At 42.0% G+C, this 255742-nt stretch overlaps 1 protein-coding gene and 1 non-coding gene across 2 annotated transcripts; both read right to left on the bottom strand.

The window, feature by feature from the left end:
- Nucleotides 1-8151: 8151 nt before the first annotated feature.
- On the bottom strand, nt 8152-8233 carry trnas-gcu (transfer RNA serine (anticodon GCU)). The gene has a single exon. It is a non-coding gene; the product is annotated as a tRNA-Ser (tRNA).
- Nucleotides 8234-17477: 9244 nt separating this feature from the next.
- On the bottom strand, nt 17478-164816 carry sptlc2a (serine palmitoyltransferase, long chain base subunit 2a). The gene is made up of 12 exons (XM_059961682.1): nt 164557-164816; nt 134468-134662; nt 120266-120420; nt 116287-116435; nt 114218-114342; nt 111507-111600; nt 105177-105282; nt 94849-95068; nt 85868-85994; nt 36375-36510; nt 32715-32844; nt 17478-22737 (listed from the first exon to the last, which is right to left on the bottom strand). Exons 1-12 carry the CDS (start codon nt 164689-164691, stop codon nt 22618-22620), a joined length of 1692 nt encoding a protein of 563 aa, XP_059817665.1. The 5' UTR covers nt 164692-164816; the 3' UTR covers nt 17478-22617.
- Nucleotides 164817-255742: the final 90926 nt, after the last annotated feature.

Here is a 255742-nt window from a genome sequence, read left to right as displayed (position 1 = left end):
ATGGAGTTGAACTGGACGCTTTCCATCCAGTCAATAGAAAGCACCATGCGGGGCCACTACAAGGACAATGTGTAAGGAACTCCTGGGTGCCGTCTGGAGTTTAGTCATCGAGCGTTTAGTTCCTGATAGGGTCACCCACGGCGGTAAGGTCAAGGGGGAGGCAGCCGGCAAAGAGCGATCCTACCAATACCTCAACGGCGGAGTCGGAGAAAGGCCCCCAAATTATTTTGCACTCCATTGGACCCTGACCCCTGTAAAGGAGCGTGTGGTGACTGCCGGTGAAGCAACCTTCCCATTTCAAACAGCCATGTACCGGCGTTAGAGGGATCCACCCTAACATCCTATGCGGATCCTGAACAGCCACCTCAGGACAGGCGATAATCTTTCTCAACTCGAGTGATCACGCCGTTACACCGTGAAAGACGCCGTGGCGCTCATTGTTAGGGGACTTCTTGTGGTCCCAGCCAACATCCACTCCTCCCCTGGGTTGGTCGAGGCTTCCTGTACGCAAAATGTCTGCCGCAGTGCCTACGTTTTAAGGCTTCAAAAGTACTTAATTGAGTCAAGTGTCCTGGTGACGGTAACAATGGAAAATGTTCTTCAAGACTGGAGGCCGAAGGACGGCATTGGAAGGTTTTGAGGGAAACAATTCCTAAGCAGGCGGTGCCGAAAACTTCAGAGATACACACACTCAAAATGCTGGAAGAACCCAGCATCAGCGGAAATGAAAATGCAATCAACAGCTCGGCCAAGAACCTTCATCAGGACTGGAAAGGAAGCCGGCAGAAGCCAAGAAAAGAAGGTGGGGAGGGGGAGGAGGACCAGCTAGAAGGTGGTGGATAGAAAAAGGCCACTTACGTGGGGTGGGGGGGGGCGGTGTAGGTGGGAAAGGCTGGAGAAGGCGGCATGGGAGAGGAGAGTGCACCGTGGACCCTGCACAGATTGCAGAGGAGGTGGTGTTTGCTGTTTTGATGCAGCCTGGGTCTGACACGCTGTTCCCTCGTGGGAGACAAGAGCAGAAATTGCAGGGGCTCTAGCAGAAATATTCAAATCATCCTTAGCGACAAGTGAGGCACCGGGGATTGGGAGAAAACTAATGTTGTTCCGCTGTTTAAGAAAGCTCTGAAATAAAACAGGAAATTATAGGCTGGTGAGCCTGCAATCAGTTGTAGGAAAGTTATTAGAGGGCATTCTAAGGGACTAGTATATGAGTGGACTGATCTGAGATAGTCAGCGTGGCTTCGTGCGTGGTAGGTCATCCCTAACCTATCTTATATAGATCTTAGAGGAAGTTACCAGGAAAGTCGATGAAGGCAAAGCAGTGGATGTTGTCTACATGGACTTCAGCAAGGCTTTTGACAAGGTCCCGCGTGGGAGGTTGGTCAAAGATTCAGTTGTTCTGCATTCGAGCTGAGGTAGTAAACTGGATTAACCTTTGTGGAAGAAAACAGAGAGTGGCAATATGACTGGAGGAGTGCTGCAGGTTTTGATGCTGGGTCCGTTGTTGTTTGTTATCGATATCGAAGTTGGATGGTAATGTGGTAAACCGGACCAGCACAGCAACCTGTGGATGACATCAAGATTGGGGGTGTAGTGGACAGTGAGGAAGACTATCAGAGCTTTCAGTGGGATCTGGACCAATGGGCTGAAAAATGGCAGATGGAATTTAATGCAGACAAATGCGAGGTGTTACACTTTGGTAGGACCAGCCAACGTAGGATGTTGCCAGGACTGGAGGACCTGATTTATAAGGAGAGATTGAATAGGTTAGGATTTTATTCCTTGGAATGTAGAAGACTGAGTGGAGATTTGATAGAAGTACACAAATTTATGAGGAGTATAGACAGGGTAAATGCAAGCAGGCTTTTCTCTCTCCACTGAAGTTGAGTGGGACTACAACTAGAGTTCATCGGTTAAGGGTGAAAGGTGAAAAGTTTAAGGGGAACATGAAGGGAAACGTCTTCACTCAGAGGGTCCTGAGAGTGTAGAATGAGTTGTCAGTGCAAGTGGTGCATGCAAACTTGATTTCAATGTTTATGAGAAGTTTGGATAGGTTCATGGATGGTAGGGCTATGGAGGCTATGGTCCCGGTGCAGGTTGATGGGAATCGACAGTTTAAATGGTTTGGCATGGACCAGATGGACCGAAGGGCCTATTTCTGCACTGTACTTCTCTATGATAAGGGAGAAAGTGAGGGAGGAGGGGTGCTAGTGTGAGGAGACAGGCAGGTGAGGAGAAGAGACTAGGTAAGAGGAGGGCCAGAGTGGTGAATTGAAGACAGGAGGGGGGGGCGGAATACCGGAAGTTGGAGAAATTAATCTTCGTGCCATGAGGTTGGAAGCGATTCATCTATGTGGAAGACAGTGCAGGATATGAGATGGCAGGGGTATGAGAAACGGAAAGAGCAAAGGGGATGTAACAGGGACAACCAGCAGGGAACAAGAGGTGAAAAGTAGACAGGGCATTGGCAAAGGTTGTGTTTCACAACGGGGAAAATTTCAAATTAAATGTATAATCAAAGTATGTATATGTCACCACATACTACTCTGAGATTCATTTTCTTGCAGACATTCATAGTAGAAATGAGAAATACAATAGAATTAATAAAAAAATACAAAGACTGACATCCAATGTGCAAGCGAAGCCAAACTATAAATACGAATAATGAGTTATAGCGTCCTTGAAAGCGAGTCTACGGGATTTGGATCCAGTTCATTTGAGATTACTCATGTTCAAGAGTCTGATGGTTTATACGGCGAAGAACGGGTGGGGCCACAGAGGAGTTGGACATCAAGTGGTGAACTCTACAAGGACGCTGCCTGTAAGGAGTTTGTACGATCTCCCCATAACCGCGTGGGTTTCCTCCGGGTGCTCCGGTTTCCTCCCACAGCCCAGAGGGTACCGGTTGGTAGGTTAATTGGTCATTGTAAATTGTCCCGTGATGAAGCCGGAGTAAATCGGGAGTTGTTGTGCGGCGCGGCTCCCTGCTGTATCTTAGTAGAAAAGAATAGAATCGGGTTTGCGGCAACCGGGGCAAGTAACAGTTGAGGGCCTGAAAATTGATCCCTAGGGATGGCGGTGAGGTAGGATATGAAAATGTCTGGGAATAGGAAATGTTGTTTGTGAAAGAAACGCTTTTTTTGCGTCGAAGTCAAACAAAGATAAAAGAGGGACGGTTCTATCGGGGATTTCCTAAGGGTCAGCGAGAGTGCTGATAGGCATCCGGATTGAATAAACGTGTGGGCCAGCGTGCGTGAGAGTGTGGCGGATCCTTCCGTTCACCAGGAGCGCGAAGTTAACCACAAACGCCAGGTTAAATCTCTTAGCTTAATCCGCTCGATTCTTCCTAATGTACAACTTCACTTCAGAGGGGACGAGTGAGTGAGTGAGACACAGAGTGAGATGGCGTCATCCACTGGAACAATGAGATCAATTGGGCGCCACCTCTTTTCCAGTGAAACAAATATGTTTCAAACTACAAGGCGCGTTTAATAGCGCTATTACAACGTCCCCACACACCTTTTCAATTCGCACAAAGTAGGAAACGAGACACCGATTGGCTCTCACAAACTCTCACACAGCCCCGGACAGGAACGGGCAGCTGCTTCTAGTGTTGGGTTAGGTTAGGAGCTGAAAATACCTTTTTTTAATTTGAGCAGTTCAATTTTCTTTCAGGCGCAACAGATTCTGCGGGCGCTGGGAATCTTCCGCAACAGGCACAACAAGTCAGGCAGCGTCTATGGAGGGGAATGTTTCGGGCCGAGACGCTTCATTAGGAATGTCCTGAAAACGTTCTGATGAAAGGTTTTCGATCTGAAACCTCAGCTGCTTTCTGTCGCCCCTCGCAGGTGCAAAACATCCAAATTTATAATTTTTATTTAAGTCGTTCTTGTGAATGCTGCTTATATGATGCTCTGTGCCGGTGATGCTGTCGCGGGTAGGCCTATCGCTGCACCTGGGCAAAGGACAATGAGCTTGACTTTGTCCAGCCGGTCCTGCCGCTAGCATTTCAAGTTCAAGTTTATCGCCATTCAACAGTACAGACAGCTGCACGAAACGGCGTTCCTCCGGGGCCAAGGTGCGAAACACAGCACACATAGTTACAATCAGATAGGTACAGTCTCTGAATAATATTAGCCCAGGTCCCCGCTGACATGATCTGAAGAAAGACGGGCTGACGTGACGAGCGAAGAGGGTGTTTATTGTGCGGCAGTATAATGTTCCTGGCGCAATACAACTAGCCTTTCCTTCTGCAGGACCTTCCCCCAGGGTGGAACCGTCAAACAGAGGACGGGGTATTAAGGTTGGAGAGGGGACCCGGGGGACATTTTGTTTCACACGGATGAGTGGGAGGTGCTGGGAGGGGGTGTGTGTTACCAGGGGTAGTAATGGATGCACGCGTGACTATTAAAGGAGTGGGGAGATATGGATTAAACATACACAGAACGCTGGAGAAGCTCAGGAGGCCAGGCAGCGTCCGTGGAAACGAATCAACAGTCGACGACCCTTCAGCAGGACTGGATTAAAAAAAGATGAGGGGTAGATTTAAAAGTTGGGTGGGGGAGGGGGAGGGAAAAACACAAAGTGATAGGTGAAACCGGGAGGGAGAGGGGTGAAGTAGAGAGCTGGGAAGTTGATTGGTGAGAGAGGTACCGGCCTGGAAAAGGGGAATCTAATAAGAGACGACAGAAGGCCATGGAAGAAAGGAAGTTTCGGCGAATTCTGTGCTGGACGCGGAGGCTGGTGGGGTGGTAGGTGAGGACAAGAGGAACCTGATGGGGTGGGGGCAGACGTGCGCGAAATGGAAGAGACGCGGCTGAGGGCAGAGTTGATGGTGCAGGAAGGGAAGCCCCTTTCTTTTATGAAGCACAAGCCTGGAACGGAAAGCCTAAATCCTGAGAGCAGATGCGGCGGAGACGGAGGAACTGAAAGAAGGGGATGGCATTTTTACAAATAACAGGGTGGGAAGTGCATAGTCCGTAACTTCCGCCACCTCCAACGGGAGCCCACCACCATATCTTCCCCAGCCCCAACATTTTCTGCTGGGATCGCTCCCTATGTGACTCCCTTGTCCATTCGTCCCTCCCCACTGATCTCCCTCCTGGCACTTATCCTTGCGAGCGGAACAAGAGCTACACCCGTCCCTACACCTCCTCCCTCACCACCATCCAGGGCCCCAGACAGTCCTTCCAGGTGAGGCGACACTTCACCTGTGAGCCTGTTGGGATTATAACTGTAGCATTGCCGACCGCCAGAAAAAGCCGGATCTCCCAGTGACCACCCTTTTTAATTCAACTTCACATTCCCATTCCGACATGTCTCTCCATGGCCTCCTCTACTGCTGCGATGAGGCCACATTGAGATTGGAGGAGCAACACCTTACATTCAGTCTGGGTAGCCTCCAACCTGATGGCATGAACATCGACTTCTCCAACTTCCGGTAATGGCCCCCGCCCCTTCATCATTCCCCATCCCCTTTTCCCTCTCTCACCTTATCTCCTTGCCTACCCATCACCTCCCTCTGGTGCTCCCTCCCCCTTTTCTTTCTTCCATGGCCTTCTGTCCTCCCCCTTCTCCAGCTCCTGTATCTCTCTCACCAATCAACTTCAACGCCCCTTCCCAGTTTCACCGGTCACCTTGTGTTTCTTCCTCCCCTCGACTCATCTTTTTTTCCCCCTCCAGTCCCGCTGAAAGGTCTCGGTCCGAAATATCGACTGCTTACTCTTTTCCGTAGATGCTGCCTGAGTTCCTCCGGCATTTTGTGTGTGAGCGTGTCGCTTTGATTTCCCTCCTCTGCAGACTTTCTCTTGTCTGTGTGAGGGATATGGATGGAGCACACGAGGAAAACATTTAATATAAATTGACACTAAGATCGGCACATCTACCCTTTTACTCGCACTATTTGTCTTCTTTCGCACGTTGGTGTATAATTTTTCATAAATTCTACTGTATTTCTTTATTTTTCCTGTGCATGCCTGTAAGAAAATGTATCTCATGGTGACATATACGTACTTTGATCATACACTTTACTACGGACATTGTCCAGTGCTGCGCTGTTCTGTGATTTATCTTTCGTTTCTGCTACAGAGTCCAGCGACTGCCGTTCTGTTTCTTTCAGAGAACACGCGATGGTTTAATGTACCGCCGCGTTTTGTTACAGCTAAACCTCGATGTGCTCAAGGAGCGGGAGGGCAACCGAGCTGCAATGGCCACTCTAAAGGGGACCCCGCACTACTCGCTTTACACTTACGACTGCGTGGCTAAGCGCAGCTAAATTTGCTGACGGCAACACCGCCGTGGGCCGAATCAAAGGTGATGATAAATCAGCATGTCGGAGGGAGATCTGTCCGAATGGTGTCATAACAACAAGTTCTCACTCAAGGTCAGCGAGACCAGGAAATTGATGATAGACTTGAGGGGGAAGCTGGAGATCCATGAGCCAGCCCTCATCGGAGGAGCAGAGGTGGGGAGGGTCAACAACTTTAAATTCCTATGTGTTACGATCCTGAGTCCGGCCCGTAATTACGAAGAAAGCACGGCGGCGCCCCTACTTCCTTAAGAGTTTGCGGAGACTCGGCATGACATCTAAAACTTTAACACACGTCTAAAGATGTGCAACGGAGAGTGCACTGACCGGCTGCATCATAGTCTGTCATGGAAAAACCAATGCCCTTGAACGGAAAATCCAACAAAGAAGTAGTGGATATAGCCTGTGCATCACGGGTAAAGCCCTCCGACCCATTGAGAAGATCTACATGGAAAAGCGGCATCCACCCATCCATCATCGGGGATCCCCAGCACATGCTCTCCTCTCGCTCGCTGCTGCCATCAAAAAGAAGGTACAAGAGCCTCAGGACTCACACCACCAGGTTCAGGAACGGTTTCTGTCACTCAACCATCAGGCCCTTGAACAGAAGAGGATAACTTCACTTGCCCATCATTAAAGTGTTCTCACAACCAAAGGGGTATCTTTCAAGGGCTCTTCATCTCACGTTCTCTATATTCACTGCTTATTTATTTATACTATTGTTTCTTATTTTTGCATTCGCACAGTTTGTTGTCTTCTGCACTCTGATTGAACGCCCAGGTTGGGTGTCTGTGGTTTCGCCGGTCCTGTTATCATTTCTAGTCTATAGATTTGTTGAGTATGCCCACAGGAAAATGGATCTCAGGGTTATTTATGGTGACATAAATGTACTTTGATGATAATATTTACTTTTGAACTGTCTCTCGGGCCCATGCACGTAATTCCTGCCGTGTGGATCTCAGCCTTCTGCTCGTGTTAAAACACAAAGGGACGGGCGGGCCATGGTCTGAGCAAATGTTCTCACTGGGCCCAGATAGAGGACGTAGAATGCAGGCTGGGTCAGGAAAACGAGCACGCCTACATTGAGAACGGTTTGATCCCGGGACCAGGTAGGGGATGGGGACAGGAACATTATTCTGGATCTGCTGATGTTCACACGGTGACCAAACTTGGAGTTCACCCGGGAAAACAAACACGGTAACGACGCGCGCTGTCAAAGTAAAACGCACAGAATGCTTAAGAAATTCAGCAGGTCAGGCAGCGTCAATGGAGAGTCGACGTTTTGGACCGAGCCCCTTCATTAGGACTGAAAAGGAAGGGTGAAGAAGCATAGATTCCAACTTTTGCAGAATCTCTTGTGTTTATTGTGATTTGCTGCGCCAACTAGGCCGCTGGCTTGGGGAAGCGATTGTACCTTTCCGTCTTCAAATCAATGGCGTTTCATTAAAGAAAGAAAACTAAATGAAAAAAAAAAGTAATTTGCAGATATTTATCCAAATGAAGAGTCTAGACCTGAAACATAGACTGTCAATCTCCCGGGGATGCCGTCCAGCACTGTAGCATCTACATAACCATTTGGTATTGCCGAGTTCCTCCGGCTATTTTTTTAAAATCCAGATTCCACATCCATAGGTCTACCGTGTCTATACCCACTTGCACCCGGAGCATAGTCCTCCTTCCATTCTTGTACCAATCCAAATCTCTCTTAAATATGTTGAGCCCGTTCTACCTAGTTCCCTTTGAACATTTCACCTTTCACCCACGACCTCTAATCTCACCTCATCTCAGTGGAATGTAAACCTACCTCTCTACCCCTCAGAATTTTGTGCAAGCAATAAAGAGATCGACGAAGGTGGGATTCGAACCCACGCGTGCAGAGCACAATGGATTAGCAGTCCATCGCCTTAACCACTCGGCCACCTCGTCATATGCCTAATAGCTTTGTCTGGACCATTCTAGAGCTAAATCCCATTGAACTGCAGGGTAAGGTAACGTTACCAAAGCAAAAAAGAAAACATCGAAGAGGAAGTGAGTGGATTATAGAACAGGCGAGGTAGTCACTGGCGGACCTTCTCAGATGGAAAGGAGCCGTATTCAGAACCTGAACGAGCTCGCTCCAAGGGTCCTGCTTTTTTATAGTTCGTAGCAGGTATGCGCAGGAAGAAGCAATTGAGGCACTTGAGTGGTACCAGCTGGAAAACTGACAGATGGAATTTAATGCAGACGAATGTGAGGTGTTACATTTTGGTAGGACAAAGTAGGGCACTGAGGGATGTGGTAGAACAGAGGGATTTAAAAATAGAGATCCATAATTCGCTGCAAGTAGCGTCACAGGTAGATGGGGTCCTAAAGAGAGCTTTTCGCACATTGGCCGTCACAAATCAATGAATGTGTGGAGTACAGGAGATGAGATTTATGTCGAAGTTGTATAAGACCCAATTTGAATCATTGTGTGCAGTTTTGATCACCCACCTAGAGGAAAAATGCCAATAAGATTTAAAAAAAGAGCAAAGAGCATTTACAAGAATGGTGCCAGGTTTGAGATAAGAAAGGTTGAATAGGTTGGGACTTTATTCCCTGGAGTGTAGAAGAATGCGGGGAGATTTGATCGATTTCGACATTTAAGAGAAATTTGGAATAGGTACATGGATGGGCGAAGTATGAGGGACTATGGGCTGGGAGCAGGTCGATGGGACTAAACAGATTAATAGCTCGGCATATTTCTGTCTATAAAATGCTCTGTGACTATCGGGAGACTCAAAGGAATTTACCCCTAAACCAAGAGAAAATCTACAGATGCTGGAAATCCAAGCAACAGACACAAAATGCTGGAGGAACTCAACAGGCCAGGCAGCATCCATGGAAAAGAGGATGGTCGATGTTTCTGGCCGATAATTTTGTGTGTTTTACCCCTAAATCAACCCTCTTCATTATCAAACGATTTAGCACGGACCAGATGGGCTGGCTTCCGTGCAGTGTTATTTTTTTGACTGTCCTGCATTTCACCATCTCGTCTGAGTAAGCATGGTAGTGTAGTGGTTAGTGCAAACGCTTTACAAGCGCCAACGATCGGGAGTTCGATACCCGCCGCTGTCTGCAGCAACAGTTTCGGTTTTCTCCCGCATTTTAAGGACTTGCAAGTTCGGGTATAATACAGCTAATCTTTTAACTTTCATAACGAGGTCAGGGTCACTCATGAATCTGTAACCCACAATGCAAACGACACACACAAGATGCTGGAGGAATTCAAAGCCAGGTAGCATCTATGAAAAAGAGTGAACAGTCGGCGTCTCGGACCGACACTCATCCACAGAAACTGAGTTTCTGAGTTTGCTGAACATCCAAACTCAGTTTGCTGAGTTCCTCCGGCACTTTGTGTGCGTTGCTTGAACTTCCAGCTTCTGCAGATTTTCTCTTGTTTGTGATAGGACCCACAATCTGAACTTCGTGGAACTGGAAGCCTTCACCGCCCCCGAACTATCGCTGTTATCACACAGAGTGCTGGAGGAACTCCGCAGGGCAGGCATGGAGCGGAAGAAATGGCCGGGCGGCGACGCGTGATCGTCAGCTTTGCGCTAACCCGCCGTGTTTCAGAGTCGGACGCCGCCCCCCACCCCCCAATAGTTAATTATCACCACCAGCACCCATATCACGAGCAGTAGTGCATATACATACCAGTCCCAACTCTCCTTTCTTTCCCCATCTCTTCATTCAGCTTTAAGGGAACACCCGCCTCTATCACGGCTCTTGTTAATAAATTCGCTTACTCAAAACGCGAGCAAGCAAGTAAACATTTATTGCAAGATTAGACGACCATGCTCCGACACACCTCACGCAGAGCAGCTCACCAGGGATGGGCAATTAAATTCTGGCCAAGCCTGTGAAAGACATCTCTTTAATGATCATGTAACATTACAGCACAGCACAGGGTCTTCGGTTGTTCCAAACTTAAGACCCATCTAACCCTTCCCTTCTACATAGCCCTCCCATTCTTTGTCATCCATGTGCCTATCTAAGGGTCTACCACTATCCTTGGCAAGGTGTTCCAGGTACTCACCACTCTCCATGTGGGGAAAAAACTACCAATCTCATACACACCACCCTGTACATTCCATCAATCAGCTTAAAATTATGTCCCCTCCTATTAGCTATTTCTGCCCTGGAAAAGGTCTCTGGCTGTCTGCCCCAACTTTGCCTCTTCATACGGTACACCTATTATCCTCCTTTGCTCCATTGACAAAAACTTTCTTCATAAGTCATGCTCTCTCATCCAGGCAGCTTCCTAGTATATCTCTGTACCTCTCTAAAGCTTCCACAGCCTGAAATGAGGCAACCTGAACTGAACATACACAATATTCCAAGCATGGTCTAAACTACAAAGAAAGAAGATCTCACACATCATGGGCTAGAATGGTTACCTGCAGAGAATGGCAGGTTTGACTTTTCTTTTGGATATGTGGAGAATTAGTGGCAGGTTTACCCTAAGGTGTTGTTTTCCTTGTGGATTAAGTTGTGCAATGAGACCATTGTGGGAGTGCAGACGGGCCTGGGCAGTAAGTGAGAAGGTGCAGTCAGAAGACCATAAGACAAAGGAACAGAGAAGTCGGCCATTCGGCCCATTGAGTCTGCTCCGCCATTTCATCATGAGTTGATCCAATCTCCCCTTTAGTTCCATTCCCCAGCCTTCTCACCATAACCTTTGATGCCCTGACTACTCAGATACCTATCAATCTCTGCCTTAAATACACCCAATGACTTACCTTCCACTGCCGCCCTTGGCAACAAATTCCACAGATTCACCACCCTTTGGCTAAAAAGATATTTTCACTTCTCTGTTCTGAATGGGCACCCTGCAATCCTTGAGTCACGTCCTCTCATAATAGACTCTCCCACCGTGGGAAACAACTTTGCCACATCCACTCTGTCCATGTCTTTCAACATTCAAAATGTTTCTATGAGGTCCCCCCTCATTCTTCTAAACTCCAAGGAGTACAGTCCAAGAGTGGTCAAACGTTCCTCATACGTTAACCCTCTCATTCCCAGAATCATTCTAGTGAATCTTCTCTGAACCCTCTCCAATGTCAGCACATCACTTCTTAAATAAGGAGCCCAAAACTGCACACAGTATTCCAAGTGACGTCTTACCAGTGCCTTATAGAGCCTCAACATCACATCCCTACTCCTATACTCTATTCCTCTGGAAATGAATGCCAACTTGCATTTGCCTTCTTCACCACCGACTCAGCCTGGAGGTTAACCTTAAGGGTATTCTGCACGAGGACTCCCAAGTCCTGTTGCATCTCAGAACTTTGAATTCTCTCCATTTAAATAATAGTCTGCCCATTTATTTCTTCTACTAAGGTGCATGACCGTACACTTTCTGACATTGTAGTTCATTTGCCACTTCTTTGCCCATTCTCCCAATCTATCCAAGACTCTCTGTTTCCTCAGCACTACCGGCCCCTCCACCTATCTTTGTGTCATCAGCAAACTTAGCCACAAAGCCATCTATTCCATAATCCAAATCGTTGATATATGATGTAAAAAGAAGCGGTCCCAACATGGACCCCTGTGGAGCACCACTGGTAACCGGCAGCCAACCAGAATGAGATCCCTATATTCCCACTCTGTTTCCTGCCAATCAACCAACGCTGTATCCACGTATGTAATTTTCCCGTAATTCCATGGGCTCTTATCTTGTTTAGCAAGATCACCACTTACACCAAACACCCATGTGTTCCACAGTGCATCCCCAGGCTTCCCAATGCCACATCTCTACTTTATGCGGTCACAGGCTGGAGAGCCCTCGCAGTCAATATGGTTACCCTAAAATGTTCTCAGGTTGGAACTCAATTTTCTGTGGCCCATAGAATAGCACAGTACAGGAGCAGGCCCACAATGTCTCGGTCTTTGCCTTCACATAGTCTATAACCTTCCATTTTCCACACGTTCTTTTCTCTATCTAAAAACCCTTTAAATATCAGCATCATATCTGGTGCCACCACCACCAATCCTGGGCCTGGATTTCATACATCTACCACTATTCTCTGATTCTACCCACCAAGCACCCCAAAACCCTTCTATTTTCGACAAAGCACAACTCATAAATGTGACTAGATACATTAGGGGCCGAAATAAGACCAAAAGACTTAGGGGCAGAATCAGGCCATTCGATCATGGCTGATTTACATTCCCTCTCAACTCTCTGCTGCCTTCTCCCTGTAACATTTGCTGCCTTTACTAATCAGGAACCCAATATATCCGAAGACTCCATAGCCATCTGTGAATTGCAGGCTCTCCACTCTCTTGCTAAAGAAATTCCTCCTCATCTCTATTTGAAAAGGATGTCCTTGTATTCTGAATCTGTGGCCTCTGGTCCTAGACTCTCCCATTACTGGAAGCATCCTCTCCATGTCCACTAACGTGGCCTTTCAATATTCAGTGGGTTTTAATGGGATCTCCCCCTCCTGGGTCCTAACACCCCTCATGCATTAACCCTTTTCTTCCCTGGCAAGTCTTCTGGATTCTCTCTTCAATGCCAGCAATCCTTTCTTAGATATGAGCCCAAAACTGCTCACAGCACCAACAGCATTCAGGAAGGCAGACATCATTTAGAACATTTGTATTGCATCCAAATCTTTAAATGTTCATCTCCCACCATTTTGAGCACTAACAAATCAATGTGTACCATCTACGAAATGCCCACCAGATGGCATCCACAAAGTGACAATATCCAGCGCCAAGGAGGGACAGGAAGGGCAAGGGAAAGCTAACCTCCCTTCGAGTTGCACACTGTCACAAAAGTTCTTTCACCACTACCGTTTCCAAAGCCCAGAACTGCCTACCCAGAGCACTGTGAGAGCACTTTTAGAAGGTCAGGTTAGCGAGTGGTTGGAGGGGAAGTGCCAATGGATCATCAGAACCCTTTCAAAAGGTAACTGGCACAATAAATTAGGCTTTCCTACAATTGACCAGACCCTGAAAATTAGAGGTTTGAGCTCTTAAGTTTAAAAAAATACTCACTCTAGTCACTTGGTATTGCATTGGTTTATTATTGTCTAACGTACCAAGATACAGTGAAAAGCTTGTCCTGCATACAGATCAAATCATTACACATTGTGTTGAGGTAGAATAAACTAAATAAACAGCAATGCAGAATAAAGTGTAAAAGCTACCAAAAATGTGCGGTGCAGGATCACAACAATGAAGTGCAAGATCATAATGAGGTAGATTGTGAGTCCAAGAGTCCATCTTATCGTACAAGTTCCATTCAACAATCTGATGAGTGGCATAGAAGCCATTCTTGAGCCTGGTGGAATGTGCTTTCAGGTCTGATGGGGGGGGGGGGGGAGAAGAGAGAATGCCTCGGGAGGGTGGGGTCTTTGATTATGCTGGCCGCTTTTGTGAGTTAGCGAGAAGTATGGTCCATGGAAAGGAGGGTGGTTCATGTTGGTCCGAGCTTATAGCTTCTTTTATGTTGCGATCTCAGACTCACTAAGAGCTCTATCAAGAACACTTGTAACTGGATGTCACATACTGGTCCAAATGAAAGAGAAAACCCTCCAGCCCTTTGACATTTAATATTTAAATCTGTTCGTGGCAGATGCTTACCTCAACTCTTTGCATCTCCCATTGGTACACTGGAGCACATTAGGCAGGAAGATCAGCCCTCGAAGATCTTCCTGATGATGTTGCCCTCAAAGGCTGCAGATTGAGGCTTCCAGCAATAAGCTCAAAGTTACAGACGGTAGAAATGGACCTGGAAGCAGAGCTGTCAATAACTTGGGTTGGGCGACAACAAATTCATGAACTGTTTTTAATCCCCTTGGGTCGCTACATAAATACTTAGCTACAAAGTTAGCTTCAAGCTTGATTCTAAAGGCATTCAGTTATGAAGATAGAGTAATCATGTGAGTGCCCTGCTTTGGGCAACTGGGATGTGACAGCAACAAATTGTTGTTACTTCCTTGTGTTTGCAGGAGCAGAGGTGGGAGGAAAAAAAATCAGCCCACACACAGTTCTGTGAACTTCAGTGGAATAAATAGAGCCTTCATGAGGTTCGATGGCACTTGACTGCTTCAAAAAATTGTAAACAGAAGACAGAAGTCAACAGCCCGATTAACTATAGTCCAAGGTGGTCACAGAGCAATGTGTGAACTCAGATCTCAACAATGTACAGACTACTTGCCACTTCCAAACAACATAAGTATGCAATCAAAGAAAAAAAACAAATTATTTTCATGATGTGCATGTTGTTGAGAAAGACCAACATTTATTTAGCATTAATTTAAAGAGTACTAGAAAATAAAAGCAAGGATGTAATGCTGAGGCTTTAAGAGGCACTGGTTAGACCACACTCAGAGTAATGAGAGCAATTTTGAGTCCCTTATCTAAGAAACAACATGCTGCTATTGGATGTTGAACTGGGAATGAAAGGGTTAACATACAAAGAGCTTTTGATAGCTCTGGGCTTTATAAAAATGGGGTAGGGGAGCATCTCATTGAAACCTTATCAAATATTGAAGGCCTAGATGGAGTGGACATGAAGAGGACATTTCCATTAGTGAGGGAGTCCAAGACCAGAAGGCTCAGCTTCAGAATACATGGATGGCCCTTCAGAACAGACTGAGGATGATATTAGTCAGAGGGTGGTGAATCTGTGGAATTCATTGCCATAGGCAGCTGTGGAGGCCAAGTCATCGGGTATATTTAAAGCAGAGGATGATAGATTCTTGATTAGTAAGAGTGTTAAAGGTTATGAGGAGAAGGCAGGAGACTGGGGTGGAGAGGGATCAGATCAGCCCAGCCATGATGGAATGGGAGTGCAGACTTGATCTGATGGCCTGATTTCATTCCCATGTCTTATGGTTATTATTATCTTTATTATCTATTGGAGTAAAATGCAATTACACTTTCCTTAGGGATAAAGAAATTCAAGAAAAATCTCCAGTGAACTTGAACCCGGACGTCATCTCACCATAGGAATGTGAAATCAAGGAGCTATTAATGTCTTGTCATGAGGCATTTGAGACCAGTATTCATTGATCTTGCATGTGCACAAGCAAATTTCAAAAATCAACAGGAGGATTTTACACCATCCGGGAATGCAATGAAGCATTCCCATTAACAGGATTATGTACCACAATAACTATTTAATCTACATGCATTTTAATTAATTACTGGCATATTTCATGAGCACTGAAGTTTATATAGTTCTGCAATTGTAATGGATCTGAGCCATAAAGAACTTGCTAGGATCACAGAATCCCTTTGGTGGACTGTTCACATGAAAACCATTTTAATAGCATTCAGAGATAGTTCCACATTTCAATCTCACTATTCCATATATACACACAGAATAAACACTTGCAGTGCAGTAAAACTCAATACCTGCTCTGCTACGGTTTTAAGTGTTTACGGAATTTATAAACACCCCTTTAATATATCTTTCAACCATGCCAATGACAATATAGTCAGATATTTACTTATGAAAGTTTCACTAAGAGTGCTTGTGTAATATTTGATTCACACAGTTCACCCAGGCCTTCGGAGAATCACAGCATGGTTATGGTTATGTTAACACCATGAGAAACTCTGCAGATGCTAGAAATCCTAATCAACTCTCACACACAAAATGCTGGAGGAACTCAGCAGGTCAGGCAGCCTCTATGGAAATGAACAGTGAACGTTTCAGGCTGAGACCCTTCCTCTGTCCAAAACGTAGCCTACTTTTTCATTTTCATGGATGCTACCTGATCCCCAGCACTTTGTGTGTGTGTGCCTGCATGGCTTTGGATTTATTATTACCAGGTCTAATGTTTACTTTTTCAGTGCATGCAAATAAGGAGTTTCGTTGCACCCTAGTGAATATGACGATACATTTTATTTAATTAGGTGGTAGCTATTTGCCCATTGAGTTTCACCTGTTGGCAGAGAAATCCCCTGTAGCTCCACTTGGAACATAGGCCCTTTGGCCCACAACGTTGCACCGACCCTTAAACCCTGCCTCCCGTATATACCCCCACCTTAAATTCCTCCATATACCCGTCTAGTAGTCTCTTAAACTTCACTAGTGTATCTGACTCCACCACAGACTCAGGCAGTGCATTCCATGCACCTATCCCCCTTGAACTTCCCATCCCTTACATTAAAGCCATGTCCTCTTGTATTGAGCAGTGGTGCCCTGGGGAACAGGTGCTGGCTGTCCACTCTATCTATTCCTCTTAATATCTTGTATACCTCTATCATGTCACTTAGCTTGCACAAACCTGTGAAAACAGGAAGATGAACTGGCAAGAGGTGACTTGTTTATATAAGGGCACTTTCAAAAAATTAAAAACACTGAGCTTCACCTTTAAGGGGAATCTATCAGAAAGTGCAGAAATGTGATGTCAGGCTGCAGAGAGGAGAATGAGTGTTTCAAAATGATAATTTAATAACTTAAATCCAGACCCAGGGAAGAAAGGGTGAAGCTGAAGGAAATATTTTGGTTGGATGGGGGTGCACAAAAACAAAATCAGTGATATCTAATGAGTCATATGGATGGTCTAACCAAGTATTAAAATACTCACGACAAAGTAGGGCATCTTAGTATGTTATACAGTGCATGACCCAACTACTTTAACCATACACTACCCCAGAAATTTGATGTAAAAACTGCGCTAAATGGCAGCATATGCCAAGTGTAGAAATTAACCATTTAAAAATGCTATTTATTGATGAAAGATTCCAAGGCAATATCAATATTACAAAGTACCTTGATGAAATAGAACACTGTGATACTGAGGGGCCACGATGGAATTGTGAATCTGTGAAATTCATTGCACAAACTCAGAAGATGGGCATCCTTTTAGAATGGAGATAAGGTGGCATTTTTTTTTAGCTAGAAAATGGTGAATCTGTGGAATTTATTGCCACAGATGCCTGTGAAGGCCAAGTCATTGGGTATATTTGAAGTGGAGGTTGATAGGTTCTTGATTAGTGAGGTCAAAGGTTACAGGGAGAAGGCAGGTGAATGGGATTGAGGGGGATAATACATCAGCCATGATGGAATGTTGGAGCAAACTCACTGGGCCAAGTGGCCTGACTCTGCACCCATGTCCATGGTCTTATGGGAAAGTACTTCAGCAGAGTACAATCTATCATGACTAATGGCACACTGACCCAAAAATATACTAAAAGTTTTTATTCAGAACATATTACAATTCTCAGTTAATTTTAATGCAGTTATTGATTCTCCAGTGTCAATAATATAATGCATGTTAAAACAATGCATGAATAAAGTACACTTTCATAAACCAATGATGTTTGCAAAATCATGTTCAAGGTAAAAGGTGGATTAGATTTCAATACAAACATTACTGTACTTAGAGTCCTGTCAAAAAAGTACACTTATAACATCTTGTACAAAAAGGCAGGTTACAGGAAGCAACAATTAGTGATCAATCCTTGCATTTACAACACTGCAGTTTGATATTTCTGTTAGAACCAAGATTTGAATCAGAAACCAAGAAAATGAACTGTCTGATTGCTGGAATGCACATCTGTCGCAGCTAAAGGAACCTTCACTTCCATCCTCTATTGCTGCTCACAATTAGTGTTTCATACAGCTCCACAAATTGGGATTTCTAGTCCTTTGACATAATTTAGAGACTTCCAAAAATCAACAAGTCGCTCAATTCAAAATGAATTTATTAACTGAGGAAAACAATCCCACTGATTTGTGAACATTTCACAAGAATTGCAAATGTTTATTGCAATTTAAATTATGAGCCCAATTGTCTTTCAAGTTTCAGAAACACACTCCTTATTCAGGGAACTGCACACTGAAAACTGCAAGTTAAAAATTTAGTCTTGATAACAACAATCATACAAAACCAGTTTTTCAGATATAAGGATGCAACACAGCATTCAGTATTAGATTTGGATTACTTTTTAAAAAATGCTTCAATTTTAAAAAGTTCAAGTTTGCATGGTGTCATTTCTTCTGTAGATTGCACGATATGACCCTGTTTCAAGAGGACCCTTACTACATTGCTAAAAGGGAACAAAGATGATCACAAATGCATGGATTAATGAATCAAGGAAAAATTCTGGATATCAAGTCAGTAAATTGGAATTGAAAAGTTACACGAATTAATCCATAAAATTGCCTTGCTGTTTAAATTTCTGTATAATGCATTTCCGGTCCCTTAAGGAATATTCACTTGCCTTACTTTAGCAACATAGGAATGCACTTCAAACTGGCCACTTGTGATGAAACTTGAATAAGTTACAGTACTTAAAGCCGTTCCTTAAAGTCAATGTTAAACTGGGCAACATGTTTTTTAAATGCCAGGGCAGAACACCACATGTTATATGGGACAACAAATCAATCAACACATTCAAGCTTCTCTTTTCCTCCCCCAACAACCCCACAGCTAAATCCTGCAGTTCCCATCCTAAAATCATTTTAACCTCAACATTTTAACAAGAGATGCATTTGTTAACTAGCAGCTCTGCTTTATAACATTATATCACTCTGCAGTACCTGGACTGGCCCTCTTAATAAAAACAAAAGCAGCACTTGGTCTCAGGAGAAGTCCTTCACTGCCCAAAGTGTACAAACTTGATCATGCAAACAGCCCAGGAAGCCTTACAAACTGCTGCCAAAAAGTACAGATACAAAAAGTGCCATAAATGATCTAACTCATTTGTGAAACAACAGCTTGTTACAAGAATAATCTACTTTTGTTGCAAATGTGCAAAGTTACAAATGAATAATATTTATGAAACTGAATTTAAGTGCATTTAGAAGTTTAACTTTCATAGCTTCAGTCATACCCAAAGACCAGTGTACATATATATTTTATATAAATGTCTTAATTATTATGTGCTGCACTCCCATGAACACCTCAGCCATTACCATTCCTAGGTGGAGATGGTGGACGTGCAACTTCTCAGTTACTGGTAGCTTCATGAATTGAACTTGCACCATTTTTCTCCTCCTGTTTCATTACAGCTTGGCTGAGATTGGGAGCACACTCTCTATAAATGCACCTTCAGGAAATAAAAGGCGTCTTTAACAGAAAAGAACCCTTGCACACACAGAAAACGAGAGAACATACAGAAGACCATCATTTATATTACTTAAATTCCAACAGTTTAAACCCCTTGCAAAATAACTGACATTTTCCACTGAGGACAAGTAATTGCATTTTCTTTAAACATAGCAATATTAAAAGATTTATTTACTATATAAAAGGTCTGCATAGCTTTAATTGCCATGTGCTTGTATAAGGGTCTCTGTACGGTCTTTTACAACTGCCTTAACCATCAGTTAGAATCAGTACAACTACTGACTTGTCTCAAATTGGCAGCACCCTGATCATACAGCTAAAAATAACTACACTCGCAAGCTTAACGTTTACATAGAACAAGGATGGGGAAAGATTTACAGGCTTAAAATCAAAGCTAAACCGATGATCGTGATAAATTTTGGATGTACAAGTATAATAAAAGCTTACATTTACGAAACACTTCATGAAATCACAAAGAATAATTTGCATGTTAAGGAATCAAATGGCCTACAGGTTTAATAATATTGAAGGTTTCTTCTATTACATGGGCATATATAATATAGCAATACTGAAACCCTCTTCTCAACCTCCAAGACCACCATCCTTCACATTATTACCGAGGGAGACCAATTCCCAGGATCAGCATACACTGGGGGACAGCGCAACAAATGTAATCACTGAACAAAGCACAAAATGAGTGCTGTCAGAAGATATTCCTTTCAGTTGCTCATGGAACTTATGACACTACCTGAATATGATCCATTTAAATGTGTTCTCCACACTCCTGGACTGGCATATTGGTTGTCTGAATATCTACCTGGAAAGCAATTACTTCCCATTCGATCTAATCAGTATTTTCAAAAGTTATGATATAGATTTGAAGGCAACTCCTCCAATACTGAATGTGTATTCCACATTTAGTGCAAAAGTAGTTACTTTTTGAAGCTACAACATACAGAGTGCTCAGATGTTTACTGATACACTGATATTGACCCGAGCCTTAAAAACCTGAAGGAAATACTGGCAAGCTTACACTACATACTAACAGCCTATTCCGAGGTACACTCTAATATCATTTAACAGATAGCTACAGAATTAATAAACAAATGAACTAAGCAGAAATCTTTATACAAATCAGAACAAATAAGATTTCTGAATCTTTAAGTGGAATTTACATTTTAGTTTGATTTTCCTTCAATAGGTGGTATAGAGCATCCATCTGAGAATCCCATATTCCTCCTCTTAGCTGGTAGGAGGGAAGCAAAATTGAAGTCCACCATGGCCATCCTTCATGGCAATATAAAAGACAGCTCACTAAAAAGGGAGTAGGGAGAACTGACAGAGTCAAGTACACAAATTTAGGACATTTACAGAATAAGTCTCTAGCTTTGAACTGTTCTGGACAGCTTCTTAAGATGGTACTTAGCTTGTAACAGAAGCTAAGTCCTGAAATGGATAAAGTCCACAATTCAAAGGCCCAATATTTAGAACTTCACACTCTTCTAGTAAAGGAGAAAAGGAAATGCATGTGGAACATTAACCTTAAGTTTACAAGAACATAATTATGTAGTTTGTAATGTAAACATTAATCTAGAATCATGTAGAAACAAAAAGGCACATTTAGAATATACATTCACATACAAACTGCCTGAATGGCAATCCATTAAATACAGCTCAAGACAGGAAATGAACTTAAGCAATATGTAACTCTTCCCTTTCTAAATACAAAAAATGTAATAAATCCCACAAGAATTCTTACAATGACATGAACAAAGCAGAACTGAGAATTCCCACCCATGATGGCACATTCACACACCTTCAGCCATGTTACTTGTGAAGAAATGATGCATCCCTCAACTCAGTCAAAATTCTTGAAATTTAAATGTTGTCACCTTAAATTTTGTTCAAGAAATTCAGACAATGGTTAACCTAATGGCAAAGGTATGAGAACTGTAACCCGAAAGTGCCTTTCAGTCAAGTAACTGAGCCTTCACTTGATAGCTTCTTGTATCGGAAATAATTAACAGAAAATAGGTACAAAAATTTCGCGTAGGTCTAGAAGAAAGATTAATTGTGGAGCTCCAATTGTGCTCACTGCTGACACCACAATTTAATAAATAAACCTGATTTCTTCATTTCTGAATATTGTAACTGCAGGAACAAATGTTAGAACCTGATGCATACTACCAGTGTGAGGTTTTAAGAAAGGAAGAAAACTGCATGATTATTTGGCAGCATTACCTAGAGTGAAGATATGTAACAAGAAAAAAAATGATTAAATGCTCTCCGCTTTTGGGTTAACTTGTAGATGTTAGTGGATGGATAAATGAAAACTCTAAAACAAGATACATAATAAACTATTTGTTCACCTAATTTCTAAATATCAAAAGCTGAAAACTTGATAGCAACTTCCCTACACATTTTTCTTCATTATTTCCATTCAAAATTATAATGTTCCTCCAGCATTTCCTTCAACATTGGACCAATTTTAAACTACATTAATGAAAACCACAAGCATGGATTTTGTAAAGAGGATAGTATATCACTGAACATACAGACACTTACAACAAAATAGCTTAACATACACTGAGACTTTCAGAGGAAAGTGAATCATTTGGTAATTCTAGCCAGCACCAGCTTCAGCCTCAGGAGTTATTGATCTTTCTTCTCCAATTGAGCACCAAGAAAAACAATTCACAATGATTTAGATATGGTTTGTTTGAAATAGGTTTAACTTTCCCTGTGCACCCGTCCCTCTCCTGCCAAACAAATTCTTGAAAATTGTAATTATCAAGATGTGCAGGACCACATTTAAAAGGAAAAACAAGACTGGAGTAGTTACAGTACTTGTTGCAGTGATTTTTTTTTGGCAGGGGAGGGAAGGAAGCAAGAATTTAAAATCGGACAATGATAAAAAAGATTCACCAACAAGGTTTGCATGTCTGAGTAAGGTTCTCATTCTTACCATGACACACACTCAAAGTGAACTGCAGTTCACATTAGGAAAGGCAAGTAGACATGCTGATCAGGTGTCCCATTTGTTTCAATTTCTCAAGTGATGCCGAAACCTGTACACATACCTTGTTACTGAAACACAAACAGCTTTAGAGGCATCGGGTGTGCCTGTTCAATTTAGTTTTTTTTTTGTTTACATATAAATAGACATGAAAATTCAAAGCACAAAACAATGGGGTGGTATTGAACTGAAAATTGACGTGGACATGCAGGTGCTTGTCTAGCCAGGGGTATTGCTCAATCTTCAATTTCTTCATAGGTGGTTTCATCAGATGGACAGTCAATTAAAGGCTCTAACTTGTGTCGAGAATATTTCAACTGTAAGAGGTCACCAACCTCTCCTATCACCTTCAAAGCCTAAAACAAAGCAAACACAAAAATATTAATGAGAAACTGTACAACTATAAACTAAAGATACGTTCCCATCCCCACCCTGATAAGCAGCCCTCTTGATAACAGTAATTAAATGGATTTATCCTGTGCTCTCCGCATCTTACAAATATTTGAAGTCACTATAGTGTTGATGAAGCAGCAAAACTTGGATACAGATTCACAAACACAAATTTTTGAAATTTAACTAAAATTGCAAAGTATAAATATTAGTCAGCATATTGGAGATAACAACCCTGGTTATATATCAAAGTAAAATATGTAGATGAATATAAAGGTAAACTTGTATTGGAAATAACTTGGAAAACGTGCATCTCAGGGGGTTGATGGTTGGGTTGAGTTGTTCTCTGATCTTGGCAATCCATTTGCAAGCGTTTCATCACCAGACAAGGAGAGATAATCAGTGCGCTGTTCACTTATGGTGTGTCCTCCAAATGCAGGCTTTTATATACTTATCAATCAGTTGATTGGTTATCATCAATTGACCGGGCATCAGTGAACGTCATGGCACAAGCAAACAAGAGAATACCCAAAAGCATGGTTTGCCATAAACATTTCTATAAACATACAGACCTTGATCCCATTTATAAGCCAATGCGGGCAAATTCCAGACAATGCGTAGAGTTCACCATGCAACCAATCAGCAATGAGACATCCTCCCTATGTCATAAACTGAGTTTCCATAATGATTGATAAGTATATAAAGGCCAAGTATATAATGACCAATAATGATTGATAAGTATATAAAGGCCAAGCATTTGGAGGATGCAGCACAAGTGAACAGTGCACTGATGATATTTCCTCGCAGGTGATGAAATACTTGTAAATGGATTGCCAAGAATGGAGAAGAATGCAACCCAAACTGTATTGTTTAATCTTCTGATATGTCCAGAAGCAACACCAATGCCATGTATCTGGCAAGATAGTACAAAGACTCTAACATGCTGGACAGAATCCTGAAGCTCCCAGATCACAAGGCTGCTGCTGCAAGTAGAGGGATCCAGGGCACACAATGGCCAACAACAATATATGATTTTCTCAAAGCCAGCCAGCCCTTTCAAAGAGCACATGCTGAAAGATGGAATCAAAATAACTCAAAAAGGCATCAATGGAATGCTCATGCAAAGTTTCTTGAATAAAGCTCAGCCAAGTTCCAGGGAGTTGATCCACTAATATTGGCCAAAGTCTCTGTGCAGCAGCAATTTAATTGGTAAATACAATTTTGCTGGAAATTTGGATATTTATGAAACAATCAACTGTCTCTGAAGACACCTGGAAAACTCTTCATCCTTTAGAACTTTATAAAAACCCTCAAGTTTAGCAAAAAGATTCCATTTAAACCCGGTCATTTCTTATTTGCTGAATAATTTTAAAATGAGTGCATTCACTGCAGGCACAGTGGGTGGGATAGACATCCAACTGCACAAGCTAAATTCAAAGTACAAAAATTATGTTCCAATATAAAATAGAAATATTAATTGCGCAGGAATTGCAATGGAAAATTCCAACTGTGGGGCTAGGCAGCTTTAAGCAAATTATTAGCAGGTGAAGATAATATTCAACATTGTTGAGCAAAATGCATTATAAGCAAATTGATTGTGACTCAAAGAGGAATTTAAATTTGTGGGCGGTTGGGAATGTGCACTTTTAACTTAAATGTCTGTGCACGTAACCCAAGATTTTTAAAAAAATTAAGTGAATTGTTTGGAAAGTACAGCTCAAAGTTCTGTTTTTTAAACTGAGAGCAAACAATTAGTAAAATTAATGCAGATATTGGAAGAGAAATTGGTGTGCCAGAACTTGACTTCTTCTTTAATACTGCAGCCAATTTATAATGAGTGTGTCATAGATTCACAGGGAGGTGCAACTAGTTCTGAGATTTGCCAGTGTAACTACTATTGGGCTATAAAATTAGATGCACTTTAATAAGTGCAAACAAAGGAATACACTCAACGACCACTTAATTAGATACAGGAGTGGAACTTGGTGTGGTTTTGTGCTGCTGTAACCCATCCACTTCAAGGTTCAATGTGACACACGTTCAGAGATGCTCTTCTGCATTCCACTGTTGTAATTTGTGGTTATTTGAGTTATTGTCACCTTCCTGTCAGTTTGAAGCTGTCTGGCCATTCTCTGTGCACTCTCATTAACAAGGCGTTTTCGCCCACTTAACTACCACTCACTGGACTTTTTTTTTGTTTTTGTACCATTCTCTGTAAACTCGAGACTGTTGTGCATGAAAATCCCAGGGTATCAGCCGTTTCTGAGATTCTCAAGTCACCTCATCTAGCACTAATTACTCCACATTCAAAGTCATTTAGATCTTATTTCTTCCCCATTATGTTTGGTCTGAGCAACAACATCCTCTTGATCATGTCTGCATACTTTTATGCACAGAATTGCTGCTACAAGATTGGTTGCATTAATGAGGTGTATAGGTGTACCGAACAAAGTGTCCACTGAGTGTAGATAAAGCATATTCAAGACAGTAATGTAAACTGGTTCATGTAGAAGATTTTGGGAATTCGTGTTACAACTTCAGTGATAAGACAAGCTGTCGGTTACAAACAAGCTACAGAGAAACTCAAGCACGACATGGGTTGGGTACAAACTATATATAATTATAAATGCCTCCCATACTAAATGGAGCTCTGCACTAGACCATCACTGAACTGTTTCCACAACCCAAGAACTCAGTATTTATTGCTTCCTTTTTCATTATTTTTCTTTTGTATTTACACAGTTTGTTGAGATCTGAGACGGGGTGGGGGGGGGGGGTGGGGAAGGTTTGAGAACACAAGCTAAATCGTGGAAAAGAGATTCCATCTCAAAGTGGCGAGGAAGATTGAAGCATTGAGGTAAATGTCAAGGGAGTCAGTGAAGGCTCAGTGTGAGATGGTCAGCAGCCAGACTGGCTTGTTCAGCAGTGTTTAGACCCAGGTCAGAGCTCATTCTTTCTGGAAGGACTGAGTTCATGTGGCTGCTCTCCATGGCTGCAGCTAAAAGGCATTTCCTACATTGAGATTTATGTGATTATTGGACTATACTTCAGACTGATGTCCTTTTGAGGGTGGGGGTGTGGGTGTTTTCGGGCATTTGGTGCTTCTGTCTGCAAGTGGAGGGGGGAAAATCGGGGATTGTTATGTGCAGAGGGTTGTTGATTGATATTGTGGCTGATCTTTGCTGCGGGCGAGGGGGTGGACTTTGGGGTCTGAGTTTTGTTTCTTTTCTTTTTCATGCAAGTTGCGGGGGGTGGGGTTGACATTTTCTTTCTTTCATCAACACTCATGGTCTTCTGTATTTAATGGTTATCTGGAGTAGACAAATATCTGAGTGGTATTGTACATACACACTTTGACGATAAAATTAACCTTTTTTGCACACTGGTTGTTTGCCCTTTTGGTGTGGCTTTTCAATGATTCTATTATGATTATTGGATTTATTGAGTAAGCTCGTAAGAAAACAAACAAATTTACTTTGAATTTTTTGAAATGATAAGTAACCCCAAACTAGTGTGAGTGATAGTAGCACAAGTCTGTTAGCTTTTCAAAACTAGGTAATTGAAAGCTGAAAGGTTAATCAGTGCCATCATTGGTACAGTTACAAGAAGCTATGTCTCAAGAAGGTGACATCCAACATCAGGCACCCCCACAACCCCGCATCACCTGGATCATTCCCGCTTCTCAATTCTGCTATCAATATTGTTCAATTCATGGAGAATAACATCCATAGGACCAGGTCACCTTGTGTCACCATAGTCACTCAGATCAGCTACCCTGTCCAGGAACTTCATCTTGCTCACTTAGGTATTTCCTCATTGTGCAACTATTTTTATTTAAATCAGACATCACGTGTTGAGTTTGGTAACAGCCAAATGCCATGACAAAGCCTGGGAACAATCGTACAAGACATTCCCTAATTCCGCTCCTATCTGGCCTATAAACTTTGCTCCACCATTGGATATGGCTGATTTCTCAACTCTCAACCCCAATTTCCTGCCTTTGCCCCACAACTTTTGATGTCCTTACTTATCAGAAACCTATTGACCCCCACTTTAAATATTCTCATTGACCTGGCCTCCACAGCTATCTGTGGCAATGAGTTCCACAGATTCATCACTTTCTGGCTCAAGAAATTCCTCTTCATCTCTGTGCTAGAGAGATGTCCTTCTAACCTGAGGCTGGTCCAAGACTTTCCCACTGTTGGGAACATTATCACAATGTCCACTTTATCGAGGCCTTTCAATATGGGTTCCAACAAAATCCCATCCTCTTCATTCTAAATTCTAGCGACAACAGGCTCTGCAATCAAATGGTCTTCATTTGTTAACCATTTCATTCTTGTAAACCTTCTTTGGATCCCCTCTTAAACAAGGGGCCCAAAGCTCTTCACAATATCCAAATGTGGTCTAACCAAAGACTAACAAAGCTCAGCTATCTCACTGAGAGACACTCCATTTCTGAAAACTTTGATGCCTTAAAAAAAAAGTCATTGTTGAAATTCTAGGAAAATACGAATGTTTAGATTGATCCAACACTGAATATTTTGGCTGTACTTGATGGGATTGTACTTAAAAACAATGCTGAGTACATGACCCTTGAGGAAAATGCATGCCAAAACGTGCATATCACTGTGCCAGAGGCACCAATGTACTCATCTCATTTTTGGCTCTCATTGACTATAAAGTGCCATTGCTCTTGACCACATGTTGTATTACTCATTCAGTGGTCATACCACAGGAACATTTTTGGATCAGAAAAGCAGATCTGCGGCACCAGAATCAAATAGCAACTTGTCCACCTTGCGCTTTTGGGTCAATACACACAGAGACCAGAATTTGAAATTGAAACATTCAACCTTTTGGTTTTCTGCTGATAGGGTTTAGCAAGTTGGTACTTTGCAGAAATGCCAATGGGCTCTCCAGATACCTGTTTCTGTTGTACAGTGCTGCATCAAAGTTAAAAGGTTGAAAAGATACAAATCCAGTAGAGCCTCATGCATTACGAAGAGAAAAGGTAGACCCGGATCTTCACTTGGGTGACAGGTTTTCTCACTGATTAAACTCTTTGACTGCATGATAATATGATATGTCAGCATTTAGTGAAAATACTCCCAGTGATACTTGTTTAATTGAAATATTACACAAAAAACAAAATGAGAAAGTAGTATGTGGAAGAGTCTAACAGCCTTACAAGGCAATTGTAGCAAGTTTCTATTTTTCAAGATTCGGCAGAGAGATTTCAGAAAGGGCCCCATGCACACAACAGGATAACGACCTTAGTGGAACAGTGAAGAACAACAAGAGACAAAAGTAACAGCATGGAGACACTTGCACTTTGCTGAATCAAGTAAGTACAGAAGTAATTAAGGACATTGTTCTTTTTTGGTACCTGCCAAATAAACACCATCATGACATCTTTTGACAATTACTTGGAGTTCATTAGAGGAATCTTAAAAGCTTACCACCAATGCTTAAAACAAAATTTAATCAGTGTAATAGGAGACTCCCTCTTGGATTAAGTTGCCACTGCCATGTGGTACTGATTTGGTACATTGTTTAAATAAAATGGAGTATTTTATGAACCAGGATATAATAGGGATTCTAATTTAAAATAAAGCACCATATGATTGCAAAACTACAAAGAGAACATTATCCAGGCATGCACAATGCTATATGGTGAAGGTACTTTTAGTATTAAGGTACATAATGCTAGGGGATTTATTTAACTTTCATTGTCTAAAAGATCTCAGAAAGCATTGGCTTTGAAAAGTTTTTCTTTCGACAAATATTTCAAAGGCACTATGAACCATATTTTAACCATGCTGTCACACAAACACTCACTGCACATAACATAGCATTTTGTTCCTAAAACGTAGTTCCATTTCTACAAATCCAGAAAGGTACGAAAGCAACATTACAAGTATCAGAACGCAACTCAACTGCTTGCAAGGGGATTTTTTTTTAAAAAAAACATTACTGGGAAAGCAACAGTTCTCTCATCATCATTGATTTCCCTAAAATATTAAAATTTAAATCAGACTGCTTACATCATGGTCTTGCCCATCCCATCTCCAACTTCATAAACCTTTAAAAATTCTATTCCTTCAGATCTGGATTGCCTTTTTCCAGCGGAGGCATTTTAGTTAAATTTAAGTCAGCATCATAGACAACTCACATGGAAACAGGACCTCCAAACCACCTAGTCCATCGGTCTGTCTACCCATTTTACCAATGGCGTTTAGGGAAGCAATGAAGTTCCTCCAACTCTAATGGCTTTCAGGGCTTCCTCCATCATGTCATGGTTTCACTACTGTCAATCATGCAAGCCCCAGCGTATTCAGATGTGGAAGGATTCTTCATTGCTGTTTCCATGACAATTTTGTTTTACAAGTCAGGGTTGTTAGCCCTGAACTGAACCTCAGAACCTGGAGGACCAGTGGTGCATTCTTAGTCAGGCATCTACCCTTTGACCTGTTTGGCATGGGTGACCTTACCAAAAGCCAAAGCATAAATCCCTGACTCCAGCCAACATAGGTCTCCAGGTCAATGAGGCATGCAAGCCTCCAAACCATGACAACATGGTGGCCCTCTTGGAGGCCATCTAGTCCATGCTTAAGTATTATTCTGTCTTGTCCCATCAATCTGCACTTAGACCATAACCCTCCCATCTATGTACTTAACGAAGCTTGTTTGAAATGTTGAAATTGAACCTGCATCCTCCACTTCTGCGGCAGCTTGTTTCACACTCATCACCCTCTGACTGAAGACATTCCCCCTCAAATATTTCATCTTTCACCCTTAACCCATGATCTCAAGTTCTAGTTTCACCCAACCTGAGGGGGTCAGGGGGGAAGGAGGACAGAAAGCTTGATGCACTCACCCTATCTGTACACCTCAATTTTATACATCTCTACAAGAACCTCTCATCCTCCAGCACTTCAGGGAATAAAGTAGTAACTTGTTCAGCCTTTCTCTTCAACTCACGTCCACACATTCTCTGTACTCTTTCAAGCTTATTGACATTTCTCCTGTAGGTAGGTGACCAGAACTGCACAAAATACTCTAAATTCAGCCTCACCAACATCCCACACGGTTTCAACATAACATCCCAATTCCTGTACTCAATATCCTGATCATGAAGGCCACGAGGAACTGAGGTAATGTTGCAGTTTTATAAAACTCTGGTTTGACTACAGAGTATTCTGTTCAGTTTTGGTCACCTCATTGTAGGAAGGAAGAGGAAGCTTTTGAGAGGGTTCAGAAATTTACCAGATCTCTACTAGATTATAGAGCGTGTCTTATAAGGATAGGTTGTTCGAGCTAGGGCTCTTCTCTTTGGAGCAAAACAGGATGACAGGTAACCTGAAAGAGGTGTACAAGATAAGAGGCATAAATCAAGTGGATAGCCAGCACCCGTTTTTCAGAGCAGCAATGAATACAATTTCAAGGTTACTGGAGCAAAGTATAGTGTGGGGGGTGGGAATATATACACACACACACAGCACATTAAGTGTGTAGTACACACTGCTGTGGGTGGTGGTAGAGGCAGATACATTAGGAAGATTTAAGAGATTCTTGCATTGGCACATGGGTGAATAAATGAGGGCTTTGTGAGAGGAGCAAAACATTGATCTTAGAATAGGTAACAGGTCAGCACAACACTGAGGGCTGAAGGGCCTGTACTGTACTATGCACTATGTTCTGAATACAACAAATGACCAAGCCTCTGGAGCCCTTGAGAATATAGAATTCAAAGTTTCAACACGAGTGAAGAACAATCTCCATTTGTGTCCTAAGTGGCTTACCTGAAATTGAGACTGATGCCAATTTCTAGATTCCTGAACCAAGAGAGTCATCCTCCCTGTAGCCTCCTTGTCAAGGCCACCATTGGGTTGAGAGGGAAAATAAATCAGCCTTGATGCAGACTTAAAAGGCTGAATGGCCCAAATCTGTTCTTATGTCTTGAGGTCAAGTCTTCTGCACCTTCAATAAAAGAGGCCCAGCCTGCTCAGCCTCTCTTCCCAAGACAGATTTACCATCCCAGTAACTAACCCTGGGAATTTTGCTGGACTCTATCAATACAAGAGTAGAAATTGGACACAGTATTCCTGTTGTGATTTCATCATGCCCCTACATAACTGTACTAAGACATCTTTACTCCTGCACTAAAAACCTTCAATAAAGGTCAACCTACAATTTGGCTTTCTAATTGTCTGTCACATCTACACATTAGAACACTGAGGATATCTGCTCTTAAATTCCCAAAGTGAAAAAGGAATGCAACAACATTAATAGCTCCAGATGTGACTCAGCTGATAATATTCTCACTAAATTGGAGAAGATTGTGGGCCCACAGACTTGTGTATAAAAATTGTTCATGACACCAATGTTGTACTGAGGAGGTTTAATGTAATTCTTCATTGCTGGTGTTGGCTGATTTTGCATGGGAGATCTTTCAAACAGGGGCAAAAGATCTCCTGGTAACAGTACGAGTAGCAATTTGCTCCAACGCACAGGCCAATTCATGCCCCTCAAATAGCATCACTTAAAATTCTGGTCATCATATTGCTGTGGTATAGGCAGAAAAGCTTTCTATATACACTCAGAAGCCACTTTATTAGATACACCTGCTTGTTAATGCAAATATCTAATCAGGCAGTCAACTCAATGCATAGAAGTGTGCCAACATAGTCAAGAGGTTCAGTTGTTGTTCAGACCAAGTAGCAGAATGGGTGAGAAATGTGATCCAAGTGACTTTGACCGTGGAATGGTTATAGGTGCAAAAAGTGGTTTGAATATCTCAAATTGCTGATCTCCTGGGATGTTCACATACAACAGTCTCTAGAGTTTACAGAGAATGGTGGAAAAACAAAAAACAACCAGTGTTCAGCAATTATGTGGGTGAAAATACCTGGTTATTGACAGATGAGAGAGGCTAGACTGGTTCAAGCTGACAAAGGTGACAGCGACTCAAATAACCACACAATAGTGGTGTGCAGAAGAGCATCTCTGAATAAATATGTTGAACCTGCAAGTAAATGAGCTACAGCAGCAGAAGACCATGAACGTACACACTGATCACTTTATTAGTCACAGGAAATACCTAATAAAGTGGCCACTGAATAAACATGCAAGACTCCTTTTTTGCTTAGAGAAGAGTGGAACGTGACTCACTTTAAGACATAAATCAAAAGTGGTTTTGATTGAATCAGTTTTATTGGAGCCCAAAGGACAAATAAACAAATTACTCAATTTTTAGTTCCAAGATTCAAAATACTCATTTCACAATCATTTATAATATCTAGAAACATTTTTCTACTCCCATGGTTATAAGAGAATGCACTTTACTTCCAGCTGGATGCCTAGAGTACAATTCACGAATAAAGGCAGTCTGCAGTTTTTGTATGTGTAAGATCACATTTTGAATACACAAAAAAACTATATGAAATTCCACTGCTTTAATGCATGAATATCAAAATCAAAATGTTAGTACACTAATACATGCACATCTTCTAACACTTATTAGGTGAGGAAGAATTTCTTTAGCTAGAGGCTGGTGAATTTGTGGAATTCATTGCCATAGACAGTTGTAGAGGCCAAGCCATTGGGCAGATTTAAAGGAGAGCTTGATAGACTCTTGATTAATAAGGGCGCCAAGGGTGTGGGGGGAAAGCAGAAGAAAGGGGTTGAAAGGTTTAATAAAACAGCCATGATGGAATAGTGGAACAGATTCGATAGGCTGAATTGTCTAATTCTGTTCCTAGGTCTTATGGTTTTAGAGAATTCTGGTGCATTATTTTAATAATGTACTTTAATGAGCTGTTGCAATGAAACTAGTCATTTCAGTGAGGAAACTGGTTTACCCACAATACACTGGACTAAATAAATAAAGCTTTAAAAATTCTTGCAAGGACAAAAGAACAGCCATAAAAATTAAACTTACTGTATCCAGCATCTCTCTGGTATGAGCAGCAGATACACAAAACCTGGCCCTCGATTCAATGATGGGTGTGGCAGGAAATCCAACAACCACAACTCCAATGTTTCGCTTCAGCATTTCTCGACCAAAAGCACTGAGGAAATAAAACACTTCAGGTTTAAAAATGTATATATGAAACAAGAAACCAGTGAACAGATAATTAATATACAGAAGGAGGAAAGGCACTAAGGGAGCCATAACTAAAATATTCTGAAGTCCAGTAGACATTTGGAGCAAAAAGTTACCTTGTCAGCAAAGTGTATTTGTGAAGGATACGAGCCAAATTCAGACAAATGAGATTGGCTCAAGTAGGCAATGATTAGAATAGATAAGTTGGTCTAAATTCCAAAGGGCCTGTTTTTATTGACTTTGAAATGAACAGTCAATATTTTAGGAAAAGACTTTCCATAAGGACTTCATGTTATACATTTCCAAGGTATGGTGGGAGAAGCCTGTGTATTTCAGGGTCATTAGTTGCATTGTCATGGCTAAGAGGGTAACCACTATTTCAGAACTTACTGCAGCAATGGATTAACCAACATCTGTGATCTCAGCTGCCCTCCAACTTCCCTTCAACAGAGTTCAGTGAAACCCTCTCTCACTGCTCCCCTCTGACGTTCTCCAGCCCTTTATCTCTTTCACCAATGGACTTCCCAGCTCTTTACTTCACCCTCCCCCTCTCTCGATTTCACCTATCACCTACTACCTTGTACTTCTTCCTCCCCCTCCCCCCACCTTCTCACTCTGACTTCTCATCTTTTTCTTCCAGTCCTGATGAAGGGTCTCGGCCCAAAATGTCAACTGTTTACTCCTTTCCATAGATGCTGCCTGGCCTGCTGAGTTCCTCCAGCATTTTGTGTGTAACCAATATCTGTACTGTTTTCATAATAAACTCTTTCCTTTTATGCCCACTAATTAAAGTCCAAAGAAATGATCCAAGTTTCCAAGATGGAATGAACTACTTTAATTACAGTATACTGCAATTACAATTTGAAAAATAACCAAACAAGACTGATATCTAATACAAAACCTGCTCATTAGCTGACATTTTTGATTAAAAGCATTTCCTCGTTGAAGCTTCAACTTGTTTGCTTTGTTGAATTAGTAAAAAAAATGCTATGCAAAGATTAAGAGAATGTTTATTATCAAAGTATGTATGCAGTATACAACCCGAAGATTTGTCTTCCCACAGACAGCCATGAAAGAAAGAAAACACGGAATCTGTTCAAAGAAAAACATCAAACTCCCAAATGTGCAAAGATTAAATTGCATAAGTGCCACAAAAAAGGCACGAGAAATATAGAATATAAAACATCAAATCTACAAGTCATCAAAAGAGTTCAGGAATACTCATTTCAGCTTAGTTCAGTTCAATCCAGTGCCACATTGTTTGTTGATTTCAGGACGCAGACCCAGTCTGCCCCATAAAAACCACACAAAACAAAAAAAAAGAGCAAAAAGAAGCCCATCACAAGGTGAACTAGAGTGCAAACCACAAACTGCACTGGTTAAACCTCGCCCAAGACCCTTGCACCAAGCTCTGGCAGAATTGCGAGGGCGAACACAGGCTCCTTCCTCTAGGAGCAGCAGGCGAGACAGTGAGAGTCTGGTCACTCAGACAGACAATGCAGAACACCCACTTGTCTTCTGCTCTCGTCCTCTTTGATTTCAATCTTCCTTGACACTTTAATCGGCAAGACATGGAGTTGATCATGGGCTCTTGCCCTGTTTCTGGGCTTCGAGATCGCACACTTCACTCAAAACCTCACTAAACTCCCTCGGAGACAGCAAAGTGCCAGATCACTCCATTGGCCCAAAAACACCATAGAAAGGTAGATCACAGGTTCTAACAGTGGCAGAATCACATATGAAAGAAGCAGCAGCAAAAAGTAGTGAAAGGAGCAGTTTTGTGTATTGTCTGAAGGTTGTCACCCTGGACATGTTTGTTGGTGACATCTTCTTCATGAGTTATATAATCTCACAATTCTCACTTAATACAGTTAATGCAATCCATTCAGCTGCTTGAATTGAATCACATGGTACCTTAAATCTTTGTCAACTGACATGCCTGTGACACGTTGCAAGAATCCATATTTACCACATCCACTTCTTCCTCATCTATCCTACCAGTCAACCTCAAACTCCAGCAAATTAGGAAACACAATTTTCCTCTCATAAATCCATGTTTTAATTGACTCAATCCCTTTGTTCAAGGAGGTCTCCATTATAGATTTCAGCAATTTTCAAAGTTTAAATTTATTAGCCAAGTATAGATGTGTCACAATATACATAAGGAGATTCATTTTCATGAGTTGTAGTGTCTTTGAAAACGAGTCCATTGGTTGTGGCAACACACACAAAATGCTGGTGGAACGCAGCAGGCCAGGCAGCATCTATAGGAAGAAGCACTGTCGACGTTTTGGGCCAAGACCCTTTGTCAGGACCACAGGTTGTGGAATCAGCTCAGAGTTGAGTTGAGTGAAGACGCTAGTTGAGGAGGTTGAAGGTTGCACAGTAATAACTGTTCCTGAACCTGGTGGTGTGGGACTTAAGATTCCTGTACCTCCTTCCCAATGGCAGCACTGAGAAGACAGTATGGCCCAGCTGGTGAAGTTTGGGGGAGGGCGGGGGGGGGGGGGGGGGGGGGTTCTTGATGATGGATACTGTTTTCTTATAACAGGGCTCTTTGTTGACATACTCAATAGTGTCAATGGTGGCACCAACACCAACTGAGTTTAGATTAAATGTTGATGGTTCCCATTTTCTGACTTTTCTTTAACTATAGGACCATATTTACTACCACCACATCCACAAGAACAATTTCAGAAAATATAGTACATTGGATAACATCTACTACCTCAAAAAGCATCTCTTTAAAAACTGATGCAAATCATCTTGGCCCTTGGAATTTATGAGCTTTTAAATTCAGCAACATCATAATTTCTATTTTGGAGTTCTCATTCTTGCTAAATACTCCCATTATATAATTGACTGGCTGATGTAAAGAAAACTTGGCCAATTATTTCCTCTATATTTGCAGATGAGACCTCAACTCTCTCCACTAGGGAGCGGCTAGCTCAGGGCAGAGTTTGGAGTTCAATTCCAGATGAAGGAGTTTGTATGTCCTCCCCGTGGAATGTGTGGGTTCCTTCAGGGTGTTCCAGTTTCCTCTCAACCCAAAAATGTACCGGTTAATAGGTTAACTGATTATTGCAAATTATCTGGTGGTTCTGTTAGTATTAAATAGGTATTCATCAGTGCAGCTGAAAGGACCTGTTCCGCGCTGTATCAATGAATAAATTAATGTGGTTGCTGGTGGTAACCACTTTGGCCCACCTGACAGGACATGAACAAGAAAGGGACAAGGTCCAAAAGAAATGAAAGCTCCTATCCACTTTCAGCCCAGTAAAGAAACTGCAATAACTTGTGTCTGATCAGCATTCAAATAAGGGGAAATAACAGTGCTTATTTTTAATTTGTTTACTTGCATTCTTTGTTATTCAAGTTGCAGCCCAGTGGAGGCATTTTGCGAAACTGCCAGTTAATTTTCTTACTACAGACAGCTGAAGGAAACTAAAAAATCTGAATTTAAACTACAAAGAATGAAGTACGTTTCTCATTTACCCAATTTTGGCTGGCATATAGAGCATCAAAGGCACCACTGGTGAATCATCATTTCCATAGATAATGAATCCCATTTCCCTCAGTCTTCGTCTGAAGTATCGAGTGTTCTCCGCCAGCTGCTGAACCCTGGTTTGACCTAAACGAGATGAACAACAAACACAAGACACTTAAGTGATTTAAAGCTACAGGTGCAATAAAGCCAAGGGTGTAGTAACTGAATTACTGAAAGAGCAAGATCTTGGTTAAAGGCACAGTTTCAGCTGAGAACCTTTAGCTATAAATTAAATGCTACAAGTCTTGTTCTTTTTGCATTAAAGTACATCTGTGTGGTATAGAAACTGCACTGCAGCAGATGGTGGGGGTGTCTACAACGGGGTAGTTAAAACCGTTTGCCATCAAGATATACAGAGTCCTGGAAAAAGGATGAAGGATTCCACAACCCTGCTCATGAACTGTTTATATCACACCCATTAGAGAAAAGACTAAGCAGATTCTATGCCAGAATGACCAGATTCAAACTGTTAGAAAGGGAAACAGTTTCTTCACCTAAGCTCCAAGATGACTGCCCACCCTGCCACCACCCAGGTCTCATCATGCTTGAAGCTCCATTAGCGATACATTGTTTATTTTTTTTAAACTTGTGTTAATATACATTATTTGTTAATTTACTAGTAGCAATATTACTTTGTGTTGTGTGAGAGTTATATGTGATGCATTGTGCACCTTGGTCTGCAGGAGCATCGTTTCTTTTGGTGGTAGATGTGTGTACGCTTGAATGACAATAAACATGAACTTGAAGAACAGTTACTACCCCAAAGTGTCAGGCTGACCAACGCCTCCACATATTTACCCACGCCACGACACACTTCCCCACCACTACTTTATCATTTCTTGTCAGTCACCTTACGTACTGATACTCCTGTACCTAGCATCACATTATGTACATATAATCAGTCTATGGACACAAGCTAATCTTACATATTTTTATTTATTTTTGTATTGCGTTCTTTACACTTATTGTTTCTTTTTATGCAGCATCAGGTCCAGAGTAATAATAATTTTGTTCCACTTTACACTTGTGCACTGAGGAATGTCAAACAACCTTGAATCTTGAATTCAGGCTGAATTAGCACTGTTCCCCCCTCCCCATCCACCCTGTCAAAGGGAGAAACCTATTCACATGAAGAGCTTTGCTTTAACAATCATATTGTCATCAGCTTCAAAACATCCAACCAGAGGAAAATCCACAGATAACTGAGATTCATCCTGATGACCATCCCTGGCTTGCTTTACCTTCAATGCTTGCCAAAAAAAGATTGGCTTCATTGAGAAATAAGGGATTTTTATTTGATATTTTCTGGGCTTAAACTACTTACAATTATTGCTTGCATATATTCATATTGTTTTCATATGCTTGACCTAATTATTTATAAAAATTCACTTGCCCAGTCCTGCGGGTAATCTGTTAACCCTCAGACTGGTAGAGTGCAGAGAACAAAGAGGCTGAGCTGGATTTGAAAAGTAAAGTAAAATATCAGCAATTAATGCAATCAATAAATCAAAGCAGCAAATATAATTTAATCATATATCGGTTGCTAAATAAAGCATATAGAATTAATGCAATGACATGAAAAAATAGATGGACGAACTCTTTGTTACAACCAGCACAATAGCAGAATCTTGTACAGTATAAAGAAAACAGATAATATATTGATACAAGAGATTCTGCAGATGCTGGAAATCCAGAGCAACAGAAAATGCTGGAGGAACTCAGCAGGTCAGGTAGCATCTATGGAGGGGAATAAACAGTTTACTTTTCAGTTCGAGACCTTTCATCAGGACTTGTATCAGCAAATTGGGTAGTATTGATGTTATTTAGGTTCAGATAGGCGTCATGATGTATACTGCAATACATTAGACCATAAGACGCAGGAGCAGATTTAGGCTATTCGGCCCATTGAGTCTGCTCCATCATTCCATCACGGCTGAATTATTACCCCTCTCACCCCCATTATCTTGCCTTCTATCCATAACCTTTGACAAAATGACTACTCAAGAACCTATAAACCCCTGCTTTAAATATACTCAATGACTTGGTTTCCACAGCCATCTGGGGCAATAAACTCCACAGATTCACTTCACTTTGGCTACTCAACCCTTGATGCTGCTCAACCCATAGTTCCTCTGGTGCCGTAAAGTGTTGTGCTAACCACTATGCTACCATGCCATCACAAATTAGCTCCAAGTTCCACCATGGGTGGGACAGGCAATGTACATCAGGATTAGCTGGTGGTCCAGTAGTTAAGTGACAAGTTCCTTCTGCTGTTTACCATTTCTTCACTTGACCCATGTTGTTAATATAGGAGAGTGACAACAATGGGGCATCAAACTGAGGAACTGGTCATTTGAAGCCAAGGTTCAGTGAAAGTTCTTTCCTCAGAGTGGCAAATGTTTGGAATTCTCTTCCCCACCTCCCCACCCATTTCACAGATCCTGGCCTGAAATGTCAACTGTTTAGAAATGAATAATGCTGCCTGAACTGCTGATTTCCTCCAGCATTGTGCATGTGCTGCTCCAAATTATTAGATTATTTAAGATGGAGATCGACAAATATTTGAAAGGTTACAGATTGAGGGCTCTGGGAAATTAGCAGAGGAGTTGAGACTAGCACAGATCAGCTCTGATTGTATTGAATGTGAAGGTGGCTTGAGGGACCTAGAGGCCCAACACCTGCTCCAGTTTTCATGTTTGGTCTCAGATTCAGTGTCATCCAAGATACCACTCCTCTGCAATAGATACAAAATGCTGTAGATATTCATGTTAGGCAGCACCTATAAAAATGAATAAACAGTCGACAGTTTGGGTCGATCAGGACTGCTCCTCCTCCTACTCTACTTAGAACATTCACAGCCTTTGGATTCCCAGTATTTGCTGAGGGAATCAGAGGGTTTAATCGGATAATTTTTGCATAAAAACCTAAAATAGCATTCCTTTCAGTGAAGGGCAGGAACTATACTGCAACCAACTGAGGGCAATCTGGCCTTGATGCTTGGCCTGGGAGGGAATGGCAACCTTACTATCCTTGTCCTTACAGAGGAGTGAAAGGATTTTTCAGCAATAGAAGGATTTTGAGTGTCTCAAAGTGGCTGCTTTATGTAACCCAAATTTCAGAAGCACACAGGACTGGAAACAAATACCTAGTAAAACACAATCCCTGTGCCAGTTTTAAAGTCTACAATTTCAAATGACCTTTTCCTCAGCTGACTAATGGCTTTGCTGACCCACTCGAGGCAATGGTGAATGCTATTGACATCCAAGCCCCCTGAGATCTAGAGAGTACTCCACATTTGAGGAAATTGCCCTCAACTGTTATCAGTGGTGTATAACAGTAGTAGGTTTGTCTTTGATTAGCTGACTCACCCAAGTTGGAGGGCTGAGCTCAGCTCTAAATGGATCTAAATGTAAGCACCATCTCTCTAGCATCTCAACTATTGAGGTTGGTTCTGGAGTGGCAGTGATGTAGATTGAATATTTTCCCATTAACCCTGTAGTAATCTCCACCCCAGCAGAAAGATGCAGCATTATGATAAAAACTGGAAAATGGATCTCATACCAAATAGAGATGAAATTCTAGAATAAATACATCTTGAATCAGAATGATCCACTAGCTCATTCTGCCCGAGGCAGAAAACTAAATCGACTTGCACACCACGACATTCATACTCCCTGACCCGAAAGATCAGTAATCGTTTAGGAGATACAAAAAAACACAGATTTAGGGAACAATGGTACAAACAAAACCTGGAAATTTCCTTTGACCCCTTTGAGTGATCAAAGCTTATCCTGGAGACCAAGTGGAATCCAAGATTATGGGGTACCTACATCTTTTAAAAAAGTGATTTTCATAAAAGCTAGGTGAAGCCATTTGCTTGTCCTGGCCTTTCATAAATGGAGATTGTGAACCCTTGATGCAACCTATTAAGTTGAAACAAACTGTCTAAACAATTTATTTCCTTCATCTTATAAACTTCAATCACACAAGCCTACGCTTTTGAAATGTGGAATCCCAGCTCTGAGCTTATCTTGATGACTAAGATGCTTTAAACTGGGTATTAATCATGCAACTCTCCTCTGCACCCCTGACAAATCCTCAACATATCACCCATGTAATGATGACCGCCTCTGCAGTTGTGATGCTATCAATTTAATTTCAGATTAAGGAACAAAGTGAAGCCAGTACTGTCAGGCAAAATCAGGACTCAAGATTAATGTTTATTTATCACATGTACATCGAAACAAAGTGAAATGTGTCTGTTTGTGTCGACAACCAGACAAGTGGAGAGAGAACACAGCCTGTACAAAGAGTCAAGGGAGAGGAAAGACAGGGACAGGTAAGGATAGGTGGATGAAGGATGATGGGCTGAAGGACCCAGTGGGAGAAAGGTCGTGTTGGGAAAGAGGCAGGAGAGTAACAATTTGAAATAGACAACAGACTAGATAGAACTCGGTCTGGGATGGGTTGTGAGGGGCAAGATGACTGGCAGCTTATGCTTTAGGTAAGGGAACACAAATTCATATGAAACCAGCACCACAGATTCTGCCTAGGCAGTCTACAGCCCATATGGAATGCACATTCAATGTTCCCTTTTTTTTTTTTTAGGGAATACTGTGTTGTCCTCTCCACTTCCACTCCTCCCATTTTTTGCTCCCTTTCCCATACCCATCACCTTCTCCGACCGAATTTATCCACCTATTAACTCACACTTCAACTAGATCTCACTCCCCCACGATTCGAACTTCTGTCATGTTTCTCCCTTATTAGATTCCCGCAACGGGAGCCTTCCTGTCTCAACTTATCATGCTCTAGCCTGAGTCTACTTTCACCTTCTCAGCCAGCTCCATTGGCCTTTTTGTATCCTTGACCGTTTTCACCCATCATCCACCTGCCTATTGCCAAGCTCCCATCTCCTTCCGTTCATGATCCCTCACAAACCTGCACCCCCACCCCTGGTCCACTCATCACCTACAGACTTCCTTCCCCTCTTTATACTGGCCATCTTTCCTCCACTTTCAGTCCTAATACAGATCTCAACTGAAACAATTCTTCCTCATCATCTGCTGAGGGAGCTGCTCGACCTACTGAGATCCTCCAGCAGTTTACTTCTTTTGCTCTAGTTTCCATATCTGCAGTGTTACGCATTTTAAAATAATTTTGTACTTGCATTCTACATTGTGACTGACAAGAGCTGACGACTGATGCTTTCAGCAAGTTGGTGCATTTTATATAACTTTGAATAAATGAAAAAAAATCAAGTTTAAAGCTTTCTTTACCAATAGATTTTCATCTTCCATTTAGTCACTGCATTTTAATCAGTTGATTCTCTATACTCTTTACACTCACTGATGCACTTCTGGAGAGACAGAAGCGATTTTTCCCACACACCATGGAATACAAAATTCTAAACTGAATTCACAGTGCAGCTGGACTCTGGTGGGATTAACATGAGATGTTATACTGCAGTGGAGAGAAAGATCACACAATATTTCAAAGGCCAGTGGAGCGTACCCTTGTGCCCATGTCAGCATTTACAGATTAGCACCAAAAACTGGTCATCACTGTTGCTGTGCAGAAATGAGTGGTTGCATTCCCTGTGTTACACTTCAAAAGCATTTCATTAGCTGTAAAGGATTTCAAAATGTCATAAATGTACACCTTCAGAATCCTCTGAAAAGGGAAAAACCAAAGATCCCACTGAAATTTTAGTTCTTAGAAAAATATGACAGAAATTAAAATTAAAAAAGCTCTGGAATCATGGTTGGCCAGCAAGCATCTGTGGGAAGAGAATCTTAGATGACAAGTCTGATTGAACACCATTTCACAATTCTAGCATCTGCAGGTCCTTAGACTTGCATGTGACATGTGAAATAAGAGCTTCACATCATTGACAAAATTTATTTGAAGGCTACAAGTATGAATTGCAAACAAATCAGCCATTAAATTCAAGAGAAAACCATGAGTCATGAGTAACAGCTACAGATATGAACTGCAGTGGAGTAACTCAAGCTCAAGCCAACCTGTTACAGAATCATAAAATCTGAACATCCATAGCCCAGTAACCACGTCACTGAGGTTTGACATCATCCACACAAAAGCCCCCTGGTGATGAGAAAATATGGCTGTGAATATCATGCTCTACAGAGATTTTTGCAGTTTAACTAGTGTAAAGTAGTTTAATTACAATGCATTGTCAATTGGGGGTCCAGTGGCATCAAAGAAAACTCCTCTGCCCACACACATTTGTACTTTGTGCTAAAGATGAAAAGTTTCAGCCACATTACAGTTATGGCACGAGAAGGGAATTGGGCTCTGAAGTAGAAATATCCCACTTCAGGTTCAAAGGCAAACTCAGACTCCGATTAAAGTACAAACTTCAAAATATTCATAAAAGAGTGATTCAACATCTGTTCCTGGATGGGTGGAAGTACAGGCTGGAACATTTATTTTTAGCCACTTAGTAAAGAGCTTGGGTAGAACTAAATTTGCACGTTTACGGATCTGCTAATGTTGCCTTGAACATTAGGTAAATCTGCTTTGCACCTTATCAGTCCACAAGCACACCCAGAAGATTAATTCTTTCATTACCATGCCATTCTCACTTCTACTCTCAGCTTCCTTCACTATTCCAAATCAATGAACAGGAAGTAACACCACTTTACCGAAACCATTCGCCTTCTTGGCTCAATTATTTTGTTAATAATGGCAGATAATTCCACATTTACATTTCTTCTAGGTTTATTGCTTAGCATCATGAATCCTTATATTACATTTCCTGCCTTTTTGCTATCCCAGACATGCTTGTTCTCTCTTCTACACAAAGCTCTGCATTTTAACTCTGGCCCATCTTGCTAATTGGGCCATTGGTTAATTGAAGTACCCAATCATTGGGGATGACACAAAGAACAAAAATTAATTGAGAAAATAACCAAGATTCCCTTTGCTTATTTGGGACATATGTCACTTAACTGGGGCAGGAGACTGTTGCTGAGCAGTTTCTAACTAATATCAGTTATGTGCACTCGTGTGGCCATTAGACACTACACTGTGCTTCCAGCAAAAAGTTTTCAAATCATGTCAGTTGCGCATGTTTGGGTTCAAAAAGCAGTGATTTTTGTAACTGATAGTTGGTAAGAAATAAGCAGCAAGATCATTCAGAACATTTTTGCTCACTGCAGTATCAAACATTCAGGCTTGGAGATGACAGATATGGTCAGAAGTGGAAGTGAAATGATTTCACTCCTTTAACAAGTTAGGAACCACAAAGAATGTGAAAGTAATGATAATGATCTTGAATGTTACAATAAAAATGAAGATTTGGAGGATGCAATCATTGAAAACATTGTATGAAAGCAGTCTATTATCTGCACTAGGTGTCTTGAGCTGATTGTTAATATATAGTCAACCAAAAGAATGCAGCAGTGTACACTGGATGAATTCCTCTGTTGATGACTTTTAGGAACTAACAGTTTTATAGTACTGGTTCTATATTTCACTTAAATATATAATTTGTTACTCAGTTAAAAGGTAGTTTGTCTTTTTCTTAAACCTTTTTATCTATTTCCATGAAACTCCGCTAATTAGGGTTGCTGCTTTTTTGGGCAGATGTAACCCAATTAATTGGAACCCACTGTATTCCCTGTTAAGTTGAAAGATGTTTAATCCAAATATTTTAAGCTTTTCCTCCACCGATATTGCCCAGCTTACTGGGTATTTGCAGCATACTCTTCTAGATGCATTCTTAGCTTGTAGGTTTGCCGATTTCTGGTTTGAGACTCACTGCTTCACAGGCAGGTAAACCTTAAACCAGATTGCCAAAACATTTGTCTCAACTGCAAATTAACAGTGTGTTGGATTGATGGAAATATCTATACAGAATACTATATGGCACCAAGGATTAAAATGTCACATCTAGCACCTAACAAGCCACACCAAGATTAGCTGATATTGGAGGGAGAGAGAACAGCTGGATTAAGTGATAAGAGTCAGAGTATTACAGTCACAGAAGCAGGCCCTTTGGCAAAACTAGTCCATACCAAACTATTATTCTGCCTTGTCCCATTGACATGCACCTGGACCATAGCCCTCTATCTCCCTCCTATCCAAGTATTTATCCAAACTTCTCTTAAATGTCACAATCAAATGAGCATCTACCACTTCCACACTTGTAGCACCCTATGAAGTGATTTCCCCCAACTTCCTCTTAAATGTTTCACCTTTCACCCCTAATCTATGATCTTTAGTTCTCGTCTCCCCCAACCACAGTGGAAAAAGCTTGCTTACATTTACCCATTTCTTCCTCAATTTTGCATACTTCTATTGAATCTCATTTTCCTTCACTCCAGGGAATAATAAATATGCATAAATCTACATAGCAAATAGCTTAGAATCATAAAATAACAGCAACAAGGACAATTATGGAATGATAAAAAACTTCAGTGCAATCAGCACTAAGCAAATTGAATGAAATCTGAAGATTGAATCAAATCTGCAGATGGCAGAACGTTGAAATAAAAACTAAGTGCTGGAGTATTCAGCAGATGGTATCTGTAGAAAGAAACAATTAACATTGCAGGTTGAAGATCCTTTGAAGTGAATGTAACCTGATCAACCTGACAATAGTTATGCAGACTTCGTAAAACAGTCAATGGCTTTTGCTACATAGCACATAACAGGCTCAATTTAAAACAAAACAAACAGCAATACTAGCCTGCAAACAAAAAACAAGGAAGAATGTGCAAGACTTGGAAAGCTAAAAATCAGTCAGGGCCCTTGCAGGAAAGTGTGCAAGCACACTATTACGAAGGCTGAAAGGGACCACATGTTTTTGGTAAGCAGGATCAAGGACAATCTCAGAAGCACAAAAAATCTAAAGAGAAGGTAGTTAAAAATGAGAGAATTTTGTGTGTTTGTAGTCAAATGGCTGAGGTATTAAAATGAGTATTTTGCATTGGTATTTACCGAGAAGAATTTGGAGGCTTGTGAAGGCAGAGTGAGGCACGTTATTGTGCAGTAGCATTTTGAGATTTAACAAGCAGTGCTTGGTCTTCTAAAAAGCATCAAGTTGGATAAGTTGTCAGAGCCTGATAGCACATATCCCAGAATATTGAAAGTGAAACTTAAAGCTTTAACAAATATCTTTGTATTTTCACTAGCAATATATGAGGTCCCAGAGGACTGAAGGGTAGCAAATGTCATGTCTTTGTTCAAGAAAGGAAAAAGGATTATCCAAGTAATTATTGGCCAGTGAGCCTCATGTCAGTGGAAATGATACCAAAGCGCAATGACAGCAATGAGGAGAGTTTGGAATGTTTAAAACTGATTAAAATATTAAAGGATATTGGAGAAGCTACTGAAGGACATTTGGCAAAGGATGGCTTGCTTAGGACAGTCAGCATGGCTTTGTGGAGGGCAAATCTTGTCTCACAAACCTGACCAAGTTATTTTGAGGAAGTGACGAAAGAGCTTGATGGGGGTAAGGCAGTGTACATTGTCTATAGGGATTTTAATATTTGACAAGGTCTTTCAAGATGGGTTGATTCAGAAGATAAAGATGCTTGGGATCCTGAGCAAATTGCAAGTTTGGATTCACAAGCGGCTTTCTCACAGAGGACAGTCAGGGTGGAAGGCTGTTATTCATGCTGGAGGCCTGACCAACAGTGTTTCACAAAGATTGGTACGGAGACCTCGTGTGACATACAGGTATATCTATTATTTGGATGCAGATGGGTGGATTAACAAGTTTGCAGCATACACTAAGATTGGGAGTTTGTGGACAGTCTAAAGAACAATAAAAGAATATTGCAGCATATAGCACAGCTGCAGACATAAAGGGTGAAATGGCAGTTGGAGTTTAATTCAGGCAAGTGTGAAGTGTTGCACATTGGGAAGTCAAATGAAAGAAGATGAACAGAGGGATTTTGAGATCTGTATCCATAGCTCACTGAAACTGGCTATGCAAGTGGATAGGGTGATAAAGACAATATGTGGAATGTTTGCCTTCATTAGTAGGAATGTTGAGTACAAGAGTAAGGAAATCATACTGCAGGTATATAAAACCTTAGACTTCACTTAGGAGTATTGCGTGCAGCTCTGACCACCACTTCATTAGAGTTTTACCACGACGCTGACTGGATTAGAGGGTATGAGCTACAAGGCTGGGCAAACTGATCTTTCTCCCTAGTTTTGCAGGTGAAGATTAGACCTGATAGAGGTTTTACCCATGTCAAACTCCAGAGTACATGTTTTTTTTTTGGGGGGGAGGTAACACGAGGGGGCCAAGACCATAAGACATTGGAGCAGAATTAGGCCAATTGGCCCACCAAGTCTACTTCACCATTCAATTATGGCTGATCCTTTTTTCCCCTCTTCAACCAAGCCTTTTTTTTAATTAAAAAAAAATGTGGTAGGTGTCTGGAATAGATTAGCACGGGCATTACAGGAGTCAGGCAGTTTGGTGGAGGCTTTTAGACAGAGGAACTTCAAAGAATTGAGGGAGTTTGAATGATACATAAGAGATCATTTAGCATATATTGGCACAACACTGTGGGTGAATGACATGATCAGTGCTGCACTGTTCTAACATCTGTGAATGTCAGAGGGGGACTTGCTAATCGGCTGGTGAGGAGGAATGAATTAATACATTTTCTATTTTTATGAACTAATGCAGTTATACACTTTTTGTCACTTTTCACTGGAAAAGTAAATGAAATACATTGATTTCTGGTTCAGAAGTTGATTGCTGCCATACATGTGATACAATTGCAGCCCAAAAACCTACTCTTGGAATGGCAGGTAAAAGCCTTTAGCTTGCTACTATCTTTTTCCACAATTCTGGAATGAAAGGCTTGTGTTGAAATCAAAGAGCCCAAGAGCAATGCCTCATATCTTAACTGTTTAGTTTCAGAGTCAGTTCACAGACTTCATGTGAAGTTGGACTTAAATTCAACAATACTGGAGAAGCCCTGGATCAAAGCAAAGTATTTTATCTCATGTAAGGTGGGCAGTGCTCAGTATAAAGCATTGGGGGGAATATTTCCTTGCTCTTCGATTGGTTTCTTTGCCTTCACACACAACTCATTAGATATTGTCAACTCTTAGTGAAATATAAAACCTGTTACTTGATTCCACATTCTCAAAACAGTGATGACAAATTGTGTTCTCGTCATTGTGGCAATCCCTCGAGGTCGAGGATGATGGTTACATCATACTGAACAGCATGAACTACATCTCAGGAAACAGCAATTCACTTTTGTATATGTGTATAAAATCGGAATGAAAGCATGATGCTATAAATGATATCCCTCCAGTTAAATAATTCTTTCAACACCGAAGTTGTAGAATAATTAAGCTCTATATTGCAGGGCCACACTTGGTTACTGAGCCAATTTTCTTTGCCTAAAATGTGCAAATGAGTTCAGACTTAGGCTACTCCTTCAGGGAATAGTTTTCTTTTGTGGGTACCAAGCTGTTAACACAACCTTGATGTTATAGGCATTTGGTGGAGGAAGGGAATAGAGGAAGATTGAATCCCAGAATGTTCAGAGGTACACATCAGATAATTTATTGAAAAGTACAAGAGAAAGAAATTTGATTCTAGCTTTATGTGGGGCTTTATTTTATGGAGACTACCTTAGCTTAATTTTCTGGAATCACTCTGCATTTCCCTATCTTGTTATGGAAACCCCTCCCCCACCCTATCATCCAGGCCATGCTCTCTTCTTGCTTCTGCAATTAGGAAGGAGGTACATGAACCTAAGGTCCTGCACTACCAAGTTCAATAACAGTTATTACAATTCAACCAACAGGTTCCTGAACCATTGGGTCTGCAACCTATGGACTCAGTTTCAAGGCCTCTACAATTCATGTTCTCAATATTATTTGCACATTTATTATTAGTCGGCTTTTGTATTTGAACCGTTGTATTTTGCATATTGGTTATTTGTCTTTGTGCACAGTCTCCCATTGACTTTATCGTATTTCTTTGTTCTATGAATGCCCACAAGAAAATTAATCTCAAAGCAGTATATAGTGACGTATACAGTTTGTTAATAAATTTATTTTCAACTTGTGAAAATGTTGGGATTTCCCAACAAAATTCAAATTCCAGTTGACTTTTAAAACATCAATTTTCTTAATTGATCTTTGGGGTGGGGTATGTTGATGGGTAGATGGTGAAAGGAAACAGGAGGGAAAAAAGTACTCAATTCTTTGCCAAAAACTTGTGGTCTATATAAAACTACTGAGAGAACATGAATGCATATACAGTAAAGAAGTCTTTGTTAAACACAAGGGTATACAAGTTGAAGCAATTTAGAGCCTGGGACCATTAATCTTGTTTGTAATTCAGAGTTTCAGCCAAGTGATTTGATATCTTTTATGTTACTATGCAATTGTATTGCCCAAGATCTTACACTCTTATGGTTCTGGCGCCAGAGCTTGTATAGGGTAGTATCATTTTCAACTTCTCACGCACTGTTTGCAGGTAAAGTTACAGCTCCTGAGAACAGTTGACAGGTTTTGAGAGGTCAGTTCTTGTTTACTTTTTCTCCCTAGAAATGAGCACATGCACCCTAACTATAGTGTTCTGCCACATGCTACTCAAAGGCATCTGTAAATAAGGGGGCAATACATAAAAAATCTAGGTTGTGTCATAAGCAGCAATACAGGGGAATGCCACCTGCAAACACAGATCAACATTCATGAAATTAAAGGATGTAATCAATCTTAAAATAATATTACCATTTCCGTTCCAATATGTTGGTCTGTGGCCTCCTCTTGTATCAAGATGGGGCCACCCTTGGAGCAGAGGAGCAACACTTTGACTGGGTAGCCTCCAACCTGATAGCATATCGATTTCTTCTTCTGGTAAAAAGCTATCCCCCACCTCCCCTCTTCCTCCATTCCCCACTCTGGCCTTTTACCTCTTCTCACCTATCACTCCCCCTGGATCCCCTCCTCCTTCTCTTTTGTCCACTCTCCGCTATCTTCTCCAGCCCTTTACTTTTTTCACCCACCTGGCTTCACCCATCACCTTCTAGCTAACTTTTCTTCCTCTCCCAATGTTTTTATTCTAGCAGCTTTCCCCTTCCTTTCCAGTCCTGAAGAAGGGTCACGGTCTGAAATGTTGACTGTTTATTCATTCTGTAGATGCTGCCTGACCTGCTGAGTTCCTCCAGCATTTTGTGTGTTAGTAATATTATGGAGATGTTTTTTTTGTTTTCCTGTTGCACTAACAGTTAAAAGTTAGTATTTTAAATGTAATTTAAACATGGTTAGAATAGCACTATTAAAGGAACAGCGACCTCGGTTCAATTCCTGCTGCTGTCTGTAAAGAGCTTGTACATTCTCTCCGTGACTGCATGGGTTTCCTCCGGGTGCTCTGGTTTTCTCCTACATTCCAAAGATGAACAGGGTTAAGTAGGTTAATTGGACACATGGATGTAATTGAGAAGTGTGGGCTCACTGGGCTGGAAGGTCTTTTTTCTGTGCTGTGTCACTAGAAACGGATGCAAGTCACATTGGGATAGAGTTACAATTCTACCATTTGGAGAAACAAATCAAGAATCAACTTTATGCACTATATACCTTTACATGCATGAGGAATTTGCTGTGGTGTGTTGGTCAGGGTGACTGACTATAAAAAACATACAATTACAAAGAATAAAGAATTATATATAAATAAAATTTGAGGTATAGATATGAAACAACGTGCATAAATACAGAAATACCAGGTTGTATTTACAGTGTTAAAAAAGTGGGTTGAAGTGTTATCAGAGCAGTGATCAGAGTAAAAGTGGGGGGGGGGGGGGGGCTAGCTAGAATAGTTGATCAGACTAGTTGTCTGGGGGAAACATTTAAGATGTGAATTTTTTTGTTTTAATAGCCTGATAGCACTTTCCATAAGGGAGCATTTTACAGGGTGGTAGTGTCCATAATGAATTTTCCTGCCCACTTTGGCCTGGACACATACAAGCCCTGAAATCTTGGTAGACAGCAGCAAATGTTAAAATGGGGAAAACAAGCATTCCCAAATGATCAAACTTCAACCAAGTTAAATAATTGAACAAAATTTATTTTACACACTGCAGAAATATCTGCACTACTTTGCAGTTCAGAATCAGGTTTAATATGACTGGCATATGTTGTGAAATGTTTCTTGGCTCTGTTGAAAACATTCTCACCCAAGTGTTTTGGGATACCCACCTGAGGAAATAATTTTTCTAGGAGGTCAAACTTCTCTGGGATTTTGGGGGCATATATTCAAGGCTCAGATTACAGCACAGCTCTGATAAAATGCCTTATGGTTAAAAGTTCAGTAGGTTGGGACATTATTCAAAACTTTTGCCAAATGAAACAAAAATCCTGTTACATCAAATCACAGGGAACTCCTGTGGCTAATATTCCTCCCTCCACAAATCTCAGAACCATCTATAAATTAATCCATTTGCTTTCTGTGAAACCTTGTTGTGCACTAACTTATTTCTTTAAATCATGCCTATATCTCAAAATGATCAATTGGTTCTGAAAATCTTTGCTATCCCAAGGTTACAAGGTGGCCGTAATTAACTAGAATTATTTTTACCTGTAGAAATTTTTACCCTGATCTTGAGAATCAGATTCTCAAAATAGTAACATTAAGATTAGAAGATTAAACATTTCTGGTCTATGCAGATTAACTTCTAGCACCATCTTTAGGCCCTGACTGCCTGTATAAATTGCTACAGTTTGCTTTGCATTTCAAACTTATTCCAATATTGCTACAGCACTGTAAAATTCCATCCATCCACATTTTACTCCACATTTTCTGAATCCCAAAATCTAGATTCCCAAATCTGAGGGGTTCAGTTGACCTAACATTGACAGATTTTGGGATAAGTATCATATTTTATTATCCTAAGTGAAGGAAGTGCTTCACCTCATGCCTAAGCCTTTAGTTTATTATGGATCCTTGTTTGGAATCACTCAGCAGGTGAAATAATTTCTCCATATACACCCAATTCAACCACCTTGAATTGGACACCCAGAACATTTAAACTCTCAAGGGAAGAAAGTGAATTTGATTGGGTGAAGACTGGCTTCTGCATATTAGAAATTACCTAATTGGTACTTCAAATGAATACATTTATACATCTTCAGCACTCATACACTGGGCTTAGCTGTCAGAATGTCAGGAGGTTGAAGGAGTGATAGATAGGAAATACAGAGGTAGTTACACCCAAGATGCAGGACACAGGAAACTGGGTGACAAGCAGGAAGGGGAAGGGATTAAGGAGCCAGTGCAGAGTATCTGCCTCATCTGCCTCATCAACAGGTATATCACTTGGGATACTGTCTGGGGGTTGGGGGGTGGGGAAGAGGATGACCCAACATAGAAAAGTCACAGCTGTCAGGTCTTTGCACTGAGTCTGCTTCTGTGACTCTGACGGGAAGGGGATAGAAGAGGCACACTGTGGTGACAGGAGATTCGTTAGTTAGGGGAACGAACAGGAAGTTCTGTGGGTAAGAAAGATTACCGAATGGTATGCTGCATCCCAGGTGCCAGGGTCCAGGATATCTCTAATCGATTCCTCAGCATTCTTAAGTGGGAGGGTGAACAGCCAGAAGTTGTGGTCCATGCAGATACCAATGACATGGGTAGGATGAGTGATGAGGTTCTGCAAAGGGAGTTTAATTCAAGGAGTTAGGTGCTAAGTTAAAAGTCAGGGCCTCCAGGATTGTGATCTCAAGATTGCTACCCATGCTACGTGGTAGTGAGGCTAAAACTAGGAAGATTATAAAGTTTAATATGAGGCTAAGGAGTTGGTGTAGGAGGGAGGGCATAAGATTTCTGTATCATTGGTCTCTTCCAGGGTAAGTGGGACCTGTACAGAAAGGATGGGTTGCACCTGAACTGGCGGGTGACTAATATCCTAGTGGGAAGGTTTGTTAATGCTACACGGTGGGGGTTAAACTAGAGCTGCAGGGGGGTGGCAACCAAAGTGCCAGAACAGAGAAAGAGAGGTTGTGGATACAGATGTTGGCAAGATCTCAGACAAAGTTAGGAATCAAAAGGTTGAGCATGGTACATCACAATTGAAATGGGTGAATCCAGGACTGAAGGTATTGTATCTGAATGTGCACAGTATACGGAATAAGGCAGATGAACTTGCAGCACAGTTGCAGATTGGCAGGTATGATGTTGCAGGCATCACTGAACCACAGCTGAAAGATTGTAGCTGTGAGTTTAATGTCCAAGGATATACATTGTATCAAAAAGATAGGCAGGAACGCATAGGGGGTGGCACTGTCCTGTTGGTAAAAAAAATGAAATCAAATCATTAGAAAGAGATGACTTGGGGTCAGAAGATGTTCAATCATTGCAGACAGATCAAAGGAACTGCAAGAGTAAAAAGACTTTGATGTGAGCTGTATATAGATACCCAAACAGCAGTAAGAATGTTGCCTACAAATTACAGAGAGATAGAAAATACAATAGTCATGGGGGACTTCAATATGCAGGTAGATTGGGAAAATCAGGTTGGTGCTGGATTCCAGGAGAGGGAGTTCCTAGAGTGCCCACGAGATGGCTTTTTAGAGAAGCTCACGGTTGAGCCTACTGGAGAATCGGCTATTTTGCAGTGTGTGTTGTGGAATGACCCAGAATTGATTAGAGAGCTTAAGGTAAAAGAGCCCATGGGGGAGTGTGATCATATGATCAAATTCACTCTGAAACTCGAGGAGAAGCTGTATCAGTAATACAGTGGGAAAAAAGGAAGTCAGAAGTATTCAAGGACATTTTCAATCTTTCACTGCTATGGGTGGAAGTTCCCACTTACTTCAAAAAAGCAAAAATTATATCAGAGTCTAAGAAGAATAATGTGGGCTGCCTTAATGACTATCGCCCAGTAGCACTCACATTATCAGTGATGAAATGCTTTGAGATGATGGTCATCAATAGACTGAACTCCCGTCTCACCAAGGACCTGGACCCATTGCAATTTGCCTATCGCCACAATAGGTCAATGAAAGATGCAATCTCAATGGCTCTCCACATGGCTTTAGATCACATGGATAACACAAACACCTATGTCAGGATGCTGTTCATTGACTTTAGCTCAGCATTTAATAACATCATTCCCACAAACCTGATTGAGAAGTTGCAGAACCTGGGCCTCTGTACCTCCCTCTGCAATTGGATCCTCGACTTCCTAACCAGAAGACCACAATCTGTGCGGATTATTGATAATATATCCTCCACGCTGACTATCAACACTGGCATGCCTCAAGGGTGTATGCTTGGCCAACTTCTCTACTCTATATATACATGACTGTGTAGCTGGGCATAGCTGACAATACAACCATTGTTGGTAGAATATCAGGTGGTGATGAGAGGGCATACAGGAGTGAGATATACCAACTAGTGGAGTGATGCTGGCACAACCTGGCACTCAATGTCAGTAAGACGGAAGAGCTGACTGTGGACTTCAGGAAGGGCAAGACGAAGGAACACGTATCAATCCTCAAAAGGTTCAGAAGTGGAGAGAGTGAGCAGCTTCAAGTTCCTGGGTGTCAAGATCTCTGAGGATCTAACCTGGTCCCAACATATTGATGTAGTCATAACAAAGGCAAGACAGCGGCTATACTTTATTAGGAGTTTGAAGCGATTTAGCATGTCAACAAATACACTCAGAACTTCTATAGTTATACCATGGACAGCATTCTGACAGGCTGCATCACTGTCTGGTATGGAGGGGCTACTGCACAGGACTGAAAGAAACTGCAGAAGGTTGTAAATCTAGTCAGCTCCATCTTAGGTACTAGCCTACAAAGTACCCAGGAGATCTTTAGGGAGTGGTGTCTCAGAAAGGTAGCGTCCATTATTAAGGAACTCCAGCACCCAGGGCATGCCCTTTTCTCACTGTTACCATCAGGTAGGAGGTACAGAAGCTCGAAGGCACACACTCAGTAATTCAGGAACAGCTTCTTCCCCTCTGCCATCCGATTCCTAAATGGTCATTGAATCTTTGGACACTACCTCACTTTTTAAAAAAAAATACAGTATTTCTGTTTTTGCATGTTTTCTTTAAAACATCTATTCAATATATGCAATTGATTTACTTGTTTATTTATTACTATTTTAATTTTGTTTATTTTTCTTCTCTGCCAGATTATGTATTGTATTGAACTGCAGTTAAGTGAACAAATTTGTGCATCACACGCCGGTGATAATAAACCTGATTCTGAGAGGGGAGTTGGCCAGACTTGACTGGAAAACACTGGCAGGGATCTTAGCAGAGCAACAAAGGGTGGAATTTCTGAAAGCATTTCAGAAGGCAGAGGATATATACATCCCAAAGAGGAAGTTGTATTCTAAAGGATCGATGACACAACCATGGCTAACAAGAGAAGTCAAAACCAAAATAAAAACAAGAGAGGGCATATAATAGAGCAAAAATTAGTGGGAAGTTGGATGACTTGGAAGCTTTTAAAAACCAGAAGGTAACTAAAAAAGTCATTAAGGAAAAGATGAAATACGAAAATAAGCTAGCCAATAATACTAAAGAGGATACTAAAAGTTTCTTTGGATATACAAAGTGAAAAAGAGAGTGGATATTGGATCACAGAAAAATGATGCTGGAGAGGTAGTAATAGGAAACAAAGTGGTGGATGAACTGAATAAGTATTTTGCATCAGTCTTTGCCTTGGAAGACACTAGCAGTATGGTGGAAGTTCCAGGTGTCAGGGAGCATGAAGAGTATGAAGTTACCATTACTAGATAGAAAGTTCTTGGGAAACAAAGGTCTGAAGGTAGGCAAGTCATCTGGACCAGATGGTGTATACCCCAAAGTTCCGAAAGAGGTGGATGAAAAGGAGGCATTAGTAATGATCTTTCAAGAATCAATAAATTCTGGAATGGTTTTGAACTGGAAAATTACAAATGTCACTCCACTCTTCAAGAAGGGAGGAAGGCAGAAAAAAGGAAACTATAGGCCAGTTAGTCTGACCTCAGTGGTTGGGAAGATATTGGAGTTGATTATAAAGGATGAGGTCTCAGGGTACTTGGAAGCACATGATAAAAATAGGATGTAGTCAGCATGGTTTCCTTAACGGAAAATCTTGCCTGACAAATTTGCTGGAATTCTTTGAAGTAGTAACAAGCAGGATAGACAAAGGAGAAATGTTTAATGTTGCGTACTTGGATTTTCAGAAGGCCTTTGACAAGGTGCCACATGAGGTTGCTTAACAAGCTATGAGCTCATGGTATAACAGGAAAGATTTTAGGATGAATAAAACAGTGGCTGATTGACAGGAGGCAAAGGGTGAGAATAAATGGAGCCTTTTCTAACTGGCTGCCAGTGACCAGCGGTGTTCCACAGGGGTCTGTGTTGCAAAGTTTTCAGACGATATGAAGATAGGTGGAGGGTCAGGTAGTTTTGAAGTAGAGAGGCCACAGAAGGACTTTGACAGATCAGAATGGGCAAAAAAATGGCAGATGGAATAGAGTGTCAGGAAGTATATGGTCATGCACAGTGGCTGAAGAGGTGAAATTTGCATGTTGAGCCTGAGGTGAGGAAGGCAAATGCAATGTTAGCATTCCTTTCAAGAGGATTAGAATATAATAGCAAGGATGTAATGTTGAAACTTTATAAAACACTGGTGAGGCATCACTTTAGCTTCAGTTTTAAATACCCTGGTACAATAATAAAACCCCATACGAGGTAATTAATGTTTGGGCCTTGCCATCCTCAAAATGTCACTGTGGCAGAAACATTCTGAAAATTATTGCTGTAGGCTCTTGTTCAGTCAAATCTACAACTATCTGCTAGTATGATCCAAGGATGACGTTAGGTCCTTTTGACCCAATTCTCAAATAAGGTAGAAAGGAAGACTTCTGTCAGCCACTTATATTACTTTATTTTACTTGGAGGTGGTGGGATGATATATCAATCACCGGTTTATCACATAAAATCTCTGAAATAACTTAAGCTTACTATTAAAATATTGACATACATTGAATACTTATTGTTTCAAAAACATGAGGAAATCTCCAGATGCTGGAAATCCAAAGCAACACCCACAAAATGCTGGAGGAACTCAGGTCAGGCAGCAACGATGGAAAAGAGTAAACAGTCGATGTTTTGGGCTAAGACCCTTAATCAGGATCTCAGTTGTTCCTCACAAGTTAGGAACATAGGAGTAACTTGCCTAACTCCCCAGAGCCAATACCTACAAGTTTTACGTCAGGAGTGTGCTGGAATACTCTCCACCTGTCTGATGAATGTAGCTTCAGCAGTATACAGGACATAGCAGCCCACTTGATGTGCGCCCTTTTCACATTCATTCACTTACTCCATCACCAATAAGGGGCAGCAGTCTGTACTATCTACCCAATGCACTGCCACAACCCAAGACTCCTTAGAAAGCATCTTCTAAAACCATGACCTCTACCAACGAGAAGAACAAGGGCAGCCAAAACATGGAAACCCCATCATCTAGAAGTTGCCCTTCAAGCAACACACCTTTCCAATTTAACTACTGTTCCTTCATCACTGGGTTAAAGTCCTGGTACACTAATATTATTGCAATAACACCAACTGTGCAAGGACTGTAATGGTTAAGTTGGCAGCTCACCACCACCTGTAAGAATAACTAGAGATGGACAATACTAGCTCAGCCAATGAACCCCACATTTACTTGACTGAATAAAAAGTCATTTAGTTTTCTTTTATGTCCCATTAATAATTAAATCTTACCCATAAATTTCAAAGGAAGAAGCTCCAAGCCAGGGGTTCCCATCCTGGGCTCTGCAGGTCCCTTATTTGATGGTATTGGACTATGGCATAAAAGAAGGTTGGGAACTCCTGCTCTAAATGAAGCCCTTGTGCTGGAGAAACAATGCTGGAGAAACTCGGCAGCTCAGGCAACATCTATGGAAATGACATAACAGTCACTGCTTCAGGCCAAGATCCTTCATCAGGAAGTCCTTGGTCATTTTTGGTCCACTGCATCATTTAGCTTCGGTCAAAGTAACTCGAACACGAGTGCTCAGATCTATCTTACGGCCAGATACGTTCAAGTTTTTTTTTAAGTTCAAATATCTAATCAGGCCTTCTACATAGCTCCTTTATCCTTCATCCATGTACCCATCCAAGAGTCTTTTAAATGCCTATAATGTATCTGCTTCTACCACAACACCTGGCAGTGTGTTCCATGCATTCATCAACTAAAATAAACTACTTCTGACATCCCTCAATACTCCCCTCCAATTACCTTTAAATTATGCCCCCTTGTATTAGCCATTTCCCACCCTGGGAAAAAGGCATGGGCTGTCTACATGATCTATGCCTCTTAACATCTTGTACACCTCTATCAAGTCACTTCTCATCCCCCTTCACTCCAAAGAGAGAAGCCCTAACTCAAGGGGTTCAGAGTAAAGTTTATTATGAATACATACAGTACATGTCACCACATCCATCCCTCGATTCTTTTTCCTGTGGCCATACTTAGCAAATCTTTAGTACAGTAACTGTAAACAAGTTCAATGAAAGAGCAAGAATATAGAAGACAACAAACTGTGCAAATGCAAATTAAATAACTAGCAATAAATAACAAGCATGAATTACAAGATAGAGTCCTTAAAGTGAGATAATTGGTTGTGGGAACACCAGAAACAGAATGTGTAATTATCCTCTTTTGTTCAAGAGCCTGATGGTTGAGGGGCAGCAACTGTTCTTGAACCTGGTGGTTGAGTCCTGAGGCACTTGTGCCTTCTATCTGATTGCAGCAGTGAGAAAAGAAAATGGCCTGGGTGGTGAGGATCTTTGATGAACATTTCACGTAGATGTGCTTGATGGTTGGGAGGGCTTTACCCATGACATACTGGGCCGAAATCACTACCTTTTGTAGAATTTTCTGCTCAAAGGCATTAGCGTAGACTGTAATGCAGCCAGTGAATACACTTTCCACTGCACATCTGTAGAATTTTGTCAAGGTTTTTGATGAAATGCTGAATCTCCACGACTCCTGAGCAAGCAGAGGCACTGTCATGCTTTCTTTGCAATCACATTTATATGATGGGTCCAGGGCAGGTCCACTGAGATAGAAACACCCAGGAATTTAAAACTACTGACACTCTCCACCTTTGATCCTCTAAAGAGTTTTGGCTTACGAACCTCTGGTTTCCTCTACTGAAGTGCACAATCAACCTTTCCTCACAAGACATTCTCTCCAATCCAGGCAGTATCCTGATAAATCTGCTCTGCACTCTCACCAAAGCTTCCACATCTTTCTTATAATGAGGTGAGCAGAACTAAGCAAAATATTCCAAGTAAGGTCAAAACATGGTTTTATCAAGCTGCAACATTATATTGTGGCTCTTGAACTCAGTTCCCTGACTAATGAGGACCACCATGCTAAACACCTTCTTAACCACCCTATCAACTTGTGTGGCAACACTGAAGAATCTATGGATGCAGACCCCAAAATCCCTCTGTTCCTCCACAGTTAAGAAACCTACCATTCACCTTGGGAACACCCTTGTGGAAAATTTGAATTCTTCCATCCAAAGGGGCAAACAGATCTACAATAATACCTATTAAACTGGTTACTCTGTGGACATACATTTGTATTCTTTGGACAGAAAAGTACTCACTGGAACTTGTAATACACCATTTTCATCAAGTTACAATATAACATGCTTCTCTAAATGAAATATTGCTATCAAGAATATTTGAGAAAACCTGTCAACTTGGAATAAGAATTGTTGAATTGGTTTGAAAATCTAGACAATACTCCACCTTCACCAACAGCCTCACCCATTAATATGGGTTTCTTTCACTGTGGTTCCTCGACAAGCAGAACAGCAGGCTTTTATCAACACCTGTCAATTCAATTTTGATCCACTTAATACAGTTTGGGAAATGAAGAAATACACTAATGGGGAGGCCAGTTACACAAGGTTTCTGAGCAGAAACATCTCCTGTCATGACAATTAACGCAAAAACTTTTGCAGCACTAGAACAGGGCAACTGAAGGCCAGTTGTGTAATATGGGAATGCAGTAGGTGAATTCCAATGACACTTTCGTCAAATATCAGGAAATCCAGTTCTAAACCAATTGTTGAAAGCAATAGAGAAAAGGTCAATTTCATAAATATAAATGGATAAAATTTGAAGCATTTTCTGAGTGGATAAAGATTGGTGACTCAATAGGATTCTTCAAAAGGAAATTAAGTGGAGAAAAAAATTCCTGTGGGAATGAGAAAAGAGAGCAGTGTTGATTTGAACCATTCTAATATACCATGTACAACGATACAGTTTTATGTAACATTATATAGCTTTATGTTAGAGATTCAGAAGTGGCTGCAAGTGTACAGGCTATTCAACACAGCTCCACCTATTACAAAGCTTTTGAAAAGGCACACTAAAATACACTCAGTACCTAATTAAGTGGCCACTGAGTGTATGTTCATGGTTTTCTGTTGTAGCCTATTCACTTCAAGGTTTAACATGTCGTGCATTCAGAGATGCTCTTCTGCAAACTTCTCTAGATGTGCAGTGGAGAGTATATTAACTGGATGCATCGCAACCAGGTATGGAAACACTGATGCCATTGAACAGAAAATCCTACAAAAGGTACTGGACATGGCCCAGGCCATCACAGGTAAAGCCCTCCCCACCATTGAGCACATCTACGTGGACCGCTGTCGCAGGAAAGCAACATCAATCATCAGGGGCCCCTGCCAACCAGGTTAATGGATCTCAGGAAAATGAATCTCAGGGTTGTATATGGAGATACATGTACTTTGATAATAAATTTACTTTGAACTGTTGTAACATGGTTTTTGAGTTGCAGGTGTCCCCGCTTTACAAATGTTCACTTTAAGGCACTTTGCCTTTACAAAAGACCTACATTAGTAACCTGTTTCTGCATTACAAAGAGGATTTTTGCTTTCACGAAAAATTTTCCCATATAAATTAATGGTTCTTTACGCCATTTTGGCTTGGAAAGGTTTCATAGGAATGCTTTGTAAATGGGGGGGGGGGGAAGAGACACCTGTACTGTCACCTTCCTGTCAGCTTGAACCAGTCTGGGCATTCTCCTCTAACTTCTTTCAAAGGACTTTTGCCCACAACTGCTATGCACTAGACATTTTTTCACACCATTCTTTGTAAACTCTAGAGACTGTTGTATGTGAAAATCCCAGGAGGTCAGCAGATACTCAAAGCACCCCATTTGGCACCAACAATAATTCCATGGTCAAAGTCACTGAGATCACATTTCTTCCCCCTCTCCCATTTCTGAACTGAACCTCTTGACAATGTCAGCATGCTTTGTGTTGCTGCCCCATGATTGGCAGATTAGTTATTTGCATTAGTGAGCAGGTGTACCTAATAAAGTAGCCATTGAGTATACACCTGTATTATATTGCTAGTATATAATTCAAGCTTTTGCAGAATGGTTATGTCACTTGCCCATTTGAGATAAATGTTATGGTTTTACTTTGAAAGATTTAACTGCTAGCACTGCTTCTTTTATTACTTCCCATAATGGTAGTCAGAGTTCGACAGGTCAAATCTTATTACTAATGGTTGTATAACAGAAGACATCAAACCGATTAACTGTCCCACATGTTTTTCGTAAAAGAAAAATGTTGGATGAAAACTAACAGACCAGCTTCTTAATTTCCTGGACAAACTGCAAATTCCTATTTAAAAATGAGTGATCCCTAAACCTGGACAAAAAACCCTCAGTAATTTTAATCAACCAGCTAAGAGTGGTTACCCAATTAATCTCTGCAGTTTGAGTGTGGCTCTATTTCCTGTCGAGACTAAGATCTTTTACAGATTGACTGATACTCTGTGTAGGCGTTCCTGACCCTCAGAAGCTTGAAAATGGAAGGCATCCATTGTAATTATCTGCCAGCAGATGAAAAGGAAGCTGAGAGAACTGTTTCAAAAGGATTCTGCTTCTACATCTGGAAGTGCTTTTTTTTTTAAAAAAGCTCCCCCCCCCCCCCCCCGAATTTCTTGGAACGTATCTGGAGTTGCTTAAGGCAAACATACAAGGGTTCTGGGTGAAAGAATGCATGCCATAAGATCAGCAGTAACACTGAATGTCAGGGTGATTTACTTCAGTTGTACCACACCTCTCTCCAAATGCCCTATCCCACCCAAAGTGCAATGAGAGAATCTTTGAATGCTTCAGTTCGGCTTCTTTTCAAACACGAAACAAATCATCCTTGCTTGGATAAGCAGATACAATATTTGCTTCATTTGACTGCAAATATATTGATAAAAAGATTAGCAAAATATGGATCTTACTTTATGAACTTTCATTATATACTCTTGAACACAAATATTCACAATTCCAAATCCTAACTTCAGCAGACCAAATATCAGCAATTTCTGGAGCCCTCTTTTAACTCAATTCCGAAACAAGTACTGTTGCACATTTAAGCTGAAACACACATTATATACAACATTGCAAAATCCACTAAAACATAACTTGTGTGCAGAAGGCCGCTGTCTGTACAGAACATGGCAATGAATCCCAGTCAAATGGAAATACATCTGCTAAAAAGTTAAAAAAATTCACCTTGAACATAAAACAAGATGGGCCAGTGAATATTTGCTTCCATTCATGCTCAAAGGAATTTAACATTCTTTTGTATAATATTTTGCAATGATTAGAAATGGTCAGTTTCGGTGATTACAGGTTTTTGACTTAAGACCATAAACCATAGATCATAAGGCATTGAAGCAGAATTAGGCCATCCAGCCCATTCAGTCTGCTCTACTATTTCATCATGGCTGATTTATTATCCCTCTCAACACCATTTTTCTGCCTTCTCAATGTAACCTTCGGCATCCTTACTAATCAAGAAGATATGAAACTCCATTTTAAATATAACCAATGATTTGGCATCCACAGCCATCTGTGGCAATGAATTCCACAGGTTCACTACCCTCTAGCTAAAGAAATTCTTCATTTCTATTCTGAGACTGTCCTCTGGTGGTCCTAAATTCTCTCACTAACAGAAGCATTCTCTCCACGTCCACTTTATCTAGGCCTTTCAATATTCAACAAGTTTCAAACAGATCCCCCATCATTCTGCTAAACTCCAGCGAGTACATGGCCCAGAGCCATCAAACACTACTTTACATTAACCCTTTAATTACTGGGATCATTCAGTATTTGGGGACAAGGCAGGGACTGGGTATTGATAATGAATGATCAGCCATGATCTCAGAATGGCGGTGCAGACTCGAGGGGCCGGATGGTCTACTTCTGCACCTATTGTCTATAATAAAGCATAATAACTATGGCTGAAAACAATCAAGTGTGTACAGATAGTTAGCATTCATGCTGATAGTAAAATAAATCTTGTTATAAGTTCTCTGAAGCACCCTCTTAGTTTTCCAGGAAGATTAAAACTTTATCTTGCACTTAAAACTTTTACTCCAAATGGCTCAATTCTTCTTCCATCCCTCATTTCTCTACACAAAAATTCTTCACTCATTACCTTTTAATTCAAAAATTCAACAAGCCTTCTGTCAAGAGTTAATGTGCAACTTCCTTTTGTGGGCTTAAGTGTATTTTGGAAGTCAGATGCAATTTACATGATGGTTATGTGGAAGGAGTGTGCATCTTGTTAGAAAATTCCCCATTGTTTGACAATTGCTGAATGAGTAAAGCCAGTTCTCATAAAATCCAACCATTTCAGTCAAGTGGGAGCTCTTCAATTCTTGCTTTGCCATATTAGAGGCTCTTAAAGCCTCTTTTACTATTGTGTTGGAGATCACTACTACTAGTGCAAATCTTCAATTCTTGCTTTGCCATATTAGAGGCTCTTAAAGCCTCTTTTACTATTGTGTTGGAGATCACTACTACTAGTGCAAATTCCCCTGTGGGCTCTTCAACAAACTGAGTCATTAAATAGTGTGAATTTAACTGTACAGATTCCTCATCACTGGCAATGACAACTTAAGGGCAGATCAGAGGTGTCAGTGTTGCAATTAAATAAAGGAGACTACAGAGCCATGAGGGAAGAGCTGGCCAAAGTTAAATGGGCGGATGCCCTGGCAGGAAAGACAGTGGATCAGCAGTGGCAGATATTCTTGGGCATAATACAAAAGATGCAAATACAGTCCATTCCAATGAGAAGGAAGGATTCAAAGAGGGGGAAGGGGCCACAGTGGTTGACAAAGGAAGTCAGAGATTGTATAGCATTAAAGAAAAAGAAGTATGACAGGGCTAAGATGAGTGGGAATACAGATGATTGGGAAAGTTTTAAGGAACAGCAGATCTTAACTAAAAAAGCAATACGGAGAGAAAAAATCAGGTATGAGCTCAGTCTAGCCAGGAATATAAAAGGGGATAGCAAAAGCTTTTTTAGCTATGTGAAGAGAAAGAAGATAGTTAAGAACAATGTTGGCCCCTTGAAGAATGAATTGGGAGAAATTGTTATGGGAAACAGGGAAATGGCAACAGAATTTAATGAATACTTTAGATCTGTCTTCACCAGGGAGGACACAAGCAATCTCCCAGATGTATGGATGGGCCAGGGTCATAAGATATCAGAGGAATTGAGACAGATTGACATTAGGAAAGAAACTGTGATGAATAGACTGGTAGGACTGAAGGCTAATAAATCCCCGGGTCCAGATGGTCTGCATCCGAGGGTTCTAAAAGAGGTGGCTCAGGAAATTGCAGATGCATTGGTAATCATTTTCCAATGTTCCTTAGATTCAGGATCAGTTCCTGAAGCTTGGAGAGTGGCTAATGTTGTCCCACTTTTCAAGAAGGGAGGGAAGGAGAAAATGGAGAACTATCGCCCTGTTAGCCTAACGTCAGTCGTGGGGAAGATGCTTGAGTCCATTATTAAGGACGAAATAGTGGCACATCTAGATGGCAGAAATAGGATTAGGCCGAGCCAACATGGATTTACCAAGGGCAAATCATGCTTGACTAATCTGTTGGAGTTTTTTGAGGGTGTAACAAGGATGTTAGACGAGGGTAAGCCAGTGGATGTTGTGTACCTAGATTTTCAGAAGGCATTCGATAAGGTGCCACATAGGAGATTGGTGAGTAAAATCAGAGCTCATGGCATTGGGGGCAGGGTTTCAACATGGATAGAAAACTGGTTGGCAGATAGAAAGCAAAGGGTAGCAGTGAATGGGTGTTTCTCAGACTGGCTGGAGGTGACTAGTGGGGTACCACAGGGCTCTGTATTGGGACCACAGCTCTTTACGATTTATGTCAACGATTTAGATGAGGGCATTGAAAACTATATCAGCAAGTTTGCTGACGATACTAAACTGGGTGGCAGTGTGACATGCGAAGAGGACGTTAGGAGAATACAGGGAGACTTGGATAGGCTGAGTGAGTGGGCAGATACTTGGCAGATGTCATTCAATGTGAATAAATGTGAAGTTATCCACTTTGGAAGCTGGAACAAGAGGGCAGAGTATTGTCTGAACGGTGTCGAGTTAGGTAAGGGAGTAATGCAAAGAGACCTAGGAGTCCTAGTTCACCAGTCAATGAAGGTGAATGAGCAAGTGCAACAGGCAGTGAAGAGGGCAAATGGAATGTTGGCCTTTGTTACAAGGGGAATTGAATACAAGAGCAAGGATGTTCTTTTGCATTTGTACAGGGCCCTGGTGAGACCACACCTGGAATATTGTGTACAGTTTTGGTCTCCAGGTTTAAGGAAGGACATTCTGGCAATTGAGGAAGTGCAGCGTAGATTCACTAGGTTGATTCCTGGGATGGCAGGGCTGTCTTACGCAGAGAGATTGGAGAGATTGGGCTTGTACACGCTGGAAATGCGGAGATTGAGAGGGGATCTGATTGAAACGTTTAAGATAATTAAAGGATTTGATAGGATTGAGGCAGGAAATATGTTCCAGATGTTGGGAGAGTCCAGTACCAGAGGGCATGGATTGAGAATAAGAGGTCAGTTATTTAAAACAGAGTTGAGGAAGAGCTTCTTCTCCCAGAGAGTTGTGGAGGTGTGGAATGCACTGCCTCAGAAGACGGTGGAGGCCAATTCTCTGGATGCTTTCAAGAAGGAGCTGGATAGATATCTGATGGATAGAGGAATCAAGGGATATGGAGACAAGGCAGGAACTGGGTATTGATAGTGAATGATCAGCCATGATCTCAGAATGGCAGTGCAGACTCGAGGGGCCGAATGGTCTACTTCTGCACCTATTGTCTATTACCCGTGCTCACCACTCATGCAAAACACAAGTGCAGTTAATAAATTGTTATCTTCCCCATCACCCCTAGATATATTTATTATGCTCTCCTGAAAGTCAATCGCAAAATATTGTGGAAGCAAAGTCCATTTAATGCCAGGGCAACAACTGGTCAATCACAAATACTGCTTCACTAAGTATATAATGTTCCTGCCCATGTCAATATTGTTTTCTAGGACATCTTCAAGGTGCGGCGTCTCAGAAAGGCAGCGTCCATCATTAAGGACCCCCATCACCCAGGACATGTCCTCCTCTTATTGCTACAGTAACCTGAAGGCACACACTCAACAATTCAGGAACAGCTTTTCCCCCCTCTGCAATCTGATTCAGAAATGGATATTGAACCCATGAAAACTACCTCACTGCTTTATCTGCTTTTGCTCTATTTTTAACTTAAATATTTAATATGCATATACTTACTGTCATTGATTTACTTCTTTTCCCCATATTATCATGTATTGCATTGAACTGCTGCTGCTAAGTTAACAAATTTCACAACATATGCTGGTGATACTAAATCTGATTAACATTCATACAGTTGATATTTAAACCATTTTTAGTTCAGGTTGAAATACTGATATTGATTCCACCCCATTATATTCTTAAGTTACCCTGATCCTCAATGACAAATCCTCAATAACGTATACTGCCTGAGTAAATAGTGCCATTAGACATGACTTTAGTTAAAAAATTATTTTTGATATTCATAGTTCAAAAATTACATTTTAAAACCTCCAATTTAGGTTAAAATCCTAATATTTCCCTCCCACCCCCAGCCTTTCAATTCAAATGGATGGAGTTGCTATACTTTTCCAGGTCTACAGTCCCGATACAGGACCTTGACCTAAAATATTGACAATTCCTCTCTCCGTAGATGCTGCTTGACTCAGTTCCTCCAGCAGTTTGTCTTTGCATCATATTCCACAGTCTGAAAACCCATGTCTCTACTTTTCACTACATGAATTCATCAGCTGAAATACCAGACAATAGTAGAAAATGCTGCTCCAGAACTAGACTTAGAGGCAAGACCACAGGAAATTAGGAATTTCCTGATTTGACCAGAATCCTTGGAAAGAGATGAGAAGGATCTATTTCCACCCAGCTTAGCTCCAGATCAAAGATGTAGACCAAGCAAAGTCCACCCAATCATTGTTTATCAGGCACAAGAAATTTCAAAGCAATACTGTACTCAAGGATGAGGCTTGAGGCAGATCAGCTGTTAACAATATCAAAAGGCAGGGCAAGCTTGAGGGGCCAACTTTCAAATTCACTGTTTCTTTTGTTTGATACACTCTTGAAAACATATTAAGACAATGTTAGAAGCGAGAACAACAAAATAGTATGATTAAATGTTTGTACTGAGTTATGTGATTACAATTAACGCTGGGCAGCTTGGTGTGTGAATGATGAACCAGGCCCACTGAGACAAAATACATCCACACTCCAAAGTCCATGCCAAAAGGAGAGCCCTCTGCACGTAGGAGGCCCATCAGTTCACTACACTATCAAACAGCCTGATGTGCATTTGTCACGCTCTTGTAATCAAACTGATACGATACAACAATGAAGGGATTAAACTGAGAGGACAGATTTCAGTTCATGGAGAAAAATGTCAGCAAACCACAAAGCAGCACAACTAGTGAAACCTGGGCAAGATGCCAGAAAGTGCAACTTTTGCATAATCAACTACCTCTTCCTTTCTGTGACTTTTATATTCAATCTGGTGCCCAACAATAGTGTTTATATGGTAGCCTGCAGTATATTTAAGGATCTTTTCCTTCTTGTAAAATGCTGCTAGTATGTTTCTATGTGCCTATGATGCTGCTGCATGATTTTCATTGCATCCCCGCATATGTACATTTGTGCTTATGGCAATAAACTTGATTTTGAACAGAATTTCTAGATTCCCAAAGCTAGTACAAACTTGTATAAAAGCTAGTAAGACTTTTAGAGTCAGAGTCTTAAAGCAGAGAAAGTGGCCCTTGGCCATGTCTGTGACAATCATTTTGCCCATCTACACTTAATCCCATTTCCCCACATTGTGACTTTCTATGCCATGCCTATTAAGTGGCTAACTCAATGTTCTGCTTTTTAAATGCAGTAACTATCTGATTACATCATCTACTCTGGCAACACATTCCAGTTATCAACATTTCCATGTAAACGTTTCCCCCTCAGATCTCATTTACAATTCCTTTCTCTTCTCTTAAACCCAATCCTGCTCATTTTTGATACCAGTCATGGAAAATTGGGGTACAGGTGCAATGGTACTCCGTGACGCTATTACAGTTTGGGATGTTGGGGGCTCTGAATTCAAACCCAGCATGCTCTGTAAGGAGCCTCTGTACATCCTGCCAAGTAAAATGTGTGGGTTTTTTCCTATAGTCCAAAGAAATACTGGGTAGGTTAATTGGTCATTATAAATTGTCCCATAATTAGATTAGGGTTATATTGGGTTTGTCGGGTATTGCTGGGTGGTGTGGCACCCAAGACCGGAAAGGCCTATTGTGCTGTATTTCTACATTAACAAACAATTAACTGTGTACCTTAAGTCTCTCAGTTTTGCACATTACCATCAGCTGCCTCAGTTCAACAGACAAGGCCAGTCTATCCAATTCCAAGTCCACCAATTCAGGCAACATTCTGGCAAATCTTCTCTGCACTCTCTCCAGCACTATCACAGCCTTCCTACATGTAGTGTGGTGAGTCAAAATGAGTACAGCATCCCAAATGTGGCTAAGCAGTTTGCGTACAGTTGAAGTAAGTCTAAATCATTCTATGTCCCAACATATGAAGGCCAGCATGCCTTCTTCATGACCCAATCCATGTGATTTGTCACTTTCAAGAAACTCTGGCCTTGGATGTTGCTTCAACAACTTTGCTTGATTTCCCATTTACTATAATGTTCTCAAAAGACTTAAACTCCACCTGCCAACACTCTGGCCAACTTTCCAACTCTGGCATCAGACAATCTTTCTCACTATCTTACCACTACCTCCCATTACTTTTGTGTGAATCTAAAACGTTTAATTCTTTGAATAATTAACAAGCAGGATAGACAAAGCAATTATCAGTAGATGGTGTGTACTTGGCTTTTCAGAAGGCTGTTGACAACATGTCAAATGAGGCTGCTTAAGTTACAAGCCCATGTTATTACAGGAAAGACTGTAGCATGGATAAAGCGGTGGCTGATCGGCAGGAGACAAAGAGTGGGAATAAAGGGAGCCTTTTTGGCTTGGCTGCTGGTGATAAGTGGTGTTTCACAGGGGACTGCTTCTTTTTACGTTATATGTCAATGACTTGGATGATAGAATTAATGCCTTTGTTGCAAAGTTTGCAGACAATCTAAAGATGGGGGAGGGGCAGGTAATTTTGAGGAAGTAGAGAGGCTACAGAAGGACACAGATTAGGGGAATGGGCAAAGAAGTGGCAGATGAAATAGTGTCAGGAAGTGTATTACCATGTACTTCGGTAGAATAACTGAAAAGGTTGACTATTTTCTAAATGGAAAGAAAATTCAAAAACCTGAGGTGCAAAGAGACTTGTGAATCCTTGTAAAAGATTTCCTGAAGATTAGCTTGCAGGTTAAGTTGACTTTGAGGAAGGCAAATGCAATGTTAACATTCATTTCAAGAGAACTAGAATTTAAAAATAAGGATGTAATGTTGAGGCTTTATAAACCACCGGTGAGGCCTCACTTGGAGTATTGAGAGCAGTATTGTGCCCTTTATCCAAGAAAGGATATGTTGACATTGGAGAGGGTTCACAAAAAATGATTCTAGGATTGAATGGCTTGTCATCTGAGGAGCGTTTAGTGGTTTTGGGCCCATATTAACTGGAATTCAGAAGAATAAGGGGTGACCTCATTGAAACCTATCGAATGCTGAAAGGCCTCGATAAAGTGGATATGGAAAGGATATTTCCTATGGTGGAGGAGTCTAAGATGAGAGGATACAGCCTCAGAATAGAGGGCGGTCCTTTTAGAATGGAGATTGGGAGGAACTTCTTTCGCCAGAGACTGGTGAATCTGTGGAATTCGTTGCCACAGTCAGCTGTGGAAGCCAAATCTTTAGGCATATTTAAAGCAGAGGCTGATAGATTCTTGATTAGTCAGGGCATGAAAGGATATGGGGAGATGGCAGGAGATCGGGGCTGGGAGGGAACAGCACCTCAGCTGTGATGAAATGCAGAGCAGACTCGATGGGCCAAATGTCCTAATTCTGCTCCTCTATTTTATGGTCTTAATTTTCATCTGGTTAAAGCTCCTTATACTAAGGCAATCTCACTGAATTTTGGGCAAGTTAACATTCCCTACTTCTATAATCCTAATGCTTTTACATCTTTATGCAATTTGTTTACATACCTGTTCCTCCAATTGTTATACTGATCTGCCTTATTCTTATATTCTACCCATTGGGCCTCATTGGACAATCTCTACAGGTTATCCTCCCTGAATACTGTTGTGACCCTTTCCCTAATCACTAGTGCATTTTGTTCCTCATTTGCATCCTGCCAGTCAGGCCTAAACCATCTATATCCTGGAACATTAAGCTGACAGTCCTGTCCTTCACTCAGTTATGTTTCCATAGTTGAATAATATCATAACTGCATATGGTGATCCATTTTCTAAGCTCAACAACTTACCGTGAAGCTTCTATTATAAGTGAATACAGTTGAGCTTTCAAATATACCCATGCTTCACAACCTGTGTACTGCACTTGTTCGACTTATCCTCTACAATGTGGGTCTATCACCTTAACTGCCATACTGGTAGTTTGTCACTCCCTACTCCCGACACGCCAAATTAGTTAAAAACCTCCCAAGTAAACCTGCCTGCAAATATACTGGCCCCTTTCAAGTTTGGATGTATCTTGAGCCTGGATGACATCTGACCCCAGCACTGGAATCTTCTGGAGTCTTGTTCTTGGCTGCAGAAAACCTGCCTATTCCTCTCACTAATGAGCCCCTTACCACTTCACTTCACACTTCCATTTAGCATTATGGTATAGAAATAGGCCTTCAGCCCAACTGGTCCATGACAGTCAAGATTCCCATTCAAGCTTGGCCTCTAACCCTCTAAACCATGGAACTCTCAGTTAATGGTAGCAGTTCCACGACAAAAAAAGGTTGGAAACTCTTCCACTAAATCTTCTCTATTTCTAGGTGTTTTAACTCAAGGCCAGCGGATGCAAATTGATGGTTCTCATTTCTCGATGGACTCAATCTTCTATTATTTTTACAGTACTTTTCCATATTCCAGATCTGTGTTCTCAGCAGGCCATTAGGTAATTCAGGCCTAACAACCACTGCTCCAGCAGTATGACTTCCATTCATTTCCTGCCTATGCCATGTCCCTCTAATGCAGCAGCATGCAGGTAATTAAGGAAAACGTGCACAGCGTTGAATGAAGTAACATTTGTCTTCTGCCAGTTAGTAAACAGTAAGTGATCTGGTTTAGATAGGGATGGATTAGTGTTTATCTGACAAGCCAAATGCTCCTTAAAAGAATGCTACAAGACATCTGCGGGAAGCAAAGCTAGTCTGTAAACAGTAAAATAAAGAAAGGGTCCACCTACTCACCTGAATCAATGAAGGCATCTCTTCCACAACTAGATAACTTCAGATCACAATCAGTTATTTTAAAAACATCAGAATAGAATAAAAGTAATGTGAAATTTTGGGACTATTTTTCCCTGACAAGATAACTCAGAAATAAAATTTTCTTAAAAATGTATTGCAGAATAGGGTTTCCTCACACCTTTGAAAACTTCCCAGCAAATTTCTGTTATTTCCTTCGAGATCAATAACAACACTAGTATTCTTCTTCTACTTTAGTCATTGCTTAATTCAATTATAAATAGACCAAAAATAGAAACATACTAAGCACACGTGATTCTGCAGATGCTGGAAATCCAGAGTAACATATACATAATGCTGGAGGGGCTCACTAGGTCAGGCAGCTTCAATGGAAAGGAATGGAATCTACATTTCAGGCCAAGACCTTGAAAATATTGAAAGAACCGGAAGTATTCAGTTCAGGTAGAAACAGTTAAATCAACCTTATCCAAGAAGGAATGTGTTGGCATTGGAGAGGGTCCAGAGGAGGTCCATGAGAATGAATTTGGGAAAGAAATGGTTAAAGAATGAGGAGCATTTGATGGCTCTGGACCTGTACTTGCTGGAGTTCAGAAGAATGAGGGGAGGGAGATCTCACTGATGACCGAGACGGAATGGATGTGGAGAGGATGTTTCCTGTAATAGGGAAGTCTTAGACCAGAGGGACGCTACTTTAGAACAGCTGAGAAAGAACGTCTTTTGCCAGAGGGTGGTGAATGTTGAATCCATTGGCATTGACGGTTGTGGAGGCCAAGTCATTGAGTACATTTAAAGCAGAAGCTGATAGGTTCTTCAGTGTGTCAAAGATTACTGGGAGAAGGCAAGAGAATGGGTTTGAGGGGTATAATAAATCAGCCACAATGCTGGATCAGAATTAATGGGTGAAATGGGCCAATTCTGCTCCTATGTCTTATGATCTTATAATCAATTTCTGATATTTCAGGTCACCAACCAATTAGGCCAATATTTAAGCTGGGATCCTTGAACAGATCAACAAATTATTGGATCCATCTTGTTTGCAATTGCTTCCAGATACTCCCTGGCCTGATTTACTTGCTCATATTTAAAGCTGTGGCTCTTATTACTAATGAACCAGATTGGTTCTTCAACTGGCATTAATCCACTCTGAACAGTGAGCTTTGAGGGACATATACAGGATGAAAGAATGCAGCTCTTCTAGGAAGTGAGTGGGGAAATCAAGAACTGGAGTGCACAGGTTTAAAGTGGAAGTGGAAAGATTTAGAAGGAAGCTAAGGGCAACTTTTTCCTTCCACTGAAGGTGGCGGGTATATAGAATGAACTGCCAAAGTGGCTGAGGTACACAGAAAGGTTTAGAGTATAGGTGAAATGTGGACAAATGGGATTAGTTTAGATAGGTATATTGGTCTGCATGGATGAATTGGGCTGAAGGACCCATTTCCATTGTACATTACTCTGACTATTTGACAACATCTGATTCTTCAACTTCACCATTTATATTGGCTATTTATATTGTTGCTTTGGACAAGCACCCACTCTTCAGAAAATGGTTCTTTACCACTGATTGGGTTCATCAGACTTGCGTTAACCACTTCAATTGTCTCTTCATGATTGAAGGTTTCTTGAAAGAGTATTTTAATTCATTTTTCAGGACCCGAGTGCTGCTGACAAGGCCAGCATTTATTGTCAGTCCTCAAGGTAGTGGAGCCAGTGAGGTACCCTTATAAACAAATGCAATAATTCTGAAGATATTCTGATGGCACATAGCTGCACAAGTCATATGGGAATTTAGAAACAGCAAAGAACTATTGGCATTTACAAATCATAATGGAGTGAGACTGAGAACCTGCAGGTAGTGGTGCACTCATGCCCTTGCCAGTACAACATTGGCAGGAGCTCCAGTAGTCCAAGTGACCAAGTGTAGTGATATACCCAGCTGCCCTCGTGTGCTGTGAAAGGGGTGACTGTTTATAATGGTTTATAGTGTGCCAAACAAGCCACATTTACCTTAATGGTGCCAGGCTTTCAGTGCTCTTAACAGCTGTTGAACAGGGTGATCGGAGGTGGGATGTAGACTACTGTCAAGATAGCTGAAGTTAACGCCCATTGCAGGTAGCATGGGTGACACTTCATTCAATATTCCAAACTGGCTTAGCAGGAGCTCTGCCAGAACTATCGCATCAAGGCAGCATGAGGAGATGATCAAGCTGCAGACCCCTAATGCCTCAGATTTTGCCTGAGGATATCATATGCTCCATCCAGTAAATTGAGAAGCTCTTGGGTTGAGTGACACAATCAGATGAAGTAACTTCAAGTCACGTTTCAGTGCAACATAGCACATGGCAATCCCTCCGTTCTCTTTGGTACGTCAGTCTTGTCCTTAGCCCTGAAGGATCTCGGCCCAAAACCTTGACTGTTTACCCTTTTTCATAGATGCTGCCTGGCCTGCTGAGTTCCTCCATCATTTGGTGTGTGTTGCTTTGGATCTCCAGCATCTGCAGACTTTCTTGTGTTTACCCTTAGTTCAACTTTGTTCTTGGTAGCCTGAAAATTAGCAAATGTTTGAGTAGGGGTGGGTGGGGGGGGGGGAGGGGAGAATTGCACCCTCGTTGTTATAACCTCATCTGCAGCCCAGCCCTCTTACCATGCATCTGAGATAAGTAGCTGCATCTAGTTAGTCTAAATGAAAGTTTTCTGGTCCATCGAAAAAGTTTGAGATGATAACTTCACTACCTCATAAGCCTCAAAGCTTGTGTCTTGTGATTCAAGCTGATAAAAATTATCTGTATTTTTTTAATGGCTCATTAAGAAATTGAGCCACATTCACTTCTATCAAAAGAAACATTCCAAAATATGCATGGGCAGTGGGGAAGAAAAGAAGGGAGGAGGAAATGCCTGATACTGATGCTCAGGTCATCTTGAATGTGGGGCAGGTCTAACCAACTTTGCCTCCAAATTACACATTTGAAAATCTTGTGAATTTTCAGGCAGAAAAAAACCTTTGCAGGAACTTGGCATTGTATTTTGACCATAAGTTTCATGTGTGTAATGTTTATCACAATAAAGAGGACTTGCAGGAACTGGAATGAAGACATCTAACGAGCTCCTCTGTGCAGGAATATTGCGATCATTATCTTTGTTAAGAGAAATACCTGGATTTACAATATAAAATAAACACAATAAGGGCCATGGATTGATCTTTGTTTATCTTAGTTTATCCTCTGACCAAAAGCAGCCCAGGTGCAACTGTTTTCTTTCATTCAAGGCTACGTGCACCAAGTCATTTTCAGAGAATGATAAAAATGTCATAAGTTTAAATTTAGTCCAAATGTATTTATATTTTTTTTAAAAGGAAGCTCCACTATCCAAAAAGCAACTACAATGTACTGGAATAAAAATAGAAAATGCTAGGAAAAATCAGCAGCTATAAAAAGTGAAACAAATAATGTTTCAGGTCAAAAACCTCCACTGTTTCTTTCCACTGATGCTGCCTGACCTACTGATTTTCCTGCATTTTGTTTTATTTCAAATTACCAGCATTTGCACTTTATTTAATTAACAATATACAGGACACAATTTGACTGTTTTATACACTCCCATAACTAGTTTATTATAAGCACTTCTCCATTGTGCCAACTCCATTAAGAAAAAAACAATTAAGTCATCTCATATAGTAAAAAAAACTATTCAAAATACATTGATGCTACCTTTCTTGCTGACGGTGAAGAAAAAGTCAAAATTTTTAATTGATGACTGAAAGATCAACCTGAACTTCTTTCCCCATTCATGCCATCTAACCTGCCAAATATTTCCAGTACCTGCAGTTTTTCCTATCACCATGACGTACAGATATAGCTATTAATGTTGAATATTCAAATTGAGATTTAGCATGCATTCCTTCAGCAATACATTGTTCACTTTCCACAACTTTATTCATAATTCAAACACACCAGTTCTTCACACTGAGGAGATTTCACTCGATAATCTAATGATTTCATCCAAGGCCAAGTATTTTACTGTCAGCTGGGATGCCCAAAAGATAGACAATCACAACAGGAATAAGCATTTACTGTGAGTCTTTCAAATGTTTCAGGAAATGTAAATTGATAGAGCTACAGATGACATTAAGGAATATTCTCAAAAAGTTTGCTTGAAGAAGCTTCCCTAAAGGAGAAAGAATAGATCAGGGGAGCATTCTTAAGCTGAGGACATATTTTTAAATCTAAAAGCACAATCACAAATGGTTTAATCAATAAATTTGGGAATTATTACAAAATTCTACAGCATGGCAAGCAAAAAAATTGAGGGGCACAGATAGTGAGAAAGCTTTCGCTTAGCTGAGATGTTCATGGCCAGAGGTTTAAAGGATGGATGATTTAGAGGAGATTTGACGAAGAATCTCAGCCACTCTGGGTGAAAAAATCTGAACAAATTCCTCAAAGGTAAGATACCCTAACACTGAAGTATTTTGATGAACACTAAGTATCAAGGCCTAGAAAATTACAAGCTGAGAGTGCTAGAAAATGGAATTCCTACAGATCCTTACTTGATGGCTCGCATCAGCACCGTAGGCCAAATAGCTAATTTCGCTGTATAACTGACTCCAGTAGGTCCTATGGCTTGTTTCATCAAAACTACCAGAGAATCCAATTCAGACTCAATCTGGAAACAAATCCTGTTCATGCAAAGCTGAAGTTAGAAATTTGTTATCTTTCCAAACAGTAAATTTTAGATTTCTTTTTCTAGGGGTTCCCTTTGATTAAATATGGTAATCAATTCAATTCATCCAGTTTACTAACCCAATCCAGTCAAATATTACCCTCCTCAGAGTATTGTTACGAGTGTGCCACAACTCCGAGGGGCCGAAGGGTACAAAGTAGCCCCCTCCTTTTTGAGAATCGCAAGATCGCTATTAATTCAGGTCTGGGACCTAGGAAATGAGAGAGAGACACGCAGAATCCAATAGGGTTTGGAATGTGTCCTGGCCCCCAGAAAGGCAGAACCATTGATAACGACTATTGTCTCTTGGAGAGGGAATTGTGTATTGAGTACTGTACTATTCATTGAAGCCCTCAGGGAATGACCAGAGTGGGCTGGTTGAGGGATTGCATCATCTCAACCTGATTGACATCTGAGACCCCGTGAGTAAGAATAAAAGAGGGTCTGGGGAACAGACGCACCAGGAGAAACGCTAGAAATCCCGTGACAGCGTTTAATATTGACAGCCGGTGGGGACTCGTGTGTGTATCCATCCTTGCCTGGATGACGAGGCTTCCATGGAACGGCTTAGCTAAAAGACCGGCTACAAAAATGGAACTCTCGAAGGATCGACATCATAAAAAGGAAAAGCTGGCAAGTTTCAAACATCTGTCTCTCTCCAACCAAAGGCTGCAGCCTGAATGAGCTAGTGACTTTTATATTTCCATCGGACAATACATTATCCCCTAGACAACGATACAGCTTATTTCTTATTGATTATTATTATACCCGCACTTTTAGAGTTCGTATTGACGACATATATTATCTATGTTTGCAATGATATTATTTTTCTGTATTTTTACCAATAAATACTGTTAAAAATAGTACTATCAGACTTCAACGGACCTCTCTATCTTTGCTGGTAAGTGTCCCAGTTACGGGGTTCATAACAGTATGTTCTGGAGCCAATGAGACATTCTCGACACAGCAAGGAAACACAACCCTGACACCACTTTCACTGCTACAGAATCCCATCTATTTGTTGAGACTTCTATCACTATCGCTCTGCCTGACTTTAGAATGTTTCCAAAGGTTAAGTGTCCAGGACCAAATCGCATGGCCTCAAAATACAAAATTATCCCTTTAGAGCAGGTGAGGCAGAATTTATTTAGCTAGAGGGTGGTGAATATGTGGAATTCATTGCCACAGAGAGCTGAGGAGGCCAAGCCATTGGGCAAGTTTAAAGCTGAGGTTGACAGGTTCTTGATTAGTAAAGGTGCCAAAAGGTCATAGGGAGAAGGCAGGAGAATTGTGTTGAGGGGGATAATAAATCAGCCATGATGGAATGGCGAAGCAAATTTGATGGGCCAAATGCCTAATTCTGTTCCTATTTCTATTGGTCTTACGGTCTTTACCCTCCCTGCGGAGTCATATTTACACAAACTTCAAGCTGTTTTTCCAGCCGCAAACAAGAATTCATGGGAACTTGAAAAAGGAAGCCTGCTTCAGGCAAGAATAAACTCAATGACACTGACGAGAGATATACTGCAAACTCGCTTGTAGAAGATTGTTTCAACTGCTCATTTCCATTTATGGTTCAGTTAGCTGTGTAATCAAAATCCCAACTGAAGTATAGTACTTTTTTTTGAAGTCTCAAGTTGCAGCATATTTCAGATCAAAGTAGTTCAAGAGCAAGTCAACCTGTTTATGTTCAAACCTGCAGTTGGAAGCAGTAACTCATTGGAATTCCATGCTTCTTTTGGAGAGCAATTGATCAAAGAGGGAAAGCAAACAGAAGTGATGATGTCCCTCCATCGAACCACCACTGGTTCCTTATGGATCTCTGGTGGTTTTACACACAATGTAGCTAGGAGACTTTTAAACGATGTGTATACATAACTCAAGACTCCTTCCCACAACAGCCCCCCAACCCCAAACTTTCATGCTCACCAGAGAATGCATTTCTCCTCTGGCAGAAGCAGCTTTAGTATACAAAATTTGATAGGTATGCCTCAGGAGATCGTGTACTGAAATAAAGCCTTTCAAACCTTATGCATGATCCTGCTTTCTGGCATGATAATGGTAATTCAGGACTGGATTTCGGCACTGAGAATTCAAATGGAGTTTGAAATGTCCCTGCTACTTAAAATTCAGGACAAGGACTTGTACTTGTTTTAATGTTTATGTTTTTAAACCTGCACTTAAATAGACATTTTTACAGTCTGGGAGAAAACCAGAGCACCTGGAGGAAACCAGAGTAAGTCACGGGGAGAACGTACAAACTCCTTACAGGAAGTAAAGGGAATTGAACCCCGATCAACAAAAGCTTGTGCTGTAAACCACTAAGTTACCAAGCTGTCTTTAATATTTAAAGTATAGATACCAGGATGTTAGTGCTGCAAGTTAACTTAAAACCTTGTTATCCTGCAGATTCATTGGGAAACCACAGAATGACGATATGAACACCGAACCATGCTATGGATTGCAGTGGAGAAGCTGTCCCCATGTGAAACCATTCCTCAGCAGGTTCTGTATCATTTCAATGTGTGGCAGCTTAAGCAGGTATTTAATATTAATGTTAAAGCTCACACATTAACATTTAGTAAGCTCAGCTAAAATTTTGAAGGATATTTGCCAAATTCTACCTTTTCCACTCTATCCCCACTCACAGTACTGGGCTTTTTAAAACAGTGTTCAGGCTTTGAATTTTCAATACCAGCTCATTGGGGGGGGGGCGGGTTCACCTGAGCCGGGGAGAAAAAAAATCACCCATAAATTTCCATATGAAAAGTTTATGTAATTTTCCATTAAAATGTTTGAATTAGTGTGAGAAACACTTTGATGGATAAAGAACCAAAGAATGGAGACTCAGTCTCTTGTTTAAATGGCAAGGTCACAGAATTCTGACTGATGGAAGTTAGAAGCAGTTTTCACAAACACTATCAATCATTACATCTGACTTTCAACTTGGTGCCTTGGGAAAAATTAGCCCTCAAGGGGACTCTCTGATTTCCCTTTTCAAAATTATGTTTTTCTTATATGTATCCTTGCCAAATAGTTTTTGCATAATAAATGTACTTCCAACTCAAACATGAGCAATTGTTAACGCATCAAATTCTGCAAAAAACCTGAAAGAGAATGGACATTGCAGAGGCAATTTTCCAGCAAAATGATGAAGGGGCAAATTTCCTTCCCTTCATGAGCAGGACAGAATTAACATTCCCCTCAAAGTTTTTTGGCCATTTTACAACCCTCTACATTGAATTTAAAGATGTATACTCATGGCTTCTGCTAATTCAAACCAATTCCTTGGAGTCTAAAATGCATCTTTCTCTGATGCCCCAAAATTTGTTTTGGAGGCAGTGATTATGTAGTAGTTATACAACCCTCCCCATCCTGAAGATTAAAAAAAGACAAACGATGTCTGCTACTTTTGCAGCTTGCCACTTGCAAGTAGCTTTGCTGATGTAAGTTCTCTGTATCGATGAGAAAAAATGGTCCAGGAAAAGCAACCGGTAAATTGCCACTAATGACCATGGAAATGCCCAAAGTTCACAAGCAGCCACAATCTTTGAAAAGCTACTTCAGGTAGAGGGGCCCTGTAAATCAGGAGATGGTATTAGAGTATTGTGTTCAGTTCTGGTCACCTCATTATAGGAAGGATGTGGAAGCTATGGAGAGGGTGCAGAGGAGATTTACCAGGATGTTGCCTGGATTGGAGAACAAGTCATATGAAGCAACGTTAGCAGAATTGGGACTTTTCTCTGGAGCGTAGAATGAGAGGGGACTTGATAGAGGTCTACAAGATTATGAGAGGCATAGATAGGGTGGAAAGTCGGTACCTGTTTCCCAGGGCACCAATAGCAAACACCATAGGGCAGATGTACAAAATTAAGGGAGGGAAGTTTAGGGGAGACATCAGGGTTAAGTTTTTTTTAAAACAGAGAGTGTTGTGAATGCCTGGAATGACTTGTCAGGGATGGTGGTGGAGGCTAGAACATTAGGGGTATTTAAGAGCCTCTTGGACAGGCAAATTGATGAAAGGAAAATGGAGGGTTATGGGTAGTGTGGGTTTAGTACTTTGTTTTTTTTAGGGATTATATGGGTCAGCACAACATAGAGGGCTGAAGGGCCTGTACTGTGCTGTAGTGTTCTGTGGTATCCTCCCACAAGAAAAATACCCAACTTCTTTGGCCATCTACTCCCATTCCATTTTACAACCATTTCAAGAACGTGAAATAAACTTGTGCAAAGTTTACCAACACAGTTTTTTTTCCAGAAGCAGACTATATCTTTTAATCTGCTCCAGGCAATTCATTAAGTGAAAATTAGGTAAAAAGACAAAGTACATGCTCATTAACAGATTATCTAAAGCTTATGTGGACTTGGAAAACTAGTCACAGTAACAATCAGAAAAGTGGCTTCTCAAAGTGCAGCAACCAAGTATGACAAATTTGATTTTCCATCACCTTCCATAAGGTTTCACTGGGCATCCATCAAAAATGAATGATCCCTTACCCAGAAGTTACAGACCCTAGGTCTAGTCTCCAGTTTAAGGAACCAGCCACATCAATAATCACCCCATTTCAGAATGTTGTATATTTCAATGACATCAAATCTCATCCAACCTACTACTCAGGTATAGGATGTTCCTAATCCTTTATGGTTCAACATGATTACCCTCAAAAGCCTGTAGGTGAATTCAGTGCAAACCCATCAGTCCATTTTTCTTTGGCAAGACACCACTTTAGGTGCGGCCTTCTTAACAACCTTATTGAAGCAGGGAAATTTCTTAACCTTGTGCTGCAAACCCCCAGTAAAAGAGCAACATTGTTTGCTGCTGCTGTTGCAAGTCCACTATGTATTTTGTGCAATAGCTCTTCCAGACATGTCTGAAAGCCAACATTAGATCCACTATTTAGATATAGTTTTGCTAATTTTCCTACCAAATAATCCAATTTTCTCACATTATGCTCACTGCCACCTGTTCACCCTCACACACTCTGAATGCCAAACCTTTGCCAGCAAATTACATGGAAGGGCTGGGGGCATAGTACTGATCCTCAACGTACTCTGTGATCGTACTCAACGTACTCAACGTGATCTGTCAATTGCTGAGGGCATAGTACTGATCCTCAACGTACTCTGTGGGTAACATCACAACTCCCACTGTGATGTCTAGGTGATCTCAATTTAAGTTAATAAATGTAAAGCCAAGGTCAATACCCAACATCAACACCAAGTGCAAATCTCAGGATTTAATTCAATAACTAGATTCCTAATGTAATAACTCATGAGTTCTGAACTGCCATGCTAAGCATCGACAACTCCAAGTGTTGAACAATAGGCTGACAAAAGTTAAACTTGAATTTACACCACACAAGATGGCTGCCAAACTTCAAAAGTTAGCAGTAAAGTTCCCAAATTCGTGGAGCATAATCATCGTGAGTAAATTAGAGAACTCAAGATTGTAGGTATCCTGCTTCCAGATGAATTTTTTTGGTGGGGGGGGGGGAAGAAGAGACAGAGAACTATAGTTCCATTTTAGCTGTACTGATCACCCAAGTACCTACAAAACACAAATGGATACAAATCATCTTCAACACTGAGATGAAGATGCTACAGATAACCTAGAAGCAGTTAAAACCAGAATTAAATTGTTAAAATACTGATTACAGATTTCAAATGCAAGATTATTCACCCACTATTCCTATTTCCCAGTTTATAAAAATCAGCACAAAGCATGAACTTTGTTGTACTTCTCACCACTTAATCGTAGCCAAGTTACCCAATTACATCATTTAAAAAAAAGACATGCATTACCTTACACCAAGATTAAAATACTCATCTATTCCTTGCATCATTTCTGATTCACAGCTTGCACAAATCATTAAATGATAATGATTTCTTTCCAAATTAAATGTCTATTTGATCTTTTAATCTAAAAAGATGTCGATTCTTTACAGTGCAACATGTAGCCAACCAAGGCAGAGGGTGTGGACATTGGGGAGAAAAAAGTACATCTTTTGATTATCTTTACTTTTTCAGAGTGGGAAATAACCATCTATGAGGCATTTCTTGGTATCAGAGCCACACTTCTGTTGAAAATTCAATGCAGCTGAAGTTACAGAAAGCCATGCTACCTCTAGGATCAGAAGGCCGCATCTAATACAAATAAGAGAACCAACTCCTATTTAGGATGAAAGGCAAGTCCTACAAAAACTTCTGGGAGAATGCAGAAATCATTGCATGAACATCGATTCTATCTGGGCGGCCTTCAAACCGATGGCATGAACAACAACTTCTCTAGCTTTCAGTAACTTCCACCACCCCGCCCCCTTTTCCATTTTCCATTCTGGATACCCTCCAACTCCTTCCCTTCTCACCTGCCCATCACCACGCTACGGTGTCCCGCCTCAGCTTTTCTCCTCATCTATCCCCCATCCCCCTATCACTTCCCAGCTTCTCACTTAATTCCCCATCTCCTCACTCATCTCTCCCCTCACCAGTCACCTCCATCACCTCCCTTACTTCTTATTCTGGCTTCTTTCCCCTTCCTTTTGACGAATGGACAGTAAACTGGACTGGTCAAAGAACATTGAGGCTGTCTACAAGAAGGGTCAGAGCCGTCTCTATTTCCTGAGGAGACTGAGGTCCTTTAACATCTGCCGGATGATGCTGAGGATGTTCTACCAGTCTGTGGTGGCCAGTGCTATCGTGTTTGCTGTTGTGTGCTGGGGCAGCAGACACCAACAGACTCAACAAACTCATTTGTAAGGCCAGTGATGTTGTGGGGGTGGAACTGGACTCTCTGACGGTGGTGTCTGAAAAGAGGATGCTGTCCAAGTTGCATGCCATCTTGGACAATGACTCCCATCCACTCCATAATGTACTGGTTAGGCACAGGAGTACATTCAGCCAGAGACTCATTCCACCGAGATGCAACAGAGTCATAGGAAGTCATTCCTGCCTGAGCCCATCAAACTTTACAACTCCTCCCTTGGAGCGTCAGACACCAATAGGCTGGTCCTGGACTTATTTCCACTTGGCACGATTAACTTATTATTATTTAATTATTTATGGGTTTTATATTGCTATATTTCTTCACTATTCTTGGTTGGTGCGGCTGTAACGAAACTCAATTTCCCTCGGGATCAATAAAGTATGTCTGTCTGTCTTTCCAACCCTGAAGGGCCTCGCCTGAAATGTCAACTGTTTATTCCTCTCCATACTTGTTACTTGAACTGCTGAGTTCCTCCAGCATTTTGTGTTGCTATGGGTGAAAAGCTTGTTATTGTATTGTACTACGCTGCCCTATTATGCAGCCCATAACATCTAATATCTCAAGTCACCTGTTCCGATTAACCAGAAACCCACTCCCTGAACCATCTTCCACAGCCTTTGTGGTGAACATGAATAAGAGTTCACCCATATTCCAAGCTCCACACACAAGTGACCCTTTTGCTCCCCAACGGAACTTACCAGATACTTGCCCTGAAAGACTTACAAAATACTTCATACAAAATCACTCCTCCAAAAGGTATTTCAGCAGGAATCATTGCAACAGACACTCTAAACTACCTTATCCTGCTGACTTAGTTTCAAACATTAGGACCTTAGAATATTGAAACTAATAAATTAGAAACTTAAACTCTGAAGCCAGCAGATTTCAGTTACTAACATAACATTCCCAATGGAACAAAAATGCATGTGGTGCCAAAATTCTGGGTAGTGGCAAACAGTACAAAATATATACACTTTTCATTCACTAATGATTTCAAACGCCGAGTTGTTAAATGTAACACATATAGTGTTCAAGTTTGTTTAATGTTATTTCCATTACACAAGTGTAAAACGCTTGTTACTCCGGATTCATTGCAGCATGAAGAAACACTATAAGAATAACCAAAAAAACCACAATAAATGTGAATACATAAGATAGCTTATATACATAGATTGATTTCATGTCTGTAAAGTGATGCTAGGCACAGGAGTATTTGTACACAAGGTGACTGGAAATGATAAAATAGTGGTGGCTTGGTGTGCAGAGGGGTTAGTTAGTGGGTGGAGGTGCTGCTCAACCTTACTGTTTGGGCTAAGTAACTGTTTTGGAGTTAGGTAGCCCTGGCATTGGTGCTGTGTAGACTCCTTTCTGATGGGAGTGCGACAGTTGATGAGCAGGTAGGGTGAAATCCTTCAAGTTGCTACTGGACCTTTCCTGGCACTTCTCTGTATATACCAAAGACACCGTTCTTTTTAAATGCTTTTTAAAAAAAATAATCACAAGACGCTGCTAAACATTAAAAACTTAGAAGTACTGCAGGTCTACCCCATCAGCCAATTGCTCGTTAGCAGAGAAACTGAAGGAACTGGACTTGCTGTGGATTGTGCTGCTGGCTGCGTCAGAGGAGTCAGTGCACAAAGCCAGTGTGCAGTCTAACAGTGAGTCACTTTTCTTGTGATTGCAAGACCCTGTTGGACATTATTAATGTGAAATGCAGCAAATTCGATTCACTGATTTATTGGTGGATGTCAGGGGAGCCATGCGGCCTCAGTCATTGTAAGGATTATGCTTTAAGCCGTGGCATCACCCACCTAGGAGAGAGGTGGATTCAGAGTGCGCTACCTGAGGTGGTGTGGTATGCTGTCCAAGCTGGAGTCTGTGCTGCCCCGCAGTGTTCGCTCGACAGAATACAGCTGTATTGTTTGACTGCAGATTGCTGCAACATTCATGGACTCAGGGTCTTGGACTATACTTTTCTCGTCAGACTATTTTACTGCTATCTTATTTGTGCTCTACGTGCCTTGTGCTATGAGACTGTTGGTACTGTGTTTTGAACCTTGGCCCCAGTGTAACACTGTTTCGTATGGCTGTATCCATGTATGGTGAATGCCAATTAAACCTGAACTATACGTCCTTGACGGTGGATTGGCTGGTGTCAGCATTCTCAGAAAGTAAACAATACTCCTGCTTGAGGGAGGGAGGGAGCGTGTGCGCACATATACACACACACACACATTAAAGTGGGACATAGATAGGATAATTCATAAGGAACGTTCCTAGTTCAAGACTAGAGGGCATAAGTTTAAGGTAAAACAGCACATTATAGCACAGTATGGTTCCTTCTGTTAAATGATGTTGTGCTGACCTTTTAACTTGTACAAAATCAATCAACCTTTCCCTCTTACACAACCCTTCATTTCTCTAAGAGTTTCTTTAATACCCCTAATGTATCTACCTCTGTCACCACCCATGGCAGAGCATTCCTCACACCCACCACAGCAGAACCATGGAATATCCTCTTAAGCACAAGAGGTGGCAAAGAAAAGGACTGACAGAATTTAAACATCCAGCAAACTCGAGTCACTATTAAGTAGATGACTTTGAACCAAGTACAGTTAGCACTTGGTTAGCTTAGACTTTGTAGACTGAAGATTTGTACTAACGACTACAAAATAAATGCCACTTAAGCAATAGCAATGAATTACTACTGATTGAGATATTGCAGCACAAAGGACTGAATTGGGACAACACTGACACAGACCTAGGCGACCACATCCTTGATGCAGAAAGGACATCAAAACTTGTACCACATTGACGTCATCTGTACAGCTTTGCAAGAACAAGCATGCATTCACCAATAGAAAACAAACTCCACAAATAAAATTTAGGTCTATCATAGTTAAGATTAAGAATATTAACAGTAACACACATAGTATATAGGCATGTCGAACTAACTTTTCATGGTTACTATTTCCGCAGTGTATGTTTTTCTTTTCATTAACTTAGCAGAAATTCATGGTACACTATAGAATCTTTTCCACCAAGGTATGGCCTTCAAGAGTCCAATGTATCCAAAAAGTTTGAAAGTTCCACCTTCCATTATGCCATAGAAACTTACCAAGAGTTGTACCATCTTCTCCCATAATGCACTTCATGGAGGCGATGATCTGTTCTGCAACAGGTGCAGACATTGAAGTAGCGTAAACCGTACTGTGAGAATATGAGCGAAGATAGTCCACAAGTTCCTGAAATGCAGATACATCCCAAATGTTACAAAGGTCATTAAAGAAACAGCCACCAAAATGAACAATGAACTGTTTCTCATTCCAGCGATGCTGAACATTTCCAGCATTTTCGGTTTTTAATTATGGAAACTAGCACTGAATTCCCTGAAATTTATAAAATTAAGTGGTAGTTAGGAGAGTCTAGAATCAGCTGAAAAGAAAATCAAAAGCAGGGCTTTCAGAATTATACTAAGGGAACACTTCAACACAGTATTGCAGCAGCCTGCAACTGTTAGATGTTGATTTTTAAACAATGGATTTTTACATCAATTTATAAGGACTATAGAAACAAAGGAAATATGAAATTGGGTCATAAATTAACTACAGCTTTTCTGAATGGGTGAATAGTTTTGAGGGGTTAAAAAGATTATTCTTATGTGCCCACCTTTCCCAAGGGTAGAATTTAACTCTCAAATTCAAACCCAACCAATAAATCTAAAAAAAATTTAGCTCTAACCTTATTTTGAAACTTGCTTTAATTCTAGTATTCAAAGTGCCCCTTCCCACCTCCACCAACTCTGAGCTATTTAACAATCTTTTTATAACACTTGCAATCATAAAAAGCCAAGGTGTTTCTTACTTTTCCACACCTTTCCATAGCATCCGGAATACCAGCAGCTGCTGGACTTTACAAATCTAATTTCCTTTTCATTCACCCAACACATTTGGAATTGGATAATACAGTAACTTTAATTCTCTGCAGTAAGTTGAATCCAAACTCATAGTAACAAACCATTTTGTGGAATATGTAGATAGATCGATACACACTATCAATGCACCAAATTATTTTTGTAGTATCATTTCAGATCTGCAAGTTAAAGAACATGCAACCCTTTGTTAAAATGAGCTGGTGAGGCAGAGTTTAATTTGCATTCTATGGAATCCTTGAAAATTACTTCCTTATGACAGATGGCCATTCAGCCCAGCAAGTCTATGTTAGCCCTCACAACAATCCCATTAATTCCGCACCTTCATCACTTATTCCTTAGCATTCTGCTCTCACCTTCTGTCAACACCCGCACTGGCGCTACTTTACAATTGACTTCTAGCACATCCTTGCGATACAAAGGGAAACCAAAGGTCGGTCCAATCAAAACCAATGCAAACTCCACAGGGTTAAGATAAGAGGTCAAGATCCAGATAAGAGACCAAGTTGTTAAGACTCATGAAGCAGAAGCTCTGCGCTGATCACTGTGCCCTCAAGACAGGCACACACGAAGTAAACTGAACTGGATTTCAGCTCTGGCTGCTTACAGTCTGTTTTGTGGATCATTGCTCCCACCTAGTGGATTCAGGACATTGCATTTTTTGGCACATTCCAAGTCTCAGTTAAAAAGGTACTTGGCTAGGTGAGAAATGGAACTTTTAAGTGTTGAATTGGGATGAAAATTACAAAGACAATAATTATGCCAATGTCAAATTATACTGCTTGAGAAAAAATTAATTGTAAGCCCTCTACATACCCAGTGTTTTCAAGTATTAATTAAAAATACAACATGATGCAATTTCATCCTTATATTTCAAGTTTTGCACATCAGTATCAACACTCACAGCAGCCTTACCCCAATAACTTTAAAACCCATTTAACTGTGTGGCATAACCTGTGTGATGAAGTAGACAGGATTTCTCAGGTCAGTTTGCATTTACATTAATGCACTCTTATCACTTGTGGTACACATTAGACTGATTTAAATGTCCTCACGAGAAAAAAAAGCAGTAGATTTACTCAGGTTAGTTAATTTTCAATTAAAAATTATAAATTTAAATTAGGTGCTTTGTTTCTGAGTCCATGGTTTATAGCAATTGACTTTTAATAGCATTTTCAGTGATTGCCAGGAGGTGGCGATAGTAAGCAGCTACAATGCCTTCTTACAACTACAGTTCCATTAAACACTTCACCTGTGAGTCGTGTTGGGGTCATCTACTGTATGTAATGCACCTGGTACAGTCTTTTCTACACCAATGAGACAACATAGTTTGCAGGACTACTTTGTTCAGCATCTCTGCTCTGTCCACAACATGCAGGATTTACCAGTGGCCAAATACTTTCATTCCAATCCCCATTCCTACATGTTGGTCCATTGGCCTCCTCCACTGCAAATATGTGAGGGATGGAAGAGCACCACCTCATATTCCATCTGGATAGTTTCCAAACTGATGGCATGAACACTAATTTCTCCAACTTAGAACACAGAAATCTACAGCACATCGCAGGTGCTTCGGCCCACAATGTTGTGCCAACAATTAACCTATTCTAGACACTGCCTAGAAATTTCCTACCGCATTGTCCTCCATTTTTCTAAGCTCCATGTACCTATCAAACAGTCTCTTAATAAACCCTGAAGTATCCGCCTCCACCACTGTTGCATGGAATGCACTGCCAGCACCCGCCATTCTGTGTGGAAAAACCTATTTCCAAGCACCTTAAACTATGCCCCCTCATATTAGCCATTTCAGCCCTGGAAGAAAAGCCTCTGACTATCCACACGATCAATGCCCCTCATCATCTTATACACCTATATCAGGTTACCTCTCATCCTCCATCACTCCAAGGAGAAAAGGCCAAGTTTACTCAACCTATTCTCAGGCACATTTTCCAACCCAGGCAACATCCTTGTAAATCTCCTCTGCACTCTCTCCATAGTATCCACATCCTTCTTGTAGTAAGTTGACCAGAACCGAACACAATACCCCAAGTGGGTTCTGACCAAGATTTTATATAGCTGTAACATGACCTCATGGCTCTGGAACTCAATTCCATAGTTGATGATGGCTACACACCAGACACTTTTTAACAAAACTGTCAACCTGTGCAGCAGCTTTGAGTGTCCTATGGACACAGACTCCAAGATCTCTCTGATCCTCCACACTGCCAAAAGTCTTACCATTAATATTATAGCCTGTCTTCCAATTTGACCTACCAAAATGAACCACCTCACATTTATCTGGATTGAACTCCATCTGTCACTTTTCAGCCCAGTTTTGCATCCTATCGACATCCCATTGTAACCTCCAAATTACCTACAACACCTTCAACCTTTGTCATCAGCAAACTTATTAAACCCCCTACCCCCAACTTCTTCATCCAGGTAGACTATATAAAAAAAAATCACGAACAGCAGAGTACCAGGCCAGATCCTTGGGGAACACCACTGGTCACCGTCCTCCATACAGAATATAAACCATCTAAACCATCCTTTGCCTTTTGTGGAAAATCCATTTCTGGATCCACAAAACAAGGGCTTCTTGGCTCCCATGCTTCCTTAATTCTGAATTTGTATTGCATGGAGTACCTTATCAAGTGCCTTACTGAAATCCATTTACACTACATCCACTGCTCTATCTTCAATGTGTTTTGTTACATCCTCAAAGAATTCAATCAGGCTCATGGGGCATGACCTGCCATTGACAAAGCCATGCTGGCTCCCTAATCAGATTATGTCTCTCCAACTACTCATAAATCCTGCTTCTCAGGATCTTCAACAACTTGCCCACCACTGAAGAAAGACCCACTGGTCTATAATTTCCTGGGTTATTTCTACTCCCTTTCTTGAACATGGGAACAACATTTGCAACCCACCAATACTTCTCATGTCCCTATTGATGATGCAAAGATTATTGCCAGAGCAATCTCCTCCCCTGCTTCCCACAGAAGCCTGGGATACATCCCATCCAGTCCCAGTGACTTATCCAACCTTAATGCTTTTTCAAAGCTCCAGCACATCCTCTTTCTTAATGTCTATATTCTTAAGTGTTTCAATCCACTGCAAGACATCCCCACAATTACCAAGGTCCTTTTGCCTGGTGAATACTGAAGTCAAGTACTCCAGTACCTTCGCTACTTCCTCCGACTCCATGCATGTTTCCACTGTTGCAGCTGTTTGGTCCCATTCTCATGTGCCTCATCCTCTTGCTCTTCATGTACTTGTAAAATGCCTTTTGGGGGGGGGGGGTGAGTGGTTCTTTTATCCTGCTTGTCAAAGCCTTCTCATAGCCCCTTCTAGCTCTCCTAATTTCATTCTTAAGCTCCTTCTGGGCAATTTTCTAGAACTCTTTTAGTACCTAGTTTCTTGAACCTTTCATAGCTTTTCTTAACTAGATTTTCCACATGCCTTGTACACCATGGTTCTTTTACTCTACCACCCTTTCCCTACCTCAATGGAATATACCTACATAGAACACTATGCAAGTGTTCCCTGAACATTTGCCAGATTTCTGCCATGCATTTCTCCGAGAACATCTGCTCCCATTCCAGCCTAATAGCACATTTCCCCCTACCCCAATTAAATGTTTTCCCAAACTGTTTGCTCCTATCCCTCTCAAGCGCTATGGTAAAGGAGATAAGAGTTGTGATCATTACCTTCAAAATGCTCTCCTGAGAGATCCGACACCTAACCAGGTTCTTTTCCCAATACCAGATCAAGTACAGCCTCTCCTCTCGTTGGCTTATCTATATATTGCATCAGGAAACCTTCCTGAACACTAACAAATTCCACCCCATATAAAATCTCCCATCACAGCAACCCTATTATTATTGTGCCATTCCAGAATCTACCTCCCTATTTGGTCCTTGATGTCCCTCTTACTTTTTTGGGGGGGGGGGGAATCTATAAAAAACCCAGTAGAGTTATTACCTCTTTCCTGTTTATGATTTCCACCCCACACTGACTCAGTAGATAATCCCTCCATGACTTTTCTGTAGCCATGACACAATCCCTGATTAGCAATGCCATGCCCCCACCTCTTTTACCTCCCTCCCTGTTCCCAACCCCTGAAGATCTAGTTTAAACCCTTCCCAATAGCATTAGCAAACCTCCCTGCCAGGATATTAGTCCCGCTCAGATTCAAGTGCAACCGTCCTTTTTGTATAGGTCACACCTGCCCCAGAAGAGTTCCCAATGATACATAAATCTGAATCTCTGCCCCCTACTGCAATCCTTCAGCCATACTTTTATCTACCACCTCATTCTATTCATAGACTCATTGTCGTGTGGCATAGGCAGCAATCCCGAGACTACTATCCTTGAGGTCCTGCTTCTCAGCTTCCTTCCTAACTCCCTGTATTCTGTTTTCAGCACCTCCTTCCTTTTTCTACCCATGTCGTTGGTACCAATATGTACCACCACCTCTGGCTGCTCACCCTCTCATTTCAGGATATTGTGCTAATTTTCACTATTTTCAGGAGATGGATACAAGAAAATTTTCAAGTCACTAAACATCCCTTGGAGTACAGTGAATTATCAAGAGAAGGAAAAATACGGCTCAGCTATAAATCTGCCTAGAGCAGACTGTCCTCAAAAACTGAGTGACCATGCAAGAAGGGGACTAGTGAGGGAGGCCACCAAGAGACCCATGACAACTCTGGAGTTAAAAGCTTCAGTGGCTGTGAAGAGAGAATGTGCATTCAACTGTTCACCTGGCGCTTTACCAGTCGCAGCTTTATGGGAGAAAGTTACTGTTGGAAAAAAAAACTCATGAAATCTCAGCTAGAATTTGCCAGAAGGCACGTGGAAGATGGAAATAAGCTGGAAAAGGGTTCTACAGGCTGATGAAACCAAAATTGAGCTCTATGGCCATTGAACTAAACGCCATGCTTGGTGCAAGCCAAACGCCTCACATCAAAAACACACCATCCCTACCATCAAGCACAGTGGCAGCTGCATCATGCGATGGGGATGCTTCACTGTGGCAGGCCCTGGAAGGCTTGTGAAATTAGAGGGTAAGATGAATGCAGCAAAATACAGGGAAATCCTAGAGGAAAACCTGATGCAGTCTGCAAAACAATTGTGACTTGGGAGATGTTTTGTTTTCCAGCAAGATGTTACGTACTCGTGACACATGACAGTGGAGCCTTTGTCATGTGACTGGGGTTGAAGCTGTACTGGTCTTGAGGTGATGGTCTTGTGATGGTGGTGACGTCATTTTCCCGCCAGTAGAGATCATGCGACGGGTTTTCTTTACAGGTTATAAAAGGTAGACCCCACCCTGCGAGGAGGGGCAGTTCGTGGCTGGATTTGCCAGGTTGACTTCATGCCACTGCGTGTTTGAAGTGATGACGCAGTTTAGCTGAAGGATGAAGTTTTTATTTAATGCTAAAGTTTAAAAGGTCATTGCCAGCAGGTTCTTTATGATTCTGTTAGTTCGAAATTAGTGGAGAGTGAAGATTGGAAGTTGGAAGTTAAAGATCGAGGGGAATCGCTTTCTACGGTGAAACGGGGGCGACCTTTGTTTGATCCTTATTCGGAAGGATTTCGTTGACTATCTTCGTGTTAATCCCTAGGTTTAACTAGAAAGGATTGAAGGTAGTGGAGAAGGAAAGGTCAGTGCCTTTAAGCCGTTCTGTTTCATGAATTCTTCGTGGGAAGTTCGACGTTGGGGATCGAAGCAAGCGACGTGAAAGAGAACCTAAATCGTCCTATAAAGTCTCTCCTTTTAAATGGACTGTGAGCATATCGAACTTTTGGCAATACCACTTTTAAGAACTGTTTTTGGAATATCACTTTCAAAGAACTGTTTTTGGAATATCACTTTAAGAACTGTTTGGGCTGCCGCTCAGCAGCTGTTTCCGATTACGGTAGTGTTTGTTTACTTTTGGGGGGTTTGTTTTCTGTGTTTCATAAACGTGTTGTTTGTTATAAGAAACCCTTGCCGAACTCATATATTTATTGTTGCCGGAATACGTAACAAAGACAATGACCCCAAGCAAAAAGCTACAGCTACACAGGAATGGCTCAAAAACAACAAAGTTAATGTTCTGGAGTGGTCAAGTAAAAGTCAAGACCTCAGTCCAATTGACAATTTGTGGCTGAACTTGAAAAGGGCTTTTCACTCACAACCCTCGTGCAATCTGACAGAGCTTGAGCAGTTTTGTAAAGAATGGGGAAAACTTGGTGTCCAGATGTGCAAAGCTGAGAGACCTATCCACACAGACTCAAGGCTGTAATTGCTGTCAAAAGTGCATTTACTAAACACTGACTTGAAGGTGAGTGAGTATGCAATGAATTAGTTTTTGTTTAACAATAGTAATAAATTTAGACCAATTTGTAGTAATTTCTTTTGACACAAAAGAGGCTTTTCTGTTGATCAGAGTCAAAAAAGCCAAATTAAATCCACTGATTCAATATTGTAAAACAATAAAACATGAAAACTTTCAAGGGTGGTGAATACTTTTTATAGGTCCTGTATACTGTTCCAAACTAACCCAATGCAACAAAGAACCCAATATAATATTTAGACTTGTTACATTTGACATTCACTTCAGCAATTATAGATAAGCAGCCTTTCCTGTTCGTATCGGAACTGAGCAGCTCTGATGGGAAATTATTGACCTGTAACATCAATCATTTCTCTCTGCAAAAACCACTTGGCTTAAGTGTTTTCTGCATTACTTTTACTTCAGACCTCCAGCATCTGCAGTTTGCCTTTCATCTGGATTAAGAACAGCAAAATATATTGCTTCTAATGCAATACATACAACTTTACATGAAGTCTTGGAGACAGCCCAGCCCATCACAGGCAAAGCACTTCCCATCTTTGAGCACATTTATAAGCAGCACTGCCACAAGTAAGCAGTATCCATCGGCAAGGACACCCACGGCACAGGCTTTTCTTGCTACAACCACAGGCAGAAGGTACAGGAAGTCACACCACAAGGTTCAGGAACAGTTGTTAGAAACAGAGACACAGAAAACCTACAGCACAATACAGGCCCTTCGGTCTTCAAAGTTGTGCAAAACATGCCCCTACCTGAGAAATTACTAGGCTTACCCATAGCCCTCTATTTTTCTAAGATCCCCGTACCGATCCAAAATTCTCTTAAAAGACCCCATCGCATCTGCCTCCACCACCATTGCCAGCAGCCCCTTCCATGCGCTCACTCAAGAAAAAAAATTACCCCTGACATCTCCTCTGTATCTACTCCCCAGCACTTTAAACCTGTGTTCTCTTGTGGCAACCATTTCAGCCATGGGAACAGCTTCTGACTATCCACACAATCAATACCTCTCATCATCTTATACACCTCTATCAGGTCACCTCTCAGCCTCCGTCGCTCCAACGAGAAAAGGCCACATTCACTCAACCTGTTTTCATAAGGAATGCTCCCCAATCCAGGCAACATCCTTGTAAATCTCCTCTGCACCCTTTCTATGGCTTTCACATCCTTCCTGTAGTGAGGCAACCAGAACTGAGCACAGTACTCCAAATGGGGTCTGACCAGGGTCCTGTATAGCTGCAACATTACCTCTCGGCTCCTAAATTCAATTTCACGATTGGTGAAGGCCAATAAACCGCATGCCTTCTTAACCACAGAGTCAACCTGTGCAGCTGCTTTCAGTGCCCTATGGACTCGGACCCCAGGATCCCTCTGATCCTCCACACTGCCAAGAGCAGAATACTATATTCTGCCATCATATTTGACCTAACTTTACTCACCTCAACTCTAAAATGATTCCAAAACCCAACAGACTTACTTTCAGGGACTCTACAAATTCATGCTCTTTTTAAAAAATTACACAATTAGTCTTTTGCATATTGTCAGCCTTTAGGTACATAGTTTTTCATAAATTATTTTACTTTCTTGTAAATGCCTGCAAGAAAAGGAGTCTCAAAGTAGTATATGGTGACTAAATCCACTGATAATCAATTTAATTTCACTTTGAATAAATTTTATTTTGACTTTAATGCATAGGAGGAAGTTCAGCTCATTATTATAAATAACCAGCCTTTAGGAGGCAAATGAGATGCAAAACACTTGATCTATTATGGCACTTCATAAAAGGATTTGACATGGGAAGGGTGAGAAAAATTATTGTACCTTTTTGCCACCTATGTATCCACCAGCTGCGCCGAAGCTCTTGGTGAAAGTTCCCATCATGACATCCACATCCTTGGGGTTCAGATCAAAATATTCAACCACACCTCGACCTGTGGGTCCCAGAGCCCCGATGCTGTGAGCTTCATCCAGGTAAAGATAGGCTTTGTACTTTTTCTTTAAAGCTACTATCTCAGGCAAGCGGACAATGGAACCTTCCATACTGTGAACAAGGAAGGCAGATTTGCACTTAACATTGTTAAAATGTCCCAGTCATCACTAACCTAACACTTCTCATCTGGCATAGAGTTCTGTTAATTCAAAGACCAAATTTTATCAACTTGAAAAACAAATTGTTTATTCTGTTCTCATTATGGTTTTTGTCAATTATCAACACAATCAGTCACAAACTTTCAAGACAATTTCCAAAGTACAGTACACTAGCCTCTGATATTGTCACTGAAAGTAACACCAATTTCATTTTATTGCAATGTAATGATTCTTTTTTTATACTGTACCATGCCAGACCTGCAGATGCAGCAGTGCTCATTAGGTTCTGTCCATGGCACAGAGTCAAGCTGCCTCAATTTTTGCAATCTTTCCTCACCCTTAAGCTTACACAAAATCAGTCTCTGCACATCACTCAGTTCCCTGCATTTCATGGCGCAAACTTGGGCTATTAGCAACAGTGGGATGGTATCACACTTCTATCCATAAAATCTGTCACCACTAGGTAGGAATTTCAATAAATACAGGGAATTGGTGCTGTTAAACCATATAACAATTACAGCACGGAAACAGGCCATCTCGGCCCTTCTAGTCTGTGCCTAGGCCCACTGACCCGCACTCGGCCCATAACCCTCCATTCCTTTCCTGTTTGGGTCAACTATTTACAGGAAAGATACAAAATTGAAAGTGTAGAGAAAATTTAAATGGATGTTGCTGGGACTTGTGGACCCAAATTACAGGGCAAGGTTGAACAGGGAATGAAAGGGTTACTGTATAGGGAATGATAGGGTTACCATATTGAGGAACATTTGGCAGCTCTTCGGCTGTATTCCCCAGAGTTCAGGAGAATGAGGGCAGATCTCAAAAACATTCTGAATGTAAAAAGGGCTGAACAGATTAGACATGGCAAAGTTATTTTCCATGGTAGGGGAGCCTAGGGCTAGAGGGCACGACTTCAGGATTGAAGGATGTGGCCAGAGGGTGGCAAATCTCATACTGGTCCTGAACTACGAAGGGACCAATATCCTTGCAGAGAGGTTTGTTAGTAATATTGTGGAGGGCTTAAACTAGATTTGCAGGGGGGTGGGAACCAGAGTGCCAGAACAGATAGCGGAGCAGGGGTGAAAATAAATTATGTTAAAAGTTCATGCAAAGTCACAATAGAAGGGTTGTGTGTGGTAGTAATAATCTTCTGAGGTGTGTCTATTTCAATGCTATTTCAATTCTATTGTGTGGAAGGCTGATGAGCTGAGGGTGTGGATTGACACATGGAATTATGATATTAAAGCCATTTGTGAAACTTGGCTACAGGAGGGACAGGACTGGCAGCTTAATGTTCCAGGGTTCTGATGTTTCAGACATGATAGAGGCAGAGGAATGAAGTGGGGAGGGGGGGGGGGGGGTGACATTGCTAGTCAGGGAAAATGTTACAGCAGCGCTCAGACAGGACAGATTAGAGGGCTTGTCTACTGAGGCCATATGGGTGGAGCTGAGAAACAGGAAAGGCATGACCACATTAATGGGATTGTATTATAGACCATCCAATAGTCAGTGAGAATTGGAGGAGCAAGTCTGCAGAGAGATAGCAGACAACTGCTGGAAACAAAGTTGTGATAATAGGGGATTTTTATTTTCCACATATTGATTGGGACTCCCATACTGTTAAAGGTCTAGATGGGTAAGAGTTTGTAAAATGTGTTCAGGAAAGTTTTCTAAATCAATATATAGAGGTACCAACTAGAGAGAATGCAATATTAGATCTCCTATTAGGAAACGAGTTAGGACAGGTGACGGAAGTGTATGCAGGGGAACACCTTGGTTCCAGTGATCATAACACCCTTAGTTTCAACTTGATCATGGATAAAGATAGATCTGGTCCTTGGGTTGAGGTTCTAAACTGGAAGAAGGCCAAATTTGAGGAAATGAGAAAGATCTTAAAAGTGTGGATTGGGGCAAGTTGTTCTCTGGCAAGGATGTGATTGGTAAGTGGGAGGCCTTCAAAGGAGAAATTTTGAGAGCGCAAAGTTTGTATGTTCCTGTCAGGATTAAAGGCAAAGTGAATAAGAACAAGGGACCTTGGTTCTCAAGGGATATTGGAACTCTGATAAAGGAGGAGAGAGATGTATGACATGTAAAGGAAACGGAGCAAATAACATGCGTGATGAGTATAAAAAGTACAAAAAATAAAGAAATCAGGAGGGCCAAAAGACATGAGGTTGCTTTGGCAGACAAGGTGAAGGATAATTCAAACAGCTTCTACAGGTATATTAAGAGCAAAAGGATAGTAAGGGATAAAATTGGTCCTCGAAAATCACAGTGGTCAGCTATGTATGGATCCAAAAGAAATGAGAGAGATCTTAATTGGGTTTTTTGCATCTGTATTTACTAAGGAAACTGGCATGGAGTCAATGTAAATAAGGCAAACAAGCAGTGAGGTCATGGAACCGATGCAGATTGAAGAGAAAGAAGTGCTTGCTATCTTGAGGCAAATCAGAGTAGATAAATCCCCAGGACCTGACAGGGTATTCCCTCGGACCTTGATGGAGACTAGTGTTAAAATTGCAGGGGCCCCGGCAGATATATTTAAAATGTTGGTATCTACGGGTGAGGTGCTGGAGGATTGGAGGATAGCTCATGCTGTTCCGTTGTTTAAAAAAGACTCAAAGTAATCCAGGATAATTTGACATTGGTAGTAAGTAAATTATTGGAAGGAGTACTAAGAGATAGGATCTACAAGTATTTGGGTAGACAGGGACTTATTAGGGAGAGTCAACATGGTAGGTCATGTCTAACAAAAAAAAACTCTAATAGATTTGAAGAGGTTACCAGGAAAGTGGATGAAAGAAAGGCAGTGGATGGACTTCAGTAAGGCCGTTGACAAGGTCCCAGATGGGAGGTTAGTGAGGAAGATTCAGTCGCTAGGTATACATGGTGAGGTCGTAAATTGGATTAGACATTGGCTCAATGGTAGTGGAGGATTGCTTCTCTGAGTGGAGGCCTGTGACTGCTGGTGTAGCACAGAGATCAGTGCTGAGTCCATTGCTTTTGTCATCTATATCAATGATCTGGTTGATAATGTGGTAAATTGGATCAGCAAATTTGCTGACAATACAAAGATTGGAGGTGTAGTGGACAGTGAGGAAGGTTTTCAAAGCTTGCAGAGGGATTTGGACCAGCTGGAAAAAATGGGCTGAAAAATGGCAGATGGAGTTTAATACAGACAAGTGTGAGGTATGGCACTTTGGAAGGCCAAAACAAGGTAGAACATTCAAGGTAAATGGTAGGGCACTGAAGAGTGCAGTAGAACAGAGGGATCTTGGAATACAGATAGCAAATTCCCTAAAAGTGGTGTCACAGGTAGATAGGGTCATAAAGAGAGCTTTTGGTACATTAGCCTTTATAAATCAAAGTATTGAGTATAAGAGTAAGAATATGGTGAGGTTGTATAAGGCATTGGTGAGGCTGAATATGGAGTATTGTGCGCTGTTTTGGTGACCAAATTACAAGAAGGATATTAATAAGGTTGAAAGAGTGCAGAGGTGGTTTACAAAATGTTGCCGGGACTTGAGAAACTGAGTTACAGACAAAGGTTGAGTAGGTTAGGATCTTATTTCCTGGAGCGTAGAAGAATGAGGGGAGATTTGATAGAGGTATATAAAATTATGATGGGTATAGATAGAATGAATGCAAGCAGGCTTTTTCCACTGAGGCTAGGTGAGAAAAAAAACCAGAGGACATGGGTTAAGGTGAAGGGGAGAAAGTTTAAAGGAACATGGGGGAGGACTTCTTCACACAGAGGGTGGTGGGAGTGTGGAATGAGCTGCCAGATGAAGTGGTAAATGCGGGCTCACTTTTAACATTTAAGAAAAACTTGGGACAGGTACATGGATGTGAGGTACATGGTCCAGGTGCAGGTCAGTGGGACTAGGCAAAAAAATGGTCCGGCACAGCCAAGAAGGGTCAAAAGGCCTGTTTCTGTGCTGTAATGTTTTATTCTATGTTATATCTGTGGAATTTGTTGCCACAAGTGGCTGTGGATGCCAAGTCATTGGGTGCATTTAAGGCAAAGATAGATAGGTTCGTGATTTGCCAGGGCATCAAAGGGTATGGGGAGAAGGCAGGGGAGTGGGGATGACTGGAAGAATTTGATCAGCCCATGATATAATGATGGAGCAGACTCAATGGGCTGAATGGCCTACTTCTGCTTCTATATCTTATGGTCTTATGGAATAGGTTAGGGATTTATTCCACACAGCATGAAAGAATGAAGAAAGAACTTTTAAGGGTATACAAATTTATGAGCACTATAGATAGGGTGAATGCAAATATTGAATCAAGCTGCTATAGTGCAAATGGGGAAGAATTTGAATGTGTTTAGGAATGTTTAAGGAATATGTAAATAGTCTTACCAGAGTCAGTAACACCAGTACCTCTGAGAAATGAGCCTGGACAAGTGGCTCAAGTGTCAGTGGGGGAACACTTCAGACCCGTGAATATAGTTTTAAAATAATCATGGAAAAATGTAAGACAAGTCCACCATAATGAAGTCCTCAATTTTGATGGGAAATACCAAACACTGATTGGGAGAGGCAATAGAAAAACAGAGGTCTGGAAACTGGTAGACTGTTAAAGTGAAACAGGGAGAGGCCGAGGTCAGCATGCTCCTGTTAGAGTGAGGGCAAGGTTGGCAGGAACTCTAGTTGACAAACAATTTTAAATGTTATGGTCAGAAAAAGGAGGCAGCATCAATCAGAAATAGACTGCTAAGATCAAGAGTCCTTCAGTAGAAGGGATGTAGGAGTTGGATGGGAGGAGAAGTACTCCATCGGGAATTTTAGCTTATATTATCTAAAATCATGCTGCATATTACAATGAAAGTTCAGATTTGGAAGATGTGATCATTGAAAGCATTGTATGAAATCAGTCCACCATTGGCACTAGGCACCTGCTGATTTTGTTCATTTCAAGTCAATCAAAGGAACACAGCAGCATACACTGGATGTATTAGGAGCTAATAGTTTTACAGTCCTGGCAATGTTTTAAATGAAGTACAGAACAAATTAAATACATAATTTGCTACTCAGTTCAACAGCAGCTTGTCTTTTTTTTAAAAAAAAACCTTTTTGACCATTTTCACAAAACTTTAGCCAATTGAGCTAGCTGCTAATACAGCCAAAATGTCCTGGTTCTGATGAGTCCCAATTAACTGGGACACATCAAATTAACAATTTACTTTGCCTTGAGCATTCAGTCCATTAAGTGAGAGTACTACAGCACAGAAACAGACCCTTTGGCCCATCTAGTCTGTACAACTACTATTTTGCCTAATTTTATCTACCAGCACCTGGACAATGGCTGTCCATACCCCTTCCAACCACGTACTTACCCAAACCTCTCAAATGCTGCAATCAAAGTCAATGCAGACTTTCAAAATAATTGCATTCCTCAACTTACATTCTTTAGCAATCAACTTGCTGGTTGCCATACGACACACCTACACAATGGAGGTAATTTAAAATAGCCAATTAACCTATCAACCAGCATATTTTTGGGGCTATAATAGGAAACTGGAACACACAGGAGAAAACAGATGGTCACAGGGAGAAGGTTCAAACACCACACAGACACTACCAGAGGTCAGCACTGAGCATGAAAGCTGATGCTGTTCTGCCAACTTGTACTGAACCATAAAAGCACTGGTTAAGTAACAGCATTTTATTCAATTTTAGGCTTGGATACAGATAGCCAAGTAAAAATGCAGAAACATTTAAAGTGGTTTCAAGTATCAGTCATTCAAGATACCAGACTAAACTGGAAAAAGCAGGTGATTGCCTTTAGTTCAAAATGTGTTTGAGAGGAGATATAGTGGAAGTATGCATCTAATGCATGGTAGGAGTATATGCACGTCACAAGGACCAAAAGATTCAACAAACGTGAGAGCAGGCAAGATTGAGGAACGCACTAAACGTTGGAGGAACTCACAGCAGACCCTTCATCTTGGCCCAAAGCTTCGACTGTACTTTTTCCAACCCATAGATACTGATTGGCCTACTGAGTTCCTCTAGTATTTTGTGTGTTACTTGGATTTCCAGCATCAGATTTTCTTGTTTGTGAAGACGATTGAGAATTTTTCTGAAACTCAGTATACTATTATGACTAGGATTTTGCTGCCTGAGAAGATAGCAAAAATTATGGTTTTCAGTAGGGAAATGGATCAGCTCTAAGAGGAAAGTAATATTCAAGACAATGGAATAGGAAAAAACAATAGGCCTCAAATTAGCTTGGACTTGATAGGCATTTACTGTGCCATTATGATTTGATAATATTCTTGTGTAAATGATTCACAATTGTAGTTCAACTCTATTTTGTTCCTTGAGCACACAATTTAAAAACCCACAGCTTGAACATTGACAGTGGCATATTCTGATCCTAAATGAAATATGAGAATGAAATATGTTACTTTGATGAGGTAACCTAAATACATTGAATAAAGTGCTGCTCAGAGGTACACAACATATAACTCAACGTGTAACATGCTGACTTGACTCCACAATCCAATTATTAGAAACTCGCCAGTCAGTCCAAAGCACTCATATATAGTACTGTTTCCATAACGTAGACGGGGTGCTTAGTAAGTTTGTAGATGACAAATGGTCAAGTTATGGTAGTAGGGAAGTTTACTGAGGTAAGTCATCAATAATCTACAGTACAGTGCAGAAGTCTTAGATAGTTAGAATATGAATGCATACATATAGTGACTTGACCATATTATATGTATCTATGGTGCCTCAGACATTTGCACAATACCGTATATCAACATGGAGCAGAACAAGTTTGTAAATCTGGCGGAAGCAAAGAATGCTGGGAACTGCAAGGGTGGAGAGCACCGTGGGAGGAGTGTGGGACAGGTGGCAGAGAAGGAATGCCAGGGGTAGGGGTGGCGCAGGTGTAGACACACCCAGCACAGGTCATTTGATTCCAAACAATTGGTTTACTGATCATTACATAATGTCTCTCTGGTGCTTCCTGCTCCCTCCCCTCTCCCTTCTCATTCTCCCGGCCATGATTCCCCTCTCCTTGCCCCTTCCCCACTCAGAACACAATAGAGACCCATATCAGAATCAGGTTTATTACACTTCTTTTGTGGCAGCAGTACAGTGTAATGCATATTACTACATTACTGTGCAAAAGTCTTGGGTACCTTACTTTAGTCAGAGGGTGGTAAATCTGGAATTTGTTGCTATTAGCAGCTGTGGAGGTCAGTCATTGGGTGTATTTAAAGCAGAGATAAATAGGTTTTTGATTAGCCAGGGCATCAAAGGTTATGGGGAGAAGGCAGGGGAGTGGGGATGACAGTAAGAATTGGATCAGCCCATGGTTGAATGGCAGAGCAGACTCGATGGGCTGAATAGCCTACTTCTGCTCCTATATCTTATGGTCTTACAGTATCCTATGACTTTTGCACTGTACTGCAGAACAGTTAGAAATTTGGGCAAAGGGAATGTGAGGTGTTAATAGTTTGGGAGGTCAAAGCAAGAGGAAGAGCAGTAGTAAATGGCAGGACTCTTTGAAGTATTAATGTACAGAGGGATCTCCTCTTTCTTGCCTGAATATTGGAGTGTTTGCTTTAAGCAGAGGTTGGACAAACTTGGATCATTTTCTCTGGAGTCATGGTGACTTGATTAAGTACATTAACTTTTGATACATTTTTAAAGGTACATAGCCGAGTCTTCCCCCCCCCCCTCCCCCCCCCACCCTGGACATGGATATGTGTGAGGAAAAGTTGTGTTTTCTTTTATATGAACAGTGTAGGTGCTTGGAACACATGTTAATGATGGTAGAAGCAGCAATGATTAAGAGTCATCCAAGTTGACACGAGCAGGCAAGGAATAGAGGGATGGCAGATGAAATTGTTAGATTAGCATCAGGTTCAATGCAGACACTGGTGGGTTGAAGGGGCTGAACAGTTCTAGGTTCTGAATGGCTGCAGATAAAATGGCTACACTGCTTGGCTAAACTATTTGCTACAAGTTTCAGTTCAGATTTGGAAATGTGATCCGTTTAGTTTTGTCTTTATGAAATGTGTATGTCAACATGCTGATGAGCTGCTGCGGTATCAGTTGTCTGCCAAATTCCAGCATATGTCAGTTCAACAGCAGCATTACAAATTAACAGCCAGACTGCCAAATGCATTGAATGCACACAGAACATTTCTGCACTGATAAAACTTCAGGTTCATGTTACAAAACAACTTACTTCCCAAATGTCGTTTTAGGAAGGTGTTGAGTTAAGCAAAATACAGCTGAATTGTTTTTTTAATATAAAAACATTTACCAAATTAAATAATTAGCCTTTTGCTGTGTACAACTCTCAGTTGTTTCAGTCACAAGGAAAGAATTGCTTGTTCATATTACCAGAATGAAGCTGGTGAATAGGAAACCACAGAGAACAGATGAAGTTATTTTTAGATAGGAGAGCAATTATTGCTGACAAATTTCAGAGAAGTCCACTTTTAAGACCAAGCAATATAGGGAAACTGGAATGCAGTTTAATAAAGACAGCATTGGTAGTTAATTAGTGTAAATTAAAGAGAAGATTAGTCTGGAATGATGCATAAACACAAGAGATTCTGCAGATGCCGAAAATCCAGAGTAACATACAAAATTCCAGAGGAACTCAGCAGGTCAGAAACGTTAATGGAGTGGAATAAAGAGCCAATGTTTCAGGTTGAGACCCCTTTGTTAGGACATTCACAATATGATGTATGGTGTGGAAGAAATATGTAGCAATTGAAATACAATCCTATAGAGACTGAAAACTATACTCCAAAAATGGAAATTCCACATATTCGACAGATATAAATCAGCAGCAAATACTTGTACAGGAGCCTTTAACTGAAGAACTTAATATAATTCACAGAAATGTGAAAAGGACTGATCAAAACAGCAAATTAACAAAACCTGTCTTAAAGGTCTTGAGGAGTGAACTTAGAGGGGTTTGGTTGACTGATGGCATAACTTACAACGACCAGAGTAAAGGAATAGAAGCTGCTGTAGGTTTGAACTCAACTGAATGGGAAGTCTGCCAGTTGGAAATGGAAGACATTACCCACTTAGACTGAAGAAAATTGCAGAGAAATTTTTGGCAGCAACCTTTCAGCACGTTTGGTAAATGCGAGTCCCAAAATGATTTGTTGAAGAAAACACCACAAAATTTCAATTACACTTGGGCATCTTCAGAAAGATCTATTAGCAAGTTTCAGTTTCATTAAACTCCCAGCTTTCATCCAGATATTTGGCAGAAGGTCACAGCAGGAAGGAGGCTGGTGTGAGAATCTGGGGAGAGAATAGAGGGGTGGGTGCAGAGTGATAAGCACGAGAGTGTAACAAGTGGGGGAAGAGGATTGCTCTGAGGGCTAGAATAAATGCTGTGGGCCGAACTATGATTGAAGGAAATATGAAAAGTATGTTCTGAGATGTACTGATCATGACACTCCAAATTCTAAACCTTGCTATCAAATCTCTTCTTCACTTTGAATTCTTTGTCAGACAACTCCCATTTTATCCAACTATCAACCACACCCCCCTCCCTGAACGACTAGTTCTGGTCTCGTTCACCTTACTGATTTCAAATACTTCATTGTTGGTTCCCTTATCTTAAGTTACCTAGGACCGTCCATAGACAAAATCTTAGTGTGATGACAACAGTATCACAAAATATTAGCAAAAATGGGTGTTCTGAGGTCAGTGCGCTTTTGTGTTGTAATTGATTTAAGCTTGAAGTTTATGTACCTCCTTTCTACAAAAATTGTTCTGTGATTGAGCTTTTAAACATACTGATATTTGGTAACACTTGGAACTACTTGTTTAGAATACTTTATACTGCTAAAAGAACAACATAAATGCATGTTAAACTGCAGATTGGACAAGGCAATCTTAGATCAAGCATTTTGATAGGTTAGTTTTTCAATTTAAAAAGGTCTGATACCATAGAGTGTAACATGAATTGCATACTGCATTGAACTCGAAGTGTCAATACAGCATTCCACAGGACAGCTTGACTAAAAACTTATTCAGACTGGATCCTGCACTTTGTCATTGTACCTGTAAATCCCCTCCACTACAATGAGAATCTTTTTCCACGGTCGGCGTGTTCGAGGCTGCCCATGTACAATTGCGTCTTTAAGCAATTTATCCAAGCTCTGCATATCTGAAAATAATACAAGCATTGTAATGATGACTACCCAGTTGGCAGTAAACAAACATCTATTAAGCAAGTTTGCATTTTCAGTCAATACCAGCTGGTGGATGTCCAAAAGAAAAATGTCGTTGTTACCTCACAATGTTCAGAATAAATTTCATGAGAATTGAATACACATTCAAACTCAGTGGGTAAATCCATTCGGCCCACTCAGAAGGAATCTACATAATTCCTAGTGGCAGCTTTCTTTAATGATGTTTCACACTCACTGTCATATACAGAAGTTGATTAAGAGCAAATCTCTATTTCCCCTTAACTATTGTAGTAGGATCAAATGAACATTTCTAAACTGTGACTTTAAGTTACTAGATAAGGACATCTAGGGTCATGTAACTTAGTGGCATAAGGAACATACACTTAGTGGCCACTTTATTAGGTACACCTGCTCATTAATACAAATATCTAATCAACCAATCATGTGGCAGCAAATCAATGCACGAAAGCATGCAGACATGGTCAAGAAGTTCAGTTGTTGTTCAGACCAAACATTAGAATGAGGAAGAAATGCAATCCAAGTGTCTTTGACCATGGAATGATTGTTGGTGCCAGATAAGGTGGTTTGAGTATGTCAGAAACTGCCGATCTCCTGGAATTTTCTCACAGAACACTCTAGAGTTTAGAGAGTGATGCGATAAAAAAACATCCAGGGAGCAGCAGTTCCGTGAATGAAAGTATTTATTAATGAGAGGGGCCAGACTGGTTCAAGCTGCCAGGAAGGCAAGAGTAACACAAGTAACCATGCTTACAACAATGGCGTGCAGAAGGGCATCCTAAATGCACAACACATCAAATTTTGGGGTGATGGGCTACAGCAGAAGACCACGAACATGCACTCAGCGGCTACTTTGTTAGGTACAGGAAGTACCTAATCAAAATTCAAAGTAAATTTTATCAAAGTACATACATATCACCATATACAACAGAGATTCATTTTCTTGTAGGCATACTTAACAAATCAATGGAATAGTAACTATAACAGAATCAATGAACAACTGCCAAACTAGGGCGATCAAGCAGAGTGCAGAAGACAACAAACTGTGCAAGTACAAAAAACCAACAATGCAAATAATAAATATGAATATGTGATGAAGATATTTATTGCTTAGTGGCTACTAAGTGTATTTCCCATGTATTGAAAGCTTAACACTGAGGAACTGAATGCCCACATTCCAACAATAGACAGTGTTGATTATAATTTTGTTCGTCACCATTTACACTAATCCTACAATAATAACTTTATTATTCTCACCCTTTTTAAGGCAGGGAATTCTAAAATGAAGATCCCAGGCAACCAACATTACTGCATAGTTAAATGTAATACTTACACAACCTTCCGCAAGTTGACATACCATTGCCCAGTATTTGGTAATTAACAATTGCTATACAATTTCTCCATCCAAAATTTATTTATTTGAGATACAGTGCAGAATAGGCCCTTGGAGCCAAGCCACCCAGCATCCCCTGATTTAGCCTTAGCCCAATCATGGGACAATTTACAATGACCAATTAAACAACCAGCTGGGCTTGTTTTTTCGATAGTGGGGGGGGGGGGGGGAACTTAAGCACCTGGAGAAAACCCACATGGTAAAGCGGAAAACATACAAGCTCCTTACAGACAGCAGCAGGAATGTAGTTCATCTGAATACATCAATATCCTCTCCTATATAGCCACAAATATTCATTAAGAACATGAACATTCCTTTATCTCTACACGCTGGATTAATTTTTATCAAGTTTTCACTGTCTTAATGTCACCCTATAATTTCTATATGAAACTTTCTGCAGTATTAAGCTCAAGAGAATTGATGTGTCATGCTAATTAGTCAATAATGCAAAGTCTTCACATCAAACGGATCAGGATAAAACTAAAAGGAAGATGGTTTTTGTTTTACTTCTATAAACTTTGCTGCCTTGTATGCAAATCAATCGGTTCCAAAGTTCAAATTTCCACATTCTCATGAACTCTGATGAATTATTATTGGCTCAAGAAGTTACAGGTTCCGTTCCCATGGGTGCTGTCTACACTGCTTTGCATTTCCACCATTTCAGATTAATTCCATATAGAGTAGGTTGCTTTAACCAGTTGTACATTTGATTGGAACTGGAAGAATGATTTTGGAGGGGACTCTCTCAACCACGAATTGGAAGGGAAGATGAAATCACAAAAAGGGAATAGGGCAAAGATCTAATCATTTTATCACTATGTCCCTGTATTCAATAGTCACCATCTTCTGCACTGAACTCTCCCGATGTTGCATAATAAATTTTCCAATTTGCACTTTTCCATTTGAGGACACGTCACACAGTCTGATGTAAAAACTGATTGATTAGTTCCTAGCTTTCTCAGAGGAAAACAGATGCAGAGCCACACATTCGAGCAAGCCTATGTACACCTTTTGCTTGCTTTAAGAGTAACAGTGGAAGGGGGCTTGATTGTTTCCAGTTGTATTTCTTCACCATTGGAGGGATGCAATGTGGAGACCCAAGCAATAATGGGCATCAATAAAGAGAGAACAGCAATGGGATTATGTGGCCTGCACACAGAATCTGGCTGCACCAAAGCTGTTTACCAAGTTACATGATCAATTAAACCTGCTAAAGAATTCATGCATTGAGGTGTCATGGGAGCAGAGTGGTTAGCACAATGCTTTACAGTACTAGCGGCGCAAGTTCAATTCCCACCACTGCCTACAAGGAGAATGTGCATTCTCCCTGTGACCATGTTGGTTTCATCCAGGTGCTCCAGATTCCTCCTGCAGTCCAAAGACATACCAGTTGGTAGAATGTAAATTGTAAATTTAGTCATTGTAAATTGTCCTGTGATTAGGCTATGGTTAAACCAGGGGATTGCTGGGCAGTATGGCTCAAAGGGCCAGAAGGACCTACTCCACGCTGTATCTCAATCAATAACTCAGTATAAGCCATCATAAACACTTTCACAAACTCAAACTCTATACAACATTTACTTGAAAAATTCCAATTAAAATGTGCATGTAATTAAAAAGGGACTGTAGATATTCAGGCCAATCATTGTTACTTTGGGGATCCATTTTATCTCAACCAATTTGAACTTAGAGCTGCACATCACAATTCAAACAAACACAAGAGGTGCTACAGATACTGGAAATTGAGAGCAACACACAAAAGGCTGGAGGAATTCAGTAGGTCAGGCAGCGTCTATGGAGGGGAATAAACAGATGATATTTCTGGCCAAGACACTTCATCAGGTCATTATTTAGGATTCAAAATTGTTTAATGTAATTTCCACTACACGAGTGTAAAAGGAGAACAACATAATTGAATCAACTTGACTCAGAACTGTTTAAGCCAAAGTGGTAAGTAGAAAAAAATAACTTTTATCTATATTATCTTTCACATCACACCACATCTTCAAAACACGTTGCTGTCAGTGTAGGACCTTTGCAATGTGAAGCGTCCAATTTGCTCAAAGCAAGATCTTGATCTGTGTTATAGATGACAGAGATAATTATCAACCTAAACACCATGAGCTCTTGAAGGAGAGCAAACATACGTAGGTGGTGACAAAAGGGGAACAATTTATTCCAACTTTTACATTCCTTAGCTGGATGAGAGTTCAAGAATAAATTTTGTTTAGAGCACCAGGTGAAGCACTGCAAGGATGAAGGGTTGCTGTTCTAATTCGAATGAAATCAATACCAAATTGGTAACAGTTTTGCTCTGAACTTTCATGCAAGGGAATCAATTTATTTCAAGAACTGCACCTACTGCAAATTAACCACTTTTATCCAAGATCAGTTCTAGAGCTGAAGAGCACTTGTCCTCCTTAACTGATTTTAAATGTTGTAGTTAAACTGTCAAGCAATATTGCAGACTGATGCTATACAGGCTCAATTTAACTCTGGTATCTGTTACACAAGGGCAAATCGACACTTGCTAGCAATTTTAGCAATCGGAGGAAATCAAAGCTGATCAATTCCAGTCAGCACTAACACATTAAAATGTGTAATTGGAGAGGCAATAAGTCTTGGCTCAAAACATTGACCCTCCATAGATGCTGCCTAATGTGCCGAGTCCCTCCAGTATTTTGTTAAACTACAGACTGAGCAGCTTTCCTATATCCATTGAGCATGCCATCAATTTGTGGAGCAGTTATTTCATTTTTCTTTACAATCACCTTTTGCTAGCAAAGGTCAGTGAATAGCTCCGGGACACATCTTCTGGACAAGACAGGATTATGTCCACAGAAGGAATAATATAGATCAACTATTCCAAACAAAGTTGAAATTTGAAAGATGTATCAGTATTACAGTGGAGTAAAGTCAACTGCAGGGGCTTGAGAGAGGAGACAGCCAAAGTTTATTAGAAGGGGATACGAGCAGTGATGACTGCAGAGCAAAAAAATCTGGAGTTTCTGGGAGCAATACAGAAGGCACAGAATGCCAAAGATTAAGTAGCATTCTAAAGGGAGGATGAGGCAACCATGGCAGACAAGGGAAGTCAAAAACAGTATGTGCAAAAAAAAAGCATATAATATAGGAAAAATTAGTGTGAAACAAGATGGGGATGGTTTTAAAAACCAACAGAAGGCAACTAAAGAAAATGTGAGAAAAGATGAAGAATAGAAGCAACTTCATCAGTAATAAAAAACAAAAGAGGATTCTCCATACGATTTCTGCTTTGACTTGACTTAGACCTCTTACACTATTCTAATGAAGCCCATAAAAAGCTCAACGAACACGTCATCAATTTGGCCTATTACAGCTCAGGCCATAACATGGAATTCTGGACAGATGACCTTTCCAATCTGCATCAGAACTGGAAAGTCATCTTGCAGTGTTAACTGTTTCTCTTCCCACAGACAATCAGAATCAGAATCCTTTATTATCACCAAGTATGAGGACACATACAGGGAATTTGATGCCGGTTTCCCTGAGCTCTCTCTGTACAGAATTAAAAGCAAACAAAAACAATAGTGCAAATAATCATCAACTATACACAATGAGGTCCACCTCAATCCAGATGAACATATCCACCATTCCTTTTTGCCATCTCACTTCCAACATTCGCAACTTATATTTTGCAAAAGCTGTCTTGGAACCCATTATTTACCAGAGTAACACACAAAGTGCTATCTGACCTGCTGAATTCCTCCAGTATCTATAGCAAGGAATAAACAGTCGACATTTCAGGCTGAGACCCTTTATCAGAACTGGAAAGGAAGTGGGTAGAAACCAGAAGACCAAGGAATGTGGACTTCAGGAAGGGGAAGTTGAGAGAACATACCAGCCCTCAGAGGAGTCAGCAGTGGAAAGGGTAAGCAAATTCCAGGGCGTCAACATGTGAAGAACTAGCCTGGGTCTGACATTGATACAATTACAAAGAAGGCATGACAGTGGCTATATTTCATTGGTATGTCAACAAAGACTCTTGCAAATTTCTACAGATGTATTGTGCAGAACATTCTAACTGGTAGCATCACCATCTGGTATGGAGGGCCCTAATGCACAGCAGTGGAAAAAAACTGCAGAAAGTTGTAAACTCAGTCAGCTCCATCAAAGACACCTACTTCCCCAGCACAGAGGCCACCTTTGAAAGATAATGCCTCAAAAAGATGGAATCCATCATTAAGGAACCCATCACCCAGGTCATGCCCTCTTCTCATTGCTAATTGAAGTGGTGGTACAGGAGCCTGAAGACACACATTTCAGGAACATCCTTCCCCTCTACCATTAGATTTCTGAATGAACAATGAACTCATGAACATTACTTCACTATCTTTTGCTCTCTTTTCGCACTAATACATATACCTTATTGTATTTTATTATGTATTGCAATGCACCGCTGCCGCAAAACAACAAATTAGTGATAATGAACACGATTCCAATTCTGATTAAGAAACCAAGGGTAGGGGATGTTGTACAAGCTGGTAGGTGATAGAGATGAAGTGAGAAGCTGGGAGGTGATAAGTGAAAAAGATAAAGAGCTGAAGGAGGAATTTGAAGGGGATGAGAGAAGCCCATGGGAGAGTGCTGCTTGACTGGATGAATTCCTCCAGCATTGTGGATTTCCAGCATTTGTAGAATCACTTGTGTTCATTTATTATTTTGCAGCTTTTTCCAAAGTTCTTCCCATCTTTGACAGGAGTTGTAATTTTTTTTGCACAGATCAAGTCTCATTTGTAGTCTACTTACTGTTGTGTTTGAAAACCCTGATGGTGGCACCTGAAAGCCTGGCTCCAAGCACTAACGATGCATGATTTAGTTCATCACTCAAGATCAGACAACCCTGAAGATGGAAAAATAAAGCCATTAAAGTTTAATTAGTTTTAAAAGCTCCAAAGAATAATTGTCTTCAGTTTCAGAAAATTATTTGATCCTTTCTCTCTATAGCATTTGTAACAAAATACAGACCTATGTTTTTTTTAAACTTCTAAGTAAGTACCATATTTGTTCAAACAGAAAGACCATTAAGACTACAAGACAGAGCAATTTAGGCCATTCAGCCTATCAAGTCTGGTTTGCCATTCCATCATGGCTGATATTTTCCATTTAACCCCAATCTCCTGCCTCCTCTCCATAACCTTTGACATAGTGAATTAGACCTGCTCACAGCAGGAATACAGTGAATGAACTGTAATCGAACATGCTGGCAATACGAACACTGCTCCATTTGACCCTCAAAATGGATTCCAATAAACTCTTCCATACATTGTCCTGTCGGAGACACTTAAAGAAATATTTCCATAATGCTCACAAAGATGTATTCTATTGAGAAATAAAGGTGTCAGGAGGATGGGTTCATCTATAGGAATTGTTTGCCCAACTTTGTGTTGTTTGCCTTGAGTGGTTTTTCATTGATTCTATTGTGAGTCTTTGTATTTATTGTGAATGCCTGCAAGAAAGTAATCTCAGTGTATGGTGACATATATACTTCAATAATAAATTTACTTTGAACATTGAAGTTAAGAATGGAAAAGTGAAAGAAAAAGCATAAAAAGTTGTAAAGATTAATGGTAGAGTAACTTTTTACAAGGTAGTAAAAATAAGAGCATCACATACAGCAAGACTGCAAGAGCCTCTACAGGTAGATATAAATGTGTAATTAAATTAAATAGTCGTCCTTTAGCAAATAAACTTGATGAATTTACAGTGGGAAATCAGAAAATGTGAAGACTGAACACATCTCGCATCAGTCATCAGGACAAAGGTTACTAAAAGCATCCCGATATTTTAAAATAACAAGTGAAAATAAAACGAGATACAATTACAGGAGGAAAATGCTAGAAGACCGATGGGACTAAAGGATGACACTGACCTTTTTTCTGTATCCTGCCTCACCTCCTGAACATGATCAGTATTTCCTGTTTCCGTTTGTGCAGGAGAGGGACAAACTAGGAGCCACTAAAGAGAAATGGAAATTTATGGTCGAGGCTGCTATCTTTACACCATGTCTATGGCAACAGAGAGGAACCTCTATCTCAATCTCTCCACACAGTTCTTAGTCTGCAGCCTTTCAATGAAAATCCCAGGCACATTTAAAAAGTGTGGTGAGTTTCTGCTCCACCAACCTTAGTCAATAGTTCTAAACCTTACAGGAATGGTGGAAAAAAAAGTCACTTACAAATATACAAACTCATCTTTCCATTAATTAACTATATGCCCCACTACTGGCCTCCCTGCTAAGCCCTTCCTATTCATCTTATCCAGGCCACCCAATGAATCTCCTACTTTGTTTCAAAGCAAACAATGCTTCCCTGACCATCCTCTCAATAATTCCCCTCCATATCCCTATTAATCTCATCACTCAAACACCAGGTGCATCCTGTTTGATGACCAGAAGTGTATGCAGCTGTGCCATAACTAGCGTTCAGAATCAGGTTTATTATCACCAGCATGTGACGTGAAATCTGTTTTGTTCAGATTTAGCGCAACTTCCTCAAACTATGCCTCAGCCATTTAAACATCCTACAAGCTTAACCATTGTATCCATTGGTCTTGCTCCCTTCAGAGAAGTTAATATGGACTTCCAAGATCTTGTTGTTTGCTTGCAGTTCCTTGAATCTTATTATTTTGTTAATAGCTATACAGAGATCAGTCAAAATTTGTCATATGCACAAGTACGTACACTAAGTGGCTACTTTATTAGGTAGTTTCTGTACACCTGCTTGTTAATGTAAATATCTAATCAACTAACCATGTGGCAGCAACTCGATGTATAAAAGCATGCAGACATGGTCAAGTTGTTCAGAGCAAACAGCAGAATAGGGAAAAAATGTGGTCTAGGTGACTTTGACTGTGGAGTGATTTTAGTGACAAATGGGGTGGTTTAAGCATCTCAGAAACATCTCTCGTGATTTTCATGTGCAACAATCTCTGGACTTTAGAGAATGGTGTGAAAAACAAAAAGCATACAGTGAGTGGCAGCTCTGTGGACAAAAATGCTTTGTTAATGAGAGGTCAGGACTGGTTCAAGTTGGCAAGGTGACAGTAACTCAAATAACCACACATTACAGTGTACATAAGAGCATCAATGAACACAAAGCATGTCAAACCCTGAAGCAGATGGGTGACAGCAGAAGACCACACGGGTTTCCATTTCTTGACTCAAGAGAACACCGAGTGGATATGCACAGGTGTAAGAAAAACCCACTTGTAGCAGCATCACAGCAACATATCATAATCATCAATCCAACGCCAAGGCCTCATCAAATCAAGCCTACACTTTACCTTTACCTCCAAAGGTTACTAAAGTTAGACAGTTTACAGTCTAATTATCTACATTACCTACAATGACATTGGTAGATCTCAGGTCTTCATTTCTTGTGTTATAATACAATACTAACTGCAATCTTCAGAGAAGAAAGTTGGGTGAAGTTTAGAGAGGGATGCTTTAGTTAACAAACCTTGCCGACAAGAGCAGGAATATTCATGGAGTTCGTAGCAAAGCCCATCCCAAATGCCATAGCTGCGTCAACACCCAGGAACCGAGCCACCAATTTTTCCAGTTCTTCATGTTTGTCAAGGTTACCTGTGAACAGATTTGGCCACTTTGAGAATTTTAAATATCCTGGCGCGTATTATCAACAAGGTGTTCTTGGGATAAATTTATAGGTACGATTAGTCTGAACATAGGTAGTACCCTTTTCTCACCACTACCATCAGTCAAGAGGTGCAGAAGCCTTAGGTCCCACATCACTAGGTTCAAGAATAGATAATACCCCTACAATTATCAGTTCCTGAAATGGCATGGATAACTTCATTCACCACGATTCTGAACTGATTCTACAATCTACAGTCTCACTTTCAAGGACTCTTGCAACTCAGGTTCTCAGTATTATCTTTTTCTAATTTGCACAATTTTTGCCTTCTTTTGGACATTGGTTATTTGTCAGTATTTGTGTACAATTTTTCATAATATTCTGTTGCATTTCTTTTTTTCAAGTAAATATCTGCAAGAAAGTGAACCTATGTGGCAACATTTACAGTACATACTTCAAACTTAGCTGGTTTCTTTAAGCCCTGCAGGAGATCGACTTGTTGTCAAACAAAGACTTCAATTTAAACATTACAGATAACAAGGATCAATAGAACACAGTGTATTGGAATATATTATTCACCAAATTCAAAAAAAGTAAAAGCAGGAAGCATTGCTGCTTGGAATGCATTTATCAGACACAAATAGCCCACATGATATACTGTATTTTCAAGCTCCAATTATCAACTATCAACGAGCATGGTACTAAAAGTAATTTAACTGCCCTAAACTGCAAGAAACAAGTTTACACTGGTACTGTGCACACCCTGAGAAATCACCCATATTTTTGTCACTCTGGAATATTCTTGACTAACTGGAAGTTCTACAATTTCACTAAACAGCCACACCCATTTAGGACCATTTAAACCACAAACATTTGCTCAGTAAGGGAAAAACTGTTGGCTAAATCAGTCTGTTTATCTGGCACACAGCATTTCCGATTACTGTGGGCCTGTACCCATATCATTAGCATCCTTAAGGAGATATAATTACTGCTTCCATCATTTAATTCCTGAAGAGGATTCTTTAGGCCATCATTTTCCTATTTATCATCTGGACCTCTTGTACTTAATTTCATCTTGCTGCCCTGAAAAAGAAGCTGCCAGAGATCACTGTTGAAGGTACATTAACAACATTTAAAATATAATTGGTCAGGTACACTGATAGGAAAGGTTAGGAGCACAGTGATCCAAGCATGGAAAAGTGGGACTAAGTTAGATGGGAACCATGCTTAACAAGAACCATTTGGGCCAAATGGCCCGTTTCCATGCTGTATCACTTGATAACAGGGGTTCCCAACCTGGAACGACTGACCACTTGCTTAATGGGATTGGTCCTGGGAACAAAAAGTTGGGAACCCCTGCTCTACAACTATTGGAGTGATCAAACAGAAAGGGGCTTTCTAGTTCAACAAGACAACACTGGCTAAACACTAATTTACAGTAAGCCTACATTCATCTATTATTACATTCTTAGATTGATCTTAGACTAGGTTAGGTCAGCATGCCCACACCTCAAGGTGAAGTGTATTAACTTCCCCTTCCCTTCCACTCCCTGACCACTAATTTGCAAAGTCTAACTTGCAAAGTTTAAAGATCAAGTTGAAATTAAAGTCAGGTTTCACCGTTCCACAGACTGGTCAATAAAAAGTCTAACAATCATTACCATAATACCACAGCTTTTAGCCAAAACTGGACTCTTCCATCACTATCCCAAGGTCAAGTTCTACTTTAACACAATGCTTGACAAAAATCACCAGGTTTCATTAGATGGTGTGAAGAATCTTACTTTTACATACAGCATTTATCAAACTGCATCCAAAATGCCTTTTTAATAAAATTATTGTATAATTAACCTTGCCAATAGATATGCTTAACAAATTTGTTACACATTTTAAAACCAGTTTAAAAGCAGTAGATTTGTGGAATATTAACTCACCAATCTCTTGCCGTGAGCTACAAATACCAACTCCGTACTGGATCGTTGCTTTGGTTGCTGCATCAGCACAGTAGCCGTGGCATTCAGCAAAGCCCAAGTAATTGTATGAGCCCATGTTGAGGACATCTTTGATGATTTTGTTAGTAAACCTATTTAATAAATGTGCATTTGTTACACAAGGGATACGAAGTAAAGCAAATTGGAAAAATTTAGCACACATTTTTAACGTGTCAAACAATTTCAGCAAAAAAAAAATCAAAATTGGCACTTGCTGAGACATTGTACCAGGCAAGGCAAGTAACTTTGCATGTTCTTTTCAATTATTTTTCAGTAATTGAATTAACAGCTTCATACATTAATAACTTCCATAATATTTAGCACTTTTTGTTTCTGGGTCCAAATATACGCAAGTAACATTTATATGATATCTTTAATGCTGGAAAACAATCCAAGTTGCTTTTGCAAGAGAAAAATCACTAGTTTGAAGCAGTAAGAGGAAACAGTCATACATTTTAGAAAAGAAATTACGCAGCTTAGGGCCAAGTCGAATAATAACACAGATCAATAGCAGTGCAATGAAAATTCAGTGTTTGAGTAGAATAGCTTTTAAAGTGCAAACTCTTAACTCAAGAGGTACAAACTTAATTTTCATCACAGCAGATGAAGAATTTAAATTAATGGATTAACTAAGTCAGATAAGAAGCTACTCCTAGTAATAAAGGGCTGAAATGAGATGTCAAATGTTTCCTGATTACTTTATGAGTGATTCCAGAGATATGATAGACTCAATTATGTATGAAATATGATAGAAAGCCAGTTACAACAAAACAATGGAAAATCAAGGAGAGGTAACATAAGAAAGCAGCCTCCATCATCAAGGACCCCCACCATCCAGGCCATGCTCCCTTCTCACTGTTGTCATCGAAAAGGTATAGGTGCCCGAAGTCCCACACCACCAGGTTCAGGAACAGTTAGTACCCTACAGCCTTCAAGCTCCTGAACTAGTGTGGATAACTACTTTCACAACCCTGAACTGATTCCACAACCTATGGATTCACTTTCAAGGACTCTATAACACATCCTCTCAGTGTTACTTATTGTATTTGCACAGTTTGTCTTTTGCATATTGATTGTCAGTCGAAGTGTAGCTTTTCAGTGATTCTATTGTATTTCTATGTTCTATGTATGCTTACAAGAAAATGAATCTCAAGGTAGCATATGGTGATATTTGTGCTTTGATCATACATTTATTTTGAACCTTGAGGTCAAAACAACTTTGGTAACCAATCTGACATCGCCACATCACCAGATTCAGACTGGCAAAAGCACACCCAGCACAGTACAATTGCTCAGTCATATATCTATATAAATGTCTAGCTGAAATTATAATCAGGGATCACTGACACAGACTGGTCAATAAAAAGTAACTAACATTCTTATACCTCAACTTTCAGCCAAAACTGTAGCCTCTTCCATAACTATCCGAAGTTCTCAAGTCCCATTGAACAGAATATGGTGTTATAGTTTCAGAGAAAGTGCAGTTGCCCCATATCTGGACTGTGCCTTGAAAAAGTGGCATTCATCAAGAACCCCCATCACCCTGGACATGCCCTATTCTCATTGCTACCATTTTATGAACAGCTTCTTTCTTTTGCCAGATATCTAAATGGCTCATGAACATACCATTTTTCTCTCTTATACTATTTTAAAATTTCCTATTGCAGTTTAGTATTTTTGTCTTGCTGCTACAAAACAAATTTCATATATAACCATATAACAATTACAGCAATGAAACAACCCATCTCGGCCCTTCTAGTCTGTGCTAAACGCTTACTCTCACATAGTCCCACCTACCTGCAGGTCAGCCCATAATTCTCCATTCCTTTCCTGTCCATATACCTATCCAATTTTACTTTAAATGACAAAAATCAAACCTGCCTCTACCACTTCTACTGGAAGCTCGTTCCACACAGCTACCACTCTGAGTAAAGAAGTTCCCCCTTGTGTTACCCCTAAACTTTTGCCCCTTAACTCTCAACTCATGTCCTCCTGTTTGAATCTCCCCTACTCTCAATGGAAAAAGCCTATCATGACAAATCAGTGATAATAAACTGGTAACTGGCCCTTCCAGCCAAACTACGCCTGTATGACTATGTAACCTACTAACCCACAAGTCTTTAGAATGCAGGAGGAAACTGGAGCACCCAGAGGAAACCCATGGTCATGGAGGGAATGTACAAGCTTAAAGACAGTGGTGGGAATTGAACCTGTGTCACTGGTGCTGTAACTCTAACCACTATGTTACACTTGGGCAAGAGATAAAAGGTGACTGATGGAAAGCTTTCTTACCCAAAGAATTAAGATTTGGATACTCTCCATGGATCGTGGAACCAAATCAGATGTTTCAAAAAAAAAAGAAAAAAAAAACAATTGAGAAATATTTATAGGGTTTATGGGTAGAAAATGAGACTGACGGGATTGTTCCATTATTGCATAACAGATACTCAATAGGGTGAATGACCTTTTGTGCTGTTACAAATCCATTGTGAAATTTATCTTTGTTGTGTGGCTGGGCGGGAAACAGGAAACACTAATAACACTAATTGATTATTTAAAGGAGACATCTACCCAGAGAATTGAAGAATTTTAAAATTGTATACCTTGATAGTAAAATGAATCTTTGAACATCTATAGTAGAATTCTTCACCTACTTTTCCCTCAGCATTTTTATCTTTAGTAGACTGAAGTGTTCTGGGGCTGAGAGAGTAGAACCTTTACACCACTCATGCACGTCATACCATAACGTTTAAACTAATCTGTACTATTAATACCATTCATTTGTCTTGCTTCCAGAAACCTTCCATAAATCAATGTTTTGAACATTTTCATTATCCAAGCACATCAAGGCACCAGTACCAAATTTTCCAATGACTTTTGTGAAGAATGCCTTCTAAGTTATATGGATCAACCTTAATTTCAAGGTCACGTTCCTTTCCTCTGGTCTTCCCATAAAGCGAGGCAGTTTATCTGTATCCACCAGCCTGATTGGATCATCCCAGGATTAACCTTTCATTGTCAATACCTCTGCATATCCAGCTTCAGAAGATGCAATACCTTTCTGTTGCCATTCACATAACAAGATGATTTGTGGGGAAAACTGGCCGAATTGAACAACAAATTGCATACACAAATCCTGCTCAGCAAAGCCCTTCTTTTACTTAATCTTTGAATTGGAAGACTTATACCTGTTTGTGCTTCTAAAGGGCAGATGATACATTTCCACATTAAAGACAAATAGAGATAGTCATTCCTAAGAGAATCTCTATAGCTTTGTTGTATAAATGCAGAATAAATTAAGTGGAATGCATTCCGGTGTTACTGTTAGACCTCAGCAGCATAATGCTGCACTCTCATTTGTCAGTCTGCTTCTCAAAAAATTCTCATTTACAATATAGAGTGAAATGAATTCCCGTCCTCCCTTTACTCACAACTAACCTTTTACTTCTCACCTGCCAATTCCGCCCCTTCCCTGGTCCACCCGCCTTCACTTTCAACAATGCTTCACAATCAGATTTGTTCATCTCATCCCTTGATCTTTCCCATTCAACTGGCTTCCCTTATAACATTTCAGCTAACCTCCTTTCCCTTCCTCCCACTTTTTTCCCCCTCTGGCATATTCCTTCTCAGTCCTGGAGAGTCTCAGCTTGAAACAGCAACTGTTTATTCATTTCCATAGATGCTGGCTGACCTGCTGAGTTCCTCCAGCATTTTGGTGTTACAGTAAAATGAATTGTTTATGTTGTCAAATAACACCCAAGGGTGTGCAGGGGGGCAGCCTGCAAGTGTTGCCATACATGGTGGGCATGCTGATGGCACTGCAATGTTCAGCAAAGCAAACCAGAACACAGAAAACACTAAGCAACAATACAGGAAAACAACCTCTAAAGAAAATTAGTAAAATGTAGGGTGAGTTACTCACTTGAATGTCCAGTTATAGTCATAGGATACTCTCTCCATTATATCAAACTTTGCTCCAGGGACACTGCAGATGGGCCGGTTCCAACTGTCTCGAATTCTCATGTACAGATTTCTGGTGTAGAAATTTTCAAAATCTTGATACAAAGGTACAAAGTCCTATAAAGGATGAATTTCAGATTATTTCAAAGTCAACTCTTTCACCATTTTATACAACAGAAAAAAAAATACTTGCTTACAATTTAAAATATTTAATGTAGTTACAGAAGGCTCTGAAGTCCAAATCATTGGAGGATTAAAGCAGAGGTCAATAGGTTCTTGATTAATAAGGGTATCAGTGGTGGAAGAACTGTGGTAAGAGGGAAATAAGTCAGCCATGATGGAATAGCATAACAGATGATGGGCTGAATGCCCAATGGAACCCATTTTGCTTCTCAATAAAATTTTTCCTGTCTATTACATCAAATGGCATGAAGTTTCAGGTGAATTACATGCCTGACTACTAAGAAATTATGATGCCAGCATCCAACACGTAGATTCTAAAGCATACATTCTATTTTCAATACTGCACTGTTTGTCAAGATAGCTTCAAGTCACTGACAAGAAATGGTGTGAAAAATAGTCTCTCCAATAAAGAAACTCAAGATTGCTCTCTACATTTAGAAAGTTGAATGCAGCAAATGTGAGAAGCAGGCCATTTGACCCCTCGAGTCTGTCAGTTATTCAAAATTCTGGCTGATGTCTAGTCTCAATACCATAGTGCTGCACTCCCACAGATGCCACTGAAGCCACGTGTAATCATTTATCAACCTTAAATATTCCACCAGGCCTTCACTGCCTTTTGTGGTAGAAAACATGACAGGTTCATCACTCTTGAAGTGAAGAAATTCCTCTTCATTTTAGCCATAAACAGTTTATCTTACATCCTGAGGCTGATCTCTCGTTTTAGAACACCTCCACCCCCCCATACAGGGCAAACATCTCCATATCTAGTCTGTTAAACATGAGAATTTTGTACATTTCTAAGATATCCTTTCATTCTTCTGAATTCTGAACATAGTCCAGTTTCTCCTTACCACAGCAGTACAACCCTTGTTGAACCCTTACTGGATTTCTTCTCCAGCAAATATACCCTTTCTTACGTAACTAAACAATACTGCAAGTGTGGTCTTATTAAAGCCCACTATAAACAAACAAGAGAACTTTGTTGCTGTAGTCAAAACCTCTTGCCAAAGCTGAACTACAATTTGTCTTCCTTACTGTTGAAGGTCCAATAAGTAAATATAATTGTTCTTGAACCAAAAGGTAATCAACAATTCATTTTTAGTCCTGCATAACACTGCACTTAGATTTCTTGAGTCAATGATCAGAAACTGAACTGAGTCACTTTAGTTACACAATGCGCATATGAAATAGTAAAAACACTCCTTTATACCCTCCTATATTACCAAACATTTCAATGCTCCTGTAATTATGTTACAACACCACAGCCATTTGGCACAGTAACAGTGAGTTACTGGACTATTTACAACAATATTTACTCTGTCACATTTAAAGCCCTCCCCACCACTGGGCACATCTCCAAGGAGCCCTGATGCTGGAAAGCAGGATCTATCATCAAGGAACACATCAAGGCCATGCTCTATTATTGCCATCAGGGAGGTGGCACAGGAGCCTTAGATCCCACACCCAGAGTCAGAAACAGTTATTACCCTTCATCCCTGACTCCTGAAAGAGTGGATAACTTCATACACCATGACTGAATTGATTCCACAACCTATAGACTCAGTTTCAAAGACCCTACAGCTAATATTCGCTATATTATTACTACTATGGTGTTTATTTTTACATTTGCACAATTTGTCATTTTTTGCACATTGGTCGTTTGTCCATCTTTGTTGTGTGCATTTATCATTGATTCTATTGTGTTTCTTTGTCTTTACTATGAATGCTCACAAGAAAATGAATCTCAGGGTAATATGGTGATGCATGTACTTTCATAATACATTTACTTTGATCAGAAGTAATCCCAGTTGGGGATCTTATATTAAAGTTAAAATAAATCATCTTAAATGATTAAACTGTCATAAAAGTCTTCTCCTTCAAATAAAATTACTTTCCTTTCCATCCCAGTCTAGCAGAATTTGAAATGCCACAAATTAATTTGGCTTCAAACTACTGAAGAAATTAAACTAGATATTAATGATTGGTGTCCAATTGAATTCTCAGACCAAGTTAGTCACCTGATGCTATTACTCTGTGGATGTTCCACAAACAGGAGCCAACTATTCTAAGATTTGATTGTACAGATGACTGGGCACAGGAGTTATCTTTACAGTACAGATCAGTGCAGATTTTATCTTGAGAATGGGTTGTGAAACTCGCAAAATAAGATACCAAATTAATCTAAATGACAGCAAGCTACCTAAAAGTGCAAAAGGTTTGGATCAGGGAGTATTGCTGCCAAATTTGATCAGTCGCTTGCTCTCATTAGACCTGTAATATTTTGTTCTTCACATATCAAGTAGTGGCTCCAATTTTAGGATGGCAATGGGAGGACACATTGAGGGAAAAAGCTACATTTACATCGTAGCTCAACAGAAAATTGGGAACAGTTGGGTGGACAATGTGGTCAGCATAAATGACTTGGGCTGAAGATCCTGTATCGCTACCCTAATAGTACAAGAATTCAAGATCAGTTACCCCACTGTTCTTGCTCAAAATAGCAGCTCCTAATTCCAGAAACAATTGGGAATAATCATGTCTTGAAGGCCAATATGCCTGGAGCATTAGCTCCCATATCCCTGATTTTGTCCAGTACAAGAACAACAAACATAAACCAAAGAAATACTTAAAATTTCAGATCAAAGACCAAGATCATCAGAGATTAAAAATTTGACTCTTCACAAATGCAGCCAGACCTGCCCAAAATATCCAGCATTTTATTTTCTCTTTCAGATTTTCAGCATCTGCAACCGTATTCTTTTGAATTCAGGTAGCTATAAACAGTTACGATATTAAACAGTCTCCAAGACTTACTGAAAGGAATTCTCAAAAGTTGGATGATGACTTTATTATAAAAGATTAATGCTGCTGAATTGAATTGACTTTACTTCTTACATCCTTCACATACTTGCAGAGTAAAAAATTGTAATGTTATGTTACCTTGGAAAAACTGGAAATGTTGAAAGGTAAATTTAGAACTGATGCAATCAAGTCAGAAGGTCAAATCTCCTCTATAACGTTACCCAAATTCCTTAGCAGCCTCTATGTCAAAAGCCTCAGTGGTAGGAGGGAAGACAGTATTTTTTTTAAAGCCTACATTAAGCTCCAGTTGATCAATTTGATTTATTGTTTATTTAACTGTTAAAGTACATGCAAGTCTTAAAGCTTGACAAACAAGGTTTTACTCATGAATTGGAAATTGAACTGGATAAAGTAAATGTTCATATCTATTGTGAACAATTCACAATTCATATCTATTGTGAAGTACAAATCAGAATAAAAGATAAATATAAACTCTTTTCAAGAATGAAGGAAGTAAAGCAAAGTCATTAAAAGTTGTTTGGTTACTTTTTGGAATGAAAAGGCCAGCTGGTTTTGGCCAGGTTTCTGTTTTTACATCAACAGCAATCTAATAAATAGCATGTTCTTCCTGCGGGGAAACTTCAGAACAATGCAGTTTTGGACATTTGATTCTCGGAAAAATTTAAACAAACATGGTAGGTGAGGAAAACTCACTGATAACTGCAAAATACGTTCCTCCACCCAAACACCAATGAATCACAATCTCATGATTTACTGTAAACCTCAACTCATTTAGGAAAGAGAAATCTTTGCCATGTCCTGCAAAACACATTATGCTTCAAATGACGACAGTTCAGTGCCTATAAATGCAATCTAAAAACTACAATTATATTTGTTTTCCTCCTTTATATTCTAACGTTATAATCTTGCAATGAATTCAGCATTTGCTAATAATACTGGATATAAATAGAGAATAGTTTACCCTTTATCCAACTGCACTCCAAAACCACTATCTACATTTTAAGCCCTCAATACTGCAGCCTGAAAGGATAATCACACTCAGCAGAGCCCTAACTACCATCACATCCTTTTAATTATAGCAAGTTCTGATCTGACAAAACTGTGCAATTGGATTAAAGGACATTCTTCACCTAACTGCATCAATAAGTTGTATGGCTGAATCTGAGGGGATGCCACACAGTCCCTTGATGCCAGACAGAATCAAGGTTGAAGGGGGCAAACATATAATGACTGGGGCACTTTGGCCTGTGCACTGTTCACCACTAAGTTTACAGTAAGGCACAGAAAAGTAGAGACTCTTCTCAGGATTTGCCGTATCTTTCCACATCTGAAGAGCTGCCTTTATGAAATCCATCACTGCCTTCAATACGCCTGCACGGCTTTCAGTTGATTGAAGAATATAGTGCTTCAAGATTAAAAACTCAGACCTGGCACAAAACTGGATCGACTACTTTGATGGCAGTAATCTCTGCTCGAGTCCTAGTGGCAACTGGGCCAAGATTTTCCATAAACCAATAGAAAATTGAATAGTAAATAGAACAGGCCCTTTGGCCCACAATTCAGTGCTGACCCTTTAACCTACCCTGATCCATGTAACCTTGCCCTTCCATACAACCCTCTTTCTTTCATCCATGTACCTATCCAAGAGTCTCTTAAACACCTGTAATGTATCTGGCTCTACTGCTGATCCCAGCAATGCATTCAATGCCCCGCCCGTGTAGGAAAAAAACTATTTTTGACATCCTTCAATATTTTCCTCCAATACCTTATACCCCTTCACTTTAGCCATTTTCACCCTGGGAAATAGTTTTTGGCTGTTCACTATGTATGCCTCTTATTGTGTATAACTGTAAATGGTCATGAAGATGTAATTTTCCTCTCATCATCTCTTTCCTTGATACACAAGTAGTGTTGAAGACATCAACCTTCTTTATTTCCCCGTGATACTTGAGAGCACAATTCCAGTTTTGGAAATCCTGTGTACAAATGGCTTTGTCTGCCCACTGGAACATTGAGCCTCAATGCAAGGGATGTTGGTCAGCAAAGAATGCTAACATAGGCTCACTTATCCTTCCAATTCCATCCACCCCCACCCCCGAGGTTGATATAGCAGCAGAATTAGCCATTTGGCTCATTGAGTCTGCTCTGCCATTTCATTACAGTTGATCTATTTTCCCTCAGCCCCAATCTCCTGCCTTCATCCTGTATCTATTAGTCCCCTGACTAATCCAGAATTTATCAACTTCTGCCTTAAATATACTTAGACTCTGCCTCCACAGCTGCCTGTGGCAAAAGAAATTCAACAGATTCACCACTCTCTGACTAAAAATATTCTTCATCCCTGTTCTAAAGGAGACCCCTCTATTCTGAGGTTGTGTCCTCGAGAGACTCCTCCACCATAGGAAGCAAGCTTTGCACACCGATTCTAGTAGAGAACTCATCAGGACTTTGCATGATGGTGCACATCATTGGCTTTACAAGATCAGATACTGGTGAAACACCAGTCATGGAAAAATGAGACTGCCAATATGCCTGGGCCAATTTTCTAGTAGAAATGATCTCACCTGGATTGCTAATAGCTGACAGATCTCAATTTTACAGCACAGAAAACAAACGAATGCAACCCAGATTCTAGGCCATTTTCTGGAAATGAAACTTTGTGGGGTAGCACCACTTTCTTAGGTGATTGGTACCAAAACTCTCCAAGATAAAAAGGAACACAAGGAGTGTAGCTGGCAACTTTGTACCACTAAGGTCACATTTTTATGATACAATTTAGCATTGGCAATACTGATAGACCAGTGCCTCAAGACCTGGACTAGCGATACAGGCTCCTAATAGGGTTCAGTGCAGACATTTTTGGACTTCAGGTGTGGATCTAGCTTTTGTATCGACAGCAATAATTATCGTGCAAATTAAAGTCTCTAATTTGCACAAGATTTTGCAGATCCTTAAAATCTAGAGCAACAAACACAAAATGCTGAGGAATGCAGATCAGACAGCATCTTTGACATGGAATAAACAGTTGACATTTCTGGACAAGATCCTTCATCAGGACTGGAAAGAAACCAGTGCAACAAGGTTGGGAGTGGGGAAAGAGTACATGTCAGCAGGTGATAAGTGAAGCTCAGAAAGATGTGTGAATGGAGGAGGGAGGGTGAAGTGAGAAGCTGGTGGTGGTAGGTAGAAGAGGCAAAGGAGTGAAGAAGCAATCTGATGACAGGAGAATGGACAATGGGAAAAGGGAAGGAGGAGGGGCACACATTGAGGCAATGGGCAGGTGATGAGATGAGAAGGGGGAGGAGGGGAGCCAACTGGGAATGGATAAACAGAGCAGGGGAGGTGGGGGGAGGGGGGAGATGTACAAATTGTTGGAAAATTTTCTCTCTAGTGCAATTGTTTTAAAAACATTGATGCTACAGATTCAGAATTTTGATTGGGGTTTGGCAAGTTAAATGTAAATAAAGAGCAAGAGGGAAAGTGACAAACAAAATGGCAAACAAAGTCAGATAGATTCATTCATTTTCAATTTTTTTTAAAATTGATTTTCCAACAAAGAAAAAAAATACAAATCAGAAGTTCTACATACATATGATACAAAGGGCGTATAAACAGCAAAAAAGTGTATACTGTCCAAGTCCGTTGAATATATTGTTACACTGTTATGTATAATATATAAACAAGAAACCACAACTCCCTTTGACAAATCATAAAAAAAACTGGAAATTTTATTATACAAGAAGGGGAAAAAAAAACCCAGGCTAAACTAACCTAAAACAAAAAAAAAGATGGGGCAGTCCATTTAAGGGTAGAATTAAAAAGAAAAAAACATTCTTCCAGTCACCTCCATACCTTCACGGATAAGGAAAATGAGGGGCAGCAGTTCAATGCAATACGCAAGGAGTTTTCTATAAATGGAACATTAAATTTAATGACAAACTTGAGCTTTGGGTTACTGGCACATTGCAACAGAAGCAAAATTAATTAAACAAGGTTTTAAAAACATCAGAAGTACTGAGATTTCAGGAAATGTTTGTTCAGAGATCTGTAAGAGATTGCTCAGAAACTCACATCCTCTCTTCCTGCAATTTAGCAGGTTGGAGAGGAAATCCTTTCAAATGACCAAGTTTTACAACTTGTAAACATTGTATGGGGTAAATTGAAATGTACAGAATAGATATACATATCAACCACCTAAGGTTTATACAAAATTCCAATAGCTCTTGAACTTTGTTTGCAGCTCATTTGTCTGTGTTGGATCTAACAGATGCCCACAGAAAGAGGATCTTAGCTGTACAATAATGTCCTCTACAGATAACTGAATTTTCAGGCATTTGTTTAGGACACAAAACACCAAAAAATCTGTAATTGTTATGAAGGGAATGCTGAGGTCAGAAGGATGGTATGGGTTGGGATACAAGAGGAGATTGGAAATACTCAGTAGGATAAAAATCAGTAATGAGAAAGATGGGTTACCTACATTAACTCAGAAAATATACCAAAACCTGAACCTAAACTTTCTTAGCAGAACTGACAATTGGCTGACTGTATCTTGGGCCTGATCAGTGAAGCCCTACCCGATGGCAGGTCTTTGTGCTAAGTTACATAAAATGCTGGAGGAATTCAGCAAGTCATGCAGCATCTACAGAGGGGTATAAACAGTTGACATTTCAGGTCAAGACCCATCAGGTCCAGAAAAGAAAGGGACAGAAGACTGAATAAAGTGGGGGGGGGGGGGGAAGAGAGGAGGGTAAGGAGTACATGCTGACAGGTGAGTACAGTATTACTGCAACACCAGTAGTGAGGACCAAGAAGGTACGGACAAGGGAAGCACAGGAGCACCTACAGGACTGCTTTGAATCGGTGGACTGGACTGTATTCAGAGATTCATCTTTGAACCTGGATGAGTACGTTGCCGTTGTTACTGACTTCATTAAAACTGTGTGCATTAACCAGGAGGTATGTCATCTGCTGAAGGCTAGATCTCTGGCATTCAAGTCTGGCAACTCAGGCCTTTACCAAAAAACCAGGTATGATTTGCAGAGGGCTATTTCAAGGGCTAAGAGACAATTTCAAATGAGGTTGATATCAGTTGTATGGCAACTCTGACAGTGTTTACAAGTTACAAGACTTCCTACAAAATGAAACCCTCTACCAGATGAACTCAATGCCTTCTCTGCCCTCTTTGAAAGGAAGAGCACAACTACAGCTGTGAAGATCCCTGCTGCACCTGATGACCCTGTGATCTCTGTCTCAGAGGCCGATGTTAGGCTGTCTTTAAAGAGAGTGAACCTTTGCAAGGCGCAAGGTCCCAACAAGCCTGGTAAGGCTCTGAAAACCTGTGCCAACCAACTGGCGGGAGTATTCAAGGACATGTTCAACCTCTCACTGCTAAGGGTGGAAGTTTCCACTTGCTTCAAAAAGGTAACAATTATACCAGTGCCCAAGAAGAATAATGTGAGCTGCCTTAATGACTATTGCCTGGTAGCACTCTCATCGACAGTAATGAAATGCTTTGAGAGGTTGGTCATGACTAGACTGAACTCCTGCCTCAGCAAGGATCTGGACCCATTGAGATTTGCTTATCACCACAATAGGTCAACAGCAAATGCAATCACAATGACTCTTTACACGGCTTTAGACCACCTGGACAACACAAAACACCTATGTCAGGATGATGTTCATCGACTATAGTAGAGCATTTAATACAATCGTTTCCACAATCCTGATGAAGTTGCAGAACCTGGACCTCTATATTTCCCTCTGCTTCCTAACCAGAAGGCCAATCTGTGCGGATCGGTGACAACACCTCCTCCTAGCTGATGATCAACACTGGCACATCTCAGGAGTGTGTGCTTTGCCCACTGTTCTAGTCTCTATATACACACGACTATGTGGCTAGGCATAGCTCAAATGCCATCTATAAATTTGCTAACGATACAACCATTGTTGGTAGAATATCAGGTGGTGACGAGAGGGTGTACAGCAACTAGTGGAATGGTGCCAAAGCAACAACCCGGCACTCAATGTTAGTAAGATGAAAGAGTGATTTTGGACTTCAGGAAGAGCAAGGTGAAGGAACTCATACCAATCTGCACAGAGGGATCAGAAGAGGACAGAGTGAGCAGTTTAAAGTTCCTGCTTGTCAAGATCTGAGGATCTAACCTGGTCCCAACATATTGATGTAGTTATAAAGAAGGCAAATCAGCGGCTATACTTCATTAGGAGTTTGCAGAGATATGGCACATAAACAAATACACTCAAAAACTTCTATAGTTGTACCGTGGAGAGCATTCTGACAGGCTGCATCACTGTCTGACACTGCACAGGACCGAAAGAAGCTGCAGAGGGTTGTACATCTAGTCAGCTCCATCTGAGGTACTAGCCTACAAAGTACTCATGTCATCTTTAGGGAGTGGTGTCTCAGAAAGGTAGTGTCCATTATTAGGGAACTCCAGCATCCAGGGCATGCCCTTTTCTCACTGTTATCATCAGTAGAAGGCACGGAAGCCTGAAGGCACACACTTAGCGATTCAGGAACAATTTCTTCCCTTCTGCCATCCGATTCCTAAATGGGCATTGAACCCTTGGACACTTCCCTACTTTTTTAATGTACAGTATTTGCTTTTTCGCACATTAAAAAAATCTATTCAATATACATATACTGCGATTGATTTACTTACTTTTTTTCTTCTATATTATGTATTGCATTTAAGTGCTGCTGCCAAGTAAACAAATTTCACATCACATGCAGGTGATAATAAACCTGATTCTGATGAATGAAACCAGGTGAGGTGGTGGACAGGGAAATGCAATAAGCAGCTGGAAGTTTGGATAAAGTAATCCAGTCATGCAGTCTGGTATGAAAAATCATCATGTACAAAATTGCTATGAAAGCCTTTGATAGAGCAAAGCCATATCCTCATCTTTTCAATCTGTCAATGCTTCATGCTTCCAGAAACATTTGAAAACTCAAAGCATTAAAAATCTTAAGTTTCAAAATTCCAACTGCAGTTAAGATGGCACTAAACGGTGACTCCTTTGCTTGCATTTTTGGTAACAGCTCTATTTCCATCTTTAATGTCCCTATTTTTCCCTTTCAGGTTCTTTTGAAGAACCTGACCTGGAGTTACATGCTAACTACGGTTTTTTGCTGCTCTTGGCGTTTCACTACTGGCCACTGCTCGGCTTGCCTTTGGAGGCCTAGGATCTCAGGGCTCTGGAGACAGGCGGATTGAAGGTCCATGTCACGGCAGGAGACCCATGTGTTGTCAGGGGAGTCGCAATATCTACGGTTGTTTGCCCAGAGACTCGAGATCTCTGGGCATAGAGCTTGAAAAAGGCGACAGTACAGACTTTTAACATCGTAAACCATCAAGTTGTTTGCTATGTCTCCCTGCCCGCTATGAAGCGGAGACACCTCTTTCTCCTTTATTAGGGAGAGAGAAAAAACCTGTGGTATGTCGAATGCCGGGTGAACAATGTAGTCTTTGGGGTAAATGATGTCTGTGTCTTTGCTGTTGCTTTGCTCACATGAGTGCTCAGTGGGCGGGTGCAGATGCTTTTTTTTGCCGGTGGGGGGGGGGAGGGTGGTCATTGCTTGCTGCCGCTTATGCTTGGGCGGGGGGGGGGGGAAAGAGAAGAGGAGCTGGGGGACTTTGGAGTTTTAACATTTAACTGTTGTTCATCTTTGGGGCACTCCTCTGTTTTCGTGGATGGTTGTGAATTAAAAGCATATCAGTATGTATATTGTATATATTTCTGACATTAAATGTAACTTCGACCCCTTCGAAAGATGGAAAAATTATGACAATTGAAATGCAACTTTCATTATTTTTCCTACTTTTCCTTCAAGTCATGGAATATCCAAAAAGTTAATGGACTGACCAATACCGCTCTGTAAAATGCTGGGAAACCTCCACTGATTCATACTCCAATCAGAGCCTACTGTTACAGGACTGTCAAGTTTGACATTTCTGCATTTACAGATGTATGCAAACTATCCTATTCACTGTCATAATTTATACAGCTTTTCACATACCTGCTACCATTTCTTAGTAAGATTCAGCATTTCCCCCTTTTCAAAAATGCAGCCTTTTGCATAAATGTTAGTGCACAAAGTAAAACTTTCAGTATTAAACTCCAATAATTGTGTTTTTACAGTTTAAGATCAAAAGATTTGCATTCATATTGTTGTTCAATATGATATGCAGATTTTGCCTGACCTGTTAGTTAAAACCCACATTTTCTATTTCAGAATCCCTATACCCGACCGTGAAGTAATGGATTCCTAGATCTGGCAATAGAAGTGCAAAGGATCCAACAAGGAACATAGCGAAAAAAGGACAAAATGTCTGCTTTATGTTTTGGGTGAGCTTATTTTATTAGATACAAGACCATAAGATAGATAGATAGATATATAAGACCCCATGGTCCATTGGGTCTGCTCTGCTATTCAGTCATGGCTAAACCTTTGTCCCCTCCTCAAACCTATTGCTCAGTCTCCTCTTTGTAACCTTCAATGCCATGTCCAATCAAAAATCTATCAATCTCCGTTTTAAACACACTCAATGACCTGACCTCCATAGTTGCCTGTGCTAACAAATTCTACAAATTCACCACCCTCTGAATAAAGAATTTTTTCCACATCTGTTTTAAATCCCTCTATTCTGAGGCTATGCCCCATTGTCCTAGACCCCTCCACCATGGGACACATCCTTTCCACATCTACTCGGTCTAGGCCTTTCAACATTCAAAAAGTTTCAACGAGATCCCACTTCATCCTTCTAAATTCCAGTGAGTACACACCCAGAGCCATCAAACATATGATAACCTGTTAATTCCCAAAATCATCCTTGTGAACCTCCTCTGGACCTTCTCCAATCCCAGCACATCTTTTCTAAAACGAGCAGCCCAAAACCCTTCACAATACTCAAGGTGAGGCCTCACCAATGCCTATAAAGAAAGCCTCAGCATCACATCCTTGCTCCTGTATTCAAGATCTCTTGAAATGAATGCTAATACTGCATTTGCCTTCTTCACCACTGACTCGAACTTGCAAGTTAACCTTTAGGGTGTTCTGCACAAGGACTCCCATGTCCTTTTGCATCTCAGATTTTTGTATTTTCTCCCCACTTAGAAAACAGGCTGCACATTTATTTCTACTACCAAAGTGCATGACCATGCATTTGCAAACCTTGTATTTCCTTTGCCACTTTCCTGTCCATTCTCCTGATCTGTTGAAGTCCTTCTGCAGACTACCTGTTTCCTTAACACTACCTGCCCCTCCACCAACCGTCGTATCATCTGAAAACTTCCAAGCCATCTATTCACAAGAACAAAGGAACATAATAGAAGCAGGAGTAGGCTATCTGGCCCGTTGAGTTTGCTCCACCATTCAATAAGATTATGGCTGTTCTAGCCATGGGTTCATATCCACCTACCTGCCTTTTCTCTATAACCCTCAATTCCCCTACTATGCAAAAACCTATCCAACCTTGCCTTAAATATATTTGCTGAGGTAGCCTCCACTGCTTCATCAGACAGAGAATTCCAGATTCACCACTCTAGGAAAAGCAGTTCCTCCGTATCTCCATCCTAAATCTACTCCCGAATCTTGAGGCGAGTACAGTCCCAGGTGAGTCAATCTCTCCTCATAGTATAACCTATTCTAACACCTAAATCATTGAAACAGAATTAAAAGGAGTGGTCCCAACAAACCCCTACTGAACACCACTAGTCACTGGCAGCCAACCTGACAAGGATGCTTTTATTCCCAATGCTGCCTCCTACCTATCAGCCAATGCTCCAAGCGTGTTGTAACTGTTCTGTAATACCATGGCCTCTTAACTTGGTAATGTGTATGTTAGAATATCCCATGACTATCATAACATTGCCCTTTTGACATGCCTTTTCTATTTCCCATTGTAATCTGTAGTCCACATCCCAACTACTGCTGGGAGGCCTGTATAACTCCCATCAGGGTCCTTTTACCCTCGCAGTTTCTTAACTCAACTCACAAAGATTCAATATCTTCTGATCCTATGTCACTTTTTAAAAACTGATTTGATGCTTTTTTTTAAACTAGCAGAGCCACGCTACTCCCTCTCCCTACCTTCCTATCACTTCAATATAAAGTGTAACCTTGGATATTCATCTCCCAACTACAACCATCCTTCAGCCACGGCCACATCATACCTGACAATCTGTAACAGTGCAACAAGATCATCCACCTTATTTCTTACACTCTGTGCATTGAGATTATAACAGTGCTGTACTTGCTACCCTCCTTGATTTTACATCTTGAATGCACTGTTAGTCCCAGGCCATATCAATGGATTATAGTGACTGACCCTGCTGGCTGCAATTTTGTCCTATCATCTGACTGCTCTTTCTGACAGTCTGACTGCATGCTATCTTTGCTCTTTTACCATCCATCCTACCCGGAGTCCCTTCATTCCGGTTCCCACTCCCTGGCCAAATATGAATCTTGGAAAGGTCTGTAGATTCAAGACACACTTCAGAGTTAACTCTGTACAGCATTTAATACTGCATTGCCAGAGCTGCCTCCTTGCTAGCCCCTAACTTATGGATATAAAAGTTAGTTGTGATAATTTTTTATATGCTAACTTTCATTTTGGTGCATGACCATTCCTTCATCTCTGAATCACAAGGACATACAGATTAACCACTTTATCAAAAGCGCAGTGACTGTAAACCTTATCATTTCTCAAAGATATAGAGTAACTAGGAACCTTGAGAAACTTTTTTTTTAAAAAAAAACTAATGTTGGTAATCTTTCATGAGCCAGTAGAAATGTTAGCAGTTTATTGATCGTCTAGAAGTGCACAGCCTTACTCCATGAAAAAAGCTGTTTCTTTGCTTCTTTCAAAATGTACAGTTATAAAACTGAAATAAAGCAGGTTATTCCCCATAAACCATTGTCACCAATAAGAAATATGAATCTTAAGTATACAAAGTTACTGATATTTCAGTTTGACAGAAATATGAACAAAATTCTTGAATCACCTGATGAAACTGAACCCCACTTCAGCATTGGTATTGCCTGGGACTAACAGTTCTGCAATACAAAGTTATTTTCTGCATCATTTTAAAAATACAGTGAAACAATGGGAATAATTGAAAATCCTGTACTCACCTTTTGCTCTTCACGTTCAGTTGCATGATGGCATTTCTCAATCTTCCACGCCCGTAGAAAATCCCTGAGGTAGCCAAACAATGTAAGAATTCCATATCCCATGTAGGTCAACACAGCAACAAGCATGGGAGTTTCCTCAAAGGATTGATTAAATGGCTTTTTGTACATTCCACCATTCTGTGCAATATGATGAATCTGGAACAGAAAAGTCATATGTACACCATGAATATATTACTGTTTAGCAGTATTCAATTTTCATTGCAATCAAGGCTCAACCTTGAGAATCATTGGGGATTCCACATGCAGCTGTTAAAACCAGCTGTGATTACTTGAACCTACAGAGGTTACAAGACTCTATAAAACCACTGAGGGGATCAACAGGTCTTCCTCCAATCTATTTGTGACATTTATCGGGAGCGTGGCATATGAAGGGCTCTGAAGCATTGTTGAGGATCCCTACCACCCATCCCACAATCTCCATAACCCACTACCATCAGGGAGGTGGTACAGGAGCATCAGGCCTAGGACTGCCAGACTGGGTAACAGCTTCTCTCAGGTTGAGAGACTAACGAATACCCCGCCACCACTGAGGTCTTGTCACTAGGACAACACGAGACAACACAAGTTGTCCTGACGAAGGGTCTCGGCCCAAAACGTCAACAGCGCTTCTCCCTATAGATGCTGCCCGACCTGTTGCGTTCCACCAGCATTTTGTGTGTGTTGCTTGAATTTCCAGCATCTGAAGATTTCCTCATGTTTACAAGTTGTTTGCTGTACTGTTTACCTGTGCTATGCACTACATACATTTTGAAATACATTTTGATAACTTATTTATGGTAATATTTTGGTTTAGCTGCTGTGTGATATATGCATTGTGGGTGCACCATAGTGCAATGGAAAAGTTAAATTCAACTGCAGTAGTGTTGAAGTTTGTCATTTAACTGTACATGTACAGTTAAATGACAAACTTCAACACTACTGCAGTTGAATTTAACTTTTCCATTATGACGATGAAATAACGAGTATCAATCAGTACAGGCAGTACTACCTGAAATTCATTTGCTAGATGAGCCAGAACATGGACAATATTTCACAGAAAACTTGCTTACATCCATTACTACATTTCAAAAATTAATCTTAGAAAGCAGTGCTTTGATTTATGGTATGAACGCATTAGACTATCTTCAGTATTTGAGCAATGCTGCTCAATTCTGACTGCTACCAAATGATTTTAAAAATTTTAGATCAGTTTTAATAACATCAATAAGGTTCAAGTCTTACTGCATGCAGGTGCTTAGAATTACTCTTGATACGCAAAGGATTTTCTCAAGACATTTGGTTATGGAAAAGTTTTCAATGAAAATATTTAGGCATAAATATAACCCCAGGATCTTCTTAGTAGTGCTCCCGAAATGAAATGCCTTTAGTAAAATATTTCAATGCCACCTTTCAAAAGGATTTTAAAATAGAAAACTTGTTGCATAAAATGGAAATTCACAATTAGAAAGAAATAAGCATTTAAGATTTTCACAGTTTAATCATCTTTTTAAAGGGCTAATTATGATGGCATTAGGCAGGAACTTGGGAGTGTAAATTGGGAAAAGATGTTCACAGGGAAATGTGCAGCAGAAATACAGAGCACTTTTATGGGATTCTGGATAGGTCTGGCACAGTTAAACAGGGAAGGAACCATGAGAAGTCAGGGAGGAGTAAGCAAAGTTAAAGTTCAGGAAGCAACAATCAAACAGGGCTTTTGAGTGTTATAAGCTAGTCAGGAAGTACCTTAGAAGAGACTTGGAGCTAGAAGGGAACACAAGGCAGCTTTGGTGAATAGGAGTAAGGAAAGCCCCAATTCTACACACAGAGTGAAGGTATGTCTGCTCAGAGACAAGAGTGACATATGTGCCTGGAAACTGAGGAAGAAGGGGAATCCTTAATGAATGTTTTTCTTTAGTATTCACCCAGGGCAAATGTGAGGTCAATGTTGAACAGAGTAATGTGCTGGAACGTGCTGAGATTAAGAAAGAAGCAGTATTGGAGATACTGAAAAACATTATCCTGGGAATGGATGAGAAGTGAGTGAAGAGATCGCTGGGGCACTGACAGTGATCTTTGCATCCTTCCTGGCCACAAGAGTCATACCAAAGGATTCGATTTTGACAAATGTTGCTCTGTTCAAAGAAAATAGGGATAGTGCTGAGAATTACAGACCAGGAATTTTATGTTAGAGTTAAGCAAATTAATGGAGAGAATTTACAAATATTTGAAGCATAGTCTTCATAGAAATTCACAGAAGGTTGAATGCTATCTCCTACAAAGCAAAACCAAGCAACACATGTGACAAAGTTTCACTCCCAGATGAGTTCAATGACTTATGCTTGATCAGCCAACAGAACAGAAGCATCTTTATGAACTCCCACAGTCCCCGAGGATCCTGCAATTTCAGTCTCCAAGGCTAACCAAAGACTATTCTTCAGGAAGGTGAACCCACAGAAAGCATCTGGCCCAGATGGAAGGGTAAAGTGCTGACTGAAGCACAACACCAACACACAAAGTGGGCAAATCTGCATCAGAAATCTGAATGCATTTTACACAAGACTTTTAGATGCAGGTTCCACCACCATCCCCAAAGTAGAAAATTGCCCAGTATTTCTACAAAAGTGGAATAAATGTAATTCTGCCAGTTACAACCCAATCTACTCTGATTCAAATCAATGGATCATTTTGCTTAAGTGCCATCAAGCACACATTCACAACTGACTGTGTTCCCTATTAGTCACATTAGAATGCTGTAATGGAAAATACATGTTGCCACCACATCGAGAAAAGGAAGCATTTTGCTCATCTAGTAGAGCTATGGATTTCATTTCCCAATAAGCAACATTTCCTCATGCAGTTATTACAAGTCAAGCAATTACAATTTGAAGACTTTAAACCCTCAATTGTCACAGTTGCCAGCAGACTACAAGGAAAATTTTACTGTTGATCAATTTAAATTAAGTATTCTGCATATCCACTTAAGTGATCAGCTCAAATATCCGCACACTGATTTGTGGGATAAATCATTTTTGCCACGAGAGTGCTGATGTGACTACTGACCATGAGCTGACAGCATATTTTGCTCATGAGAATGCAGAAAAATGTCACTGACCACAGTTATTTTCTCTGCTCGCCGTCTTGGGAGATGACGTGTAGAAAGATTTGGGGCAAAGGAAAGTGGACAGAAGTTAAACCACAGTTCAGCAAGGTGCCAGACTGCACATGCTGCACCTGTCTACACAATATTACATGCTCTAACAGAACTGCAAATCCTTTTCCTATCAGAATATCTGCCTTGAATACAGAGTGGTATTTTATCAGGATACAAGTATTTCTTGCCAGTTATGTTCAACAAAGATGCCATTGATACAAAGCAGTAACAGACTAAGCAAGGTTATCAGTGTAATTAACACTGGAAACCTAGAGCCATGTTGTGGGATGGGCTAAATGGAGAGCAAGTCCTTTCCTTCCAGTCAAATATTTTCACAGATTGATCTTAGCAAAACTAGACCCTCTATGCTAGATCAGGCTCCTGCTCTGGTTCAGTGATATACACTGACCAAATGAACAGATTTATAGCAGGACACAAGTGTTTTGTTTTTCACCTGCAATTAAAATTGCAAATTGCAATCAACATACAAAATGGAGCACACTGACACACCCATCATCCCCACGAAACTAGGAGAGTTACTTTTTAAACAAGCACCATACATACTGAAAGAGGCATGTATTTAGAGATTCTTAATAGCTACCTGGCACATATTCACTGGATTGGATATGCCTGTTTCATGTTAACCCCAAAAAAATGCTCAATGAACCTTGGATATATCTTGTTACTGCTTTGTTTCAATTGCCACCATTAAGTATTGTTGAATGAAACTGGAAAATATACCAATAGCCTGATAAAAACACTTGTTTTCAGGGCAGATGCCTGTTCAGAAAATAAATTTTATTACTGCAAGACCCAACAAATACTGTGCAAGCAGGTGTAGCACGTGTATACTGAAACTTGACAAACTAGTTTGGTTTTTGATCATGTAGAAAAAATATAAACGGTATTTTATTAAAGGAAATTTTTGATAGGTGGGATTTAAAAATATCCAATTATGCACCAATAGCCATACCCTAGTGATACCTAGGCTGTGAATTGATTATTGATAAACCAATGAGTACAAGTCTGAAACAAATCAGGTAGGAACAAAAAGACCATGAGACTGGAGCAGAATCGGGCCATTTGGCCCATCAAGTCTGTTCCACCATACCAGCATCCCTCTCAACCTCATTCTCCTGCCTTCTCCTTGTAACCTTTGGCAGCCTAACTAATTAAGCTATCAACCTCCCACTTTAAACATACTTTAAAATGACTTGGCTATCACAACTGTTTGACAATGAATTCCACAGATTCACCATCCTTTGGCAAAAGAAATTCCACATCTGTTCAAAATGGATTTCTTTCTATTCTGAGGATGTGCTCTCTGGTCCTAGTCTTCGTTAAAAGGAAACATCCTCTCCACATTTACTCTATCCAGGCCTTTCAATATTCGATAAGCTGCAAAGAGAGCCCCCTCATTTTCCTAAACTCCAGGGTTCATTCTCATAAACCTCCTCTGGACCCTAATATTAGCTCATCTTTTCTTAGATAAGGGGCTAAAGCTGTTCATAATACTCCAAATGCTGTGACAGTCCCAGTATTATATCCTTCCACAGATACTGCACTGAGACAATTTCTATTTTTGATAACATTGGAGTAGTATTACTCTGCTTTAAATGAAATGACAAACTTGGAAGGATCCCGATTGCTAATGGATTCAACATTTCCTCTCCCCCATTTGGCAATACAATATCTGGCACTGACGAAGCATCCTGCACTGTGGTAATTACTGAGATTCATAAGTGCAACATTGTAAAAAGGAAGCATTGTACCATTATGTCACAAGATGCAGAAGCTGCATCATCTGATACAGAAGATGGGATAAATATTTTAAATTGTAAAGGGCCCACATATTAATTCTGTAAATTAGTCGGGTATTTTTTATTCAAACTCCAACCCCCAAAACGGTGTTTGGGGTGACCAGGAAGAGGTAGCATCTCTGATGAAGGGACTTATTGTGTCCATTCCAGAGCAGCTCACTCACTTTTGGTCCCCACAGGACACTCAGCTCTCACTTGCGGCTCCAAGTAGCTGTCTTCATGCAACAGCCACCACACCTTGATACACTTTTGACAGGCAGGCTAAACCAGCTGAGGGTAGCTGGCAGCTTCACACCCTGGTGAGGCAGGACATGCAAATTCAGCTCCGGCAGACTGAACGGATGAGATCTGCAGTGAGATCCATCAGCCAGGAAGGTGATACTGTCATGCTCCATGGAGAGCAAAGAGCATGACCTGGCACAGAACTTGTCATTCACTGCAACCAAGATCCCATTTTGTGACACTGGTATGACTGGACCAGGACTTGAGGTCGAGAGTGGAACTGTCCCAGGGCAATTGTTTTTCCACTTTAAAAGCTTTCCCACACAGTTTCCTGTCATCATTGGACAGGATAGACAACTACACACACCCCCAAAATAGATGAGGTTTTGAGCTTTTGTTTTAGGTATTCGTTTTCCTCGTACTAATGATGATTGCAGGTTTAAATGAAATGCATGCTTCAGCACAGGAAAGAATGTAATGGTCAGGTTCAGATTGCAAGCAATTCTTCAGACGTTCCTGCAGCAAGGCAACTATGAATTCATGATATTTAGCCTTTACAACTAGCTTATATATACTGATCAGTATTTGTGCATGATCATAGACAAGTATAACATGAACAACTCCACTCAAGACTATCCTGCAAGTTATATCAAAACCAGCAACATGAACACTAAATATACACACTGAAACAATTCTTTGCCCTGTTTCTGGACCTCAACATGTTAGCTGGCAACACTTCCATCTGATTTACCTGTGTGTTCAAGGTAACTAAGAGATATCGTTGGGAAGTTAAATCTTCCTCCATTGCAATGCTGAGGGCCAATGTCACCCTATAACCTCTTCTTGCTGGGTATTAAAAAGATAGGAATTCAAAGACATTGCTGTTTTTAGAAAGTACACCTTAAAACTACAGAATTACAATGATACAATCATTTTTGGGGACTAAAAATCAATGTCAATCCCAGAAAAGAGGACTTTTTATTAATTCAAACCATGATCTATTTATTCCACATTTTCCCCAAAAACTTTCCAGGAAACAAACTTACTGCCAGAATCACACCAACTTCACTATCGCTGATGATTAAACTTCACCATCTCAGAAATCCACACTGATTTAAATGCACACCAGACAGCGCAAAAGAAAAAAGGGTAAAGACAATGTATTAACAGTGCAGAGAAAGCTGTGTGGATTCCTTGTCCTCCGAGAATACAACAAACTTGTTTATACTTCATGTAAATTCTTACCACCTGTGCTCTCAATGCTATCTGTATTCCTACACCAATTAAGGTACAGGATGCATGTTGATCACATAATTGAAAGCATAAACAGCAACATTTCTGTAGTGCTAAGGGTTCATAAATCTGCAAAATGTTAAGTTTTGCCTACAAATTTGCATATCTAAACTCCCATCGTGTACCAATAATGCTCCCCTGTCACTGTCACCCAAAAATACAAGTTCCTGGCTGTTATTTTCATAGTTGTGATAACATCTTTGTACACAGCCAGTGAATGAAAGGCTTAAGTAAATGATCGAAGTACATACATGTTGCCATATACTACCAAGATCAATTTTCTTGCAGGAATTCACTTCTCTGCCACCTGTCCCACACCCCTCCAACAGTACTCACCCTCACCATACACATTGTTTTCTCCTGACAGATTTACCAATTCGCTCTCCACTTCACATTGACAAATACAGCACTCTAGTCAAAGTCTGAGGCACCCAAGCTTTACATGCCAAGAATTTTGTACAGTACTGTCACCATATACTATTCCAAGATTAATTTCCTTACAGGCATTCTCAGTAGATAGAGAAACAATAGAATTAATGAAATACTACACACACAGCTTGACAATGTGCAAAAAAAAAGACAGAATTTGCAAAGACAAAAAAAAAACAAATACCAAGAACATAAAGCTGCAGAGTCAATGGAAGTGACTCCATATGTTGTGGAATCAGTTCAGTGTTGAGGTGAGTGAAGTTATCCATGCTGGTTCAGTAGGTTGTTGTAGAAGGGCAGTAACTGCTCCTGAATCTAGTGATGTGGTAACTTCATCCTAGTAACAGCAGCGAGAAGAGAGTGTGGTCTTGATGCTGGGGATCCTTAATGATGGATTTTGCTTTCTTCTGACAGCACTCCATGTAGGTGTGTTCAATAGTGGAGAGGGTTTTTCTGTGATCGGCTAGGCTGGTCCACAGGAAAAGCCCTCCCCACAACTGAGCACATCTACATGGACATTAATGTAGTTCTTAATCCTATTCAAAAGATAGTGGAACAATATTGTACTGACAAAACAATCAATTTCATGACAGGTCGGTGATATTACACCTGATTTTGTGAACATGTAGGAACTGCAAGTGACACTCCTTTCTGGAGCAAAAAACACAGACTGCACCAATCATAAACAAGAGAATCGTAACAGCACATTTGGAAAGAGGTGAAATCATCAAAGTCAGCATGGATTTGTGAAAGGAAAATCATGTCTGACGAATATTACAGAATTTTTTGAAGATGTAACTAGTAGAGTGGATGGGGAGAGCCAGTGGATGTGGTATATTTAGATTTTCAGAAGGCTTTTGACAAGGTCCCACATAGGAGATTAGTGTGCAAACTTAAAGTACACGGTATTGGGGGTATGGTATTGATGTGGATAGAGAATTGGTTGGCAGACAGGAAGCAAAGAGTGGGAGTAAACGGGACCTTTTCAGAATGGCAGGCAGTGACTAGTGGAGTACCGCAAGGCTCAGTGCTGGGAGCCCAGTTGTTTACAATATATATTACTGATTTAGACGAGGGAATTAAATGCAGCATCCCCAAGTTTGCAGATGACACGAAGCTGGGTGGCAGTGTTAGCTGTGAGCAGGATGCTAAGAGGATGCAGGGTGACTTGGATAGGTTAGGTAAGTGGGCAAATTCATGGCAGATGCAATTTAATGTGGATAAATGTGAGGTTATCCACATTGGTGGCAAGAACAGGAAAACAGATTATTATCTGAACGGTGGCCGATTAGGAAAAGGGGAGGTGCAACGAGACCTGGGTGTCATTGTACACCAGTCATTGAAGGTGGGCATGCAGGTACAGCAGGCGGTGAAAAAAGCAAATGGTATGTTGGCATTTATAGCAAAAGGATTTGAGTACAGGAGCAGGGAGGTTCTACTGCAGTTGTACAAGGCCTTGGTGAGACTGCACCTAGAGTATTGTATGCAGTTTTGGTCCCCTAATCTGAGGAAAGACATTCTTGCCATAGAGGGAGTACAAAGAAGGTTCACCAGATTGATTCCTGGGATGGCAGGACTTTCATATGAAGAAAGACTGGATCGACTAGGCTTATACTCACTGGAATTTAGAAGATTGAGGGGGATCTTACTGAAACGTATAAAATTCTAAAGGGATTGGACAGGCTAGATGCAGGAAGATTGTTTCCGATGCTGCGGAAGTCCAGAACGAGGGGTCACAGTTTAAGGATAAAGGTCCTTTTAGGACCGAGATGAGGAAAAACTTCTTCACACAGAGTGGTGAATCTGTGGAATTCTCTGCCACAGGAAACAGTTGAGGCCGGTTCGTTGGCTGTATTTAAGAGGAAGTTAGATATGGTCCTTGTGGCTAAAGGGATCAGGGGGTATGGAGAGAAAGCAGGTACAGGGTTCTGAGTTGGATGATCAGCCATGATCCTACTGAATGGCGGTGCAGGCTCGAAGGGCCGAATGGCCTACTCCTGCACCTATTTTCGATGTTTCTAAGAGAAGATCTGCAGATGCTGGAAAGCCAAGCAACAACACAAAATGCTGGAGGAACTCAGCATCTATGGAGAAAAGAGTATAGTTGATGTTTGGGCCAAGACCCTTCATCAGGACTGGAGAAAATAAAGATGGGAATTAGAGTTAGAAGGTGGGGGAGGGGAGGAAGAAACACAAGGTGATAGGTGAAACTGTGAGGGGAGGAGGAAAGGTGAACTAAGAGCTGGGAAGTTGATTGGTGAAAAACATACAAGGCTGGAGAAGAGGGGAATCTAATAGGACACAAGGCCATGGAAGAAAGAGGGGAGGAGCATCAGAGGGAAGTGATAGACAGGTGAAAAGGGAATGGGGAAATGGTGAGGGGGAAGAGAGAAGGCATTACCAGAAGTCTGAGAAATTGATGTTCATGCCATCAGGCTGGAGGTTACCCAGGCAGAATATGAGGTGTTGTTTCTCTAATCTGAGTGTGACCTTATCGTGACAGTAGAGGCGGCCATAGACTGACATGTTGGATTAGGAATGGGAAATGGAATGAAAATGGGTGGCCACTGGGAGATCCCACTTTTTCTGGCGGACAGAGTGTAGGTGCTTGGTGAAGCGATCTCCCAATCTGTGTTGGGTCTCACCAATATATAGGAGGCCACACCAGGTGCACTGGATACAGTAGATGACCACAACAGACTCACAAGTGAAGTGTAGAGGCAGGAGTAACACTTGTTCTGCTTGCAAGGATAAATGCCAGGAGGGATATCACTGGGGAAGGATGAAAGGACAAGGGAGTCACGTAGGGAGCGATCCCTGCAGAAAGTGGGGGTGGGGAGAAGAGAGGAGAAAATGTGGGTGGGGTCCCAATGGAATTGGTGGCAGTTACAGAGAATTATGAGTTGGATGCAGAGGCTGGTAAGGTAGTAGGTGAGGACAAGAGGAACACTATCCCTGTTGGGGAGGTAGGAGGATGGAGTGAGGGCAGAAGTGTGCGAAATGGAAGAGAGGTGGTTGACGGTGTTGATGGCAGAGTAAACAGCGTGTGTTTCATGCAGAGGCCCTTCATCAAGACTGATGAAGGCTCTCCACCCAAAATGTTGACTGTTTACTTTTTTCCAAAGCTGCTGCCTGGTTTACAGAGTTACTCCAGCATTTTGTGTGTTGTTTGGATTTCCAGCATCGGCAGACTTTTTCATGCAAAGTACTATAAAAACTTAATTGTGGCCATCTTTCAATACTTGGAATAGATCATGACTAATTCTTATAAATTGAAGGGCGGCATTTTAATGGAGTGAAGGGAATACAGACTGATTAGCCCAATTTCTAGAGAATAAGCTAATGCCCATTATAAAGGACATAACATAGCACTTAGAAAATGTCATGGGAATTGGACAAAGGTATGAGTTAGGAAGTGGAAATCAAGCAATCAGGACTAAGAAACTTAAAGGTTTTTTTTATTAGTTAAAAAAAATGTACTGAACCAATGAATACGATGTATTCACATTTCAGAAGACCTTTTAAGTTGCACCTGAGGGATTAGGGAGCAAATTAACAGGTTTGGGGTAACGTGTTGGCATAGATTGAAAGTTGGTTGACAGAATTGTGGGAATAATGGATCTTGTTCCAGAGTAGCTGGGTAGCTAAGTGGGAAAGAAGGGTTAGGTTGATCTAACAGGAGCTTAAAAGGTCGGCACAGCATCACAGTCTGGAGGGCCTCTACTGTGCTGTATTACACCACATTTTAAGAAACTTGGCATGTCCTTGTTGATCCCAACTTATTTGTATATGTGCACCATAAAAACATCCTACCCAGATGCATCACAGCTTAGTAAGACAATTACTCTGCTCAAGACCACAACAGAGTTGTGTACACAGCCTAGTGCATAACACATCTGCTTCCACTCTCCTGACACTACATTCTCTCTGGAACTAACACCAGATTCTATATTCTGTTATGATCCCTTTGTACCACCTCAATGCATTAATGTGATCTCTATGTTTGGGGTGCAATAAAGCTTTCTACTATATCTCAGTACATGATAATAAACCAATTACCAAAATGCAGTCTGTTATGAGGATGCCAAGAGGATAAAAGTGAATTTAAATAAATTGAATGGTCAGCAAATACAACATCACATGGACAAATGTGCTATCCACTTTAATAGGAAAAGCCACAGCGGAATATTAAATAATAGATTGGAAAAGTTGAAGGACTGAGGGATCTGAGTATCATTGCTTGCCAATTAATAAAAGCAAATCCTCTAGGTGGCACAGGTAATTAAGACATCAAAGTCATTAGCTTTCATTGCAAAACATTTCAAGTTTGGATACCTTGATACAATTGAGCAAGTGTTAGTGATACCACATTTGGACTATTACAAATCTGTTTTTCATAACTCCATGGACAGTCCCAAACCCAGCTACAAAGGAAGACTGGACATGGGGCTAGTAATGCATTCCCACAAAAACCCAGAACTACAGAAGCTCCAAAAATCTCATCCCTGGGAGAGGAAGAATACATCAAGATTGGCTATACCTGGATACAGCTTATTTATTTATAAAGACAGAAAAGAATATGCCCCTCTCGCCCTTCAAACTGTGCCACCCAGCAATCCCGTAATTTAATTCTAGCATAACCATGGGACAATTTACGATGACCAACCTGTAGGTCTTTGGATTGTGAGGGGAGACTGGAGCACCCAGAGGAAACCCACACAAATCATAGGGAGAACGTGCAAAGCTGCAGCAGGATATGAACTGAGGTCACCTGTACTGTGAAATGTGTGCTAACCACTACACTACCATGCCATACTTCCCATGAATTTCACAAGAGAGAAGGCTGAAATTTGTTTTCCTGGAGGTAATTTGCTTGCAGGATATTCACAATAAGCCAATGTTTAGAGATGGACCAGATTGATCGAAAGGGAGAAAACTTGCACCAATGAAAAACTAAGCTATTCTTGTAAAAGATCAATCACCTCCCACTAGAAAATATATAGTCTTTTAAAAGGAAGCATGCTGTACATTTAGAAAGACCTGCTGGACTAAATAGTCTAATTTCTAATAAAGTAGCAGGACTTTAGCCAAATGAGTTAGACTGGCAAGAAATTATCATTTATTTCAAAACAGTGCAGAGAAGTATAATGTAATGCTACATTTGTCATGTGGCACCTTGTGCCAGGAAAGGCAACATGAAGCTGATTCACTGTGGTTTATGACTTACAAATGCAAATTAGAAACCATAGCGTGATACTGAACGGCTCTCAAGTTGCTCATTTATCTCCCTATGCTGAAGTGCCCATGTGCTGAATACAGAGCAAATGTGGTTTTATTCTGCAACTTAACCAATATTCAATTTGGAGGATAGATCTACAATGACAAATAAATATCTGTGTGGAGCTTTAGCACTGTACTGTTTTTGTCAATGTGGATCAGTGAGAGAGTTTGTAAGTCTCGCAGGAACAAAGGATGCTGGGAATGGCAAGGGCGGAGGTGTCCAGGTGGTGTGTGGGACAGGTGGCAGAGAAGTGCTGAGGTAAGGAGTGACACAGGTACAGACACACCCAGCTGAGACACCAGGTAAGGTAATTTGATTCCAAGCAATTAGTTTATTGATCACTACAGAATAACTCTCTGGTGCTTCCCACTCCCTCCCCCATTTTCCAACCACGATCCCCCTCACCCTGTCCCCTTCCCACTCCCAGATCAGAATCAAATTTATCACTCACATGTAGATGTCACCATGTAAAACCCTGGGATTATTTTTTTTTTAAAACAGGCATTCACAGTAAATACAAAGAAAAAAGAAAACAAGCAATAAGTAGACAACACGAGATGAAGAGTCCTTGAAATTGAGTCCACAGATTGTGGGAAACAGCTCCATGTTGGGATGAGAGAAATATCCCTTCTAGTTCAAGGGCCTGAAGGGTAATAACTGCTCCTGAACCTAGCAGTGTGGGTCCTGACGTCATATGTACATGTCCCTGATTGCTGATAACTGCAGCAAGAAGAGTGTGGCCTGATGGTGGGGCTCTTTAATGGTGGTTTAGTCCTGCATCAGCACACACATATTGTATGTGTTCAACAGTAGAGAAGGCTTTACCCACGGTGGACTGGGATGTATCCACTGCTTTTTGTAGGCTTTTCAGTTCAAGGACATTGATATTTCAATTCCAGACTGGATTGCAACTAGTCAATATAACTCACCACTCTGTACTGGTTTGTCAAACTTCTAGACAACATAATGAATTTTTGCAAACCTCTAAGTAGATAGGCTGCTGTGCTTTATTTGTAATGACACTTACATGCAGGACCCAAAACATATCCTCTGCAATGATACAGGGGAATGTAAATTTGCTGACCCTCTTCACCTCTGATCTATCGATGAAGACTGGCTCATGGACCTCTGGGTTTCTCCTTGTGAAGTCACTGTCAGCTCCTTGGTCTGGCTGACATTGAATGAGGTAGTTGTTGTGGCACCACTCAGCCAGATTTTCAATTCCCCTCCTATATGCTGATTCACCACCACCTTTGATTTGGCTGAGGCAGTGGTATTGTCAACTTAAATATGGCGTTGGAGCTGTACTTAGCCTCAATACAAGTATAAAGCGAGAACAGCAAGGGGCTAAGCACACAGCCTTATGATACAACTCTGCTGATGAAGATTGCGGAAATGTTGTCAATCCAAACTGAATGGGGTCTGCAAGAGTAGTATCAAGTTCCAATTTGATAATACAAGAATATCAAAATGACTAGCGTGACTGAATCATGATAAAATTAAAGCTACAGTAAGATATGGATAAGCTGCAAGCAAACAAATAGATGGCTTATACTGGTGTCTGCATGCCTCAAAAATCTCAGTGCCACTCTGAAGGCCCCTCCTCCATTTTTAAGTAATCATTGGCCAGGGATTCTCAAATCATGAGATGATCATTTGACTTTTTCCTAATAGACTTCTGGGAGTAGTTTTGCAGTCTGTCCACTTAAGAATATCTTGGCACTTGAGGCAATGCATTTAGAGGTCCAACCAAAGCAATGAAATCCACAACAGTATGATGCCAAGAAATCTAGAACATCAGATTCTTTGGAGTGTAGTCCACAAATCTTGGTGGGCAGCAGGAGTAAGATGTTGTACAAAAAGCTTAATTTGTCAAGGCACTGAATACAAGAACAGGGAAGTTGTTGTAGAACTGTATAACAGAGTCCCAGCCAAAGTATTTTGTAAAACGCTGACGAGGCTACAGCAAAGGATAGGTGCAGAAAAGATCTACTAGGACAGAATAAAATTGGCATGCTACATTGAGCCTAAAAGGGTGAACTAGGATGATCCATTTCCCTAGCAGAAATCAATAACCAAGACCTCAGTGTCTAAAAGCACTGCCAAGGGGTGGTCATCATTATAACATAGTAACTAATTTCCAACAGTAGCAGGAGATAACAGGCCAGATAAAAATTTCAAGTGTCATTGATAGAGAAACAAAGGGAGAACTCAACATATGTGAGATCCATTACTAAAAGGGAAACAAGGGTCAAAACTCAACCAAATGATACCCCCCCCCCAACATTATAGAACCTTTTTGTCTTTCATTAAAGAAATGTAGGAGTAACACTAGCCGCTATCTGAAGTCTTTCTTGATCTCAAAGCTTTGACTCCCTTTGGGAAGACCTGGAGATATCCTTCTCAGATTCAGCAATCCATAAAAATTCTGAAATCTTCCATGCCAGTCATATCAATTTAAAAAGAACGTACAACAGAACCACTCTGTAATGACTGCTGTCAAACAAGGCTATGTCATTATTCCACTTTTTTTCTCCCTAATCTTACTCAACATTCTCAACTGCCCATTACCTCCCCCAGTGACCCCTTTCTCCCAACGTCCACTTTGCTATTTGATTTCTTCTGCAGCCTTTATCTTTCCACCCACCTGGTTTCACCTATCACCCTTAGCTATCCTCCTTCCCCTGCCCCCACCTTTCTATTTTGGCGTCTTCCCCCTTTTTGGTCATGAAGGGTCTTGGTCCAAAATGTCAACTGTTGAATCATTTCCATCAATGCTGCCTGACTTGCTGAGCTCCCCAGCATTTTGTGTTGCCCTTTACATCTAACGTCTATCTTCAACAGTCAGGATCCTCTACCAATGAGATCCTACTGCTCCACACTACTGACAATAAAGGGTACAGAGTTACCCAGGGACCAACTCTTTAGGAAAAGGGACATGGATAAGGAAATACACTAGTAAGGACTTGTTAATTAAGGAAAAGGGCATTTGAAAATCAAGACCTCAGAACATATTTGTAGAGTGTAGAAAAGCCAGAAAGGTTGATGTTAAAATTGGCAAAGTTGGGGTAAGGAATGTTGGGATAAGAAACACTGCCAGATCCTTAAATGTGTCATTGCAGGAAAATCTGGAGGAAATGCCCATTCGCCAAAATTTATCCCAAACTGCTGCAAAATGTTTTTAGGGTTGTAAACAATAACGAATGATATACCAAAAAGTGACAGAAAACAGGAGTATGACTCATGAAAGTTTGACTTTAATGTTTTGCATATGTATCCTTGAATTTTTTTTATGAAAAATGTGCACAGTTGACTTTTTTCTTCATTTTACTTATGAATAAAGGAAAGAGGAACTTGGTTAAGACTGCATATCCTTTCGTTATGTGGGCAAAAGTGACACATGGAATTTGAAGACTTGAATAATTTGCTTTTCTTCAGTCATTTAGGAATGAACCTGAAACTTCTGATATGCAAAATATTTAAAGCTTCATATGAAAGCACAAACAGAAATTACCAGGGAGCCAAGTATACTAAACAAAGGCAGTAATCTTGTAGAACACAATCCATACAGCAGTGAAGTTGCAAACCCAGAATCTGTAGACTTTCATAGAGATTCAGTATTTACAGTGACCTCACTTGCATCCCCAGTGAAATCATCCAAACCTCTTAAGTGCACTAACATGGAGTCAACATCTGAGAATGCAAGCTGTCTCAATTTAAATTTCCGTGGAACATGGAAGCTTTGAATACTTAAGTCATTTGTCAGCAGTTCACTTCTGTGCTAGACTTATGCCTGTTACTGTATAGAATATAGCTATATTTAGTTTTAGTTACAGGACTTCAAAAATAAATTAAAAATTGAGCAAATTCATTCAGGTTATGTTTAATCATTTCATTGTGTTATCGGTTAATTATCCCTTTTGTTCAATTTAAACAATTTTGTTCATCGTAAAGCAAGCATCAAGCTTCTCACGATTTAAAATACCTAAAATTTCTATACAATTTACTGGTCTACTTCAATCAGGAGACAATGCTTACATTACGTAAGCAGTGATCACCCCCATAACTTCCTTAATTTCTTGAAACATTTCTCTCCTCTTGTTAGCTTTAAATTCAGATTCAGTTTATTGTCATTTATAAACCAGAAATACAGTGCAGTTTAAAAAATGAGGCATTGCTCTCCGGAACTATATCATGAAAAAGCACAAAACAGACCACACAAGAAAAACCACATATAATTTGGTCCAGAGTCCAGAGAGGCTGCTGCGTATCGATATCGCACTACCGTCTTAGCACATTCCTCGGAAAGGATCTACAAACCATCCACAAACGCCATCTTGATCTGCAAATCGTATCACCATCATGAAATATTCTAACAGCTGCAGTTCCTAACAGATACTATTGATGCATCATACCACTATGAATACAACTACAAGTTACCTTTAGAAATGGCTGAACCATCAAAACCCAGAATCAGGATTTTTTATTTTATTTAATTACATACAATATGGAATAAGCACATCGAACCTCACCACCCTGCAATCCCCCAATTTAATCCCAGCCTAATCATGGGACAATTTACAATGAACAATTAACCGACCAACCAGTATGTCTTTCGACTGTAGGAGGGAACCAGAGCACCCGGAGGACACCCATGCAGTCAAGAGGAGAACACACAAACTCGTTACAGGCAATGGCAGGAATTGAACCCAGATCTCTGGTACTGTAAAACGCTGTGCTAACCACTACACTACCAAGCCACCTCAATATCACTGGCAAATGTTGTGAAATGTGTTGTCTTTGCGGCAGCTGTACAATGTAATACACGATAACCTTCAAACTGGTTAGAAACAGAAAGTTTATTAGCAAGTTTAAAGGACCCATATTCGTGTAGCTCCACAATGTTTCTTAGAAGCATCCCAATTCCCTTTATATACTTAATGCTCTTGCACAGTGAAGCCTTGCTTGCCAATTTGATTGTGGTGTTAGTGGTGAACATGCTTTTGCAATTCATTTATGCTTTGTGGCATTAGCAATGAATTAACTAAGGGAACAGAGAGAAAGACAATTACTACGGGTAGGTGAGATACCACTGATCTCATAACCAACTGTGTACAGCTATAGTGTGCAATATTATGAGCAACTAAGCTACTTGCACAGCCCCCACCAAAATCAGGGCAATAAATGTAGGATAACTGCTCAGTAAGAACAGAGATTCAGCTTCTGACAAATTTATACAACAGTCTACTTATACTATACTTTCATCTAAAAGATATGAGCTTCATTTTAAAATTAGAGTTGAATTCAGTACCACAAACTGCCATATTATCCAAAACATTTTTCAGGTTTACTCTTGGCTTATTACCACTAAATAGTCACTCCTTAATCTTCAAATTCAGGGTTTTATTACATATGAAACTCAGGTCTCAATGAAACAAAATTCTGGGCTACTTGTGTGCTCCATAAATGCCTGTATTAAAAATAGACAGATACAAAAAGAACTTCATTGGGAAAGGTACTTTCACATCATTGTAATATCCTAAACCACACAGTAGTCAAAGAACTTCACATCCTAATTAAACAATTTATGCTTACTTCACGAATCACATTCAGTTCAGTCACAATTTTTGACAGACATACTTTATTGATCCCGAGGGAAATTGAGTTTCGTTACAGCTGCACCAACCAAGAATAGTGAAGAAATATAGCAATATAAAACCATAAATAATTAAATAATAATAAGTTAATCACGCCAAGTGGAAATAAGTCCAGGGCCAGGACCACTCCCAGGGTGTCTGACACTCCGAGGGAGGAGTTGTAAAGTTTGATGGCCACAGGTAGGAATGACTTCCTATGACGCTCAGTTACATCTCGGTGGAACGAGTCTCTGGCTGAATGTACTCCTGTGCCTAACCAGTACATTATGGAGTGGATGGGAGTCATTGTCCAAGATGGCATGCAACTTGGACAGCATCCTCTTTTCAGACAGCACTGTCTACAACATCACTAGCCTTACAAATGAGTTTGTTGATTCTGTTGGTGTCTGCTACCCTATCACACAACAGCAAAGATGATAGCACAGGCTATTAATAATTATTTAATTAATAATAATTAAATTATTCATCTCCAGATACCTCTGACTTAACCTGTTTCTGTTTCTAACACCCATGCCACATGCTCAATTCTGGTTTACTTAAATTATCCCAATGTTGCCAGCAATGGCTTCAACTGCCCAGAGATTCAGCCACAATTCATTTCCTAAAACTCTTGAGGCAGAACCTTTGAAACCTTGATACGAAGTGGGGGAGTCTAGGACCAGAGGGCACAGCCTCAGAATACAAAGACATCCCTTTAAAACAGAGAGGAAGAATTTACTTAGCCAGAGTATGATGAATCTCTGTAATTCACTGCCACAGAAAGCACCGGAGGCCAAGTCATTGGGTATATTCAAAGTGGAGGTTGATAGGTTCTTGATTAGTAAGGGAATCAAAAGTTATGAGGTTGATAGAGAAAAAAAATCAGTGATGGATTGATGGAGTAGACTTGATGTGCCGAATGATCCAATTCTGCTCCTATGTCTTAGGATCTTAAATAGTCTGTTGTAAACTGTTACAGTCACTAGTTTTGAACATGAAAAGTTAAGAAAACACTCTTATTGATCGTATCCTGACTGGTTGCATCATGGGTTGGTATGGCAATTTGTAGACAGGAATGCAAACTCCAGAGAGCAGTGGACACTGCCCAATGCATTACAGGTCCATCCCTCCCACCAATTTAACTATAGGAGGCTCTGGCTCAAGGCAACATACAAATATCCCCATCTGAACCGTGCTATATGGTCTCAGCCACCATTAGGCAGGAAGTGTAGAACCCTATCCATCCCATTTGACCAAGAACATTTACTTCCCTTCAACCACTTGGTTCTTGAACCAACCTGCAAAATCCCAGTCACTAGAGTTTAGCAACAACATGACCCCTTTGCAATAAAATGGCCTTTTGTTCTAATTGTGTTCTTGCGAATATCTTATAGTGAACGCTGCTTATAAAACATTGTGTGCCTGTGATGCTGCTACAGGTTTTTCATTGCACTTATGCATACAACAAGCTCAACTTTGAAATAAGTTTATTAGCTTATAAGTTTAGAAATAAGTTTTGTGAATTGCACTCATCTTTTAGGCACTTGGATTTTTTTTTGAGGGAAAGCACAAACTAAAATTTACAATCAAAGTAACCTTGCCAAACAGGATATCGGTCAATGAGTTTTTGGAGCTTCAGCATTACCATCTATGCCAAATGTGTAGTGCAAGTATTGTTTTTATTTCAAACTTCCAGCACAGGATTTTCCCTTTGAGCTCATTGTCATGCGATCAATAGCACTCAAGATTTTGAAGGTAAATCTTAATTCAGACTTCTATTATCCCATTTATCTAAAAAATGAATGCTTGACAGTATGAAAAAAAAATCACAATTGTAGCAAACGCTTTTCAAAGCAAAATGGCCAATAAAGTTGAAAATCTTTAACAGTAAGATTTGCATATCTAATAACAGTTTTCACTGCTCTGGGCCACTGGGCTGGAAGTGCATTCTTTTTTGGAATGCAGACACTGTTATCTTGTGAACACAGAAACCAATTTCTCTAAACAGCCAACCTAACGTGAGCTTGATCAGACATTTTGGTATCAAGATTTTGATAAGACAAATGCAAAACAAACCTGTCAGGTGGATTGCTGTTTGAGATGGAAGTCTTATTGTGCCAAGTGACTCAGTATTAAAAATAGCTCCTCGTTAATCAAAATAATTACTTTTAATTATCAGCCTTTCCTGACAATTAAAGCATTGGTAATTACAAGAGCATTGCATGATCTTTCAAAGTTACAAATCCACTGACAGTTAGCTTGCCAAAATACCAACAGATTTTCAGTCATTTCACTTTCCTGGACAAATTTTTAACAAAAAGCATTAAAATTTAATGACACATACTATTCAGCATCTCCATCACTCCTGTAACCAAATACACATTTTAAGCAGTGCCACGTTTTCATCAATGCCAACATGTGAGCAAGGCATTATGTGAAAATTGCCTGCTCGTTCAGATAGACAATGTTGCCCAAGGGTAATTTGGCCTCATTTTCCATCATGCTTTGCTGTGGTATGCGGTGACAAAACACACCCCAAAGTTCCTGTACCTAAATGAGTTTCAAGCCTGATAGGATGTTGAGCTGTTTGGCCACATCTGCACCCATTTTCTCAGCAAGGAAGTCTGTCACCCCTGCTCTACTGATGACCCCTTCTCATTTCAAGCAAATCCCTTCCACTTGGATTCTCCTTTCTGGCCTTTTATCCACTTGATCTTTATTTCCAATTGATGTGATACTGACTGTCTTCAGACTTCTCCACTCTCAACCCTCCAAACTTTCAGCACTCGACTCTTGACCTAGTCAGAACAGCTGCTTGTTAAGTCTTGTGCATTAACCTCTACTTTGAAGGCCAGGTGCTAGCTACATGAGATCTTGTACTTCTCAGAACACCAGAGTATCTTCCAGGCCATTACAAATCAGGAGATCTCACCTTGAGTCTCCAACTTCAGTGCCCCAAACCACACTGTCTGCTTTAATTTCTTACCCAACATCCACAGGACTGATGGGCCTCTTTCTGCATCACTGAACTTATTCCTTCATACCAAGACACGTTGCATGCCTTTCACTTTGTTAACTCCAATTCATAATTCCAACCAGCTTATTTTTACCATGGACATCCATTCTCTACGTATACCACTTCCATCAAAAAGGCACTACCTTCTTGAACAAAGTCCACTAACACAACTGCATAACAATCAGAATCAGGTTTATTATCACTGTCGTACATACCATGAGGAATGTACACAAAATGCTGGAGGAACTCAGCAGGGTAAGCAACCTCTAAGGGAAATAGTTAACTTTTTAAGGCAAAATGCTTCATCAGGTTTGGAAAGGACATGGTCCAAAGCCAGAATAAGGTTGGGGGGGGGGGGGGGGGAGAGGAGAAGATGAAATAAGAATCTGGGAGGAGATACGTGGAAGAGGTAAAGGGCTGAAGGAATCTGATAGGAGAGGACAATAGACTGTGGGAGAAAGGAAAGAGGGAGGTTAGGGGCAGGTGGAGAGAATCGAGCTAGAAGGGGGACGAGAAAGATCGAAGGGGAAGGGTGAAAAATTACGGAATGTTAAGGAAAGTAGATGTTAATGCCATCAGGTTTGAGGCTACCCAAACAGAACATGAAATGTTGCTCCTCCAACCCAAGTGCGGCCTCACTGCAGCAGTAGATGATGCCATGAAGGGATCTGTCAGAATGGGAAGATGAATTGAAATGGGTGGTAACCAGGAAATCCCATCTTTTGTGGTAGATGGAGTTAAGTGCTAAATGAAGCAGTCTCCCAAATTAAGTTGGATCTCACCAATATAGAGGCAACATTGAGGACAATGAATAGGATAGATGCTTATATGATGTGAAGTTTGTTTTGCAGCAGCAGTTCAGAGAAAAAACATGACAAAACTAACAGCGCAACAAAAAGGAATAAAGAGGAAAGAGGTACTTGACTCTTCAGAAATCTGATGGGTGGGGAAGTAGCATGCTCTCATTCTCAATTTCACTTTTGGTATCTTCCACCTTCTACAGATGAAAGAGGTAACCACAGGCACTCACTATGCCAATTCTGGTACAGTACCCCAGGAACTTCCCACCAGCTCTTTCTCTACCAAACTGACAATGACATTGACTCTGTAGGACTCAATTTCCTCATCTTCCACCCAGCCCTCAATTTCACTTAGATCAACTCAGACTTTTGTGGGACCTCTGTCACCATTTCAGGAGAAAGACATGCCATGACATCTTGCCTAAACCTCAGGCCCAGATCTACCTCAGCTATATATCCTCCCACCATCATTCTTGCTAACCTCCTCTGGACCTTAAATAAAACTTAGACACTAGTTAAAGGCAGCAGGTTAGGAGATAATTATAAAATCTATCTCAGATTAAAGACATTGGATTAGTTATTTTTAAATGTTTTGATTTTAACCCATTTAAGAGAAAGCTTCGGTTAATATTTTTTGTCAATGAAAATGCATCGACGTGCCTTGAAGTGGAGCTTGAACCTTTGTTAATAAAATATTTACACTTAAATACCACCTCAGCTTTCAGAGAAACAATACTGGAGGAACTCAGCAGGCCAGGCAGCATCTATGAAAAAGTGTACAGTTGATGTCTCGGCCTGAAATATCAACTGTATTCCTTTCCATAGATGCTGCCTGGCCTGCTGAGTTCTTCCAGTATTGTGTGTTACTTGGATTTCCAGCATCTGCAGATTTTCTCTTGTTTCAGCTTTCAGAAATGTGATTTTAAAGTACAGGCTGCCCACAACCATTTCAGGTTTTCCTTAGAGTTAGAGGCAAAAGAAAGTCAAGTAAAAACAAATGAGATAAAGGAAGGAGATGACGTAATATCCAGGAGTGACACTGATTTGAAGCAAACCACAACTTTAAGGGATGTTCCTTTTCCTTCGGTAAAGCAACAGTGATATGTTAATATTGTAAACTATTAAAGCATCCATTATCAGAATCAGGCTTATCATCACTGACATATGCTTACTGTCAGCAGTTCAGTGCAAGACAAAAGTTAAGAGTTTAAAAAGGAATTGCAGGGTAGTATTCGTGGACTGTTCAAAAATCTGATGTCCAAGGAGAATCTGTACCTAAATTGTCGAGGTCAGTCCTGAAGCTCCTGTACCTCATCCACAAAGGTGGTAATGAGAAGAGGCCCCATGTTCTGCACTGTATCCCAATAAATAAATCCCTCACGGACAGTAATTGACAAGGTTGCCATGGCTCTAGCTTTCAAGGGATAAGGTAATTAACAAAATAGCACTTGATCATTAAAAATTCCACAATAATACTCACTTTCAATCACCAACTTATTACAGAATTCTCTTAACACTATTAAAAATTAAAGCATTTGCTTCTGAAGCAGTAATAATAACCACTGCATCATCCGGGACCAACTGAATCCTTTCTCAGACTCTTGAGTCGATAACAGGAAACGTGAATTCACCCCGGAGCCTTGATGGGAAATTGCTTCCTCATTACTTGATTCTTGTAAGATTCAAAAGAAAGCCCATTTTTCATTTATTCATTTCCAAGATAAATATCTTTCTTCTTAAAGCCAGTGTATATAGTTTTTTTTTCACCTTTTACCTACAGTATTTTCAAAAACTTAATTTACTGAGGTACAACATGGCCCTTCTGGACCTTCGAGCTGTGCCTTCCAGCAGCCCCCTAGCTTAAACATGGGGCAATCTACAATGACAATTAACCCAACGACCAGTATGTCTTTGGAGGAAACCCACATTAGAGTAGGGAGAACATACCAACTCCTTACTGAACTTGGGATGCTGGTACTGTAAAGCGTGGTGCTAACCACTATGTGCCACCCATGTCATAAAACTTCTGTATTATGCAAAGAATGTACTAACTAAACTAACATTTGTCACATTGTATACTACATATGCTAAATCTCCTCCATCTTTACCTGACTTGCATTTCCACACTAACATCGAAACACAAGAAAGTTAACTCCACAGTTATTACAGGAGTCAACTTACTTTGAAAACACAAAAATCACCATCCCAGAAATGATTGTACTGAAACACATTTCTATACATTGATTTAAACGAATTAAGGAAATATAGGGTCAGTGCAATAACATGCTGAGGATAAAGATCATCCATAATCTTGGTGAATGGCTTGAGGACAGAGACTTTGGGCATGTTGCCAAAGACTTGCAAGTTTCTATAGATGTGCTGTGGGGAACATTGAGTGGTTGCATCATGGTTTGGTATAGAGGCTCCAGTGCACAGGATTGGACAAAACTACAGAGGGCTGTAAAGTGAGCCAGCTCCATCAGGGACACAAGCCTCCCCACCACAGAGGACATCTTCAAAAGGCAGTGCCTCAAGGCAGTGGCATCCATCATTGGGGACATTCACCATCCACGACATGTCTTTTCTCATTACTTCCATTAGGGAGGAGGTACAAGAGCTTGAAGACCAACACTCAACATTTTAGGAACAGCTTCTTCCCCGCCACTACTAGATTTCTAAATGGCTTGAGGCAATGTTCATATTTTGCTCTTTTTGCCCTGTAGTTTTTATACATTTCTTATTGTAATTTACATACAGTTAGAGGTTCTGTATGGTTTCTTCCTACATTCTCCAAGTGAACTGAATCATTATTAGTCACTTCTGGGTGGAACTTTACAATTACAAGCTCAATGCAAGAGAATTCAGAACAAGTTTAGCAACAGATTGTGCCTGAGTCTGAATAGGAACATGCAGTCAAAAAATAAACCATACTTCACACCTAAAGCAAGATGGTTTGCGTATTGTTGCTCATTCCTCCAATTGTCCACTTTTGTACTCTACACAGCTTTAAAAATGAAAATCTGTGTTAACTACAATGTAGACCAATACAGCACAGGAACAGAGCCTTTAGGCAACATCTGTGCAACCATGAAGCCAATCAAAACTAATCTCATCCACTTGCACGTGGTCTCAGCATGATCCTCCAACCTTCATGTGTTGTCCAAATAGTTGCTATGATATCTGCTTCCCCGTCAATGTGTTCCAGCACCTACCACTCTAGAGGAAAAAAAAACACACAAATCTCCTTTAAACTCCACCCCCCCCCCCACGCACATCAAAGGCATACACTCTAGTACAGGTTAAGCAACCTTTATCAAAAAAGCTAAGGATTGGAACTATTTTGGATTTGGAATACTAGCATAAGGTAGTTTGGGGATGCAAGTCAAGTCTAAACAAGAAATCCATTTACACCTTGGAGGTATTTTATTTAATACAATATTTTAGTTATTGCTTCATGCAGAAATATCAGAAAGGTAAGCTATTACCACCTCAGCCACCCAGGTGGACAGTCAGTGGCTGTTTGGCATTGTTGCCATCATTCCCACGCTGAATTTATGTGCTACTGGTAAGCAGTCTTCGTCTTGCACTTGTTCATCACACATCTATTTAACAGTAAAAAAACTAGTATTTTTCACTGTATTAATGGTGTGCAGGGTATCAAAAACAGCAGAGGGAATACCTGAATCAGCTATTGAACAAAAAACAATGGCAGACTTTCAGTCTTCACCCATGATGCGATGTTTTGATTAAAAGGTTGCAATACACTATATTTGTTTTTTTTTGGTATAAAACAAAAGCTTGAATCTAATTACAGGTAAATGTAATGAAACTGGAAAAGTCAACATTTTATTTTTAAATGCAACAACAACATTGGTCATAGTACACTCAAACATGAGATTTTAGGAGGAGATGAAATTCAGGTTTCATGTAAAAATTGTGTTTGGTAATTACTAAAAAACATGGCCTTCGCATGATAAATGCAGCACCAAGCAACAGGTCTGAGAAACTTCATTGAGAGGACACATCACCGTTGACACCATTGTGAGGAGGAACATCAGATTTTCAACAGTGAGGACCTTGGCAAACTTAGCAGATTTCTCTACTTCATAATCAGCAGACACTATCATCACAAATCTTTAATAGATAGCGCTGTGTGTTTTCTTAAATTTCAGGAATCAGTCTGATAAATATTCACAATTACTTTCAATTTTCAGTTTGTCATGATAGATATTTGCTTGTTTCATGGCCAGCATATGTTCACTCCAAAGCTGACAAATCCACTCTTTCAAAGCACATTTGAGACTTGCATTTTTCACTTTATGCAGTGTTTTGCTATTTTGCATTAACTTCTTCATTACTGTCAGCATAGAACTTTAAAAGTTTGCCCCTCTATTCCTTCAAGTCGTAGATGGTGGTCGCTCCCATACTAAACTCCTATAAATAAGGGAAAATCTGCAGATGCTGGAAATCCAGGCAACACAGTCAAAATGCTAGAGGAACTCAGCAGGCCAGGCAGCATTTATGGAAAAGAATAAAGCGTCAAAGACCTGATGAAGGGTCTCTGAATAGTCGACTGTTTACTGTTTCCATAGATGCTGCCTGGTCTGTGAGCTCCACCAGCATTTAGTGTGTTAGTGTGTGTTGCTCCATACTGCTTTGTGATTGCAGGCCTTTTGGACATTTTCAACAATACCTACACAACACAGAACAGAGTAATGTACAATGACTGCTGAATACAAACTGACATCAGAAGGCCGCACTCAAGTTATGTGAGGTCATTTCTCAGAACTGTCTGGTGTGTAGAAAACTGTGCATCGCCCCGAAACCTTCCCAATGCCTTGTGGAATTTTCCAAACATGTCAACACTCAAAAAAGTTTGGGATTTCAGGTTTTCAGATTAGGGGCACTCAACCTGTACATATTTCTGCCATGGGGGATGGGTGGGCCAAGTTACCTTCCTTATTGCGGCTCCTCATATGGTAATGGTGTCTGATTACTGCAGTGAAGTTACCTGTAAACAGTGCACCTCACCACCCCCACACACTGTTTTCTTTCCCCACTTATTAGTTTCCAAAGAGACTCAAATGGTCCTCTGGTGGAAATTTTGTTATGATCAGTTCAGTTTAAGCAAAGCAAACAATTCAAAAGTTCTCTACTCCAATCTGTGCTCCAGAAGCACGTATTAAATCAGAAATGCCTATTTTTCTATCAAGCCAAGTTCAGTCTTTAACACTCTAGAGAAAACAATTTTTACCAACATTTTATTTCTGATACCCTCAAATCCAGGTAAAATCTTGGTGAACATCTTTTGCACCTTCTCCATAGTCTACACATCCTTCCTATAATGCAGTGACCAGAAATGTACAAAATTCTCAAACTGTGGCTAACTAAAGATTTATACTACTACAACCTGATTTTTCAACAGTGAGGACCCCGGCAAACTTGGTAGATTTCTCTGCTATTTTGTAATCAGCAGACACTATCACCACAAATCTTTAAAAGACAGTGCTGTGTGTTTTCTTAAATTTCAGGAATCAGTCTGATAAATATCCACAATTACTTTCAATTTTCAATTTTGGTCAGTGCCATGACCAATGAAGGGAAGTACTATTAATTTACCGCTGTGTACACTTGCGTTGCCACTTTCAGGGCACTATAGACTTCCAACCCCAGAATACCCTGTACACCAACGATCAAGAAACCTGCAATTTATTGCATATTTTCTACTTGCATTCGACTCTCAAGAGCAACACCTCACTTGTCTGGATTAAATTCCATCTATCATTTCAATGCCAAGCTGGTCCACACCCTTCCACAACTCCAGTGTTTGTGTTGCCTGCAAACTTATTATGCCTAACCTCCAGTATCGTGTGTTGCTCAAGATTTCCAGCACCTGCAGAATCTCACATTTGATTACACTTAATAAGCCCATGTTATTGAGAATCCCGAGTCCACACACCAGGAGCACAGAAGCCCAGGTTAAAAGGCTCAAGATTTGCACCACTTCACAAACCAACCAGGCCCATCTACAGCACTAGTTCAGTTACCTCAGGGCCCAGGAATCAAGAGTGGAAGTAAATAAACCTCTTTTTAGGCAGTCTCTTGGGGTTGATAAGGGGCAAAAAAATTGCAAACTATCAGACTAGTGGCTGGATTAAAAGCAAAACAGGGACAAAACAGAACAAAAGCAGGAACAAGTGGATTAATTAAAAACTGATGGTAAATACAATTGTTTTTTCAACAATAAAGAACATAACATGCCAGACATCAACGGACTGGAGGACTACAAAATTTCTACGGATGTTTTATTGACTTTCAAAGTATTTTCCTCAAGACCAAGTTACAAGAGATAACTGGGAAGGAAATTTAGGAGACAAAGGTCAACTGGGAAGCTTCTCAAACTGGCAGGAATGCAGAACCAGTAATATTCTGCAACATCATACTGAAGCCTTACTAATACCAGGTGTCAAGATAAAAAGCTACATATCTAAGTTTGCTAATGACGCCAAGATGTAAGCAATTGATTTGCCCCTCCCTTTTCTGAAGCAGGCCAACCCTCAACACACGAAATACTGGAGGAACTCAGTAGGCCAGGCGACATTTATACAGAAGAGTAGATTTTTTGAGCCAAGACCCTTATCAGGACTGGGAAAAAAGATATCAGAATAGAAGGTTGGGGGGGGGGGTGGGGAAGGGGTGAAGTAAGGAACTGGGAAGTTGATCAGTGAAAAAGATAATGGCAGGAGGAGGGGGAATCTAATAGGTGAGGGTAGAAGACCATGGAAGAAAGTAAGGAGATAAAGTGAGAGAGAAAAAGGAATGGGGAATAGTGAAGGGGGCAATTACTGGAAGTTTGAGAAATCAATGTTGCTTAGATTTCCAGTACCTGCAGATTTTCCTCGAGTTTTCAGGCCAACCCTCAGTTCAATGCTCAGCTGTTTGCTGAAGAGGCCACTGTTGTGATACTGTGTAGGTAGTTCTCACATTCAGATGTCGACAATAAAATAAGAACATCATCCTTACTTGCACATATAAATTAGGAAGTGATGCCATTCCTACGATTGTTTGCTTTTTTCACTCTGGAGATGCAGTTCAATAAGTGCTAACAAGTTACCACATGCATTTTATCCACAGGCCTGGAGCACCTGTGTTGCAAGGGCTGCCAATCAAACAGCTTGGCTGCTGCAGGGCCGCGAATATTGCTGTCGCTGCACTGATCTAAACGAATGGAGACGACTTGCATTTATTGGAGATCATTCGCCACCTGAACTGCTAGAGATACCTGTGCCTTTTATGGGCATCTAGGGATGGGCAGCAATGCCCACCTATCATTGGGGGATTTAAACCAAGATCGTCCTCTTTAGAACTCTTCAGAAATATTATGAGCTTAAATTAATGGACACGAGATTCTGTAGAAGCTGGAAACCTTGTGCAACACACACACAGTGCAGAAGGAACTGAGGAAGTCAGACAGCATCTATGGAGAGGAATAAACAGTTCATGTATCGAGATCCACAAACTCAGGATCAACATATACAAAATGATTGGTGTTCTCTGTACTCTATGGACTAACAGAAAACAATGGAGTGAAAAACGACACTCCGAATGCTCCCCTGGACAAGCTTTTGCCCCTTATGTACAGAGCTGTGATGTGAAGAACTTGTTGCCAGTCAATACATTCAACATGTCCATGGACTCTGTGGAAGTCTTGCAAAAGATCAGAGTGAAATACCAACCACAACAATGAATTTGACAGATATTTTGGGAAAAACAGCATGTGTAGAGAATTTTATAGAAATGCTTCATTATAGTATAATATTACCAGTTTTTTTTTACAAAAAATCTGAATTAGGTCAAAGTAGCACAAAATGATACTTCACTACTACACCGAATTACAAAGTCAAATGACATTCAAGAATTGCTCACCAGATGTGTATAAGGTTTTTCCAGAAAATATTTCAAAAGATTCCACACCGCAATAAAGGTGTAGGCCAAGTGGGCAGACACAACGAGTTACCATTTCTTTCCAGTGAGTCTTGACAAAACTTTAATTACATAGGCGGCTTATAAAGTTCTAGATTAGTTCAACAGTCAGCTCACGTTTTCGATACAACCCTTAATTTTAGAGAAAGTTAACGCTATCCTTGGTGCAGTTACATTTAAATGGAATAGCTGTCAAAGAACTTCAACATATGGTGATTATAAAGCTAAATATTATCGCAGGAAATGCTCAACGTTCCCAAATGTCTTCATTTTGCTTTTATATGTGAAACTTCCACAAAGTCCAGGGACATATTGGCCGGCAACAAGTTCCACACATCACACCTGACAAGCTTAACCATCCATAGCGTGTCCCTCGACACCTGCGCAGCCAGGCGGGGCAACCAGCGCCCCAGCCTTACCTGCCCGTTCTGAGCAAAGCCCGGCTTCACGAAACCGTTCTTCCAGGCGGTAGTTTTGCCCTCCGAGTGCGCTTTCTCCATGAACCCGTTGACGGTGCTGTAAATGTCCCCGTTGGGCGCCAGCTTGCTCTCCATGCCGCTCAGGTAGCTCTCTCTCCCCCCGCCCTGCTCCAGCACCGCTCGCTGATCAGCCGGAACCCCCTTCACCCGCCGCCTGAAGCCAGTGGGCGAACGAGAGGGGAGGGTAGACAAACACCGGAAGGACGTCATGTCGCACCCCGCCGCCGCGCCCCGCGTGACTCTCCTTGGTGACGTCACGAAGGCGAGGCCCGGCATTCCAACGACTCCGCCCACCCGATGACGTCGTTAGCCGCGACCGCGAGTAACCTCAACTCTAAATCTCTCATTCCGAAAGCTATTCTTTGCTAAGAGATAAAAAATATTAAAGTTTCAGAGTGAACCACGTTGTCTTATTTTAGTTATACTCTCCATTGCATACAGCACATATTATTGTGGGAATTAAAACCTTTCAAATCCTTTACAACTTTTCTCTCTCATTCCTTGCCTGCAGCTTTTGAATGTGACACGGTTTCTATTAACTTGCTCACTGAAGTTATTGTCTGAACCTCTGCCTTTTCTGACAATTCAATATGTCGTAATATTGAATGCCATAGTACCATAGCGGTTATCGCTCAGAGCATCTCAGGTCGGAGTTCAATTCCAACACAATTTGTACGCACTCCCTGTGGACATGAGGGTTTCTCCGGGTGCTCCGGATTTCTCCCACAGTCCAAAGACATACCGGTTAATAGGTTAAGTGATCATTGCAAATTGTCCCGTGATTAGGGTAGGATTAAATTGGGGATTGCTTGGTTTCGTGGGTTGAAGGGCCAGAATGGCCTGATCTGGACCGTTTCTTAATAAATTAATTACCAGGAAACCCAAGTTTTCAAGTGGATCCGCAAAACATTAGAGCTAATGAGAGCATTTTAAATGTTAAAGTGTGATGTTGCTGTAAAGTATCTAAGAAATGGTGTTTAATCTCCTTTACTTAAATATCTCCTGAATTTTGTTGTTCACTGACTCTCATTCTTTGACAAACTTTTCATAAATGGTAGCATATTTTCATGTGCTTAAGGAACAATCTACTGTATTTCTAAATAAATAAATCAAATCAAATAAATAAAATTGGCTGTGTAACAGAAATAAGTGATGCTGCAGATTGTAACATCGAAACAGCAAGCTGTTGTACTCCCTGTCATCTGTTGCAGGAGCAATATCTCTCTCTCTCTCACGTGAGACAGAGAGCCTGTTTGAGATGGACTGTTACTTTTGATGGACTCTACACCATGGTCTCTAGGTGGCTTTGCTATTGCTTGCATGGTGGGTGGTGGGGACTGATGCTTTTGCTGAAGCAAGTGTGGGGGGGAGGTTGATGCTTTTGTTGCGAGTTCTAATGTTTTTTTGAGTTTCATTCTTTGGGGGTTTTCTTCTGTTTTGTGGATGTCTGTGAGGAATATGTATTTCAGGTTGTAAACTATAGATTTTTTTATTGAGATTCAACATGGAGTAGGTCCTTTTGGCCCCTTGAGCCACTCTACCGAGCAAACCCCCAATTTAATCTGAGCCTTATCATGGGACAATTTACAATGACCAACTAACCTGCCAACGGTGTACGCCTTTTGGAATGTGGGAGGAAACAGGAGCACCCGGAGGAATCCCACACAGTCATGATTAGAACGTACAGTCTCCTTACAGGCAGTGTCAGGAATTGAACCCGGGTCGCTGGTACTGTAAAGCGTTGTGTTAACCACCATGCTACCATGCTGCCGTACCTCTAGTATTAAATTGAACCACTGAAATGTAAACAAAACATGCCTGAAAAACTTCACAGCTCAGGTAGATATTCATGGGTTGTCTGTGAGAGGAACAGAATCACAAACACGAGGAAATCTGCAGATGCTGGAAATTCAAGCAACACACACAAAATGCTGGTGGAACACAGCAGGCCAGGCAGCATCTACAGGGAGAAGCACTGTCGACGTTTCGGGCGGAGACCCTTCGTCAGGACTAACTGAAAGAAAAGATAGTAAGAGATTTGAAAGTGGGGGGGGAGGGGGAAATGGAAAATGATAGGGGAAGACAGGAGGGGGTGGGATGAAGCTGAGAGCCAGACAGGTGATTGGCAAAAGTGATACAGAGCTGGAGAAGGGAAAGGATCATGGGACGGGAGGCCTGGAGAGAAAGAAAGGGGGAGGGGAGGAGCACCAGAGGGAGATGGAGAACAGGCAGAGTGATGGGCAGAGAGAGAGCAAAAAAAACAACTAAATATGTCAGGGATGGGGTAAGAAGGGGAGGGGCATTAACGGAAGTTAGAGAAGTCAATGTTCATGCCATCAGGTTGGAGGCTACCCATCCAGTATATAAGGTGTTGTTCCTCCAACCTGAGTGTGGCTTCATCTTGACAGTAGAGGAGGCCATGTATAGACATATCAGAATGGGAGTGGGACGTGGAATTAAAATGTGTGGCCACTGGGAGATCCTGCTTTCTCTGGCAGACCGAGCGTAGGTGTTCCACGAAATGGTCCCCCAGTCTGCATCGGGTCTCGCCAATATATAAAAGGCCACACCGGGAGCACCGGACACAGTATACCACACCAGCAGACTCACAGGTGAAATGTCGCCTCACCTGGAAGGACTGTCTGGGGCCCTGAATGGTGGTGAGGGAGGAAGTGTAAGGGCAGGTGTAGCACTTGTTCCGTTTACAAGGATAAGTGCCAGGAGGGATATTGGTGGGAAGGGATGGGGGGGGGGGGGGAACGAGTGGACAAGGGAGTCGTGTAGGGAGCGATCCCTGCAGAAAGTTGAAAGGGGGGGGGGGGGAAGATGTGCTTGGTAGTGGGATCCCATTGGAGGTGGCGGAAGTTACGGAGATTTACGTTGACTTAATTAACTTTGCCTCCAACTTTCACCCTGCCCTCAAATTTACTTGGTCTATTTCTGACATCTCCCTCCCCTTTCTTGATCTTTCTGTCTCCATCTCTGGAGACGGCCTATCTACTGTTATCTACTATAAGCCTACAGATTCTCACAGCTACCTGGACTCTTCCTCTTCCCACCCTGTCTCTTGCAAAAATGCTGTCTCCTTCTCACAATTCCTCCGTCTCCGTCGCATCTGCTCTCAGGATGAGGCTTTTCATTCCAGGACGAAGGAGATGTCTTCCTCTTTTAAATAAAGGGGCTTCCCTTCGTCCACCATGAACTCTGCTCTCAAACACATCTCTCCCATTTCCCGCACATCTACCCTCACCCCATCCACCCGCCACCCCACTCGGGATAGGGTTCCCCTTGTGCTCACCTACCACCCCACCAGCCTCCAGGTCCAACGTATAATTCTCCGTAACTTCCGCCACCTCCAACGGGATCCCACTACCAAGCACATCTTTCCCTCCCCCCCCTTTCTACTTTCTGCAGGGATCGCTCCCTACGCGACTCCCTTGTCCAGTCATCCCCCCCCATCCCTTTCCACCGATCTCCCTACTGGCTCTTATCCTTGTAAGTGGAACAAGTGCTACATCTGCCCTTACACTTCCTCCCTCACCACCATTCAGGGCCCCAGTCAGTCCTTCCAGGTGAGGCGACACTTCACCTGTGAGTCGGCTGGTGTGGTATACTGCATCTAGTGCTCCCAGTGTGGCCTTTTGTATATTGGTGAGACCCGACGCAGACTGGGAGACCGTTTCGCTGAACACCTACGCTCGGTCCGCCAGAGAAAGCAGGATCTCCCAGTGGCCACACATTTTAATTCCATGTCCCATTCCCATTCTGATATGTCTATCCATGGCCTCCTCTACTGTCAAGATGAAGCCACACTCAGGTTGGAGGAACAACACCTTATATACCAGCTGGGTAGCCTCCAACCTGATGGCATGAACATTGACTTCTCTAACTTCCGTTAATGCCCTTCCCCTTCTTACCCCATCCCTGACATATTTAGTTGTTTGTTTTTTTTTCTTTCTCTCTCTGCCCATCACTCTGCCTGTTCTCCATCTCCCTCTGGTGCTCCCCTCCCCCTTTCTCTCTCCCTAGGCCTCCCATCCCATGATCCTTTCCCTTCTCTAGCTCTGTATCCCTTTTGCCAATCACTTTTCTGGCTCTCAGCTTCACCCCACCCCCTCCGGTCTTCTATCATTTTGCATTTTCCCCTCCCCCTCCTACTTTCAAATCTCTTACTATCTTTCCTTTCAGTTAGTCCTGACGAAGGGTCTCCGCCCGAAATGTCGACAGCGCTTCTCCCTATAGATGCTGCCTGGCCTGCTGTGTTCCACCAGCATTTTGTGAGAATCACAGTCATGTTTATTATCACTGACATGCACTCAGTAGCCACTTTATTAGGACACCAGTAAAACCCAGCATGGTCTTCTGCTTCTGGAGCCCATTCACTTCAAGGTTCAATATGTTGTGCACTCAGAGATGGCCTTCTGCACACCGCTGTCATAACACATGGCTATTTGAGTTACTGTCACTTTCCTGTCAGATTGAACCAGTATGGTCATTCTCCTCTGACCTCTCTCTTTAACAAGCTGTTCACTGGATGCTTTTTTCTGTTTTTGCTGGGTTTTTTTTCTGTTTTTGTTAAACTCTAGAGATGGTTGTGCATGAAAATAACAGGAGATCAGCAGTTTCTGAGATACACAAACAACCCTGACTAGCACCAACAATCATTCTGTGGTCAAAGTCACTTATATCACATTTCTTCCCCATTCTGGTGTTTGATCTGAACAACAACTCAACCTCTTGACTATGTCTGCATGGTTTTATGCATTGAGTTGTTGCTACATGATTGGCTGATTATTTACATTAACGAGCAGGTCTACCTACTAAAGTATTCACTGAAAATATGTCATGAAATGTGTTGCTTTACAGAAGCAGTACGTGCAATAAGTAAAATATATTATCAATTATAATAAGAAGTATATGTGAACAATTAACTTAGTAGTGCAAAAAGCTAGCAAGGTTGAATTCATGGGTTCATTGTCCATACAGAAATGTGATGGTGGAGTTGAAGAGGCTGTTCCTAAAATGTTGAGTGCGTATCTTCAGGCTCCTGTACCTCCTCTCTGATGGCAGCAATGAGAAGAGGGCGTGTCCTGGGTAGTGGCCTTTTGGAGCATTGCCTGTTGAAGATGGACTTGATACACAAACCAAAAGTCATGGATGAACCAGGGGATTCACAGATGGCTGAGGGCTGGATTTGTGGTATTCAAGACCGGTGATCCAGAACTACGCAAGAAGTCCAAGTATGACCTATGGAAGATTATTTTAAGAGTGAAGAAACAATGCCTATTGAGGTTAGAGACAGAACTGGATGCACGTCAGCTCTGGCAGAGTCTTCAGGACATTACTTCTTCTGAGGTGAAATCTATCATCGTGAATGGCTGTGATGCCTCACTCCCAGTTGAGTTCAACATCTGTTATGCATGCTTTGAAAGGGATTAAGTGCTTCCAATGGCATGCACCTGAAATAGCCTCTGATAACCAAGTGCAGCTCCCGGCCTTCACGTGTGGCTTAGCTACAAAGCCCGGCGGAACCATTTCTCCCAACAGGAGAAGGGGCAAAAGCGGGTTAGTGGCATGACAGTGGCTAAGTTTCATTAGGAGTCTGAAAAGTTTGGATATGTTACCAAAGACACTCACAAATTTCTAACTGGTTGCATCGACACCTGGTATGGAGGAGCCACTGCCACAGGACCGGGAAAAGCTGCAGAAACTTGCAGACTCAGCCAGCTCCATCATGGGTACTGGCCTCCGCAGCATCAAGGACATCATCAAGAGGCGATGCCTCAAAAAGGTGGCATTCATCAAGAACCCCCAGCATCCAGGACATCCCCTCTTCTCGTTGCCACCATCAAGAACAAGGTCTGAAGATACACACTCAGCATTCCACAGAAGCTGCCTGGCTTGCTCAGTTCCTCCAGCATTCTGTGTGTGTTGCTTGGATTTCCAGTATCTGTAGATTTCCTCTTGTTTGTGAATGTCATGGCATATGCCAGTTATATTAAACGTGATTCTGATTCTGAGTGAGGAGCTGTTATCAACAAACAACTGCCTGATGTGGTTACTGCTGTTGTTCAGATGAGATTACCTAAGTTTTGGATTTTATTCACTTTTGTTTCTGGTGTGGAACTCCCACAGTTGTATAAGATGCAAAAATTATCTGCTGTGTGACTTTAACCCACCCCCCCCCAAGATGTTTTTCAATTTAATCTTCAATTCTGCAATATCTCTTCAACAACACTCATCACTATTTGTTTAAATGTCAAATGTTGCCATCAGTAACTGTACCTGTCCTGTAGCTGGCTCACAATGAGATCTTATTTCAGAAAGAGGCATTCTAGTACTACCTTCTCATGTGTGATGTCTGCTCTTCCCCCGTAATAGTCTTCATCTCCCCACCACTCTGATTTTTCCTGTTTTCATTCTCCATTCCCTCTTCCACTATGACTCTCTTTTTCTGGTCTTTGACTTCTGCTTTTGTCCTTCTCTGTCTGTCAGTCTCTGCCCCTTCTCTCATTCCATGCTGTTGTTTGTTCTCTCTCTCTGTCTCTTCTCTCATCTCTCTGTGCTTGCAGCCCTTATTTATTGAATGAGATACAGCACAGAATAGACCCTTCTGGCCCTTAGAGCCATGCCCCCTAGCAATCCCCTGATTTAATCTTAGCTACCCATGGGACTGTGGGAGGAAACTGGTGGAATGTACAGTCTCCTTATAGGCAATGGCAGGAATTGAACCTGGCTTGCTCGTACTGTAAATCATTGTGCTAACCATTATGCTACCATTATGCTGTCCCTTGCTCTCCATCTCCCAACCACTTGTCTATTGTCATTTCTTCATTGCCATTTCTATCTCCCCTTCCCTTTAGGTTGATAGATTCTCAATTGGCAAGTGAGTTGTGGGGAGAAGGCAGGAGAATGAGGTCGAGAGAGAAAATAAATCAGCCATGATTGAATGGTGGGGCAGACTAGATAGACCGAATGGCCTAATTCTGCTCCTATGTCTTATGGTTTTATTAACTAGCAATTTTGTTCACAAAGGAGCTGATAACTATCAGTGATTATTTGTTTTGAAAACAGATTCAATCATGACTTTCAGAAAGGTATAAGCAACTAAAGGAGGGCTGAATTCAAGCAGGTTTCTTTGCTCTGTTTAAAACAGGTTAGAAAAACTTGTAATTACAAACTAGAGAGATTTCCTTGTGTAGATGAGTTCCTTCCTGCAGTAACACCAGTTCACAGAGTATTATGTTTTCCATGTTTACTTTTCTGTATTCTGAACAATGGCTGCTAATTCTCTGTGCATTATTTGCATGGATATATGATACCAGTAACCCATCTCCTGCATGTTCCGACGCGGCTGCACTAATTATACAGGAGGGTGAAATGGATACTCCTTAAACTCCGGTTTAATCTGCATGAAAAGTCAATTCAACTTCTCCCCAGGAATTTTAGCAAAACAGCTCTAAAGAATCACCAACACTGGAAATTCAAAATAAAGTTCTGATGAGAGATCCTAGACCTGAAAAATTAACTATTTCTCTTCGCACAGTTTCTGCCTCATCTGCTGAATTGTTGTTCCTTTCTCAATCATGGGGTGGCATTTTTGCCATTTCCAATGCTTGACTGTTTTTTTATGAGGCAGAGTTGCTAGGTCAATGCTCAAGCCAACATGGCTGGAAAGCATGCAAGGAGCTGGCCAGATTTGAACTCAGGACCATCTGCCTCAAAGTCTGATACCGATGCTACTACACCACCAGCCTGGCATATCCACTGAATATTTTTTTCTCTCTCTCGGAAGAATATCATTTGATTTCATCGGAGAGGCAGAAGACTGCAATGCTGGAATCTGGAACAAAACGAAAACGAGCCGCTGGAGGAACACAGTTGTTCAGGCAGCATCGGGTATTAGTATTGGCTTATTATTGTCACATGCACAGTGAAAATTTTGTATTGCAGATCAAAAATCATTGTGTGCTCATGTAGAACTAGGTAGAGCAATAACAGTGCAAAGTAAAGTGTAAAATCTACTTAAAGCGTAGTGCAGGTGTAACAACAGAGTGCAAGATGAGGTAGATGGTGAGGTCAAGAGCCTATCTTGCCATGCAAGAGGTCCAATCAAGCATCCGTTAACAACAGGATAGAAAGAGTATTTCAGCCTGATGGTACGTGCTTTTAGGCTTTTATAATGTCTGCCCGGTGGTAGAGGGAAGAAGAGAGAATGCTTTGGGTGGGTGGGGTCTTTTCTTATGCTGAATGCTTTATTGAGAGTTTCTGTGATGTGCCGAACTGTGTCCATGACTCTCCGTAGTTTCTTGCTGGCACTTGCAGGACAGTTGCCATACCAAGTAACTATGCATCCAGAGAGAGTGCTTTCTGTGCGCATCGATAAAGATTGGTAAAGGTTGACGGAGGCACGCCAGATATCTTTAGCCCCCTGAGGTGTTGGAGTAGCGGAGGTACTGGCAAGCTCTCTGATACTGATGTGGTTGGACCAGGACAGGCTGTTGGTGATGTTCACTTCTGGGAACTTGAAGCTTTCAACCCTGCCAAGCTCAACACCGTTGATGTAGACCGGAGCATGTGCATTGCCCCCCTTCCGATGGGCGTGCTATGTTGGCACTGGAATGTGTAACAACACTTGCGAGCTGTCCCCAGCACATCCCCAGGTGTGTTCCTTGTTAACACAAATGATGCATGTGGGTCTTGATGTCAAAGTGATAAATAAATTTGAATCTTGAAGTGTGGAACACGCATGTTTTGGTTGCTATCTATTCGATGAACTGCAGGCCAGTTCTTGTGCTGTATTTCTCCGTGACTCTATTAGTAAACTCTTCCCAGATTCCACTGCGGTGTTGTAGAGCAATACAACAAGAAAAAATCAGTTTGTCCCATCGAATCCATGCTGGCCATGAAGCACCACTTCACACTAATACTATTTGTAATGCCCTGGTTCAGATTTTTACTGCTATGCTGTAGATATTTCATTTTAGCCGTTCTGTAAAAGCAATGTGTTCTGCTTCCAGGACATTTTGATTTCGGCAAAAAGATAAGGGACTATGATGTTCAACTTAGGAATGTTGTCAGCCAACCAGGATGGCGGAATTGGGAGAAAATTTGATAGAACAGAGCAGAGAAAAATTTGTGACGGACTGTGTGGCTGGCAGGTCTTTTTGGGTGGGAGCTGCGGAGGGGACGGGTGGGAAGATGCCTGAGGATGCCGTGGGGGGGGAACGTCCCTATTGCATGAAGTGCTTCGTGCAGATGAATGGCTCCGAGGAGGAAGGTCCAATACTCCTGAGTGAGAGCCCTTTGGATTGAGATGGACTTTGAGTGAAGTTCAGAATGCAGTATGTGCTTTCACACAGAGTGTGGGACCGGGCACAAGTCAAAAGGACAACTTCAAGATGAGTTCCAACATTTGGACTGGGTTAACTGTGACGGGCTCTTTTATTTTTTTTTCTCTTCTTTTTCCTCCTAACTGTTGAATAAAGCTGAAATCTCTAAATACAGTTCAGTTCAGTTTGTTTATTGTCATTTAGAAACCACAAATGCAATGCAGTTAAAAAATGAGACAATGTTCCACCAGGATGATATCACAAAAGCACATGACAAAACAGACTACACCAGAAAATCCACATAACGTTTGGCAATCCCCAAATCCAGAGTCCGGAGAGGCTGCTGTGTATTAACATCACACCACCATCTTAGCGCGTTCCCCAGAAAGGAGCTCCAAATCCACCAGACAAAACAAGACTACCCAGACACACCAAGTCAGGAGGCCAACTCTAGCACCCAACAAACCAAAAACTAAAGCTACAGGACCTACACAAAACCGCATAGTTACAACAGTGCAAACAATACCATAATTGTTAAAAAAAACAGACCATGGGCACAGTAAAAATAGTCCAAAGATGTTAAAAGACTATAAGTTCAAAATAAACCACCAGTTTCCACAAGCCCTCAGGGTCCCGATAGACTCATCATCCCACACAGGCGGCAGAAGGGAATACCCCCACTGTGGGCTTCTACGGCGCCAGACCCAGCCTCGCAGACGCAGCACACAGTGAAAGCGCACCGACCGCCATGGACTCTGAGTCCGTCGAACCTCCAAGCCTCCGACCATCCCCTCCGGCACAGCTTCTCCGAGTACCATCCTCTGCCGAGTGCATTAAGATGCCCCCATGAACGGCCACTGGCAATGCGACCCCGAGGACTGGGGGCCAGATCTTCCCAACAGAGATCCAGACCTCACAGCAGCAGCATCAACGAAGAAGGCCTTTCTGAAGATTTCCAGATGTTCTTCCATGCTCCCACATCCGTTTTTCATCAGATTAGGATTGCGCACGGCACCCCACTTAACAAATAACAGATATTAGCTCCGGAGTGGCCGCCGCAAACTGTGTCGTGCCACCATCTTGGATCTTGGACACTAACTTTACATTTTATGTGGTGTACAATCTGTTATTTCATGCCAACCAGCAATTGTGTATGGGCAGTATTTACACAGCATTAGCTCAAATCGAGTTTCCTTTAATCGGAACATCATGGCGTTCCTGTTTGGCTGAACCCCAAATCATACGCACCCTAGATGTGTATTGTTTATGAAAAGTGGCCTTCTCACTGCTGAGTCCTGTGGCTGTTAGCAGAGCTAGCTAACGGGCCAAGTTCTCATACAGGCCCACTGAGGAAGTTGCATACTTTATTAAGTATCTTGACCCCAAACGTTGACTGTTTATTCTTTTCCATAGACACTACCTGACCTGCTGAGTTCCTCTAGCATTTTGTGTGTGCTATTCTGGATTCCCAGCATCTGCTAAACCTCTGTGTTCCTATTTAATTATCTTCATGTTCCCATCAACTTCCCCTCAGATTCTAACAATCACCTAAAAATAGGCGCATTTTACAGTGGCAGATTAACCTCCTAACCTGTGTAATTTTGGGAGGAACTCCACGCAGTTTAATAACGCTGACATATGTTGTGAACTTTGATTTTGTTTTGCGGAAGTAGTTCGTTGCAATACACAATAATAAAAAATATGTAAGCTGCAATAAGAAATATATGAAAATAATTACATAGTGGAAAAAAAAGAGCAAAATAGTGAGGCAGTGTTCCTGTCCATGACAATAGCAGAGGCCAGGACTGAACCTGGCTCTCTGGCAACGCGAGGCAGCAGCTCTACTGGCATGGCAAGAGAGTAACAGGTGCACAGAAGAAAAGGTACAAAGGCTTACACAAATCTATCTGGAAGAGCTGCAAGACTAGATCTAATTTTTGGAATGTCTGGCCCATAAAGAAGGTGATTTTGAGGACGGAAGGGACTGTACTGTGCTGTAGTGTCCCATGTTCTGTGTAACATCCAACCCATGTTATGGGAGCACGCAGTAGCCCTGTGTAGATGGTATAATGAATGCACTACCCACCCATCCAGCCTTATTTAGAACATAGAACAGTATGATGCTGCACCAGCCTGAATAATCCTCACCCCTCCCTCCTACATGGCTCATAATCCTCCATTGTACTTGTGCCTAACTAGGAGACTCTGAAATGTCTATTTTGCCTATTTTGTCAGCCTCTGTTACCATCCCGGCAGTGTTCTGGGCACCTACCTCTCTGTGTGTAAAAAACCTACTTCTGACATTTCCCCTAAACTTTCCTCCATAGCTTAAAAGGATGTCCCCTGGTATTGGCCATTGCATCCCGGGAAAAAGGTGCTGGCTGTCCACTCTGTCTTTACCTCTCATAATCTCAAAAGCCTTTATCAAGTTGTCTCTCAACAAGTTGCGCCAAAGAGAAAAACCTTAGTTCACTCAACCTATCCTCATAAGACATGCTCTCTAATCCAGGAAGTATCCTGGTAAATCTCCTCTGCACTCTCTTTAAGGCTTCCATGTCCTTCTTATAATGAGGGACAATACTCCAAACGTAGTTAGAGAGTCAAAGAATAGTATAGTTCAGAAACCAGCCCTTTGGCCCATCCAGACCATGCCTAACTATTTAAACTGGCTACTCCCATTGACCAGCACTAGGACCATATCCCTCCATACCCCCGCCATCCAATAGACCTGTGGTCTATCCAGAAGCTTATAGAGTTGCAACATTATCTCACGGTGCTTGAACTCAATCCCCTGACAAATGAAGGTCAGCACACCGTACGCCTTCTTAAACACTCTGTCAACTTCTGCAACAACTTTGAGGGGGCCATGGACTTGGACTGCAAGATCCCCCTGTTCTTGCACACTGTTAAGAATCCTGTTTATTAACCTTATACTGTGCTGTGAAGTACAACCTTCCAAAGTGAATCACTTCACACTTTTCCAGATTGAACTGCATCTGCCACTTCTCTGCCCAGCTCTGTAACCTATCAACGTCGTGTTGTAACCTATGACAAGCTGCTACACCATCCACAACTCCACTGACCTTCGTGTCATCTGCAAACTTGTGAACTGTGGTTTCCACATTGGGTTCATAATCTGTCTGAGGACCTGTAAAACTGAAGTGGAAAAAAGGCATTTTTGATCTCAAGGGACTGCCTAATAATGTGGAAAAAGTGACATCATCCATATTATTACATAAAAATGGAAAGGCAAAGTAATTTCCAAATGTTGAGGGATTGAAAGATGTTTGTGTTCGGATGGACCCAGGTGTTCTTGTACACATGTTTAATGCAGAAGTTGATGCACAGGTACAGCAAACAATTAAGGAGTAAACAACAATGTAATCAGCAGTTTGAGAACAAAAATAAAGATATAATTATATAGGATTCCAGGGAGACCACATTTAGAATATTGTGTACAGATCTACTTTCCCATCTAATGAAGGATATACTGGCAGCAGAGGCAATAACATGAAAATTCACCAGGTGATTCTCAGTATGAGGGGTTTGTCCTATGGCATACATTAAGCAGCCTTTACATAATAGAGTCCTCCAAGAGGACCACAAATTTGTCATTGGATTTAGAGGCTTACATGCCTCAGTGACCGGAGAGTGATGTTGGCTGGAGTCAGGGCTTTATGCTTTGGCTCTTGGTAGGATCATCTATGCAAAACAGGTCAAAGGGTAGAGGCCAGACTAAGAAAGGGCCACTGGTCCTCCAGATTCTGGGGTTCAGCTCAGGGCTAACAACCTTGACTCATAAAGCAAAATTGTTACAGAAACAGCAATGAAGAACCTTCTATACCTGTGTGCAACAGTATGGACAGACAGAGGTGGAGGACCTTCATTGCTGTCCTAAAAGCCAGTGGTGTAAAGGGCAGTAAGTAAGTACTGTATGTGGTAGGGTCTAGAAGAATGGGAAAGGGCCTTCCTGAAAGGAATAAAATTCATTTTGGTTGTTGGCAACATAGATTGGATGAATTTTCATTTGGATTGGGTGTCAAGAATCAAGGGTTAAGATTCTAAATCAATGACCTGGTTCAGGTTTATTATCACTGACATATGTCATGAAATTTGTTCTTTTGTGGCAGCAGTACAGTGCAAGATATTAAAAATTACTGTAAGTTACAATAAGAAATATTTTAAAAACAAGCAATGCAAAAAGAGCAAAATCGTGAGGTAGTTTTCATGGGTTCATGGACCATTCAGAAATCTGATGTTGGAGGGGAAGAAGCTGTTCCTAAAGTGTATAGTGTGTGTCTCACGCTCCTGTATCTCGTCCCTGATGGTAGTAGTGAGGAGGAGTGATGTCCTGGAAGGTGAGGGCCTTAATGATGAATGCTGCCTTCTTGAGGCATCACCTCTTGAAGATGGACTTAATGGTGGGGAGGGTTGTACCTGTGATTGAGTTGGCTGAGTTTACAGCCCTCCGCAGCTTTTGCAGATTCTGCTCATCGGAGCCTCCGTGCCAATGCTATTCAGGACAGAGGTGAGAAGAACTTTCTTCACCCAATGTATCTACCCTTGCAGGCTTAGGGTAGGATATTGGAACTGAGGTATAAGATCAGCTGTGACCTTACTGATGCAAACGTGAAGAAGGCACACCAGTGGCTATACTTCATTAGGAGTTTGAGGAGATTTGGTAGGTCACCAAAGATTCCAGCAAATTTCTACAGATGTACCAAGGAGAGCATTCTAACGGGTTGTGTCAGCTCCTGCTATGGCGGTTCCAATGCACAGGAACGCATGAAGCTGTAGAGGGTTGTAGACTCAGCCATCTCCATCAAGGGCACAAGCATCCCTCCTTCTGAGGGCATCTTCAACAGGAGGTGTCTCTAGAAGGGAGCATCCATCATCAAGTCCCCTCATCACTCGAGACATGCCCTCTCCTCATTATTACCATCAGGGAGGAGGTACAGGAGCCTGATGACCCACACTCACCGTTTAAGGAAAACTTCTTCCCCTCTGCTATCAGAATTTCAGAGCACTATCTTGATAGTCCTCTTTTGTACTTGTTAATAGTTTTATATGTCTTGCAATGCACTGCTGCCACAAAGGAACAAATTTCATAACATGTGTAAGCCATATCTCTTCAAAATGGATCCTTTACATCCATCTGAAAGAGTAGCAGGGCCATTATCTGCCATCTTCTTTCAAAAGCAGCACCCCTGCTTGAACTTCACTCTCCCCATGAGATTCAGCTGAGCTCACTTTGCAGGCTTGAACCCACATCCTTCCGATTCAGAGCCGGCTAACCACAGTGAGATACACTTAGAGGTGCTAAATAAATATAACAAAAGCTGCCCCCTTAGCCAGGGCTGGGTATATGGACAATAGATATTTATTTTCCCTTCAAGAAGTTTAACAAAACCCTCACCAATTAGGGGTGGCAAGGCAGTGAGGAGGTTACAGTGTCTGAGACTCGGGTTTAATTCTGTCTGCAAGGAGTTTATACATTCTCCCTGTGACCACATGGGCTTTCTCTGAGTGCTCAGGTTTCCTCCTACATTTCAAAGACGTACGGATGAGTAAGTAGGTTAAATGGTTACATGGATGAATTTGGACACATAGGCTTATTGGCTGGAAGGGCCTGTTACTGTGCAGCATCAAAGTTTAAAGTTCAAAATTTACAGTAAATGTATTGTCAAAGTACATATATGTCACCATATACAACCCTGAGATTCATTTTCTTGCATGCGTACTCAATATATCGAACACCATAAGAGAATCAGTGAAGGGCCGCTCCAACAAGGCAGACACCTGTGTGCAAGGGACAACAAACTGAGCAAATACAAAAAGAAATAATAAAAATAATAATTATACTAAATAAGCAATAAATATTGAGTAAATGAGAAGAAGGTGGAAGTGAGTCCATAGGTTGTGGGAACATTTCATGATGGGGCAAGTGAGGTTGAGTGAAGTTATCCCTTTTTGTTTCAAGAGCCTGATGGTTGAAGGGTGATAACTGTTCCTGAACATAATGGTGTGAGTCCTGAGACTCCTGTACCTTCTTCCTGATGAAAGCAGTGAGAAGAGAGCATGACATTGGTGGTAGAGGTCCCTGATAATAGATGCTGCTTTCCTGTGATAATACTCTGTGTAAATGTGGACAATGGCAGGGATGGTTTTACTCATGATGGACTGGGCCGTATCCACTACTTTATGTACGATTTTCTGTTCAAGGGAATTGGTGTTTCCGTACCAGGCTGTGATGCAGACAGTCAATATACTCTCCACCACACATCTGTAGTAGTGTGTCAAAGTTTTAGATGTCAAACCAAATATTTGCAAACTCCTAAGGAAGCAGAGTCTTTGCCATGCTTTCTTTGTAATTGCTCATGTTCGGTTCCAGGACAGGTCTTTGAAATGATACTAAGGGATTTAAAGATGCTGATCCTCTCCACCTCTGATCTCCTGATGAGGACTGGCTCTTGGATCTCCTGTTTCCTCCTCCTGAAGTCAATAATCTTCTCCTAGGTCTTGCTGACATTGAGTGAGAGATTTTTGTTGTAACACCACTCAGCTAGATTTCCAATCTCCCTCCTATATGTTGATCCATCACCACCTTTGATTCGGCTAATGACAGCATTGACATCAGCTAATTTAAATATAGCATTGGAGCTGTGTTTAGCCACACAGTCATAAGTGTAAAGTGAGTAGAGCAGAGAGCTAAGCATGCAGCCTTGTGGTGCACCTGTGCTGATGGAAATCGTGTGAAGATATTGTTGCCAATCCGAATTGATTGGGTCTGCAAGTGAGGAAATTGAGGACCCTTGGCGGTATTGAGGCCAAGGTCTTGCAGCTTATTGATTAGTTTGAGGGGATGACAGTATTGAATGCTAAGCCGATAAATATGCATCTTCAGTATCCAGGTCCTCTGGAGTCTAATAAATTTATCTCTAAGTAAATAAAACTAAAAATTTGTCTGAGTTTTAAATGATCATACAACCTGATGGTCATTTTAACTGGCGATACCTATTCTTTTATAAACACAACAGATTCTGCACATGCTGGAAATCCTGATGAAGGGCCTTGCCCAAAATGTCAACTCTTGTTCCTTTCACAAACAAGAGAAAATCTGCAGATGCTGGAAATCCAAGCAGCACACACAGAGTGCTGGAGGAACTCAGCAGGCTCGACAGCATTGATTGAAAAGTGTAAACAGTCAACATTTCGGGGCAAGTCACTTCATCAGGACTGAAATAAAAATTAGAAGTCAGAATAAGTGAGTGGGGTGGGGGAGAAATTCAAAGTGGTAGGTGATAGGTGAAACTGGGAGGGGGAGGAGTGAAGTAAAGAGCTGGAAGTTGATTGATGAGAGATATAAAGGGCTTGAGAAGGGGAATCTAATAGGAGAGGGCAGAAGATCATGGAAGAAAAGGAAAGAGGAGGAGCACGAGAGGGAGGTGAGAGGTGCTAAAGGAGATAAGGTGAGAGAGGGAAATGGGAATGGGGAATGGTGGGGGGGGGGGACAATATTTGGAAGTTTGAGAAATTGAATTTCATGCCATCAGGTTAGAGGCTACCCAGACGGAATATAAGATGTTGCTCCTCCAACCCGAGCATGGCTTCATTGCAGCAGTAGAGGAGGCCACGGACTGATGTTGAAATGGAAATGGGAAGTAGAATTGAAATAGGTGGCCACCGGGAGATCCCACATCCTTGTTCCTCTCCATGGATGCTGCTCGACCTGCTGAGTTCCACCAGCACTTCTTGTGTGTTACTTGACATCGTTTTCTTTCCCCCACAGTTTTAAAGCTTGGTACAAGCTCTTAATCCATGATGGATAAGAATGGTGCCCTCCAGGGGTAAAACTACTAAGCCAGCCCGGGTTGGCCATGAACCTTTGTGTTTTGAATCCTTTAAACAGAACCCAGAGCTGTTGCCAAGTCAGCTCAGCCTGTGATTAATGGTGACCCATCTCCATCTGCTGGTCACCCGGTGCAGGGACAGTGTTTGTACCCTTCCTTTAGCCCCAAGCTTGTGGTGTCAGCCTTGTAACTTGTCATTTGATCCTTCTCCAATGTTACTATATCCCTTTTATAAAATATAATTTGCATCATTGTGAGTTGTTTGCAGCACTTCTAGTATGGTCAGGTTTAAGATTTCTTTCACTATTTTCAGTTTTATTTTCTCTAGTAATGAACATTATTGCTGATATTTGATATTTTAATGTTTTTTTTTCAATCTACACCATGACTTCGAGTGATTTTGTATTTATACAGTACGCCCGTATCTCTCTTTGCTTCCATCTTATTGAGATCATTATTTGCATGGCAATTCATATTGAATGTAGAACAGTACCACACAGGACAGGCCCTTCAGCCCACAGTGTCTGGACTGGCCATAACTCAAGTGAGTCCCACCTGACTGCACATGATCCCTATCTTCCTCATTCCCTGCATGTTCCTGTGCCTGTCTAAATGCCCTTTGAATATGATTACTGTGTCTGTTTACTTCCTCACCTCCTGGCAGCATATACCAGGCACTTACCATTCTCTGTGCACAGAAGCTGCCTCACATCTCCTTTAAACTCCCCCACCCCTAATTTTCAAATGATTCAAATTAATATCAGAGAGTGTATATAGTGTTATGAGTGTGCCACAACTCTGAGGGGCCGAAGGGTACAAAGTAGCCCCCTCCTTTTTGAGAATCGCAAGATCGCTATTAATTCGGGTCTGGGACCCAGGAAATGAGAGAGAGACATCCAGAATACACAGGGTTTGGAATGTGTCCTGGCCTCAGCGAGACAAAGCCACGGATAACGGCCATTGTCTCTGGGAGACGGAATTGTGTATTGAGTACTGTACTATTCATTGAAGCCCCTCAGCGGATGACCAGAGTGAGCTGGTTGAGGGATTGCATCATCCCAACCTGATTGACATCTGAGACCCCGTGAGGAAGGATAAAAGAGGGTCTGGGGAACAAGCCCTTTAGATGCACCAGGAGAAACGCTAGAAATCCCGTGACAGCGTTTAATCACAACAGCTGGTGGGCAGCGTGCATCCTTTTCCTTTGCCTAGGAATTGGCGGGCTTACCACAGAAGAACGAAGAGGCCACACCAACAAAATTTCGAAGGATCGACATCATAAAAAGGAAAAGCTGGCAAGTTTCTAAAATCTCTCTCTTGACTCCAACCAAAGGCTGCAGCCTAAATGAACTGAGTGACTTTTATATTTCCTTCGGACAATACGTTATCCCCTAGACAATGATAGAGCTTGTTTCTTATTGATTATTATTATACCCGCACTTTTAGATTTATTATTGACGATGTATGTTATCCGTATGTTTGCATTGATATTATTTTTGTGTATTTTTATCAATAAATACTGTTAAAAATAGTACCATCAGACCTCTCTATCTTTGCTGGTAAGTGACCCAGTTATGGGGTTCGTAACAACTTGGGGATCTCGTCTCAGGATTTGATACCAAATTGGAGGGCCAGTGAATCGGGCTTGTAAGTCCAAACTTGGATCTGGTTACGCGGGTAGCCAGATGGGAAACCAGCAAAGATGGACGTGGATGAATTTATAGAAAACCCGACTCTGGAGGCGCCAGAGGTGGCCACAAAGTCAGACTTGATAAATATTGCGAAAGGACTAAACCTTGCAGAGGTGAGGTTGTCGATGAAAAAGTGGGAGGTGCGGAGGGCCATAACTCAGTATTATATTGTGAAGAATGTGTTTTCAGCTGAAGTATTGAAAAATATCCCTGAAAAAGTACTGTAGCGGTGTGCTACACGCAGCGCTAAAATTACGACACGGAGTCGGTAACTGCAGTCGAAGGAAAAAACTTTATTCGAAAACTTCAGCCTCACTTTTAAGCCTCTGTCAACCGGCCCCCTATGGCGCAGAGGCTCCAAAGCTCTGTGCTCGCAAACCCCCGTAGGCTATCTAATTGTGAGTCGGTTCGGATACGCTAGGAAATGGGGCGCCACAGTACCAGCTAGTGGGACGGCTCAGTTAGAGTTGGAGAAATTAAGGTTGGAACATGAAATTAAGTTAAAGCAGCTGGATGCAGCTGAGAAGGAAAAAGAAAGAGCTGAGAAATAAAGGGAGCATGAAATTCAGTTAAAACAGCTGGAAGCAGCTGAAAAAGAGAAACAGAGGCAACATGAGCTGGACCTGGAGAAGTTAAGGCAAGAGCGAAGAGCTCAAGGGTCAGACCGAGAGGAGAGATTTAATGTTAGTCGGGAGTTTAGGTTAGTACCTCCGTTCGAGGAGATGGATGTTGATAGTTACTTCTTGTTTTTTGAAAAGGTGGCAGTGAATCAGAAGTGGCCCAAAGATCAGTGGGTGGCGTTGTTACAAAGTGTGTTAAAAGGGAAGGCACAACGGGCATATGCGGCGTTGTCCATGGAGGAGGAAGAGGCGGCGAATTATGAGAAAGTAAAGGAGGCCATTCTTTGGACCTACGAATTGGTACCTGAGGCCTATAGAAAAAGTTCAGAAATTTAAAGAAAGTGTGGAATCAGACGTATGCAGAGTTTGCCTATGAGAAGGGTGTGCTCTTGGACCGTTGGTGTACAGCAGAAATAGTGGAAGAAGATTTTTGGCTTCTCAGGGAGTTAATTCTGATTGAGGAATTTAAAGGTTGTGTTTCGGATGATATCCGGATGTATTTGAATGAGAAGCCAAATAAGTCCATTTCCGAATTTGCTAGGTTCGCAGATGAGTATGTCCTAACCCACAAGACAAAGTTTTCCTCGAATAAAAGTTACCAGAGAGACCGTGGGAACGATAGAGAAAGCCCACCGGCTGAGGCAGAGGTCCCACCGGGAGCTAGTGGTAAGATTGAGGAAGAGAGGCAAGAAGGCAGGAGAGGTCCTGGCTTGACCTGTTTTAATTGTGGAAAGGGGGGACATATTGCATCTAGGAGACAGGAAAATGGAAAGCAGCAGTCCCTATAGGATGTGTTGTGGTGATCAGTAAATCGACGAGAGAGCCCCAGGTAGACAGAGTATGAGAAGGGTCTGAGAAATGTATTTCAAAAGGAACCGTGTCTGTGAGAGAGGGAGACACACCAGTTCCAGTGCGGATCTGGAGAGACACGGGAGCTGAACTGTCATTGATTAGCAGTAAGGTACTGGATTTTGGTCGCAAGACGGGAATGGTAGCTTTGAGAGGAATAGGAGAAGGGACAGAAGCGGTGCCCTTGCATAGGATCATTCTGAATTGTGATCTGGTATCTGGACCAGCTGAAATAGGGGTGCGATCAGAATTCCCGAGAACTGACATGGACGTCCTTCTTGGTAATGATTTAGCTGGTGGTAAGGTTTGGTCAGCAATGAAGCTGACAAGCCAGCCTGTGAGTGTTGAGGTCCCGCCCCTAGATTCCAAGATCTATCCCCCATGCGCAATCACTCGCAGCATGTCGAGAAAGGCAGCTGAGAACGAGAGCAGTTTAAATCAGGCCAGTATCGATTTGGCCGAGACGCTTTTACCGACCCTGTACCAAGAGGGTGGTAAAACGGAGAATAGGAAAGTGAAAAAGAGTAAGGGAGAGGAGGTAGACCTGCCCTTAGCCAGGAGAAAATTTATAGAGGCATGAAGTAAAGATGAGAAACAGATAAGGCTGTTAAAAGGTCCAGAGATGGACATGGATGATCTGTCTGGTTTGGCAGAACTGTTTGAAGAAGTTCGATGACTGCACCTCCTCCAACCCCTATGTGAAGCTTTTGAAGTTTGCAGACGACACCACCGTCATCGGACTTATCCAGAACAGTGATGAGTCTGCATATCGACAGCAGGTGGACCAACTGGCGCTCTGGTGCAGTCGGAACAATCTGGAGCTGAACACGCTCAAGACAAAGGAGATGATAGTGGATTTCAGGAGACGTCCCCCCGTTATGTCCCCCCTCACAGTCCTCGGCAGCCCTGTGTCCACCGTGGAGAACTTCAGGTTCCTGGGAACCACCATCTCTCAGGATCTGAAGTGGGAGCAGAACATCAGCTCCATCCTGAAGAAGGCCCAGCAGCGGATGTACTTCCTGCGGCTCTTGAGGAAATATGGTCTGCCTCAGGAATTGCTGCTGCAGTTCTACACTGCAGTCATTGAGTCTGTCCTGTTCACCTCCATCACTGTGTGGTTTGGAGCCGCCACCAAGCAGGATAGAACCAGACTACAGCGCACAGTGAGGACTGCCGAGTGCATCATTGGAGCCTCCCTGCCCTCTATTGTGGACCTGTACTCTTCCAGGTTGAAGAAGAGAGCGGGGAACATCATAAAGGACTCCTTCCATCCTGCTCATGGACTGTTTGAACTGCTTCCGTCTGGTAGGCGCTTCAGATCCCTCCAGACTAAGACTAATAGGCACTGGAGAGGTTTTTTCCCTACTGCGGTCACTTTGCTGAACAGTTAACTGCCGGTTAACTCTCGGCTAACTATTACTTGGATTGCACTACTTGTATGTATAATCTATATTTTCATTTATATTTATCATTATTATTGTTATGAGCAGAGAGACAACATCTGCTGGAAGTAAATTCCTTGTATGTGTACAGGTACTTGGTGATTAAAGTCTGATTCTGATTCTGATTTTGATTCTGAAATTCTAAAGGTGTTCCCGATAATGAAATGAGGGCAGTCCTAGATGAAAAGGATGCCATTACCTTGAAGATGAGGTTGTTTCAGCCCGCGGGGTTGAGTTTACTCTGGAAGGGAGTTGCCCAGAAAGTAGCTGGGTGGATCAGGGGAATTTAGAATTTGAAAAGGGTATGGGTATTGAAAGCCTGGAAGAGGCAAATGTCCCTTTTGAGTGTGTTCAAGATGTGGATGCACGTGGTACTGAACCTAGTAATGGAGCTCAGAAAAAGTCTGAAGTATTTGATTCAGTTGAAAAGGAATGCAGTCCTTGTGGGTCAAATGGACTTGGTTCAGTGAAGAAAGGGTTAACCTTGGTAATAGTGGGAAGTGAGAATTCCCAGTTGTTTGTGTTCGAAGGTGTGTTAAAAGTTAGTGAGGAGACAAAAGGTGGTGATGTGAATATTATTATTGAAGGAAAAGGGAAAAGTGTACTTCCTAAATTGAATGAAGAAATTTTAAAGTCTGGATTGATGTCAGAAGCAGCAACCAGGCTACAGAGACAAGGCTTGGTAACACGGTGCCTGCGAATCAATTACAGGTTGAGTTGGAATGTAAAGGTGCCCCACACGCTATTGTTATTCAAGAGTGTGTAGTGAAGAGGCAGAATTTGAAATGCTGTTTGGACAAAGAGGGATCGCTTGCAGATCTTAAATTGAAAACTAATAGCATGAAGGGTCCTGAAGAGAAAACTAGCAACTTGCTTAAAACTAAAGAATTGTGTGGAAATTCAGAAAGTGGTCTAAGTTTAGAACACATTGTTGATAAAATAACTCCTATGAAAGGAGCAGCCGAAAGCCTATTCCCCACTGGTGCACAAGCTCGCCACGTGGGAGTTAACTGGAAAAGGGGTGAAGGTTGACGGGATGCCATTTTAACTAACAGGATCCGGTTTGAAGGGATTTCGACAAAGCATGTGAATAATAAAGACAACCCCCATGAAGTTTGACTGTTCAGTTTGAAAGTAAAATAAAGATTAGTATTTGCATGAACTTTTGCAGTAGACACGTAAGCTAAGATCACAACTGTTTAGATTTTGTTTGCTGAAGAAAAGGAATAAAAATAGGTAGTTATTAAATTGGAGTCTGATGCTACAAGACTTTATTAAGGTACAAGATGTTAAGATATTAAAGGAAGTGACAATGTAATCGTTAACTGTTTAGATGCTGAATTGAATGTATAACTGTATTACTCTGTAGTGAAAAAAAACTTTTGTATTGTGTTAGATTCTAAAATCCTGTAAGATTCTGTATTACTTCGTTTTTACCGATGGTAAAAACGCTTTGAAGGAAGGGGGTGTTACGAATGTGCCACAACTCTGAGGGGCCGAAGGGTACAAAGTAGCCCCCTCCTTTTTGAGAATCGCAAGATCGCTATTAATTCGGGTCTGGGACCCAGGAAATGAGAGAGAGACATCCAGAATAAACAGGGTTTGGAATGTGTCCTGGCCTCAGCGAGACAAAGCCACGGATAACGGCCATTGTCTCTTGGAGACGGAATCATGTATTGAGTAATGTGCTATTCATTGAAGCCCTCAGGAGATGACCAGAGTGGGCGGGTTGAGGGATTGCATCATCCCAACCTGATTGACATCTGAGACCCCGTGAGTAAGGATAAAAGAGGGTCTGGGGAACAAGCCCTTTAGACGCACCAGGAGAAACGCTAGAAATCCCGTGACAGCATTTAATCGCAACAGCTGGTGGGGCCCGCGTGCGTCCTTTTCCTTTGCCTAGGAATTGGCGGGCTTACCACGGAAGAACGGCTTAGCTAACGAAGAGGCCACACCAACGAAATTTCAAAGGATCGACATCACAAAAAGGAAAAGCTGGCAAGTTTCTAAAATCTCTCTCTTGACTCCAACCAAAGGCTGCAGCCTAAATGAACTGAGTGACTTTTATATTTCCATCGGACAATACATTATCCCCTAGATAACGATAGAGCTTGTTTCTTATTGATTATTATTATACCCACACTTTTAGATTTAGTATTAACGATGTATATTATCCGTATGTTTGCATTGATATTATTTTTGTGTATTTTTATCAATAAATACTGTTAAAAATAGTACCATCAGACTTCAACGGATCTCTTTATCTTTGCTGGTAAGTGACCCAGTTACGGGGTTCGTAACAATAGTATACAGCCTGAAACTCATACTCTTCACAGAAACATCCACAAAACAAGAACCCGAAAGAATGAATGACAATAACGTCAGAACCACAAAGCCCCCTTCCCCCACCCACACACAAGCTGCAGCTTCGACACTCCCCACTCCCCTCCTTGCACCAGCATTAGCAATGACACCACCGCCGCCCCCCCCCCCAATTGTCCAAGCAATAGCAAAAGCCCCCGAAGAGACCTGGAAATGCGTAGAGTCCATCAGAAGCTACTGTCCACAACCCACTTTGGTATCCCAGACGGGCTCTCTCTCATGAGGGTGACTTGCTTTCTACTCCGGTCTCTTGGTTTCTCAGGTGACTGAATGCGGGATCCGCAGATCCTCCCGCCGACGGCAGGGGCAGACGATTGGTGGTTTGAGAGGGAGAAAGCTCCTCCTGCACTTCATCTTGGCCTTCCGTGTGTGTCCTGAAACAGGGATTTCAGATTCTCCAGCCCAGCCTGAGAGCTGCTTCTGCACCGAGGGCAGTCATCTGGCCAAGGATTCACAGGGGATGTTGCTTAGGGCAAGAAGGAGTACATGCGGAAATCAAAGTTCAAAGTAAGTTGAAATCTATTATCAAAGTACGCATATGTCACCGCATACTATCCTGAGAGTCATTTTCTTTCCAATATTTTTATTAGTTTCTACATTGAAGAATACAGAGTACAGAGAGTCATTTTCAAGGTAGTATATGGTGACATAGGCAAACTTGGAGAATAAATTTGACAAACATTTCCTTTGTGTTCCTGGCAACCTCTTCCCATAGATTCAAATTCATTTATTTATCACATGTACATTGAAACATTTTTCATTAATAACCCAAGGAAGTTCTGGCGGCAGCCTGGGGGTTGCCACACGTTCCAGTGCTAACATAGCGTGTTCACCATGTTCAGCTGAACAATGCAGCCAACATAACAGCAGCAGTAAAGCAAGCACTCACACACAGACAAATTCAGCTCACTGCATCCAGGCTCCCAACCTCCAGTTCCTGGCCAAGATTCAGATACATCAGGCCTCCGACTTCCAAACTCACTGACTTACATTTTCAACCTTCACATCGACCGCTGGACTCACCGATCCTGGGTCTTTGAACTCCAGGCCTCAAGCACTGGACTAGCATGGGCCTCCGACCCTGTGACTCACCGCCCTAGGCGGGGGTGGGGGTTGGTTCCTGGCCTAAGCTCCGGCCTCTGATTTCTGGACACGTCGACCCAGGACTTCAATTGTCGGGCCTTGGCTTTGGGACTCACCAACCTTGGTCTTTCCCCTTCAGGCTTCAAGCTTTGATATCGAGCCCAGGACTTGCTGATCATGGGGCTTTGAACTCAATGCTCATATTGTGCAGCAAACCCATCATGCCTAGAATCAGTCTAGTGAATTATTGAGCACTTTATCTTCCTTTGCTTGTTAGTTGACTGAAATTCACTTTCACTGTGCAGCATTGATTAATTGGTGCATTAAATGCCAAGACTATTATAGCACTGTCACTTTTGGTTAAGATTATGCTCTTAGTAACTGCTCCCAGAGAACACAATCTTACATCTCCCCTGCACCACTGGGGTGCAGTCTGATACAGGGAGATCACTGAAGTGATGAAGGAGCCGCCACAGGAAACAAACAGCGATGATTTAAGCATAAACACAAGAGAGTCTGCAGACGCTAGAAATCTTGAGCGACTCACACAAAATGCTGGAGGAACTCAGCAGGCCAGGCAACGTCTATAGAGGGTAATAAACAGTCAACGATTCAGGCCGGGACTTTTCATCAGGACCGAAGGGGAAGGGGGCAGCAGCCAGAATAAGAAGGTTGGGGGAAGGGAAGGAGAACAAGCTGGCAGGTGATAGGTGAGACCAGGTGAGGTGGAAAGGGCTGAGTGGGGGGAGGGCGGGATGAAGTGAGAAGCTAGAAGGTGATAGGTGGGAGAGGTGAAGGGCTGAAGAAGGAAGAATCTGATAGGAGAGGAGAGTAGACCCTGGAAGAAAAGGAAGTAGGAGGGGAACCAGAGGGAAGATGAGGAGACGAGAATGGAAAAAAGAGAGAGGAGAGAGGGAAGAAGAAGTTACCAGAAGTTAGAGAAATGGATGCTTATGTCAATAGGCAGGAGGCTACCCAGGTGGAATATGAGGTGTTGCTGCTCCAACCTGAGTGCGGTATCATGGTGGCAGAAAATGAGGCCATGTTCAGACATGTTGGGATGGGAATGGGATACCAGTCTCTAGCAGACCAACATTAGCTGAAGAGCTTAGTTCCGAAAGAGGTACAAGAACAGGGATTTCCAGGAGCAGATGGATGTAAATTGTTGTGGTGGGATAGGTTACAAAAGTTGTTAAAAACACAAATGCTGTGACTTTATGGGATAGACTGCAAAAGCAAGAATGCCAGGATGAACCTTCACAAAGCAGGAATATGGTCACAAAAATTATATTTTCTTTCAGGAAAGAAGATTAGACCTGTTACATCAAGGGGGGGGGGAGCTATTTTTGCCATCAAGTCAATGTTTAGAGAGTCTAACTTCTTCTCCCAGAGAGTTGTGGGGGTGTGGAATGCACTGCCTCGGAAGACGGTGGAGGCCAATTCTCTGGCTGCTTTCAAGAAGGAGCTAGATAGGTATCTTATGGATAGGGGAATCAAGGGATATGGGGACAAGGCAGGAACCGGGTATTGATAGTAGATGATCAGCCATGATCTCAGAATGGCGGTGCAGGCTCAAAGGGCCGAATGGTCTACTTCTGCACTTATTGTCTATTGTCTAACCCCTCTGTCCCCTCTCTGTGGCCATAATTCTTTCTTTCTGGTAGCTATCCAGCTCTTGTTGAACCCTGTGATTGAATTAGGCCCCACTGCTACCCCCAACCACTAAGCCACGCACAGTGTGAACATCTTTTCCTCGTGATCCTTTTGGTTCTTTTGTTAAATGTCTTCAGTCTCTGTCTCCTGCTTCATGGTTGTTTTGCCAATGGGCAGTATTTCTTTTAACCTGCCCTGTTGTGGTTTTCAAAGTCTCTATCAGATGCTCTTTAATCTTCTCTGATCCAAAGAGAAGAACACCAATCTCTGATCTCCCTCAGAACCAAAGGTTAACAGACTAGATATAGGGAAGATGGCTCTCCTGGCTAAAGAGACTAGGACTAGTTTCACAATAAGGGCTGGGATATTTGGCACAGAGAAAGACCTGCATCTTGGAAGTTCTCAACTCTGGAAACTCTGATGAATTTATTCCAAATAGAGAAGCACAGAGGCCAGTCTGACATGTGAAGGGGAGGTAGATGAGTTTTGAAAGTTTGAAAGATCAACTCTTACCAATTTTTAACCATGCACCATAGAAACCATTCCATCTGGGTGCATAACGGCTTGGCTTGGAAACTGCTCTGCATGTGACAGTGATGAGTTGTGAACACAGCTCAGCACAAGCCAGGAATAACCCTCCCCTCTAAGGACTGTCTATACTTCTCACTTCCTCAGTTATGCACCCAGAATAATCAAATATCCCCACCCACTATGAACATATTATTTTCTCCCCTCTCCCATTGGATACAAGATACAGAATTACCTACTACCAAGGTCAAAGACAGCTTGCACCCTACATTTCTAAGACTATTAAACATTCACAATCTATTATGATCTTGCACCTCGTTATTTACCTGCACTGCACTTTCCCTGTAGCTGTTAGACTTCATTCTACATTGTTAGTCTTACTTGCTTTGCCTCAATGCACGGTGTAATGTTTTGATCTTAACAGTCTGCAAGATGAGCTGTAATTTGGTGCATGTGACAACAATAAGCCAATACCAATATCAAAAGCAGCCTGTGGTGAACTGGCGCAGGGGAGGAGGTGAGGCCCGGAGCAGTTCAGCCATGATCTTGTTGTCTTGAGGAGCTGGTGGTCTACTTCCACCCCTACTTTCTTGCGTTCTTCTGTTCTCTAGATTTCTGAAAAAGGAATCAAGGCTTATGGGGATATTGCTAAGATAGGGCACTGAGGTAGAGTATCAGCCACAATAGTAATGAGGGGACTGAGCCGGAAAACCTGATGACCTATTCCTTCTACTCATCCTTATCTTCCAATGTTCCCTCATCCATGGAATCACTTCCACTAGTGTCCTGTGCACTCTCCCAAAGCCTTCATATCTTTCCTAAGTACACTGACCGTGGTGAGACCTGGGTTACATTTCGACTTCCTTCCTTCATGCCCAGGACTCCACATGGTTTTACAACTTGCTGGTCCAGATTCTATGAACTGTGCACATTTATTTCCTGGATCTCTCAGTTCTTTTAGCCCTTTTAGAACTTTTCTCATTGGCTTACATTGGCTTCCTCAGTTTTTCAATCAAGAAGCAATATTTTGCAGTTCACAGCACTGACCTTCACTTGTCACCTATTCCACCCATCCGGCAACCTGTCTGTAAGTCCTTGAAGTCAATTACTATCATTCTCAGAGTTAACTAATTTCCAAGTTACATGTCATCTGAAAATATGGAAAATGTCCAGATTACAAAGAAATGCCAGGATACTTACTTCTGTGATATTTTAAGGCCTGGCCTTTGCACTTATTACCACTTGTGAACATCATGATAAAGAAGCAGGTTAGGGACAGATCTCTACGGCAGATGGAAAACTACAAAACGAATCAATGCCATATGCTCTTGAAAAACCCCAGATAATTAACTGTTAATGTTTTCTTTCAATAGCTCAATTTTAACATTTGCCTTTCCATTTATACAACATTAGATTTATTTTTATGTCAGTTCCCTCTGAGATTCGCACAGCAGGACCACACAGAGAATGACATTCATCTCCTTCCAGGTTCTGAGCTAAAAACTGACACCTTCTTATCACCTAAAGCTATTTTTAACTTCTTTTTCATTCTTTATTCTCCTTTTTCTTCATTCTCCATCCTTTGATTTTGTTTTCTTTGCTGCTTTTATGATCTTCTGGCCTTTGAAGGCAACAGAATCCTGGGACGCGATGCCAATTATGGTTAAATGTCATTACAACTTTTTGATGTGGTTCTGCTGCAATATATCACAGTTTTGTGTTATCCCATTTTCCAGGGAAATCATATCTAGAATATACATGGGAGAAGGGAAACAATGCAGTCGGGAGATACTACTGGGATGAAAGATATTGACAGGGAAATATAAAACAGTAACATTGTGTAATTTCTTTTAACTATTATTTTATCTCGTGCTGACCAAGAATGTGCAACTTAAAGCCACAGACAGCATTTTTCTGAGTCTTTCAAAACTAAGCCCACCCTAAAATATTGACTTTAATCTGCCAGAGTTGTTGTGTTCTGTACAGAACTCAAAACTAAGGTTACATCTGCCTACTTAGCTGAATGTGGAAGATCTTACCACCTCTATTTGTGGTATATTTCAGGTCAATGACTGTTTTGAATTGATAAATTAGTGAAGTGGTTTATTATTGTCACATGTTCTGAGGTACAGTGAAAAACTTGTCTTGCACACTGTCTATGCAGATCATTTTGTGACATCAGCATTGAAGTAGACCAAGGTCAAACAATAACAGCATGCAGAGTAGAGTGTTACAGCAACTGAGACACCCAGAGTGTGTTCTGTTCTCACTGCTGCCATCAGGAAGAAGGTACAAGAGCCTTAAGGCTCAGGCCACCAGTTTCAGGAATAGCTACTACCCTTCACCCATCAGGCACCTGAACCAAAGGGAATAACTTCACTTTACTTCACTTGCTTCACCCCACAACCCATGGACTCATTTTCAAGGACTCTTCATCTCATGTTCTCAATATTATTGCTTAGTTATTTTTAATAATTATTATTTATTCTTTTTGTATTTGCACAGTTTGTTGTCTTCTACACGCTGGTTGAATGCCCCAGTTTGGCACTCTTCCATTGATTCTATAATGGCCATTATTCTAGAGAGTTATTGAGTATGCCCACAAGAAAATGAATCTCAGGGTTGTATATGGTGACATATATGTACTTTGATAGTAACATTTACTTTGAACTTTGAAAGTGCAGTACAGGCAGGCTGTAAGGTACAAGGCCATTCTAGTCCATGCCGAACGCTTACTCTCACCTAGTCACACCGACCTGCACTCAGCCCATAACCCTCCATTCCTTTCCTGTCCATATACCTATCCAATTTTACTTCAAATGACAATATCAAACCTGCCTCTATCACTTCTACTGGAAGCTCATTCCACACAGCTACCACTCTCTGAGTAAAGAAACTCCCCCTTGTGTTACCTCGAAATTTTTGTCACTTAACCCTCAACTCATGTCCTCTTGTTTGAATCTCCCTTACTCTCAATGGAAAAAGCCTATCCACGTCAACTCTATCTATCCCCCTCATAATTTTAAATACCTCTATCAAGTCCCCCTCAACCTTTTGTTCTCCAAAGAATAAAGACCTAACTTGTTCAACCTTTCTCTGTAACTTAGGTGCTGAAACCCAGGTAACATTCTAGTAAATCTTCTAATAACAATAATCATTCTAATAACAAGGTAGACTGTGGGGTCATGATTCCATTTTGTTATGCTAGGGGACTGTTCAATAGTCTTATAAGCACAGGATAGATTGTGAAGTTTTTCATCAGAACTGTGAGAAGTTAGATGTAACACAGTGTCGGGAAAGTGTTGGAAGCAGATATTATAGCAATGCTTAAGAGGCATTTAGACAGGTACATGAAGAAAAGGGAACTCAGGATCTTTGGAGACGAATAGACAGCTGACATTGATTAAGGTCCTGATGAAGGGACTCAGCCCAAACTGTCTACTATTCCTTCCCAAAGATACTGCCTAACCTGTTGAGTTCCTCCATCATTTTGTGTGTGTGTGTTACTCTGGATTTCCAGCATCTGCAGAATCTCTTGTGTTTAAGCAGGCCAATGGGATTAGTTTGGATTGGTATCACGGTCATCTTGGATATTGTGGGCTGAAGGGTCTGTTCCAATACTGTATTGTTCCATGTTCTATACTGATCGTGATCAGATCTCAGTTATTGGAAACTTGCTGTTTTCAGACCGATGGCAATTTTTCTTGTTTTGCCACTGTAGCTACACTTCAGTAGTAATTATATAAAACTAGATGGGATATTAGCCAGAGACGCAACTGGTCCATGCTCCATTTGAACCTTCTCAATGATCTCCATATCTAAGTCCATCACCGTATCCCTAAGGGTTGGAAAACGTTGTAAACTCTGCCAGCCCCAGTATGGGCACTAGCCTCCCCAGCAACCAGGACAGCATCAAAAGGGAATGCCTCACAAAGGCTGCATCCATCATTAAGGACCCTCATCACCCAGGACATGCCCTCTTCTCGTTGCTACCATCAGGGAGTACAGGAACCTGAAGCCAGACACTCAACAGTTCAGTAACAGCCTCTTCTCCTATGCCATCAGATTTCTGCCAGAAAACTAAAATTTTCACAACATAGAGTATGCCAATGATATTAAACCTGACTCTGATTCTAAGGTACGTTTTGCTCTCATAGGCTTGTCCACCCTTCCATGAATTGCTGTTTGCTGCATGCACTCCATAATGGAGGTTACAATAGAACGGCAAGCTTTTTGCCACCCCTCAGGCATCCATTGAATAATTGACGCAGAATCTGTATGCTGGGGAGAACGCTCCCTGTTCGTTGTATCACCACGGAATGTTGGAGGTACATGAATGGCTTGCAGCACATTATCGTTTCAGGCCAAAGCTCCAGTGTGACCAATTAACCGAATGTCCTTGGAATGTGGGAGGAAACCCACGTCGTCATGGGGGAATGTTCAACCGCTTTACAGACAGCGGCGGGGTTTGCTTGCTCTGTAATATCAGTATGTTAACAGCTACGCTACTGCGCCACCCTGAACTGATCTCCTGATGTTAGCAGCATATCCAGCGACAACAATAAACAAACGAGGTTAATGTGTTCCCAGTCTCATGGTGGCTATAGTTTGGAGTGTTGAGTTCCTGTTTATGCCAGTGTGGTTTAGTGTCTGTTTATGCTTACATATAGAACATTGAAAGGCCTAGATAGAGTGGATGTGGAGAGGATGTTTTCTATAGTGGGAAAGTTTAGGGCCAGAGGGCACAGCCTCAGAATAGAGGTTCATCCCTTTAGAATAGAGACGAGGAGGAATTTCTTTAGTGTGGGGGTGGTGAATCTGTGGAATTTATTGCCACAGATCGATCTGGAGGCCAGGGTGTATTTAAAGCCAGCATCTTCTTACAGCCGCCATCCAGGCCAAGGTGTGAACAAAGTCTCCTTGGATTGTGAGAATCCCATAAACCAGTGTGGTCAGCAAGGAAAGGAAAGGGAAAGATGAAGAAGTTTTTAAATTATTAAAAATAAACTTTACCAGTCGGTAAATATTCTGCTCTGCTGGAGTCAGTGGGTGCAATTGGCTTGTTGGGATCCTTCTTGAGCCTTGGAGCGCTGGCATTGATGTGTGGCTCCTTGCAGTGTTTGCTTCTCACATCTACAATTCAATAATGCAGAGTGTCAGCATAATAAACAGTGGTCAAACAAATAAGGTATCTACACTCGCACACACCTGTGCACACAAACACATATAGACGTACAAACCACAGTCACACACACACAAACACATTCACTCTCCCTCTCTCACACACACGTATACAAACAGGGTCTAACATCCACATACACTCACATACATAGACTAATACAGACACACACACACACACACCCACACACACACGTATTCATTCTTACAGACAGAATTTGGAACTGGATGGTCATGTGGGTTGTGAGTGAGGATTTGGGGTGCTGGCAACAGGTTACATGACTAGGCATGGGCACGGCCAATGGAATATAATGTGGAAAATGTGAGGCCATCTTCTTTGGCAGACAAGATGGAAAACCGGAGTAATTTTTCAAGGGTGTGAGACTGAAGGGTGGTGGCGTGTAGAGGAACACGGTTTTCTTACACAGATCAGTGGAACTTAATGAACAGGTACAACACTCCATTAGGAAGATAAGTGGCATGTTGGGTTTTATTGCAAGAGGATTTAATACAAGGGTGAACATAAATTACTGCAGGTATACAGGGGTGCGAGTGACAACATACCTGGAATATTATTTGTAGGTTTGGTCTTATTGAAGGTAAGAATTACTTGTTTCACTAGACTTATTCCTGGAGAGAGATCAAGCAGGCAGGACTGGTATTGTCTTGAATTTAGAAAGAACGTGAAGTAACTGCAGATTATTACGAGATTTGACAGGATGAATCCAAGAATGATCTTCCTCTTGATCCCAGTGTCCAGAATCAAAGGCAAAGAACCTTAAAATATGGGGTCAGCCCTTCAAAACCACGATGAGAAATGTGAGGTATGTTGCTTCTTGAAAGCTATTGGTATCATTAAGTATGCCTGCCACCCTGGCCATTGCCTTTTCTTTCTCTTCTACCTCTGAGGAGAAGATACAGGAATTTGAACACATGGATGAATTTGGGAATTTGGTTGTGTGGGCTTTTAAACTCCTGTATGTTCTCTCAGAAGGTATACAAAATAATGAGGAATCTCGATAGAGTGAATGCATGCAGGCTTTTCCACTGAGGGTTGAACTGAGGTCAGAGGTTTAGAGTGAAAGACAAAATACTTAAGGGGAATATGAGGGGAAACTTCTCCACAGAGGGTGTTGTGAGTGTGGAATGAGCAGCCAGTGGAAGCAGATGATACGGGTTCAAATGTAACACTTAAGAGAGTTTGGATAAGAACATGGATGGGTGGAGTAGGGAGGACTGAGGTCCAGGTGCAGGTCAATGGGACTAGGCAGAAGACCAAGTTGGCATGGACTAGATGGGTCAAAGGGCCTGTTTCATCACTCATTCTTCTTGATGTTCATTCCTCTCTCCAGGGCGTGGAGCCTTTCCCTGTTCCACTGTTGGGTCAATTTACATGCCAGCCCAGACAGACTGAAGAGACTGGGTGTCGGTTGGGGTGAGAGCCGATTTCGCTCAATCTCAGTGATGGTCATCTCCATGGCACTGAGTCTATGAAGACTGCCCCGGCTGCTGTGCTGTGTGCCCACTAATACGATGAACTGATAAGCGAAGGTTTGAGCCTACTCCAGTCTGCTCTAGGGTTGGATCTGAGGGCTCAAATTTAGTTCAGATTGTTGTTGTTCACTTCACTTGCTTCCATGATTTGTATTTTTTTTTCTCTTGCGTGTCGAGAGTTGATCTTCTTTTTGAAATTGGGTTCTTTTCTGGTTTCTTGCTTTGTGGCTACCTGTGAGCAAGCAAATCTCAAGGTTGTTTAATTTACATATTCTTTGATAATAAATGTACCCGATTTGATTTTCCATGCTGTAGTACTCTATGACTCTAAGGTAGAAGAGAGCAGAGGGAATGGCCAGGGTGGTAGTACCCTCGACAATACTTGGTCTTATTTGTTATATTGTAATTCACAAGAACAATTTATGAATACGTTCAAAGTTCAAAAATTTAAAGTAACTTTATTATCAAAGTACATATTTGTCACCATATACAATCCTGATATTCATTTTCTTGAGGGCATTCACAGTAGAACAAAGAAATACAATAGAATCAATGAAAAACTACACTCAAAGACTGACAAACAACCAATGTGCAAAAGAAGACAAACGGTGCAAATGAAAAATAAGTAAATAAATAATACTGAGAATATGAATTGTGGAGTCCTTGAAAGTGAGTCCATGGGTTGTGTTGACGATCAGTTCAGTGAGTGAAGTTATCCACACTGGTTCAGGAGCCCGAGTGCTGAAGGGTAGTAACTGTTCCTGAACCTGTTGGTGTGAGACTGCTGTTCTTTCTTCCAAATGGAAAATGATCATCAGAGCACCCAATATCTTTAAAGCCACCACCTTCAAAACTCTGGGACCTACAGTACTGTGCAAAAGTCTTAGGCAGATCGAAATAGCTAGGATGCCTAAGACTTTTGCCCAGTACTTTAGTAATTTGAAGTATTGCACTGTACTGCTGCCACAAAACAAGCAGTGATAAACCTGATTCTGATATTGGGAAAGGGGCAGGGAAAGGAAGATCATGGTTGGGAAGTGGGAAGGGAGAGGAGAGAGAGTGTGAAGCGCCAGAGAAACAGTCTGTAGTGATCAATAAACCAATTCAACACCCACAACATGCTGCAGGAGCTCAGCTGATCAGGCAGCACCTATGGGAATAAACAGTCGATATTTCGGGCCGAGACCCTTCTTCTCCAATAAACCAATTATTTGGAATCTAACGATGTTGCCTGGTGTCTCGAGGCTGGGTGTGTCTGCACCCTCCCCACCGTCTGCCCCGGCACTCCTTCTCAGTCATCTGTCCCACACCCCTCCTGCAGCACTCCACCATCACCATTCCCAACACCCTTTGCTCTTGTCAGCTTAACAAACTGGTCCTCCACTCTACATCGATAAGTAGAGTACTGTGCAAAAGGTCTTTGGCACCTTAGTTATATATGTGCAGAAGGCGTTTGCACAGTACTGTACGTTATCAGGCTCCTGGGCCTCAGTCTCACCAACTTCTCCACAGTTTGTGTGTGTTTTTTTTAACAAGTGCTTATTTCCCTCAATAGTTCTGATCGAAAATAACATACTGATGCTGACAACTAGGACTACAGGTCTCCTCCCCAGTAGAGCTGGAGCTTTACAACACACAGACAAGTGACACATTGATGCGTAAAAGAACATACTTTTTGTAGTGTTAATAACTATAATCTGTTATATCCAGAGCAAGAAATGAGATCTGAATGTCCTGTCAAATCAGTCTGCCAGTGACACTCTTCCCCTCCTCTTCTGTTGTATACTGTTATTTGCTGCGTCAGCTCCACAGTTAGTTTCTACACGACTCCACTTCAGCCGTGAGAACAGGAATACTTTAACCCTGTACCTGGCCCTGGACTCAGTTTGTGGGAGAGTCCTCTGACATCAGTAACAGAAGTCAACAGAAATGTCAACATCAATAACAGTGAAGGCATTTGTCAAACTGCAGCTGGAGTATCGTGAGCAGTTTTGGGCCCCTTATCTAAGAAACGATGTGCTGTCATTGGCGAGGGTGCAGGGGAAGCTCATGAGGAAGATCCTGGGAATGGAAGGGTTAACATATGAGAAGTGTTTAATGGCCCTGGACTTGTACTCACTGGAGTTTGGAAGAATGAGGAAGGAGGATCTCATTGGAACCTATTGAATGTTGGAAGGCTTAGATAGAGTGAATATGGAGAAGATGTTTCCAAAGTTTGGTGAGTCTTGCACCAGGGTACGTAGCCTCAGAATACAAGGACGTTCCTTTAGAACAGAGATAGAGAAGAAGTTCTTTAGCCTGAGGGTGGTGGATCTGTGGAATTCATTGCCACAGACAGCTCCGGAGGCCTAGTCATTGGGTATATTTAAAGCAAAGGTTGATAGGCTGTTCATAAGTCAGGGTATCAAAGGTTATGGGAAAAAGGCTTTTTAATATAAATCAGCCTTTTTAAACCCATCCTTGAGGAGCCGAATAACCTAATTCTCTGCTCCTTTGACTTACGGTCCATAAAGTTTCCTCAGATATGTATCCGTCTTGTGCTTTACACCCCATCCGTTATTCCCCTCTTTTTCAGTTCAGCAAAGAGTTTTTAAAAACTAGCTTTATTTGTCACATCTAAATTGAAACATTCAGTTGAAATGCGTTGTTTGTGTCAATGACCAACACAGTCCGCAGATGCGCTGGGGGCTGCTCGCAAGTGTTGCCATGATTCCAGTGCCAATGCTGCCTGCCCGCATCTTGCGCCTTTGGAAGGTAGGAGGAAGTCCGAGCAGCTCGAGGAAACCACGTGGTCATGGGGAGACAGAGGCAGGAACTGAACCTGAGTCACTGGTGCACTAAAGCGTTACAGCAAGAGGTATTCCCTCTTGGATGCTACTTGGGGGGAGGGGGTGGGGTGGATGACCTACCAGGGCACAGCAGCAGCAGCCAGCCCAGTGGCACTGAGTCCAGCAGGGAAGGGTAAAGTCAGGCAGAGTGGTAGCGACAGGAGATTTGATAGTTGGGGGTACGGACAGGAGATCATGCAGCTGTGAAAGGAATGAAAGGATGGTATGTTTCGCCTCCCAGGTGGCCAGGGTCCAGGATGTCTCAAGAGGGAAGGTGAGCAGCCAGATTGGCACCAATGAAATAGGTAGAAAGTGGGAAGAGGTCCTGCACAGTGTTAGGGAAGAGGCTGAACAGCAGGATCTCTAAGGTACTAATCTCTGGATTACTGCCAAGGTTCCAAGGTTGTCAAGCCGAGGAGCGGCAGTGGGGACAAGCTCCCACTACCTAAAAGTGCTCCTCACAGCATGCCCCTCAAACAGCCTCTGACAACCAAGTCCGACTCCTGGCCTTCTCGTGTGGCTTAGCCTCTAAGCCCGGTGGAACTGTTTCTACTGACAGTAGAAGGGGCGAAGGTGGGTCCTGGTGCCTTAAAACCAGTGCTTCGGGTAGATGGAGCTCGTCAGCCTGGGAAGGCAGTCCATCTAAGAGAGGGAAAACTCTGATTTCAAACCTCCGCTGCCTTGTGGCCATACCCACTTCAGGAAAGGCTTCGGGAGTAAACCCTGGGGACAAATCCGGAGCTGGAGTCCCTAAGGCAGTCCGACGTTGCCTTCAATCTTGCTCTGGCAACTCCTGCGATGGCACTGGTGCCAAGCTGTATCAGCCCTTGGACAACATCGGTGGGGTAGAGAGGGGAGACTTGCTGCATGGCCAACTGCCGGTCTTCGATACAACCTTGCCCAGGCCTGTGCCCTGGAGAGGCTGAAACAAGACTTTCCAGGCACAGATCCGTGGTCTTGCGAGACTAACGGATACAATCAAATCACTCCCAAGACCATGTGCTACTCAGGAAGGGAATAGGATGATGGAATAGATGAATGAGTGGCTGAGGAATTGGTGCAGGGGACAGGGCTTCAGATTTCTGGATCTTTGGGATCACTTCTGCTGGGGGGGGGGCGGTATGACCTGTACAAAAAGGATGGATTACATTTGAACTTGAGGGGGATTGATACCCCTGTGGGCAGGTTTGCTAGAGCTGTGGGGGAAGGTTTAAACTAATGTGGCAGGGATATGGGAACTGGAGAGATAGGGCTGAAGGTGGGGCAGTTGCTAAGCAAGTACTTGCAGCGTGTAGTGAGACTATGAAGAAGGACAGGCAAATGATGGGGCAAAATTGCAGTAAGTGGGATGAGGCAAAGTGTAACGGGGGCAAAATTGAAAAGGATGTTGAATACAGAATTGGATGTGTTAAATTGGAATGCATGCAGTGAATGGTACAAGGTCGATGATCTTGTAGCGCAGTTAGAGATCGGCAGGTATGATGTTGTGGGCATCGCTGAGACATGGCCAAAGGAAGATTATAGTTGGGAGCTTAACATCCAAGGATACATGTATTGATATGACAGGCAGGTAGGCGGAGGGGTGGGGTAGCTCCGTTGGTAAAAAATGGAATCAAATTCTTAAAAAGAGGTGACATAGGATCAGGAGATGTAGAATCCTTGTGGGAAGAGAAAAGAAACTGCAAGGATAAAAAGAACCCCAATGGGAGTTATACAAAGGACTCTGAACAGTAGCCAGGATGTAGGATATAAATTATGACAAGAATCAGAACAGGCATGTAAAAAAGACAATGTTACAATAGTAATGGGGGGTTTCCATATGCAGGTAGATTGGGAAAATCAGGTTGGTGCTGGATCCTTAGAGAGGGAATTTGTAGAATGCCAATGAGATAACTGTAGAGTGCACTGGTTGAGCCCACTAAGAGAAAGGTAATTCTGAATTGGGTGTTGTGTAACAAACCAGATGTGATTAAGGAGCTTAAGGGAAAGGAATCCTTAAGATGCAATGGTAATAATATGACAGAATTCACCCTGTAGTTTGAGAAGGAGAAGATGTATCAATAATACAGTGAAATGAAGGGAATTATAGGAGGCATGAGAGATTTGCTGGCCAAAGTTGACTGGAAGGGGACATTAGCAGGGATGATGGCAGAACAGCAATGGCTAGAGTTGCTGTAACACTTCAGATGTGCAGGATAGATACATCACAAAGATGAAGAAGTATTCTAAAGGGAGGATGAGGGTAAGTCAAAGTCAGCAGAGCAAACAAGTAAAAGAGAGGGCAAATAACATAGCAAAAATTCATGGGAAGTTAGTGATTGGGAAGCTTTTAAAAACCAACAGAAGACAACTAAAAACTCCATAAAGAGAGAAAGAAGAAACATGACAGTAAGCTAGCTGATTATACCAAAGAAGATAACAATTTTTTTTCAGATATATAATGAGTTAAAGAGAGACGATAGACGATATTGGACCGCTGGAAACTGGCAGTAATAGGGTATAAAGAATGGTGGACAAATTTAATAAGTATTTTGAGTCAGACTTCACTGTGGAAGACACTAGCAGTATGCCAGAAATTCAAGAGCTTCAGGGGGCAGAAGTGAGTGTCATTGCTGTTACTGAGGAGAAGGTGCTTGGGAAGCTGAAAGGTCTGAGGTTGATAAGTCACCTGAACCAGATGGACTAGACCCTAGAGTTCAGAAGGAGGTAGCCGAGGAGATTGTGGAGGCATTAGTAATAATCTTTCAAGAATCACTAGATTCACCAGAGCACCGGAAAATTGCAAATGTCACTTCACTCTTTAAGAAAGGAGGAAGGCAGAAGAAAGGTATTTTTTAGCCTGACCTCAGTGGTTGGGAAGTTTGTTGGAGTCCACTATTAAGGATGAAGTTTCAGGGTACTTAGAGGCACAAGATAAAATAGACCAAAGTCAGCATGGTTTCCTTAAGGGGAAATCTTGCTTAACAAAGCTTTTGGAATTTTTTGAGAAATAACAGGCAGGATGGACAAAGGAGAGTCAGTGGATGTTGTTTACTTGGATTTTCAGAAGGCCTTTGACAAAGTGTTGCACATGAGGCTGCTTAACAAGATAAGAGCCGATGATATTACATAAAAGGATAGCATGAATAGAAGATTGACTGGAAGGAGGCAAAGAGTGGAAATAAAAGGAGCCATTACTGATTGGCTTTCAGTGATTTGTGGTGTTCTTCAAGGGTTGGTGTTGGGACTGCTTCTTTTCACATTATATGTCAATGATTTGGATGATGGAGTTGATGGCTTTGTGGCCAATTTTGTCAACGATATGAAGATAAGTGGAAGGGCAGGTATTGTTGAGGAAGCAGGGAGTTTTCAGAAGGACTTAGACAGATTGGGAGAATGGGCAATGAAGTGGCAGATGGAACATAGTGTCAGGAAATATATGGTCATGCACTTTGGTAGAAGGAATAAAGGCTTAGACTATTTTATAAATGAGCAGGATTTCTGAAAGGCTACATTACAGGTTGAGTCAGTGATAAGGAAGTCAAATGCAATGCTAGCATTCATTACCAGCGATCTAAAATATAAGATGAAGGATGTAATGCTGAGGCTTTTTAAGGCATTGTTCAGAGTGCACTTGGAGTACTGTGGACAGCTTTGGGTCAGTTATCAAAGATGTGCTGGCATTGGAGAGGGTCTAGAGGAGGTTCATGAGAATGAGTCCATAAATGAAAGGGTTAATGTAAGAGGAGCATTTGATGGCACCAGGCCTATATTCTCTGGAGTTTAGAAGAATGAGGGGGCTGTCATTGAAACTATCGAATATTAAAGTGCCTAGATAGAGTGAATGTGAAGGGTCTAAAAAAGTGCTTCCTCATCTCAGTTTTAAAGAGAAAATCAAAATGGTTAAATGAATATGAATAATTTAAAGGATAAAATATTTTAAAAACTAAAATTCCTGAGTTTATTTAAAACCATATTCAAGCATCATTAATTATATATAGTGTGATTTCAAAGTTTAATGTTCAAAGTAATTTATTATCAAAGTACATATACTGTAAGTTACATTATACAAACATGAGATTCATTTTCTTGTGGCCATACACAGTAAATCTACGAAACATTATAGAATCAATGAAAGACTGCACCCAACAGAACAGACAAATAATCAATGTGCACAAGGCAATTCACTCTGCAGACACAAGAGAAAAAGAAAGAAAGAATAATAAAAAAAATTAAACAAAGGAGCAATAAATATCAAGAACATGAAATGAAGAGTCCCTAAAAGTGAGTCCATAGATTATGGGAACAGTCCAATGATGGGGTAAGTGAAGTTGAGGGAATTTATTTGGAGATAAACTTTACTAATTCTGGAATGCTTATTCTTTTACAGATATGACAAAATAGTAGAGTCTAAGAAATCAAAAAAAGTTTTAGGAATAAAAATTGGGATTGATTGAAATAAATATAAAAATTTAGGGAGAACATACATTTTAACAACATTAATACGACCTACCAAAGACATAGATAGAGGTGACCATTGTAACAGACTCTGTTTTATAGTATATGAAAGATTGGCAAAATTTTCACGAAAAAGATCTTTAAACTTCCTCGTAACTGTAATCCCAAGATAAGTAAATTGATTATGAACTACTTTAAAAGGGAGGTCACGAAATGCTAATTCTTGTGCTTCTTTATTAATTGGGAAAAGTTCACTCTTATGTAAATTAAGTTTATAGCCAGAAAACTAGCTAAACTGATCAAGAAGTAAGAACATTGGAGGTAAGGATGTAGACGGATTTGAAAGAAAAAGTAATAAGTTATCAGCATAAAGAGAAACTTTATGCTCAACACCCCCCCCTCCAAATCCCGGTCAGTTCAGGGCAGCTTCGGAATGCTTTCGCCAAAGGTTCTATAGCCAAATCTAAGAGAAAGGGACTTAAAGGGCATCCCTGATGGGTGCCACGTTTGAGGTTAAATAACTGGGATTTCTGACAATTAGAAAACAGAGGCAGTAGGACACAGGTACAGCAATTTGATCCAAGAGATAAAACTTTGACCAAAGTCAAATTTTTCTAAAACTGCAAAAAGGTAGTTCCACTCTATATGATCAAATGCTTTCTCCGCATCAAGGGAAATAACACATCCAGGAATCCCAGTTGAAGGTGAATATAAAATGTTAAATAAACACCGAATAATAAAAAAAGGAAGACATGAAAGCATATTTGAGGGGTCAAATAATCTCCTATACAGCAAATCTTAATAGAAGGTCCTGTACAGATCGATTAGACATTAATCAGATTAAAGAATTAGATCAACTGTCTGCTCAAACTAAGAATCCTGAATTATACAAGAAGCGTGCAGAACTTCAAACTAAATTTAATCTTCTGTCTACTCAACCTGTTGAATGCCAACTTCTTGAAAGTAAGAGTCGCTTTTATATTCATGGTGACAAATCTGGTAAATTTCTAGTTAATCAGCTGAGGCGTTCTAAAACTAAACAAAATATTACAAAGATCCGGAAGGAAAATGGAGATTTTACATCGGATCACTTAGAAATCAATGACGTATTTAAAAATTTTTACTCTCGACTTTATTCCTCTGAATCTCTGAATGAGAATATCTCTGTTGATCTTTTATTAAATAATCTGAATATTCCTTCGTTTCATCTGATTTTAAAGCCAAACTTAATGTGCCTATAGCATCAGAAGAAATATCTTTTGCAATTTCTGCATTGTCTTCAGGGAAATCTTCCGGACCTGATGGGTTCCCCATAGAATTTTATAAATCATTCTCTTCACTTCTTAATCCTTAGTTACTCTCAGTACTATCTGACTCGTTTAATTATGGTAAATTGTCACCCTCTTTTAATGCATCTATTATTCTTTTATTAAAAAAGGGTGAAGACCCAACAGTGTGTTCCTCATACAGGCCGATTTCTTTGCTTAATGTTGATGTTAAAATCTTGGCCAAAGTTTTGGCTTATAGATTAGAAACTGTTATTCCCTCTATTATTTCTGATGATCAAACTGGTTTTATTAAAACCGTCTTCCTTTTTTTAAAAAAATATTCAGGAATTTATCCCCTCAGGTTCAAGAACTGGATGGTTGAGGGGTAATAACTATTCCTGAACTTGGTGCTGTGTAAATACTACCAACCAACCAGCCAAATAAAAAAAATGAATGAAACCAACAGCAGTGTCCGGCTCACTGTTACTTTCTTCACACTGCAAATTGGTGGTGCTAGGCTGTTAAGGATGATTTCAAAATCTTCTACACAAAAGCTGTACTTTATCTTGGTGTCTGGTTTTTCAGTATTTTCTTTCTTGTGGCCAATGGGCGGGTGAATGATCTGTTAATTTTTTGTGTGTAACAGTGGGAGCTGGGGGTTTTGATTCTACAGTTACTGTTCTTTTCTTTTGAGGAGGGGGTCGGGGTTTGCTATTATTTCTGTTTCTTTCTGTGGGGAGGGGGTGGGGACTTTGCAAGTTTTGTTTCTTTTCTTCCTTGTGCTGGTGGGCGGGGTGGGGGGGAGTTGACATCTCTTCGTTCATCAACTCCCATTGTCTTTCTGTATTCCATGGCTATCTGGAGAAGACAAATATCAGAGTTGCATTCTACGTGCATCCTTTAACAATAAAATAAACATTTGAACCTTTGGTTTCCGGTTGTTGGCTTTCACTTTAATCTGAAGGAAAGTAACATCCAATCAGGTGTTACTTGTCTTGTTGACATCTTTCAATATCTTCCAGTCAAAATCAGGTTTATCATTGACATAGGTTGTGAAATTTGCTGTTTGTGGCAGCAATATAGCGCAATACATTAAAAAAAAATGATGTGGCAAAAGGAGTTTGTATGTTCTCCCTGTGACCATGTGGGTTTCCTGCTGAGGCTCTGCTTTCCATCCACGTTCCAAAGAAGGTTGGGTTCGGGTTAGTAAGTTGAGGATGTGGGGACACTTGTGGGTTGCCCCCAGAACATCCTCAGAGAGCCAGTTATTGATGCAAAGAATGTATTTTACTGTTTACTTTGATATTCCAATGTACATTTGACAAATAAAGCTAATCTTTCTATTGTGTATCTGATCTACAGGTGACAACAATGACTCTGAGATGGCTCAGCAAAACAGCCAGGTCAAGGACATGAGAAATCAGGAGCTGGCTTTGACAGTGATAACCACAGTCTTTGAACAGATTAGAAACAGAAACTACACTTGGGGGAGCTAGTTGGCTGTCTGTTTGAGTTGAAACTGCCGAGAGAGTGCAATAACACTTTTGAAGGAAACGCAGCAGGAAAAGACATTATGAGGGTGTGTGCTTTGCCAGGAGTGTCTCCAGTGATTGCCACCCCTAAGTGAACTATGTGAAAGCGGTGATGAGCCACTTCTGATGTCTCTGTTCCTTGTGGTGAACCCCCGCACCACCCCCCAGTCCACCTTACAGTTCTGTCAGGTAGAAGGAACCAGGACCGGGATTCAGACCCTGGCAATGAGAGAATGTCAATCTATAAGATCTTAAGACAAAGGAGCAGAATTAGGCCATTCAGCCCATTGAGTCTGCACAGGCTTTCTGTCATGGCTGATTTATTATCTCCCTCAACCCCGCTCTCCTGTCTTCTCCCTGTAACCTCTGACTCCCTTACTGATCAGGAACCTATCAACCACTGTTTTAAATGACTTGGCCTCCACAACTGTCTGTGGAAATGAACTGCATAGAGTCACCATCCTTTGGTTAAAGAAATTCGTCCTCATCTCTGTTCTAAAGGGACATCCTTCTTTTCTGAGACTGTGCCCTCTAGTCCTGGACTCCCCTGCTATAGGAGACATCCAATGAGATCCCTCTTCATTCTTCAAAACTCCAGTGAGTACAAGCCCAGGGCCGTCAAATGCTCCTCATTAACCCTCTCATTCTTGGGATCGTTCATGTGAACCTTCTTTGGACTCTCTCCGATACCAGCACATCCTTCCACAGATAGGGAGCCCGACACGGTTCACCACATTCCCAATGCAGAGTGAGCAATGCCTTATAAAGCCTCAGCCATACATCCTATTTGAAACTGTGAAGCTGAGTAAGGAAAGGCACTGACAGATAGCCGGTTTCGTACACACCTGCTACTCCGACCGCTCTAGGAGAAGCTCCTGGCATGGACAACCTGTTCAGGACCTGCCAGTAGTTACTGAGGTGTATTTTTAAAATGTCCAAAGCAAACTTTATTTACAACAGGCATATGTACAAGAGAACAAACAGTGGCAAGTTGGGATTGGTTTATTATTGTCACACGAGCCGCCCGCAGAGTGGTGGGTGCAGGTTCAATTGCTTCATTTAAGTACATAGTTGGGAGGGGTATGAAGGGCAGTGGTCCGGGTGCTGGTTAACGGGACCAGGCAAAATTACAGTTCAGCATGAACTGGGTGGGCTGAAGGGCCTGGTTCTGTGCTGTCGTGCTTTATGACTCCATGTATCGAGATACAGTGAAAACTTTGTCTTGCATACTGTTCATTCAGATTAAATCATTCCATGGTGCTTTGAGGCAGAACAAGGGAAAACAATGACAATACAGAATAAAGTGTAAAAGCTGCGGAGAAAGTGTAGTGCAGATAAATGATCATAACAGAGTAGATTGTGAGATCAAGAGTCCATCAGAATCAGAATCAAGTTTAATATCAGGCTCAAAGTACATTAATTATTAAAGAATGCATAAATTATGCAACCTTGAGATTTGTTTGCTGACTGGCAGTCTCAAAGCAAGGAAACTGAAGGTAGGCCCAAAGCCTTGGAATACAGTTCATCACATGCAGTATGTGGGAGGTCAGGGTCAACACAGTTGTCCCTGGTGACCACACCTGCAAGAGGTGCGTCCAGCTGCAGCTCCTATCAGCCCGAGTTAGGGAGTTGGAGCAGGAGCTGGATGAACTACGGATCATTCGGGAGGCAGAGGCAGAGATAGATAGGAGTTATCAGGAGGTAGTCACACCAAAAATCCAAGAAGTAGACAGATGGGTGACGGTCCAGAGAGGCAGGGGGAGCAGGCAGAGAGAGCAGAGCACCCCTGCGGCCATTCCCATTAACAATAAGTATACCGTACTGGATACTGTTGATGGGGATGACCTACCAGGAATGAGTTGTAGTGGTCCTGCCTCTGGCACAGAGGTTGAACCCTCAACTAGAAAGGGGAGGAGGGAAGAGAAGAGAGCGATAGTTTTAGGGGATTCTATAGTCAGGGGAGCAGATAGGAGATTTTGTGGGGCAGATCGGGAGTCTCGGATGGTATGTTGCCTCCCTGGTGCCAGGGTCCGGGACATCTCAGATCGGGTGCAGGCTATTCTTGAGAATGAGGGCATGAACCCAGATGTAGTGGTCCATGTAGGGACCAACGATGTAGGTAAGGTGAGTGAGGGGGTCCTGCTTAGAGAGTTCAGGGAGTTAGGAGTGAAGCTGAAAGGCAGGACCTCCAGGGTGACAATCTCGGGATTGCTACCTGTGCCACGTGCGAGTGAGGCGAAGAATAGAATGATTATGCACATTAATACGAGGCTGAGAGCATGGTGCAGGAAGGAAGGGTTCAGGTTTTTGGATAATTGGTCTTTGTTCCAGGGACATTGGGATCTGTTTCGAAGGGACGGTCTACATCTGAACCGGAGGGGTACTAACATTCTTGCAGGAATGTTTGCCAGTGCTGCTCGGGGGGGGGGGGGGGGGGTTAAGATGTGCAGGGGGCAGGGATCCAGATCCAGAGGGTTGGTCAGAAGGAGCATGTGGTTAAATGTGTAGAAGGTTTGGGTGATCTTGAGAAGGTCATCAAAATTCAAGGTGCAATTAGCCCGATGGAAGTTCAAGGAGCTGGGTTAGGTACAATAGACAGTGTTTTAAGCAAAGAGAGGAGGAATGGGCTAGGAATTCTATACTTGAATGCGCGTAGTGTCAGAAATAAGGCAGATGAGCTTGAAGCTCAGATGAAAATGGTGAACTACGATATTGTTGGGATAACGGAGACATGGCTGCAAGGGGATCAGGCCTGGGAATTGAGTGTACCAGGGTATACGTGCTAACGTAGAGACAGAAATATGGGAAGAGGGGGTGGGGTGGCCCTGTTGGTGAGGAATGAGATTCAGTCCTTAGCAAGAGGTGACCTGGGAACAGGGGAAGTAGAGTCTGTGTGGATTGAGCTGAGGAACAGTAAGGGTAAAAAGACCCTAATGGGTGTTGTGTACAGGCCCCCAAACAGTAGCGTGGATATTGGGTACAAGTTGATTAGAGAGTTAACATTGGCATGTGCTAAAGGTAATGCAGTCGTTATGGGAGATTTCAACATGCAGGTGAACTGGGAGAATCAGGTAGGTGCTGGACCCCAGGATAGGGAGTTTGTGGAGTGTCTAAGGGATGTATTTTTGGAACAGCTTGTGCTTGAGCCAACCAGGAACGAGGCTATTTTGGACTTGGTGATGTGTAATGGACAGGAATTGATGAGTGATTTTGAAGTAAAGGAGCCATTAGGAAGTAGTGATCATAACATGATAAGTTTTTATCTACAATTTGAGAGGGATAAGGGCAGATCAGAGGTGTCAGTGTTACAATTAAATAAAGGAGACTACAGAGCCATGAGGGAAGAGCTGGCCAAAGTTAAATGGGCGGATGCCCTGGCAGGAAAGACAGTGGATCAGCAGTGGCAGATATTCTTGGGCATAATACAAAAGATGCAAAAGCAGTTCATTCCAATGAGAAGGAAGGATTCAAAGAGGGGGAAGGGGCCACAGTGGTTGACAAAGGAAGTCAGAGATTGTATAGCATTAAAGAAAAAGAAGTATGACAGGGCTAAGATGAGTGGGAATACAGATGATTGGGAAAGTTTTAAGGAACAGCAGATCTTAACTAAAAGAGCAATAAGGAGAGAAAAAAATCAGGCATGAGCTCAGTCTAGCCAGGAATATAAAAGGGGATAGCAGAAGCTTTTTTAGCTATGTGAAGAGAAAGAAGATAGTTAAGAACAATGTTGGCCCCTTGAAGAATTAATTGGGAAAAATTGTTATGGGAAACAGGGAAATGGCAACAGAATTTAATGAATACTTTAGATCTGTCTTCACCAGGGAGGACACAAGCAATCTCCCAGATGTATGGTTGGGCCAGGGTCATAAGATATCAGAGGAATTGAAACAGATTGACATTAGGAAAGAAACTGTGATGAGTAGACTGATAGGACTGAAGGCTAATAAATCCCCGGGTCCAGATGGTCTGCATCCGAGGGTTCTAAAAGAGGTGGCTCAGGAAATTGCGGATGCATTGGTAATCATTTTCCAATGTTCCTTAGATTCAGGATCAGTTCCTGAAGATTGGAGAGTAGCTAATGTTATCCCACTTTTCAAGAAGGGAGGGAAGGAGAAAATGGAGAACTATCGCCCTGTTAGCCTAACATCAGTCGTAGGGAAGATGCTTGAGTCCATTATTAAGGACGAAATAGTGGCATATCTTGATGGCAGTAATAGGATTAGGCCAAGCCAGCATGGATTTACCAAGGGCAAATCATGCTTGACTAATCTGTTGGAGTTTTTTGAGGGTGTAACAAGGATGTTAGACGAGGGTAAGCCAGTAGATGTTGTGTACCTAGATTTTCAGAAGGCATTCGATAAGGTGCCACATAGGAGATTGGTGAGTAAAATCAGAGCTCATGGCATTGGGGGCAGGGTTTCAACATGGATAGAAAACTGGTTGGCAGATAGAAAGCAAAGGGTAGCAGTGAATGGGTGTTTCTCGGACTGGTTGGAGGTGACTAGTGGGGTACCACAGGGCTCTGTATTGGGACCACAGCTCTTTACGATTTATGTCAACGATTTAGATGAGGGCATTGAAAACTATATCAGCAAGTTTGCTGACGATACTAAACTGGGTGGCAGTGTGACATGCGAAGAGGACGTTAGGAGAATACAGGGAGACTTGGATAGGCTGGGTGAGTGGGCAGATACTTGGCAGATGTCATTCAATGTGAATAAATGTGAAGTTATCCACTTTGGAAGCAGGAACAAGAGGGCAGAGTATTGTCTGAACGGTGTAGAGTTAGGTAAGGGAGAAATGCAAAGAGACCTGGGCTTCCTAGTTCATCAGTCAATGAAGGTGAATGAGCAAGTGCAACAGGCAGTGAAGAGGGCAAATGGAATGTTGGCTTTTATTACAAGGGGAATTGAGTACAAGAGCAAGGATGTCCTTTTGCATTTGTACAGGGCCCTGGTGAGACCACACCTGGAATATTGTGTACAGTTTTGGTCTCCAGGTTTAAGGAAGGACATTCTGGCAATTGAGTAAGTGCAGCGTAGATTCACTAGGTTGATTCCTGGGATGGCAGGGCTGTCTTACGCAGAGAGATTGGAGAGATTGGGCTTGTACACGCTGGAATTGAGGAGATTGAGAGGGGATCTGATTGAAACGTTTAAGATAATTAAAGGATTTGATAGGATTGAGGCAGGAAATATGTTCCAGATGTTGGGAGAGTCCAGTACCAGGGGGCATGGATTGAGAATAAGAGGTCAGTTATTTAAAACAGAGTTGAGGAAGAGCTTCTTCTCCCAGAGAGTTGTGGAGGTGTGGAATGCACTGCCTCGGAAGACGGTGGAGGCCAATTCTCTGGATGCTTTCAAGAAGGAGCTAGATAGATATCTGATGGATAGGGGAATCAAGGGATATGGGGACAAGGCAGGGACTGGGTATTGATAGTGAATGATCAGCCATGATCTCAGAATGGCAGTGCAGACTTGAGGGGCCGAATGGTCTACTTCTGCATCTATTGTCTATTGTCTATATTAGTTGGGCAAGTCGCCACAAAGTTCTCAGACATGAAGACACAGCAGCTGGGCGGGGCAGTCTCACTGTAACAATGTCGTGGAGAGTGGACCCCCCCCCCGAGACTATTTGGGCTGGCATTTAAATTGTCCAAACCTTGCACTAGGAACTGGGCCACACCATGATGAATCACTCCAGGCCAAGATTTCACTAAGTCATTCTTGAACTCTCCATATTGGTGTGGTGCTTGAACAATCCAACCTTGCTCGACTCTCAACACCTATCCTGTCCAGTCTATCTGAGCCATTGTCTAGATTGTCTAAACAGCATATTGTACTTCACATTATGAGTCGGGCCTCCCTGCAGTGAATTCCTCCCGGCTCAGATTGCGCTGCTCAGCCATTCACTTCAGACCTGGATTTTGCTGCTGAAGAAGCTATTCTCAACCTCTCCAGATTGGCTTCGCACTTGGAGCGATCCACTCTCGCTAGTTAGTTGAATGGGAATTGGAACTCTTTCATCTTGTCTTCTCACCTCCGAATTGTCCTCTCCAACTGCAGCACATGTCATGAAATTTGTTGTCTTTGCAGCACATACATAATAATACAGAATATCGTGAATTACGGTAAGTATATATATCTCTATCTATAGCTATCGATCTATATTTATTTATTTATTCGTTTATTTATTAAATAGTTAAGTAATGCAAAATAAAAAAAAAGTAGTGAGGTAGTGTTCATGTGTTCAATGTCCTTTCAGGAATCGGATGGCAGATGGGAAGAAGCTCTTCCTGAATCATTGAGTGTGTGCCTTCATGCTCCTGTACCTCCTTCCTGACGGTAACAATGAGAACAGGGCATGACCTGGGTGATGGGGGTCCTTAATGATGGATGCTGCCTTTTTAAGACATCGCTCCTTGAAAATGTCTTGGATATGATGGAGGATAGTGCCCATGATGGAGCTGACTAAGTTTACAACTCTCTGCAGTCTATTTCGATCCTGTGCAATAGTCCCACCCTTCCCTATGCCAGATGGTGATACAGCCAGTTAGAATGCTATCCACAATATGTCTGTAGAAATTTGCAAGTGTCTTTGATGACAAACCAAATCTCCTCAAACTCCTAATGAAATATAGCTGCTGTTGTGTCTTCTTTATAGCAGCATTGATATGTTGGGACAGGTTAGATTCTCAGCGATGTTGACATCCAGGAACTTGAAATTGCTCACTCTCTCCACTTCTGATCCCTCTATGAGGATTGGGCTGTGTTCCCTCATTGTACCCTTTCTGAAGTTCATAATTAATTCTTTGGTCCGACTGACATTGAGTGTAAGGTTGTTCTGTGACACCCCTCAACTGGCTGATTTATCTCGCTCCTGTACGTGTTCTCATCACCATCTGAAATTTTACCAACAAATTTGTAGATGGCATTTGAGCTGTGCCTATACACACTGTCATGTGTGTAGAGAGAGTAGAGCAGTGGGCTAAGCACACACTCCTGAGGTGCGCCAGTGTTGATTGTCAGCGAGAAGGAGATATTATTTCCCATCCACACAGATTGTGGACTTCTGGTTAGGTAGTTGAGGATCCAGTTGCAGAGGGAGGTACAGAGACCCAGGTTCAGCATTTTTGATCAGTGCTGTAGGAACGGTGGTGTTAAATGCTGAGCTGGAGTCAATAAAGAGCATCCTGACGTAGGTATTTGTATTATCCAGGTGAAGAGCTACTGAGATTATATCTGCTGCAGACTTATTGTGGCAATAGGCAAATTGCAGTGGGTCCAGGTCCTTGCTGAGACAGGAGTTAATTCTAGCCATGACCAACCTCTCAAAGCACTTCATCGTAGATGTGAGTGCTACTGGATGATAGTCATTAAGGGTGAGGTGCTTTAACGACTATCACCCAGTAGCACTCTTCTTGGGCACTGGTATAATTGTTGCCCTTTTAAAGCAGGTGGGAACTTCTGTCTGTAGCAATGAGAGATTGAAAATGTCTTTGAACACATCTGCTAGCTGGTTGGCACAGGCTTTCAGAGCCTTACCAAGTACTCCATTGGGGCCTGTTGCCTTGTGAGGGTTCACCATCTCAACAAACAGCCTGATGTCGGCCTCTGAGACAGAGATCACAGGGTCTCCAGGTGCTGCAGGGATCCCCATAGCTGTGGTTTTATTCTCCCTTTCAAGGCAGGCATCTCATCCTAGAGTGAAGCATCACAGTCATTCACACTAGGGAAACAGTTAATAGTCTTATTACAGAGAGGCAGAAACTGCCCTTGATCCTGGTGATACTTGCTTTCAGGCTTTTGTATATTCTGCTTGATGGAAGAGGGGAGAAGAGAGAATGTTTGGAGAGGGCAAAGCCTTTGATTGTATTGTCTGATTTACTGAGGCAGTCAGAAGTGTAGACAGAGTCCGTGGAGGGGCTGCGATGTGGTGAGCTGTGTCTACAACTTGTGTCATTTATTCAATCCATTTAGTTAGCACATCTTTCTTTGACAGCACCATTGCCAGTCCCTGAGGTGATACAATCTCCTGTTGCTTAAAGGGTTTCCCCCACCATGCTCAGCACCTCAAAGTCCAGAAGACCGTAGACACAGGAGCAGAATTGGGCCATTTGGCCCATCGAGTCCAATAGCAGAAGGACACCAGCATGTGATCCTCCTCCTGAAAGCCTTTTCATTGGCGGCACTGAGCTTCAGTACATCCCTCAGCACCTCCTCCTGCAGCATGGAATGCAAATGGCACACGCTCCAATGAGCTGGTTGGAGTGAATTTTCAGCAGAACAACCGGAGGGCGTTGGCAGCCCTCCCACTGTTTTGCTGTGGGCCACTCATTGACTGGGTGATTTTTGAATGCTCTGATTGTGTGTAATCCTATTTACTTATTGATATATTCTGAGTCTTGAAATTTAAGTGCCACACTTCCAAAAGAATGCCTGCAACACAAGAGATTCTGCCAGTGCTGGAGCTTGAAAACAACTCATTAAATGCTGGAGGAACTCAGCAGGTCAGGCAGCGTCTATGGAGCAGAATAAACAGTCGATGTTTCAGGCCAGGACTTTGTCTGGGAGAAGGGAACCTCAGCTTCATCAGGCCCAGGCCCTGGCCTTTTAGAAATGGAATCCTATGACTAATCCACCTGGTCCAGGGCCTTTCTCACAGAGAGAGAGGGAATCAAACATTAGAGGGAATGGGCAAGATGAGAGGGAGAAGAATTGGAAGGGATCAGAAGGGGAAAGTTTTCACACAGAGGGTGGTGGGTGTGTGCAATGAGAGGTGGTGGAGACAAGCACAATAACAACATTCATAAGTTACTTGGACAAGTACATGGCTAGGGAAGGAGGGTTTTGAGCCAAACAAAGGCAAATGGGACTAGCTTAAATAGGCATCATTATTATTGAGTTGAACCAAAGGGTTTGTTACTGTGCTGTTTAAATTTATGACCCTGCCAGCTCTCTACGTCAGAAATACTCAAGTGGAATCGGTGATTCTGGTTTAGTCCAAAATTGCCTCTTTGCACTCACAATGGCCTTCTGGAAGTTGCCCCTGGCCTGGTGAGAGGGATAAACCCCCAAAGGGTTATTGCGTTTGTTCCCCTTCCAGCTGCTGAGTCCTCTGAGGGGAGGAATGTGGATGCGAAGAGCAGCAGGAAACAGCTCCTGGCTCCCAGTCCAGCGATTCTGTTACAAAACGTGGGTTAGTTATGACCGAAGATGGCTAAAGTCACTTAGCACTTTCAGGCAAGGGTGTTTATGAAGAGTGTCAAAAATCAAGCGTACAAAAATTTGTGAAAATAGCAAAAAGAAAACAATATTTATAAAAAAGGTATCAGCAAATGCAATAAATAGATCCAAACTATATCCAGAGTGCTCTGTCTCTCTCTCTCTGTCCCTGAGAATGATCCACATACTTTATTTAGGCACCAGAACATTCCGGATTTAATTGCTCACAAAATTAACTTAAGACTATACTCAAATCAGAATATGATGCACCCCACAGTGTGGTCGCATTCATATTGTAAAATAATCAGTAGTATCTGGCTTAAACAACATACAGACACCCCCATTACTAAAGAAATGGAATATTCCGCTGTGTGTGGTGGGAAAGGCGCCATTAAGCCAGCACATTATTGGAATGTACCAGGGGTAAGACACTGACGTGTGCACACTCAACGTAATGACGAGGTAATGTTTGTGTGCGAGTGTAAAAATGTGCTTGAGCACAGAGTGCACAAGATTCCCCTCAAGCAGCCGACGACCCAGCCAGCTTAGTAACACTGCTTGTGGGAGCATGCTGTGCGCAAGTTAGCCGCTACAATTTCTGCAATGGGGACTGCAGTTAATTGGCTGCATTTTATTGGGATATACTGAAAGAGATGTGACAGGTGCCACAGAAATGCAGGTGTGTCTCTTTGTTTCCAGTGTTTTAGGAGCTACAGGAGCCTGAAGACACACATCCACTCAGTGTTTTGGGAACAGCTTCATTCCCTCTGCCATCAGATCTCTGAATGAACAATGAACCAATGCACGAACACTACCTCACTAACTTTGCTCGCTTTTTGTAATACTGATTTAATTTAGTTTTAACATATATTTCTTCTTGTAAGTTCTAGCATTTTAATGTATTGCACTGTACTGTTGCCACAAAAAAACAAATTTCACGCCATATGTCAGTGATATTAAACCTGATTCTGATTTCAGTCTTTAGTTTCCACCATCAGCAGTTTTCTGTACTTTTGTGGTTACTCCACGGAATATAACTGACAGAAGCATCTCATTCCACAAGGAACGAGAGAGGAAGTGTCACTGCCAGACACCCTGCACGTTCCCGGGTGTCGCTGATCTGGGCTAATGGTGTGGGGCAGCTGGTATTGATTCAGACACTTGCGATAACTCTCCCCTGGTTTCCATCCCCACCAACAAATGGTGCAAAACCTGCTGCTAAATCAATATCACCCACTCTCTGCCATCAAATCCAATCAAATGCCTAACCGCTCCCTGCAAGCCTTTTAAATCTACTTCACAACTCACTTGGATAGGTTTTGTCTCTCTTGCGTCCCGTGGAGAATCCCTACATATTACTAATGTCACGGTTCATTACCCTGCAAGGACCATCATGTGGTGGTGGAGAGACTGGCGAGTTCCAGAGATCCCGAGAGAAATGCTGTCTGGAGTTTAGCCATCTGGTACTTAGCTCTTGGTTGGGTCAAGGGGGAGGTTCCAGACAAACAGCGATCCAACAAAGACCTCAGCGGTGGAGCTGGCAGAGGATGATGGCACATCACAATGGCAGTGAGGGTGGAGGAATGAAGAGTCCCCAGTCTATGCCACTGCACCTCAATCTGTCACGGACTGTGTGGCGGCTGTTCGTACATTAGCCTCCCCATGTTAAACAAAGTCCTGCATAGGAACTCTCCATTAACGGAATAAGCCCTTTGGAAAACATCATACTCAACTTGAGTGATTGCTCGTATATAGAATTAGGTATGTTGGAATTATTTTCAGGTAGTGGATGATTTCCTTCCACACCGCTCTGACGTATTGGGTAATCGCGTACTAGGCAAGTTACAGCAGTGGTTTGCCTTCTGCCAGGTGAGTTCATTTTAAAAGAGATCACCAGCTCTTAATGGGAGCCGGCTGGATTGGAACTCCGGACCTCTGGCCCTGAAGTCCAGCTCTGATCCCACTACGCCACCAGCCAGCCCACATAGAGTTATAAAGCATCTAAAGAGGACCAAGATGTCTACCCCAGATAATTCCATCTGCCTGCATTTGGCTGATATCCCTCTAAACCGTTCCTATCCATGCACTCATCTAAATGTCCTTTCATTGTTGTTACTGTACTTGCCTCTACAGCTTTCTCTAGCAGCTCGCTCCATATATCCGCTACCTTCTGCGTGAAAACAATTCTGCTTGATCCATCTAAAATCTCTCCCCCCTCACTTTAAGATGAGAAAATGTTTAAGGTAGTAAGAGGCACAGATCAGGTGGACAGGTAATGACTTCTTCCCTGGGTGGAAGTGCCTCAAACAAGGGGGCATCATTTAAAGGTGATTTGGAAGAAATATGTCAGTTAGGTTTTGATGCAGTGAGTGGTGAGTGTGTGGAACACCCCGCCGGGGGTGGTGGTAGACATTTAAGAAACTCTTAGACAGGCACATGGCTGATAGAAAAATGGAAGGCTAAATGAGAGGGAAGGGTTAGATTACTCTTAAAAGTAGGTTAAAAGATTGGCACAACATTGTGGGCCGCAAGGCCTGTACTGTGTTGTAGTGTTCTATATTCTATATCCCTAACTCCCACATAGTTTAAGCGTCTGCTTGATTTCATGACAGTATATGTAACTATCCTCCCTTCACTGGTATTTTCCTGAGAGATTACCCTGAGTACAGCTCCAACACCACACACAAGTTTGCTGACGACACCACTGTTGTGGGCGGTTTCAAAGGTGGTGATGAGTCGGCAAACAGAAGCGAGATTGAAAATTTGGCAGTGCAGTGCCATAACAACAACCTCTCACTCAATGTCAGTAAGACCAAGGGGCTGATTCTGGTAAGGCATTTCTGGTGAAGCTAGGCCTCAGGGCAGAGATGGTCTTTGCTGAGGAGGTTGACTTCATTGGTATAACCTCCGGCCATTTCGAATGAGCATCCACAGCAATCAGAAGCATGGAGCCCATGAATGGCCCAGCAAAGTCAATCTGTACTCTTTGCCGTGGTATGGTGACCACTCCCATGAGTGTAACAGTGCCTATGTGGGTGTATTTTGAATTTCCAACACCTTTGGACATATTTTCAATCTGTTTATCTGTTACCAGCCGCCACACTTAGCTCCAGATGAGACTCTTTGTCTTGTCTGTACCAGGTGTCCTTGGTGCAGATTGTCTAACATTCTAGTGTGCAGTTTAGAGAGAACCACAACACAAGATCCACACTCTGACACACTGACAGTTGGTCTAGTCTCACTGAGAACTCTAGAAACATTGGTTTACCATGAGCTGGCCATCCTTGCACAGTGATTTCATAAACTTTTGACAGTTTCGGGTCATTCCTTGTTTCCCTTTGCATTTCGGAATTTGTTACCAGCGACTGGTCCACCAACATGGTGTAGAACACTTCTGCTGGGTCACAGTGTGAAGACTTTTCTTCTTCAGTTGCCAATAGTGGAAGCTGTGACAAACCATCAGCTTTGTTGTGTTGTTTGGTACCTTTGAACTCTGTCACAAGAGTGGGCTCTGAGAAACAATGCCCAGTGTTATAACTGGGTAGCAAATATCACTGGAATTTCCTTCCTGAGATTGAAAATAGACACAAGGGGCTGGTGATCTCTTTATTTTGTTATTTCCAACTTGTTATTTATTGCTATTTATTTATATTTGTATTTGCACAGTTTGTTGTTCATTGATCCTGTTAAACAATTACTATTCCATAGATTTACTGAGTATGCCTGCAGGAAAAAGAATCTCAGGGTTGTAAGTGGTGACATGTATGTACTCTGATTATAAATTTTACTATTTTACTTTGTAATTTGAACACTGCTTCTAAAAGGAGAAGTTTCTGTAGCTTCTCTTTCCTCTGCTCTTTGATCACTTTTTTTCTGAATAAGACAATCTTGTTTGAATTATAATGAGTTGGTGGTTTGAGTCACATCACCTGCTCCAACATCTAACTCTTTAACTTACACAGTGTTGTCAAAGGCTAATGAAAATCAAAAAGAACTGCAGATGATGGACATCAGAGATTAAAAAGAAACAGTGAATGTTGGAAACACTCAGCAGGTCAGGCAGTATCTGTGGAGAGAGAAACTGAGAAAGTTTCAGATAAAATAAGCAGCCTTTGATCTGAAAGGTTAACTCTGTTTTTCTTTCCATAGATGCTACTTGACCTCAGAATCAGATTTGATATCACTGGCACATGGGGTGGAATTTGTTATTTTGCGGCAGTAGTACAAATTTTAAAAAACTATAAATTATGATAGGAGCATATATAAATATTTATTTAAATAAACAGTGCAAAAAGAGAGGAAAAAATAGTGAGGTAATGCCCATTCAGAAATCTGAAGGCAGAAAGTAAGGAGTTACTTCTGAAATGATGAGTGGGTGCCTTCAGGCTCCTGTACCTCCTCCTTGATGGTAGCAATGAGAATGTCCTGGGTGATGGGGGTCCGTAATGATGGAAGCCGCCTTTTTGGGGCATTGCCTTTTGAAGGTGTCCTTGATACTGCGGAGGCTGGTGCCCGTGATGGAGCTGGCTGAGCTCACAACTTTCTTCAGCTTTTCCTAACCTGTGCAGTGGTCCCTCCATATCAGGCAGTGATGCAACCAGTTAAAATGTTCTCCACAGTACACCGGTAGAAATTTGTGAGTATCTTTGGTGACATACCAAGCCTCCTGAAACTCCTAATGAAACATAGAAGCTGTTATGCCTTCTTTGTAATTGCAGCAATGTGTGGGGGCTCAGGATAAATCGTCAGATATTTTGACACCCAGGAACTTGAGATTTCCACTTTTGATCCTTTGCTGAGGATTGGTGCGTGTTCTCTCGACATCTGCTTCCTGAAGTCTACAATCAATTCCTTGATCTTACTGACATTAACTGCAAGGTTGTTGCTATGGCACCACTCATTCAGTTGATCTATCTTGCTCCTGTATGCCTCTTCCCTGCCATCTGAAACAATAGTTACGGTGTCAGCAAATTTATCAACAGCATTTGAGCTATGTCTAGCCATAGTCGTTGGTGTAGGGAGAATGGAACAGTGGGCTAAGCATGCATCCTTGAGGTGCGCCAGTGTTTATTGTCAGTGAGGAGGAGATGCTATTTCTGGTCCACACTGCCTGTGGTCTCCAGGTGGGGAAGTCAAGGATCCAGCTGCCTAGGGAGGCCCAGATGCCCAAGATTTAGAGCTTGTTGATTAGAACTGGCGGTATGATTGTGTTGAATGCTGAGCTGTAGTCAATTAAAAAGTAGCCTGATGTAGATACTATTATTGTTCAGGTGGTCCAAGACTGAGTGGAGAGCCAGTGAGATTGTATCTGCTGGAGACCTATTGTGGCGATTGGCAAATTGTGGTGGTCTGGGTCCTTGCTTAGGCAGGACTTAATTCTAGCCATGATAAACATCTCAAAGCACTTTGTCACAATCAGTGTGAGTGCCACTGAATGATAGTTGTTGAGGCAGCTCACCCTGCTCTACTTGGCCACTGGTATGATTGTTACCTTTTTGAAGCAGGTGGGAACCTCTGACTGTAGCAGTGAGAGATTGAAGATGTCCCTGAACACTTCTGCCAGTTGTTTGGCACAGATTTTCAGTGCCTTACTAGGTACACCTGATGCATTATGACGGTTTGCCTTCTTGAAAGATGTTCTGATGCTTTGGCCTTGAGACAGAGATAACAGGGTCACCAGATGCTGCAGGGATTCACACTGGTGTAGTTTTATTGTTCCTTTCAAAATGTCCATAAGATGTGTTGAACTCACCGGGGAGTGAAGCATCACAGCCATCCATGATGTTAAATTTCACCTTGTTGGAAATAATGGCCTGCAACCCCTGCCAGAGCTGGATGCGCATCCAACATTGTCTCTAACTTCAATCAGAATTGTTTTTTCAATCTTATAATAGCCTTCCATAGGTTGTGCCCTGGACTTCTTGTAAAGTTCTTGATCACCAATCTTGAATGTTACAGATCTAGCCCACAGAAGAGTATGAATCTCCTGGATCATCCATGGTTTTTGGTTTGGGTATGCCTGGTATGTTCTTGAAGGCACACACTCATCTACACAGGTCTTGATGAAGTTGGCGACAACTGTGACATTCACAGTTCAGATTCAGATTTGAAGATGAATCACTGAATATTGTCCATTCCACCAACCCAAAGCAGCCCTGTAAATGCTCCTCCAACTCCCTTGACCATGCCTTGTTGGTCCTCATCACTGGTTCTATGGTGTTCAGTCTTTGCCTATATGCTGGGAGTAGAAGTTCAGCCAGGTGATTGGACTTTCCAAAGTGTGGGTGTGGGATGATATAGTAAGCATTCTTGATGGTGGTAGAACAATGGTCAAATCTGTTGGCTCCTGTTTCCACAGGTTGTTGGTAGTTGTTGAGAGACTTCTTCAAGCTGAAATCCCGCAGAATGGTAGGGAAGGCATCAGGGTACATTGTTTTGTGACGGGAATTTTCTTTCTCTGAAAGTAGTATAATCATAGAGTCATACAGCATGGAAATGAGCCTTCTGGACCAACTCATCCGTGCAGTGTTGCCCAAGTGAGCTTGTCCCACCTATCAACATGGAACACTTGGACCCTAGAGTGATATCCTGGGACTGGGATAATTGATGATCCATGACTACATACATCTTTCATTGTATGATTCCAGCCGTTGGAATGTTCTTGATTGGAAGAAAGTGCAGAGATTTCTGGACACAGCTTGACACATCACAGAAGCAAGCCAGCCTTCAATGGACTCTAATTATACTTATTGCTGCCTCAGTAATGCAACCAACATAATCAAAGACCTCGCCCACCCCAGACATTCTTCCTTCTGCTCCGTTCTGTTGGGCAAAAGATACCAAAGCCTGAAAGGACGTACCATTAGGCTCAATAACGGGTTCTGCCCTGCTGTTTAAGACAATTAAATAGATCCCTAGTATGATAAGTTGTACTCTTGACCTCACAATCAACCTCACTATGATCTTGCACCTTATTGTTTACTCGCAATTTCTCTGTAGCTGATACACTTTATTCAGCATTGTTGTTTTATCTTGTTCTACCTCAATGCACTGTGTAATGATTTAATCTGTATGAACTGTAGGCATGACATTTTCTTCACTGTACCTTACTGTGTATGATGATAATAAACCAATTCCAATTCTAGCCTGAGGAACAATTTTCACTCAATGAGAAGAGAGGTTTGGGACTCACTATCTGAAAGGGTGGAGAAGCAGAAGCACTCAGCCTGTTTTAAAAGCACTTGACTGAGCTCCTGATTTGCTGTCACCTCCAGAACTATAGGTCAAGTGAGGGAAAGCAGGCTTTTCCCTAAGCAACACAGACAAAATGCTGGAAGAGCTCAGCAGGTCAGGTGGTATCTATGGAGAGGAATAAACAGTTGATGTTTTGGGCTGAGGCCCTTCATCGCGACTGGAAAGGAAGGGGGAAGAAGCCAGAATAAGAAGGTGTTTTTAAAAAATGACTTGCCGGGTTGTGGAAGGATTATAGAAATCCAAGTCCCTCACTGGTGAGACCATGTAAAACTCCCACTTTATTCATCAGTGCTTTGAAACATGGCCTACTGGAAAATTAAACTAATGAAATATTTGTGTAAATCTATTGTAATCAGGTCCAGAGAATATCCTTCTTTCTCAAAAAGAAGTAATTAATCTGAAGTCAATTCAAGGGCAGGTTTGTACGACAGTCTGGCAAAATCTACCAAATTTCCTCTCACACAGACAGCATATGCTTCAGTGATCTTAATAGCAACTGTGACCTATATTCACTCGGGAGTGAAACACACCGTATCTCTGAATGGCTGATTAGATGGACTGCAGTGAGATTGAATGGCTACAGAGAAGAAGCCAATTTAAAACATACCAGTGTCTTCTGCGAGAAGCATTTGGCAAATCATTTTTCTTTGAGAAGGGAGAAAATATTTTTGTACCGCGGTGACATTCCGTAAAAATGACTCTATTAAGTTGTTAAATGATATGTAATTGGTGAATAGAAGAAATATAGCTTGTGAAATGTATTTGCAACAAGGATGCATTTTCTGTTGAAAAGGATTTTAAAGGAACCCCTCAGTGTCTCAGCTGAACCATATAGATTAAGAGGGCCCTGGTTCAATCCAGTTGTGGGCTTTTACTGCTCTGCTCTGGAGTTCTCGCCAAGCAGGTGAATGTTGGGTATCTTCATCCTGTCCCAAATTAAATGGCAGGCCCTGATCCATTTTAGCCTTCAATTCAGAATCAAAACTGCTTCATGATACTGAGAGTCAACATCTCAGAGGACTAATCATGTGTCCAGATTATAGACACAACCAGAATTCAACGAAGGGTCTCGGCACGAAACGTCGACTCTACTTGTCTTATAGATGCTGCCTGGCCTGCTGCGTTCCACCAGCATTTTGTGTGTGTTGCTTGAATTTCCAGCATCTGCAGATTTCCTCGTGTTTGCACTTGAAACTTTGAAGGCTGTTCGACAGACGTTGAGTGGAAAGGTTTCTGACTGGCTGCACCAATGCACAGGAACGCATGAGGTTATACAGTAAGAAACCTCAGTGCCAATCGGGAGGAAACTTTGGTGCCATTAACAAGCTTCCACAATCAACTTAAGTGATCTTCATTGGTCGAAAGACCTTGAGCACTCTCCTTCTGAGACAGACAGGGGCACAACCATGGACTCTGCTGCAGGGTCTACACGCCCCCACGGGGCTGCGTAACAGAGTTGGCAATTACACTTGTGAGTCTGCACGTTCCAGCTAATTACTGTTTCATTATGGTGGTATAATTTCCTTCTTTTCTTCGTAGTCTTGACCAAAAGCACAGCAATGTTTACGTTCCCTGTGTACCCTAATCCCTGTCCAGGAAAGAGGACTACCATTTCGACTGATGCTGTGAAGGAGCTGTGTTTGTTTAGTATTTAGTTATTGCTTCATGCCCTGGTGTTGGTGTTTAACTTTCAGTTTGAGGGATTTAGTTAATTACACTGTTGGCCTAGTGTTTATTGTTTTTCTTTTCCTTTAAGTTCTGCAGCAGTTCTCATTAAAGTCAGTGAACTGTTGACCTGCTTCAGTGTCTCTCCCTCTCCCCGCACGTGGGCCATATCCAAGTGTCTCATCTGATAAGTGAGGTTCTGCACTGCAGTCTGCAGCACGCTGGGATCTCACAGAATTGTGAAAGCAGGGGGTTGTGGACACAGCTCAGCACATCATGGGTACCAGCCTCCCCTCTATGGACCCTGTCCACACTTCTCAGTGCCCCTAGCAGAATCAAAGATTCTACCCACCCTGGACATTCTGTCCTATCCCCCCTCACATCAGGCAGAAGATACAAAAGTCTGAAAGCATGTACCACCAGGCATAAGGACAGCTTCTATCCACTGTCACTACAATCTCGAGAGACCTCTTGCACTCTTGTGATTGTGGAAGAGGATGTGGTGGCGGGGTGGGGGGGGGGGGAAGTCAAAGACCAGAGGACACAACCTCAGAATAATAGACAATAGACAATAGGTGCAGAAGTAGACCATTCGGCCCTTCGAGCCTGCACCGCCATTCTGAGATCATGGCTGATCATCTACTATCAATACCCGGTTTCTGCCTTGTCCCCATATCCCTTGATTCCCCTATCCATAAGATAACTATCTAGCTCCTTCTTGAAAGCATCCAGAGAATTGGCCTCCATTGCCTTCCGAGGCAGTGCATTCCAGACCCCCACAACTCTCTGGGAGAAGAAGTTTTTCCTTAACTCTGTCATAAATGACCTACCCCTTATTCTCAAACCATGCCCTCTGGTACTGGACTCTCCCAGCATCTGGAACATACTTCCTGCCTCTATCTTGTCCAATCCCTTAATAATCTTATATGTTTCAATCAGATCCCCTCTCAATCTCCTTAATTCCAGCGTGTACAAGCCCAAAATAGAGGGACATCCTTTTAGAATGGAGATGAGGAAGGATTTCTTTAGCAAGAGAGTAGTGAATCTGTGGAATTTGTTGCCACAGGCGGCTGTGGAGGCCAACTCATTGGGTATGTTTAAAGCAGAGGTCGATATGTTCTTGATTGGTCAGGGCATGAAGGGATACAGGGAGAAGGCAGGAGATAGGGGATGAGAAGAAAATGGGGTCAGCTCTGATGTAATGGCAGAACAGACTCAATGGACCAAGTGGCCTAATTCTGATCCTATATCTTATGGTCTTGTAAGATGGACTCTTGACCTTACAATCTACCCTGTTATGATCTTGCACTTTATCACTTACCTTTTCTCTGTAGCTGTTATACTTTATTCTTCATTGATATTGTTTTAGTTTGTTCCACCTTAATGCACTGTGTAATGATTCAGATTTGTTTATCACATGTGCATGAAAACATAGAGTGATTGGGTTACTTGTGTTAACAATTAATACAAGCTAAGCTGTGCTGGAGGGGGACAGCCCACAAGAGTTGCCATACATTTTCCAAATGCCCTAAATGTTCAGCAGAACAGCACAAGCAACAAGAGCAACAACAACAGCTACTACAAAACAGAAACAACAGCAAATCATAAACACTGGAGATTCTGCAGATGCTGGAAATCCAGAGCAACACACACACACACACACACACACACACACACACTCACACACACACACACACACACACTCACACACACACACACACACACACACACACACACTCACACACACACACACACACACACACACACACACACACACACTCACACACACACACACACACACACACACACACACACACACACACACCATGCTGGAGGAACTCAGCAGGACAGGCAACACTTCTGGAGAGGAACGAACAGCCGATGTTTCGGGCTGAGGCACTTCATTAGGACTGGAAAGGAAGGGGGAAGAAGTCAGAATGAGAAGGTGGGGGGGGAGGTGAAGGAGTACAAGGTGATGGGTGAAACCAGGTGGATGGGGGAAGAGGGGATGAAGTGAGAAGTTGGGAAGTGGTAGGTGGAAAAAGAAAAGGGTTGAAGAAGAAGAACTCTGATAATGGAGCTAGGCAGGAAGTGAAGAAGGGGCACTGGGGGGAGGTGATAGGAGATGAGGAGAGGAGGTAAGAGGGAACCAGGGGAATGGAGGAAGAGGAAAGGGGAAGGGGAAAAACTGCTGGTAGTTCTCTTTCAGCTCCTTCCACTTTCCCCAAACCCATGGTGTAGTATAGATACCCACATGGGCTCCAGCTGTGCCTGCCTCTTTGTTGGTCTCATGGACACTGGAAACGCTCCCCAGCTCTTTCTTCACTACATTAATGACTGCAATGGTGCTGCTCATGCACTCCTGCTGAGCCAATCAATTTCATGAACTTAGCCTCCGTTTTCCACCTTGCCCTTAATTTCACTTGGGCATTTTTGACACCTCTCTCCCTTTTCTTGATCTCTGTCTCTATCTCTGGAGACAATCTGTGCACTGATATCTTACTGACTCTCATCGTTATCTTGACTATGCTTCCCACTCTGTCACCTGTAAAAATACCATTCCTTTTCTGAATTTCTTCATCTCCGCCACATCTGTCCCCAGGATGAAGCTTTCTTTTCCAAAACATCCAAGGTGTTCTCCTTCTTCAAAGAACAGGATCTCCCTCCGTCATTGATGTTGCCCTCAGCTATATCTCCTCCATTTCTCAGATGCCTCCTCATGGCAGTAGAGGAGGGCATGGATTTTGACTTCTGACCTCGGCCTCTGAGTATCAACCCCAGAACTTGCCAATAACACACTTTGACCTCCAGGCCATGACCACCAGACTTGCATGGGCCTCAACCATTATTAAGGACTATCACCATCTGGGACATACCCTCTTCTCATTACTACTGTCAGTGAGAAGGTATAGGGCCTTCAGCATTTTAGAAACAGCTTCTTCTGCTCCACCATCAGATTTCTGAATCGTCCATGGGTCCATGGAACACTGCCTCACTATTCCACTCCTCATTTATTTTATTTCTTATTCTAAATTCTAACAAGACTGAGGTCGTGTTCCTGGGTTCAATGTCCATTCAGAAATCGGATGGCAGAGAGGAAGAAGCTGTTCCTGAATCGCTGAGTGTGTGGCTTCCGGCTTCTGTACCTCTTTGCTGGTGGCACCAATGAGAAGAGGGCATGTCCTGGGTGGTGGCGGTCCTTTTTGATGGACCTTGCCTTTCTGAGACATCGCTCCTTGAAGATGTCTTGGATATTACAGAGGCTAGTACCCAAGATGGAGCCGTCTAATTTTACAACTTTTGATCCTGTGCAGTAGAGCTGCCCACCATCTTACCCCCATATCAGGTGGTGATGCAGCCAGTCAGAATGCTGTCTACGGTACAGCTGTAGAAGTTTTTGAGTGTTTTTAGGTGACAAACCAAATCTCCTCAAAATCCTAATTAAAAATAGTCACTGTCTTGTCTTCTTTATAGCTCCATTGATATATTGGGACCAGGTTAGACCCTCAGAGGTCTCGACACCCAGGGACTTGAAATTGCACACTCCCTGCACTTCTGATCCCTCTATGAGGATGGGTGTGTTTTCTCTCATTTTACCCTTCCTGAAGTCCACAATCAGCTCTTTGGTCTGACTGACATTGAGTGTTAGATTGTTGCTGTGACTCCACTCAGCTACCAATCATATCTCACTCCTGTACTCCCACTCGTCTCCATCTGAGACTGCCAACAATGATTATATCATCAGCAAATTTGTAGATGGCGTTTGAACTATGCCTAGCCACACAGTCATGGGTATAGAGAAAACAAAGCAGTAGGCTAAGCAGATATCCCCAAGGTGTGCCAGTGTTGATTGTCAGCCAGGAGGAGATATTATCACCAATCCACACAGATTGTAACAGCAACACATACAAAATGCTGAAGGAATTCAGCAGGCCAGGCAGCATCTATGGAAAAAAGCACAGCCGACATTTCGGACTGAAACCCTTCGGCAGGACTGGAGAAAAAAAGCTGAGGAGTTAAAAGGTGAAGAGAGGAGAGAGAGAAGCACCAGGCAATAGGTGAAATGGAGGGGGAGGGATGAAGCAAAGAACTGGAAAGTTGTTTGGTGAAAGAGACAGAAGGCCATGGAAGAAAGAGAAAGAGGGAGGGGGAGGAGCACCAGAAGGAGGTGATGGGTTGGGGAGAAGGGGAGTGTTGGGGAGAGGGGCAGTGTGAGGGAGAGAGGGGAAAGGGAATGGGAAATGGTGAAGGGGGGTGGTTATTACTGAAAGTCTGAGAAATCGATGTTCAAGCCATCGGGTTGGAGGCTATCAAAATGGAATATAAGGCATTGTGCGGAAGGGTCTCTCCCTGAGATGTCAACTGTGCTTTTATCCATAGATGCTGCCTGGCCTGCTGAGTTCCTCCAGCGTTTTGTGTGTGTTGCTTGGATTTCCAGCATCTGCAGATTTTCTCTTGTCCGCACAGACAGTGATCTTCCTGTTAGGAAGTCAAGAATCCAATTGTAAAGGGAGATACAGCGATCCAGGTTCTGTAGCTTATCGATCAGGACTGTAGGAACGATGGTGCTGAACGCTGAGCTATAGGCAATGAACAGCATCCTGACACAGGTGTTTGTATTGTCTGGGTGATCTAAGGGTGTGTGAAGAGCCATTGAGATTGCATCTGCTGTAGACCTGTTATGGTGATAGGCAAATTGCAGTGGGTCCAGGTCCTTGCTGAGGTAGAAGTTGATTCTGGCCATGACCAACCTCTCAAAGGACTTCATCACAGTAGATGTGAGCGCTACTGGACGATAGTCATTAAGGCAGCTCACACTACTCTACTTGGGCTCTGGTTTAATTGTTGCCCTTTTGAAGCAGGTGGAACTTCCGATCTGCGGAGTTGAAAATGTCTTTGAATACACCCACCAGTTGGCTTGCAGAGGTTTTCAGAGCTTTATTCTCCCTTTTGAAGTAGGCATGAAAGGTATTGAGTTCATCTGGTAGTGAAGCATTGCTGCCATTCATGCTATTGGGCTTCACTTTGTGGGAAGTAATGTCCTGCAAACCCTGCCAGAGTTGTTGTGCATCTGATGTCACCTCCAACCTCGCTCAGAATTGTTTCTTCACTCTTGAGATAGCCCTCCACAAGTCATACCTGATGTTCTTGTACAGGCCTGGGTCGCCAGGTGTAAATGCTACAGATCTGGCCCTCAGCAGTGTCCAAACCTTCCTGGTCCTCACTACTGGTGCTGCAGTCAGTCTCTGCCTGTGCTCAGGGAGTGGAAGTACAGCCAGGTGATCAGACTTCCCGAAGTGAGGGCACGGAACAGCACGGTAAGCAATCTTAATATTTTAATGTATTGCATGCTACTATTGCTGCGAAAGAACAAATTTCATGACTTATGTCAGTGATAATAAACCGGATTCTAATTCAACTTGGGTAATGTAAATTACCAGCTAATATTTCCTTCTTCCCGGTGGTGGTCTAGGGGGATGAATGTTAGCCAGTACAGTGGAATTGTTCCTCTCGATAATGTAGAGATCTTCATTGTGTGAAATCATGGGTGGCACGATAGCTTAGAGGATAGTGCAATGCTCTACAGCTGTAAGATCGGGGTTCAATTCCCTGCTCTGCATGGGTTTCCTCCAGATGCTCCAGTTTCCTCCCACATTCCGAAGTCAGTGAAGGTTACTGAGATGTGGGCAAGCTACGTTGGTGACAGAAGAGCAGCAACACTTTCGGGCTGCCCAGCACAACCCTTGCAGATTTGATTTGATACATTTCACTCTGTGTGTGACAAATAAAGGTTAGCTCTTTTACCTTTAACAGCCACTTCAACGAGGTCCTCAGTATTCCTCTGGAGTCCTAGCCGAGTTCATTACGTTCAAGGTACTTGGTAAGGTTAGATCCTTTGACCTTTCAAATTGTGGATTAATGTGTTAGAGATTAGTGTGAGTCAGACTGACACACAATAGACTGAGTCATCTAAAAGATCAGAATATAAACAGCTGTTTGATCTGTCTATGGTTGGATGAATAATTGAAAACACAGAGCAAGAAGACAGCATGCTGCTGGAGGAACTCAATGGGTCAAGGAGCATTTGTGAAGGGAATGGATTTGTCGTCATCTCAGGTCACGACCCTGCATCAGCAATAAATACAAAACCTGAAACACAAGTGATTCTTCAGACACTGGAAATCTTGAGCAACTCACTCAAAATGCTGGAGGAACTCAGTAGGTCAGGCAGCATCTGATGAATGAGCTCCCCTAAAGTTTTCCAACACAAAGGAAGCAAGTTACCTTCCACAAGACTCAGATTGACATTCAGCAAGACCATAAGACAGAAGAACCAAGTTAGGCCATTCAGCCCATTGAGTCTGCTCTGCTATTCCATCATGGCTGATTTATTATCCCTCTCAACTCCATTCTCCTCACTTCTCCCTCTAACCTTTGACACCCTTACTAATCAAAAATCTATCAACATCCACTTTAAGCACACCTAATGACTTGGCCTGCACAGCCATCTGTGGCAACAGCATCTTTTGGCTGTTGAAATTCCTCCTCAGATCTGTTCTAAAGGGACACCTTTCTATTCTGAGGCTATGCCCTCTGTACCTAGATTCCTTCACTAAAGGAAACATTCACTCCATGTCCAATTTAGCCCAACAGACCAAAGAATGTGCATTTCTGTAGCACCTATCACTTCCTCAAACCATCCCGAAGGATTTCACATCTCACACTATGTGCATCTTAAGTGTGGTTGCTGGTGTGGGAGAGAAATGGGGCCAGCAAATGCGTGCACAGCCAGATCCCATGAACAGAAGTGTGAAGGTGATCTGATGTGAATGTTCTGAGGTGAGTTTTATTATAAAATGACACACAGGTTAGTGGTGTTGCAGTTGGTGTAGAAATTCATCAGAGGTTACAACAGATACCGACAGGATGCAGAGCTGTGCTAAGAAATGGCAGATTAAGTTCAATCCAGAAAAGAGTGAAGTGATACATCTTGGAAGGTCAAATTTGAAGGCAGAGTACAAGGGTAACGGTAGCATTCTTAGCTGTGTGGAGGATCAGAGCAAGCTTGGGGTCCATGTCCATAGATCCTCAGGGCTGCTGCATAAGTTGGTAGGGTGGTTAAGAAGGCATATGGTGTGTTGGTTTCCATTAGTTGGGGGAATAAATTCAAGAGCCACAAGGTTACATTGCAGCTCCATAAGACTCGGGTTAGACCACTCTTGGAGAATTGTGTTCGGTTTTGATCACCTCATTACAGGGGTAAAAAAAAGTGGAAGCTTTAGACAGAGCACAGAGGAGATGTACCAGGATGCTGCCTGGGTTAGAGGGCATGTCTTATGAGGAAAGGTTGAACAAGCTTCTCTTTCTGGAATGAAGATGGATGAGAAACAAGCTGATAGTACTGTATGAGACGATAAGAGGCACAGATAGAGTGGGCAGCCACTGACCTTCTCTCGGAGCAGCAATGGCAACAGGGGGGCGTATTTTTAAGGAGATTGGAGAAAAGTATAAGAGGGATGTCAAGAGTAGGTGTCTTACACAAAGAGTAGTTGGAGCACAGAGCACGCTGCGAGGGTGGTGGTAGGGGCATATACATTAGAGGCACATTAAAGAGACTCCTCAAGCTAATGGCTGAAAGAAAATGGAGGACTATGTGGGAGGTAAGGTTTATAATAATCTAGGAGTAGGTTAAAAGATTGGCTAATATTACAGGCTGATAGTGCTGTATTGTTCTACATTCTGTAGAGTAATGTAATGGGTGACAGATGACACAAATGGTCCACAACAGAAAACAACAGCTGACTGCTTTTGGTTTTTCTTGGCAATGGAAGTAAAGATCTGTGGCTTTTGTTCAGCCCTTAAAATGACTCACACATGTTTTATTCACAAAATCCTACATTAATGACCCTGATGACCTCAGGTGATTCCAGAGTTACTCAATGACATGTTGTCCAACACGTTGGTTTTGAATCTGCCAGAGGCTTGGGAACAGCATGCTGCCACGTAGTTTGCACAGGTGGAAGCCCAGTTCACACTGTGAGAAATTAGGGCAAACCATACTAAGTTTTTCTGTGTCAAAGCATTGCTAAGTAGTTTCACTGCAGGCAGAGTGGTGAGTCTGCTGAAGCATGTGATAAAAAAGTGGACTTCCGGTCAAGATGGTACCAGTTTACAATGCTTCTTCGGTCGACATCTTCTGGATAGATTATCAAACTAAATATTTAATTTATTCTGTGTCACTTACATTTGTTTTTTGTCTTGGATGTGATTCTGGAACTATTGGAGCCTTGTGATTTGCTGTTTGGAGATCGTTTGGGTGTTCCAGCACTCTGCGGTCTCCGAGAGGATTCCGGGAGGCAGAGGTGGTAAGTGTGGGCAGGGTACGGGATGGGGCACGAGACGATGTTCGAATCCATTCTGTCAATTAAAGCTTCCTTTGTTTGCCAATTAAAATGACCAGGGACATTGAAACGTTGAGGTGATTGTGGAAGCCTGGAGATTGTTTGCGTGCTTCAGCCCACTGCAGTCTCCGTGAGAATTCTGGGAGACAGAGGCAGACAGACAAACTTTATTGATCCCGAGGGAAATTGGGTTTTGTTACAGCCGCACTAACCAAGAATAGTATAGAAATATAGCAATATAAAACCATAAATAATTAAATAATAATGTTAATCATAGTCCAGGACCAGCCTATTGGTTCAGGATGTCTGACACTCCGAGGGAGGAGTTGTAAAGTTTGATGGCCACAGGTAGGAATGACTTCCTATGATGCTCAGTGTTGCATCTCAGTGGAATGAGTCTCTGGCTGAATGTACTCCTGTGCCTAACCAGCACATTATGGAGTGGATGGGAGTCATTGTCCAAGATGGCATGCAACTTGGACAGCATCCTCTTTTCAGACACCACCGTCAGAGAGCCCAGTTCCACCCCCACGACATCACTAGCCTTACGAATGAATTTGTTGATTCTGTTGGTGTCTGCTACCCTCAGCCTGCTGCCCCAGCACACAACAGCAAATGTGATATTACTGGCCACCACAGCCTCATAGAACATCCTCAGCATCGTCCGGCAGATGTTAAAGGACCTCAGTCTCCTCAGGAAACAGAGACGGCTCTGACCTTTCTTGTAGACAGCCTCAGTGTTCTTTGACCAGTCCAGTTTATTGTCAATTCATATCCCCAGGTATTTGTAATCCGCCACCATGTTCACACTGACCCCTTGGATGGAAACAGCATGCACAAACCTCATGGCGAGCAGACTTCAGGATGGATTCCAAGCCAATATTTGACTCTATTTTGCCAGTTAAACCTTCCATTGTTTGCCAATTAAAGCGACGAGGGTGATTGAAGCATCAAGGCGAATGTGAAGGGTTAGTGCAGCTGCCTGTCTTTTGATTGTTCTGCTGTGGAGAGAGAAGGGCCTGCCAGAGAGTGTTGCCCAGGTTTTCTGCCTTTTGTTTGGACTTGGACTATAGACTCTTTTCAGTCTTACATTTCTTTATATTCTGTGTTTTTCACCAGATCTTTTGAGTTTTTTTATGCAGAGAGAGGGGTTTGGGGGGTTGATGTGCCTGTTCCATTTGGTTCATTTTTTCTTGTGCAGGAGGAAGGATTTGGGAGTTCATATGCTGGTTCTGTTTTTTTTTGTTTTTTTGTGTGGGAGGAGGGATTTGGAGATTGATGTGCCCGTTCAGTTTTGTTCATCTTTTTGTGGGATAGGGTGATTTGGAGGGTTGATTATTAAGCTGCCTTTCTTTTCTTTCTTAGTTTCATGGCTACCCGGAGAAGGAGAATATCAAGTTGTATACTTTGATAATAAATGAACCTCTGAACCTTTGAAACTTTGAAAACTCATCGATAACAGACTTGGACAACACACACAAAATGCTGGTGGAACACAGCAGGCCAGGCATCATCTATAGGAAGAAGCGCTGTCGACATTTCGGGCCGAGACCCTTCGTCAGGACTAACTGAAAGGAGAGATAGTAAGAGATTTGAAAGTAGTGGGGGGAGGGGGAAATGCGAAAAGATAGGAGAAGACTGGAGGGGGTGAGATGAAGCTAAGAGCTGGAAAGGTGATTGGCGAAAGTGATACAGAGCTGGAGAAGGGAAAGGATCATGGGACGGGAGGCCTCGGGAGGAAGAAAGGGGGAGGGGGAGCACCAGAGGGAGATGGAGAACAGGTAGAGTGATGGGCAGAGAGAGAGAAAAAAAACAAAAAACTAAATATGTCAGGGATGGGGTAAGAAGGGTTGGAGGCTACCCAGACGGTACATAAGGTGTTGTTCCTCCAACCTGAGTGTGGATTCATCTTGACAGTAGAGGAGGCCATGGATTGACATATCAGAATGGGAATGGGACGTGGAATTAAAATGTGTGGCCACTGAGAGATACTGCTTTCTCTGGCAGACCGAGCGTAGGTGTTCAGCGAAACAGTCTCCCAGTCTGTGTCGGGTCTCACCAATATATAAAAGGCCACACCGGGAGCACCGGACGCAGTGTAAGGGCAGGTGTAGCACTTGTTCCGCTTACAAGGATAAGTGCCAGGAGGGAGATCGGTGGAAAGGGATAGGGGGGGACGAGTGGACAAGGGAGTTGCATAGAGAGCGATCCCTGCAGAAAGCAGAAAGGGGGGGAGGGAAAGATGTGCTTGGTAGTGGGATCCTGTTGGAGGTGGCGGAAGTTACAGAGAATTATACGTTGGACCTGGAGGTCTGGTGGGGTGGTAGGTGAGGACAAGGGGAACCCTATCCCGAGTGGGGTGGCGGGCTGATGGGTGGGGGCAGATGTGTGGGAAATGGGAGAGATGCGTTTGAGAGCAGAGTTGATGGTGGACGAAGGGAAGCCCCTTTGTTTAAAAAAGGAAGACATCTCCTTCGTCCTGGAATGAAAAGCCTCATCCTGAGAGAAGATGCGGCAGAGATGGAGGAATTGTGAGAAGGGGATAGCATTTTTGCAAGAGACAGGATGGGAAGAGGAATAGTCCAGGTAGCTGTGAGAGTCTGTAGGCTTATAGTAGATATCAGTAGATAAGCCGTCTCCAAAGATGGAGACAAAAAGATCAAGAAAGGGGAGGAAGGTGTCGGAAATGGACCAGGTAAATTTGAGGGCAGGGTGAAAGTTGTAGGAAAAGTCAATGAAGTCAACAAGCTCAGCATGTGTGCAGGAGGCAGCGCCAATGCAGTCGTCGATGTAGCGAAGGAAAAGAGGGGAATGGATACCGGTATAGACTTGGAACATGGACCGTTCCACAAAGCTAACAAAAAGGCAGGCATAACTGGGACCCATATGGGTGCCCATGGCTACACCCTTGGTTTGGAGGAAGTGGGAGGAGCCAAAGGAGAAATTATTGAGAGTAAGAACTAATTTGGTTAGACGGAGGAGAGTGGTGGTAGAGGGGAATTGGTTAGGTCTGGAATCCAAAAAGAAGCGAAGAGCTTTGAGACCGTCTGGGTGGGGGATGGAGGTCCATGGTGAAAATAAGGCGGTGGGGGCCAGGGAACTTAAAATCATTGAAAAAATTCGAAGTATGAGAAGTGTCACGAACGTAGGTGGGAAGAGGTAGAACAAGGGGGGATAAGACAGTGTCAAGGTATGCAGAAATGAGTTTGGTGGGGCAGGAGCAAGCTGAGACAATGGGTCTACCTGGACAGGCAGGTTTGTGAATCTTGGGTAGGAGGTAGAAACGGGAAGTGCAGGGTGTGGGAACTATGAGGTTGGTGGCAGTGGATGGGAGACCCCCAGAGCTGATAACGTTGGTGATGGCATAGGAGACAGTGGCCTGGTGCTCATGATCAAGGGGTAAATAAGAGGAGGTATCAGAGAGTTGTCGCTGTGCCTCGGCCAGGTAGAGGTCAGACAACATTAGCTTCCCCCCTTATCAGCAGGTTTTATAGTGCGGTTGGGATTGGTGCAGAGAGCCGAGTGTTCGGAAGGAGATAGGTTGGAATTGGAACACAGTTTGATGTCCCGTCGGCAATTAGCAATAAAGAGATCCAGAGCAGACAGAAGACCAGAGCGGGGTGTCCATGAAGAGGAGGAGGGTTGAAGACTGGAAAAGGGGTCATCGTTGGGGGTAGGAGAGTCCTTGTCAAAGAAGTAGGCTCGGAGACGGAGCCGGCGGAAGAAGAGTTCAGTGTCATGGCGTACGCGGAACTCACTGAGGTGTGGGCGAAGGGGGACAAAGCTGAGGCCCTTACTGAGGACAGAGCGCTCTGCCTCAGAGAGATGAAGGTTGGAGGGAATGTTAAAGACCCGGCACGGATGAGAGATGGGATCAGAGGGGGGAGGGAGGCTGGTAGTGTCAGTGGAGAGGGAAGGGTTGGGGTGAGAGGAAGATGGAGCCTCTGAGGGCCCAGGAGCTGACGATGGGATTTGAGGGAGAGGGGATTGCAGAGTGGTGGTGGGGGAAGGGGAGACCGGAGTCACAATCGCAGCATGTGAAGACCCGGCCTGGAGTTCAAGGCTGGAGTCGCAGTTGGTGGTTGCACAATCGCTTTGAAGCTGTCCATGGTCGTTGGAACACGCGGTGATGGCACTGGAGTCCGGGTTTTCAATATGCCCTGGGTCACTGGGGCAGCCGAGATCGACGGCTGAGGCCAATCCATGGCTGTTGGAACACGCAGTGATGGTGCTGGAGTCCGGGTTTTCAATATGCCCAGGTTTGCTGGGGCAGCCGAGATTGACAGCCGGGCCCAGGGACGCGAAATGAAGTCCATGCTCTGGGGTCTGCAGGTGGAAGATCTTGCGATCCTTGCAGGACATGATAAAGTCAAAGAAACGGCGATTGCACGCATGGATCCGACGGAGGATGAAATAATGAACAGGTCCATTGCAAACGGAGAAAAAGGTGTCCTGGAGGCGTGGAAGGGATTGTGATAGGGACGCCAGGTACCTTCTCATGGCGGAGAGTGTTGCCTTCAGAAGTCGACGGGAGAAACAACGGGAGGCAGAGTAAGTTAAATGTGAGTACCTGGGATCCTCTGAAGGTCCAAATTGAGAATTCTGGTGTTTCCCCCTCCCCCTTTCTTTCTCCCGAGGCCTCCTGTCCCATGATCCTTTCCCTTCTCCAGCTCTGTATCACTTTCGCCAATCACCTTCCCAGCTCTTAGCTTCATCCCACCCCCTCCGGTCTTCTCCTATCATTTCGCATTTCCCCCTCCCCCCCACTACTTTCAAATCTCTTACAGTTAGTCCTGACGAAGGGTCTCGGCCGGAAACGTCGACAGTGCTTCTTCCTATAGATGCTGCCTGGCCTGCTGTGTTCCACCAGCATTTTGTGTGTGTTGTTGTTTGAATTTCCAGCATCTACAGATTTCCTCGTGTTTGCTCTATAACAGACTTAGAGCTGTCTGAGTCTGAACGCACAGAGCACTTTCTCTCCTTATACTACCTGAGTGACGCTAGGCCTTTGGAACTGACAGACCACACGTTGCCTCTCTTGGGGAAATCACCATCCTTGATTTATTCTTAAAGAACGCTTTATGCAGCAAATGCCTGATCAAGTTCACATAGCCCTCACTAATGCACACATGAAGGACTATAGGAAGCTTGCTAAGTGGCCGATAGTCTACATTCAGCCAGGCAGAGGTGCATCACTCCTCCTCTTTTCTCTTTCTCAATAAGCCCTGTCAGCCGAGCCTCCAGTAGACTCATGCCCACGACTCCAAACCAGACAATGCCATGCACACTTTGGCATGAATACCAAGAAGAGCCAACCACCACACAGCTTCACATTGCCAACCATTGGGATATCGGGGGTCCAGCTGCCAGTGTCCTCAACTGTTCATTATGGACACACTTCCTGTGTGACACCTGTGCTTGAGTGAATATGGTGACAGCATCACCCATTGACTATAAGGCAGAGAGTGATAAAACTCTTGCTGGAGGCCACCATTGGCAGCAGGATTTGGACTTATGGGACATGACGTATGACCCTCTGCTTCAGTGGATGGCGTTACACATAGGACCTTGTCTTGGCTAAAGTTACTAGACTTCTGCTCAGCACAGATTTCCTGTGCCCCAAAGGATTGTTAGTAGGTCTTCAGAAGTGCTGGCTTGTGGACACAAAGGACTTTGGTCATCACCCTGTACCCCCAGTAAATTCCCCATGACAACTCTGTCTAGATCATGCATCACCACATGTGAATTCACTCACCTGCTGGGTGAATTCCCAAACCTCATCAAGCCCACATTTTCCACTACAGTCACTAAGCATGGGGGCTGAGCAGCACATTTCCACCAATTGCCGTACAGTCCACACCCGAGCGTGTAGACTGCACTCAGAAAAGCTGGCCAGCACGAAGGCCGAGTTTGCTAACATGGAAATGCTTGGCAGTGTACTCGGGCCAAATAGCCTTAGGCTTTACCCTTCCACGTGGTCCCTAAGCCCGATGGCAGTTGCTGTCCAAGCGGTGATTACTGCTGTCTTAAAGACGACACCACTCCGGATTGTTAGTCATTCCCAAATATTCAAGGTTTTTCAGCATGCTCAGCTGGAAAGATAATTTGTTCTAAAGTGGTCTTCGTCAGGGGCTACCATCAAGTGCCTGTGTGCACTGAGAACATTCCCAAAAAATGCTTCTTATAACCCCATTTGGCCTAATTGAGTTTCTGCACATGCCATTTGGGTTGAAAAATCAAGCCCCAACTTTCCACTGACTAATGGACTCTGTTAAAGATCTTAGACCTGTTTAGGTGGATGACATACAATGGTGCTAGAAAGCTTGTGAACCCTGCAGAATTCTCTCTACTTCTGCATAAATATGACCTAAAATGTGATATATGCAAGGGGGTCACACCAGTTACTGAAGCAAAGGTTCACATACCTTTTCAAACAAATACATATAATTTTGGATAATTTTTCTCAATAAGTGAATGAACAAGTATAATATTCTTTGTGCTATTTATTTAATTGGGTTCTCTTTATCTAGTTTTCAGACTTGCATAAAGATCTGATCACATTTTAGGTCATATTTACGCAGAAGTATCAAGCCAAGTCACTTTTATTGTCATTTCGACCATAACTGCTATTTACAGTACATAGTAAAAATGAGACAACGTTTTTCAGGACCATGGTGTTACATGACACATTACAAAAACTAGACTGAACTATGTAAAAAACAACACAGAGAGAAAAAAAAAACAACTGCATTAGACTACAGACCTACCCAGGATGCATAAAGTGCACAAAACAGTGCAGGCATTACAATAAATAATGAACAAGACAATAGGGCAGTAAGGTGTCAGTCCAGGCTCTGGGTATTGAGCAGTCTGATAGCTTGGGGGAAGAAACTGTTGCACAGTCTGGTCGTGACAGCCCGAATGCTTCGGTGCCTTTTCCCAGAATGCAGGAGGGAGAAGAGTTTGTATGAGGGGTGTGTGGGGTCCTTCATAATGCTGTTCGCTTTGCGGATGCAGCATGTAGTGTAAATGTTTGTGTTGGTGGGAAGAGAGACCCCGATGATCTTCTCAGCTGACCTCACCATCCGTTGCAGGGTCTTGCGATCTGAGATGGTGCAATTTCCGAACCAGGCAGTGATGCAGCTGCTCAGGATGCTCTCAATACAACCCCTGTAGAATGTGATGAGGATGGTGGGGTGGGAGAGTAGAGAAAATTCTACAGGGTTCACAAACTTCCTTGCACCTCTGTATGAAATAAGTAGATGATTGTGTAGCACAGTTGGAGATGGTCAGGAATGACGTTGCGGGCACCTGCAGTCATCACTGCTGAAGTCTCAGACGATGCTGTGGGTGCTGTGCCCAAGGCTGCAGGCCTGTGGCATCCGCTCGCCTTCAGCCAGCAGGAAGTACAGCAAGTTTGACTGCGAGCTTCTTGCTCTCTATCTGGCTGTTGGCTATTTTCATTTTCTACTGGAGAGTCGGCATGTCACAGCTTTTGTTGACTACAAATCCCTTGTGAATGTCAGACCCTTGGTCTGCACGGCAGCAATGCCACCTGGCCTACAGATTGGAATTTCTGACTGGCATATAGCATATTGAAGGGAAAAGTAATCCTGTGGCTGATTGCCTCTCATGGCCTGCCGTCGCTGTCGGACACATCGGGGCTGACCATTTGGCAGCTGACCAAACTACCTACCCAGAAGTCCAAGCTTCTTGGACATCAATCATTCCAAGAACATCAATCATGGGCCTGTGGCTGGCTGACATCAAATTTGGAGATGCTGGAGTTTCTCTCCTCTGCAATGAATCAACTGGTTGCCCTTGCCCCATAGTGCCTGCAAACCGGAGGTGGACTGTTTTTAACCCCATCCGGCAGGGAAGGCCTCTGTTTGCTTTAAGGTTTGTGTGACATGGCCTAGGGAAGGATATGTGATAGTGGAGTACAGACTGTGCTGTGTGTCAGTGGGCGAAAATTAATCATCATGTTTAGGCAGCACCGGCACCTTTTGAGGTCCCTGAGTGACAGTATGACCACGTCAGTGTGGACCTAATTGGCCTTCTCCCACGCACACCAGTCCCTACCCCCCATGGTTTCATGCATCTCTTTATCATGGTGGACCAGACCACCAGGAGGCCAGAGGTTGTCCTTCTAGCATTGATGATGGCTGCAGAATGGCATGGACGTACATCAACACCTGGGTTGCTCGGTTCGGCACCCCATCGGATATTTCTTCCGACCGGTGTCCCCAGTTCCTGTCAGACCTCCAGGCCGCAATGGCACAGAACCTTGGAGTTAAATTACACCAGACCACAGCGTATTATTCGCAGTCCAACGCCCTGTGTGGTAGTTTCACCTTTCCTTAGAGGCTGCTCTGAGGGCCTCCCTGACAGACGAGTGTTGGCGCAATCGTCTCCCGTGGGTCCTGCTGGGGCTCAGAATGCCTCCAAAAGAGGATCCACAGTCCTCCGCAGCTGAGCTGGCAAATCGGCAGTCGCTATGGGTACCAGGTGATTTTATTCCTGACGTCACGACTGGCTGGTCAGCGTTAAACCCTCATCAGTAAACTCAGTTCTTGTATGCCTGTTCCTTCTTCCCATCATGGCTACAGCATTCTTGGCGTTCAGTTGATCCACATTCTACCCCGTTTGTTTCATCCGCCATAGGGCACATCAACACCCCCTTAAATCCCCTTAAGATGGCCTGTTGCGTGTTTTGGAATGGGACAAAAAGACTTTTATCATAGGTAGGAAGGGTAAACCTGAATGTATTTCTATAGGTCACTTTAAATTGGCCCAGCAAAACCTGGATGGCTCCAGTTCCGTATCCCCTAAATCACGACATTGTCACATGCATGTCAGCACATCCCTGGATGAACAAGAGGCAGCTGTTGTTACCCCAACCGAGGCACATAGGACCCAAGCTGGGCAAGCTCCAGACACTTTTAGTGAATTTTAGTGAATTTTGTAGGGGGCCTGTTTTTGTAAAGGGTGACAGATGAAAGATATTGTTCACAATAGAAACTGTTCTACATAATTCACAAACAGTGCTGTGGAGTTATTGTGTTCACTTTAAGAGGCGGTGTCTGACTTAATGATGTCAGTGTAAGGTGACTTAGTTTGCTCGTAATGGATGTAAAGGGCTGTGGCTTTTGTTAAGCACGTAAAATGACTCTCACATGTTTCATTCACAAAATCCTACGGTTTTACACCCTATAAAGGTAGATCAGGTCAGCAGGAAGAACCCTCTTGCTCTCCTGTGAAGTCCACACACCTGAGAGGGCAGGAGGAAGCTGCGCAGCCCAAATTCAACTTCGCTTCTCCAGCCAAGGATGCACATGGACCCTGGAACAGAGGTAAAGTTGTCATCCAAGTGAGGCACAAATGAAACCAAACCCAAGATCCAGGCCTACTTCACAATAAAAAATAATTACTGAAAATTGAACACATTAGATTTATGAACACAGCTTAACTTACAACATTATTTTTCCATTATAAATAGCTAACTAATGGTTTGTTTCAACATTGCTGAGTGCAAAGATTTCATAACATAAATCTTGTCGGAACAGTTACCAAGGATGACCACATATGAAGTATGTGTTGCTGAAAATGCGGCTGTAACAAACAGCCTCTCCTTGAAGTGCTGCAGGCTCACCCTCAGGACACCCATTAAGGATGCAGGAAGCAGCAGTTGGCTGAGTGACTGGGCTCCTGGGGGCATTGGTGCCTGGGGGGGGGGGGGGACAAGGCTCCTCAGCTGGGGCTGTCACAGGCACCCACTCGGATGGCGTCCGAAAATACCCGAGACCCGGGAGATAAGAAAGGTTCAGGGAAATGGGGGAGTGGGGAAGAGGAGAGGGCCTTGGGTTCGAGGGCAAAGGTTGAATCAGGAATAGTAACATGGGAACAGAGGCAATGCAGTTATAGAGTTTTGGAAACTGGAAATTGCTAAGTTGGGCGGCACAGTCAGCATAATGCAGTAACAGCCCCAGCAACCTCAGTCCATTTCTGCTGTGTGTGAGGAATTTGTTGTACCATGTAGGTTTCCTCTGGGTGCTCTGCTTTCCTTCCACTTTCCAAAGACGTACTAGTTGCCTGTTAGGAAACAAATCTCAGAGTTGTAGAATGGATATGTACTTTGATAATAAATGTACACTGAACTTTGAAGTTAATTGGTCACATCAGTGTAAATGGATGGCATGGGATCTTCTGGCTGCAAGGGTCTGTTACCGTGTTGCATCTCTAAATAATAGTAATTAACAGGCGACAGTACAGATTTCCAGCATCTGCAGAACCTTTTGTGTTTAGATATAGAGTAGAGGTGAACGGGCTGGAGGAGGGAAAGTTACACATTCTGAGTAAGGATAATGGAGTGAAATGGATGGGTGGAAAGAGAGAGGTGAGTGTAGGGAGTGTGGGTGAATTGAGGTAGGGTGAGGGAGAAAGGGAGGCTGGCTCTGTTGAGGGAAAGTGGGCAGAGGGGAGGTGATTGAGGACTTGTTTATTAACTAAAATTCTACCTTCAAAACCATAATTCAAAGACAGCTCATCCCCAAACTCGTAAGTCTGGGACTCAGCACTATTTGTCACACGTCCATCGAAATTGAGTCAACGACTGAGGACAGCCCACAACTGACACCATGCTCCAGCACCAACAGTGCGTACCCACAACTTATTAACCCTTCGGAATGTAGGAGGCAACCTGAGCACCCAAACAAAACCCATGTGCTGTGAGGGAGAATGCACAAATTCCTCACAGTCACCGGCAGGAATTGAACCCCAGCCGCTGGTGCTGATGGCTATGCTAACGTCCCGCGAAGAGCAGATGTCATTATTTTGGGAGTGGCTCTGCTGTCTTGCTCTGGGCAGGTGCTGGCAACGCAGAGGGAACCTGAAGACGGGCAGTCAAAGGGCAAGAGCTGGCTCAGCCACGTGAGAAATGCAGAAAAAAAACATTACTCACTGCAATAACAGTTGTTCAGGCAATGCAATTAACAGCCCATCAAACAGGCCATGCTTGTCAGGAATATAAATCAGATTTGTGGTAATGTTTTGACTGAATGCATGCAGAATGATATGTCTCTCCAAATAGAGTGTCTGTGAGCTGGAGTCTGCGGTGAGTGCCTCAGGAGGCAGGAGCACTGATGGACTGAGACATCACTTCCACTGGCAACATTCCTCATGTTCCGTCTCAGCCTCTTGGCCCTACTGTGTGCCTGCAAATGGGGGCGTCCGCCTCCAGGCAGATGCTTGTGGCTCCTTGAGATTTTATTCAGTGCGGTATTCTCCATGACCATGTTTTACATAATAAATCCAAAATTCAAAGTAAATTCATCATCAAAGTACACATGTCACCGTACACTACCCTGAGAGTCATTTTCTTGCAGGCATTCATGGGAGAACAAAGAAGTAGAATAGAATCACACATGGACTGACAAGCAACCAAGGTGCAAAATAAGATCAGCTGTTCAAATACAAAAGATTAAATAACAATGATAAATAAATGCTAAATAAATAATACAGAGAAAATGAGTGATAGGGTCTTGGAAAGTGAGTCCATACTTTGTGGAATCAGTTCAGTGTTGAGGTTGAAATTGTAACAGTGGCAGGACATTCTCCCTGTCAAACCTACTCTTCAATCCAAGAAGCTTAAGCCACTGCGAATAGTATTTTCCTGCCCTACCCCTATGAAGCCTGGAAATCTACCCATTTCTGTCCGTAACCCAGTGACTGAGCCTCCATGGCCCCCTGGTGATATAGCTCTTCCATACCTTCTGAGTTTCATTTCAGTCGTGAACAGCTAACTCCTCATTTTGAGTCAGTGACTCTTGAGGGGGAAACATCAAGAGGAACCATTCAACACAAGTTCCTCAGCTTTTTTTTTGAAAAACTGAATGTCTCAGGAATCAAGGTGACAAAGTTGTATTAAATTTGTCTGGACATCTGTCTTGCTTTGTCTGTATTCTGATTTCATTTTAAGTGAACCTTTTAGTCTAATTGGTCTGTCTGCCTGAGTGTTTTGCATTCATTATCTCCTGTCTCATTGAGTGTTCTGTTTTCAGAGCCCACAATCATTCGTGGATATTGATTAAAAATGAGCCCATTTGCCGAAACGTCAAGATCAGAGCAGAGAAAAAGAGCTGCTTTTTCTTCATGAAAGAGGAATTTAAAATCAGTGGTCACAATCCACTGCTTTGTGCTACAACATTAGGAAATGTCACCCCAGTAAATTGAGTTTCATGCTTTGAGCTCACTCTCTGAAGCCTGTGTATGAGATGTGGAGTCTCCTCAGAGACCAGGGCACCAGGATTCAGTGGTGGTGCAGTGTAAGGGGGAGATCAGGACAGCTCTGTTCTGTCCCACTGATGTTGTACTGAACCCTATCAAATGGTGAGGAATCTCACTGTTTAGGAAGTGAACCAGACCATGAAGTCATAGAATCACTGAGCACCACAGCATAAAGACAAGCCTTTTGGCCCATCTACCCATATAACAATTACAGCACAGAAACAGGCCATCTTGGCCCTTCTAGTCCGTGCCGAACGCTTACTCTCACCTAGTCCCACTGGCCTGCACTCAGCCCATAACCCTCCATTCCTTTTCTGTCCATATACTGAACCAATTTTACTTTAAATGACAAACTTTTGCCCCCTAACTCTCAACTCATGTCCTCTTGTTTGAATCTCCCCTACTCTCAATGGAAAAAGTCTATCCACGTCAACTCTATCTATCCCCCTCATAATTTTAAATACCTCTATCAAATCCCCCCTCAATCTTCTATGCTCCAAAGAATAAAGATCTAACTCGTTCAGTCTTTCCCTGTAACTTAGGTGCTGAAACCCAGGTAACATTCTGGTAAATCTTCTCCGTACTCTCTCTATTTTGTTGACATCTTTCCTATAGTTCGGTGACTAGAATTCCCATTCCCTCTCCGATTCTAGTCTGTGCCAAACTGTTATTCTGCCCCGACCCATTGACACACACCTGGACCATAGCCCACCATACCCCTCTCATCCATGTACTTATCCAAACTTCTCTTAAATGTTGAAATCAAACCTGCATCCGCCATTTCCACTAACAGCTCGTTCCACACTCTCACCGCCCTCTCTGTGAAGAATTTCCTCCTCAGGTTGTCCTTAAATATTTCACCTTTCACCTATGACCTCTAGTTCTAGTCTTACCCAACCTAAGTGGGGAAAACTCTGCTTGCACTTACAATATCTTACTCACTTACTGCCCATTATGCTGCTGGCACTTAGGGCAGCAATGAAGGTCCTCCACCTCGGTCTGCCCTTGGCCATCTTCTCTATTGTGTCCCAGGTTGGATCTACACCCCTTGAAATTCTCTCCATCCAGCTTGATTTAACTTGAGAAAAGGTTCTGTAACCTGGGAGCATTGGTACTTACAGAGTGGGGACGTCTTTGCTTTTCTGGGATTTATATTCCCTCTTGGCGTGGGTTCTCATAAAGAAGAAGAACTATCCTCCCAACATTGAAACAGAAGGTTTAGTGAGTGGATGTGGGAACTTGGGAGAGGACGCTCGCCTAAGAAAATGCTGCATGGAATAGTCAGATCAGGGTCATCAGGGAGTGCAGGGATGTGGCTTCCCCACCACAATTCTCACAGTTATCAACTGAAGGTCAACTTCTGGCTGTTCAAAATATCCTTCCCAAAGCTGATGTTGTTTAAATAACACAGAAGCAAAAACTCCAACTATAGGCTGCAAGAGAGACTGCAGATGCTGGAAATCAGGAGCAACACAGGAGATGCTGGAGGGACCCAGTGGGTCAGCATCTATGGAGGGAAATGAACAATCGATGTTGAGACCTTTTGTTAAGACTGCAATGAGGGAGATAACCAGTATAAAAGGTGAAAGGAGGGATTAGAGTGAGAGCTGGCAGGTGACAGGTGGATCCAGGTGAGAGGGGTATGATGGACAGGGAGGGGATCCTGCAGAATCTCGTGTTCCACTTGAACACTGTCATGTTACTCTCTCATGGCAATGGTTAGAGAGGGAATGGGAAGTGGGCTGAACTGTTACGGAAGCCTGACTACGGCTAGAGTGGGAATGATGTAAGTAGCTGAGATGTGACGGGCTGAGGTAACGAAGGGTTGAAGGAGAAGGAGGAACCTGATGGGAGAGGATGGTGGAGGGTGACAGTGTTGGGCTTGCTGACCGCAAAGTTCTAAACTCCAATGAAGACCTTAAGCCCCTCTCCGATATAAAAAGATCTGCCATACCCTCACTACAGGGAGGTTATACTGTAGCCACCTATCTTTCAAAGGCTAGATCACTTACTTGTTTAGTTGCCAGTATTGTCTATTTGAGTGGTGGGCCCCTCTCCGTATCAAGGAGGAGTGTCATGGTTCCGGTTGGTTGTTCTCCTTTAACACTTCTTTCTCCCCGATTATGCCCTAATTTCAGTCAATTGCTGCTAGTTACCCAATTACCGTACATCTGGCTCTCATCAGAGACTGGGAAATAAATACGATGGCGACTCTATCACAGGTTGCCAGTTCGTTGGTCAATTCTCGTGTGATACTTCATTCCTTGTTCCGATTAGAACCGTTAGTTCTAAGTTCCGCTCTAGTTTCTAGTCCCTGTGAATCCCGTCTCCTTGTCAAGATCCCTCTGGTTTCCTGCTCTATGTTCAGCTCTACGCCAGCCTCCCCAACTGAGCCGACTTGCCAGTGTCCTGCACTTGGGTTCTCCTCCGTCGCCCCTGTGTAACAAGGAGATACTTCCAGCTAACAAAATAGTTTAAATACAGTTCATTTATTTTCTTAGGGATACACACTTAAATCCAGATGAAATTTTAAAAACTCATTTAAAACTCACAGAGGATGTCTATCTTATAAAAGACATCCAAATTACAAATAACTTCTAAAATACAAAGGATTTCCAAAACATAGGTACATTTCCAATAGGCTAAAAATGACATACCAACAAGTTGCAGATGAACAAATTGTCCATCGAAAAATCAGAAGCAGGGAAATAGATTATAGTCATTCTTCTTGATGTTCCTTGGCCATTCCTAACAAGTCTGACTGCTCGCTAGCATTTACCTGTTTTTTTTCTGCCACCTGGGTTACATCACACACATTATATTATTTCAGATACTCTTTTACACAAATGCGGTGCAGACTCGGGGGGCCGAATGGTCTACTTCTGCACCTATTGTCTATTGTCTAAAAGCTTCTGGGGACAGTTCATAGACACCCACAATTAATGCTGTGAAGTTTACTCTCGGAATACACAAATCTTACAACTATTAATAGATCAGCTATTTGATGTGCTAATTGATAATATCAACCTGGTCTGCAAGCTTCCTTAAATGAAATAACTTGGCCAGCGTTGTCTGGTTTGTAACAGGCCAATTAATATAACCCCATTGTCTTACACTGCAACCAACCTCATGCTATGGACCAGTATCCAGTGCCCTCCAGCCAGTTCTGTTTCTTTGCAAAGCTGTCCTTTTAACTTCAGACTGATTATTGCTTGCCATTTACATTAAGAACTGGAGACCAGCTCCCTTTTACGACAAGAAGTTGAACAAAGAATATTAGTTGGAAGTTTAACTTACTCAAAAACAATTCTTTGATCTCTAGGAGTTCCAGCTGCCATGTTAGAAAGCTGAGCTTGGCAACAAAAGGCCCTGTGGCCCTGGGCAGTGACTATCCATCACAAGGCCGTGGAATAAAGAGAAGGAGCTGAGGACAGGAACCAGCGGGAAGGATGTGTGGGCAACGAGCAAATCGAGAGGACAGGGGAGGGAACGGAGAATGGTGATGGGGTTGATGGGTTAAGGGGAAAGCAAAGGGGGTAGGTTTACGGAAGTTAGAGATGTATGTTCATGCCAAATTATAGACTAATTTTCCATATCAAAAAATGCTCCACACAATGAAAAATATTACAAAGGCATCAGCATGTCTGATGGCCAATAAGCTCTGGTTTCTCGGCCATGGGTTGCAATGAGCTCTGTGCGTTGGAATATGGGTGTAAACGGAGTTAGGTCGGGGTTGAATCTTGTACCCAACCTGTTCTATCAGCGCAAATACGGTTTGATGGCCATTTTCCCTTGAACACTAGAGAAACACACAAAATGCTGGAGGAACTCAGCAGCTTAGTTTATTTCCCTCTATGGAGGGGAATAAACAGTTAACATTTTGGGCTGAGATTCTTAATTAGGCCTGTTATCAGGACAATTGACCCTTCAGTGAGTCTTGATGAAGGGTCTCCGTCTGAAACATTGACTTTTTTCTTCTCAGATTTTGCCAGACATGTTGATTTCCTCCAGCATTTTGTGTGTGTTACTCTGGATTTCCAGCATCTGCAGAATCTCTTGAGCATTGCTGTGCTACTGGAGGAGGTGTATCCCCTCATGACAATGGTCAGAGGGGAGACTGGAAGTGGCTGAACTGTTACATAAACCTGACTATAAACCTACTCAACACTCAGTGATGTCGCCTCTCAGTCAGAGGGATTGATTGCCTCGACACACATAACCAGACAGTGCTACTTAGCATCGGAAATCAACTTAGTACCTTTGGTGAAGAGGGAAATTAGCTCTGTTCAATTATTCAATGTTTTACGTCTCCATGCTAACTGGTCAAGTATTTTGTGACCAGAAGCCCCCCTCCCTTTGCCCCATGCCTTGTACTACAGCCCTCCAACACGTAACCCTTGCAGATAATCCTGTGGGAGACAGGAAGCAAACAACAAGGGAAAAGAACAAATAGCCAGTCAATAAATGCCTTCTCTAAGCTAGTCAACAATACCATTGTGAGGATGTAGCACCATTAATCATCACTGTTAATTAACTTCACTAGAGTAATTATCTATATATTCAGTTGCTTTGCGTTCAATAAAAATCTCATAAATCTCCTGTTAGAAAGTAGAAATTTTACATTGTCCCAACCTTACCTCTCCTTTTGGTGTTTGGGTTGTGGGTGTTTTATTCTGGCTGACCTTTTCCCGCATACGAACCCTATTCACCCAAGATACCAAGTGAGATCTGCCCGAGCAAACGTGTCTGCTGCAGTTGGGCACGGCTAGGTTTGCTCTAGAATTACGTTTATCAAGCTGTGCCAGACAGGGACATGAAAACCAATTGGTTAACTAGCTTCCCAAACTGCCATAAGCTGCCAGAAATAATGACATTAAAATCATCTGCACTACACAAAAAAACAGTCATATAAAAATATGTGTCATCAACCAGGACATTCTGATGATTGTGTTGTGGGGCAGCCCCAAGTGTCGCCACTCTGCTGGTGCCCACACTAACTAACCCTAACCCCTTTGCCTATAGAATATGGGAGGAAATGGCAGCACCCAAAGGAAATTCACATGGTCACAGGGAGAACCCCTTATAGGCAGAGGCAGGAATCGTCAATCGTTGGCGCTATAAAGTGATTGCACCAATCACTACGTTACTGTGTTGCCCAGGTCTATTGAGAATGGACATGAGATCTATTTCCAAATTCATATGGTATGCATTTGAAGGTGAAGGTGTTTCCAGCCCTTCGCCCCTTGCTCTTTTTGATGGTACAGTTACGGACAGGTACTCGTTATGGATAACCGCGGGAATCGAACCTCAATCTTACAGCGTTACTCTAACCATTGCACGTCATTCAGTTCCTGTGGTTCTTCCCAACCCTGTGACCTTGTGCAGCAGGTTGGCTGGAAACAGAGGCCACTTAAGAACTGGTAACTAAGGTGACCTGATGGGACATAGGGCAGTGGGGTACGATCCTTCCCATGTGACTGAGCCCGGGGAGGGCGAGGCAACCCAACAGTATCACATCGATCACAAAGTACAAGGGACAGCCAGCACAGGAACTTGTGTATTCAGGAGCTGCTCCAGGAAATCAATAACTCCCTAAGTAATTATTGTGTGTTTGCATTTCATATTCACTCCCCGTTCTCTACACAAAGAGCTCTATAGACTTTGTGAAGCTTCCATATTGACTGAGCTGACTGCCTGCGTCTGCTGCTAACAAATCTATCACTGAGTGCCTGCTGCTGGTTTAACTTGTCGTTCCATTTAAAGGAATAATGCTTTCTCATTTCAAGTGGCAACCTGAAGACAGAGATCAGCTTTATTTGCTATGTGTACATGGAAAGATTAAAATGTACATAAAATGCATCAACGCAAACAACCAATGCAGTCCCATGGCAGCCCGAAGGGTGGCCATGTTTCTGATGCCAATATCCACTGCAGGGCAGCCCACAAGAGTTGGATGCTTCTGGCACCAACTTAGCATGCCCATATCTCACTGACCCTAACCCATACGTCTTTGGAATGTGGGAGGGAAGTGGAGGACTTGGAGAAACCCATGTGGGCGTGGGGAGAACATACAACTCCTTACAGACAGTCATGGGAATTGAACCCTGATCTTAAAGTGTTGCACAAACTGCTATCATGAGGATTGGACTGAACAAGAACTAACAGGAAGTACGCTGATGGGTTACGTCCCAGCCTGGTCTGGCAACTGCTCTGCTCTGGAACAATGGAACCTGTAGAGAGTGGTAAACATTACCTTGCCCACCACAGGCTTCCACCCCGTCCATCTTCACAGAGTGTTGCATCAGGAAGACCAACTTGGCCAGTTCCATTTTTCTCTTCTGCTTTCCAGGAAAAGGTATAGGAGCTTGAAAGCCAGGACACCCAGACCTAGGAATAACTTCTCCACTGCTATCAGACTTCTAATCCAGTCACTGTTTTCAGATCCCATGCCCAGTGGTTCTCAGATGCTTCATTCTACTTCTCTCTGTTATTCCATTATTGTCACTTTAACATTTCTTTTTGCACTAGAGATATGCACAACAATATTTTGTTGTTTTGCACTCATCTTCGTATTAATTATTAATGTTGGATCCTGTTGTTTTTGTGATGCCGAAATTCTTTGGAAATCAAGGTTCAGCATAAAACTTTGTTGCTTATGGCCATTTTTTTTTGAGTATTCCAAGGATTCAAGTTCAAGTTTATTGCCATCTAACCGTACACATGTACACCACCAAATGAAACAACACTCCTCTGGGAGAAGGTATGCAACAAAGTACATAGTCACACAACACATAAAATAAATGAACAAATTATGAGATATTCCAGAAGATTAACATTTAGCATAAGGTGCATTTACGACACAAGTTAAAAAAATAAACTGCATAAAGAAACTTAATTGATCTAGCTGTTGAAGAAAGTGTAAAAATGGGTCTATCTATCAATTGCAAAAAGACAAAATGTATGATATCTAAAAAGAGGGAGAATCCTGTCTGCAGGCTGAGAATAAACGGGGAAGACATAAAACAAGTACAGAACTTTTGCTACCTAGGAAGCTGGGTGACATCAGATGGCAGGTGTGACATAGACACCAAAAGAAGAATAAAGGTGTCAAAAGACACCTTTATGAGAAAGAAGAGTATACTGACCAACACTAAACTAGGCATGACAACCCACCTCAGAGTACTGAAATGTTACGTTTATCCAGTTACATTATATGGTTCAGAATGTTGGACAATATCTAGTAACATGAGGAAATGAACTGAAGTAGCAGCGATGTGGTTTTTGAGGAGGATGCAAAGAATATCATGGATGAAACGATTATTTAACGAGGATGTCATGAACAGAGCAAGCACAAAAAGAGAAATAATGTATGAGATCACGAAAAGGCAACGTAACTTCATCGGACATGTGATTAGGAAAGAGGAGTTAGAATGCACGGTAATTATGGGAAAGATTGAAGAGAAGGAAGCACGAGGAAGGCAAAGACAGATGATGATGGAGACAGCAGCCAGAGAACTGGAAATGAATACCGATGAATTGATCCACTTGACCGGAAACAGGAGTGTGTGGGCCATGGCAGTCAAAGCTCAGACTGGGCATGGCACCTGATGATGATGGTGATGAATGATACTGGCACTTCATAAGTGTTAACACCTGGGAGGTGGGAGTAAAACTAACCAGAAAAGCAGAGAACAAAACCCAGCTCTAACTAAAGAGATACCAACATCCTAATTTAAAAATTAGTCTACAAGCAACACACACGAAATGCTGGCATACTGGATGGACTCAGCCGGACAGGCATCTACGGGAATGAATAAGCTGTCACTGTTTTGGGATGAGACCCTTTATCAGGACTGGAAAGGAAGTGGGAAGACACCAGAATAAAAAGGTGTGGGGTGGGTGGGGGGGGGGGGAGGGGAAGGAGGCTAGCTTGAAGGTGATAGGGGAAGCCAGGTGAGTAGGAAAGGTGAAGGGCGGGAGAAGAAGGGATCTGATAGAAGAGGAGAGCGGACCATAGGAGATAGGAAAGGAGGAGGGGCACCGGGGGGACTGATAGGCAGGTAAGAGAGGTAAAGGGTCAGAGGGGTGAATAGAGGAAGAAAGGAGGGGGAGGGAATTTTTTTTCTCTA

This window comes from Hypanus sabinus, chromosome 2 (assembly GCF_030144855.1).
Source record: "Hypanus sabinus isolate sHypSab1 chromosome 2, sHypSab1.hap1, whole genome shotgun sequence".
In the NCBI taxonomy this organism is placed as follows: Eukaryota; Metazoa; Chordata; class Chondrichthyes; order Myliobatiformes; family Dasyatidae; genus Hypanus; species Hypanus sabinus.
Note: the sequence above shows the minus strand (reverse complement) of the source record. Positions and strands in the feature narration are given on the sequence as shown.

Excerpts from the sequence above, each read along its gene's own strand:
- sptlc2a (XM_059961682.1), bottom strand. The coding sequence starts at position 164,691 with ATGGAGAGCAAGCTGGCGCCCAACGGGGACATTTACAGCACCGTCAAC. Across the intron at positions 120,421-134,467 it reads CTGAACGTGAAGAGCAAAAG|GACTTTGTACCTTTGTATCA; the intron begins GTGAGTACAGGA and ends CATCCTTTATAG. Across the intron at positions 116,436-120,265 it reads GACTATAACTGGACATTCAA|GTTTACTAACAAAATCATCA; the intron begins GTGAGTAACTCA and ends TTTATTAAATAG.